General features: G+C 39.9%; 10 protein-coding genes, 1 long non-coding RNA gene and 2 pseudogenes across 14 annotated transcripts; 10 read left to right on the top strand and 3 right to left on the bottom strand.

Moving 5' to 3' along the window:
* Nucleotides 1–47,147: 47,147 nt before the first annotated feature.
* Nucleotides 47,148–47,597, bottom strand: LOC122778620 (calmodulin-like). The gene has a single exon (XM_044040677.1). It carries the CDS (start codon nt 47,595–47,597, stop codon nt 47,148–47,150), a length of 450 nt encoding a protein of 149 aa, XP_043896612.1.
* Nucleotides 47,598–71,154: 23,557 nt separating this feature from the next.
* On the bottom strand, nt 71,155–113,884 carry LOC122778549 (polycomb group RING finger protein 3). The gene is made up of 10 exons (XM_044040552.1): nt 113,718–113,884; nt 93,558–93,666; nt 92,666–92,783; nt 89,513–89,609; nt 86,802–86,857; nt 85,924–86,031; nt 78,910–78,998; nt 75,188–75,325; nt 72,247–72,327; nt 71,155–71,725 (listed from the first exon to the last, which is right to left on the bottom strand). The coding sequence occupies exons 2-10, from the start codon at nt 93,570–93,572 to the stop codon at nt 71,678–71,680; spliced, it is 750 nt and encodes a 249-aa protein (XP_043896487.1). The 5' UTR covers nt 93,573–93,666; nt 113,718–113,884; the 3' UTR covers nt 71,155–71,677.
* A 1,877-nt stretch (nt 113,885–115,761) lies between these two features.
* Nucleotides 115,762–127,331, top strand: slc49a3 (solute carrier family 49 member 3). 2 transcript variants are annotated; one of them, XM_044040810.1, is made up of 11 exons: nt 115,762–116,200; nt 119,272–119,430; nt 119,553–119,769; nt 120,689–120,765; nt 121,509–121,646; nt 122,725–122,841; nt 123,244–123,396; nt 123,550–123,707; nt 124,195–124,298; nt 124,561–124,704; nt 124,735–127,331. In XM_044040810.1, exons 1-11 carry the CDS (start codon nt 116,024–116,026, stop codon nt 124,752–124,754), a joined length of 1,464 nt encoding a protein of 487 aa, XP_043896745.1. In that variant the 5' UTR covers nt 115,762–116,023; the 3' UTR covers nt 124,755–127,331. The 2 variants fall into 2 exon arrangements, with proteins under 2 accessions (XP_043896745.1, XP_043896744.1); XM_044040809.1 differs by having other exon boundaries at nt 124,561–127,331.
* A 370-nt stretch (nt 127,332–127,701) lies between these two features.
* Nucleotides 127,702–141,852, bottom strand: LOC122778712 (nuclear cap-binding protein subunit 1). The gene is made up of 23 exons (XM_044040802.1): nt 141,687–141,852; nt 138,792–138,880; nt 138,495–138,595; nt 138,236–138,392; nt 137,606–137,713; nt 136,581–136,702; nt 136,382–136,451; nt 135,566–135,781; nt 135,087–135,184; nt 134,930–134,993; nt 134,719–134,829; nt 133,709–133,773; nt 133,569–133,631; nt 133,082–133,156; nt 132,871–132,974; nt 131,997–132,119; nt 131,775–131,877; nt 131,078–131,171; nt 130,881–130,984; nt 130,286–130,403; nt 130,037–130,177; nt 128,872–128,985; nt 127,702–128,270 (listed from the first exon to the last, which is right to left on the bottom strand). The coding sequence occupies exons 1-23, from the start codon at nt 141,718–141,720 to the stop codon at nt 128,157–128,159; spliced, it is 2,388 nt and encodes a 795-aa protein (XP_043896737.1). The 5' UTR covers nt 141,721–141,852; the 3' UTR covers nt 127,702–128,156.
* Nucleotides 141,853–141,917: 65 nt separating this feature from the next.
* Nucleotides 141,918–147,401, top strand: LOC122778719 (thiosulfate sulfurtransferase/rhodanese-like domain-containing protein 2). Its single transcript, XM_044040811.1, has 9 exons — nt 141,918–142,352; nt 143,219–143,508; nt 143,627–143,735; nt 143,912–144,031; nt 144,944–145,049; nt 145,311–145,426; nt 145,820–145,978; nt 146,070–146,208; nt 146,894–147,401. Exons 1-9 carry the CDS (start codon nt 142,215–142,217, stop codon nt 147,109–147,111), a joined length of 1,395 nt encoding a protein of 464 aa, XP_043896746.1. The 5' UTR covers nt 141,918–142,214; the 3' UTR covers nt 147,112–147,401.
* Nucleotides 147,402–147,946: 545 nt separating this feature from the next.
* Nucleotides 147,947–157,616, top strand: LOC122778724 (zinc finger protein 345-like). The gene is made up of 3 exons (XM_044040816.1): nt 147,947–148,211; nt 150,100–151,234; nt 156,689–157,616. The coding sequence occupies exons 1-3, from the start codon at nt 147,965–147,967 to the stop codon at nt 157,488–157,490; spliced, it is 2,184 nt and encodes a 727-aa protein (XP_043896751.1). The 5' UTR covers nt 147,947–147,964; the 3' UTR covers nt 157,491–157,616.
* A 3,725-nt stretch (nt 157,617–161,341) lies between these two features.
* On the top strand, nt 161,342–163,421 carry LOC122778723 (zinc finger protein 239-like). The gene has a single exon (XM_044040814.1). It carries the CDS (start codon nt 161,433–161,435, stop codon nt 162,249–162,251), a length of 819 nt encoding a protein of 272 aa, XP_043896749.1. The 5' UTR covers nt 161,342–161,432; the 3' UTR covers nt 162,252–163,421.
* A 769-nt stretch (nt 163,422–164,190) lies between these two features.
* LOC122778833 lies at nt 164,191–169,778 on the top strand (annotated as a pseudogene).
* A 1,135-nt stretch (nt 169,779–170,913) lies between these two features.
* On the top strand, nt 170,914–172,744 carry LOC122778725. 2 transcript variants are annotated; one of them, XR_006361454.1, is made up of 2 exons: nt 170,914–171,208; nt 171,420–172,744. It is a non-coding gene; the product is annotated as an uncharacterized LOC122778725 (long non-coding RNA). The 2 variants fall into 2 exon arrangements; XR_006361455.1 differs by having other exon boundaries at nt 171,823–172,744.
* Nucleotides 172,745–173,456: 712 nt separating this feature from the next.
* On the top strand, nt 173,457–182,966 carry LOC122778714 (zinc finger protein 883-like). 2 transcript variants are annotated; one of them, XM_044040805.1, is made up of 4 exons: nt 173,457–173,743; nt 174,396–174,704; nt 180,657–181,458; nt 181,711–182,966. In XM_044040805.1, exons 1-4 carry the CDS (start codon nt 173,572–173,574, stop codon nt 181,958–181,960), a joined length of 1,533 nt encoding a protein of 510 aa, XP_043896740.1. In that variant the 5' UTR covers nt 173,457–173,571; the 3' UTR covers nt 181,961–182,966. The 2 variants fall into 2 exon arrangements, with proteins under 2 accessions (XP_043896740.1, XP_043896739.1); XM_044040804.1 differs by having other exon boundaries at nt 180,657–182,966.
* An 11,204-nt stretch (nt 182,967–194,170) lies between these two features.
* Nucleotides 194,171–207,264, top strand: LOC122778835 (annotated as a pseudogene).
* A 10,300-nt stretch (nt 207,265–217,564) lies between these two features.
* Nucleotides 217,565–219,000, top strand: LOC122778722 (zinc finger protein 239-like). The gene has a single exon (XM_044040813.1). The coding sequence runs from the start codon at nt 217,626–217,628 to the stop codon at nt 218,526–218,528; it is 903 nt and encodes a 300-aa protein (XP_043896748.1). The 5' UTR covers nt 217,565–217,625; the 3' UTR covers nt 218,529–219,000.
* A 5,012-nt stretch (nt 219,001–224,012) lies between these two features.
* On the top strand, nt 224,013–225,689 carry LOC122778721 (zinc finger protein 239-like). Its single transcript, XM_044040812.1, has one exon. It carries the CDS (start codon nt 224,158–224,160, stop codon nt 225,103–225,105), a length of 948 nt encoding a protein of 315 aa, XP_043896747.1. The 5' UTR covers nt 224,013–224,157; the 3' UTR covers nt 225,106–225,689.
* Nucleotides 225,690–227,214: the final 1,525 nt, after the last annotated feature.

The following is a 227,214-nucleotide window of genomic DNA, read 5'->3' on the forward strand; positions in this document are numbered from 1 at the left end:
ACTCACGACTCCCTTGTTGACCAACGCCCATCTGCTGCTGCGCTCTCATCGATCAGTCACGTCCATCAGCAGGACACACATTCTTCACTGTCGCACCATCAACGGTGCAATATTGTCCTCACTGTGTTTTGATCAGTCTGACAGATTGTCACCTCGCTGTGATGGAGTCGAGGTGAAAAGCACAGCGGATACTTAGCGCTAGTAAAAGATGGCTGGTTGGACTATGGTTGCAAATGACAAGAACTGACTATGAAAGGTTTCAAAAGTAGATTCTTGTGCTATTCTGGCAGGGTTCCCATGGGTCCTTTTAGAAGATCGTCATTGGAAGTGAAGTTGATATTTAGGTAAATGTCTCCCTCGTTTGTTACAATGCCAGCTACTGTTTCATGCCCTGCATTTGCTTGATGTACATAGACTAGGTCATAATCACCAGCGTTGTTGTGGACACTGTCCACTGTCTCTCTCTCTCTCTGCCGCTGATGTGAGATTCCATGCACACCAATGAGCGAGTAAAGTTAAAACAAGAGGGAAATGCAAACTCCAAGATCTCTGTCTCACCAAAGAAAATGACCAAGATCCCGAGGACAATCTTGATGCAATAAAAGTGGACGCCATGGACAAAGACAAGTTCTTACAACTTGCCCTCCCACCTTAAGCTGTGTCATAACATTCAGTCCTTGAATTTGAGGGAATTGGTCCTGTAAAGTCCTAAAAAAATCCTTCAATGTTAGGTCAACCAAGGTGTGGGAACCCTGCCATGGCCAAGTGGAAGGGGCTTGGTTGCCGCTGAGCAAGGTACCCAACACCCATTGCCTCCCGGACACAGATAAGTGCTGCCCACTAGTGGTGTGTAAAAAGGATGGGTTAAATGCAGAGGTCAAATTTACTGTCACTTTTTGGTGTGTGCGTGTGTGTAAATAAAACTAATTCATGGCTACATGGCTGGTTGTGCCACTAACAGCTGCTGCTGTTCCCTTCACCACGCAGCTCCAACTGGGATACAGTCTGCACAAATATCACCACATGAAAAGATTGATTTACAACTGACAACTTATCAAATCACCAGAAGACCGCATCATATCTCTCTATCGTTGCATGTGTGAGTATGCAGGAGAGAAGGTCATAGAGACCACACTGTTTTGATAATTACTCAGAAGTCCACGTGGGGGGAGGAGATAGCGTTTCCTCAATGGAGCATTAAATGTAAACAAATGATTTAATTTGTATGTTACTTGATGCTTCATGTCCTTTCATGGATGCTACTATTGTAATGCGACATCAGACGGCTACTTCTTCGCAAAATCTGGGGCAGATTTTCATCACTCGCTTGCAATCGGTGTAAATATCTAATGGAAGTCGAAACACCCGCGGTCTATCCTGACACAAAGCTTGACATCTTGACAAAAGAGAGGGACAAACCGAGCAGGAAACAAAGAGCTACTGGATGTCCTCCATTGTTGTCTGTTGTGTTCAGTTTCGTCCTTTGTTATCGCACTGGTACGTACCATACTGTACCAAACGGAACACAGCAAACAAAGCATTTGAGTGTTCCATTCTTGTTTTTCATGCAGGCCTTTGGAAAATGTCTGAGTTCCACATGAATGTGAGTGAAAACACTTAAGATAAAGGCTTGAAAACATCACAGGGGTTATTTTTAAATCACATTTCATCAGCGAATCCACTACACAGGCGACAGCAGTGTCGATGGAAAAATAAGATTTGAGAGAATAAGTAATGAGACGGATGAAAGCACAAGTGGGGGATCCATTCTCTTTTCACATTGACATCCCATAATGCCTAAAATTGACGGGGTGGCTTTGGGCTCAGAGACATTTTGGGAGACAGTCTTGATGTTAAATATTCAATAATACATTTGTCTCATAACAGGATAATGAAAAGGGGAGAAATTAATGATAGGGGCCACCTTTAGCTCAGACGTTCAATTTGTTCCCATGCATAATTGAATCGATTCCCCGTGGAGCATTTTCAGTCCAAACACAGACAGGGAGATATGATTGAGGGGGGAAATGGGAAATTAATGTGCCACGGCTCTTAAAATACACGTTGTAGAAAGAGTCCCTGAGGTGGCTCTGCAATATTTTGTCTTCCTTTTCTAAGACGATCCAATCGAAGATAGAAAGACAGAGCAAAGACGAGACAAGACGGTGACATCCTAAAATAAAGGCATCAAAAAATTAAGACAAACTGGTTCCAAGGTTTAAACTCTGGGGGTTAAACTAACCCTATATAAATGTCATTAAACAGTGACAAGTAACACTTGTTGTTCCAAAATTATAATATCACAGACACAATATATGGACAAAAGTATTTGGCTAAACCTGTTAAGTATTGAATTCAGGTGTTTCTATCAGGCTTTGGGCTCTACAGTATCTCCAGTAAAGGACAATATTAACTCTTCAGCATACAAAGACATTTCGGACAATGCTGTCTTTGTGGCAACATTTTGAGGAAGGCACTTTTTCTATTCCGACTGTGTCCCAAAGACATGTTTTGACTTTGAGTTTGGTGTGAAAGAACTTGACGGGCCCACACTGAGCCCTGACCTCAACCCCATCAAGCACCTTTGGGATGAACTGGAACAGGTCTTCTCTTCCATCATCAGTGCCTGACCTCACCATAGAAACACTTGAGGAAAGTCATCCAACTTAGGTTCCCTCTCAATAAAGCACAAGGATATGGAGTAAAAGTAACATCATCTCAACCATGTTTCCCTGGAACAGAGTTAGTCTCGGTGTTCTTTTATCACGGCAGGTGAAAAATAAAACATAAAATTGAAAAATGAAGCACTTAATTTAATTTAACTAGGATTTAATTAAGTCCTCAACTAAAGTGCCTTTTAAGCAATAAAATAAATGGGGAATTAACTTTGTGTGAATCAAGTTTTACCCAATTCAATTAAATCAAGTGTCACCAGACTTTATTGCTTTCCCAAGTGTCAACCAATCATGTTATGCAAATATTCCAAATCAAATCACAGTTGGCTCAAGCATTATCAAAGTGCGCCCAACAATAATGGACATAAACTCACCATCACCATAGCAACAGTTTCTACAACTTTATCATATCAGACACTGCTCTGCTAAGCTCCAGTAACTACAGATGCATCCACTGTCAAGCAGACAAGGTTTTTGTCTAGACGACTGGTCGGGAACATCACTAACTGGTTGACAGGTGGTGTCACATGATGATTTACAGCACATAGAATTTCTCTGCATTTCCCAAGGGTCTACAGCCTGGTAGGACCACATCTGGGTCTAGATCCAGACCGCGGTCCACCTCTTAGTGACGGCTAATGTAGCACATCAAACTCTGCCCCCTTTAATTCATGTATCCCTGAAAAGAATCATACCCAGTTCTGGATATAACATCAGAACTATTTTTAGATGAATACTACCAGACTGGGAGAAGTAGCTCATACATCAAAGACTTGTACAGCTGCTTCTTCGATGTCCAGCTCTGATTTTGATGGACAGGATTTTTCACTCAGGCGTGGGAGGCAGTGATACATGAAGGAGAGAGAGAGGTGAATCAATCTTCCCTGCCTCTTATTCACGCAGCAGCTTATCACTTTAAACATGGAAACCAAAATGCTGCAATGAAAAACGGTGTATCATTGAGGCTTTTGGAGAACGGTAAAGATGGCTCTGGAGCCTGTGTTGAGTTAAGTTGAAGGACATTTATTTGGATAAGGAGAACAGAGGCGACATCAAGACAGACAACCTGACGCTGTGTCCAGTTCTGAAGATCTGACCCTCAAGATGACCCTCTTATGACCATTGACATATTTCTGGATGACATCATGAACTCTCACTGGAATAATCTGCTCCCGGTCTGCACAACAACTTGGCTTTCACATAGAAATGGCTCTATGTTGTATTTCATCATTGTCTACCACTTGAGAGTCATGGGGTCGTTGGATCTAATCCCAGCCTTCAGGGTGAAAGACGGGTTATATCATGGACAGGTTGCCAGTCCATTGCGAGGCCAGTTTATATTTTAGAGTGTCCAGTTAACCTCTGCATGTTGTGGGACTGTGGGAAGACACTGGAGAAGTTGGAGAAATCCCATGTACACAAGGAGAACATGCAAACCCAGTGTAGAAAGGCCCTGGGTCAGAGTGGGTTGCAAACCTGGGTCTTTTTGCTGCAAGGTCACCAGTCCATCACATGGCCAACACGTTTTACAGTGTCCTACAAACCTCTGCATGTTTTTGGACTGTGGGAAACCCAGACACCTATGTCCTACCTTCTACCCAAACTTCATTCAAAAAAGTTCTTGTCGTACTGTGTCATGGACCTTGTTTTTTTTGCTGCAAGGCGACAGTGCTACCCACTACGCCGCAGTGCGGTCCCTCTAAGGTTATGATAGACCTAAAGATTATTATCCACAAATTATAGAAGCTGGAAAACTTTAAAATTCTGATATTCAAGCGTGTGACCTTCTCACTGTTGTTCCCAAAGCTGTTGCTGAAACTCCACCGCTAACTTCTTCATGCACAGTTAACAGAAAACACTGAAAGGTCATTGGAGAAGTTCATGTTCATCATCTGTTGATTCCATAAAGGTTAATAAATATACAACAGAGGTGATTAGGTTAAAGTGGCTCTGCTGGGGCGTCTGTTTTACATGACTGAAAGCTGAGTGTCGTCTCTCAGAGAGCGTGATTATAATTGTGTTTTTTCTCTCCTTTCAAGTGTCCAATTAGCTGTGTGACATTTGATGTGGGGGCTCATTTATTTGTGGTAGACCTGTAGACACCGCTGAATTAAATGCATATTTGGATGAGTTAGCCAGAGGAGAGGTTTAACACAGTATTTTCAGGAGGAATTTGGACAAAGTAAGAGTGATGTTCCTGAAGTCCTGACTCTTTCTTTCAGCTTCTCCTTCTCTAGGAGTCACCACAACTCATGGTCTGCATTTTTGATCTGGCAGAGGTTTTTACTGTACCCTGGATGCCTTTCCTGGTGCAACCCTCCCATTTATCCAGGCCTGGGACTGGCACAAGGACTGAATGTGTCAATATTGAGTGTCCAAATAGCAATGGGGAATGGGTACCTTGTCTGTGTTTCTATTGCTGCTCAATAGTCATTAATATTTCACTATCAACCAGTGCCACTGCTTTTATGCTTTTTTTAACGTCCACGACAGACATTCCTGGATGTTCAGATCCTCCAGCTGTTACAGCCATCCACACCTTTCTTTCTTTCTTTGTTGTTTTTAAGGTTTCTTTGCAGCATAGGCAGTTATTATCAATGCTGGAATCAAATTCTGGATTTCCCTGGGGCTGGAGGAGGAACAGAAGATTATTTCTTCATCAGATCACATGATTTACATCATGCTGAAAGATTATTGTTTAATTATTATGTATTGATGACATAAATGTTGTAAATGTCAGCTTTTATGCCAACATTTGGAAATCTTGATTAGCACCATCAGACAGAAATCAGCAATCTTTCAATTTATTTTTAATTAACCACAGTAGCATGGCTTAATCTCCACTGAATTAGTATGTTCATGAATGTTTATATAATGGTTTACTTCCTGAAAACTGTATAATTTATCCAATCGCAGGCCAGTAACTCACATTTGTATTTTTCATTTTCATTAACTGTGAACATTCTCCACACTGTAGTTACTGTGTTTACTGTAAAAATGTCCAGTTTAAGAATGTTTCGACCAAAATATTACATTTGTGGCTCCACTGACTTCTTAGGACACTTCTTATTCCATAAATCACTTTTTTAAATTTTTGGTTTAAATTTTCATTATTAGTGACAGTGTTGTCCCCAGAGGTTTTTCTGCTCCACCATTTCATACATAAATTTATCGCATGACACCCAAATGATGATTTGGTCTCATTCCAATATGTTTCCCCCCCAAATGAATAATATAAATAAAGGACAAATGTCAGTTTTGGGTGACAACATGTGTTGGACAGTCCCAACTTCAGTAATATTCTTAAAGTAGGACATTTACAGTATATTCCAGCTCAAATTCATCACTACTCGTGAAATTGTGCCCATAGCAAAGTACCCAATGTGCTATTTTCAGCTTGAACTCCACACACCCCCAGATGTCTCATAACTCCACACTCTCCTGGACCCCCTAATTGGCATAGCCTTGGGACATTTTTGAATATATATTCTGTCCATTGTAATTCAAGATAGTGAAACGTAAATCAGAATTAGCTGATGTGAGTTCCAGAGGACGATTGCAAAACGTGGACCCACGCGCTTTCAGGCGGCAACATTAACATCGGGAGTCGCTCATGTTTGCTCAAACCACTCTCTCCATTTCACTGATGGATATAAAAAACAAAGTGAGGCAGCAGGTGTAGCACATCAGTGGCCACAATGGCTGTTTAACTGTCATCACTGCGCCTGAAGGCAGAAGCACCTGGTGAGGACGATGATGACGGCAGAGTAATAAGGATGAAAAGAGTCGAGGGGTGTCAGGGTTTTTAGATTCTGAAGTTGAGCATGTGCAGCAACAGAGGTTGGTTTTTAAATGTGCTGTATAAAATAATCTTTACCTGACAGATGGAAAATATCTGTTCCTTATAACATTACTCCAGACCTACAGCATTATACTTCAACCTCTTGAAAGATGATATGAATTAAATAAATGTTCCCCCATTATTTTAATTGCTTAAAGAAGCAGAAGTGCTTCGGAGTCTGTAACGATGCATCCGAGTCAGCATTTTCCTGAAGGGAAATTTAACTAAGAAAGATTGCACCAATAACTTTGTCAAATAAAATAAAGGTTATAGTGTGCCAGGTATATATGCAACCAGCTATAAACGTGTATGCATCATTGCCAGCCAAAATGGCGACGCATTAGTTGTGTGACGTCCACCACTGGAGCTCTATAGGCGTCAATTTAAAGAAAAAACAAATGCAGTAGTAGCTGAAATAATATATTGTCTTGAATGACCATCAAGGACGATGTCACCAATTACCAAAGGAAACCACATTGTTTATAATCCTATAAGAAAAAAATCTCACATAAATTGAGAAGATCAGTGTTTCCCAAACTTGGTATATGTTGACACAAGATGGCAATCAATCGTGACCCGTAACCTGAAACATGAAAAGAGCAAAATGTATGGATATTGTAGTTCATTTACAGCCATATTTGCAACATTTGGAATAGTTAAACTAATCATTTCCAAGGTAAAGTACTGTTCTGCACAAATTCTGCACATTTCTTTGGGGACCCCAAAAAAATCTTCCGCGACCCAACTGTGGGTCACGACCCAAAGTTTGGGAACTGCCAAAATAGATGGTAAACCGGTATCTGGCAAAAACACTAAACTCCTAAAAGTTTCAAACCAGTGGGTGATGATATGCTGGGTTACCAGTGCTGTGTATTTGTAGTGAAAGTATTTCAGCATCAATTTCAGGAGGAAAAAGGTTCAGAAAGGAGAGTGAGAACATCTCCAAATGATGCAACACCCCAGTCAGTAAAAAAGCATGGATATTTAATGTCAGTCAACACAATAAAGTTTCAATATACGCTGTAAACAATACACTAACAACCTGTGCAATGTCAAAATGTTAAACCATTTACGACGGTGTCATAATAACATCATTATTTTTTATAATGAAGAAAGACAGGAGGCCACGTCTCCTTAAATGATACATAATTACATCCGACAGTATTAAATATCAGGTGTCTGCTGACTGAAAGCTCATCATTGTCACCACAGGGTCGCGCAGACGTCGTCTGAACATACCTCACAGTCTGCAAGATTTCACCTCGCTGCTCCAGGTTCTCTGGACAGTTCTGCTGCGCCAACCTCCAGGCTGACCTCGCTCGCTCACACTCGGCCCCTCAGGCGAAGGCTCTTCAACCTTTACAGCCAGGGATTGGAATGGGAATTGTAGTCTTTTTGCCCTCGGGGTCAGATGCAGGGAGGAAAAAAGTATGGTTTCTTTAAATGCCTAGAAACCCGTTTTAGGACCAGTTCTCTCTTTTTTACTTGGGAATAAGATGCTACTACTGTGCAATGATGTCCTTATTAACACATCATTCCATTTCAAATTTCTCACTCATCTAATTGTTTATGTCCTTCTATTCTTTGAGCGGTGACTTCTACATGTGTGGCTACTGGTGGACCTCCTCACTTCCCCACGAGCAATCGTTCATTGTACGTGCATTGTTATTGCTTTCATTGCTTGTTACACATTGTTTTGAGCATTTTAGTGCAACACAAACTGGACTAGGAGCACGCTGTGGACATGGGTGGATGGCAGGTTGGTAGGTATTATGGTAGGTCAGTCTTGGAACCCATCAGCTACATCATCTGACAACTAATTAGCCTCCATCCATCCAGTTATATTTTGGTAGCCTTCTCAATGTTTGACCATGGAAATGCAAGTAATTGCATGTCATACCAGAATTAACCACTTGGTGGAAACAGGGCTGCAGGTGCAGTCACACTGGGAACTGAAGTGTGCTCAAGTGTGATTGGTCAAATTAGAAAAGGAAACCAGCAGTTTAAGAAGCCTGTGTGTTACTGGATGCTGTGAACTTGAGCTCGAAATCTCAGGCAGGAAAACAAGGCAGGGAATTCACTCACTTCAAGCTTGTGCCGCTGTCATCGTCCTCCACTCTGGGCTACATGAACGTTATTGAATCTGCCTTGTGCCTTTGTCCTTATCCAGCCAATTTAGCATTGTGACTGCACTGTACCGTGATGGTATTGTCCTGAGGCACGTTCCCCCGCTGCATTGATTTATGGGCCTCCGACTCTCAATTCTCATCCGGCTGTCGGGAGTGAAACAGAAATCGCAGTCGATGATGGAAATGAGCTTCTCTTTATCTCGATCACAATCCCGCTGGATTCACTTCTTACTTGAACATGACGAAAATAAGACAGTGGCCAGTAAATTATAATAATTGAATCCAGACACACAGATATTATGACTGTACATGATGCATCTATATCATGGTTTAACAGTTATTGATCAATACCAAAGATGCAGTTGTCATTGAACGTATTATTATTATTGTCACTGACAGAATTGTTTACTGAATAAACGCGTTAGAAAAACAACTTTATTCAAATAAAATGAAGTAACAAAACTACATGTATGGGCAGTAGGGATGGGGCATTTCAAGTAAAAATGCTATTTGGATATTCAAAGGTATATAATCTCAACTATTCAAAGGTATATAATCTCAACTCCAGTGCATGAGCGCTAGTATGATCAGCTAACGAGATGCATTCAAAAGACCCTGGTAAATGTCATGACTTGGAGGAGCAGCTCTTCTTGAAGATGCATTCAAGAAACACTGCAAACATACATGAAGTCCATCCCACTTTCTTCTAAACATAAAACTGAAGAGACAGATTAAGTTATGATGTATGAGTATCTCAAAAAAGGTGGAAGTAAAAGGTGATGTTTCTGGCCCTGTCATGTGTGGTTGGAGGTAAAGATAATGGATGGATTAAAGTTCTCTTTACTTTGACAGATTGAGCCTGAACAACATGTTCAGTTTGGAGCTGAAGTAGCTTTTAATCCATCTTTTTGTAGAAGGTTCACAGTAAAACATCAGTGTGACAGAAGAATAGCAGCAAAAGTGAAAGGGATGTTCAACAAGACTGTAGTGAGACCTGCTATGATGTATGGATTGAGACGGTGGCTCTATCTAAAAGACAGGAGGCCTCAGAGCTGAGATTTCCATTGGGAGTGACCAGGATGGATTGGAGACAAGAACAGTAAGGACACGAGGACAGTTGGTGTAATAGAAGAGGACACAAGGAAGTGGACAAGATGGAGGCAGCAGATCTGCTAAAAGGAGAAGCTGAAAGAAGTAGAAGTGTAGAAGGTTTAGATTGCATGGTAACAACAACTTAATCCTGTCAAAGTAAAATACTCCTCATCCTGCCGTCATTAAAAGTCTCTGTCTCAGCCTGAGGAATAAAACATAAATCAAAACACTGATGGATTCACGAATGAAAAACCCGGCAGAGTTTAGATTGACAAGTCTGTGTTTGGCCTCAATGTGTGTTTTTCCACAGGGTGATGTTTAAATAGTCGGGATGTTCCTCCGCGCACCGCTACACATCACGAGAAGCTGGTTGTTTAGAGCATTGTTTTGTTTAGTGTGTGTGTGTGTGTGGGTAATATATGCATTCAGCTTCTTTTCATCAAACATTCACTCCCTGGAAAAAGAGCAGAACTTCCTCCAAAAACTGATCAATTTCCCCTCAAAGGAAACTGCAGATTTGTGAGGCTTCACTAACCCTTGTATACAGTTTGTTTTCAACATTACATTTTAGAAATGTGTTCCTGATGTATCACTTAATCTTTTCTAGATTGTACAAAGTAGAAAGCAGATGAGGCATCTGTGCGTTTCTGCTGCAATTTTTTGTGAGGATTTTTCAAAGATGAAAGCGAACTAAAAGAGGCTCCGTATGCAAATGTGTGCAAGTGACTGGGGAGGGGCCGTCCTCTGTGAGTGTCTCACATCTGCTTCTGAGGGTAATATGCAAAAAAAATAAAAATACTGAGGGGTTGTAGAAACATAATTACAGCCCTGATGCGTGCACTTAAACTCTTCTCCTTTAACTTAACAAGTTCACTTTCTCAAGACGCTCTGAAGGAGTAATTAACTCCAACGGCAAATTGTTCTTCTCACTTTTGAATTTTGTTTTTTTACTGTATAACATCTCAGAAAGATCATTTTTAGTAACTCAGTCTCTCTCATGTAAGAAAACTTCCTGCGTTTTCCCGCCACCTTGATTACATGCTCCTCCCCCAATTGTTTCAGCTGTGATAATTCACTTCCTGGTTGTAATCATCACGTTGAATCCCTTAGATCTAACGAATAAAAAACGATGCAAAAGATATTGGAAGTTTTAATCTCCAGCGTTGCCTTACGAAAGAAAGAAAATCAGACATAGTGAAATAAAATCCACATATTTGACAGATTTTTACGGCGGATACCTGACAAAACTCTCCCATTTATCTGAGTACACTGGATGTCGCCCCCCAGTGGCTGGGTCAATTTTACCTTGCTTATGTACCCAGTCCTTGATTGACAGACGAGGACTTGACCCCTGAAATCCCAATTTCTGTAAAGCAATAATTCACTTTAAAACTGTTAAAAGAAGAAATAGTGCAAATAAAACATTTGAAGTGCTTTTAAAAAAAACAACTTTTATTCTTCTTCTGATCAACACTCGAGCTGCAGCTCTTCAATGCTCTTTCTGGAGAGTCCTGTTACAATAGCAGAGTCTACTGGAGATGAAAGCATGACGACAAGAAGAACATCAAGCAAAGCACCAGCACTTGGTTTTTTAAGAACAGAAATGATGAGGGTCAGGCGAATTGTTGATGCTGGAGTAATGAATGACAAGTGTTTTGAAGGATGGAGCTGCAGATTACATGCTCAAGTATAAATCTATTAAATGTTGGATTATGATTGATTTGCTCCTTCTCATGTCTATCGTTCTGAATTAAGATGGCTATTGTATCCTGATATTTCTGTACTTTTGCGGTTCGAGAAAATTGAAGACATGAGCTTCTCCTGCTCTGTTTGGACCATCAAACCCTTCACTCACTGGTTATATTTAGAACACTGAGACAAACTGGTTAACTGGCAGCGAGGGTGACTGCCACAGGCAGCTGTAACACCTGCCTGAGTGTGGATGCAGATTACTTCTGATGGGGAAGTGAAACCTGTGCCGGGATGCAAATCAATTTAATGTCATGAAGTAGGCTGAGAGTTGAGTGACAGATGGTAGATGGAGCAGCACAGGGGGCGTGGTCTGGTAGGGAAATCTGACGCTGGCTGTTGGACAAGAACATACCGGAAGATTGTGGGTTCAATTGCCAGCTCTGCTAGTCTACATGCCAATGTCCGTGGCACCTGGATTAGTAATTAACATTAACTAGATACTCAAATACACAGGTTTGCACCTGGTTTCTGGCATTAAAAGGAAACCTATTTTAAATAAAGCCATAGTGTTCAGCACCTAGAATCTCTTGTGACACGGACATAAAGCTCTGCAGCTCCATCGACTCCACAAATCTCAACATAACGCACGTGTCTCGGTGTTGAACCACTGCATGATCCCGCAGTAAAGACGACATGAATACATTTAAATCAGCCTTTAAATTATTTAAGATTCGCTGCCTATGAACGTTCAACCTCTGCGCTTGTTGAAAACCACTGCAATGAAACGCGGTAACATGAAGCTATATGGGAATGACATGTAATATAAATACATTGGAACCTATGCAAATAGGTTTGTCCAAGTAAAGAACGTACTTTATATGCATGGCTTTGAAGTGCAGGGGGGGCTTTGAATAAATGCCTTGAAGATGTAACTCTAACTAAAGAGAGACCATACATATTCAGTAGGTGAATTCTTAAAACTAAGTGAGGGGAAATTGTGAGCCAAAGGCTACAGATGGAGAACAGGAGGGAGAATTGACCCGGATCTTTCTGACAGTGTGGCAGGAGCTGTTAGAACTGGGTCTGGTTTTCATGCAGAGCTGGAATTATGCTAAATGTTATGCCTGGTTTTGTTTTTGTTTAAAAAAATCAAAAGGACACGACTATGCCTGTGTCTTTTTTCAGAGCGGCTACACCTGGTAGGGAATTCTCTCTGATGACGACACGCAGCTTTGAAGTGTTACGCTGGTTTGATGTTGCAGTCGTCCAGTGCTTACTGAGCCAGGACGATGACGAGTCTGTTCACTGCATCATGGAGCAGTGTCTCCCATTTATCTGGTAAAAGACACGGACAGCAACAGTGCAGTAATTGGGGCAAGAAAAAAAAGGCTTCTCTCTCTTTTCTGTGTGTGCTGCACTGCTCCCTCAGCTGCAGCCTCCTCCACATTTTACCCTGCCAAAAAAAAAAAAAAATCTCAGACGAGAATAATCCAATCAGCTCTCTTCCATGGATTTCATTTGCTCTTAATTGCCTCGGCTGAGCTTAGAGGTCACTCGCCACATTGCAGCATTGGCCAAGGGCACTGCCGACTGCATCTCCATAATGGCCCCAATTCTCGGCGGGATTACCAGCGACGGCACCTCGGCATTCTGCTGAAGCCATTACCCTCAGCCGAGCACCCGAGCCCTGCAGCATGTCAGATGATGTTATTGCACCAGGCATTAGCCATTTACGGACTCTACCCATGTGTTATAGCGTTAGAGCGTGTGTATCATGTGTCACGCCAAGAGAAAACAGCTACGAGAAAATGTTAAATATCGCTTTAAAGCTTTTGACTTAATTGACTTCAATAGCTAGTGTTTCAAATAAGTACATTTTGATAGCCCAAGGTCAGTTCTAGGTCACTGAGATTGTGAGGCATCAATTGAAAAGCTTTGAGTGTTGCCTAACTGCATCATGGGTCAGTTACTTCACTTTGAGTACATTGTGCAAGGCAGAAGTTAAGTGTTCAACCTTTCAAGGGGCAGCTCAGGCTTTGGGCAATAAAAACATTCATTCATTCATTCATTTACATCAACCACTTTATCTTCCACATGAGGGTCATAGGGGGTGCTGGTGCCAATCCCAACTGACATAGGGGTGAAAGGCGGGGTACACCCTGCACAGGTCGCCGATCCACCAGAGGACCACAAAGAGACAAACAACCATTCACTCATCAAAGCACGTTTATTTCAAACATAATCAAGCTCTCAGACAAGGCTGTTCTCCTGGTTACGTTCCAACAATGGTGGTAATCATGTCACCATCTCTTAGCAACATTAACAACTCTTGCTATGTGGTGGACACTGCTCTGGAGAACCTCCGATATCCGCCAAGCATCAGGCCGACCAACCACCAAGTGTTAACATCAACGTTGCTCGGTCTCAGCAACGTGAACATGAGGTCTTTGGGATAATCTGTTCAAATTTGGTAAGACCGCGAAAAAAGACAAGCTATTGATCTCAAAAGCCAAATGTTCCTCCTCTGAACAAGACATCCAAGAACAATTTGAGGGAATCCTTTTAAATTAGGTGCAAACGTCAACTTAGACTGGACTGCCTCACCTTACCTAGTACCATCTTCAATGGGTCAGGGACAATATGTCCAGTCTCAAACATCATCCCCACCACCGACTGTGCATAGTCTCCTATGGTTTCCTCTACCAGATTTTACTAATTCGATTTTAGTGGTCCAAGGTAGAACGTCAAAGTTCAGGGTCAGAGGCGTTCTGGTTTGCTGTCCTTCCATCTGTAACATTATCGACACCAGTGGTCCTCAAACTTTATACCAAAGTACCAGCTGACAAGATAGTGAGCTCTTGAAGTAATACCTTGATCACCAACGTTAAGATACAGCAGTGTAAACAGACCGAGCAAAGTCAGACTTTTCACAGGAGGCAGACTTATTCCCAATAAGATAATTTGCTTTCCCCTCAGCTCCTCTCAGATCACATACCCTGGTATATACACAGTCGAACAGTCTTTCTGATTTTACCACCAGAGGAAGCTCTCATGTACCATTGGCGGTACACGTACCACAGTTTGTGAACCATGGATGTAGAACATTCCTGAGAGAATCCTTTCAAATGTTCCTTTCCAACTCCCAGCATAGATTTTTGGCGGCCAAACGGCAAAGATCAAGGACACATCGGCCTCAAACAAGGGTTTTTTGGGGCTTCATGATAGAACGACTTCAGGATAGAACCACTGGACTGTATAATTCTAATTTGAAACAAGATTTCACTCTTCATTCTCTTCTGTTTTGACCTAAAAGTCTCAGGTGGCAACGACAGCACAGTCTAATGGTGACAGACAACAGCTTTGGTTGATCGTCACATCTATTCTCTGCTCCTTTTTTTCCCCTCATCCAGTTTTTTTTTTCTATTTTCTTTCCATTTTTAAAACCGCCTCCATCTTTTTCCCTGCGAATTTAGCGTTTGAAGTCATGGCTGCTTTTATGGCAGTGTCCTCTCTGCAGAGGGGGAAAAAGAGTGGGAGGAGAAAGAGTAAATGTACGAGCAGCAAGTGTGAATTTGTGTGTGTGTGTAGATTAAAGTGGTTGTTCGGGGGGGAAATATTCTCATTACATGTTGGAGGAAACAGTGAATGGAGTAGAACAATGTCGTCCTATAATGAGATAACAGAGAAAAGACAGTCTGGTGTGAGGCATTTACATACAGGGACCGAAATCATCGCAAAAGCTATTACTGGAGGTTATAGATTAACTTAAATAATACTTTTAGAGTCTGTCACTTTTGTATTTTAACAATATACATACCACTGATTTACTTTGTTTTATAATTTGTGACCAAATTTTGCATGAGATTGATTACTATTATTAAACTTTAACCCTAACCCTTAACCAGGTAATCCTTATTAGGGCTCGAGCAACAAGGTTGCAAGAACCCTATTGAAACCGTAAGGATTCTTCTTCTTCCGGTTCTTCTTTACCAAAGTAAACGCGTTTTTGAGGCCCTGAACATGCCCCAAAGCTCACCAATTTTTGCAACCGCATCAGACCTGGTGTAAATTTACGTTTATTAGTGTTTCGGGGAATGTGCGTTTAAAAGTGGGCGGGGCAGATAACTGCTCCACCCCCTAAAACTTGTGGGCCTGAGGAGCAAGTTTAATGTACATGCACGAAACTTGGTACACGCATTCCCTAGGTCAGGGTGGTCAAAAAAGTCAGAGCAGCCTATGCTCTAAAACGAGCAGGAAAGCCGCCATTATGGATTGAAAGTTAATTTTTTGCCGATTTTGGCCATTTCGCACCAATGGTATGTGAATGAACTTGTCGTAGAGCTTTCATGGGATCACCTTTAAACTTGGTGAGGTCACTGTGGACAAGTTGAGGATCTAAAGTTATAGAAAACTTTTCTATAAGTATCATGGCGTACGAGAAAAGGGCCGGCAAAGTTGGTGAAAATTTAAATTTTTCGCCACAGGCAACCAAACTCTTATAACTTTGCGATAGAAGGTCCCATCGCAACCAAATTTGCTAGGGTTGATGATGGACCATTGCTGAAGAAGTCTATGAAAAAACTGTACATTTTGAGCACAGCGCCTCCTGGTGGTAACAGAAAATACACAATTTCGGTAATAAATTTTACAGAGTTCATCTTATCAAACTCAAAATTAGTGAAAACATTCAAAACACAAGGTAGATGATGCGTGCTTAATATGATAACAAATCGTTCAACGGTGTTGCCATGGCAACACTGCAAAGGATTCACTCGACTGAGTGGTTCATTCGTTCATTTTCATGCAGTACCTTTTTTTCGCCACATGATGGAGGCAGCTGCATACAAATCTATATGAAAATATTCCATGTCAAAATCAGCACCCTCTAGTGACGGCAGACAAAATTACATTTAGTTTTTCATTTAAATTGATATTCACTCTTCAGCATATTTGACAGACTGTACAAAACTCATGTAAAATAATATAACACCCTTATGTTAATAGTATACATACTTATGCCATTATGTATGCAATCATGGCAATAAAACACTCTTGCAACAAAGACTTTGCATTAAGACATGATTACAACTGCAGTGTTACATGACATTTGCATGAAAAAAACAGGAAAGTGAAAGGATTACAATATGACAAACCTTTATTAACAGTTGTCATTGTTTGTAATACATGTATTTACTTATTTAATTGTCCTCCTGATGTCATGTAAATGCAAAATCAAATAAACTCATAACAATCACTTCTTGATATGGAACCTACAGATCAAGGCACATGGGCACTGCACAGCAAGGACAAATAGTCAATTAAAATAACGATAATATTAATACAACACAACATTAGCACATCACAGACAACAAATACAACAGCAATTACATGTGGAGCAATAACACATTTAATAATACGACAAATACAAAAGCAATTACATATGGAACAAAAACACATTTCATAATACAACAAATACAAAATCATTTACATATGGAGCAATAACACAACAAAAACAATAGCAACTTCTTAATATGGAGCAATAACACATTTCAATTCACTATGTAGTATCAGATGTCCAGGAAAAAACCACAGACAAACTAAAAAAGCTAATTCAAAATTAATTATTACAGTTAGCATGTTTGATCAAATATCCTCAATGTGGTGGCATAAACTGCCATCACTTAAATAAACACAGGACTGCCTCATGATCACTAAAGTATGTAGGCAGCACAAGTGATTCAGCCCCATTATCTGCTTGTTTAATGTAAATGTGATCAATTAAAGTGCCCTTCTCTGTTGTTGCTTTGGTTACAATTTGACGAAATCCGTTTTCTGTGAAATTTCTACACGTTGTTGATGATTTCAAAATATCATCAATAAAGTCTCCCATTATCATTAAAGACTGCAATGCTTTCATTCACTGAATCTAGCCAATCAAGAAATCTGCCTAAATGTTCCTTAAATAAAGTCATGAGATAACATGGTGGTCGACATAACACTGCAATAAGTAGATTATGTGTCGCAAATTTGGACACTATGCACTCCAAATTAAAAGAAGGGACTTCTATTATCTCAAATTCTGTGTTTTGCGCAATATAAATGCCAACACCACCATGTTGTTGATCTTTTAATGCAACCAATCTGGGGTCATCCTACTAATGTAGGATGAACTATGTGAAAACTATAACCCTCAATGTTTACTGATCTAATGGAAGACGCTGCAGCTAACCAAGTCTCAGTTACAGCAATACAGCTAAGCTGTAACTGCTGCGTACACAACACCAAATCCGGCACATGTCGAGTCAAACCCTGTACATTCATCAAAAAAAACACCAAACCTGCTTGCCCTCAATTGCTGCCCTGTCAAACTATCCATTAAGAATGGAGACATTGTCTGAATAGCATCATTAATGTCAGCCCTACAATAAATCTTCTTCTCGTCAAACTGTTCAATGATCAACCCCGACAAACTCCTGACTCGACTTAAAGCAACATATGCCTGTCCAGCTGCAAATATCTTCTCAAAACAAACAACATTATCTACTGTGATACCCTGAACTTTGTGTATTGTACACGCCCATGCTAATTTAAGTGGATATTGACGTCTCAGGCCACCTTTCTTACACGCTCTCTCCTCTGGAGGAATAGCTGTAGAACCCACTAAATCAGTTGCAACACTTGGTGACTGTCTTCTCCTCTCTGCACTTACATTCTCACGTACACCATTTTAGGAAACTGAACACCCTCTGATTGTACTATATGTGTTACAACACCTCATGCTCCATTCACCAGGCCATCACTCACATCTACATTTTGGCACAACATCACACGTGCACCAACACCTAACAACAACTGCTCAGCCAAAGAAGTATTCTTAGTTCTAGCATGATGGCCTTGAATTAACTCCAACTTCCCTGTTCTCCTGTTCTGAAAATCCTGAGCTTCAATAGTCACGACACACATCAAACAACCGTTGAATATTGTACTCTTTTACTTGTTCATTTGTTGCATAAATGTGTAAAGCTGAGCTGTCTTCACCAGCTTCAAAATCTCAACATCACTTTTTAACATTGGTGTCCCTTTTCGATGAGTCCTAACCCTGTGCAACAATTCCGCAAACACACTGCCTGACAACTTCTGTTAACTGTACAACTAAAAAGAAAGACCACAAGTCACTATTGAAATCCTCTACATACAGGGGTTTTCCTCTTATTGGAGGTAACTGGAAAAATCTCCAACAGCAATAACATAAATGTTTCCAAATGGCCGGTTGCCACTCAGTCTACCATGAATATAAGCCAAAAGATTTGGATTTACCATTGAAATTTCATCTAATCAAAATTTGCAGATCAATGAATTTAGCTTGTAGAGAACTGATTTTCTCCTCGCCCAGTGGAGTGTACGGTAAGCGTACATCTACTCCAATACTGAAGGTGTGGTGAATTGTTGCTGCGTTCAGATTGTATGCAGCAATGCCTGTTGGTGCAGTTATTAAAACACTGACATTGTCAGGATTACTGCACAAGGGCGAAAACAGCCGAATTGACTCTTACTGAATAGCTTTGATTAAATGACTTTTTCCAGTTCCAGCACCACCTGTAATAAAAACATGAAGAGCAGGTGGATTTTTCCCTGAGATCTTGTCGAAACACCACTGCCGAATCTGATAGAAAACACGCATCTGTGTATCATTCAAAGATCTAACCAACAACAATCCATCGCTTCTACACATTAAATTGTTCCTTTTCTCTAAGGGTAGTACTTGTTCATGACTTACAGCTAAATCAGGAATATGCTCCTGCTCATCTACCACTACCATCTACCATTGTCCACGTTCCAACTCCTGCTCTGGACACAACTGACACCACGCATCTTCTTCCACACCATCAACATTAATCCTATCCTGGATATTTTCCAACATGTCTGCGTCTACTTCAAACCTGTTCCTATTTGTATAAACTACTGACTTTACTGGATGTATTGATCCATCACTAAACACAACATTACCATTGTCCTAAAACTGCTGAAACGTTTCAAAACCCTCTGGTTTTAACTGATCATCAACACGATACGGCATGAACAGCTGCAATCTACTCAAATGAAACAATTCTGGATTTTTTGTTTCAGAGAAACGAGCATAATGCACAACAGCAGGTTGTGTCCTGACTCTCTTTGTGACAAAACCACAATTGTTGCTCAATGCAATTTTAGTTTTGCTGTTTTGCTGTTCATTGGGCCTGTTCTTATACCTGTCAACCAACCTGGTCATCCACATCTTATCTGTGTTAATATCATCTGTAGTTGCCCTTTGTTTTAACACATTTAAAAGGCAAACTCATCTTTACTATATTCTCCCCTGTCGGTACAAACGTGACCATTCTAGAACACTCCTTCAGATGCATGTTAGTCAACCTATAAACTGCTTCCTGAGCACACACATCCCTGTTATGCAAACAAACACCACCAAGTTTTTTCAATGCCTCTTTTGCACTAACATTACCGTCCTTAGCTGCTTCCCTTTGCGCATTTGATAACAACAACCCCACACATGCATAGGCATCCACCACATACTGAATGTCCAAGTTTGCATTCCAACACTTCAAAAGTTGCTTACTATACTGGTTAACCTAAGCCTCTTTAACACTACTTTGGTAGCTGTAGTCGTCCGCTTGTATGCATCCTTAAATGCTTCCTGAGTTATATTTCAACTTTCAAACAACTGCTCCACTGAATCAAAGCTCTGATTTTCATCTGACAGTGCTTCTTTAATGTCTTTCAAAATGTCATGAGCCCTTACTTTACGCGCCTTTCTTTCTTCAAAATCACGTCTCTGTTTAATCTGTTTTTTTACAATTACATTCTACTATCTCATCATCTTCTTTAAGGCGACTTACAAATGTTTGTGCAGCTACTGGTCTCGCAAAATTAAAACGACACACTGTTTTTCTTTTTACATGTTTTTGAGTGGCGCTTTGAATGCATCTGCACAGATGACACAATGTCCAATAATGTCTCATCATCAGAAGGTAGTTCACATGTAACATACCTGTCAATAAACTCGACTACCTCTTCATCTGTGTTTTTGTCAATTAAGGGAGCATTCTCTATCCAAAACAGGCAATGAACATGTGGAGACCCGCGCTGCTGAAATTCAACACGATAAAAAATAGTCCTTGATTTTACCTATAGGGTTTGAGGGAGACATAAGGACGTCCTTCAAAAAACAATGCCACCGAAAATCAAACATCCTTGCTGCAGTTACAGGATTACGACGCAACAACTCGCATTTGTCTGCCCTCTCTGACTCTTCAGCTGTCTGGTCTCTCCCTTCCTGTTTCAAAATACTACTGAGTAAGTTAGTCCTGCGCATGTCTGCTGCAGAAAACGAACAAAACCAAGTAGGCACACCAAGCTGACGCACACACACAAGTAGATCCCGTTGCGCTGCCTGCCAAAATGAAGGAGTGCCTCTAATAGACTTAAGGAAACGATAACCATCATCAAACTCTAACAACTTTCTTAAAGACTCCTCATTATTCACAAAATCCCTCACTCTCTTAGAAACATGACTTCCTTTGCTTTTCCTTAAAGCTATGGACACATTCGACACAACCTGCTCCAACTCTGACATGTACTGTGCAAAAAATATATACTCCACATTCTGCGCAAACCTGCCATCAGCATGGAGAATGCGGTTATTAAGATAACGCGGCAAAGTCAACCGATGCTCTCTATTGTCATGAAACACAGAATGTTCCTGTGGAAACACTGGAAAACATTTAGCTTCATTTTCACGATTAGAAAGCAATTTCACAGGACTATGACCTTCTGCTGGAGCCACCCTCAAAATACTGATCAAGCGCTTCCTGACCAATATCTACAGGCATGAGACAAGTGTCCTGAAACATACAATGTTGCTGCCTGTCATGCAACAGCTCATCCTCAGCAGGTGTTTCATCCGTTTCTACACAACCATCACCATCATGTAATACACTGTCATTGTCTTGTTCTCGACAAAACTCATTCAACCATTCCTCATTAAAAACAACATCTTTATAGTGCTTATTATTCTGTTTTAAATACGACAAAGCCTGCCTTATGCGCATTGTGTCAACAAACGGATACTCATAATGTCCTTTATACGTTAACTTACGCTTCAGTTTAACACGAAACAACGTGTTAAATCCAAGAAAGAATTTACTAAGGGAAAGGATTAGAAAATAAATAATACAGAATAATACAATGTCAAACTATAACATTTACTTTCAGTGATAAAACAGGACAGAGTGACCTACAGCCAGATTCAGGCGACTGCCTATGTAAATAGTTGCATTTTTTCCCGCAATTCACTGTTGGACCCTGAAAGTGGCACACGGTGGTGAAGTGGCTCACATTGTTGCTTCAGACAAGGGGATTAGCTTGGAGTGTGCACATAAAGCAATTCTCGATTTTTAACACAACATCAGGACATTGGAAGAACCTCAACTCAAGGCTAGGATTCTGTGTTTTCACAGGATTTGATTCTTTGCAACGGCATTGAACGTAATCCCGTTGTGCGAAACATCACGTGTATATTAAGTTCACATATTACAGTCCAAAACTTTACAATTACAGTTCAGTTCCGTTGGATTTCCTTTTTATGTGCAGCAAATGTACCTGGATGTCCATTGGGTATCAATTGATTGCATGAGTTTAGATGAAAATCTGTAGGTATTTTCCTGTCAAACTCAATTTGAAAACATTTCTTTGCTTAAAATTAGACTTGAATTCTATCAAGAAATGCATTTCCAAGTGGTTGGCAGATGCACTTAACGTGTTTCTACGTGAGTCTGTGATTGTTTGTAAAAACAGCAGCTTTCTTCCTGACAAAGTGATGAAAACATCTATTATCATAACTTTATCAGAGATTTTGTGATTCTGTGACAAGAAACAACCTCAAACAAGACTCCCAAATCAGTATGTCGCTGTCTGTATCTAATAATCTAAACACCAGCAAACATGAATTACCATTCTTTCATAATGATGATGCCGGGAGATGAACAGCGACACGGCTGATTGATGAGCGAGAACAAAAAACCCTGAGAACAAAATGTATCATCACAGACCAAAGACAAACAATGAGACGCACACGTACAAAAGCAAAGAAACTTTTAATAAAAGATTTACGAAATGATTTAGTACATGTGTTTTTACAGTGAATTTAATGATAAACAAAAGTGTGGTTTTTTTTTCTTTTGTGTTACACCGTTTAAAACTGGACTTTTACTGTGTTAAATAACTTCTGCCCATGGTAAGAGTCAACAACCTCCAAACGTGGGACGTGTCAACAACCTCCAAACGTGGTAAGAGTCAACAACCTTGCAACATGGTAAGTGTCAACAACCTCCAAATGTGGGAAGAGTCAACAACCTCAACATGGTAACAACCTCCAACGTGTAAGTCAGTGGTAAGAGTCAACAACCTCCCAAATTTGGGAAGATCAACAACCGCAAGCGTGGTAAGTCAACAACCTCCAAATTTGGAAGAGTCAACAACGCGTCAGAAGTCCAACCTCCAAAGCGTGGGAAGAGTCAGCAACCTCCAAGCGTGACGGTCAACAACCTCAAACGTGGTAAGAGTCAACAACCTCAATGCGGAGCAGTGGGAAGAGTCAACAACCTCAAGTCAACCTCAACTTAACGTGGGAAGAGTCAAACCACCCGTCAGAGTCAGCAACCTCCAAGCGGGTAAGTCAACAACCTCAAGTGGTAAGTCAACAACCTCCAAGGTCAGCAACCTCCAAAAGAGTCAACAACCTCAAGCTCAAACCTCCAAAAAGTCAACAACAACAACCTCAAACGTGGTAGAGTCGTCAGTCTGGCAAGAGTCAACAACCTCCAAACGTGGTAAAAGTCAACAACCTCCAAACGTGGTAAAAGTCAACAACCTCCGAACGTGGGAAGAGTAGAGAACTTCCAACTGTGGTGGTTGCAAAGAACTTCCGAACTTCACACTTGTAACAACGAACCTCCAACTGTGGTTATAGAATGTACAGCTGTAGAGGGCAGCATTATATCCCTCTTTGTTCAGCCCGCCAGGATTCAAATGGAGTTCCTTTTGCAACCAGTCGATTGTTGTTGCTTTTTTAATTGCGTTTCGAGTTTCACCCTATATCAACGCGACTCTTGGCTCGACTCCTCGTTTATCCCAACTGTCAAAACTCAGTCGTTTCCTCTGAACTTTCAAATGTGAGACAGAGAGAACATCAAAGAAAAAAGCCTGGCTGCTTTCTGGGCTATTCAAAAATAAAAAGAAAAAACAAAGCCCTTCACATCAAGGACGGAGAGTGAAGAGAGATGATGAAACTAATGGTTTTACTGAAGTGTTGGAGCGTTGGCCTTTTCTCAACACATATGATTATTGGAGCTGAGTGGAGAAGCTGTTGTCAGGTTCAGGAGTTTGGTTGGTACATTTTATTCCAACTGTGCTGTTTGTGTTGTTGAGAGCAAACACGTCAGTGTTTATATAGAAAACTGAGCTGTGAGAAAGCATTGCTGCACAATGAAAAGTCCTTGACTCGTTTGTAGAAACAGACAAGCTTAATATTAAAAGTTCATTTTCCTCTGAGGGAAACAAAAGGACGTGATCGAGTTCATCGAGCTGAACTACAGATTGTGTCAAAGAAAATTAGCATGATTTAAATTCTCCTGTGGAGTAATAGCGTCCCGAGCACTTAGTGCCTTTAATTACCTCAAATAATTCATGTTCAGTCATGCAAAACCATAAAATAATGATTCAAGAAAAGGTAAAAGAATGAAAATAAGAAATTCAACGTCTCTGCAGTGATTCCCTGTAAGTTCATTTTTATGTTATTTGCATTGCAACCTCATATTTTGAGATCAGGACAATAAATGAGTGTTTTAATGTTGTGTCAACTAAAATATGAATCACATCCCATATTTATGTCCAACACAATATTAAAAAAAAACCTCCCCAAACCTGACAGACCCGTGTTTAAAATATGGAAAGCCGTTCCCAACACTTAAAAAGTAATGAATAAGTCAACATTTAGAGTTCTGTCCACGTTTGGATTCACATATTTATTTATGCCAAATCTTCTCAAGCATCAACTCCATAAAAATCAATATATTATTTTATTAATTTTCAAAGCGGGTTCTTTTTCATTTTATTTCACCAAGGAGAGTGAAATAGTGGAACAAGCTACCAGTGAAACTAGTGTAAATTTGAATGTTTCCACATTTGTTTCCTACTTAAAGCTCACCGAGTTGCCCTTGTGTATGAAATGTACTTTATAAATAAAGCTGCCTTGTCTTTATTAATCCCACAAACAATGGAAAGACTCAGTAGTTCTTTGACAGCACCTGTTTTTTTTTTCAGTTGTTTAATTTCATAAATGCTGCAACCTATAGAACTTTTATATATAGTATATCTATATTTAAAACTTTATACATGATGCTATCTTCATTTAATAGTTAAAATAGATGTTGTGCCTTTAGATTCATTTTCTTTGGGTGGATCTGGGCCAAAAAAATAGCTTATTTTTGGATTAATATTATGTAATTTATTGATGCCAAAAAACTGGGATATGATTGGATTACAGCAGCACAGTTTGAGGCGCTTTAGAGAAGATAATATAGTATACAAGAAGGTAGACAATATTAAAATAAAATGTGAGAGCATACGATTTTTTAAATAACGAATCGAACCAAACTTATGTGGTTGGGAACAAGCAAATAAAATGCTGATTTTATATCAATTAATCAGTCAGGATAAATCAAACTGTGTGTTTGTTAATCTGATTGTTAATAGGACACAGGGTTGTCTTATAAGATCACATGTGCTGCTTAGAACTGTTGCTCTGTCATGAGAGATCAGAGCAAACCCTGAGAATTTAAACCAGAACAAACTCTTTAGTCTTTAAATTCCACTTCCTGCAATGAGAAAGCAGCATCAAAACCCCAGAAAACAACAAAGGAAAACAACAAAAAACCCAAATGCAGGAGACAGAGCATGACAACATGGTAAGAGACGAACTGGCAAAGACAAAGTGAAGGAAACACAGAGCTTAAATACGTCAGAGGGCGGGGAAATCAATGAGGAGCAGCTGTTTGTAATCAAGGTGACGGCAGAGTCCACACAGAGTCCACACACAGTAAAAAAGAAACAAATATAACTCCAAAAATAAAAGGAGAAAACATGAAATAAACACATTTACAATTAAAATACAAAAAGTTCACAAATATTACACAAAAACAACTACAAGGAAATTTAAAGTATATTAATTTTAAGTATATTTATGTCTTTGTTTCGTCCCCACAACTTTAAGGGGCTTTTTCAGGATTAAGACTTGGTTTTGGGGTAAGGGTGAGGTTAAGGGTAAGGTACTAAGTTGTGATGGTTAAGGTAAGGGGCTATGGGATGCACTACATTTATGATATAAAAAGAAATTTAAATGGCTTTTTTAGGGTCAACACCTGGCTTTAGGGGTTTAGGGTTAGGGTTAGGTTAAGGCTTGAGGTTAGGCACTTATTAGTGAGGGTTAAGGTTAGAAACTAAATGTTTTAAGTTCTCTCATTCGTTTTTTAGGACACATTTCAATTAAAACCTGTCTCTTGAGGACATTTTGACTGGTCCTCACAATTTTAACGGGCTTTTTGGGGGATTAGGGTTAGGGTTTGGTTAAGGATTAGGATTAGGCACTTAGTTTGGTGGTTAAAATAAGGGGAAGGAGCTAGTTTGTTAGGACACATTTTAATCAGATACCTGTCTTTGTGAGGACATTTTGACTGGTCCTCACAATTTTAACGGGCTTTTTGGGGGATTAGGGTTAGGGTTTGGTTAAGGATTAGGATTTAGTTTGGTGGTTAAAATAAGGGGAAGGAGCTAGTTTGTTAGGACACATTTTAATCAGATACCTGTCTTTGTGAGGACATTTTGACTGGTCCTCACAATTTTAACGGGCTTTTTGGGGGATTAGGGTTAGGGTTTGGTTAAGGATTAGGATTAGGCACTTAGTTTGGTGGTTAAAATAAGGGGAAGGAGCTAGTTTGTTAGGACACATTTTAATCAGACACCTGTATTTGTGAGGACATTTTGACTGGTCCTCACAATTTTAACGGGCTTTTTGGGGGTTTAGGGTTAGGGTTTGGTTAAGGATTAGGATTGGGCACTTAGTTTGGTGGTTAAAATAAGGGGAAGGGGCTAGTTTGTTAGGACACATTTTAATCAGATACCTGTCTTTGTGAGGACATTTTGACTGGTCCTTAATTCATTTAAAGGGCTTTTTCAGGGTTAAAACCTGGTTTTAGGGTTAGGGTTAGAAACCCTGATCTTGTCAGGACATTTTGTCCTCATGGAGACCAAAACCTGGTCCTAATGAGGCAGAACTTAATTTCTGTTTTGGGCTAGGATGTTTGTTTAAGGTTTAAATTAGGGTTAGACATTAGCTGGTTGTGGTTAAAGTTAGGGAAAGGCTTTGTTGAGTCTGTTTAAATGAATGTGAGTCAATGCAGTCGTGGTCACAAAACCATCCGTATATATACATATATATATATATATATATGTATGTATATATATATTTTAAAGTTTAATTTCTGCTTCTGCTTCAGAGTCAGTGAATGAGATGATATGATGCACCTGTGCCTCCTGTCACTGCATGGATCTAAGGATTGGGTGTCGTGAGCTGATGTGACTCCTTTGCTGTACATGAGAGTTTCAGCCTAGAGAAGAACATGATATTTTCCTTACATGAAGAAAGAAAGAAAGAAAGAAAGAAAGAAAGAAAAGAAAAACAAACAAACAAAGATCCACTGTTTCTTTTCCACTGACACTGAAATCAAACCACTGAAATCAACCATGACATGTAAAACGTTTATTTATGAGCGATAACCTTGAAACTAAAACCACTTTGCTGCTGCTGCAGGAGAACGAGAGGAAGCACTTCCAGCTGAGCTGATTGACACAGCTGCTGCTGCTTGTTACTGATTCTCTCCTCACAGGAAATGCAGAAACATGCTGCACCAGAAATGACCAGAATCTTATGTAAATGTTGATAGAAATGTGTGTAGCAGCAACATTAAAAGAGTTCATACGTTCACCAAAGCCCAACAGTATCTTTAAAAGGGATAGTTCAAGTGTGGTTTTAGTGCCACGAATGATCTTGATGCCCAATTCTGATTTTTTTTTGGAGAACCTGTTCATATTGTGTCTTTCAAAAGCGAATCATATGTGAAATCTATATTTGTACTTTTATAAAAACTTGGGGAGAGTTAATTGGCCGAAACAGAAGTAAAATTGGCATTATTGTGACATTTAGGAGTCCACTGCTTTGACCCCCCCGTCCCCCATTGCACCAGTTGAAAGAGATGTCATGTGATCGTGATTTGTCACCACTATTTTATGTTTATTTCGGGCTGAAACTAATTGGACAATATCTGAGTCTGATCTGTGCTTTTTTTCCATTTTCAGTCACTTTGTGAAACCACTCACTCTCCTGCACCAAACCCCATAGAGAAAATCAGCGTTTTTTACCTCCCAGAAAGATGGGAGCTGCTGGTTTACTGCTGCCCCCTGTGGTGAGTTTGTGTCTCTAAAACAAATCCAAACATAGGATTTCAAACACAGAAGTCACAAAATAACACATTTGAACTTAGTGGTGGAGGCAGCAGTGGATGAACATGTCCTGTGTGCTGTGATGTAAAAATGGTGATTTTCTCTATGGGGTTTGGTGCAGGAGAGTGAGTGCTTTACAAAGTGACCAAACTTTTGCTTTACTGTTGAAAAATGCTGCCTAACGGTGACATGAAGTGTTTTAAAACATTCTCAACACGTCACAGACTCAGGCAGACGGAGATTTTATTTGGTTTGACGCAACAAACTCCAAACTGCATCGTTTTATCCCCACATCCGTTCATTTACTTCGCTTTGTTTGTGGCTTCATTGGCTCAAGTTTTCACCACCGTTACGGTTGTGGTGCAGCAAACTTTGTCTCGACACAACATTGTATTGCTGTTTCTCAGGAGATGGAGAGAAGTATGAATTGTCAGACTTGACAGGTTGACCGTCTGACCTGTGTTTTCTGCCGCCCCGGCGTCCACAGTCGCACAGTTTCCTCCTGCACCGGCCCACACGATCCACTGATGATTCTCCTCTTTAAGAGAAGGGAGAGAAGAGAGAGAGAGGAGGAGGAGGAGGAGGAGGGGAAAAAAATAAAAATGATTCCTGGGTTTATCATGAGGAACCTGTGACAACCTATCAAGAATCATTCTAATGGAGAAGCTCCTGGGGAAAATGTGATGTGTACATACTGTATATGCAGCATCCAGATGAGTCACTGCAGCACAAATGCAGCTCTCTAGAGTCTGTGAACGTGTGAACGTGTGAACGTGTGAACCACGAACGATAATTCAAGATTTGTTAAAATGAATTTCTTGTCAAATTCACATGTTATTGTTGTTGGGGTTTTTTTAAATTTGAAGTTGAATTGAATGATTCCTTTTAACCTGGCTTTCAAAATAAGAGCCACATTTTAATGTCATTCCACAGGCTTCATCTTGTCAGTTTCTTTGTTCAATGTTATGTTAAAAAAACAAATTCAAAAAATATCTAAGGTCATACATTTATTAACATATTTATTTAATTATTCATTTGTATTCATTTTATTTTAACGTAACCGTGCGTCTTTTTTGGTGGCAGGGGTTACGTACTGGAGCTTTAACCCTCAGACTTGATGACTGCGGTTGTGAAATATTTAATAAATTATGAATTCATGTAAAATTTAAAAGGAGGAGCCGTATGTTTGCCCTCTCATCAGGTCTGCTGTGAACCTGGAACCACGTCAGGGAGCGAGACTCTGATGTCCTCGTCGGTTCAATACAGATGTCCTCATGTCCTCAGAGGAAACGTTCAGGACATGAAAGTCAATCCCGGCTTTCAGTGAGTTTATAGAAGTGTTCCAGAGCTTTGTAACGTTTATTTAAGTGGACGTAAACGGGGAGAAATCCACCTGTGAAAGGTTCTTAACGGCCTGAAATACGAAGGAAAAAAAAACCAGAAGCGAGCGAGTGTTTGTTTGCCATCATTAAGTTTAAATGTCAGAAAATGATGGAAAATGTCAGTTTTTTTTTTTCTCGTCTAAATGTCAACTTCCTTAAAAAGTCTTGTGACTTTGGGACGATTAATGTAAAATTTAAGCAGCAACAAATTCAAAAACGTTCATATATGTAAAGTAAAGTAAATGAGGGACAAGGCTGAAGCTTTTTATTTTGTAATTTCTTCATCGTCTGAATGATTTTGTCCTTTTGCTGCTTCACCCAGTTTCTCTTTCCTTTGCTGCATTTTCCATCACTTTCTCCTCAAAATCTTTTCAAAAATCAGGACACCTTTTCCCACAACAAGAGGGAGGAGTCTTGTGTTTGACAGGTTTGATTGACAGGCGTCTCAGCAGCTCTACAGTGACAGTCACCCTCTTATTTCACAGATGTTTACATTTCAGCATCAGTTTAGAGACGATTCAAATGCGGGACAGGGGATGCAAATGTTGTGAGAGCAAAATGAAAAACAACCAAAGTGCTTTGCAGAGTTAACAAAGCAATATAATCTTTGATAAATTTAACAATATTCTTATTTAATATTGTACAAAAAAGCAGTAAAATCCAACACAAAGAGTGTCCTGTACTTCTATTTGGCTCTGGTTTTTGGTTTCAGTGGGTCATGTGACATGGAGGTGAAGCTGCCAACACAGGTCAGTTAGTCGCTGCTGCTGCTGCTGCTGCTGCTGCTGCTGCTGCTGCTGCTGCTGCTGCTGCTGCTGCTGCTGCTGCTGCTGCTGCTGCTGCTGCTGCTGCTGCTGCTTCAGTTTAAAGGTGAGTTGGTCAGCAGCCAGAGGTGAAGCAGGCCGTGACCTGGCGACAGCTCTGTGTCCGTTTACCTGATGATGAACAGCTGACGACAGCTGACAGCTTTAATCTAAAGCCCAGTCTGCTTAAATAAAACTCATGTAGGATATTTATATTCACTTGTTTGTTCCGTTTTATGAGTAAGATGATGGTGATGCCATGCATACAAAAACAAGCAGTCGATATACAGTAGATTACCATGAAACACGGTAATATTTACCCCGAAATACCATGAATATTGCATTTCCACATATATATGTTTAATTTCTACACTTTCTTTATTCTACATTTAAATTTATGGTTTATAAAGTAAAGCAAAATTCAGTCTTTTTACATGCACAGTTTAATCGTGCTAAGGCCATAGTCCAACTAAGACACTAAGTGTACGCCTGACTCCGCCTCCGTGGGTGGCGCTGTAGCTAGTGCATACTGAATCAGTTTCTTCCAGGTCAAAGACCGGGGAGAACATTTTGGTGCATCAGCAGAACGCCAAGTCTGACTAAGCGTACACATGCAGGAGTAATAGGACTATGAATCGCGTTAACCAGGTATGTTAGTCTGACTAAGCTGGATTTTAGTCAGACTAACGTGTTAACATGACATTAAGAAAACTGAATTATTGTCTTAGTCTGACTAAAATCAGACTTTTAGTGTGCACATTTATTAAATTATATTAAATGAGATCATAAAAGCAGTTTCATGACTGTGCGTCCCCAGAGTCAACAAAAACAAAATTCCATGTTTGTTACAATCTGCTGTCTCACCACTAGGTGTCACTAATTCGAGCAATCGATTATTTGCTTGATTATAAAAAGTCGATTGAAAACAAATGTTTCATCAATGGTTTCACTCAGGACTGAATATTCAAATATTTGACAATTAATACGTCATAGAATCGTCCATCGCCCCAGTTTGCCTTCATAAATCTGTCGGGTCACTGACGCTTGCATAAATAAACCAGGAAAGGAAATGAGTGAACAGTGCACGGCTGAGGATGTTGTTGTGTTCCTGCGTTAAGACGACAGCTGGTCAGTTATTACTGCTGTCGTGAACTGGGCAGTTTCCTGTGAATGGCTTTAATTATATGAATGTGCAGCGGGGCTAATAAAGCAGATGTGTGTGTGTGTGTATCATCAGCAAACCTGCCTGAGAAATAAATAAAATAAAGGCTGGAAATAAGAGTTTGTAATAACATCGAATCGCAGTCAGTGTGGAAAAAAAACCCAAACACAAATGTGTTTTAATGCTCGTTCAATTACTCCCCGTTGGTTTAGAGAAGCAGCTCAGTCCACACACACACACACACACAAACATTTCCACTCAACCAGCAGTTTCACCCCCTCACTGTGAGTTAAGATGCTCCACATGGGTTTTATTAAAGCAGCAGGAAAATCACAAAACAGCATTTCTTACTCGAGAAAACACGTCAGATTACAAATTAAACCAGCGACTGCATCGTCGGACAATACTGGACTTTAAAGGTTTAAATTAAATATAGATAGTTCTGCCTGTCAGTAACTTCACAAAATCACGCTAGTCTTAGTTGGACTAACATACCTGGATAAAGCGATTCATAGTCCGATTACTCCACTATGTATATCCTTAGTCAGACTAAGTCAAACAGTGAAAATACAAATAAATGTGAACTTCTGATGCATGCTTTAAGTTTACCTGTGGAAACTTTGTCGTGCAAAACCCACGAAAGTCGTCCTCACTACTGTTGCTGATAAAGGTTTTCCGTTTCTGCATTTCTGTCACGTTAGCCGCAGCCGTTGAACAACAACAACAGCACTTGTTTTTCCATGTGTAGCCAACACATGGAACCCTTGTTTCATCCGTTAGACCTTGGATCTCATTGGAAGGTACGCTGCGTTCAAGTGCAACTGAGGATTTTGAAACCTGGACTGTCCGCCTAAATCTGGACGTATGTACATATGTATCCTGGTGCTACATGTAGCCATGCGCTAACCACAGGCACTTCTTCACTAAAGCTCTCCACGTGCGAGAACATGAACACACACTTAATGGTCACCGCTGCACACCAAGCCCTTCCGGGGACCATGAAAGTGAATTGAGGCCATTTGTTAGCGTTCCCATCACGTGCTAATTAGCAGCTATAATTCAGAAACAATGATCTCGGCGGATCCGGCCGCGTGTGGCGTCCTCGAGGCGGCGGACGAGATGAACGGCGCAGTCAACAGCACCCAGGGGTGGAGTCCACAGAAAAGCCCCCAGTGACAGACTGGCTTTGCTGTGAGGAGGCGGCGACTCACAGCCACACAGTGACATCGTTAATCACCAGGTAAAGGGTGGTGACTAATTAATGTGCCGGAACATTCATCATTGAGTAATTAAGTGCAGTTTTTATGCTAATTGAATGGAGAGACCGCCGGCCACCAAGGTGATGCAAGTCCATCATACACAACCCAACGACTGCAGTCAACTGGAGCCTGAAATACACAGTAAAATACACATATGCTTTATTTTAATACTCAAGGAAACAGATAATCAGATATATGTGGTTCATTAATGCTTTAAATTGATAGTTTAGGTTAACTGGACTATGGTTAGCACTGCCTGAGCTGTGTTGCCCCCTGCTGGCCCTCTGGAACACTTGCCCTCATGCTACGGCCAGTGGGGAAACATGCAAAAAGACACTTTACTGTTAAAATAAACAATATCATTATATATAAAGTCTATATAATTATCTGGAAAAACCAGAGGTGTTAAACTGCTCACTCTCCTGCACCAAAGTCCATAGAGAAAATCAGCGTTTTTAGCTCACAGGGACACAGGAGCTGCTGCTCTATTGCTGCCTTTTTTGGTAAGTTTGTGTGTTTGTAGTTACATTTTATTTAAGGATTTTAACTGTCGATGTCACAACATTACACATTTGAATCGACTGATGGAAGAAGCAGATGATCAATAACTCCTCTGTGCCGAGATGTAAAATCGTAAATTTTCTCTATGGACTTTGAGCCTCAGGAAGGCGTTTTAAACTCCAATATAATTTGATGCAATCAAATTGTTAAATACATTATAATTATACTAAACTACATTTAATTGTCTGTGATTGAGCTCCAAGCTCTCTGGATTTAACTGTCTTTCTTTGTTTGTATTTTCAGTTGAGGTTCCGTATTCATGTGGAGCCAAATGAAGTTTAAATCCTGCCCCACACTCGAGGATAATTGGCCAGATTTCAGTCCTGATCTGGCCCTTTGGATAATTGTCTGATTCTAGGCTGATTTGACCAGATTATCCCGTAGTGTGAGGGATTCACGTATGTGATTTCTAACATCATCAGCCTCACAGTCTTCCATGAATGTTGTGTACTTTTGTTCAGAACCATAACTTGTACAAACCGAGGTGATTCCATATTCTCAGCCATGACTTCAGCCACAGTTTTCTTGCGTTTCTGCAAGATCACAAATCCCTGGAATCTCTTTCCCTGAAATCGTTTGATTTAAGTGTTGTGGTCATGGATCGTCTAGTCTCAGGGTTAAAACCTTAAAAATCAGTCACAAAGTTAGTTGCGTCTGTGGTTTCCCACGTTTTTGAAACGTCAAAATCAGATTTGAAAATCCTCTCGTGTGGATCAGGCTTCACCACACTTCAAAAAACCTGCACTATCCCTTTAAGAGACTTTTGCTTTTTTAACTCTTCCGTCTCTGTTGCAACCAGCTTAATGTGCACATGCATTAAATGCCAAGGCTCTATTATGAAATTGGTCATGAAGCACTTTCATGCCAATAACGTTTTCACATTAGCGAGCGCCCCTGTGCGTGAGCTCACTCCCACTGAACGTACGTCCCCGGAGAAAATAAAAAAACAAACTCAAACAGCCACACATTAATCATCTGCTCCCACTCTGATGTAAACTAATGGCACTGGCTTCTAAATCATAATTGAATTGGCTTGAATTCACAGGATTCCTGACGTTGCAATGTATCATGTTTGGGAGCTTAGTTCCACCTGGAAGCTTCTCTCTCTCTCTTGTTCTCACCGCGTTCAGAGCTCGAGAATCCTTTCAAGTGGTTCCCGCTGGACCTCGGTGTCATCATGGACTGTGTGAAGAACCACGCCGAACACGCGTCGGAATAAAGTGTGATTACATCTGTGACCAAAGACCCAGCAGGACATATTTTAACTATGCGGCGATGTCATCAGAGAAATGGCAAATTATCCTCTATTTGATAAGGAACGCACTTCACAGAGGGTTAGTGAGAAGAGTCTGCGTCTGTACGACAGAACTATTCAGAATCCACTTTTCAAATCCTTTCAAACACGGCTCTCTGCTGTGCTGCAGCACACTTTCATCTGCATCACGACAGCAAAAAGAAATAAAAATAGACTGAATGGGCTCTCTGTGTATAGTTCCTCCTCAACGTGGCCCGGGGTCGTCATAGCGCGGCTGCGTGAAACTGCCGTGCCGCGGATTTATACGCGACAAAAAGGCAAACTAGTGACGGTCAAAGCAGTTGTTTCCAGTGTACTGAAACTGCTGGTCTACCTCTCTCTCTTCTGTCTCTCCCTCATCTCCCTCATCTCCCTCTTGTCCTTTCTCTCCCCCCATTTTCTGTCCCCCACCTCTCCACTGTCCCCCATTTTTCCTTTCACCCCAACCGGTCGAGGCAGATGACCGCACATCTCTGAGCCTGGTTCTGTCAGAGATTTCTTCCTGTTAAGAGAGTTCTCTGCTCTCCTTGATTTTGTCTATGTACAGTGCCTTGAGATAATGTATGTTATGATTTGGCGCTATACAAATAAAATTGAATTGAATTGAATTGAATTGAATTGAATCATTAGAATCAGTTCATTGAACAGATTTGTTCTTTTATGTCTTTTTAACTGATCTACAGTTCAACATTGTTCAGCTCACTTGGAACCCCGTCAGAGCAAAAGAAAAACAACAGCTACCAGGTACTATCACTAATAAAACTGAGTCGAGTCGAGCCAAGTCGTGCTGGAACGGTGTCGTGGAAAAGTGCCAATAGTGTGGTCGTTGTGTTGGCCACAGAGAGACCCCATCAATAATTCATGTCAGAATAAACCACATCCTTAAAAGCATCGTGTAAATACAACAACGTTTGTGACTGAAGGTGTATTTAGAAAATGGATGGGAGAAAAAAAATATCCATGGTTGCCGGGTAACCCACATACAGATCAAAGGAAGCATGCTACATGGCTAGTGGGAACGCAACGTGTGAAAAATGTGTTTTTATATGTTATAGTTTGTTTCTTCTTTATACAAGAGAGGCAACAACAACTGCCAGAACCAAAGTCCTTGTATGTGTATTCATATGAAGTTCATATAAAGCTGATACAGGACCTGATGTGAGCTTTCACGTATGGCAAGGCCCTCATAAGTGCACTCAAATCATTTTATCTTTAAAATAAACAAAATAATCTGAGTGGATACAATAAAGCCTTCACACCAGTCAAGACTCGGCCACATAAAAAGGACTAAAACCCCCAGTAAAAATAAAAATAAATACATGATGAAGTGCTGGATCAATCAAAACCTTCACCGCGGTTAAGAGGAAAAGTGTGTTACCTATATAATATATAAACAAAGGTCTGTTAGATTCTCTAATAATCCATTGTGTTTGTGCTTTTATGACGACGATGAAGCCCATATTTCCCCATATTTGTTTTCTTCACGTCGAGAGAACGAGCGCTTGTCAACACCATCAAGCGCCTCTCACGCTGGATAATTTCCCGATGCAGTTTCTCCAGAGAAAATAATCCCAGCTATGAGTGTAGCTGTCCTATCTGCCGGGTTATTCAGCTCAGAATGATTGGTTTCTTTTTCATGTGGACAGCCCCGCTGTTTTCTCCACGCACTTACATATATCTGTGTTGCACACATGAGGAAATTCCCATTAGAGTTCCATTTGTTTATTTATTTATTCCCGTGCGTGTGAGCGCAGTATAAATAAATGTGTCTCCGTGTTGCATGTGCATGGTCGCCCGCTGTGCTGCTGCCGCTGAGGGGAGCTCGTATCATCGGCAGTCAGCTGCGAGGAGCGCTGCGTGTGTTCAGTTATAGTTTGGCATTTGGAAATTATGTAGAAACTCTTCTCCTTCTTCTTCTTTGACCTTTTAATCGAATCACACAATCACACTGTTACACACAGATTCACAGCAAAGATCATTTGTACGCCCCGTAAATGAGAAAAAGAAGATCAATCTCCTGTCATGTATTCTTGTATTTATGTTTTTCTGGTCTATTATGAATAAATTACAACATGAGGGAGCATTTATGAGCTTTTTCACGTTCTAATAGCATGTGAAGGCAGCATAATCTCTAAGTTATACATTCGTAAAGTGAGTTTAAGAAAACATTTCTTACATTTAGACAGATTTCCTTTTTTGTAACTGATAGAATTGACCAGGTGCTAGCTTGTTTGCTAACAACAACAAGTTGAGTTAACCTAGCTAAACTGGATAAAGATCAATCTAGTAATCTTTTCATGTGACTCATAATGCTTCATACATTTTCTTACAAAACAAAGTAAAATAACTTAGTTCATTATCGCCAACAGCTATAGAAGCTAACTCCAGGTGTGACGTCCTGCTGAGTCGCCGTTTAACACTCTTAGCACTACCAGCAGACACCACTAATATGACCTTTCACACGTACGGGCTTTTTTTAATCGTAAATGAAGGCGACGGAGTCTGCGAGGCGACAAAAAAGCCAAACAGAAACACGGAGGTCTTTGAAAGCGGCGAGGTAAACATGTCACACACGGCTGGTGAGCCCAGTGGGTGAGCCTCTGATTGCTTTCATTATTCCCCCTCAATTCAAAATGTCAACCAGCATGAAGAAAGCCGTCCCACTGTGTTTGCTGATAATTAGAAGATCTGCTTTTCCAGCGCCACACAACACCGGCTCTCTGGAATCAAAGAGCGGGAGATTCCGGCGCGCTTTTCTTGTCTTCCTTCAGTCGTATTCTAATCTTAGCCGGATTTGGAATGTGTTTGTTTGTGTGGTTGTGTCTGTCCAGATCACTACTGAGAAAGTAAGAGCGCAAGTAACTTTTCAAGTCATGAAACGATGCAGCGCTCCATTATCATGTGACTCAGTTTGTTCACGCCGCCATGTTGGCAGGAAAAGCTCCCAAGCACAGTTCAAAGTTTATTATCGCAGTTCAGAGAAGCCGAAAGAGGTTAAGAAGGTATTCATAGTTGTTTCTCAGTTCACTGAACGCTTTGCATTAAATTTGCGTTAAACAGGGATAACCGACGAGAAGACCTTAGATCTGCTGCAAAATTTTAAAAGTCAATTTAACTCCTTTATAGAATCGACCAGGCAACTAGTTTGTTTGCTAACAATGAGGCTATCCTCTGTGCCTTGTTTTTGAGTCAAGCTAAGCTAGCTAAACATCTGTAGATAGATAGATAGATAGATAGATAGATCGATAGATAATCTGACTCAGACTAGTAGACAGATAGATAGTGTACTGGTGAATTGACAGGGGATTAGCTTGTTAGCTAACGACTAGGCTACTTTCATCTGAGTCTCGTTTTCGAGCTGAGCTAAACTAAGCCGGCTAAACTTGGCTGGAAACTGGATATAGATAAAATAATCTTTTAAAAAAACAAACATGTTTTCTATTCAATTCATATCACTTTATTTGTTCCCAAGGGACAATTTAAAGGGCATGAAAGTAGCTGAAAACAAATTCAACACAGTACAACAGATGACATTCACAGAAAAAAAAGCACATTAATAATTTATAAAGTGCATTTTTTTAGTATCTAACTCACTGTATGTTGTTACTGTCACTGACTGAACTCAGCTGTAATGGACGGATGAATGGGGAACAATATTCATGTGTCTGACGCAAAACTCAGTAAACCTTGTGGTTGAATATAGGTTTTAAAAAAAAAAAACAAGCACTGGTTGTAATTATTTCCAATGTACAGCAACGAGCGTGAAACAGAAACGTGTTTAGTGTTCATCATCCACTTATTCCCCGAGGGATTACAGGAATTAAGCTGCAGCAGAAGTGCACAGGCAGCAGATCTGCTGTAGTGTTGTGTTGTTTTCGTGCTTCTCCTCCAGGCTGCTGCTGCTGTAAACACAGAACCGGTCCTGTCTTAAAGTGTCTCTCAATGATCTGTGACCTTTATTGGACCAGCAGGAATTACCACAGCATCATTAAAGCAGCCCTCGGTACATTTGGAGGCAGCTAATTGGAGCAGAGATACGCCAGAAACGGAACGCTAACGCAGGATTTCTTCAGGCTGAAGCAAAAAAAAAAAAAGAATGTTCTGTTATTGTTTCTTTATGGTTTGTGAAGAAGGCTGTTTGTTCTGGATTAAGTGTTTGTTGCTTGTAAAGCACTTTATGTCCTGGCTGTTGAGGTTGTTGGTTGGAAAGATGTGAAATGCAGCGTTAACACAATGATTTTTAATAAAAGTTCATGTTCTCCCCATGATAATGGGTAGCCCGTGGCCAAGTGGAAAGGGAACTGGGCTTGTATCCAGAAGGTCGCCAGTTCAAGTCCCCACCAGATTAAAAGCACTAAAAGCACATTAAAAGGATTTTCTTAAGGACTTTTTCTCCTGTAAAAGCCACAAAAAGAGAAATATTAGAAATATAAGAAATATTAATATTCTATGCATGTCGGTGGCTAGCCTCACGCAATTCAATCCGAGTTCAAATATTCTTCAAGGTTTGTGATACGTTTATTGGCACTCAACAAAAATAGTAATATACAAACTGTCCTTATACAAGACAGTCAGTATGTTAATAAACATTTAAATTGTCCTTATATCAAATTCAATGTTATATTAACTTTAATAAGCAGGTAAATGGCCATTAAACTATGAAACTACAATATGAATGCCTTATAAAGGTTAATTAACGCCTTGTTATGCACTCATTTACAGTTATGGCAACTGAGTTGAATATACTTTTATTAACATTAACACAGACTTATTTATGCTTATAAGCAACTTGTGGTCATTTAAGTGGCTGATTAATGGTTAATTACGGCATATGAAGATGCACTGAAAATAAACGGTTTCTTTTCTATGCTAAAGAAATGATTATTAAAGGAGAAAATGGGACACTTTTGTTCCAAACCACCTTAGAGAGCTGCTATAATGTGACATGAATGGCCACACTTGGCCCTCATGTGCACATTTCTATTAATATTTGATGCTTTTTATTTCACACAGCTCTGGGGAAGCTGCTGCCGCTGCTGCCGCTGCTGCAGCGGAGATGTGTTATCGAACACACCGATTCTCCGTGTCATCATTTATTTAGTTTTCCTCGGCTCTGTAAGACACTTCACTGGAGCTGATGAACACATGAATGTGGGCGATGGGTTTCATCACATACAGTAAAAAAAAATAACTCAAACATGAAAGAAAGTTTCCAATGTAACTTTTACGATTCACTTACGATTCATATCAATTATGCAATGTCTGGTCCATTCATTCATTTTGCAGACTTAATCTCTCCGTGAGCCAAAATACTGATGATTTTTGTATTTTTAAGAGCTCAAATATAAAATGTTTATTAAAAATCCTTTCAATGCATCCCTGTTTTATTTATTTTACTTATTTGCTCTGTTGCGTTTACCATTATTGTCAAAGTTGTCATATTTATGATTGATTATGATCATTATCGTCATGGTAACTTCAGGATTTGTTGTACTGCTTGCTTGAACAATGGGTTTGCTGTTGAACTGTTGTAAATCACTGTGGCGTCATTTGAATATTTTTGCCTTGTGTTTTATGCGTCTAGCAGTGGTTCAGTGGTGGAGTGGATGGTCCTTCAACTGGAAGGTCAAGGATCCCTGGCTGCATGGTCGATGTCTCCCTGGGGAAGACATTTAAAGGGTAACAAAATCTAAAATCCATGCGCTTATTTGGAGGAAAATCAGAGATAGGGATTTTTTAGGTACCTGCTCTGGCGAGATGAACAAACAGTTGAACCTAATAAAGTGGTCTGTGTGATGTTTGTAAATTTAAAACGATGCATGAACACCCCAGTACAAATGGAGTGGTGAGATAAGAACATGGAGGGACACTTTTTATTATATTCCCGTTGTGGACAGAGTCGACACTATTGTTGCTCCTCACGCACACACATTTTCCAGCTCAGCATTAACGCAGATGAATCACCGCACAACAGCACAAGCGGCGCTCGTTCAGTTTTTCTGCTTGTGTCAGTGGTTTTTATAATTCTGAACCTGTTGTCAAAGAAGAACAGGTTGAAATATTGTCTCTTTGAATTCACATCACATCCTTGTGATGTTTTTTGCTCGCTCAGCTCTTCCTGCTGCTGGGCGAAAGCTCCCTCGCTCCCCTTTTGAAACTTTCTCTTTTCCCTTTGACTCACTAAGTATACAAAAATAGGAAGAGGAAACACATCATTCGTCAAACAGCCGTTGCAGCAGGTCTTTAACGCAACAAAGAAACGTCGCCATTCAGAAAAACGTAGAACATTTCACTTTAAAGATCATGTAGTTGTCCTGTTTGACAGGAAAACATGTTATAATGTGGAAATAAACATAATTGACACATTATTAACACGTGTTAACAGTTTATAAACCTGTCATTAAATGAATAAGATGTTTATTAACAAGTGGCTTGTGAACTATTTAAGACCACTTTTAATAAGAATGTAGAAAGCCGTAATGAAGCAAATAATGGGTTAATTTTAATGTTTTATCAAGTCTAATAAACTCTGTATAATGTAAACATTACACCGCTCATTTATCAACAAAAAATGTGGTCATTGTTGTGCTTGAATTGGCTTATTTATATTTATAAGCATCTCATTAGTGACTCCATAATTGTGATTTCCAGCTCATTAGGTGAAACTCAAAATAAAGTCTTGTAATATGACGCAGAGCTACGTCCACATATTTATTTATGTCGTGCGGATGTGAGCTGCTGTTTGGCGATGACTTCAACATAATGACTTGTTGTTCTGGTTTTTTTTCCGCGAGCATCTCTGATTCCCGCCCTCTGGCCCGGCTGTTACACTGTACGGCCCCATTTGTCTACATGAAAATGCCATTAACGTGTGTCACACCCAATTACGTTCAGCACCGTCTCTCTAATTGCATTCTGCCCGGCAACACAGCGCTGAGAGACGAGTGTCCACATCGACCAGGACGCAGAGAGGATCAGGACGAGGAGGAGGAGAAATAATAATACAGTCAAAAAAAGTTATGTTTATGTCATTACATATCACATACACTCGTGGGCAATATTCTGAATTCTTTAATTCTCTAAATTCAACACCGTGAGACTAATAAGGGGCTACGCAGCGGTTCAGTGGCTAGCATTGTTGGCGTTCTTGAGGGCCAACAGTACCAGAGGAAACCACGAGGGGGCAGTGTAGACAATATTAACAGGTCTCACACATTTATTATTATTTATACGTACAACCAGTAATGCTATTTTTATTTCTAGTGATAGTCGCAGGGTGTGGAAACGTGGCTAACGCGCAAGCTACCTGTTTAGCTAGTTAGCCTTACCGTCGCCTGTTAGCGGAAGCCTGTTTTTATCGAACCATCCCACTCTCGTAAAAGCCTGATCCCTGGTTTCATTTTCAACAGTTTTATTCTTCATTAGCTTTGCTATTTTCAAACTGAAAATGAAATATAAAGTCCACAAGTTAGAAAGTTCAGAGACACTTTTCATGGAAAAAAAAAAAGAGTTCAATCTCATTATGTTTTTTTAAAAATAATCACTCATTTTTTATGGTGGCCTTGTTTTAAATCGATTGGAACATTAGTTTGTCGCACACCAACTCCAGAACTGAAGCACAAATATTATCTCAGTGTTTCTGTTCAACGCAGGCTCCTTTGAGAGTGGTGAGGTTCAAATTCCTGTGGATTTTGGAATATCAGCAAAAGAAGAAAGAGCCAAAAAGCAGCACTGTCAGTCATGAGTTAGTGTAGAAAGTTTTCTTGCCTTGCTTACTCACTTTCCCCTCGCTGTATATTTATCACCTGTTTATGCTGTTAAAAACTTCCAGCTCTCATGAAGACCAGGCACTTCTCGCCAACGCAGCGCGCTCCAAATAGCTCGCATCAGTTTCCCGAATGCTCCGCTGCCGTCTTCAGCTCAACACCCACCAGCAGCAAACACGCGTCGTAACAAGGGTGGAGGCTAATTAATGGAGGCTCTGCTCTGATGCGGCAACCGCACGCATTCATCATCCCCGTCTATATTTAATACTCAAAATGCTGCGCTATAATTCCTGACGCCACCAAACAACATCAGACATTTCTGCTTCCAAGAACTCGGAAGTAAAGAGGGACGAGAACTAGAAGAAAACAGCCAAAGTTTAAGAAAGATGTGCTTATCAAGACTATCAGAATCTGAGAGGATATAAAAATGTAAATTCATGAAGCTAATGAAATAAAATAAAAATTCACAAGCAATCAGTGTTATCTACTTGAAAAATAAAACACTATAAAACACTGAAAAATAAGGTTAGCAAACGTGGTTAGCTGGCAGGCTAAAGGCGCCATTTCAAGTTAACACCAAACAATCGCTAACTGCTAACGCTACATAAGCCAAATATGAAGTGATTTTTCATATGTGATTAAAAAAATAATAATAAACTAGCTCGCTACAGTTACAGTTGTTAGTCGATTTGATTTAGCTAAGCTAACTTAATGTTGGCCACTCTATGTTAGCAGGTGAGAAACGTCTATCGTTTGTGTTTAATTTAACATTTTAATTTGTCGGTTGAAAGGGACATGTCTCAACAAAACTGTCCCCTAATATTTTAGATTATTTAGAAGGAAATGTATAGGCAGAAAAACCTCTATCCGGGACAATAAAGAGTCTTGAAATCTTGAAAAGGTACCTGAACCTTTTACTGCTATATTTGTACCTTTTGGGCGATGACAGAGGTACATAAAGTACTTTGAAGTTCAATAGTTATTCCAAAAGCCTTATAATTGGCCTAGATTGTAGATAAATGGACTCCTTATGTACAGCACTGCTCTATGTTGCCAAATTGGCAGTGAATAAAAGCCCCAGCGTCTCCTCCTCTGTCAGCTCATCCACCATCTTTCCTTTTTTTTTTTTGGGCGACCTCGTCCAGAGGCAGATGGGACAGAACAGGTGTCTCTGTCTCTCTTTCTCCTTCCTCATACCAAAGTCGGGAAAACCTGCCAAAGCTGCAGCAAAGTTTCCGTGGACTTGATTACAGTCTTTATTTTCAGGGTGATCCGTCGCTGACTCACTCGTCAAGCTGTTTTGTCTGTTGCTGATCTTAGTAACAAAAAGGATGGCGTTGTGCAGCTGCTCCATGACTAAGATAATAGTCGGTGATGAGTAGTTGTTCCGTGCATCAACTCAAAACTGTCTTTGTGTCGTTGTTTAAACATTCATTTAAAAAGGTGTATAAATAAAATTTTAATTCCGCATAGCCTGGCTGCACCTTGGTTATCTAAGTGTAGCTAAACCCTCAAACCACTTTTTTCAGGTGAAAACGGCAGTCCATAAATGGCAGCCCATGGCCAAGAGGAAAAGAATTGGGCTCGTAACTAGAAGGTCACTGGTTTGAACAGCCGCCACGTGTCATAACTGATTCAGAAACCTTTCACCACAACCGGTCGAGGCAGATGGCCGCACGTTTCTGAGTCTGGTTCTGTCGGAGATTTCTTTTCTCTCCGCTGATGCCTAGTGTTTCTCTGCTCTCTATAAAAGTATTAACGTGTACAGAGCCTTGGGATTTGGCGCTATGCAATTAAATTGAATTTAATTGAAGGGCCAACCCCACATTGTTCCCCAGGTGCAGAAAAGTGCTGCCCACTGCTCCTTCTCATTCTAAACTTGGTGGTTTTAAAGGTAAAATGCCTTTATTTGGTTTCCTGCATTAAAAGCAAGTTAATCAACACATTTGGACTCGTGTTTTTCCATCACCGTTGCACCAAATCACCATAAAAGCACACGTTTAGCTGAAGTTCTGTCACTCAGTAGTTTTCTTGTTGCTCTCTACTGAAAACTTGTTGATTACAGATTCAGGTGCGTTGCGCTGAAGGTCATCTGGCTCACATGAAGCCCGTGTTTTTCTTGTCAGATTATCATCTCGGTGCTTCAGCGTCACTGCAGCTGTGAATGTGAGCCGTGTGTGTGTGATTGCTATGTTTGACGACCTGACACACTCTGAAGTAGCAGCATGTTCAGGTAATTGCACACGCACTTTGTCCACTCGCTCTCTCTCTGCATTAATCCGTGCTGTAATTGCTGCCTTGGCGTAACGATAGGTTTGAATCGCTCTCTACATTTGTGCGTTGCTTATAGCGAGTGTCGTCTTCACAGAGTTTGACAAACAAGCAGGAGAACACACGCAGCAAAGTTCTCTCCGAAACCGCAGGCGAGAAAGTGAACAAGGGAGATGTAAAGAAATATGTTATTTAGTCTGGTTAATCTAATTTAATTTAACTGTAATCCATGACTCAGATTTGCTCTGATTTGGGTCACAATAGTTTGCATTTCTATAAAAAATTCTGACTCCTAGAGATAAAATTGGGGACATATTGCACTAGAGAACACCAGGATTGTGATTTTGTAGTAGATGAAAAGCCAGTAAGATTAAAACCTGTGAGTTTTGTGAAAACTTGAATACATTAACTTAAATTAAATATGCTGTACAGTATATAGACGTGGTGACCTGGTGAACTCGGCTTCTCATCCAATTTCTGCTGGAATTGGCGCCGGCTCGCCCTGTGACCCTTGGAAGATAAACAGTATATGTGGTATACTGTTATTTCTTTATTTCCTTATTAATTGGATCAACATTTGCTTTTCCACCAAGGTTACAACCACTCTTCTTGGGGTTTACACAAGATGTAGAATAAAACAACATATAAAAAGCATCAGGGTGTATGTATATGTATATGTATATGTATATGTAGCTTTTCTTTTTAAAAGGAAACTAAACATACATGAGAAATCATGAGTACAGTCCTTCAGAATGTGGTTCTTTATACGATAAATACAATAAATGACAAATTCCAGGCCATACGAGAGATGAAACTGTGGTTGTTTATGTCAAGACTGGATATCATGAGTGGAAAAATCCCCGTGTGTGTCTCTCAGTCGCGCAGTGTTTTGCAGTATTTAATGGTTATATATGAAACGAGTATACGACTCCACGTCTTGTTATGTTTCCTGTCAAAGAGGAAACATTAAGAGGATTCGGGGATTACAGTATATGGAGAACACGGTGCGGGCGACGCCGCTCTTTTACATATTTTAAAGCCGAGTGGGGAAATAGATCACGTTTTGTCATAATTGCCTGGAAAGGCAAGACCCCCCCCCCTTGCCCCCTCGTCTTAGGAAAATACCATTAATTTACGGCGCTCGCTCCCCGAGGATTTCCATGTGGGAGCTGACGTTACAGACAAATGAGACACAGCGAGCTGATCACGACTCACTGGAGCGACACTGGAACATGTTCATACTGTAGATGAACACTGTAAAGTCTGTGTGTACGTCGGGTATTCTTTTATTTTATAAAAGTATTTACCCTCATATTCACACGGAAGTTGTTTTTTTACTCTGCGGCAGAAATTAAAAATAAATGTCCAATATTGTCTTCTCTTGTCTCATTTCCAGTTCATTAAATACTCATGTCGCCCTCTGTCCTAAGCTCCTCCCACCAGGTGAGCATGGACAGAGGTGTCGCGACCTGCACATGTGCAAAGAGTGACTACTTTCATTCAAAATAAAATGTACAGCACATTCAGGGATTTTATATAAAATAATGTTAGAAAATAAACATTTAGGAAAATAAAATGCATGCTTTTACACTTTGTTTTCTTGTAACACCACTTCCTTTCAAAATAAGAGCCACAGCTTATGGTTGTTATTCTTATACAAATATACAATATGTTTTTATATCTTTAATTCTATCAGTTAACCCTATAAAATAAAAATGACGTGTTTTTATTTGTTTTTAGTAGTCAAAAAAAAAAACTCCAAGACTGTAATAGTACATTTGCGGTAACAGGAAGTAGTCACACTTTGCTCTTTGACCCCCTGACGAGTGTATATGCAGTTATTCAGTAGAACAGCAGGAGGCGCCCTTTCTCTTTGTGCTGTTCTGTTTCTCGACATTTCCACAGATTTCCTCAGAAGTCGCAGATCTTTATCTCCCTCTCTCTCAAATCACATAATTTGTGTGATATATGTTTAAAGGTTTTAATAAAATATTGATCAATTAAGACAAAAAAATGTCGCCTACAGCAGCTTTAATAGCATAATAAAGAAGGAACGCCATTGTTTTTCGTTGTTCAAATATGTAATTCTGTGACACCGGTGTTTGTAACCGTTTCTTTGGATTTACTACAGTGACACAAACTGACCACACGAGGCAGCAGTGGACCAGCAGCTTCTGTGTCCCCCGAGCTAAAAACGTTGAATTTCTCTATGGACTTTGGTGCAGCAGAGTGAGCAGACATGGTCGTCTTTGTATTCTTAAATTTTATTTGGAAACGAAAAACGTACAACGTGGAATTCATCATTTGAGACACGCCCAGAGGTCATTCAACAAGAAAAGAAGAGTAAATGTAGTGAGTGAAGCAGGAGATACACTCGTCTCCAAAGATCTCCATGTCGCCATGGGTGGAGGGGCCCCGAGCGCACAAGACAGGAAGATTTTAAGTTCCCCAGCTCTCAGGGGCCTCCACGGGAAACACCATGACAGCAGAAGAAAGGGACGCAGGGACAAGAGCCCTCTGGACGGCAGAAGACACAGGGACAAAGGGAGGTTATTAAGATTTTACAGATAAATTAGACAAAGAAAAAAAAAAGGCTCTGCAGAAGGTCTTCACTTTGTCGCCATCATTTTCACAAACTCTTGATAGTTGACCTTTCCGTCTCCGTCCGTATCTGCTTCTCTCATCATCTCGCTCACTTCCTCGTCCGTCAGCTTCTCTCCGAGGTTCGCCATCACGTGACGCAGCTCGGACGCGCTGATGAATCCGCTGCCGTCCATGTCGAAGACGCGGAACGCCTCTTTGATCTCCTCCTCAGTGTCCGTGTCCTTCATCTTCCTGGTCATCAGGGCCAGGAACTCCTCGAACTCCATCGTTCCGTCCCCGTCGGCGTCCACTTCGTTGATCATGTCCTGCAGCGCTTCTTCGGTGGGGTTTATGCCCAGGGTGCGCAGGACTGTGCCCAGCTCTTTGGTGGTGATGGTGCTATTGCTGTCTTTGTCAAAGAGTGAAAACGCCTCCCTGAACTCCTCAACCTGCTCCTCTGTCAGCTGATCGGCCATTTCCAGACAAAGCAAAATGTCTTAAAGTAATATCCTGTGTTGTGTTGGGACTCTGACTCTCTTCGGTCTTTTGACAATGACAATATCACACTACTATCTTTTCTTTGTTGAAAGTAATCAAAGGACTCTTTCCTTTCAAGCGGAACTTGCAAGTCTGGTCCCATTCTCGTATTTTTCTCTACGGAACTCCCCCTACGGTTTCAAGATACACCAACGCCAACGTCCATCCGTCATCGTCTACCTCTTCATCCTCCCTGTTGTGTAAACTCATGTCTGTGTTCATGCCGGTCGGCATCCGTCACTCTTGCTTCTGTGTTTTCTAATTCTCACCGTTTGCGATGTGCGACGTTTACGCGCGAGTTTTGCCATTTCTTTATGCAACCCGTCTTTAGCGTCGAAGGCCTTTGATCTGCTGAAGAACCAACACGAGGGAACTGCAGATTAGAATCCAGAGCGACTCAAAGAACAGGGACAGAATAAGGATGAGAATGACGGGGGTTCACCAGGTCCTTGAAAACCTGGAAAATGACAGTTGATGGTGTCAGGGGAAAAACCCACCAATGATGACGTTCAGAAGGAAGTCGTTGGGTTTGAAGCTTCTTGTCATCCGTCTGAACTTTGGATGTTTTAACTTTGGCCGGGTCTTTCCCTGACACCATCAGTCATTTTCCAGGTTTACCAGGTTTGAAGCTTCTTGTCTCCATGTGAAGCTATCAGCCAATCAGATTTGCACGTCTCACCCAGTGTGTCCATTTGACTTTATCGCTAGATTTAGTGACTTTGAGCTGAAGAGTGTTGCTTGTACTGGTCTGTAACAGACTGTAATGTGGTCCACCAGTGTGAGGTTTTTCTCTTTGTCTCTCAAACTGAAAAATGATCATCCATCGTTGACTCAATGAGGTCAAAGAAACCGCCTGTGTTGTATTGTACACTTTCATTTGCTTCTCTGCCTCTTAGTGTCACAAATAAAAGAAAAAGTTTGAATAAGCAGCTCAGTTGAAACTGCTGCCTGAAATACCTGTGTGTCCCACATGTGCCGGACACAGAGAGGACTGCCTCCCACGAGATGTCAGAAAACAAAAGCCATGATTTATTCAGGTTCTCAGAAACGTCCCCCGACGTCCAGACGTCCCAGTAAAAAAGCAGTAAATTACCACAGCAGCGGCGTTGTACCGAGTCTTTCTGTCCAAAACGTCTCCCAGTGAGACAGGAAGTCCTTCTGCAATTACCAGAATCGGAGAAGAAAGTGAAGACGGTCCAGAGGGACGGGAGAGAAGTGTGACTGGATAACCACATTTTTAACTTTAACTTTTTTTCTTTGTTAAGACACCTTTTCTGCTCCCGCAGTGTTATTATATACACGCCACTGCATTACATGCGTGCTATCATTAAACGTGAGCGTGTGACAATGATTGAACGTGGGCTTTTAATGAGCCATATATATTACATGTCACGTGAAATCCACACTGTAGCTTTGTTTCTTTTCAATTTGTCTTAAATTAATGACAAACGTGAAACCCAATCACGTGCAGGAGGTTGTTAAGACTCTGTGACCACATGTCAGACTTCAGTGTTCTCCCTCTCTCTCTCTCTCGTCGTAAGATTAAACTCCATTCCAGTGATTACTCGAAGCTCGACACTCAACCCGCAGGTGAGAATGATGCCCGCGCATATCTTTGCATATTTAGTGCTGAATATCTAAATGTAGAACATGCTTGTCGCTGAATATTCTCATGTTCTCAGAGCTGCCTCGACTGTGTTCCTGCTGCAGGAAACAGGAAGCGTGAAGATACGGGTCTAGACTCGGTTTGGGATCGGACATTGACGCCTCCTCGACGTGGGCGGGGCCATCACGGCACGTGGTTTTACACACAACACAAACTAGTGACTTGTAAAGGTGTAACTATAGCTTTAGTGTGTACCTAATAAAGTGGCAGGTAAGTGCAAGTGTGTTACTTGTAACCAGACATCTGAAGACACTCCTCCTTTACGAAAACCACAGGGACCCATGTGTCAGGAAACATCATCTCAAGAACCTATTTATAATGTGACGAGGCTGCGTTTAAAAAACAAAAAGAAGAAAAAGAAAAAGAGAGATAGAACTCGCTGCTCTCCACTCTCACCAGGGTTCTGGATGTAAAGCAACGCTTCACAAGCTGCTAATCAGCCGTGCCAAGTGCGAAACAATGCCAAGATCAAGGCTCCGCGCATTAGCATCCCCATCACGTACACTCCTCCTCCTCCATTTTGAATCTTAGCCTCCAGCTCTAGAGGTGTGCGAGATATTCTCTTTGATCCTCGGGTTTGAGCGACATCCGAGCAGACGCTACGCGACAAAAAAAAAGGATCAGAATCGGGACGAGTCGCGTTCCTGCCGAGCTCTGAGGAGACCGGCTGACGGAACCATCTGGTCCCGCTCGTCCAGGAGAGACACTTGACTGATCTGAAAATAAGCTGCTTAAAGAGTCTCATGTGAATTTGTATTTCTTACCCTCACAGTCACATGATTCTTGGACACCTGTTAGCGTAGCGTGAACGGCATGCGAGCGGTGCGCTAACTACTAAAATCCAGCATTACTTAAACAAGTACACAGTTACAATGTTTACAATCACAGACACAGAATGAACCAAGCCAGAGGGACAACGGAAAGAAAATCAAAAAGGTATCATGAAGCAAAAAGACCAAACCCAAGAGGACGCTGTTTCCATGTGAACGAAACGCTGATACGATTAAAAACAAAAACGTGCCGATTCACCAAGATTCGTCCTCACTGATAAGACTATTTACGGTAAGCTCCAGAGTCGGTGTCGTGTTATATTTTCCATATTTTGTGTATATTATGTTGTCATTTTTAAAATAAAGTTGGATTGGCTTCATCCAAGACTGCAAGTTATTCAAAATAATAAACTGTAAAAGTGTAATATGCACCAAATGCTGTCATTTTATTCATGAAACCAAAAGGTGCTATGCTAATGGCAACACAACTTAACCGTGCCACGCCGAGGCCAGTTACGAAAACCTTCCGTGACGACCGTAGATCAAGAATTGTCGTTGCAAACCTCTGTGGAAAACACAACTTAATATTTCTACCACTGAATTCTAAGCGTCGCTGATGTTCAGACACGTGGTTGTGATTTTTTTCTCAGCTAACTTCCTGCTTCCTGCAGCTGTAAACGTTAGCGTGGTATGGATTTTCCCGCGGCGCGCACTTCCAGCAGGTCAAACTCATTCTAGGAGAAACACAGACTCGACTCGCTGTGGCAGAGGCTCCTGTTGTTCTGCAGAAACATCGATTGACCTGCCTCCAAGAACTTTAGCTTTTCTTTCAGTCATCGTGGTTCACCGTTACAGCGGTGCTTATTTTGGGAGGAAAAAAGAGAATATTTACTGAATAATCTGCCTAAGAATGGATTTCAGATTACAAAGGGCAAGTAATCAGGTCATGAATTGGATGTAAGTGTCTCATCTTATAGCGCTCGGTGTGAAATGACCATGTTTGATGTGAAACCTGTCAGAGAGGTCAAAGGGCACAGCTCTGACACAGACAGTCCATTTCCCCCGACTCGTTCATTATGGGCTGTCGCCTTCCCGCTAAATATAGTCCGGCGTTTCTGGCCCCGACTCGTCCGCGTGACATGTGATGAAGACATAATATTCTCTGGTGACGTCCACACAGAGACCAAGCTTTCAGTCCACACAATGGACGCTTTCAATGATTTATTCTTCCTATATTTAAGAAAAAAAAAGACAGACATTTCTACTAGTGGACTCCACCACAAAAGACATATTATGGTGCGTTCCATTTCTGTTGGAAGTCAGAAACTCCGACTTCCAAACATATCAATAAATACCCAGTACCCACAGTCTGGGTCGGGGCCCACAGATGGGTCACGGGAGATTCGTTTTGAGTCCCAAAAAACAAATTTGCAGAATTTACTCAAGATTTATGTCTTTATGTTTTAAATGACACACATAAAATGACATTTAAATTCATTTAAATGACAATAATTGGTTTAAACCAGGGGTGTCAAACATACGGCCCGGGGGCCAGAACCGGCCCACCAGAGGGTCCAATCCGGCCCACGGGATGAATTTGTTAAAATTCCACACCATGATTGCAATCTAAATCTCTTCCAGATATCTGTGACTACATGTTTGTGCCTTTTTAGATCCAGTGTGATGTGTAAATAGCACATTTAGGCACGATATTGTTGAAATTGCACTTATATTTCTCAAGAAATGTCATGTTTTGTAAAAATATCCTTCATTAAATGTAAAACAAAGGAGCAAAAAAGCAAGGAGTTCTTGTTGTTCATAGGTTATTATGCTATTATTTTACTATTTTTACAGGTCCGGCCCACTTGAGATCAAATTGTGCTGTATGTGGCCCCTGAACAAAAATGAGTTTGACACCCCTGGTTTAAACTTTCTTCAGATTGTTAAAATGTTAAAAACGATTTTTCAAGGGTGCCTTTTAACGCGTTTCTTTAGACAAGGAACCAATGAATGAAGGCGTGTCCAGTCTAAGTACCTTAAAGGGTGAAACTTGAGTTAAAGCTCAAGTATGTTACCAGAAAATGACTTTGGTAGAAGTTGAAGTCACTTTTTAATATAAGTATATGACATTTAAAGTATTTGTACTTTGTTACATTACAACACTGGGAGTGTTTCCATCCTTTCTGGTGTGTGGAGGCCACCGTAGTTCCCTGACGCACTCGGGAAAGCATTAGATTTAGTCACTATTGTTGCACATTGGCCTCAATGTTCAAATAAAACATGTGCACACAAGCAGTAATTACCATGGAGATTTCACTGTGGGAGGGGCCGAGCGGCACATCAAAGGTTGGACTCGTGCGTGCACCGCTCCGCCGCTACATTGACAAAAACAACAAGAGGACACACAGAGGAACTCAGAAGAACGCACAGGAGGAAACGTGTGCGAGCCGGACTATGTAACGTCCTGGTTTTGTTTCTGCGAGTTCCAAACAAAAGTGTCGTCACAGACGTGTGTGAGCAGCGACCTGGTTCACGGAAGCTGCTTTGATCAAACGCCGACACTTGGCGGAGACGGTTTCCAGGCCACCGCGGCCACACGGGGGGGGGGAAGTGATGCAAACATGATGACTTATTGAAGCGCGGCACGTGTGCCATCGACTGCTGAAGAGGCTCCCGTGAAATCGCGGCTCCCCTGGGCTTCTGTCATGTGCTCATCATGGTGAAATATTGCACTACACACTGCGGGTAAACGGAGATGGATTTGAAAGTGTTTTCGAAATGGAAACGATCCACTCTGCCTCGCAATGCAGGAGGTGCCAAGTGACTCATAAAGGGACGTTATTATCTTTTGAAAGATACACACTCACATGTCCCTCTTGTATTTTGCCCTCTGGCAGCGTTTCTTTTCTTTTTTGTTCCTCTTATTGTAATATCACTTGTTTATTCTTGTAAATTCTGAAATCCCAGTTTAATTAAGTGATAACTCACAGGGAGCGTCACTAAAGAGAGAGGAAAGGGGCTAAGAGCGGGGAATTCTGTTCATTATCCCGTTGAGGAGGACCACGGAGAAGGTTCATGGGTGTTGTTCAAGATCGGCAGCTTGTTTTCAAGGCTGCAGGATCACAACTCAGGAGTAAGAACGGATAAAAGTCCAAGTTTACTGTTGTAAACGACGTCATTTTCAAGCAACAACAATCTAAGAACAAGTGTAGCATAAAAAAAAAAACATAGAAAGCCCCAGAAACCCCATGGAGAACACGAGAGACGACGTGTCCAAGAGAGCAAAGTGGAAAAAGGGGGCGTATTTATACACATTAGACACAGGTGCAGGTCATTAGGGCGGGGCAGGTAATCACAAAGGCGGGAAAACAGACAAAGAGCAGGAAGTGGTGAAGACCTGACAAAAGAAATCCAACAAAGTCTACAAGGAGAACCACTAACTTGAAAATTAAAGCCCAAATAAAGTCAGAAAAGTGAGAAATTTAAATCTTTCTTTAAAAAAAAAAAACACTTTTCCTCCTTGGCTTTTATATCAGGTTGAGCTGGACTCCCACGTTGCGTTTGCATAAACCTTTATTAATTCATTTATTTCTACTTTTCTACGTTGTTGTGATTGTTGGCTGCTGTGACACTGCAGGGACGAATAAAGGATTATCTTATCTTATCTTATTTTTGGCAGAAACAAGCTAGTGTTTCTAGCTTTATGCAGGAGACAACAGTTATTATAAGTTCATATAACAGTGATCACACATAACTGAACTGTCGTTTCCATCTGCTGTTTTCTTCTTCAGCGTCATATCCATGCAATAAAATAAGACGTTTACATCAGCGCTGCACAAATCTGGAAAAACGTTGGCATCTTAATCCCATTTAGAGTCTCAGTGGAGACGGAGTTTCGATCATTCAAACTAATCAGAGTGGACGTTTTAATGGGATTTTCACTTTAAAGTGACAAGTTGATCATACGCCATGAAGTGGCAGCCTTTAGGCAACATTAACGGCTCCCCACAGATATGTAAGTCTACTGAAACTACAGTCTGTGTGTGTGACAGCTGAAAAAAGGAATTCTTTTCTCGAGATTAGTCAGAATTCTGAAATTAAAGATTAAGATTAAAGCCAGAATTCTCAATATTTAAATATTAAAGTCAGAATTCCTGAGATTAAAGTCAGAATTCAAGATTAAAGTCAGAATTCAAGATTAAAACAGAATTCAAGATTAAAACAGAATTCAAGTTTAAAATCTAAATTTGAGAAAAGTCAGAATTCTTGAGATTAAAGTCAGAATTCTGAAATTAAAACCAGAATTCAAGATTAAATTCCAAATTCTGAGAAAAGTCAGAATTCTTGAGATTAAAATCAGAATTCAAAATTAGTCAGAATTTGAGATTAAAGCCAGAATTTGAGATTAAAACCAGAATTTTGAGATTAAAATAGAAGTGTTGTTTTTATTTTCCTCCATTAAAGGTGGCGTCGGCCAGTGTTGCTGTGTGTTTTCTCAGTCCAACACACCTGAATCAGATGTGGTTCATTATCAGGCTTCTGCAGAGCTCTGTGACGAGCTGACCGTTTGCATCAGGTGTGTGAGAGCAGGTGAAACATCTAAAACATGCAGAGCCGTGAGTCCCTGAGAACCAGGGAAGTTCTGCATCTTTGTGTTCCTCGTGTTTGAACAGAATCAGAGAAAAGAGTAAACAGTTACCTTTGTTTTTTATTTATTCCTGTGACCTCCGCTGCTGCACTTTAAATGTCATGCTGTTACATTAAAGTTATTGTTGGTAATCTGTCTCCTTTATCTAATCTGACTCAATGTGTGGTTTTTTTAACCTGGTTAAATAAAGGTTAAATAAAAACCCTGCAGGAGCTGACGTCACACAATCTGGAATCAATACAACGCCATTTTGGCAGGAACATACAGTATATACATGAACGCACAAAAATAATCTGATTTATCTGTTAAAGAAAATGTCGACAGATTAATTACGTAGATGAAAACATAATCTCTTTGATAAAGGTGAAGAATTCTGCACAGTTCAAAACTGAATAAAAAATATATAACACATCACTTATACTAAACTCTATGGACGAGTATTAGAGCCACATGTAAAAAAAGTAATGCATGAATTCTGGGATTAAAGTCAGAATTCTGAGATTAAAACCAGAATTAAAGACAGAATTTGAGATTAAAGTCAGAATTTGAGAAAAATCTGAATTCTTGACATTAAATTCAAAATTGAAGTCAGAATTCAAGATTAAAGTCAAAATTTGAGATTAAAGTCAGAGTCCATGAGATTAAAATAAGAATTGAAGATTAAAGTCAGAATTCAAGATTAAAATCCGAATTTGAGAAGTCAGAATTCTTCAGATTAAAGTCAGAATTCAAGATTAAAATCCGAATTTGAGAAGTCAGAATTATTCAGATTAAAGTCAGAATTCTCTAGTTAAAGTTAGAATTCGAGAAATCCGAATTTGAGATTAAGGTCAGAATTACTGTTAAGGTTTTTTTTTTTTATTCTAAATTCTCTTCCATAAAATTTACACTAGTTTCCTTAGGATATAATTCATCCCTCAGATGAACTAGTCATTTTAGTTGTGTGGATTTAAACAGACCTTAACCATCATATAATAATCTATAATCCCACGGCATTTTCAAACTATAATATAACAATGTGTGTGTGTGTGTGTGTGTGAGTATGTACTGTACATTTATCTGTATTTATCTTCCATGTTAGTGGCTGTGAGTGCTCGCAGGTGCAAATGAATGAAACTCATCTGGTGACAACAGATGAACCAGAGTGCACTCACACACAATTACGGCCCATTTATTTCCCGCTCCGGTCCTGGCACTCGATACCGAGCCGCTGCTTCCTGCGTTTATCTCCAGCCCTGACGATGAAAAGAGAAGCGTACGTTCCTGAGAGGAAAGAAAACAAGAAGAAAAATCCACTGGAAGTCATCGAGAGTCTGAAGAAAAGTTTTTATTCGTAATTCCATCTTTTATGCAACATTAATGTGAGGAAAACTTGACGTCACACTCTGTGTGTTATAATCAGAGCCTTCTGTCTTAGTTTTAACACTTCTTTTATTAGGTTGATTTTTATTAAATTACATTAAGTTACATTTTTGTTCCTTTCTGTGTTAATTGACACAACTGCTTCCACACGTGTTGATTAGCCTCATTGTTTGAACCTGTGCTTTTTTGCACATGGGCCACATTTTCTTCTCAGCATTTCGAGTAACCATGGCGACAAAAATTGCAAAAGAAACTGTGAAATATTCTCTCATGGGGAATGAATGGAGAAAAGTCAAAAAATGATCACAACCCAGCCCAGTTTGGAGCCTCACAGCGTCGTCATACTTTAACGTAGAGATGTGATTCAAACTTTAAACAGGTCACATGACTTTTGACGTTTTTCACATAAAATAATGTTCTGATATATATTATGGTTTTTAAACAATCGCAGTTTAAGTTTTGTACTTTTTTGGGGACGTTTTCAAATTTCATAATGATTGTGTATTGCACCCGTTGAGGTCGATGAAAAATAATCACAAATATCTCTAAACAAACTCTTCTCCTGCCCACAATTTCCAACCTACATAGACAATTTTTACATAAAAACGTTGCTATGGGTGTCGTCTAACCCCGTGTGTTGTTTTCATTTTCATATGACTTGCAGTTTTTCTTAAAATCACCGAAAAGCACAGACAGTTCTGGTCAAACCTCCCATTGACCCCCATTTTAAAACTCATCTCTGGAGTTTGTTTTTTAAAAAAAGACGAGAGTGATTTTAAAACTGTAATTTCTCGGTCAATTCAAACCCGTTTTTGACACATTTGAAGGTAGGAGCTCCTGAAAGCCTCCTCATGTTCACAAACCAAACACGTAATCTCTTATCATCAACCGTTCTTGAAATACGACAACTTTAAAACATGGTGCTTTCTCGGTTTTTCACCAGTTTTTGACAGTTACAAACAGGTGTCTGACAGGGGGAGGGGAGGAGGAGGAGGGGCTTGTGCGACAACAACAATACGACTTCCTGCACCTGCCGACATCGGCGCCAAGAAGCAGCCACGATCAAAACTTCGCCGAGGACTTTTCTGGTTTTAATTATGACCCTGAGAAACTCGGGAAGGGTTTATGCTTCATCGTAACTAATTTCACCCTCTTGATCTGATTTCCGAGGAGAACGCGAGGACTGAACTAACAACTTTCAGGTCACTGAGCTGTTTGTTGAGTTAATGAGCTGATGATCGCTTCCTCCTCACGAGGAAGTTACTGAGCAGAGGCTCTGGGTTTTTAATGAGGGTGTATTTAAGTGCCGGTGGCAGTCGAACACCCTAACACAGCTTTGCGTCTTTTCCCTGCAAATTAAACGAGACGTCACACTCATGTCTTTATAGTTTTGAGGGGGTTTTTTTTATTCTTTCTGTTAAATCCCAGCGGCGTCTCTGCACCTGTGAGATTAAACCACAGCTCAGGTGAGTGTGACGCAGTCGAAGCCTCAAGAAATAAAAAATAAAAAAAACAACCAGCAGCAGATCAATTCTCCTGACATATGAGACGAGGATATTTCAGGGAAATCACAGCGAGAGCGATACGGCTTTGTTTTCCAGCTCAGGCGCGTCAATCTCTCTAAATTACAGAGTGGAGGCGGAAATCACTTCAGCTGCTTTTCCAGTGAAACCATTGAAAAAAAAACAGCCTCAGGAAGAAGCAGTGATGCATTAATCCAAAGGGATTCAATCATTACTCTTTTATTCATACAAATACAGCAGTTTAACTTCCTTACTTCATTACTTTATACTTAATTCAATCATTTAAAAGTCCCTGCAGAGAAATGCAGAGTTTCTCCTCTTCACACATGATAATCAAGCCTTCATGGGGCTGAATTAGGAGTCACCTGTGCTTGACTGTTATTGATACAAATGTAACACTATAAATTGTATTTATTATTATATTACAGCTTGTTATTTACGCCAAACCAGCGTCACAAAATCACAAAAATGGCTGGAAGTTACTTACAGACAAACTAAGCCCTTAAACCAGTGTATATATGTGAATCTAGTTCAAGTTATTTGTTGATTAACCATTTCATTTTAGATCTATTTCTTTCATTTATTTGTTTATAATACTTATACATTTACTTTGCATAAAAAAATATGCTTTTATTGTGAAGTAATTCATCGTTGCATAGCAGAACAAGCACTTTTACTTTGAAATTCTGGGAAATGTCATCTTAAAGATATTTTTTTTTTCTCTAGACCCGCCCCCTCTCGACCAGACTAGACTCTCATTGGTCCAACGTGAATTTAAATGGTGTCTCTATTGCCCTCTGTGGTCCAACAACAGCTACTGCACACTTTCAACGTGAGGCACATTGTCCCAGACTCCTCCCACTTTTATAAACGGCTGCAACTTGGTATCAGATTTCACTACTGGACCACTCCCCCACTCTCACTCAGCCCACTTCTCGGCATTTTTCCAAATAAGGCATTGGGTGGCGTTTAGACGGGGTTTAGTTTCCCTTTAAGGGGCAAAAAATCACATTAAAGACCCAGAGAACGGTACATAAAAGTGTTTAGTCATGTTCTAAACACAGCAGCTGCTTCGTCGGGCTCTGCTCGGCTGGAAAGTTTTGAGGATTTACTCGACTGTGGAGCAAAAGCCGAGGCTTTATCTTTCATTTCTGAACCTCTTCTGAGGATCACAGTGTCTTACATGCGTGGAATTCATACCATCTCTCCCTCATTTATGAATCTCTTGCATTAAAGTTCCTTTTTTGTCTTTTTCACAGCCTAGAAGCCCATCACACCAGCAGAGGGCGCAGTGAGCACAGCTTGGCCTTAAATCCACTTAAATTCCATCAGAAATATAAGACTGTGATGTTAAGTTGTTCTGAGAACCAGGATTAAACTTAACTTAACTTAACTTGGATGACACAAGCAAACTAAGTGTCTGTATTTCAGGTTCCTCACCAACAATGACAAAGTATAAAACAAAACTGCTGACTCACCTTTTGTCCACTCTGCCACAGCTGTTACAGCAGGTGTTTACTTTTAAATGTCCTGCCAATCACAGAGTCTTTAACATCAAGATGCATTCACTGACCTCCTGGAAACTCCACTCTCTAAATCACTAAACAGGAAATTATGAAATGTGTTGTCAGTAAATAAAATAACAATATTTATCTCATTACATAAAAGAAGATGGATTAAAGGTTGGTCTTTTTAATCTGAAAAAACACATAAAATAAGAGTAAATTGGACTGGATTGGACTGCTCACATCAGTTACCTTTAGTCTGATTATTCCCACTGTTGCCGTGTGTTTGAAAGGGGGCGGAGCCTGCGAGTATAAGGCGTTCAGAGTGCAGATGAGATGATGAGGTCAGCGAGAGGCTGAGATCGATGACCAGTTGTTAAGATCACGCAATCAATGAGGGGAAGTGAAGAGGAGAAGCTGATGCTCTTCATCGACGCCTGAAGACACTGTGGGAAACACGGCGTGTTTGTGCTCCCACCAAACAATCCAGACCATAATACGTCATGTTTTCCACGCCAACATCCGTCAAGGTTCTTAGAATAATGTAATAATGTAAATAATTGTAAGTATCTAATGTTTGTCTGATTGTGACTCAGTAGCCAATCAGCAGGCAGCTCACTAAGCCCCGCCCACAGACAGAATCACAGACAAAATCATAGGGAGTGAGGACATCTTGGCTGGTCTTCACGTTCTGTCCTCCTCTTTAAGGATTTTTTTTTTTTAGGGTTAAGACCTGGTTTTAGGGTTACGATAAGGATTCGGTTAGGTTTAGACGTCCTCACAAGGAATGCTGCGCAAACCTGTGTGTGTGTGTGTGTACCTGGTATTCCCAGTTCCCAAGTTTTAGAGTTAGTAAAGTCTCCTCTCCAGGAAATGAATGTAAGTCAATGTAATGTCCTCTGAAGACGTGGAAACCAGAGTGTGTGTGTGTGTGTGCATGTGCGTGTGTGCGTGTGTGAAAGGGCGGGGGTTGACAGTTGTTACCATGGGGACAGTTAATACCAGGGCTTTGGGAGATTCTCCTCTGAGTGTCATAATCTCCAGTTCAGGAGAGTTCACACACACACACACACACACACACACACACACATTTGTATTGTTTTTTATCATTAAACTATTAGATTTTAATCAGACGGAGGTTAAAAATAAAAGAAAATCAACATCAGTCCGACTCTATAGTTAATTTCTTACTTTCCTTGTGTAGCTGTTTTGCATTTGATTTCTCTCCATCAGTCGTGACGAGGTCTGAACGTCACAGACATTTGTTTATCTTTCAAATTAAAGCCCATTCACGAACAGATAGGACTTTAATGTTGGGGAAATTCACTTGTTCCAGCAGCCAAAAGGTTAACAAAGGCCGTTTTAGCAGCTCAGTGCATATAAATGTGCAGATTAACCAGAATGTTATGATCCATGCTTGTGATTTTTCTTTAATTATCTCAGTTTTTTTAATATCAAATCCAGACAGACTCGACAGCTTGGCAGTGGAAAACTCACACCAATAAATTTTAGTATTGTTTTTGGCATCAAATCAGTGTGTGTGTGTGTGTGTGTGTGTGTGTGCCACCTTTATGTCTTAGTTGATGAATTATTGACCTTTCCGTCCTCCACCAGTCTCTCTGCCCCGCGTCACACAGAGCAGCAATAACCCGAGAGCAACAATATTGCCGAAACCTATAAAGGGCAAGAATCAAAAGTAAATGAAAAGAAATAAATAAGAAAAAGAATGAATTCATAAAAGTTGGGAGGATAAAAAAAAATCCTCTAAGTCTGCAAAGGATTTTCACCACAGAGATGTAATCTTCTCAAAAGCCAGAGGTTGGATTTTCCTGGACTGAATACTGAGTTCAGTCAACACCCGTGGATAAATGTGGATAAAACATAGACCAAAGCATTTCCTGCTGTTTTCACTGACAATGAAATCTGTATAAAGAATTATTACATAAGTAAAAGTAAGAATGGTTTAAAAAATTAAGTTGTTGCAGCACTGCATTAAACGTCGACAAACAACTAGAATAGTGTTTTATGTATTTATTTGAAAAGGTCATTAACATGTCAAATCAAGAAAACTATGTCGTCAAATCAAGAAAGCTACAAATCAAGAAAACTGTCGTCAAATCAAGAAAGCTATGTTGTCAAATCAAGAAAACTGTTGTCAAATGAAGGAAACTGTCGTCAAATGAAGGATCCTGTCGTCAAATGAAGGAAACTGTCCTGTCAAATGAAGGATCCTGTCAAATGAAGAAACTTTATCAAATCAAGAAAACTATGTTGTCAAATCAAGAAAACTGTTGTCAAATGTTGTCAAATCAAGAAAACTAAATGTTTCAAATCAAGAAAACTGTCAAAATGAAAATTTGTCGCCAAATCAAGAAAAACTATGTAGTCAAATCAAGAAAACTATGTTGTCAAATCAAGAAAAGCTTATGTTGTCAAATCAAGAAAACTGTCTTCAAATGAAGGAAACAGTCACAAATCATGAAAACTATGTTAAATCAAGAAAACTCAAGAAAATTATCTTGTCAAATCAAGAAAACTGTTAAATGAAGGAAACTGTTGTCAATCAAGAAACTATGCGTCAAGAAAACTGTCACAAATCAAGAAAACAAATCAAGAAAACTGTGTGTGTCAAATCAAGAGTCAAATCTATGTAGTCAAAACTATGTAGTCAAATCAAGAAAACTATGTCGTCAAATCTATGTTGTCAAATCAAGAAAACTGTTGTCAAATGAAGGAAACAAATGAAAACTATCGTCAAATCAAGAAAAACTATGTTGTCAAATCAAGAAAACTGTCGTCAAATGAAGGAAACTGTCTCAAATGAAGAAACCGTCGTCAAATGAAGGAAACTGTCTTCAAAAGAAATGAAACTCGTCAAATCAAGAAAACTATGTTGTCAAAAAAGAAAGGTTGTCAAATGAAGGAAACTGTCGTCAAATGAAGGAAAACTGTTGTCAAAAACTGTCTTCAAATGAAGGAAACTCCAAATGAAGGATCCTGTCGTCAAATGAAGGAAACTTTATCGTCAAATCAAGAAAACTATGTTGTCAAATCAAGAAAACTATGTTGTCAAATCAAGAAAACTGTTGTCAAATCAAAACTGTCGTCAAATGAAGGAAAATTTGTCGTCAAATCAAGAAAACTATGTAGTCAAATCAAGAAAACTATGTTGTCAAATCAAGAAAGCTATTTTGTCAAATCAAGAAAACTGTCTTCAAATGAAGGAAACTTTGTCGTCAAATGAAAACTATGGAAATCCTGTCGTCAAATCAAGAAGGTCAAATCTGTCAAATGTCAAATGAAGGAAACTCGTCAAATGTCGTCAAATGAAGGAAACTGTCGTCAAATGAAGGAAACTGTCGTCAAATGAAGGAAACTTTATCGTCAAATGAAGAAAACTATGTTGTCAAATGAATAAAACTGTCGTCAAATGAAGGAAAATTTGTCGTCAAATCAAGAAAACTTTGTAGTCAAATCAAAAAAACTATGTTGTCAAATCAAGAAAGCTATGTCGTTAAATGAAGGAAACTGTCGTCACATCAAGAAAACTATGTAGTCAAATCAAGAAAACTATGTAGTCAAATCAAGTCAAATCAAGGAAACTGTCGTCAAATCAAGGAAACTGTCGTCAAATCAAGGAAACTTTATCATCAAATCAAGAAAACTTTGTCATCAAATCAAGAAAACTATGTTGTTAAATCAAGAGAACGATGTAGTCAAGTCAAGAAAACTGTCGTCAAATGAAGGAAACTTTGTAGTCAAATCAAGAAAACTATGTCGTCGAATCAAGAAAACTATGTCGTCAAATATTCACATGGTATTTCTTTGTAACCTGTTGTCTTAGTTTTGTATAAATACTAAGATTATGTCTTTAGCTTCTTTCCCCTTCATTGTTTACTTTACATGAGTTAACTATTCTTTGATTGTCTTCTTTAGGACTTTTATTGTGAAAAACGTCTATAAGCTACAACCCTTGTGTTCAAACTCTTGACTAACATTGATCTGTTTTTGTGAAGCCGCGACGAATCAAACGTTAAATCATCAAACACAGACGTGGACGCGGTGTCTTGTCGTGATGAGGAGTCGCGGTCGATGAAACGACGGCACCGTGCGGTGAAATCACAGTCTTCACGCCACAGGCTGCGCTTAATGAGCCAATAATGAGCTTTTTCCCTCTTCTCATTTCACACACGTGAACACTCCTCCGCCCACAGACACCGACTGAAATAGCTGCCATCGTCTGACAATAACAAACAACCTGTTGTCTTGTGAGAGTCATTTCTACGGCTCATAAAAACCTCCTTCTTCTCCTCCATCATCATCATCATCACAAACAAAAGGCTTCACTGATGCAAAATGAAGTCATGTCGTTGATTTCACCTGAAATATAAAGTAACACAGACGCTGCAGAGACAGTCATTTTAGATGAGAAAACTACAATAAATACTTAATGAGGCAATGACACATGAGAAAATGGCTGCCAACTGAGGGGAAAAAAATATTTTAGCCACTTAACGAAAAAATGTTTAACTCTATGATGTCTAAGGACCGCGTTTGCCACTTAAACTCACCACTGAACGACCTTTTCCAACAGGAAACTGAAGATTTCTAAACCGCTCACTCTCCCACACCAAACTCCATAGAGGAAATCAGCGATTTTACATCACAGCACACACACGTTGTTGATCCACTGCTGCCTCCATCGGTAAATTTCAAGCTATTTTGTCAATTCTGTGTTTGAAATTCTTCGTTCGGGTTTACCTAAGTGACATAAACTGACCACACGGGGCAGCGGTGGACCAGCAGCTCCTGTGTCCCTGTGCGCTTAAAATGACAATTTTTTGAATGGACTTTGGTGGGGAGAGCACACGTCTAAAAATGTTCAGATTTCAGAGAGAAAAAGTTGTGTAAATATAGTTTTTATACATCATAGACCTACAAAGCAGCAGATTTTATTATTTGATATGACTTTGGCAGATTTTTGCCATACATGACGCAGCAGCACAAAGGGAAACTTTTAAAGGCATTTATTGATGAAATACACACTTAAGTTTTGACAAAAGCTTCTGTAGTTTTGAATGTAAGAAATCCCAGCCCCGTACTAGACCCAAAACTCCTTACAATAAATGTGGCGAATGGAAACCAGTTCAATACATGTGCAATAAATAACAACAATACAAAAAAATAAGAAGATTGAGGCAAGGAAAAAAGGGACACCTGAATAAGCGCCAGTTTAACCTGAAAATTAAAACAATAAGAAGCAAAAAAAAAAAGGGGGGGAAAATAGGAGAGAGAGAGTAAAACCCAGTCGTTTTTTATTAGTGTGTGTTCTGAGATTTCCTGGTCGCCCTCAGGACCAGGAGGCGTTTACAGACCTGAGGAACTGACTGGAAAAAAGAATCAGGTTGAAAACAAATCAACACAATAATAATAATAATAATAATAATATTAAACATTGGAGTTCTACGTTGAAACCTGGAACCATCTGAGAAGCGTATATTGCACATTTTCCTTGCAAATACAATAACAAATACGTTGCCAAATTCACACAATTTAGTAATTTTTTTTGACCCTCCTTTTTCGCGATTGACGTAGAAAAAAAAACACGGACACGCTGAGAGTACAAAATCGAAACAAAGAAATTGCAAAAAATTCATAATTTAAAGTCCAGCAAAAAACATCTGAGAGCAACAAGGAGAACAAATCGCTTTGTCTGAAAATGAATCAACCAAGAAACGACGGCAGAAGTCACCGCCTCAGCATAAATAAATAACAATAATACAAAAGTGGACAGATTTATTCATGACATCTGTTATGGCTCGCGGGGGGGAAATGTCGTCGGGGAGTCGCTGTTGCGCGTCATACCGCGTCACCATGCATGGTGGCGCTACTCAGCGTTGGGTACTTTTCAGAGATGAGCGTGTTTGGAGTGTATTTGTCCGTCCACGTGTGTGTGTGTGTGTGTGTGTGTGTGTCTCACAGACTGAATATAAAAATGGACGTAGATTTCCAGTTACGATACGAACTCTCGTTTGACCAGCACCATGTCGGGTTTTTTCAAAACCGGAAATTCACAGACGTCACCATCGAGAAGGTCAGGTAACGTGACGGCAAATACCGAATTACTGCGACCACAAAAAACGGACTTTTTTAAATACACGTCAACACGTTAGACCGACTGGAATTGTACTAAGTTGGACGATTGGTAGTCGAGCTACGACTGCAGGTGGACGTTCAGTCAGACCAGAGTCGGACTCAAGCTGGTCTGGAGTGTCTGCGCGTGCGCCACAGCTGGCTAATACCCAGAAATAATAGAAGAAACATAAGAAAACTGCGATAACAACATGGTGAGATTAAGGACATTCGTTGGACTGGAGAAAAGACAGATTTTACGCTCCGTTAGTTTACAAAAGCGATTGTTGTTCACTAAACGGAGAAACTCGGAGCGATGCTGGACATGCTAACAACTAGCCGACAGCTAAACAGGAAACTGCCTAGTACTGACAAGCTGAAGGGGGACCATGTCGCCACCTAGTGTTGTGGAGGCAGACGCACTGTATTCAATAAATCAAAAACAGGTAACTGACAACTTCCGTGGTCCAAGTGGCTTCTGTTTGCGTGAAAGACACATGGACGCAGAATAATGCAGAACTTTTGTTCATCCTGGTGGGGGTTTTCAAAAGTGGAGTCTTCTGGTTGAAAAAGGAACTCCTGTTTGGAAGTCTGGAAGATTTGACCGGCACCATGTCTGTGTTTGGGAACAGGCAGACAGCTGTCAATCGACAGCGTTTGCCGAGCTTTATCATCGATTTGCCTTAAAACATGATCACAATTGACAAAAACTGGCATCGTGTTCTACTGAAGAAGACGTGAAACGAGAGTTTGAGGCGCTTAACTCCTCAGGAAAATGTTTACTGACGTTCCAAATGAAGGGAGGAGTAGAAGTGAATTTTCCCATAGACCTTCCATTCCAATGACCAACCAGTGAAGTCGCCCCCTGATGGCTATTCAACATGTATTTCCACATCAGGAGAATCAGAATACTATGTCCCTGCATCCTACGACCTCGCCTTCACTTCTCCACCCAGAAGTCTCCGTCCATTTCTTACACAGTCTATGATGAAACTGTGAAACTGTGTCTCTCACACACACACACACACTGTGAGGTTACTGAGCTTTGTGAGGGAGAAACAATGAGCTGAGCAGCAAAGAAAGTCATCACACTCTCAGAGTGGAAGCACAGCAGGGTCATTTTCAAGTTGCCCGGAGTGATTCTGCTCCTCCGAACGCCTCAGATCAACGTCACCATGTCTTCACACAGTGTGTGTGTGAAACACAATCTGCCACCTCCAGCAAACAAATCTGACGGACGTTCAAGGTCAAATCTCAACCAATTTAAGGAGAAGAAGAAAAGGTGAATTTCAATCCATTCCGGAGCATGAGAGGCCAAAATCTCCAAAGAGCTCAAAGGATCTTGGGTAATATTGACAAATAAATCAGCCGTGTGTGGCTCGCAGGTCCAATTAGTCATGAGGAGATTGAAGGAATCTCGGCGGAGATGTCTCTGATGGCTGCGAGTTCTATCTCTCTCACCTCTTCTTTCACAGCTTCAGACGCCTCACAGTCTGCGGCTTATTTGAAAAGAGAAAAGAAGCCGTCGGCAGCAAGCTGAGGCAACGGAAGCTGCCGGAGAGGCAGCACTTTTTAAATCTGCACAGAGAGATGTGAGAAGACAACAAGAGGACAAAGTTCTTGCTCCGAACGTCTCGCGGAAACAAGACGGAGACAAAGGCGTTGTGAGTTAGCACCGGAGAAAGCACCAGGGACGCTGCTGAAGTCGGGTTTTGTTTACACCGCAGCCGTTTGTGCTGAAACTCTGCGTTTCAGTCGATGTTAAAGCCGATAAGTTAATAACAAAGTGTGTTAAAGATGAAACAGACAGCCACTCATGAGACATCACTCATGAGAATCTGAATCCTGAAAGTTCTGAAGCCTCCAGAGTCAGTGTCAGAAGTTCGGAGGCTCTTATTGGACGAGGCCAGCTGTCAATCACACCAGTGCCGAGCTTTGCTGTCTTTTTAACTCTAAATCTAAATCTCCCATAGACCTTCTTTCAGCACTCATTTTGCAGCCAGTCCAGTCCAGTCGCCCCCTGGTGGCTATTCGAATCATTCTCACTCCTACATTGTTATCTTCAGGGAGAGCTTTAAGACTATAAGTCCAACTTTAACATAAGGTCTATGGTTTTTTTTGTTGATGTAATGAGACTAAAAGACACGATAGCTAAGCGGTGAATCCTCGTTAATCATTTAACCTTTGTGTTCTAAATCAAGCCGTTTTTGTTTCAGTTAAAAACTGTTTCCTCTTTACAAATAAAAGTAACGCCAAAAATTGAGAAAAAAACGTCGCAGTGGTTTCTCGGTTTCACTGAGCGATGTAAGCGGCGGCTTGTTTTCTGGTTTCACGAGCACCTTGTTGCGTGTTTTTACGACAGCCTTTAAAAACGTCAAGTGAAAATGACAGAACTCTGACTCCAGGGTCCGAGACTCACGTTTTACCTCACATCGTCTTTGAAAACAGGGAGAAAACACAGTTCATGGTTGTTTTTCCACAAATGGTGTGACCAAACATGTAACAGCTCATTGTTTTTGGTTTTAGGATAATTTACGTAGCATTTTAAAAAAGTTTTTTGTCTTTTTGCTTTTAAAACCTTGTTTATGTGGTCTATATGTCTGTATTAATCAGGTGAAATCAGGGTCAAAGCACCTGGACAAACAGGTTTTTTCCATTAGTTTAAGAACAGACTGGTGTTAAAAACCAAAAACAATGAACACTTTACACACAAAACTGGATTGACTGGAAAATAAAGAACACGGATAAACGGGGGACAGGTGTTTTTGGACGTGCTGGTTTGGTGCAGACCTCTCGAGCTCTAAAAATGCTGAGTCATAGGTCCGGGTGAAGCAGGGTTCCTATACATTGTTTTCCATTTCTTTCCAAATCCCAAAAATGTCCATCAATCACGACTGGATTCCATTATTTTAATACTCTTTAGACTCTTCTCACTTTTTCACTTTAAAATCAACATAAACACAGTTTAAAGAAATCATCGTTTTTCCGGCATGAGTTTAATCTCTGCATGAATAGGAACCCGGCACGTGAAAATATACAGACAGGAACAGTTGGTCGTGGGCAGATGTGAAGGATGTGAATCTCTGACCACAGCGGTCAGTCCGGTGAGGTAATAATACTTGAGGTCTGACATGGCGTTCGTTGCAAGGATCCAGTTTTGCTTTGAATGTTTGCGATTTAAGACGTCTTCTGTTGTTGTTGTTGTTGTTGTTGTAGTACACAGTAAAAGAACAGCGTGTTCCCCGAGGAACAATCCTCCTCAGGGTTAGAAACAGACATTTAAAAAAGCACCAAAAATGACCCAACAGTGGTCACTTTTATTCAGAATTTCAGTATTATTATTAAAAAATGTCCCAAAAAGAAGAAGTGTCCCCTCGTTTGTCCCCCTCCGTCTGTCCCTGTGCGCAACCTGAAATCGAGTCCAAAAAGACTCTAAAGTAAATTTGTATTGAATTCTCAGCAAATAAAACGTTTCATACTGACTTTGTTGAGAAGGGAAAAACAAAACAGAAATAATCGTGTGAATTCTGAACCTGGCAGTGACAAGAAACTGAAACCGTCTGTTACGCTCTTATTTTATAAACGTCACTTCATTTCCTGTGGGCGAGGATTCTAGAAGTTCATCTTTAAGGTTCACATGTAATATTCTACCCATAAGTATGTCGGTATGAGTGTATAATGACCTAAAAATAAACATTATTTAGATTTCGTAGCCTTGGAATTCAACTTTTATCAGTACTTTGGGCAGAGGCGGCCATTTTGTGCCTGTGATGTTTCCACAGTTGCCTTGAATACCAGAGCGTGTGTTTCAGGTTTTTGTTAAGCGCAGAAAAACAACGTTCTTTGGTACACGAAGGCCACCGTAGTTCGGGCGTTTGTAACAGTCTGCAGTCTCACCACTAGATGTTACTAATTCTTACACACTGAACCCCTAAGGTGTTTTTTTTCCCTTACTTTAAATTCCAACAAAAGTTGAATAAAGAAAAGCTTGGAGTGACATACCGGTACAAATTAATAATATCCATGCAAATTTTGAATGTGTAAAATTAATGTTTTGATCGTAAATTAAGCTCTTAATGTCGATTTGCATTAAAACTGTAGTTTGACACATGACGTCAGTGACTCAACAGCACTTAAAAGGTCCAAACTTTTCGCGTTCTGTGTCCGTAGAGAGTTGCGCTCTTGTTTCCACCTCCCATATAAACATTCCCGTGTTTTTACTCAAGCTTAAATGAATGAATGAATGTCCACATTAATCTGTAATGCCAGACGTTTTTTTGTTTTTTTTTTAATTATACGTATAAAAAGTCAGACGGACGCTGAGACTACGAACTTTTCAACAGGACGATCGAAACATCGCAGAACCCGAAGTTGAACGATATGATAGAATGTGCAAAAGTCTTAGGCCAACACAAGCTGTTCAATCATGTGATTTTTCATTGTAAGCGATAGAAATTTAGTCTTTAACAGTATATCAACAAGAGTTCAGTGAGTATTGGCGCTTTTCCATTATACAGTTCCAGCACGACTCGAATCGACTCTTCTTGTTTTTTCTGCTTTTCCATCAGTGATAGTATCCGGTACCTGGTGGGTTTTTCCGATCGGGAGTCGAATCACAACCCAACCGCAACGATTCTGTGAACAGATCTTTTTTTAAATCAACTGATTCTAATGATTCTAATGACTCAGTTACACACAAAACAACCGTTTGTGTGTTCGTGTCGCGTAGAAAACCATGTCACGGCAGTTTCGCGCCATGATGACTCCGCCCACGTTGAGGAGGAACTATGACGTCACGGAAAACGACGTGACCGAAGCCAAACCGAGTTGTACTAGGAATGTATAATGGAAAAGCACGAGATATATGTAATGCTCAATCGCTTCTTGAAATAGTAGGAACATTAATTAGAGTTTCATTCCATTTAGGTTTCAAAAAGGAGCCAGAATCCGACTTATTAGTGGAGGTTACACACTTACTACACCACATTTTAGCCTGTGGAAGCTATTAATGCTAAAAAAATGTTGAGTTTTTTTAATGCTAAATACACATTTCCTGTATTTTCTGGTTGTGTTCCAATGAAAAGTGTGTGAGTGAAAAATCTAATGGTGGCCAAAGATTTTTGCACAGCACTCACTGAATTTTGCTTTTCCGTAGGACGTAATCACCCTCGTAATCAGAAAACTGTGACAAACATTGACTGGAAACGCGGTTAATCTTAGTGTTCGCCTGCGCCGACGCTACACAACCAAAGTGGAAACATGAGGACGGATAATAACAAAAATAACAATAATAATAATAATAATAATAATTCAATTTTGTTTTGCACAAATATCGCAGACGTGAATGTTGTGGGTGAGATAGAATCTTGTAATGCTATGAACGCAATGTAACACACACACACATTTTTACACACACACTCACACACACAAATGGCAAAGGATGTGATATCTGTCTCGTGTCTTGGTCAAGACAACATAAAGATGCTTTTCATATACTTTGATACTGATATCGAGTCTGTCACGTATAGATTTGAGCACTTCTGTGATCCATCATCATCTGTTCTCTCTCTTTTTGTTTTTTTTTAATAACAGTCTAAAGTCTCTCTCTCTCTCTCTGTGTGTGTACTGACACTTTATGTACAATATTGGTATATAGAACATAAATTACTACACAATTTTTTTTAAGCCTATTCACAATTGACAATCATCGTTAGGAGAAAGAAAACTGGACAAAGCAAAACAAAATGAAATGAAATGAGAAGAAAAACAAAAAAAAGGGGGGAATTCAGAGACAATTTACTTGATAAACAGTGTAAAAAAAAAAGGGTGTTTCATCTTCCTCAGACTTCCTTTGCTCCCAAGTGTTTAAAAGTAAGTAAAAAAAAACGTAATCTGCAAATCTGGTGATTCCCGACATCGTGTTTGCGTGTAAACAGAGCACCAGTAGTGTCTTGGTTCCATGTGTCTCTTCTGTACAAAAGTATAAATATATGATTTCTCTCCATTTTTTTTTTTTGCTTTGTTCACATATCTAGGATGTAGCGGACACACAAATAAAAAAAAAGAAGGAAAAGAAAGAAAAAGAGATGGTTGTTTTTGTTCCTAAAAACACACCAGTGATGCAGTTTCTGTGCTGGAAGTTGCCAGTTTAGTTTACTTTAGTTTTGATTTTCTTTGTTTCCCCCGCGTTAAATCCCCGATTTGCTGGCTTTTGCTGATCTGTTGTGTTTTTTGTTACCGACGGGCATTTGCTTGGTATTGATCGTTGATCGTCTTTGCATAAATTAAGAAGAAGAAGAAGAAGAAAAAAAGGATTGGGCACAGTCTGCAGCCACCTCACAAGAACAAGAACAAAAAAACTAAAAAAAAAATTAAAAAAGGGGAGAAAAAAACAACCGTTGTGTCCGTTTTAGCTACAGCAGATCCATCTTAGGTCTGTAATGAAGCAGGAGAGGGGATTTCTGAAAAGGGAAGAACAAAAACAACCTCAGAAACTTTACTAAAATCCTTTTAAAAACAGAAATTTACTCCAAACTTTTACTAAAATCCTTTTATAAACAGAAATTTACTCCAAAACTTTACTAAAATCCTTTTATAAACCAAAATTAACTCCAAAACTTTACTAAAATCCTTTTATAAACAGAAATTTACTCCAAACTTTTACTAAAATCCTTTTATAAACAGAAATGAACCCCAAAACTTTACTAAAATCCTTTTATAAACGGAAATTTACTCCAAAACTTTACTAAAATCCTTTTAGAATGATGATGCCTGTCACTTCCTGTGTGCACCGTGGGAGTGTCGCCCGGCAACATGACATCGAAACACTGCTACAAGTGCATCCAGGATTATTGATCACCGTTTTTATTATTCGTCAAGTTAAACTTTAGTTTCAATTAGTGACTGCAACCAAGGTGGGAGGAGCTTGGTGAAGGTCACCTCCCACTAAGAGCTAGCAACAACATTAGTGCACATCATTTACCTTAAATCTCCATCTTGTCACAACAACGAATTTCAAAGTGTGGTCCTTGCCCAAGATTTCCTCATTGCATAAAATGTCCAGCTGAGAATAAATAAATCACAACAAAAAGAAAGAAAGAAGAGGATAATTAATGATTAACGAAGAAGCCGGAGGTGTTTTAGGAACATCTTCTCTCGCAGCAGCAGCAGCAGCAGCACGTGGTCTCTCCTCAGACCACGTAAACAGACCGACAAACTCTACGGCTCGAGGCCACTTGAAGCCTGATTACTGCAGGCTGCGTGTGAGTGTAATGATGCAGATGTATAAGCAGCTCTGCTCTCATCTTTGAGTATAAACTGCTCAGAGGAAGCTGGAGGACAGACACAGGATTTGTTTTGACGTGGAGAAGCTCCTGCAGCAGCAGCAGCAGCTCGGCATCTTGGGAGAAAAAGTGGAGCTCGATACTAAGCGCGAGGGCCGCCGCGCCAAATCTACCTCCCCTCCTGTGAAGTCAACATTGATATTCTGCTGAGCAGCGCCTCACATCTGCATCTGTCAATCAATACTGAGAGAGAGCGAGAGAGAGAGGGAGAGGGGAGATGGAGACAAACACAGCCACAGCGCCACCTGCTGTCTGTCGGTGATTGAAAAACCTGGAGGCGAGCTGTGATCGGCACAGACGCCGCCTGGGTTTTTGTGATTAGAGAGATAATCAAACACAATCCACAGGGGGAAATAACTGAAAAGCTGCTTGTGATTCTTAATCCTCACAGAAAATGTGAGGATTTTTGTGTCGAAATAGAACAAACTTTGGTGGAAAAACAATAATAATCACATTGGAAAAACACCTATTTTTACAAAATAAGCTGTTTCAATTTGGTTTTAAGGGGTTTCTTGACTATTTCCTGCCATTTTAAAGCTGTGATGTACACAGGTGTTTATATTTCTACTATATATATCTAGGTCCAAATTCTTTTGCTCACTCTTGTACAGTATTTGCTTTTTTCCTTGATTTAATCTGCAGTTTTTGTTACTGTGATAGTATTGCACCAAAAACACCATCACAAATCTTTTGTTTCTCTATATAAAACTGATTCTAATCACATTAGGGAAGACGTGAAAGGATTATCTTCAGGACAGAAATGATTGGAAAAGGTAAATCTGAGAGATTAGAGAGATTTACATGAAAAGAAGTCAAATTTTCTCACATTTTTGAGAAAAACTACAGCTCGACCTCCACGGGAATCTTTAATTAATCAGAATTAATCAAATGAAGAAGAGCATACCGGGCTTTTTTTAACATATGACTGAGTTTTTGTGTAAAATAACTAAATTGTTTGTGTTAAATTTAGAGATTTGTGGTTTTCACATCACAAACTGCACTAAAATCTGAAGTTCTGCACCAAATTCAAGCACATTTTCATGCTTTTCCATGATATGAATACACAAACACTCCCAATGATTATTTCACTCTTTTTAAATCACGATAAAAGAGCTGGTATTATGCTATAAAGGCAAGGTTAACCTCTCCAACTTATTTTAATCAACTATTTAATAAGCAAAGTATTCAGTATAATAAATACTACTAATTATTTTAAGCATTTTATATAAAATCAAACCTTGAAAACACAACATTAAACCTGTGCGAACCTTGAAAAGTCTGATTTTAAAGTCACTTTAGAGGTTTAACTCATTTAACTGTGTTTTCTTTGATCCACTCCTTCATTTATACATGTGTTCACTTCCCGCCAGGGCATTTCGACGAGTGAAGGGTTAGCGCTGATGCTCGTTGTGACGCGGAACCGCGGCGTCTGATCGTCAATAGATTGCGAAACGAGAGTTGTCGAGGAGGACAGACGCCTGACAGCGCTGTGCTGCGATATAATGAACCTAATGAAGGCTTCCCACTCATCTCTGTGACAGCCAGTTCAAAAAATAACAGACAGAAAATAAGGGGAGGGGGGGAAATGCCAAGTAAGCGGCTGTGATGATTATTCATAGCATCTTGAAAAAATCCATCTGTCAAACGATCGCCCACCCTCCGTCCTGCCGCTGTGAACGAGGGCGGCGAGAGAAAATAAATCGAGGGGAAAAATGACAATATCTGTTATCTGCTAAATATGACAAACAAAGGGGACTCGTGTGTATGTGTGAGTCAGCGTGTGCACCGAGCTTTATGTAATTTCCTGTGAGGAACTCAAAAACTTTCTGGAAACCGGGAATTCAGAGATTTCTTCAGAAATGATAGAAATCTACGTTTTTTGTCTGTTTTCAATAATCAAGTGTCAGGATTTGACAGCAGGACAGCAGCAAAAGTGAAGGTCTCCAAGACCTTAGTGGAGACAGTGGACAGGGGAAGACGCTGGAGGTGACACAGGACCAAGATTAGAAATGAGAATATTCCAGGGAGGGACAGCTCAGGTAATAGAGTCAAGCTTGAGATGGTTTGGTCACATGCAGAGGAGGGACCGTGATGATTCTACTGGAGAAAAGGATGTTGACGGTGATGAAGACGAAGAAAGAAGAAGCTGAAAAAAGAAGATTGTACCTACATTTTTTGCCAAGCACAGACAGTTGTTGACAATTTAACTAGATTTAGCAACTTTTCAGATGCCTCTAATGAATGTTAATGAACTAACAACAAATCTAGAGACTTTCTGGACAAACTTTCGCTTCTTTATGAGGAAGAAAAGAAAAGTTCTGATGCATTTGACCGATTTGAGCCAGGCTGTCTGATTTTGTTTCCTCCTCTGCCTTATTTTCTTTTCTGTGTTTTTAAGATTGAGTTTCACTATTAATCTAAACACTCTTTCTTCTGTGAGAAAGAAAAATAAGAACTTTCCAACACAGCTTATAGAATAATAATCAAAAGGCACCGTTATAATGAATCTAATGAACGCTGCTGCTGCTGCTGCTGCTGCTGCTGCTTTTCCGGCCTGTTGGAGCGCGTTATTGTCTGTACCTCATTAAACGATGTCAGGTTAAGCTTTTTGGCGATGAACTTCTTGAGGTGGAGGACCGTGGCTTGTGCCGAACAGCGGATCCACTTGCGCTTGAGACCTCGGAGCTTGCTGCTGTTGCACTCCAAGCAGATGCTGACCTGTCGCGGGGACACAGTTAAATGCAGTTAAATACAGCAAAAATAGAGTTTCAACAGAGTTAAATCAGCCTCGTTTCTGGGGAAATGTTGTTATTTTTTAAGAATTAAGACACCAAGTGTGCCATAATGAGGTCTAAAAAATTACTTTACACTGTAATTAATTACCTGTACCTGTGTTTACAACCACTGTGTATTAAGTTAGTGTTAAATACAGATGTAAATTCACTGTCACTGATTTGTGTGTGTAAACATAAGAAACTCCATAGTATTTCTTCTTAAATTCAGCTGCATCAAGTAAAGGAAGACACTTAAATACATAATTTATTTGTGATAAGTACAAGTTTCTTAAATTTTTGCCAGTGTTTGTCTCATTTTTGACCTGTTTTTCATAGTTTTAAAGAACATTACAGTCTGGTTTTAAGTATTTTTACCCATTACCTCAGATTTTATTAATTTAATAATATTTACGCTGCTATTAGAGGACACAATGTGTATTGAAGTCGTTCTTTCAAACTACATATTGTGACCTGAGAAAAGACAAGATTATAAGATTACATTAAGATAAGTCTTAAGATTTTGGATATCATCACCGACCTTTCCTGGTTTTAAAGGCTGCTGCATTGATAATAATATTTATTACATTGAATACATTTGTGAAATACATTAAATATTATATTCACAACACATCTATAATTATTTGTGTTATAGCGGTCAATGTCATTATTTCTAGCACACGTAAATATCATTTATTTAACGTTAAAAAGCCAAATAAATAACCCAGATATAATCTGAAATTAAATGATATATGTATATATGGATGAGTGTTTTATCGTTTTAATGATGTTTTGAGTGCAAAAGAAAAGAACATTTTGAAGCTGTGAGTGTACGGCTGTATTCAGAGAATCATAAACGCTGCTACGTTAAAGCTTTTATTCCCGTATTTGTGGTGAAAACAGAGCTCTGAATTTACAGAAAGACAGAATGATGATGTAACTCCGGCGAGCACAGCACATCCCACTGAACCACTATTGTCTGTTTGTCTTTGGCTTATTGGCCCGTGCCCTTGTTTTCCCCCCTGAGGCGACACGGTCGGTGGTTCTGGCTGTCGACGGTTACAGGAGTCAGAATGCATTACTGCCACCGAGCCTCTGCAGCGAGGACGGCGCTCAGATTACTCCGGGTTTTCGGCTCAAACCTGGAAATGCTCTTTTGTTCTGGGATGAGAACTGGCAGTGCTTTAATGGATCTGCTTTTTCCAGTGGAGCTGGCAATCAGGGAGGCTCATAATGTGAAATAAAAGTCTCACGGGTGACGTGGACGCCGCGGCGGCTCTGCGGCAGCTCACTCACTTACTTACTTACCGCGCGGTACAGTAACGGCTTCGTTTACGGGGCTGCAGCTGCACACACATTCACAGCAGTGACTGATGCAACAGGGAGCCATATTAAGAAAATCATCATATAGACGGTTTGTGCCACGCAGAGACTTGTTCAGATAGTCGATGTGTTTTCTGTTGATGCGTGAGATTGGACTGCAGATAATCTGGCCTTCAGCGTTCATAAAAAAGTGATTAATAATTAAAAGCAGAGCAGGTTTCTCCAGTTTCTCCATTAAGCCCGAGAACTGCCGTAGTTTATTTAATCTACACACACAGATGTTATCTGAATTTGCGTGAACGTGTCATGAAAACTAATCTGAGAAACACTCCAGCAGCTTCAGGGTTCTGCTGACGAGGTAGATTTCTCGGATTAGCTGTGTGTTGTAATATTGTATAAACAAAATATTGAATACACAAAAACGTTGTGACTTTGCGACGTTTATCCAGTTTCTGAGAGCAAAAGTCGATAATTTGAAATAACTGGCGGATTATTAAATCATAAACGGCTGATGCTGCTCATTAATTGTCTCCCTCCACATTTAAGAACCTGAAAATCTCTTGATAATTTAGTCGTCGGTATAAATATCTGATAAAAATTAGTTTTCTCCATCACACCGATGTGAAAATCATTAAAAAAAAAGAAGCAGAGCACAACAAACCACAAAATACCCATAACAATTAAAATAAATCTGTCTTTACATAATCTTTAGGTTGTTTACAAACAGAAAAAACTGATTTTCCGCAGTAAAAGCGTTTGTATTCCTCACCTCACACACGCACACACGGTTACATTAGCGATTCTGAACACATTCTGAAGCGCTGCTGAATTTCTAAAGGTCGGGATCTTTCGGCCTCGTCGGGGCGAACTGTGAACTTCACCGCGTGACAGTGAGTGAGGAGCTGCTTCTTTTTCTTACGTGTCCTTAAAAAGACGTTTGTCTCGCTCCCGATAGTCTGTCCGGCGCGACTATCGCTCCACTATCGCTATCGTCTCTGCATTATTGATATCATTTCTGCACAGATGGAGAATGAGCCAGAATACAAATGATTTCCATTCTGAATGCATCCACCGCGGCGGCGCTGTGGCGTCTGAGTTTATCTATACAAATGAAACGTACACACGCATACAAAAAAGAGACAAAAGGAGGCCGTAATTGTAAAAGAGACTGGTGAGTCACATGGAGGCCGCGTTTCTGAAGACAATAATTGTCCCGACAATTATCACATATAGGATTTTTATTCACTTGTGCTTTTGTTCCTCGGGAACCGTTGATTATTTTATCCCGGTTTCCTTTCTTCCGATCTTCATAAAAGACATACTTAATTTGTATGCGTGTGGTTAAAGGGCCAGTTCACCTATAAAACACACTCTCACCTACTGTACCATTAGTGTTGTCTCAGTCACACGTGGATAATTACGCTGTGATTTACCGTGATTCTTTAATATCTTTAGATACGCAGACGATGTGATTATCTCCACATGAGGGAGGTTCATGTCTTCACTGCTCTTTGTTTGTTTGTTTTTGTGTCTCTGTCTGTTTCTGTGAGCAAGATTACACAACAACGACTAAACCACGGGGTGTCAAGCGTGCGGCCCGTGGGACAGAACCGGCCCACCAGAGCGTCCAAACAGGCCTGCGGGATGAATTTGTGGAAATGTCATATTATGCATTTTTTCAGTTGCAGATACCTGTGGCTATGTGTCAATAGCAAATTTAGGCATAATATTGTTGACATTTCAGGTTATTTTGCAAAAAAGATACTTCATTAAATGGAAAACATTGGAGTTCTTGTTGTTTATAAGTTATTATTTTACTGGTCTGGCCCAACTGAGATCAAATTAGCCCCTTAGTTAAATGAATTTGACACCAATGGACTAAACCAACCTTCTTTTTTACAAATATCACCTTGAATTCTGCTCATCCTGAAGAAATCTGACATATGTTAAAGTGCTAATATCTACGAAAAGGCAGAATTTGATGCGGCCTTAGCTACATTAGCAATAACAAGATGACACTACTCCAACAAAACCTAAAAAATCTGATAATTTAATGTTAACACAATGACCTGTAGCCCGACGTTTTCTCTTAATTGTGATGTGTTCAAGTTCTGCTCCAGAAACTGGATTATTATAGATTGAAATCGAATTGTATCTTCATGAGAGTATAAAACGTAGTCCACCTTGTCATGAAAATGTGAGGCTTACCTGCTCGTCACTACGGTGATAGTCGTTGTCCTCCTCTGGTTTCTCCTCTCCTGCCTCCTTATTGGCCGTCTCCTCTGATTTTGCATCGCCTATTCAGAGAGAAAAAAGGGTTTTTCAGTTCTCATAACGAACAAATTATGAATATTTGCTACTCGGAGGCGAGCGACAGCTCAAACATGACATGACATTTACACGTAATGGGCTAAAATATGACCACAAACATCAGTGTCTCCGACTGCTTTCACATTTTCTGTTTTCGTCCACTGAATGTCCGCACTCGAGCTTTTTTAATTGACTTAATTAATGAAAACAAGACAAGATGATGAGGATGGTGTGCACGTCAACAAATAAAACATGCTTGTTGTAGTTTTCTTGGAGCGACGGATATCTAGTCAGGACGAAAGATACTGAATCAGGGTGGTGTTACCATGTGCCATGTTGGATGTATACAAAAGCTACGAGCTATCAATTCTCTGTTGTCATTGTGTTAAGCCCCGCCTCTAGCAGGCCAGAATAAAAACACGCCTTTTCAGGAGACTCAGTGGATGGCAAAAACAATGTTGTTCTGTGGCATTAACCCAGGAGTTCCACTTCCTCTACGTAACCGTTAAAAACCCCATTAACAGCTACTTCTGAACTGTCCACAGCAGGTGTATTATTTCTTTATGGATTTCCAACGTCGGCCGCGATACTGTTATTATTGAACGCTTCGTTATAAAACATAGTTATCAGGCGCTGTGACAGAATCGCTGCACACACACAGAGAGGTATTGCTTTTCTGTAACCTTTAAAAACAAAGAAATCCAGTGGGTTCTATGTGGTTTCAATGGGTGTAATAACCTGGTGCGTGTGTGTGTGTGTGTGGACAGTTTACTGCTCAGACTCTAAATGTGATTGCGCTCTGTGACCGTTTTCCATTCGGGCTAACTGTCACCAATTCCACAGGGTATTTACTGGAAGAGGTCTGAGCTTGCTCTGGTGTCTCTGCGGTGATTGTCTCCAGAGTCGGGGCTCTGTTGATTGCTTGTCAGGAGGGGCTTGCACTCATTGTTGTGCCTCTCCTTCAAACAACCCCTCCACACACACACCACCAGCCCAGTATCTTAGCGACTCTGGAAAGAGCCATGACAGCCTGGTCGGTGTTAGAGTCTAAATCTGGTGATCCTTCACACTAAAATTAGAAGCTATGATGGTTTTGTATCGGTTTTACTTCAGTCCCTCTTTAAAGGAATCAGTAATATTGATCTAAAACCCATGGTTCTCAAACTATGGTACGTGTACCACCAGTGGTACGCGAGCTTCCTGTGGTGGTACTTGGAGGAAAATCAGAAATACTGTTCTACTGTGTGTACCAGGGTGTGTGATTGGAGTGGAGCTGAGGGATTAATATAATTCTAATTAAAACACCATATCTCTCGCTCCATCTTCATCTAATCTCACGATACCAGGGTGTGAAGTATACATGAGGAAGAGGAGGAGGATGAGAGAATAAGTCTGCCTCCTGTGAAAAGCTGTAGCTTTCAAACATTGCTCGGTCTATTTACAACACTGTATTTTAACATTGGTGATAATGAGGTGTTAGTGAGAGAGTTCAGTATTTTCTCAGGTGACACTTGGTATAAAAAGTTTTGAGAACCACTGATGTAAAAGATGAAATTAAAACAAGGGATTAAAAAAAGGGATTTACATTATTTTGATGTATTAAAGCAGCTGTTGTGATAAATTATGTGTAGAAAATAGTAATTAGTCAAAATATCACAATATGTATTGTATCATGATATGTATCATATCGTGACCAAGCCCTACTACAAATATCCATGGATATTTACATTCTAACTGCCATAAGAGAAATGTTCTCAAAATAATGCAGATGAGTTTGCCAAAAATTGCCAAAAATAAAGACAGTGAACAGGAAAAACAGAGTGTTTATCCGGTGTTACTTTTTCACTGATGCCACTTGTAGCCAAGGCCGATAAACGCCATAAAATATGGATGACAATTGACAGTACCATGTGTACGACTGGTTTTAATGTTTATTTGACAGTAAAAGTATCATCGTGTTCCACCAGAGACACCACAAAACGATATTATCACGATATTGAAGTCACGATTTGATCATGATGTTGTAAAATACAGCAAGCTTTGTTCACGGCGCCCTCTGCTGGACCGTGCTGTAATTACTTCACATGGTCTGATGTGCTTCTCTGACTATCAGATACTAAGTAATAGCCCTTGTAAAGGTCGTGGTAAACTTTGTCTGGAAAAACATCTGTAGCAGCAGCAATATAACAGTAATATGTGCAATATACGACCATAAATTCTGCAGTTTCCAGAGGGATAGTTTGTTTTATTGTATTTTATGGCATTTTATATTATTTAATTAGAGTGATTTTATAGTTTTCTTTGTTTCCGTATCATTTATTCTGTTTCTCGCCCTTTTTTTTTTTTACAGTGTTAACTGGAGAAGCAAAACTCGAGGGCACTCGTATCCTGGAGTCTTTCATGGCAGAGTCATTTGATGTGGGAGTGACTGACAATTAAACCGATTCCCATTGGTCAAAAATTTGACCAATGGGAATGTGGAACTGGTTTTATTCGGTTTTACAATGTGATATGGGTATAAAACATAAACCTGCAGACTGACAGGTTAATGATGGATGGGACTCCTCATATTTAATCAAATCACAAAGGATTCTAAAATAACATTTTCAGACAGAAGGCTGAAAATGTCTGAACTCCAGTGCATGAGACGTAGTGAGAGTCATACAGGGTTCACAGCGTGGTGAAGTAATATTAGCAGTTAATGAGATGCATTCAAAGACCCTGGTAAATTTCTTCACTTTTGCAGGATCTACAACAGAAGTCTCAAACTCGTTGGCCCAATCAATCTCATGTGAACCACCACAAGTTATTTAGGTCTTTTTAACTATATATTGTTCCATATCAAAAGGAACACTTTTTTTAAATGTAATTCTGCCACAAATATTATAATAATAATAATAATAATAATAATAATAATAATAATAACATTAGTATTATTATATAATTTATTATTATTGTTATTGAATATGAATATCTTGATATAATTCCAAGCTTATATTGGTCACTCTTACTGAACAAATGTTTTCTTCCACCAATCTGCCTGACTTTTTTTACACTCATTGGCACCAAGGTCATTTGAGTTTAAGACCCTTGATCTGCAGCTTTTTGAGCTCAGAAGAATAGCTTTAAGATGCATTCAAGAAACATTGTAAATCCATCACTACTTCAAGCACACATGCAGTTTACTAAAAACATAATTAACTGATTCTAATGATTCAGAAAACAGCTGCTATACAAGTCACTAGTTTATGTCTTTGTGTCGCGATTAAAACCACGTCACGATGACCCCACCCACGTTGTCATGGAAAACAAAGTGACATCGAGTCAACTAGTGCTAGAACTACATAATGGAAAAGCACTAAAATACTCACTCCCATTCCTAGAGCTTATAAAACTGCACTCGGCAGACTCATCGTGTCTTAGGAAAGCAAGCAATTTAGAGAAAATTAGCCGTGTGCGATGATGGGAAGCATGTTTTTGTTTCAGAATGAGAAGTGCATAGAGGTTAGATTAACAGTTTGATGTTTGTCTGAAGTGGCACCGTTAGTTGAACGATGAGTGATACGATGGGATGTTTCAGAACTGACGCAGAGTGAGTAAATCTGTAATCACAGCATGTCTTAAAACGTTAATGTTTCTGCTCGTGTCCATTCACTGCAACTATAATAAGAAACGCAGTGCAGTCTGAGTGGGTGGCAGGTCATAAAGACAGGCTTTTCACCAAATGACCATTTTCATATTCAGCTTTCTGTTTGTGCATCATCATCAAATCTCACTCAAACTGTAGGTCGGTGATTTCTCTGTACTCCATGTGGGCTGAGTGAGCTCGTTAAAAATAAATACCAATAAGAGTTTTTATTTTCAACAAATGCATAATGTTTATGATTAATTTGTTTCTTTGTTTTTTTAAAAAAATGCTTTGCAGATTGTTGCATTTATGAGGATGGATTACTCTGGACAATTTATAAATAATATATGTTGCAAACTTTGGTTTGTGTCTTACAAAGGCAACGGCTTGCTTTAAAGTTATGAAATAGATAAAACATTTATTCCGTTTTTGCATTTGTTTTGTTTTCTAGATATTCACAGGCCTCAAATGTATCTTATGCCAGTTAATGAAAAAGAAAATGTTGTGGAAATGCTGCACAACGACCAACAGATGACCCATCTCACCGCCTCCATCACTCCTGTCAGTTACTGCCATCATGCAGACACTCTACAGACATTTACATTTGTAAAAACATTGACAAGTCCTTTATTCCCCGTGCAATATCCACCCTGAACAAAATAGAACAGCAATCACACTGCACATGATTGTATCTGTCGTTGACGCTCTTTTATCCTTGTTTTCTATTTGACTGTTTTTACCTTGTGACCTACCTACTTACCTACCTACACACCGACCTACTGATACATCTACCTTCCTACCTACACACCTACCTACCGATACATCTATCTACCTACCAACCTGCCTACCTACACACGTATCTATCTTCCTACCTACACACCTATCTATCTTCCTACCTACCTACACACCTACCTACCTTTCTACCAACCTACCTAACTCACCTACCTACTACACACCTACCTACCTACACACCTACCTACCTCCCTACCAACCTACACATCTATCTACCTTCCTACCAGCCTACATATCTATCTACCTTCCTACCAACCTACCTGCCCTGCCTACACACCTACCTACCTACCTACAGCCATACCAACCTACCTACCTACCTACATCTATCCAACTTCCTACCATCCTACCCCTGCCTACCTGCCTGCACCTACCTGCCTGCAGCCCTAGCCCTACCAACCTACCTACCTACCTACACATCTATCCAACTTCCTATCAACCTACCAACCTACCTTCCTTCCTACCAACCTACCTACTACACATCTATCTACCTTCCTCCAACCTACCTACATCTATCTACCTTCCTACCAGCCTACATATCTATCTACCTTCCTACCAACCTACCTACCTACACACCTACCTATCTACATCCCTACCAACCTACCTACACATCTATCCAACTTCCTACCATCCTACCTTCCTACCAACCTACCTACCTACACATCCATCTACCTTCCTACCAACCAACCTACCTACATCCCTACCAACCTACCTACACATCTACCGACCTACCTACACATCCACCTACCTACCTACCTACCTACCAACTTACTATGCTATGAATAGTAATTGCAACATCATTAAAAGTTTAAATAAGAGTATATAGAACTGACTGTGGCCAGAAAATACACAGAAAACAGGAAACTAACACAGTCTTACTTTTCCCTCAGATGTTATTTGCTTTTAAAACAATTCAAGCAAATGAAGGTGAAATGCAGTTCACAACTACCCGGGTTTCTACCTCTGCTGACATCTGTGCAAATGATCCTTAAAATGTGTTTGTGTATGAACACGAATGCATGTACACACGCGTGCGTGTGTGTGTGTGTGTGTGTGTGTGTATATGTGGCTAAAACAGACTTCAAGCAACGTGGCAAAGGAAGCCGGAGAGCATTTCCATTTCCATTTCCATTTGAGCCTTAATTACCAAAATCAGAGAGGGGGGATTAAGCGAGCGATTAGGCCTGCCAGCACGACAGCCCTCTGGGCACAGATTCACACCAACCCTCGCAAGCAAAGTGCTCTGGAAAAGCTGTTGTGCACAGTAAACGGGGCAGCGACTCATTGTGATTCTGACTGAACTGCTTTCATCTCCACTGCTTAACGGCAGTCACTGCTACTGTGTGGTCACACTTCTCGTGGTAGTGATGACTTTATGTCCTTAAACAGTGCAGTGACAAGAACAAGGGGACGACAGGCCGTGGTGAGCGTTAGGGCTGTTACTTTTTTCCCAAAATCGAGTTCAAACCTATTCCTTCAAAGATATTCTGAAATTCAACACTATTTATTACACTTACTAGGGCTGTGCAATCAATCCAAACCAGTGTTTATATTAATATAATAAGCCCCAAAACAAACTGATTTATTCTGAAAATAACGCTTTTAATGTTTTAACACTGTCTGACTTCTGGTCATGCTCGTCATCTGGCAAATCCATTTCATCCGTTTGAATTAATCGTGATTATCATGTTTCCCGTAATCAAGCACAATTAACACTTATAATCAAATGAACATTGTTGTTTACACGTTACACTGCCCGTCACTGACACTGCTAGCCGGTAAACTAACAGCTAAGCTAACAGGTGAGTCATCAGATTTGTTCTTTTCTCTCTCATCTACAGCAAAAACAAAAAACAAAAAAAACCTCCATACCCCACTTTTCAGACACTTAAATGTCACAACTGTCAGCTCATGAGGAACGTTTACTTGTTTCCTTTTTCCACATCAAATCTTAAGGTTAAGAATTTGACCATTTTCCAGTTCAAAACATGAACGCAAACCCCCTTGGGCTAGCCACTGTTAGCTATATCATTTCGAAAACAACAGTATACATGCTATCTTTCTCAAACAGGTAGCATAGCATCATGTCTGCTAATAAAAATGTAGCCGCACTGTGTGAACGACCGATTTAAAGTGCAACAAATAAGGCAGAAATGCAATAAACTGTAAAAGTAGTCAAGTGTTTTTACTACTGACGTGAGTGGCAGCCATCTTGGAATCCTATATCGGGTTTTGTGGTATTGCTCTGACTTTCCGAGTTGGAAAAATGCGTTCGAGTTAGTTAATAGTTCCAACTACACCACCAAGTACCACCAGAGGAAGCTCGCGTACCCCCGGTGGTACACGTACCACAGTTTGAGAACGTGTTTCTCGGACTTCCAGATAAAAGGCATAAACCGCCCTTCGGTGATGGTAAACCTGGTGTGTGAGGGGAAAAACAACTATAGCGGTAGCAGCAGCAGATGAAGAGTGAGGCGTGAACACTGTGGTCGTACCATTGCGTTGATCTAGATGAGTCTTGATGTTGCACAGCTCTCCTTTAATGTCTCCAGGCACCTCCATCCCTAACTTCTGATAGAACTCCCTCTGCTTCTTTATCTCCGCTGCACAGGAGGAGAGAAAAAAAATAATAAGACGCTGCCGTGTCTTTTACTCAAGGTCACTACTGTCACCACACTTTCAAAGCTCAATGGAGTGTGTGATTGTGTGTGTGTGTATTCTGGGTTCATCCATGAATAAAAGAATATTTCCTTGCATTTTTAAAGTGATGCCTACACACACAGTGACAACAGACACATTCAAATGTTAAGTATAAGGCTATAAGATGTGGCAGTTTTCCATTATACAGCACTTCTCGACTCGCTTTGGTATCAGTTACGCCGTTTTCCATTTCTTCATAGTCCCTCCTCAGCGTGGGCGGGGTCGCCATAGCAACAGCAACACGTGACTTGTAAAGCAGGTTTTTTTGGGTGCAACTGAATCATTAGAATCAGTTGATTCAAAAGATTTGCACACAGAGTCGGTCAGTACTTCCTGCATGATGGAGCTAAAATACCACTGAACATGGTTGTGATTAGGCTCACGATCGCCGGCACACCAGACTCCTCAAGTTAGACATTTCCTTTGCTAAATATTGGAGATTAACACATGTTTTCAGGGATGTTCTTTTTAACTGATCTGCAGTTCGTCTTTGTGTGCTTTGATTTGAATTTCACGACGTTTCTTGAATGCACCTTGAAGCTATTCGTCTGAGCTCAACACGCCGTCGACCAGGGGTCTTAAACTGATCGACTGATTGAGGAAAGATCAGTAATAGAGAGACACATGAATTTACTTCTATTCATGAAACAAACGAAAAACAAGTGACACTTACCCTCTTGAAGTCCCGGTACCAGTTTGTAGACAATGTCTTGCATTGTTCTGTCATGGCTTTAAAAAAAAGGAAAAGGAAAATAATTAGTTACCGTATTAGTTTAACAGAACAAATACTATGACTTCTTTGTAAATGATTATATGAGAAATGCAAAATGAATCGTTTGTCTCGTGAAAATTGCAGAAGATGAAGAGGTAATTAGAATGTGCTGCACATGTGACCCAGGGTCATGTGAATCATATTTTACTATTCCAAACCTTACATTAGCACACAGAGTAGTGATTTATCTTTTTTCAACATGAACCACGTGACAACTTTAGACATCTGTGAAAACCTTGTGTCTTTTATGCAGAAAATATGTCAAATGTGTCATAATCTAAGCGGCTGCAGGAGAGCAGCGTATGCTCCGACACTGCCGAGAGTTAAATAGTTCCCTTTCCCTGTTTGCCAGCGCTAGTGACGCAGGTGCGCCGGGTGGACTCCAGGTCTCCCTTCACCGTGACGCCGCGTTGAGGCGACCAGCTGTGGCAGCCGGACACGGCGTGTTGACTTTGCTCCAGTGATACAGAAACAGGAAAATCAAACAGAATGTGGAGGCCAGGACCGGCTGCAGCAGTGAACTACTGACCCCTGGTGGACACAGGTGGTATTACGTGTTTAATGTGACGTTTAAAGGGACGCAGTTTGTGTTGTGTTTTGACGTTTAATCACCTGTGGTTGGCAGGAAGTATTTGTGCCAAAGAGTGGGTCGGGACCCACAGATGAGCCACAGGGGGGCTTTTGTTGGGTCCCCACACAAATTTGAAGAGTTGTCTGACGTTTTAGTTGTGTGCAATGTGTAAATGTTTTCAATAACGTGCATAAAATGTAGTTTTCATGTTCGTTAAAAGTCAACATGGAGGAAAATGACTATTACGCCACTTCATTTCCTCTAACTATCTTTGTTACTTGTTACTACCAAATAAAATCAGAAGAAGAAGAGTTGATATTATGGTCTGTATATATGTAGAGTTTAGTTTTCACCTATTCGCTTCTGGATTTGGGTTAAGTGTATTTGCTCAAGGACACATGGAGACTTAGCAGAGGCAGGAATTGAAACCACAACCTTCCCGTTGAAAGACAACTCGCTGTGCCACTGAGCCACCATGGCGCCACCCTAACACCTCACTTTTTTAATACTTTTACTAAAGTAATATCAGAAAAATGTCATTTTCTGGTAACAGTAGCACAAGTTTGGGAAACGCTTGCTTCAGGTTTCATCTATAAGCTTCTGGCGAGTCTGAAATGTGGACAAACGAGGGTTTTTCCATATCAATTACAACTTCTGGAGAGAGGAAACAAGAAACATATGTTGGTGGCGATGGAGCGGCACCAGATTTAAATGATGCTCCTTCTGTCTGAGAGCCCTGTGTGTATGTGCGTGTGTCGAGTTTAACACCTATCTGGTTCGTGTAGCAGACTCAGACCTGCAGGCTGACAGGGAGAACTCCGTGGATATGGAGCAGATTAAGCATCGGCTGCAGCTAACGAGGTCTAAACTGCACACGTGTTCCGTCTGAACGAGCTCGCTGAAAAGCGAACTTCCTCCACGTGAAGGAACGTGAACGTGAACATTAGGCAACATGAACTCCGACAGATATCACACTCACTCACACACACACACACACACACACAAATAACTAAACTGTGCCGGCAATTGTAGTCGTTCCCTCGTGAAGTGTGTTGTCACTGCTTTTGCTGGAAACGCTCCATTTAAAGCACATTAGCTCTTTATGTGTGTGGAAACTGGGGCTGATGGGAAACATCATTAGGGATTTTGAAGGCTTTTAAAAACAAAACAAATGCCTAAGAGACGACGGACAACTCACATCTGCTCAAAAGAAACCCCTCAATCTGACACTTAATCCTGCCAATCTTAAATGGCTTTAATCTACTGCATTTTCACATATAGACATGTAGACTCAGCCCCTGCTTTAAAGCTGTAGTATGTAAGTGCTTCACTTGATGTCAAACCAGACAGAAAAAAACACTTTAAAATTAAAATGTATGTCACAACTGGCAGGAAAACATTTAAAAAGAGCAAACAAAACTGTCTGATAATTAATGGATTCACTCGACCACTAACCATGAGTGAAAGAAATTCATAAATTCATCATAAATTCTGCCAGGGAACATATGAGCTTATGAGCACAAGTGTCTCAGACATGTACAGTTACTGCATAGCTCCCATGTGGTGCATAATCCATAGTTTTCAGAGCTGCGAACACTCGCGTTGTCGTCTTTATCTGCAGACCAACTGAATTGTAAATGGACTGGGGTTATAAATACTGTTGTCTTCAGTTGTTTATGCATTTATGCAGCAGCAGAGCGTCCATTTTTAAACACAGAGAGAAAGACCACTCCAGAGCAGCTTCTCTGAGTTTCTGAGTGTCTCTGAGTCTGAAACAGAACACAGACCTGAAGCTTTTTCACTCTGCAGTGGTTTGTTGTTGTTGTTGTTGTTGTTGTTACTGGCAGCGAGAGATGAAACTCCCAGAGGCAGGTGTGTGTGTGTGTGTGTGTGTGTTCAAACCTATCTTTGTAAGGACATTTTGGATGCTCCACACAACTTTAACAGGTTTTTTTGAGGATTAAGAACTGGATTTAGGGTTAGAATAGGTTTTAGGTTGTGTGTGTGTGTGTGTGTGTGTGTCAGTGTTTCTCTCACTTACCCGATATACTGCAGTGGATGACTCTGATGAATAACAATCCTACACGTGGGACACGTGTTGTTTTCCTCCAGATATTTCACTAGACAGCTTCTGCAGACTGGAGACACACACACACACACACATATGGTTATGTATAAATTCAGCCTGGTTTTTACTCTGTACTGTTTTTAGACAAAGTCCGATTCAGCAGAAAAATGGGTTGTAAAGTTGTACAACTGCAGCTGAATCATGTTCCTGATAATTATAGACTTTTCTGAAGATTATTATTATCATTATTATCATTACGAGGAAATCCAACTTCCCAAAAATAAAAAGTGAACCAAACGTTGCAAAAGCAACTGAAATATAAAAGTTCTTTAAAGCTCATCATCAAATATTCTTCCACACAAACGTCTGAAAACAGCTTTGGAAGCATCATTAACCAAAGTAGACTGATTAATCGGGGTCAATATTTGGTATTTTCTATACAAAGCATTGACCAGTTACTGTTTATTAATCAGGCACCTATTTACTAATGACATATTTCTGCACAGAGTATCATATACTTTCTAATTCTTACTAAATGACTTGATAAAAATCACAATATTTTTAAATCGCGGCCGACGACACGTTAAATATAGAATTTTGTCTTAAAAAATGGAAGATTTGACCGTATTTTTGAATTATTTTTTTATAATTTTGAATACAATATGCAAATCCTAAAAAGTAAGTAAGAGTAAAGATGCTCGCGGAGATGTAACTATTTTAATGACATGGAAAACGATCTCTACTCATTTATTTACCCTGTAATAAGTCAGAAGTTGTTGGTTTTTTTTACCTTTTTAATTCACGCTTATAAAAATCTGTCAGCTGCATCAGATTTTCAAATCCAGCCTGACAAACGTGTTGATGTAGGTGATGGTGATAAGATTTTGTCTTTGATGCTCCTCTTTTAAGTCATTTCTCATCTCTAGTGACATTGTTAAACATTAACGTCGTCGGTGAAACGCCTTCAAATTGTTTTCGTTCGCGTCCTTGAGTTATTTTGATGTGAAACAGAAGAAAGTTCATCTTTCGCTCACAGACGTCTTGTTGATTCTAATTCATTCTCTTTTTTTTTCCTCTGATCATGTGACGCAGAATCAAAGCTTGTAGAAGAGCTCCCTCCGGTGGACACATGCGTAATTACACTGCCTGACTTCACCTGACTTTTATAGTTGAGTGGCATCACAATTAAACATTAACCTCATGCATGAAGAAACATTAGAATATTGAAAATTCTAATATTATAATAGAAACAAAACAGAACAGATGAATAAATCATCTTTATTTCATTTGCTCTTCTTCTTCTCTTAAATTATGAAATTAAAAGTACATAAGTTAAGGTTAAATAAAGAAACTTAAATAAGAGCTGACAATACATGAGCTCTTATTTGGCCAACCATCTAATTTCCTCTGTCAATATTTATGTTTAAACAACATTATTATCTTCATTTCTGAGCACACTTTGGTTATTTACACAGATTAATGACAGGATTATCAGACTTAAGAGACAGTAACTGAAAGAATCTGCGTGAAATCTTTTGTTCCAAGTGAAATTAAATTGTTGACTTTGTTAATCTGAATTTAATTGCCACTAATTGAGATTTCTTTTTAATCGGTTGTTTGTCTTTGTAATGTGTCTTGTTTAATCATGCCGAGTTTAACCTAACCTGACTTTAAGCCGCATTCTCTGTCAGAGACATTGAGCCACGTTCCTTTGTTTTGTTCTCTGACATCGACCACATCAATTCTCCTTTCCCTAAATCCCAGCAGTCAAGGTTTAATATTATTTAAACGCACGTTTATTCACTTCCAGGAGGAAAAAATAAAAACAGGCACTGTGAATAAACGCGTCGAGTTTGATTAAGACAGCGGCGATAACAAACTCCCTCAGGCAAAACAAAAAGGAATTCAGCAGCAGCAGAAGAAGAAGGAGACAATTATTATTTCACGACAACAACTAAATATCAGCTGTGAAGCATGTGACAGCGTCTGTCCTCTACCAGCTGATCTCACGTGAGCTGTTAAGGTCACTTAAGGTAACAGATGAGGTAATCTGCCTCAACTCAATAACCCCCCCTCCTCTGCCCTCCTCTGTCCTCCTCTGTCAGGAGAATCAGTTCTGAGTGAAGAAGGTCAGCTGACAGAATAACACCAACGTCTGAGGCATGAAAAGGTCGACTCCACTTAAGAGGGACACGGTGGATCAGTGGTAAAGAGAGAGAGTCGATTCCTGGCTCTGCTCTGAAAGAGTTTTCATGCTCTCCATCGTGAATGCTTGGGTTTCCTCCCACAGTCCAAAAACATGCAGATTTGGGGGGATTAGGTCAATTGAACACTCTTTACTGCAGGTGTGTGAGTGTGAGAGTGAATGACCCTGTGATGGACTGGTGACCTGTCCAGGGTTTGACCCCTGCCTATCGCCCTATGTCATCAAATCTGGTTTTAATCGTGAAAAAAGCTCTAATTGCCTCCTAATCCATAATCGGATCCAGATTAAATGTAATCTGATTGTTAGAGAGTCTGATCCTTCATACACACGTCTGTGCGGACAGATTATTAATCTGCACTACTACTTCTCATATCCTCATGAAAATAATAATAATAATAATAATAATTACAGGGATTATTAATCCTAGTCTGGGAAAAGTTTTCTTATTAAAGCTTTTTGAGGCTCCATCACAATAAGAGCTTTAGGAATGTTCACTGAGTGTATATTTTCAAAAGAGAGAGAACTCTGACGTTACAGGATTATCATCATCACGTTCTAGATTAACACACACTTATCACCTGTTAAAGAAAGAGTATTTTATGGCGTTATTTTCGGTGCTTTTACATGAATACGTCCAGTAAAAATGACTGAATAAAGCTAATTATTATTGTTCTACTAAAACACAGCGGACGGACTGAGCTCAGACGTGAAAAAACATCCAGAAATGTCAACAATATTCACCTTCTCTTCTTTTGTCAGTAACTGATGAGTGTTTAACTTCATTTTTGATAGTTTTCTCTGTTAATATTGTACTTCTATTCTGTTGTTTGTATCTTTTGCCATTTAAAAACTATTTCGCTCTATAAATATCACTGTATATAAATGATTATAAATGACGATGTGAGTGTGTGTAAACTCACAGGTGTGTAAGCACTCGGTGACGGTGGTGGCGTCGATCAGGTAGCCATCACACAGGCGACAGGTGATGTGAGCGTTGATGTGACACAACTTTATCTTCCTCGTCAGCATGTCGGGGTTCTGGAGGAGGAGGGGAAAAAAAATAGACATTATTTTCAAAATAAAGGTCACACATCTACAAACTGTTTTACTGTAATTTTAATGTGTATATGTATATATTCAAGATACATAAAGATTAAATGCACCGCTCTTCAAATTCAGAAAATAATACCGTATTTAAGAAGGCACAATTTTAAATGATTTAAATGCCAGAACTCATGTGTTTGTGTAATTGATCTGAAAAGAGGAAAAACAGCATAAAGTGCATTCTCAAAACTCATTTCACTATTTAAAATCACATTAAACGTTTGTGTTGAGCTGGAGTAAGTGACCGAATGCTTTTTAATTCAATAAACGGGAGAAAAAAACTGTTTCATGTCTCAAAAAATAGACATGTGAAAGAAATACAAGAACAATTTCAACTTTATCCAAAGTTCAAGCATTTTTTTAAACCTTGAAACCTAAATTATTAGAATTAAAGCACATGTATTTTGCCTGCCGTTTGCTTCAAGGCTGCAACAATTAAGATTATTTATCTTAATCGATTAATCTGTTGCTTATTTTCGAGTTGTTTGGTCCCCAAAATGTCAATTAAGGCTCAGAACTCGTGCACTCCAGGTGAGAAATTGGGTTTTCTTTGTTCACACTTCAAAACATGTCAATAATCTTATGATTTCTTCATAAAAATGACAGTTAAAATGCGAGAATAATCCGTCGTACCACTTAAAGGATCATATCGCAATCACAACATGTGTAAATGTATGATTTAATGAGTGTGACCGGCGTTGAACTCACCCCTAAAACCGCCATGCATCGACTGGATGGTGCAGCGGCCACGTCTCTTCCTGCAGTTTGTCGGGCCGACAGTGTTAACTCCTCATCATGGAGAGACTCTCATTGGAGCCTGGAGACAAGAGACGGAGACACAGAGACGTTAGTAAACGGGGAAAAGAGCGAAGTCTAAGAATCTGCCAAGGCAGCAGCCGCTGCGGCTGCAAAGCTCACAGGATTTCAGGTGAACTTAATGTGTCCAAAAAAATAAAAAATAAAGGAGAAAACTTTCATACTGTTTCCAAGGCAACCACAGGAGATACTCCAGGTCCTGACAGAAAACAACCCTGATAAAGTTTGTGCAATTTCTATTTTTAAATTAAAGGCACAAAGCGACGTAGACCCAGATTAGCCATGAAAACACTTCAGTAATCTGTAAAACATTACAATTAAATGAATGGTGGAAGGTTCAAGGTCATTATTTGTAAAATAACAACATTTGCTGTGATTTTGATCCACAATCAGGCACATTTAAAGGGCTGGTCTGTGTATTTCAGAAACGGCTGCTTTTCTGGGAAATTCACACACAAAAATGTCCAGCAAGGGGTCAGAGGTCAATGGGGTCAGACTGGTTGAGAGGATCGAAAAAGGCAGCAACCTCACACTTGGTGTTTAATCAAACCATTTCAGGGATGAGACTCCAGGGATTTTGGGATCTCACAGAAACCCGCGGGATTTAACGTGACTTCAGAATAAACACACACAAACGGTACGTTAACGAAGTGACTGGGCATCGCATCTGTTAATCCGTCAAACTACAGGATAATTTGGCCAGATAATCTGTTCAAATCATCTTTAGGACTTTAGGCGTAGCTAATAAAACTATTTTAGTGTGAGTTGAAGCCCTGGTGTCACAGTTAAATCATGAGTCATGACAGGAGGACGCTTTAAATCTGCCTGGTTACAGTGACAGAGGAGAGTCGGCTCGCAACCGCCTCCGTTTGCTCATCAGACCGTGAAATTAGCCCCAGTTAGTCGACGGGGGGTGAAACGTGGGCACGCGGGGGGCGACTGAGGACACGCGCTGTGCCGTGCTTACGTTATCTTGAGATGTAACGTGAAAGAAGGTTCTCTGTGACAGCAGTGGACTCACGTCAGTAAGAACAAATGTGGGGATCAAAATGAGGTCAAATCATCAGTTGACAGAAAAAAAGACAGGAGTTTAGACTCAAAATTGTCCGAGTTATAACTCACTCATTGTTGCCCGACAGATTATATCAGTGGACACAATATTTAAAGGGAACAACAATGAAATGATTAACTACAAAAATCACACAAAACGTTTGCTAATCTGGAAAGTTGCACCCCAGATTATTTGATATACTGTAAAAAAGAATACTATTACTATAAAGTGTGTAGACCTGTATAGATTTCCAAAAAATTTAGTTTAAACTAATTAATAATGACCCGTCATTCGCACGTCTGCAGTGAATACATGAAATAAAGATGTTTTAATGCTGTGAACTCGCGCTGGAACAAAGGTGGGGATTAAAATGAGGTGAAAACCTGTCAGAAATCATCACTCGACTAAAAAAAGTTGAGAAAGAGTCTGATCGCCCCGTTTAAATCGATAAACTCTCCTGCAACAAATTCAAGACTTGGCATAACGTAACATAATCTCGCCACGCTGTGGAATTATGAAGCGTTTTGGCAGCAGAACCTCATGAAAGTGAGTCTCATTAATGGATTTCTGACCCGTGTTATCACTGCGGCGTCTCCTGCACAAAACTGTGGAAGGAGCCAGTTCTTTCAGGAGCTCCATTCATCAGTTAGCGCATGAAATAGCTGTTAAATATGAATTAAATGGTTTTATTACAGTCATTTTTAGAAGCTGGACACTGCAGGTTCATTGTCTGAGTCATTTTGACTCTAAAATGAACTAAATATAAAAACATGACATGCTGCAGATCATTTGGGGCTGCAATTAATGCTTATTTTCATAATCAATTTGATGTTTGGTCCATAAAATGTCAGAAAATGTTGAAAATTAGCGTTTCTCAAACCTGATTTCTAAGAAACCAGAACATATTCACATTTAAGTACTCGACTATCGCAGCAGCCCTGAGATAATTTAATTAATTACACAGAAAAGAAAGGTTGGGACTCTTCCCCGCAGCAGCTTCTGCGGGATAAATAAACACAGACAGGATTGTTCGTGTGATACATTAAAGATGTCACACTGTGTCTGTGGTTCACTTCAGGTCAGCGCTGCTTTTTGTTCCTCTGAAGCGTCTGAAGTGATGTCTTCAAATGACGAAAATTACGAGTTGTTATACGTATAGACTTAAAACCTTATAGAGCATGAGAACGTGATACCACCAGAAAAACTACCAACACTGACGTTTTTCTAATAATAGAATAGAATAGAATAGAATAGAATAGAATGCCTTTATTGTCATTATACAAGTTGTACAACGAGATTTACTTAATAATGAAAAATTCAAAATAAAAACAATGCTTCAAACAGCAATTTTAGCCCTATATAGAAATTATTATTATTATTGTTATGTATATAAGCTAGGGCTGCGAAAATTAACGTGTTATTAGCGTTACTTTTTTTATAATTACAACAAGCTCTTAAAGTTTCCAGTATTGCTCCAGATAACAAAAAACAAGACATTTCAGAACATCATAATTTCAAGTTTTGGGGGGGGGGGAATCCAAATATTTCCCCCAAAAAATCTAAATGTTTAAAAAAAAATAAAAAAAAATAATATTTTACAAAATTGTTCACTTTTTTTTTTTTGTTAAACGTGAAAAAAATTTCAAAATTTTTTTTATTTAAAACAAATCAACATTTTTCAGACATTTAGCTGAGTAATGTTTGGGCTGTATATTTCCTCTTTTTGGGGGAGAACAATATTTGTTACACAGTTGGAGAATTATCATGTCTTTGAATTATGACTCAGCACAAATGTGTGGTTAACAGCTTCATACATAGAAAAAGAATTAAATCCTGAGCATCTGATTGTGATTTGCAGATCTGTTCTCTTTTTAATCAACTCATAGTGATTCACGATGAGACCACAGTTACTTCCTCCTCTTCCTCCCACTGAAACCTGCCCGAGCAGCAGCTACTGTTTCCCACAGACTCACTCACTCGTTCACACCACAAACACTTTCACAACAAAGTCACGTCCTTTAACCACAGACTAAAAAAGAAACCAAAAGAACTCACGGCCCCGTCTCAGGATTTACAGACGAATCAAACGTCTTTACACGCAGCATAAATAAATAAAAATAACATTAATGATAATAATCAGATTGTGGGAAGAACATAATTAGCATTTGTATAACACCAGTTGGCTGGACAAAGTGCTTCCTCTGCAGCTCTTCAAAATAAGAAAATAAGAAAATAAGAAAAACAAGCCAACACAACTGCAGAACTGTGAGTTTGGGAATAGGAACAGATTTCTATCAACAGACCAGAGGCACAGTGGGTAATACTAAAACTGACGCACCACGTTTAATATTTTAGCAGCTGTTGTGACAAAGGCACGAGGTCAGAGTCAGAGCGAGAGTGAGAGAGTGGTTTACCCGAAAACAGCCACAGATTTCACCGCATCTGCTTTTGGTTTCAGTAAACGCCGACTAAACTTGATATTGATTGAACGACAAAGATATACTGACTCAGCTTTGTCTCGGTAAATTATCGGATCACTACCGTTTCATCAATGTGTCCGTTGTATATAACAGGAAAATAAAAACAAAATTTAAAAAAATATCGCAATAAGATGTTTTACCGTCTCAGCTAAAGCAGGATTCTGAAAAACAAACCGCAGCCACGCGAGATTTAAGCACGATAGTCTCGCGCGACCACAGGCTATTAGCAGCTAAGCTAAGAATCGATCTGCTCACGTGTTTGTTACTTTGCCATGTATAGCGTACAACCAAAAAGTCACTTTTCACCCTCTGCTGGACACATTGGTAATAACTTCAAAATGTCTCAAGTGTTTCTAGGCTGGATTTTTTTTTTACTTAACCAGATTTTTAATTAACGTTGAATTATCCCGTACGACTGCACTGTGTGGTCATATTTAATCAAAAAGTAAAGCAAGTGAAGCAAATTTCTCATGTAAATTATTAATATTTTTAATGATGCAACATGTTCGAGAGATCCAAATTTCTTCTGCAGTCACCGGACGAGGCTTCAATTTTTCGCACAGCACGTTTTTGCGCCATTCCCTCAAGTTGAAAGTTTTTAACTTTGAAAATTTGGCTTTACGCAATGCCTTGGAAACCAAGTACAACCGATGGAGAATGGAAGAAAAGCTCTACGGAACTGGCAGTTACATTGCGACGTTGTGCGTTCAGTGTGAATGTAGCATCGGGTTTGTAAAAATCCTGTTAATAACAAAATTGGTACGAATAAATCAAGTCAAATCAAAAATCTTAACAAATTTAAGACCTTGTGAATCAGAATGGAGTAGATTCAGGACATGAGCAGAGATACCAGGCCCTTCATGACCAGACTAGCATCTGAGCTCCACTAATAGAATCTCATTTCTGCCTTAAAAACACACACAGAAGTTCTCAGACTGCAGCCAAGGATGAAGATCAGCAACATTTGCAGTCGATCAACAGCTTAACAGCTGTCTCGGTGGCTGATGACTACACACAAACACACACACACACACTATGACACTACAAAGAGGCCCCTGTTGACCTGCCTGTGAGGACTGGAGTGTTTGGCCTCAGTGTACGTCGACTGCCAGCTGGAGCCACGGACACTGAAGGACCGCACCAGTGGACGGAACCGGGAGGAAAAGCTTCTGCTTGTTCTGGAAACTTTGGCTTTACTTCAAAACACACACACACACTCCTGGACCACACACAAGCAGACAAACACACACACACCACATTGTTTCCTCTTAATTCTCTTTGATGGCCTTCAATCTTCTGCCAGGATTGGGTGCCTGGGGAAATCAGTCAGACAATAGACGCTCGAAAGAGACGACACACACACACACTCTGCTGCCAAGAAGACGAAGCAGCAGCACTTCAATAATCGAGCTGGGAGTTCAGGCTGTGAAGGCCAACAGTGCTTTTATGACGCTTTTTTTCTACTACACAACTCGGCTTTCTTTCTTTTCCATCGGTGAGACTAAAATGTGATGTCGACAGGCCACCGGCCACTGATTGGTCAGAGAGTGTGTCACTGGAAGAGTCATGAGCGCGACGTCCGACACAGGGATCACAGCCGAACTGCAGATCAGTTAAAAAGACTTAAAAATTGCAGAAAACATGCTCTAAAATGTCAATATTTAACAGAGGAGTCTGGTGTATTTAGCAACATTCTTTTTTTATAAGAATCTTCAGTGGCAGATTATCATTTTTAAACTGGCCAGTTATTACATATTACGCTATGGCCACAACAAAATTTATTTCTTCTTTTGATGACCCGTTTCGTGTATTTAATATTGAGTTTTTACATTATTTTTATTGAAAATACTCCACGTTTCTGACATTAAGCATTTTTTTTGGTATTATTTCTATTTTATGAGATGGAAGCAAAAAAGAATACTGGCTAAATAAAGAAATCAATGCCCATATCAGTCGACATCTAACTAATGATTAACCAACCAAAAGATGTACATTAAGACACAAAAGACAAATATTGACCATCTATAATATTTGGTAGGGAATTGAATTGAAAACTGCTTAAAACATCCAAGGGAGGAGTGCTAAAGACAGACATGAATCAGTTGAGGTCAAGGATATGTGACAAAATGTTCTCCTGACGTAATCACATGCTCAACAGTTAGAGGGATCAGGGAGGAGGAGGAGGACGACGACGAAGATAGGCAAAATGGTACACGGTGTTCTTCTTCTTCTTCTGTGTCAGCAAATCTCTCCCAGAGGCAGCGAGACTCAAAACATCTGATCCCAACGTCAAGGCGGCAAGTTTGACCCGCCAGACAAAACAAAACAAAAACACGTCCACCTCCCTGTGTCACGTTCCCACAAATCTACAACCTCCGTTGTAAGGGAAAGGAAAAGGGAAGTTGTCATTTTGAATTTACCATCTTAACGTGAGGTTTGAATTTGGAACAGGAACTTTCACGATAAATTCCAACTCTTATAGTTGACTTTTTGGTTGTTTTTTGTTGGACTTGGACTTGGGTGAAGTTTAATTTTCAGCACGGTGAGTAAAGGACAGGAGCCAGTGGTTTGGCACGCGATGCTCTGCAGAAAAAGCAAAAACTAGAGCGCACACCTTTCCTTTCGTCTTCTTAACGAATGCAGAATCGATTCTTAATCGATTCCTTAGCTCGGCAAAGCTTCCGCCGCGTTCTGCTTTTTCCTTTTTCCTTGTTCGGTATGTGGTCATAAATTGTGGCTTTGTCACGTTTTATTACAGTTTTTTGAGGAGTTCAGGAGGATCGGAAGTGGTTACACATGAGATCTTGACCTGCGGTCATTATTTACACACCAAACACTTGCAAAGTGAGGTTTTAGATCACCGAGTTAATGTCCGAAAGGGCGAAAACAACCGTGAATAACAAAGACAAATGGTCACTCACAGCGTTTTTCCCTAATGTGTTCCTTTTCCGGGCCAAAGATGAATGAAGATTAATCTTATTACAGTGCCTCTATTAGGACCTTACATGCTTCCAGAAAGAAAAAAAACAAACCAGTACAACCAGAGATTAGACGATCATGAGAGACGTCCTCTTCAAAAGCCCATTCAGAGCTTATCTCCATGTTTAAACATGTAATTACGCTTCATGAAGGAGGACAGAACACATTAGAGGAGGATTTACAGGGAGCTCTTTGTCCTTCTCATGTGTGGAGATAACGCAGAGCAGCTGAAGCCTCATTCACATGGAGACACAACTTTCCCTGTACCCAGACGCGCATTGTTTCAAGAAACGTCTTCATTTAGCACAAAGTCGATGGTGTGTCCACCTCCTCTATGCGAGATGACGATATTGATGACCCCATTACAGCCTGTTAGTGATTTTTCTGGTTTACCCAGAATGCCACAGATGACATCTAGATTTTGTGTCTTTCTACCTTTTTGTTTTTCTTTCTATACATGTTTCTGGGAAACACGCCCCAAAAAATTACTCTAATCTCATCGAGATTTAAAAAAAAATAATTTAATCATGGTGAATCTTAATAATCATGTTAATAAAAAATGGAGAAACACCTTCATATTCCTTAAAAATGTCCTTCCATCAAGTCTATTATAATCTTATTAAAATAAGACAAAAATATCGCAATTATTTTGGTCAGGATAATCACGACGGGCGATTTCGTTTATCGTCTTTCTATCGTTTATGCTGAGTTGGCGTTTCTGTAGTTCCAATTTTGCAAAAAATAGGGCTCGCACAATACTATGGTGTCACATTGAAGTCAAAAGTCGTGGCAGGAGTGAAACATGCTCAAATCTTGCCTGTGATTGGACGGTCGTTCCGTGGGAGTCACTGAGGGCTACCGTAATGACAAGTATATGGGCGCAAAGCTCTATTTCTCTGCTTGCCGCTATCCATCCATCCATCCATCCATCCATCTTCTACCGCTTTATCCTCCATATAAGGGTCGCGCGGGGGGTACTGTGCGAATCTCAGCTGACATAGGGCGAAAGGCGGGGGTCACACCCTGGACAGATCGCCATTTTACCGATATCACAAACGGTAATGAGAAGTACGAGTGTACGTTACATGTACGTTAACACGTCGATTGCCATACAATTACCTACAAAACCTGTTCTCTTGTTGTACTAAATCAGCAGAATCAACACAAGAACCAGATTGCAGCATTTCAGTCACTGTTAAACACATTTACTGTCAACAGACTCTCTCTTAGGCTCACTCTCATGTGGTTTTATCACTCATATTTGTTGAAGTCATGTGCAGCACAAAAAAGGAATGAGCCAAATGGATCCTGGAGGGGAAACAGCAGTATCTGTGTCAATGGTTCCCTCTGTTAACGACTCCGCGCGAAGAAGACGGCGTTCCTGCTTTAAATGGTTTAAAGGAATTCCCACCAGAGCCACTCGTACAGGAGGTCATACAGTCATGACACTCTGAGGAGTTTCTGGGTGAAGTGGCGTAAGTTATCACGAGCGTGGCCAAGCGGGCTCGTTACGGAGCTCCGTCGCGTTATCAAACACGGAGGCGCTAAAATGGAGCGTGCCGTGTTCCTGCTGTGCAGACAGAGACACGAGCGGAGCCTTACATAAGGAGAAGACATCTAAGAGGCGGCAGACTCCGCCGTGGCCACCCCGACGGCACAGAGACAAAGGAGACGCACGGAGGCTGGGGAGGAATCCGATTTAACAACTCCATCTGTCCTCGTCTGCTACATTATTAGGGACGAGTGTTTGATTAGTCGGTCGATTGTAAAGTCAATCAGACTATATGTAATATATATACATATAAAAAGATACAATAAATTTGCCGTGCCGTTCTTTGGCACCCTTCCCTTGGTGTAAAATGATGCTGCATGGTTAGTAGGGGTGGGTGAAAATATCGATTTGGTGGATATATCATCGTCCTTCCATGTGCAATACGATAATCAATACACCAGAGCAAATATCAGACGGATATCCGTATTGGCAGATACTGGAGTTATCCTATTTCAGTAGATCTGATCATTTAACTCCTCAAAAAAAGACATCTGTTAGAGTTAAACCTTCCGTTTAGAGTCATATTATAGCTCAATTGTCTTCCTGTGCCGGTAAAAGACATCATTTAGTACCATTTCATTCAGTGGCACTGCGGCGCCTACGCTGCTCCACTTCAAGTTTATCGCAAACAAAGACGAGTTGTTCGTGGGAAGCATAAAACGCATCATAACCTCAAGGCTGCTTTTTTTATTTCAATTTCAAACAACGCACTACACACAGCAGATCAAACAGCTCCCCGTTAACCTGCTACTGGCTTCAACAACGCTGTTTTACACAAAGTTGGGAAGGAGAGACGTAGAAGGAGCATTTCCCATGAATGTGAAGACTAGTGTCTTCCACATTTGACATATAAAGTCATTCTTTTCATAGAAAATCTGCACCTTAATTGTGAAATTATTGGATAAAAAGACGAGTATATCTACGAGGCACAAGGCAATAACAGGTTTTATGAAACCCCGAGAGCATAAACCGTCACTGATATTAAGGAAATAATTTGCCACTGTGCTTTTGATGTAATAATTATGATGCAGGGCAGGGAGAAAAGCTGCTGTTAATTCCCCGTGTGTTTTACAGCAGTGAGTAAAAAGTGGCTCGAATAGCAAATGAGCCCGAGTCAGCTACATCATCGTCGATGACCTCCAGACAGCTGTTTGTGATGATGAGTGGATTAAAATAAAAGGCAAATCACAACAAGGCTGAGGTTGTTGTTTCCCTATTGTACTTTCAACCCAGACGTTAAGTCTAATCTTGGGCTACATGTCGTCAGAATGCAAAGGAGCTCGTTTCCATCCCAGATTATCCTTCTCGGGACCAGCAGCATCTGGTCAAACGGTGCTTTATTCCCGGCTACAGCTGCTGTGTTAGCAGTGAAACAAACTGGTTTGTTCACACATGCAGTGTGTACGTTAGATTCACTGGAGACGTGTGTCGCGGACAAATGAGCGAGCTGCCGTTGGGACACGTGCTCGCGTCCCTGGGCGTGTCCACGTCACACGTCACAAGATAAAGATCTCTCGACTTCTGTGCGTGCAGCCAGAGCTTTATTTTGATACTCTGGGTTAAAATGCTCTTTGTTCACTACGAGTCCTCAAACACACACACAAGACAAGATTTTTGCCAAGACAAGATTAAACTCGCCATGTCGACATTAACTCAAAAACTATGGACTGGTGATCTGACCCTATGTCAGCTGAGATTATCTCTCCACAAGCTGAAACACTCGAGTGTGATCTCCCACCGACAGTCCGGTCCACACATGGGGCTTTTCCAGAATCCAGTTCTAGCACTACTCGATTCGACTCTACACGGTTTTGCAGCAGTCACGTTATTTTCCCATTATTTCATAGCACCTCCTCAACGTGGGCGGGGTTGCCGTGGCGACCATTGTTTCATATGCGACACAAACACACAACAAACCGGTGACCGCCAAAGCAGTTGTTTTGGGTGTAACTGAATCATTAGAATCAGTCGATTAAAGAGATTTGCTCACAGAATGGTTCGGTGCTTCCTGCGTGATCGTCTGACACAGTCACTGAACTGAAATACCACTGAACAGGTTGTGATACACCACACTCCTCTGTTAAATATTGAGATTTTAGACATTTCCTTTGCTAAATGTTGGAGATTAACGACTACATAGAGAACACCAGGTACTATCACTGATGGAAAAGCAAAAAAACACGAGTAGCGTCATACCAGAACTGTGGTGTGGAAAAGTGCCAATAGTGACAGACTGAGCAAATGATAAAAATGGACATGGATCAATAAATCTCCTGCTGCTGCGCTGATTCAGAACTCCAGGCATCTCATCTCTTCATCAATGTCATCACAAAATCTAGATTGAACAGATTGAATGATGAAGCATACAGGCGTTCCGCTGCTTTACTCATTCATCACCCCGGCTTAATATTCCGTCCTTAGAAAAGTATTAATAATTTCCTCTGAGGCCCCTTTTCTAAATTCAACATACAGCAGAAAAATTCTGCTGGTGTACCTGGAGAACCTGTAGACAAGTGCAGACATGAAGGCCTGAAGAAAGTGATGCAGGGGAGGAGGCAGGCAGCGCGCCAGTCCCAGACATCTGCTGCTAGAATAATCTTTATGTCAATAAACCTTGTCTGAGGTCTTATTTGTGCACCACAGCAAAAAATATCAGCATCATGTGGGTTTTTCAGTAGAGAAGAAAATGCAAAAAAAAGAATTATAATTCCCAAGATCAATCCAAGCTATACTCTCTAGTGTCGCATCCCGACTGCTCTCCATGTTCAAAATAATCTCCATAAAAGCAGAAGTTTGGACATCACCATGCTCTCGTCTGTTGGACAAGATCAGCCTTTATCATTTTTACGGTTCCTAAAGAACACAACTTTATGGATTAATCCTTAATATTACAGGCAATATACTGCAGTGCCAAGTGTGGTGTTTTTACTTTCATGTCTGCTCAGAGTGGAATTATGCAAGAGCTGAAGTAGTTTCAAGTTTATTTATGAGAGCACATCTAGGGCTGCATCTTGTGTATGTATATATATATACACACACATATATATATATATATATATATATATATATACACATACAGCATTAAAGCCAGTCACATGGTGAGAAAGCTGAGGCTGATCAGTGAGAGTGAAACCTGACACTGACTCTCTGTCCATCACCTCGTTGATATAAACCACACCACCAAGACAGAAAGATCCTCAGGTCACCGAGGAGCTCTTCTGAAGCTCTTGACCTCCTGACCTCCAGACCTCCAGGATAACACCACCACAGACACTGAGGGGGAGGAGACTATAACAAATGGTTCAGTTTGGTAAAGCGCGGTACGTGGTTTTTTTGCGCTTCCATTAGGAAAACTGAACCGGACTGTACCGTGATGGAAACGCGGCTCTGGACGCCACCAGTTTCAAATCAGCCATGTGGCGACATTTTGGATTCCCCGTGTACACAAATGAAACATACAAACAAGTCTAAAACAGCATGTAAATCCTGCAAGAGATAAGACACAGTGAAATGGAAAGAGAACCAAGAATATCTCAGCGCTGTGAAGGACAAGTTACTACTAAACAACGGAGCACAATCATTCATCCAATGACAGACTCCTTTAATTTGTATTTATATTGAAGACAGTGCCCTTAACGGTGCCATAAACCATTCAATTTGCGAAATTAATCTGCATATTTCATCTTCCATAAGAAGAAAAGTTGTCCTCATTGCTGGAACCAATAAATGTTTTGTATTTTTTATCCCCTGAGAGGATAAATTATCATCTGGTGTTCATATTCGAGGCTGCAGTTAACACAAGAAAGCATTATCTGTGTCTGAAAAGCATCATGAAGTCTGAGGCGGAGATGAGGCCAACTTCAACGAGGAAGTAGCAGCGAGGCGTTATGTGGCTTTGTTGCCTTACAGGCTCGTTCCTCTCTTGCTTTTCCAGTTTTAACCCCAAACAGTGGGCTTCATGCTGCAGGCAGAGACGGCGTGAGACCCAGGGATGACAGTTATTACCCATTTACAGTAGAAGAATGGAGCAAGCAGGTAATTATTTCCTCATTTGGCCAACTGATGCTCATTTCCAAGGGCTTTCAGGGCTTGTTAAAGTGACCGCGTCGCTAAATAGTGTTGTCACTTAGTGCCTCGCTGTGACGCAGACTTGCAGGAGACCTTCCCCCGACCCTTGACACATGTTTTATCAAACGGCTGACAGAGCACTAAATAAAAGCTGACCCGTCTTATTGTCCGCTTGGTTCTCCGGGGAGCGCAGCAGCTCAGCGTGAGAGCAGAAGAGACAAGAAAACTAGAGTTTCCACCGTGTACGGATGAAACTTTAATCTCCTCTGTCAGGTCTACAATGTCTCTTTCTCAAACCTAATTTTTCTGCAGCGAGGAGAAGCTGAGTGCAATTTAACTGCTTAGTAAAACAATCAGCTCTTCTATGGGGAAAGAGAGCAAATGAGGGATGCAAGACAAAGAAAAGCCAAGTTTTGCTTTCTTTTTTTAACTTTTCGAAAAAGTAAAAGTTTTAAGACAACTATTACAATGGGAAAAAAATCCTTTGGTGTTTTTATCCTGCTTAAATCCTCATAAACTCTATATTTTTCTGCTTTGAGATGCTGGTTACATTAAAACTAGACTTTAAGAGAACTATGCTGTGTATTGTTTAATATTTTAGGACATTTTCTCTGGAAAAAAAATCAATAAATAAAAGAATGTGCAGCAATTTAAAACATGCTTTAAATAGCAGAAACCATATTTTTAGGATCAACATGACATTAATGTTTAAAGTCAGTCAGTCATCATCTAACCGCTTTATCCTCCACCAGAGGGTCGCGGGGGTTGCTGTGCCAATCTCAGCTGTTTTTGGACTATGGGAGGAAGCCGGAGAACCCGGAGAGAACCCACGCACACAAGGGGAGAACATGCAAACTCCATGCAGAAAGGCCCTTGTTGGTCTTCTCGCTGCAAGGCGAGAGTGCTAACCACTACACAACCGTGTAGCCCTTAGTGTTTAAAGTGATTGATGAAATTGAGTTTCTGTCATTTTGGTTTGGCAATCTGACCGTAAAAGTTCCAACAATGATTTGGTTGTGAAGGAAATAATGGCCCAAATATACTGTACGTATATATAATGCAAAGCAGTGGATCACGAAAGTAAGACAAAATGCTGCCAGTGAAATGGGGTCAACTTTTTATCCGATACGTGTTTAACTGTTCGAGATTCAAACTGTGAAATCACACATTGAAACTCAAATGATACAGCCTAGAAGTGCAACAACCTTAGCCAATAATTACCGCACAACCTGGCCTTAAATCCATTTGGAAAGTCCTCTTATTTAGAAAAATAAGTCTTTTCTTTTTGTCACAAGCTGAACAACACTAACAAGTCACTGCACTGCAAGTTGAATGAATGAATGCATGAATTACTCAAGGAAAGAATCAAAAGGTTGATCTCTTATGCAAATAATCCTTTTAATTGGATGTTTGGAAAATGGGATTGCCCTGGTCGTTGGACATGCATCTGGTTGTCGACTGCTTACTCCAGCTCCACACATGCTGCTCTGTTACCACTTAAAACCACAACTTTAAGTCAGAAAACCATTCAGCAGCTAAGTGAACACCTCTGACATGTCCAACAGCAGGAGGGTTGAAGAGGAACCACACCAGAGCTGCAGCTCCCAGCATCCGTGCACTTAATCTGCACCAGTGTCTCTTCCCGTCTTCATTAAAGTGCCCGGACTAACAGGAGAGTCTGGAAGCTGCACAGCCCCATTTGTTATCCTGCCGCTGCACCGCATTACAAATCACCAAGACAACTTGGGCTAATGTGCATGATCGTATCATCAAGGTTTAACGCGAACCCCACCGTTCCCGTCTCGTCTGAGCAAAGTGACGAGAGAAAAAAAGCAGACGCAACGTCTAACATAAGACAAACGAGAAAGTCGGCAGCTGGGTTGCAAAAAGGCCGACTACCTCCACCTGAATCCTGCTCGGCTGCTGTCTGTCAGTGTGTTTTCGTCGAAGCATTTCGTTTCACAAAAACCTGTTGACAACCAGTTTTCCCAAGACGTTGACACAGAGCCGAAGCAGGAGGCGTGAATGTGATCAGGAGAGTGTCAGCAGCGCCACCTATCAGACAGGTGTCACACATTTGCTCTGACTTCATGTGTATGATTTTGTCTCAAAGATGGTCAGGTGGGGCTGACCAATAATTTCACTATCAATTAATTCACAGTAGTAGTTTAAGGGGGGTTTGTTTTTAAAGAAAATAAATCTGTTTTCTCGACGCACCCTTTGGGCTTCCGTAGTTTGGATAAAACCCCTGGATAGGAGATGGAGATGGTTTGAAGCCCTTAGAAAGCTTTCTAAAAAAAGTTATATTTTTATCTTGTTTTTTGCTTGTATTTTGTTGTGCTTAAACCCTAAGGGAAGAGTTTGTTCAGATCCCACAAGGGAAAATAAAAAATATGCAAAACTTGTTTTGAATAATTTCTTTGTTGTTTGAAGTTTGTTAATCGAGTTTGGAGTGAAACAAATATATCACCCAGCCCTACGTTCAGGTTATGCACTGTCGAACAACAGTCATACGCACTTCCAGGCTGTACATTTTGAACTCAAACTGTTTTTAAGGCTCGAGTTACAATTAGAACCTATGACTGTACTGTAGAGTTGCACTTAATTTTGTCAAATTTGTCATGTAAACCAAATTGTGTACAATTCTAAATTCAAAATTCTCTCATAATCAAGCTAAATTGGTATAAAAACTGAAATATGTGTAAGGGTTTCAAATCAGCATGTCAATCTTCAAGAAATTTAAGTACAGTACAATGACAAATTGTAAGAATTGGTGGCGTTGAAAGGAAATTGTATATATTGGTTGGTTCCAACCATGGAGAGCCTGTATCTCTGTCCAGAAGGTGAAGGAATAAATTAATCCAGAGGTCAGTGATCACAACCGGACAGGAAAATTGTGTTAGATTAGATTTGTGCGAGTGAGAGCAGCTCTACGGTAGCAGTGGGTCAAAATATTGATTTGGTGATTATCGTGGTCCTTCCTTGTGCAATACGGGCAGATATTGATATTTTAATTAACAAATTAAAATGCTCTAAAGTAAACAGTCCCTGCCAGTTTCACTCGCCAGGCATCACTAATTCATGTCTCCTCACGGCGGCACAGCTCAGCTCAAATAAATGAGGGAAACGTGGGTGGAAGTTACCTGGCTGAAGAAGAGGGAGTTAGTGGTGGAGAAGGCTACATTAAGAGAAGCTCCATCCACTTTATGCTCTTTTTTCTCCATGTTGTGGATAAATGATAAAATTAATACTTTGATTATCACACAATTGTATCGTGATATCATTGGTAAGTATTGTGTATCGTATTGTGAGGTACCCCGTGACTCCCGCAGCTTACTCTACACCAACTACTTTGCTGCCTCCCATAGTCCAACAGACGGTTTTTGTTTGTAGAGAGAGGTTAAAAGAGATTGAACATAAGGTTCCAACTGACTCACTAGGAGATCTGGAAAATAAAACCATCAAGGAATTCAATCTGTGCAGAAAATTCAGTATGTGCAGTTCCTTTTTATAGATTTTTGATCAGCAACAGTCTTGTTACCGCTTCCTTCAGTGCAGGATTTGTGTGGTGTCTACCTCCTGGTTTGAATACGAGCTCAAAATACAATGAAAAGTAAATGTTCCAGTCTCAGGTTTTTAAGTTATGTGTATTGAGAACATCAATACTCTCTGTTCCGGCCTGACTCTCTTAAAACTGCTTTGATTAATTAGTTTAGTTGAATTTTCACTGATAAAAGACATTTAATGACTCAAATAACCAAGTAAATTCAACTAATTAATTATGAAAATGATCATTAGATGCAGGCAATACTGTATTTTCCTCACTTCAAATTTTTTTTATACCAATAATGATTAATAACACATTGTATTTGTGTAGCGCTAACACTCCGAGGCATTTTACGTCGATAAATTATTGAGTACTTATCAGTCGTTTTAAGAATGTGAGATGAGGAGGAGAAAGTGAGAACAGTGCCAAGAATGTGAACAGCTTCTCTGAGCTGTGAATTGATTTGTCGTCAGCTGCTCAGCAGCTTGTTTAACACGTAGCCCGAGACAATTTCCTGTCCAAGGAAACAACTAAATCTAGCACTTAAGTTCACACGAAGGTTTCTTTTTTTTCATTTTGAGTCTTTGTCTTTAAAAGAGCATAACCTGCTCTCCTGGAACAATTGACACAGATAGAGACAGCATGTATTGGGGGTAACAGGTCAAAATAAATCTCCACTGCGCGAGAAATAACCGCGTAATGTTCTCATAGATGTGTTTTGACTTGCAGGTCAGAGGTCGCTTGTCCAGGTAATTCTGGTTTGCCCTGCAAAGGCAGCAGAAACCAGACGTGAAAGCCGACGCTTGGAGAGCATGTGCAGCGTTATGCAACGGCCATATCATGTGGGACCTTCCAAGTGCAGGAGAAGCAACATTCAGATGGCCCCCATCATTCACACCAGTCGCGTTTACAGAGCTGCAGTCCGTGAGTTCCTGATAGAAAAGTTGGCTCATCGACACGAAAAGAAACGAGTGCGGCGGAAGCGGTTTCAGCGAATAAAAGAGGGTTTTTGGAAATCACGCGACGGAATCGTCCCTCCTCCTGCTGCTGGTTTCATATCTTTGCTGTAGCGGAAAAATAGCGAAGGCGGCAGATACAGCAGGCGAGAAGAGGAATGTGTGGACTGATGAGAAAACCACAATATCTATCTATAAACGTGAGGAACAACTGCCTGCCTGCCTGCCTGCCTGCCTGTCTGTCTGTTAATAACTGTCCAAGACTAAGAGGCACCAATGTGAGTGCAGCGTTGACTCTGACCACTCTTTTAATTTTATAGAAGTTCAGTTAATATGCAAGAACAAAAAAAAGGACACACAAAAATAGGAATACCCCAAAGAAGGATTCCTTTCCGACTTTTAACTGGAACGCGGTGAACTTGGGAGTGACTTCCCTCCCAGAGTTCCGACGTAAATGGAACACAGCATTAATCCTTCTGTAGTGCCACCTACTACTAAACGACTGAACTCCCAGCTAAAACCAGAACACATGATTTGAGGCGCCTGAAGCTCATAAATGCAGGGACAACACGTGCCAGGATGTGCGCGTGTGTTGCAGGAGGACACATCTCAGTCAACAACCCTGTTAGTCAGGTTGTGAAGGTTCAAATTTCCTCTTTTAACTTTCATTATCACCTGCCAACATGCACATGATGGAGAATCCTTGGACAGCTTCAGAGTCAGAATACGGTACCTGCCGGAGCTTAAGCTCTTTCTCAAAATGACTCATCGTATTTGTTTTCCCTGCAACAAATGTCTGCTCAGCTCAGCATGAATTGTCTGCGGACGTAGAATCAATCCAAACACCGTGTTTTGTGATCAAAAGACACAAAAGTGCAGGCGGCATCCATTGGTGTTGTGTTTACATAGAGGGCAACATTCCAATACTAATAACACTAAGTTAATAGTATGAATAAGACACTGCTGTGTTAAGATCATTCCAAATAAGAACATACTCAGTGAAGAATAATCAGATTAAGACTATGGACTACACTGACACATAACAGAGGGCTCACCTAATAAAATCCATGCCTGCTTGCGTCTGCAATATCGCGATTGTTCTTGCCTTTTCTACACTGAACTTTGTGTAACCACTGCACCAAAGTCCACAGAGAAAATCAGTCATTTTACATCACGGCACAGAGGAGCTGTTGATCCACTGCTGCCTCCATCTGTAAAGTCAAATGTGCTATTTTGTAACTTCGGCGTTTGAATGACCACAATTTTACCAAGACAAAAGCAGCAGTAGACCAGCAGCTCCTGGGTTTTCAGTAAGAAAACGCTGTCTAACAAAGAGACAAAGTGACAAACACATGCTGCGTCAAGTTAAAATCCTATCTTTCCCACTGGCGGCCATGTTGTCACAGAGAGCAAGCCTCAGTGCCTCAGACTGGTTCCTTGCACACGACCACACCAGCGCTGACTTATCCATTTAAGTCACTTAAAAACCTTTAGTGTTCATCAACACTGATGTTTGCAGGGGTCGAGAGGATGCTTTAAAAAGGCAACATTAAGAAATCATGAATCAATCAAAAATATCAACATTTCAAGGATTTTATCGACCAAACAACTTCTCAAATAATCAAGAAAATAATCGACAGATGAACAGTTAAAGAAGACAATAGTTAGTTGTAGCTCTAGTTTTATCCATTAATTTTGGCCAGTACTGGACATAGGAGTATTGGAATGGCTAATCGCTAACTTTAACATATGTTCTGTCTTGTTTTGAAGGATTACTGTGCCTTGTTCGACCCTTTCGTAAAACGCCTTTGGCTAAATTCCTGTTGTGTTTAAAGTGCCCCATCAGTTCGTTCTGCTTGACTTTGATGTTATCTTCGTCATTGTCATCTTCCTCTTCTAGTGTTTGGAGATTGTTTAGTCTATTCACTTTATGATGCCTTTCATTTTCTTTCATTCACCCTTTCTCTACGCAGCTCCGCCTACAGTTTCATACATATTTTTACAACGCCACTGTAAACATCCATCTATCGTCTACCGCTTTATCCACACTGATGTTGCCCCCCTGCCTTCCCCTCTCCGGGCCATGTGCATTTGTTTTCAGTGACCACAAGCCGTGGAGACCTCCTGATTCTGAGGACTCCGGGTCGGTGGCCTGGTTCTTGCAAGGATGGTTTTCCACTAACAGTAAAGTCACGACAGTCAGTTGATTGGACAACAGAACAATCAGTTAAATCGGTGTAAAATATCCCGTGGAAGTCGAGGCAGACAGTCACAGTCTACTCTCATACAAAGCTTGACGTCTTGGTGAGAGCTGTCTTGCCTGTTGTGTCACTTTCAATGTAGTTGTTTGTTGTCGTCACACCTGTATGACCTCATAAACAGGGCATTATCCCCCACATTGTACTGTATAGCTGCTTTGAGTGGTCATCAAGACTAGACAAGAGCTATATAAATAACAACTAACCATCACAATGACGCCAACGCTGCTAAATTAAGGTAACACATCCCACATAGTTTCTGCTTGAATGAAAACTTTGACGAAAACGACAAAGAAAAGGACTGTATGGGGACATTTCCTTGACTTTTCCATGTGGACAAGGCCTTATTGATGATATTTCAGCTCAATATCTGTCTCTCTCTCTCTTTCTCCCCCCCTCTTAACAAACTGCAGACTTGTTGGCTGCTCTCTACATTCATGCCTCCCCCTCCTCACCTCCTCTACAATGTCACACAGTGCTGCTGCTGCTGCTGCTGCTGCAGCAACAACAGTAAGGCAGTGGGTCCACATCCAGCCAGAGGAAAAGGGGGAGACAAAAAACAAAACAATGCACCAACTTTGTGTCTTGATTTAACCCAAACCTCATGTAGATCACACACACACACACGTAGTGAACTTTGCACTGCAGGAGGTGGGGGTTAGCTTAATCTAATGGTGGACCATGAGCACACACACACACAAACCAAGAACATTCCTGCTCATTGGGAAAGAAGCAGTGGTTCTTCAGGAGGAACAACAGCATTTAAACATGACGAGACAGACAGGCGCGCGCACGCACACACACACACACACACACACACACAGTGAGAGAAGCTCCGGAGAGGCTAACCGGTTAGCTCCCTCACCCCAGAAACAACCCCCCATCCCCGGTGAGCTGTGCAGCAGCTGCATGGCTCGAACCACCACCATTACACACAGACAACACGCTAGAAACAACACGAACAACAGCACGGAGACACGAGAGAACGAGAAATGAGAGGAGGAGGTGGTGGAAGAGGAGGAGGAGGAGGAGGAGAAACGAGGAGGAGGAGGGGGGCACCACCACCACCACCACCACCGGACACGAACCGGGACCGTAAACCAGACACAGAGCCGCCGCGCGCGGACACATGCGGGGGGGAGTGGACTCGGGCGGACTCACCTGTTCTGGGGCAGCACGGTCCGCTGGATATTCGGGTTCGAATCCGACTTAAATCCACTATCAGTAAAACAAAGAGGCGAAAATGACCGAGCGGCCGCGGAACAGGCCGAAACAGCACTCCAGGAGCAGCGCGGCGCATGCGCAGTGGAGAGAGGGGGGAGGAGAGAGCGAGGAGAGGAGGGAGGAGGTGAATGAGTGCAACTAATTTTTAATATCGATCCACAACAGAGAGTGTTTTTCATTATTAATAAGGAGGAAATGAGGGGATCGATCGATGCGGGTCGTTTTTCTGTGTGTGTGTGTGTGTGTGTGTGATATGATCATTTAGAAAACTTAGAACTGTTGTTTTTAAACCTTTAATCCTCATCAATACGGTTATTATCACGTTTTATTTGCTCCGCAGGTGCCAATTATGATAAAAAAAATAAATCCTTGTTTTGCTGTTCTGTATGATATGATATAATAATAACTATAATCATTTATTAGACTTCAATTTTACCAGGTATTGTATGTTGAAATGAAACGTTGTCAAAGCACGAATGGAAAAATAAAGTTTCAGTGAACACGACTGATATTAATAAGTCATGATCAGGACAGTAATCAAATAATAATTGGCATTGAGATAAACAAAATAATAGTTGGGGAGGAAGCAGCAGCCTACTTCATCTCGTGTTCAATATCCGATAAAACTTTAAAGCCAATATCGTCCAATACCGATATTGTACTGGTAATATTGCGCATCTGTATTTACAAAAAAATGCTTGCTCTGCAATAATGCAATAATGATAAAAAATTATGCTTTTTTGTACAGTTCTGCATAATATAATATAATATACTGGATACTGGACTTTTTGCCGATGTCCGCTATATCAGGAGTGCTTTTTTATTATACAAAATGAAGATAAACAAAATAATAGGTTGATCTTGTTGTGTTCGACATGTGATAAAACATTTTAAACCCATTACCGTCTGATACTTGAGCCGATAATATTGTGCATCCCTATTTAAAACGTGTTCTTTGCTCTGCAGGTGTCGAAAATGACAAAGTAAGAAAAGCTACGCTTTGTAGCTCTGGGTAATATAATTTCGTTAACAATTCAACGAAATCAAAAACAATTACAAATGACAGAATTTCAGTATGTTAACTTTGTGTTGGTAGATATATTTAAAGCTTAAATTACAAAAAAGATAATTTAGATAAATTAGTTGTGTGTGTATAATACAGGTAAATTTATTCAATTGAGTTTTTCCCTGAAAAGCAAAACACAAGTAGTCACACAAGGGTTTAAAGGGAGGGAGGAGTGAATTGTCAGAGATCCTGAATAATGAAGACCTCTCACTCTCAAAGGAAAAAAAAGCCGTGGAGTATACTGTATATTCAGTGAATCAACGTCAAAGGACATTCGCATGTGCAAATCTAACTCAGCTGTGACAGATAACATAGGAATAAGAGTCAGCAACAAAGCAAAGCAACTTACTGAATTAATAACCTATAGGAACATGTATGTTTCACAGTAAATCAGTTGTACACATGATACTGTTTAATTTTTGACTGTACACATGTTTCTGCACTATTTTTTGTGTGCAAATTACCACACAGAGCATTGTTATTGACTGGTATTGCTAACAATGGCTAGCGTTTGTATTTCAACTGGAACGTAGTAAACTTTGGGGTTGAAGTGACTCCCTGTTCCGACTTCCAGGCTCCAATGTAAATGGAACGCAGTAAGTAACGTAGTAAAAAAAATATATAACATCGTTGCGGTTGATTTTGGGGTTTGTGAGTGGAATACTGACTTCCAATTTGACGACCATCAAACACCATCTTTTATTAAGTAATACATACTTTCAGCAATACAAACATGAGTAGAACAATTTCTTTTTAAAATGTTTTTTTTATTTTCCACTTCTGTCAGTAAATATTCTTATTCGTCGTCTTTCTTATTTTACGTACAAAGCTGGAGTTGTTAAGTCGTAAGTTCTAGGGAGCCTACTTCCGGGGTGGCTCTTTTTTTTGCCAACCGCGTGGCTCATCTTCTCAGAAGAAGATCTTTTCTTTGACATGCAGTACAACAATACTCGAACGTGAATCACGAGTCGAAGTCTTTCCGACTTTCTTCCAGACTTTACCAGTGTCACGTTATGACAGAACATGGTTTTAAAATCACTGGAAGATAAGAATGGATTTACACTTTGACTTTTAAAGGACGTTCCCGTGGTTTTTCTAGCGTAATTCTACTTTGCAGACCCTCGGATGTTTGCACCGTAGCTTGGCAGTTTGTCAACATAAACCTCGGCAGGAACTGATGGATAATGGCGGCGGAGCCTCCCTCACCACCTCCTCCTCTGACATTCAGACTATCAGTGCTGCTGTTTCCCCAAAACCAAACACGGAACTAAAGAAACTACTGACTTTTAAGGTTTACAAGAGGAGGTGGTTTGTCCTGCTGGTTCTGTGTTTGTTAAACTGCTCCAACGCTACGGTGAGTCCGCAAAATAAAACGCCACCTGATACAACAACAGCGTTATACAGTGTGTATGCTGACTGCAGTTTAATGTAAATAAACGAACATGTAAACAAAATCCCCTCTGTAGAAAATAATAGATGTTGGAGTGTTCGGAAATATTTTATGTACGGAAGCCCGGGTGTGTCAAAGAACAAACTAGCTTTCCATCGAGCATGTGTTTTTGAACAAAAAAAAACAAATTATAAACCAGAATACAATGAAATATAAACAGAATAAAGTTAACAATATCTATACATACTACATAAACAAAATAAACATTTTATTTTATTATTTTCTATTGTATTATTATTTTATAATTTTCCATCTGACATTCAACTTCAATTCACTTATTTTATACAACACAAAATTACACATGCATTATGTCCTATTACAGAGAGATTAGTCTAGTTTTTCACCAAAAATACATTCCGGTTCAGTTTGTCGCATCATGCAATGATTTATAATGCATGTTTTCAGGATGTCTTTTAACTGATCTACAGTTTCTACAGTTGCTCATGACTCTTCCAGTGACGACAGTCTGTTGATGTCACATTTTTAGTATTGACTCAGCTCGCTTGGAACCTCGGCCAGAGCCGGTACTATGACTGCTGGAAAAGAAAAAGAAAAACGAGTAGAGATGAGTCAAGCCGAGTCGTGCTAGAACTGTATAATGGAACTGTGCATCATGAAGACATTTCGTGAAACAATGCCATATACACATATATATATATATATACATATATATATATACATATATATATATATATATATATATATATATATATATATATATATATATATATATACATATACATATATTACATATATATATTACATATATATAGTATACCTATGTACTATCTGAATATATATGTATGTATATATACATATATGTATATATACATATATATATATAAATATATATATATATATATATATATATATATATATATATATATATACATACATATATATACATATACTGTATACATACATATATATATACATATACTGTGTATATATATATATACATATATACACAGGACATCTGTAATATTATAGGCCAATTTGCACAGGATAAGAAATCTAAGTAAAACTACCACAAATGGGAGTGTTCTGTCACTCTACCCAGTAACCCGGGACACCGATGAGGGCCCCAAATCCAGAGGGCGAGGTGGGTAGTGAGCCCAGTGATCCCCCACCTGTCACTGGCTACACGCAAACAACTTCACCCAGACTTCCTGGACAATGAGTGGTGCTCGATTTATGCACCGCCATCACCTCCTGTTGTCTTGTCCGTACTCAATGCTTCTTGATATCACAAGTGAAGACAGACAGCAACATAGCGCCTCCATCCATGATTCATGCTTGGAAATCCAGGGAAAACTACTGATAAACAGGAGAGGACAGACAGGTTTACTGCTGACATTAAACATTCAGACACAACTAAAATCACTGAGAAGCTCTGGTAATAATTACTTTACCCCACCTCCTCATGTAAAACTGTATGTGCAGATAAACAGCAGATGTAGTTGTGAGAACCCAGCAGGGAGGTGACATGTGGTGCCCTCTACTGTCTGGTGAAACTTGATACGTATTCCCCGGGGCTTGTTGACATTGTTAAACAGTGTGTGTCTGGAGGCAAAGTGTGCCTCTCTCATTCATGCCAGCTGAGCCCCTCCCTCACCTATCTGCACCTCCCACGGGACTCGTCCTCTCAGTGGGAGCTGTTGTTTCCACGGTGCTGGTGTCCCCACTCACAAAAGACGCTCAGCTGTCAGGGGGTCATTCATGATGTGGTGAATTACAGCTGATGAGCCAGCGAAACGTCAATCTGTGCGGCATTAGCCGCTCCACTGAGGGTCCAGGCTGTGACTGTGGAGGGTTGGAGATTAAATTAAATAGATTTTTTTTTAGGTCCAAAGCTTCATGGTTACATTTGTAGTCGGAAATTGGAATTTCCGAGGCCCTCTACACGGATGTCCAAGTGGGAAACTTGGAGCAACCTCGACCTGGGTTTCCATGATGCCATTACTGTTTGTTCTACACATTTGTTTCACAGTAAATCAGTCGTATGCATAGTACGGTTTCATTTTTAACCACAGTTTCTAAGCTGTTTGTGTGAGATCTTGAGACATACACACATCACAACCTAAATGAAGCCGAGTTTGGAGGATTTTCTGATCTCAAAAAGGAATCTGAAACATGTGACACTTCAAATCAGTCGTTTAAATGTGATCATTTCCTGTCTTTTACCCCATTAAAGGGTAACTAAACCCCCTCTTCTGAAGCAAACTCAGCCCAATGCCTGACCTGAAAAATACCAAGAAGTGGGTCGAGAGCACAAGTACCATATACACCCTACATACCCATATACACTGTTAAAAAAGGTGGTTAGTTACACTTAAAATACCACATTCTTTCCACGTTTTCATCTCACAACTGTTCTCCCAGTTTGTCCCATTAGCACAGAGACATGTCATGCATGATCTGTATGTGAACTGGTGACGTATGACATCACAGCAAGCTGCAAGAATCAGCTGTTCTCTCACAAGAGCTTAAAAAATAAAAGTTGGCACTTCCTCTTTATAAAAAAAAAAAAAAAGTTGAAGTAACATGTGCTTTCTGCTTTAATACCGGGCTTAACGGTGGGATTGTTGCGGTGGCCATTTTGTCGTCTTCCTCTTGTCTGTTTCACACACTTTGACGTAGAAACATCAAAACGTTTAGCTCAATTTGGACATAAATGCTTGTATTTTGGAATATTTTGTCATTTCAGACTCACATACTCAATGTTTCTTGTACATTACTTCCCTATTTGAATGATTTAGAAACGTCTGCAAAAACACAAATGTAACCTCACAAGGAAATGTGAATTTCAATATATATATATATATATATATATATAATATATTTACTACATCAATATTTCTGAAGATACAGTTCTATACGTAATATATTCTTTCTGTATTTTTTAGCTGAACGTGTCAGGAAACATTTCAGAAGTAGTTACATTTTAAATAAAAACTCTTCACGTGCCGTCGCAGATATGGCTGACATTTGCGCCCGTGGCGGACCAGTCTGCCCATTACCTGAAGGTCACGCTGGAAGAAATCAACTGGCTGTCGCTGGTCTACATGGTGGTGGCCATACCGCTCAGCTTTGGGACCACGTGGATGCTGGACACTCTCGGGCTAAGGATCACGGTACGAACTGCAAAGTGACCTGAGAAGGGCCGCCTTCTGATTAGACTGGCTTTATGGACGAGTGTCTACATCACGTATAAAAGTCCATGCCTGAGTGTGTCTCTATTATTCTGACCTTGCAGCTGATCGTAGGCTCCTGGCTGAACATGTTCGGAGCCATGCTGCGCTTCTTTGGCACGCTACCGCCTGACCGGTACGGTGTTGACTACAACATAGTGATGACGGGTCAGACGTTTGGAGCTCTGGCTCAGCCCCTCATCATCTTCACCCCCACTAAACTGGCTGCTCTCTGGTTCCCCGACCATCAGCGGGCCACGGCGAACATGATCGCCTCCATGTGTGAGTGGTTTCTATATGAACCCCAAACAACTTTCTGATTTGATAATATTTGTGTTTTGTGAATTTGTTTTAGCTTTAATTTGCTATGGAAGTAGTTCACAGTGCTGATGTTTTGGCACGAAAAAAACGAAGCTTTTGAGAATAAATTCATAAACTTTTGGCAAAGATACGGTTGGGAGGAGGTAACATTTGAAAGTTCATCAGTCATCATCTATCGCTTTATCCTCCACCAGAGGGTTGCGGGGGTTGCTGTGCCAATCTCAGCTACATCGGGCGATAGGCGGGGCACACCCTGGACAGTTCGCCAGTCCATCGCAGGGCCACACACACAGATAGAGACAAACAACCATTCACACTCACACTCACTCCTATGGTCAACTTAGAGTGTCCAATTTACCTAATCCCCACATTGCATGTTTTTGGACTGTGGGAGGAAGCCGGAGAACCCGGAGAGAACCCGTGACGCACACACGGGGAGAACATGCAAACTCCATGCAGAAAGGCCCTGGTTCCAACCGGGGTGCTAACCACTACACCACCGTGTGGCCCCATTTGAAAGTTATAAGAACTAAAAATGTGCATGTTTTCATTGCCCAATAAAGATTAATTTTCACAATATTACGTCTTTATTCTCGAAAAGCTTTATTGTTTTTTTAAAACCACTAATAAAAGGAGTGGAAGAAAAGCCGTAACATTATAAGAATGAGAAGAAGATGTAATGTTATAAGAAAAAAAGTCATAATATTACTTGGGTTTTCACTTTTTTAGTGGTGTTATACTCCTCCTATTTTCTTCAGTATGGCCCTAAAAAAATATATATATTTTTAAATAAATGAAACTTTCTTTAAACCTGTGATAAATTACAGTAAGAAGGAGGTCAATTAAAGTGTTTTATATTGACCACTCTTCCTCTCCTCAGCTAATCCTCTGGGCGTTCTCCTCGCTAACATCATCTCTCCTTTGATCGTTAAGACTCCTGAACAGATTCCAGCTCTGGTGAGTTCAAACTAAAACCTCTTTACCGCCAGTCAGAAACCCACCAACACCCTCTAACATCTGGATTGAGTCAGAAATGGGAAGAGACACCATCAGGTCAAATGATTCTGCAGTAGACGCTGGTTTTTATTAGTTTCGCCTCAGATTGGCAGTCATGTGAACATGACACCTGGGTTAATGTGGGATTTCAAGAAGTCTGCACCGTTACCAGTGTGGTGAGCACCAGCTCAAGCAAATACAGTTTGAAAGAGGAACTAAAGTGAAAAATAAAGGTTTTATTTTAATGTAGCGCTTTCAAAATCACCATGTTTATAAATTTGTTTATAACATAGTGGCTAATTTACAGCCAAATTAAAATAAAATTTCATACATGTAATTTAAAAATACAGAATACACAGAAATTTGTTTGGGTACCCAAACAACTCCCCCATGACCCTCTGTGGGTCCTTACCCAGTCTTTGGAAACCGGATATTTTAAAAATATAAATTTGTTGAGGGACCCAAAAAAAAAATCTCCCACCACCTGTCTGTGGGTTGTGACCCAGTCTTTGGGAACCCCTGATTTTAAATATAAACACAAAAATCTTGACCAAAAGGTTTAGAAATTTGTTTGGAAACCCCAACAAAAGTCTCCCATGACACATCTGTGGGTCCCTGACCCAGTCCTTGGGAACCACAGATTTCTGCTTGGCAGAAACATTACTCACATTATCCTCCTCCTCCGCCTCCTCCTCCTCCTCCAGATGATGTCCTATGCAATCCCGGCATGCCTCATCTGTTTCCTAGCAACAGTGGGGATACTGAGCAGCGCCCCGCCCACGCCTCCATCAGCCAGTGCAGAGTCGTCCGGATCTGAGCCGTTTGTACAGGGCATCAAACTGGTGAGGACACACACACACACACAGACTTCAAAATATACAGCCTAGAAGTGCACATAATTATTACGTGGTTGTATGCCACGTGGCCATTTTAAACATGAAAGAACAAACAAACATACTTAGTTTCTGTCACCTGCTGCACCTGCCGCTCTGCTGCAGCAGTGATGTGGTTCTCACCTGCAGCGTCTGACATTTCTAACTGGGGTCACGATGAGATGATGACATTTCAGCGAGGAGGTTCCGTGACCTTTCCGTGAAGTTTTATGTTCAAAGAAAAACTCTCCCGCTCGCTCTCTATCAGTGCTTCAGCGTCTGTGAGAGTGTCCAGATAATCTCTTCATTTCCTCAGCTCACAAACGACCCGTTTTCACACGTCTAAAGTGATTCATTGTGGAGCGAAACGATGAAAACAAAACCTGAGATAGTTCAAGTGTGGTTGTCCGAGACAATGAAACACTATCAACACCAACCACACCTCTGTTTATATGGATTAGATCAGGGACACAAAAAACCTGTTAAAATCTTCTTTGACGTCACTTAATAAATCTAGTCCACATTGACAGTATCTCTCCTGCACCAAAGCCCATAGAGAAAATCACCGTTTTAGCCGGCAGGGACACAGGAGCTGCTGGTCCTCTGCTGCCTCTTGTGGTAAGTTTGTGCCACTTAGTACAATCGGATCAAAGTGTTTGAAACACTGAAGTCACCACATAACACTTTTTAACCTAGTAACAGAGACAGCAGTGGGTCAACAACTCCTTAGTGCCATCATGTAAAATCGCTGATTTTCTCTATGGACTTTGGTGCAGGGAGAAAATGGTTAAACCTAAGAGTTTTAAGTTGGGAAATGATGTCAAAAGGCCATGGTTTGGTTTGCTATATAAGAATTATGCATTGTGGCCATCAAATAAACAGTACTACATAGTGTAGAGCATATGACGTAGTACTATTTTCATGCTTTAATCAGTAAATGTTAGTAGTTTTGGTCAAAATCGTCACCTTTTTTAGCACAAAACCTGTGACTGTATTTGATATTGTCACATTTGTCTCAACAAGCTCCGCCTCTTTGTTTCCACTGCAGTTACTGAAGAACAAACCCTACCTGGTCCTGCTGGTGTGCTTCGGCTCGGGCATCGCGGTGTTCACCTGCTTCTCCACGCTGCTGGAGCAGATCCTGTGCGTGCAGGGATACAACAACGTACGTGCGCCTCAGCCGTTTATGTCAGGAAACGTGAGGAGAGTGAGAAGGCAACACATGCAGCAATGATTTGATAGGAAATGTTGTTGCGGGAACATTTTGTGTTCCATTAGTAGTCGGAACTCGGAATTTCCGACGTCTTTTGACTCAGATTTACACATAGTACTGCGTTGTTATTTACTAGTATAGCTAACAATGGCTCAAAATGGTTTGCCCGAGATTTTTTTCATCAGCTTCTTTGGCGGGCAACCCTCCAGTTACTAGGCAAATTCTATTTCCACTAGGCCATGATCCATTTCACATTTAAAAATGGTTAAAAATGGGAAGAAAGACTAAGTAAACTGATTATTTTTGCAAAAATATTGAGATTTCAGAAACACTATAACACGTCTCCCCCTGCAGGACTTCGCCGGCCTGTGCGGCGCCCTCTTCATCGTGTTCGGTATCATCGGCGCCGGCGCAGTGGGTCTCTACGTGGACAAGACCAAGAAGTTCATCGAAGCCCTGAAGATCAACATCAGCTTGTGTGCTGTGGCGTGCATCGCGTTTTCGGTGGTGAGAACAGGAAACGGCGATATTTTAAAACGTTTTTCAATTAAATGGTGCATAGCTTTAAATTATTACCTGTGCTAATTTAAAAATCCTTTGTCTCCATATTTAGCCTGTTTGTGATCGGTTAGACTCTTCCCCTCTGGTTATGTCTCTCAGGTGTCTCTGATGCGTGAGCAGAAAGCCGCCGTTGCCGCCGTGTGCTCTCTCTTTGGCTTTTTCGGTTTCTCCATTTATCCCGTGGCTATGGAACTTTCTGTGGAGTGTTCGTATCCGGTGGGAGAAGCCACGTCTGCCGGACTCATCTTCATATCGGGGTAACCCTCCACTCACGCCTCACTTTCCCAAGGTCAAAAAAGGTCTCCTGTCTCTGTGTGGTCTTCCTCAGTCTCCTCGCTCTGGTCTCCCTGCTCTCACCTGTCCCACATCAGTCTCGTCACTCCTCCCTGCTCCTGTTTCGTCTCCTCAACCAATCAAGTTTCCTGTTTTCTCCCCGTTTAATTACTCGCTTTAAAGAGCAATCAAAGTCCACTAGTTCTTGTCCCCGCCCACCCCTGTTGTAGAATAATAACATCAACAGTTACGTACGGGAGCTTTAACAATGTTCCGTTGCAGTCACTTCAGCTCATAACAAACCTCCCATGTGAGGACACGTTCCCAATGTCCCTGTAAGACGTGTTGACAAAAAAATATTCACAAAAATGGTGATAAGAATTTTAAAACAACAGTTGATAACTGGACGTCACGAGTAAATAAGAGTAAATGTCACGTGACGACGGCTTCCTTTGTGATATTTCCTTCCAGGCAGATTCAGTCTGTCCTCTACATCATCGTCCTCCAGGCTTTGACCAAAAGACTCACCGACTCTCCTCTGTCCACCTGCGGTGACGCCGTCCTGAGCTGGAAAGGTTGGTCACATGACACATCACACAGAGACGTAACGGTCCAAGGAAGACGATTATCAGTGCGTTGCCAGAAAAAATGTCCTGAGGGACATTTGTTTGCTGTGAATTTGGTTCAATAATCAATTATTTCCGTGCTTAACCTTCGTCCACCCTTTTACTTTGTTCCAAAAGTGTCTGACTTTCCGATTCGTCCCGCACAATAATTTAATAACTTTACAACTTCACGTGAAAGTGCAATTGACGTGGTGACTGTGTCGCCCCCCAGTGTCCAACATGGTGATGGCAGGACTGTGCAGTCTGTTCGCCTGCGGCCTCGTCATCTTCTTCCACACGAGGTACAGACGACTGGAGGCCGAGGAGAATGCGACTTACGGCACCAGACAACGCAAGAGCTCGGCGACGGCAGCGAGCGCTGACCGCGGCGCGAGCGTTGACTGCGGCGCGAGCGTGAACTCGTGATCTGATACACTCACAGGTGTAGTGTTTCTGTTTGCTGCCCTCTCTCAGCGAGAGAGGGCATTATGGGTAAATTAAAAATATAAAAAGTTACTTTCTTTCTTTGGTCAACTTCAGGTTTGATTGTACATGAAGGTACAATAATATGTTTTATTACCATGGGTACTAACAAATAATCTTTAAGTATATTTACTTTATCTGTAAAATAAACATAAATGATTCCATTAATAAATTGTAATTTGCTAAATAGATGAAACAGTTAACATTCCTGGGATTTAATTTTTGATTATTGTTTCATTTTTCATCTAAAACTTATTTTTAATACTCAAAATAAAGCTGCTGTTGGTGAAATGCTGTAGCTAAAATCTGCTATAGTACGTTCCAGATGTCTCAGAACTGGGAATGGAACGTCCACAGAGGTTAGCTAATCCAAATTCCAAATTATTTGGTGATTATGTTAGCATTAGCATCAGAGGCTAGGTTTGCTAACTAGCTAGCTACTCTAGTCCAACTGTTGAACACATGAAACCACTGTAGCAACATGTCCACAGACACCAGGAGGACACTTAAGTGTGTCGGACTTATTTGAACAAAACATGGACACAAACTTATCTTGTGTTACAGCCACCATTAGCCACTGTTAGCAATGCTCTATGCTGTATTTTCAACATACTAACAGTGTAGAAAACAAATGTCCATTGATTAAGAAAAATTGTGTACGACTGATTTAATGTAAAACGAATAAGTAGCAGTAAAATTAGCAGTGTTTTATGAAACCCAACTCTGGGGTTTGTGAGGTTACTCCGACTTTCTGAGTTGACCTTTTTGTTATATAAAATCCAAATTTAGCATTATAGCTAGGTTTGTTAACTAGCAAGCAATTCTAGTTCAACTGTTCAACACATGACACCACTGTAGCAACATGTCCAGACACCAGGAGGACACGTAAGTGTGTACAACTCATTTAAGTAGACACACAAAAAACTAGCTTTCTAGATGCTAGGAGCAGCCATTTTGTGCCTGTGTACGCACATGCACCCATTACATTTTTCATGAGCACTGAGTGCCAAAAAATGTGCAAAATGTACTGACCTGTGAACTGTGGCGTTTCTTTGCACCTGGAGAAGGACCTGGACCCAAAAGATCATCTTGTCTAGCTGGTCTGGACAATTCTGACTACTTACTAAAGAGTAAGTAATAAAAAAACTAACTAAACTAAAGAGTAGTCCCCTGTCTGTGCTGTTAATAAATGCCCCGCCCCCACATCAAGGTTAAGTGAATGCTATCAGGAAGTTAGCCAAATGACAACATGGTTGACAACAGCTTAAACTTTGACCTAGCTAACAGGAGATTAAATTAAGTATTAATTCAAACACATTTGACTCTTAACGCGTGGTTAAGAATTCCCTTAAAGACTAATAACGACATAATATTTTCTACTATGGCGTCTTTTTCAAATAACAAAACCACTTAAAAAAAAAAAAACAGGACTATAAAACAGAAATAGCTGTTAAAGCAACTGTTCAGTAACACAACCTGTAAAATGCATAATTTTACATGTTAAACAGGTTTTCCATTGTTTTTTTTGTTGTCAGTCACTTTTTTTGGGAAACCAAATATTTAGGCATTACCACTAATTTTTAAACCCAGTTGTGGGTTTTGTGCAATAAAAGAAGTAAATTTGGTAAAGATTGTGTTCACTGCAGGTGATAATTCAGTAACAATATATACTGTATGTGTTTCAATATAATTGTTTTCTACTGCAAGAAAACTGGCTATGTCTGTAGGTATTGTATGTACCTAATAAAGTGGCTGTTTAATGTTTATGCACTGTGGGAACACATTTTTATGAAACGTTAAGACGCTAAGATGTTTATGATGATAATTAATGGGTTTTTTTTCTCTGGAGTAATATCTGACATTTTAATAAATAGAATTTAAAATGTTTTATTTTTTGGGCACATGATACTGAAGGTTTTTGATTCCTAATACGACCAAATCAGAATCTTCCCTTTACATGGTTTTTGCTTCATATTATGAATGTGATTTACCTTTTTTACATTTTCTAAGACAAATAAAAAATTTACTTTTTTTATGAAGACGTTTTAACATTCAAACAAGAAACTGTTGTTTATTAAGTGTCAAAGAAGTGAACTTTGTGTGTTTATTAAAAAAATAAAGAAAAAAAGAATTAACTGCAATGCCAAAGCTGGAACACCAAGCCTTTTTTTGTGTGTAATTCCTTAATTTCTCTAAGCTTAAAGGCAATAAAGGTTCTTATCTCACTGCCTTAAAATGTCAAAGCTTTGTTTGTCTGACAAATCCTTCGTAAATGTGTTGTTTTAAGATCCAGTGGTGAATACTTAAAATGTCTTAAATGTTTGAATAAAATATCGGAGAGCTGGGAGGCTGAAAGTAGGGGATATTTTCATTTAAATAAATTATAGATTGGTATCAGGTAATAACCTTGTTAACATCGGCAAATAAGATGTATCTAAATTTCCAGTGGGAAAAAAGTGTACACACTGAATCTGTAGCTAATAATAAATTCTATGACAAATAAAAATTTGCTCAATCTTTGTCTCTCGTCCTTCTACAGCTTTTTATCTTTTATTTTAAAAATGGTTGCGGTTTATGCGGATGGGACATTTTTGGCACTTAAGGTGCTGAGAGGGAGAAAAGACGCTACAGAAATAATTAAGCTGAAAAATCGGTGGTGTTGATCATCAACACGACTGTGTTATCCCTGACAGTATGTTTATCATCACGTAATATGTGGGAAATATTGCATATTCAGTGTTTTATACCTGTTAAAAATTGTGTATTTGTTTGAAAAAGTAGTATTTAAAGGGTTAAAATCAGGTTTTATATTTAATAGTAACTTTAAAGGAGTGTACACTTCCCAGTATTTTCAGAAACCATCAAAAAAAAGGAAGAAAAAGAAACAGGCTAAAGACTCTACAGAGTTTAATTATTTCCCTCAATTGCACAAAAAACAAACAAAAGAAAAACTAAAACAAATATAAAAATTAGAGCTCTTTCGTTCTAGATTGGCGATCAACCACAAAATCAACCCGACATCTCCTATGATCATTTTTCCAGCTCCATCCGGACGCAGACAGTTCGTTCATACACTTTTTAAAAAGACACGAGCAGGAGGTGAAATAAAGGAAAACATGTCTCCGACGACAACAAAAATAAACAAAAAGCAAACACAATAAAAAAATATCACTACAGTAAATGTGTGTGTAGCTCTCGATCACGGCCGACACGTCGAATGACACCAAAAATATTGTAAAAAAAGAAAAAAAACAAAAACTACACTGAGGAGAATCTTGATGCAAGAGCTGGTTGATGCCGACATGTTTGTTTGTTTGTTTTGTTTTGTTTGTTTGTTTGTGAGGTTCAGAGCTGCAGAGCACAGAACTGCTGGTAGACGGCCAGGATGTGATGATCGAGCTCAGCCGTGAACAGCAGGTTCTCCAGGGTTCCCATGTACTGCTGGATGGTCACATGGTGCTACAGAGAGAGGGACAGAGAGAAGTGATGAGTCATCATACAGTGTGAGACATCCACAGATTTGATAGCATAAGAAATTCAAAGCTCCAATTTGAGTACTCTATCGCCCCCCCGTGGACATCCAGGTAGTGACGGGACAATATACAAAGTTATTGCTCATCGTGATAAAAAAAATTAAAAAACCCACTTTTTTTAAAATAAGTTAATGGTGAATTTTTATTATCGAGAATGAAGGAAAACACTAATATTTCATAGACACCACAATACGATATGATCACAATATAAGTCACAACGCGACGTTATCACAATTATTATTATTATCAAAACTATCATTATTTAAGTCAGGATATGATATGTCACAATGCAATATATCGCGATATTTAATTTATAATGCGATATCACAATATATTACCATAACATTTAGTCACATATGATATCACAAAACTTTATTTAGCTACAGTTTTCGAAAATTAAGTCACAGAACGATGTCATTGCAATATTTAAGTCGCAATACGATATTATCACGACATTTAAGTCACGAAATGAAATAAAGTTAACAATTAAAATTGTGTAAAAGTGACAGAGTGTGTGTGTGTGTTACCATGAGGAAAACCTGCTGCAGTCTCTCCACACAGTTCTTGTACCACGGTGTACTGACGTCAACGCTGCCGCTCTCACAACGAACCAGATGCTCCGTCAACAACATGATGAAACGCTGAGGGAAGAATGAGAAAAACTCCGCCGTTTATTATAGGGACAGTCCAGATTTCTTTTCTATGTAAGGGTGCATGAAGTACTTGTGCATGGATTGTTTTTTTAAAAAAAACAAGTTTCTCTGAGCTTGAAGAGCTGGAAGTAGTATTTTTTTTTCTTAATTAAAAGGACATTTTACCAAAACAATACACTCTGATTTTAATTTACGACTTCCCTTTTTCTATCCTATCATTTTTTATTCTCGTCAATATTGCTCATAATTATTGTCGTACTGTTCGAAACCTCATCTCTTTGTACTGTGCAATTACGTGTGTGGCAGAGACAAAAACAGATCTATTGTCGTCTTTCAAAGGGCTTCCTGTCGGTGCAGTAAATCACTGAAGATGTTCCAAATATAGTTTGGTTTGAGAGGAAAGAGTTGGGTATTTTTCAACACATTTTTTCCACCGTCGTGTTCCGCTTCTTTGAAAAAATAAAACTCATCAGAATGTCAAGATGACACACCTAATCATCTGTCTAATGACCTTTAACATCATTAGAATCAGGAAGACATGAACTCTGTCTGGAATGATCTGCTCTCGGCTTTCTATGTGTGTGTATGTATATGTATATATATATATATATATATATATATATATATATATATATATATATATATATATATATATATATATACATACATATATATATATATACACACACACATATATATGTGTATATATACATACATATATGTGTGTATATATATATGTATATATATATACACATATATATATATATATATATATGTATATATATATATATACACATACATATACATATATACATACATATATATATATATATATACATATATATATATATATATATACATATATATATATATATATATATATATATGTATATATATATATACATATATATATATATATATATATATATATATGTATATATATATATATATGTATATATATATATATATATATATATATATATATATATACATATACATATATACACACACATATATACACCTGGATATATGTATATACCTGGAAGATGACAAGGAAGAGGTTCTTCTGTTCGCTCTGCGCCGACTCCACTTTCTCCTGTAGCCTCTCGATCTGCTCCTCCAGCTGATTGTCCTCGTCCTCGCTGTTCTTGTCCATTTCCTCGTCGTCACCACTGTCCCTCTGTCAACACACAAACGATGAAATCCTGTCCTGCTTCAACGTGCCGAGTGTACTGACTTACTGGCGAAACAAAAACAAAAACAAAAACAATGTTCTGGAGGAAGTCACCCTCTTATGCTGCTGTTTCTCCAGCTTGTCCTTGGCCTCCTCCAGTTCCTTCTGGATCCTCTGGACGTGTTTGTTCATCTTTCGGATCGTCGAGTGCAAAATCTCCCAGATGTAAAGTCTACATCGGGTTCAAAGATTATCATTATATTAATTGACTTGCCATTTACTTTGCTTTATCTCATAGAAACTGAGGTTTTTAAGCTGCTCTCTCTCCCACACCAAGGTCCATGGAGAAAATCTGCAATTTTACATCACAGCTCACATGAGTTGTTGCCTCCACCAAAAAGTACAAATGTTGACTTTGGTGTTTGAAATCCTTCATTCAGACTCACCTCAGTGACACAGAGTGACCACACGAGGCAGCAGTGGACCAACAGCGACTGTATCGCCGTGAGCTAAAACCACTGATTTTCTCTATGGACTTTGGTGAGAGAGTGAAAAAGGTTTCCACTCAGAAAAGGCAGTCTAACAGTGAGACAACCATGGTGAGTCTTTTATTCAGTGGCTTTACATTCTTCGCACTACGTTCACACACTCAAGGATTTATTTATCAATTATTTGAATGAATGTTTACTTGTATTTTACTGTAGCTCACCTGGTGAACTCGTGAGCCATGTCCTGCGAGAAAAGCCAGTTGGCGACGGCGGCACAGTCGACAATCTGTGTCCGGATCAATTTGTCCACCAACACCGCGATCATCTACAACAACGACAACACACGTCTTTGTATAAACAAAGAAAGTTGTTTCCGATGAAGCTCTAGAAAACAGAAGATAGGGGTCACTGTTGTCACCTGTGGGTGGTTCCTCCACGCGTCATAAATCACTTTGAGCGTGTGCAGCTTCCCCTCGTCGCTGTCGGCCAGAGTCTTCAGGATTTCATGAAACCTGGAGGAAGAAGAAGACGACGACGACAACGCAGGTGAGTCTGGATTCACGATTCCCACAAACACATTTAACAGGTGATTTATTAATTTAATGCAGTTATGTCTATAAAGGAATATATCAAGCTAAGATTTGATTAATACATAAACATTAGCTGCAACTAACGATTATTTTCATAATCAATTAATCTGTCGATTACTTTCTTGATTTATCAAGTACTTGTTTGGTCTGTAAAATGTCAGACAATGTCAAAAAATGTCAAAAAATGTCTTAAACCTGGAAATGATGTTGTTCTCAAATGTCTTGTTTTGTCCACAAACCAAAATTATTCAGTTTTAATCATTTATTTGTGAAATGAAGCAAAGAAACCAGAAAATATTCACATTTAACGAGCTGAAAAATCTTTTATTATTGAAAAACACTCAAATTATCAAAAGGATTAACAAAGGATTAATAGAATAATTGTTATTACCTTGATAACCTATTTCATTGATTAATTTTTATCTTTTTTCAGCGTCTTTAATAAGGTTTAAACTGGACCAAATGTAAGTTTTAGTCCGAGACGTGAAACGTGGGGCGGAAGATGGAAGTAAAGGGTGAACGTACTTGGCGAGGGCGCTGAAGGAGTGGCTGAAGGATTTGGCAGCGAGGTGGAGAAGAGTCTGCAGGAAGACGTCGATCTTCAGAGGGTTGAAGGTCTCGCCTTCATCTGGAAGAAGAGAAACAAAACAAATCTAATAAATATGAGAAAGAGGACAGAGTGGAGGTCATTTCTCCAGATTTCCAGCTGGCAGATAAAGTTTGAAAATAAGACAGAAATGAAATAACCATCGTCGTCCTCCTGGTTTGGGTTGGGCAGTTCTTTGAGGATGGTCAGGATCTCCTCGTTGGTCGCTCGGTTCTTGATGGCGTTTCCGAGAGTGATGGATAACGGGTAACCAGGTAGCGAGGCTGTGGAGCAGCAGAGACCTTTGTTAGGTTCAACTCTAAATAAATGAATAGTTCACAGTGACCAAGGCTGAACCTGCACAGCCAAATGGAAAGACTGCTTGGACTACAATAAACACAGATCGCTCCTCATGCTAGTTTTATTTTGCCAAGAACCATAAAAGGTAGATTGTTGCTTTTGTTTTGATTCTATTTTATGAAAGAAAAAAATAATTAAGTCTGCATAAGGATTCATCAGTTGAGTCTTGTTTGAATAATTCAAATAAGCTCTCTTAAATATGAATATGTTCTGCTATTTTCTGAGCAAACAACTCAACTTATGAAAGAAAACATTAGTTGCAGCCCTAAAAACACTAAAATACTACTTAAATATCCCTTGGCATCCTGCAACACCCTCATCAAGGTTGCAATTTACAATTATTTTCATAATCGTGTTGATTGTTTTTTCGATTAAGTACTTAAAATATAAAAATAAAATTGTTTAAAACGTCAATCAGAAATGGCAATGTTCTAAAATGTCTTCTCATGAGTTTTAATTACTCTTTTGTTATATAGAGCAGAGAAACCAAAGTGGACGCTTTAATCATTAAAAAACACATATTAAAGCTTAAAGGGTGTAACTGGGCAGGACACTTAACCAGGCACAATTACAGACCATTTACTACTTGCAAAACATGCTGCATTTTTCTGAATATGTAAAAAAAAAAAAACACTACTTCTGATGCGTACGAATGTAAAATATGAAGTTTCTTACATGCAGCCTCGTCTAAGTACTTGTATATGAAGATGGGTTCAGCGGGGATGAGAGCTGAGAAGGTGGGAGGGACGATGTCCACGATGCGCTGATGGTACGAGAGTCTGTGAAGAAAAACAGGTGCAATTATTTTACCCACTAAAGTAAATGCATGTTGAAAAAGACGATAGGGAAAACATGACAGAGGTATTTGTGATCAACGATGTTATACCTCATAGACTTCTCCAGAACTTCCTTCACAAACTTGGGCTTGGGTTTGTCCAGATCCACCGCCAAACAGTCGGACCTTTACAAGACACACCTCTTTTTATCTATACATTTGAAATATTCTTTGTCCACAATAGCAGTTTCCCAAACTCTCTATACGAGGAACCACTTTTTAAAAGATGGCAATTAAAGATGATTATTAATCAACAACTAAATTGAAAATCAATGAATCGGGTTGAGTTTTGCTACATTTAACATAGAAGTCATTAAAATTGAAATATTTTGTTTTGGGAAACCGAAATCTTGCCACAAATCACAATAACAATCATGGCAAGAGCAAATTAATGTATATTAATAATGTGCATTAACATACAACTAATATATAGTGACTAATTAACAGCCATATCTTTAACACCTAATATGATTTTGAATTGATACTCAATCCAACTCCAACAAATAGTAAATAAAATGTTATTTGGGGACCCACTCACCAGTCGTCCCAGCTCCATCGAAACTGGAAGTTGCTCAAATGGTGAGAAAACCAGTTTATTAGTCTGGAAAGGAAAAGAGAAAAGGGTTAAAGTGAAGAGGCGAAAGGAGGAAACGTTAATGTGAGTTTGTTTTGACAAACCTGTCTATGCAGGTGGTGTTCATGGTGTCCAGTCTCATGTACATCATCTCTGTAGCTTGAGCCAACTAACAGCAGGTGTTAAGGTAAAGTCTGAGCATTTTGGATTCTGTGCATCACAATTGACAGGGTTCCTGGGAAATTCAAATTCCAAGATCTCGGTCTCACCAAAGACAAATTACAAAAGACTGACCACGATCTCAAAAAGGACAATCACTTGTTTAGATGCAGAGCAAATCAAATAAAAGTGGACGCCATCATGGATGAAGACGCTCTTACAACCATTTACCACCACAGGTTATTTATACATTGGAATGACAATTCAGTTTACTCTGTCACTGCTGCACAACATTCTAATAAGCTGAAATGGACATGTTTTTAGCCGTTTTTAATTAAGGTTATGTTTCTCTGCTTTTTGAATCAGTTTGATTCTGTTCATTTAGAGATATTTCAGTTTAAAATACTTTTACGACAAAGAATTTGGACCCATCTGCCCCGCTGCATCTCTACAGTACAGTCCAAACTCTAACATAAACTGTTCTAGTTGAAAATAACCCGAGAAACACATCAAATCATTTTTAGTACTTAACTAGTTGTCCAGCAGAGGGCGCTTTGAGCTCAACTCCTGCTGAGCAACAATCCCGACACCAAAGACACTGTCACGTATTGTGTGATTGCGATAGAAAAGCATATATTAGAAGATCAAGCTTTGGATTTTATGAAACGCTACAAGATCTACAATACATTTTTTAAACTTGGCCCAGGTCATTATTATAATGTTAAAACTAAATTGTGAAGTGTAATTGATAGAAAGGTATGTGGAATTGTGATATTCAGGATTTAAAACACTGCAAAAAATGGTGTGAGTCCGATAATCTAATATTTACAGTATTCCCCGACATCTTCACATGCACTGAACTGTTATGAAATGAAAGCAGCCGTGTATTCTCCCCTTCACTTGAAAATTTGATGCATGTCCAAAATGGCAATGCGACACAAACAATCAAGGATACGACTTGCGGCAGTGACCCTGGCTGCAGTTTGCAGAGTTCGATGAGCAGCGTGGTGTACATGACGTCGATGTGAGGCGGAGAAGGCAGCTGGAAAAGTTCCCCAAAGATCACCTGGAAAAAGAACGAGAAAATAAGAGAGGTAAATATTTCAAATAAAGGTGTTTTGGGGTTTTTTTTATGCTCAAATCCAGGTTTTGAAAATCACGTTTACCTCCACGATGTGATAGTTGAGTGGAATCTTGTTTTTCCCTGGATAACTGAGTAACTGGGCAGCACTGATTGAAGACAAAAAAAAAGACGAAATAAGACGAGTTAAAAACACCTCTGTGCCTGTGTTTTAAAACTAACTTCACGCCCGTGTTGCTCACCATGTTTTTCTCTCTTTCCAGTGAGTCTTGATGATATTGTGCAGGTTTTCTTCAATGACAAATCTCTCCACAGAATGACTGCCGGGCATAACAGGACCCTGAGAGTGAAGAGCAAACAAACATACACTATAAACGGCTCAATCACACATATTTATTCCCCACATCAATACCACAACCTATTATCTCTATATATTCACGTATATATACACACACACACACTGAGTGCATAATATATAAACGGAAAGAGACAAATAGGAAAAACAAGCACAACAAAACAGAATTACAAAAACTATCTGAAAAGATCGCAGATAAAACTGGAATTCCTTCCAGAAACCAATTCTTCTTTCGCCACAGACTAGTAATCTGTGTTGGACGACTTAAGTACAGGTGGGTATCAAGAAGGAAACAATCAGTGCTGAACAAATTTAGACTCTAAATCGTTTGTAATAACCAAAATAACGAGTATTCAGTGCATTTACCTCTGGGGCATCAGTGTAGTCGAACATGCGGAAGACGACCCGAGGCATGGGGTACTGGGCGTCGGGCATGTGTCCCGGTGGAGTGAAGGGCGGCAGGTTGTGCTGCAGAGCTTCACACAGGACGCTGTCGAAGGCGATGTACGGACGAAGGATGTGACGCTCCTGCCAGCGATCTTTCTTTAGCTTCTGAATCTGAGCCCACAGACAGTCCAGATACTGGGGAGGAGGAGAAAAGAGAGAAGAGTCACCCTGGATCCTGTTTCCTATGACGATGAACAAAAACTGTGCTCATCCGAAACTTCAGTGAAGATAAACTGGAATGTGACAACGTGATTTTATTTAGACACATCAACCAAACACACACCCATGGCTATTTACATGAAACACAGATGGAAATAACAGGAAATGGGAAAAGAGAAACAATACTGTGATTTTTCTTGCCACTAAAACACATTTTAGTTAAAAGCTGTTGGAGACTTCTGCTGTTGTAAGTGATTTCCTGTGTGTTATGAATACTATTATGAATAAAGGAACAATTATTAAAGATGTTAATAATGTAAAAAAAAAAGAAGTGTTGATAGTGGTGCATGTTTGCAAATTCTATTTCCAAAATGAATATGTGAAAAACAAGGATGCCACTACCCATATTATCATTCTTTCAAGTCAAAATAACAGCTTTTGGTGTTGGCCTATGCAAGTTTCATGTGTATGTAGACAATGAAACAATGCCGTGTTTATGTAAAACTTTAACTGTTTCTGTGTAAATATGCCTTAAATTAGTCAGCAGAGCTGTGAGACGAGTGCTCTGTCTCTCACCTCTTCTTGAGGATGAGGCTTCTCTGCTGTCCACACCTGCAGCATTGGGACATGAGTCTTTACTCTCCTCCTGAAAATGAAGACAAAACTCAATTGAAAACAGTGATTTCTTTATCAGGAAAATGCGACAAAAGAACTTAACGGAATAAAAAGCGTAAACGCAAGGAAGAAAGACAAAGCCAGAGAATGACAGTCATACTTGAGGTAGCCTTCGACTTGGCTGAGGAGGCGGTCCATCTCAACATCCTTCTTCTCGTACAGTTCCTTACCGACCCAGGGCAAACAGGAGAGGACGACATACACGAACCAGTCTGACCGAACCTGAAGACACACACCCAAGATCTCTTATAACACTGCACACTTATCTGTTAAAGTCACTGTAAAGATATATATATATATATATATATATATATATATATATATATATATATATATATATATATATATATATATATGTGTGTGTGTGTTAAAAGGTAGTGGTTTGAATCATGACAAGACATTACAACTGTGGAAACTTCTCAAGATGAAGATTTGAGGAGGAGAAGAAAGAAGAGCAGACTCCAGTTGTGAGGCTGCAGTACCACTGACAGAGAGGAAGAGGGAGACAGAGAGCAGGACTGTAGCTAAATCAGCTGTGTTTGTGTTGAGTATGTTGGTGAAAATGTCGCTTGTATACAGAGTGTTTACATTTATATTCTATACAAACAGTGACGACCAGAGACGTTGACTGGAGTGTGTGACACTGCTTTTAGAGGAGAGGACAGAACGCCACCAGCTGACACTGACTCACAAAACACACTGTAGATGCAAACGTTACTTATCTACATGTTCGTTGTACAGAAAGTTCAATAAAATGTGTTTACACTTAGTTCAACGGTGACATTCGTGGACTTTGGTCCTCATTGAAGCGAGGAGACCAGGAGATCATTTTACATTATTTACATGACCTCAATTTTGGCAAGGTGGTTAATAGTAACCCAATTTTCTGAAGAGTGACAAAGTCAGAAGAGATATTTTTGTCAAACTCAAATGACCTGGGGGTCAATAAGCACTGGTCTAAAGGAAAAAGGCAACCATAACATTTAATTAGCAGCTCCTCCTCTTGTCTCCGTATATAAAAAACACAATGTCCAGAATAAAAACATTTTAGGATTAATTTATTCTCCCTTATTCTGTTTACGTTCATATTATTTAACGCATTTTTCAACCTGATTTTGGACTCACCTGTGGTACGTCTTCCTCTTGGGTAACACTGACAAAGTTTTCAAACATGGCCACCATGGATGGAGCCGCAATCACGTGACAGTTGACCAAGTCAGACAAAAAACGCACCTACAAGAAGAAGAAATGGCGTCGGGTGACAAATAAAAATACACAGTGATATACTGAGGCTTTTTAAAACTATGCAGTGGTTCCTACAGTTCGATTGCTAAATTAATCATCAACTATTTGGATGATCGATTAATCGGTTTGAAGCTTTCTTTGTGATACAAACAAGATTTCTGATTGTTTTAGCTTCTTAAATGTGAATATTTTCTGGTTTCTTTGCTCCAGATAAAAAGATATCATTAAAAACTGAACTGATTTTGGTTTGTGGACAAAAACAAGACATTTGAGAACCTCATCATTTCCAGGTTTGACAAACACTGATCGACATTCCATGGACTAAACAATGAGTCGATTAATCGAGAGAATTATATGTATATATTTATAATCCAATTTTCCATGTGTTAACATTTTAAGACTTTTTGAAAGATCAATTTTAAAACACACAAATTAAGACCTTGTTTATGTACAAAATTGAATTAAGACTATAAGGATCCAAAAGAAGCCTGTTACACAAAATTGAATTACCAGATAAACCGCTTCATTGTACAAGTTGTTTTTCAACGTCTCCTTGAGTTGTCTGATCATGGCCTCGACAAACTCGCCTCCGAAGTTGTAGTTTCTGGCGTTGAGGAGGCCGACCAGAGTCGTGTAGACAGTCAGCTTCTCAGGGAGGAGGCGGGCGCTGTCAGCGAAAGACAACTCACTCTGTCAACATGGGACTGTTTTTCTGTTGTTTTTTTTTAAACAACAACAACAATGGGGGTGATAATTTGTATGTACTTACACAGCACATAAAATGCGCAGGATTTTGCTTTTGTAGTTTGGAAGATCTGCCTCCAGGACGCCCGCGAGGCCTTCCAAGTTGCTTTCCAGAGACGCCGTGCTCTGTCAAGACAAATGTAGAAATTCAGTTTTGGCAGATTTACAGAGACACACACACAAGTTTGTACAACTATTGGCATGTAATAAAAAAAACAGAAAAGAAAAAAATAAATAAATCACCAAAAATCCTCAGCATTCCCAACTGCTTTTTTTTGTTTTAAGACAACGAGAGCTTGTCGTCACCGGTCAAACTTCTTACCTTCTCCCCCACACGACATATCAGTGACTCCAGACGATCTTCAATCTCAATCGGCTCCGATGTTCTCCTTCTTTTATGAGCCTGGCCTCCTGGAACATTAAAAATTATAATAAACGTTAGGTACATTTCCCAAAATCTCTTAAAAGACAATTAAAAAGTTAAACTTCTTCACACATTTACACATTGGTCAAATATAAAAATATCATGCATGATTTGGGGCTGATTTGCTTCAAACAGATATTCAATGTATATATCAACATATAGAGTTCAAGCATGATCCACGCACACTTAAACACACAAAAATAACTGAATGTTTTACCTCAGATTTGTGTTGCCTTCCAATGTTTCACTGTGTTTGAGGTTTCCTGGCCATTAATAGTTTATCCAAGTTTCCCTCAACAGAATAATCTCCATCTACTAGTTTTATCAGATAATTATCATTTGTTCATCTAATGTGCTGGTTGATGGGTTATTCCCCCTAATGTTTTTATAATTAATTTGGGCGGAAGTTACCTGGCTTAAGGAAAGGCAGTTCACTGCAGGATAGTGCCCGAGTAAGCTACTTTAATGGCACTTTTCCACTAGTACCTGGTATTTTTTGCTCTGGTGAGGTTCCAAGCAAGCAGACCCGAAAATAAATGTGAATGTGGAGTGTGACAACCGACACAAAAATCAAACCGAAACACAACAATAAAAATCCTGGCGTCTGGTGTATTAAGCAACAGCACTGCCGAAAGATGGCGATCGTGCGCCAAACATCAACCCCATTCAATGTATTTCAGGCCAGGCCAGTGTCAGGCGGAGTCTGTGCACATCATGCAGGGAGTACTGAAATACTATAATTAACTGATTCTAATTTATTTATATGTTTATTTCGGTCATGTCAGTTAGGTCACTCACACATCATCTTAGTGTAGTTCACACAATACACATAACCGAAAGGGAAAGCGGGAGAAGCAAAAGCTTATCTAGTCCCGCCCCCATTACCCACAGAATACATATTTTCATGACATTTTGACAAAAACATGTTTCAGCATCAGGTAGCACTCAGAGATGCAGTCTAGCTCTAGACAGTCAATCAGACTCCATGTATGTCAGCTGTTGTTTGGGTACATTCGCTTCTTGTTTTTGTTTGGTTACATTTGCTTCCACTGCCGTCTCCACCCGGTGTCTACAGATTTCTGTCTCTGACCTTTGTCATACTTTCCTCATGGGTCATTCTGCATCGATTAATAGTCATCTCTACATACTTCTTTTTAAGTACACTCCTTTTTGCTGATTTTTTCATCTCCTCATCCAGATCATTCCACTGTCTGATCTCCGTGACCGATACGGTAAAGGATTTTAATGTAGTTCTTACCCTTCTCTGCCTGAACATCATGTTGCCTCTTAGAATGTGTCCTTCCCCTCTGGTCAGGAATAATATCTGTAGATTGTGAGGGAGGCTTTTGTTGGCAGCCCTGTACATCATCTGCACTGTGCGGTATTTTATTAAGTCATATAATTTGAGTATTTTTGATTTGATAAATAGTTAATTTGTATGTTCTCTGTAACTGACATAGTGTAGAATTCTCATGGCTCTTTTTTGGAGTATAAACCGGGGATAAGTAGTGGTTTTGTAAGTGTGTCCCCAAACCTCTGTACAGTATTGCAGGTGTGGAGTGACTAGTGTGCAATACAACAAGTATGGTGCCTTCTGGTTTAATAGTATTTGTGCCCTCCAAAGTATGGACACACTCTTGGCCAGCTTACCATTTAAATGTCTGGTGTATGGCTTCCAACTTAACATGTCATCAATAATCACTCCCAGCACTTTGTACACACTAACCCTTTCAATGTCCACTCCATTAACTTATATGTTAATACTTTTATTACGGCCTTTTTCCCCATATAGCATATATTTAGTTTTCTCTAAATTTAGTGATAGTTTATTTATATTAAACCACACATGAAGCTTGGCCATTTCATTATTGACTGTTTCCACTAATTGGTTTAAGTCATCCCTTGAACAGAAAATATTAGTGTCATCTGTGAATAGTATTAATTTCAGAATATTGGATACCTTGCATATGTCATTAATGTATAGTATAAATAGTTTTGGACCCAGTACTGACCCTTGTGGGACCCCACAAACTATGTCCAAGCAAGTCGATGTGTTATCGCCCATCTTAACGTATTGAGATCTGTTATGAAGATAGCTCTTGACCCATTCCAGTAATGATGCAGTGATGCAGCATGGCAGTATAGTTATGGAAAACGACCCAAACCATGTACAAACCTGTATCTTTATATACATTGTTCTCTATGTTGTAAATAGCGACATCCTGCACTTCACAGATATATTGTTTTCTTCAGCTAGACAGTTATCGCGATGTATCGAGATATGATTGTCTTCCAATATACTGACTATCACAGAATCATTGTATTGTGAGGTACCCTGTGATCACCACCCCTAGTAAATACTGGTTATCTCATTATTGAAGTTATATTCATCAGCTTATACCTACGTGGATTACAGCAAAACTGCTAGTGTCATACTGTGCATTAATGCGTCGTGAAAAACCTAACCTAATAAAGGAGATGCGTTTATTTAGTACGGTTTTCAGGAGCTGCTGGTTACCGCCCCCATTACAACTTCACACCGGCTAACCGTAAGATACCGGGTCAATTCAATTCTTACAATTGGCGCTTTAGTCACATTTGATGCCACATAAAGTCAACAAATACAAGTTTGTGTCGATTATTTTGTGATGTTACGTGAGTAAGTGCGACAAAACACAAACTGCGCCTCGTAAAAACAACGCACGAATTAATGCAGCATGCTAAAGCTGAACACGCTAACATTAGCCGTTAGCGGCTAGTGTGTGGGCACACACACATGTAGCTCACTCTTACCGTCATTCTCGTCGCTGTGTCGCCTCCGGGACATGTTTCACTCCACTACGGCGTGGATACTAACACAAAAAAGACAATAATCGATGTGAAATATGAGCGTGAGCCGGATGAACGAGCTTCGGGACGCTTCAGTCTGGAAGCTAAGCTGCTACAGGAGCAGAAAAATAAAAGCGGTCCGATTCAACTGAGACACTTCCGGGGTCGACCGGAACCTGAAACAGCACTGTTTACCAAATGAAAAAAAATGTTCACCGCATAACAGAAGGTTCGATTCCCCAGGTGCTCCGCAGCAAGTGTCGAAGTGTTCTTGGGCAACGCATTGAACTTAAAATTGTTCGCCACGGCTCGTCAGAGACTAGAAATATATTTTTATACGTGGAGGGGAAGTTGGTCGAAATGAAGCTAATCCGGCGGGTACTTGGGTTTGAACGAAACTAACTTCATATAGATTTTAATAAATGCTGTAGCTAAACCAAAGGCAGTTTAGTGGACTAATAATACATTGCTACTATTATTTAAACCAAGAGAATGGAACCAGCGGTGGATCTTCCCTCTGGCTCAGAGTTCTCGGGCTGGGAACTGGACTCGTTCACATGTGACAAGTTAAAGCAGGGGAAGCAACTTCCTGCTCCACTGAGGAGATACTACAGCTTCTGCAGGAGGAAGGTGAGAGAAAACAACACTGTTAACCTTTGATTACATCACTTAATTAAACACAGATGAGCTGTGTCTTGTGTCTATGTTTTTGATTAGATTTGAGCACAAATATAGAAAGAAGGGGTTCCTCGGGTCATCATAACACATACAAACCAAAATATCAAGAAGCATATCTTTATTAAACAAGGCCAAATGGATTCTGGATAGCAAAGCATTACACATACTATACTGTTCCATAGTTGTTACCATATTACAAGCACAAGGCAGCTGTACACAGGATTGGAGAGGCAGCAGAAAGAGCCTCTTGCTGGCTATGGCACAAAAGGGACGAGGAGGCCTGGAACTGATGGGCAGGGATTTGGCCACCACTGCTGACCCACTAACTGGAGGGTGTCACGGTTAAGGGTCACTGTCTCAGGTCGAAGGCCACAGTCATTCTTAAGAGTGACTGCATGTGTGGCATCCTCAGATGTATTAAACAATGCAAATTATAGTGTTATACTCCAGGAATGTGAAAATGGGGACCAAAAATCAAACTCATCTTAGGGCCCCGTAAAGGAATGCACTCGGGTAATTCATAATGTAGGTAATTTGGATTATTCTCACTCACTTTTCTTGCAGTCAAACCTATTCCATTTCACAGATATAGTAAATTCCAAACAGCACAAATCACGTTTAAAGCAAATAATAACCAATGATCACAAAATATCACATACATGGATTGGGAGGTGGGGGTTATCAGTGAAGAGGGAAGAATCATTTCAAAATGAATAGAACATGTATAAACATTAAAACACTGTTTACTGTTAACCACTATAAGTATTTAAGAATTTAATTTAAAAATAATGATTAATGAATTTTTTTTCCCTTCACAGTCATTTGCTGCCTTTGTGGAATCCAAGAGGGACGGCGGTCAGGACGAAGGAAGCTCATTGTGGTGTTGTTGTGGCCAAACCTTCAAGGAACACACAGCTTTTCACAAGCACGTGGCCAGAAATCACAACAGTGAAATAAAGCAGGTCACACAGGCCGCGTACGAGCGTCTGTTAAACCAGCTGCAGGAAGAACCCGAAGCTCTGCAGCCAAACCAGCTCAAAGACGAGACAGTGGACATTTCTGTGTGGATACCAGACACCAGTCACGTCTCTGAGGAGCAACTTCAGAAGTACTTTTCATTCTCACATATGGGTCAATATTATGCAGGTCTTTGTAGTGTTTTAAAGTGAATATCCATCTTATATTTATGTGTAAATGATTAAAAATATTCTTTTTGTTTCCTGCAGAGGTCCAGGAAAGGTTATCCTTTATTATCACTATTGTAAAGTGGAGGATCCACATGTCGTCTGTGCTTGGCAGAAAGCTTTGTGTGAAAAGCTCCATTTAACCGGCAAGGTGAGCACATCCTTTTATCGTCCTTAGATAAAACCTAAGAGCCCCTTTTCATTCAACATTTCCAGGAACTTTTAGTACCAGGAATTTATTTACCTGGGGAAAAGAATCCCCAGTAATATGTGTGGGTCTTTTGTTAGGGTCATGTCATTAAAATGTGTCATGGTCGTCTTGTTCAGGTGAGGGTGGCGACCGAAGGCATCAACGGTACGGTGGGCGGCACCGACGTGGCCACCGGCATTTACATCGACGCCATGCGTTTGCATCCTCTCTTCAGGATGGACAACGAGGATTTTAAGGTAAAAGGAAAACAGAGACGGTAAATGAAGAGACGATATTTTGCCTGTCGTCATATCGTGTGCCGGGATATGAATGAATGAAAAATGACAGGGTAACTGAAATATAAAGTGACACACGGCCCACAACAATAATAAGATTATTATATTACAGTAAGCTGATCGATATGTTGTGAGAAAATCATATAGCAACACTTAAAAATTAGGGATGAGCACAAATACTCTATTTCAATGATTCCAAATATTGAAAACCTAGTCTGTCTACTAGGTTTTAGTGTTGTTTCGTTTGCGCAAGATTTGTACTATTCGTTATCGATGGATGATGTAAAAAGTGCATAGCAAACATTTCTGGGATTATTTAATGAAAGATTAAATTGTTTTTTCTCGCCACCTGTCATAGTTTTCCGCTGCACGTTGAAACCTACAATATGACAAAAACAGCATACGGAGACGTCTGATCTTTTCACTTTGAGGAAAACCGTACGTGTACTGCCACATCAAGTGATTCGTTCACTGAGTCAGTGTACTTTGCTTTAATCAGCATACCAGTTCAGTGATTCAGCGGAAAATCAACCCCAGCAAATCCCAGAACAATGCCGATCTTTAGATCAGTTATAAAAGACCAAAAATCCCAGAAAATGTGTTTTAAACTCCAGCATCTAGCAAGGAAACTTCTAAAATCTCTACTTTAACAAAGGGGGGTTTGGTGTATTTAACAACAGCTAAATTACAGCTAAAGAATCTTTTTAGTGAACTGATCCCAAAGATTCAGTTCACTGGTTGTTCCCATCTGATAACACGTCAAAGCATGTGCCACCCACTGTGTGTGTTATGTTGCAAATATTGAGAAGTCCTTTATATTAATTATGGTGACACAGAAATGAATATAAATGTCATTTTTTTCCCCCCCTGCAGACAAGTGAAGGTGGGGCGGAGTGTTTCACAGATTTAAGGGTCGGAGTCTTTAAAGAAATTGTTCCAATGGGAATTGATCCAGACGTGGTCTCATACCACTCGGCAGGTACAGTCGTATTATTGTATTCCTGCAAAATTGATTTGGAATTGAAATGTATTTATTTTCAACGTGTACAAAAACAAAGACGAACGAAGCAAGTGTTAAACACTTGATCTTTTAGTTTACTTGTTTGAAAAGGAGTTGTAAGAACTGCATTACTTTATTTAACTGTATTCTGCCTTTTACTTTTACCTTTTATTATTTAAAGCTACAAATTCTTGATTTGATTTTGTTGATGAGGAGTTAAAATCTCTGTCTCTCGCTCAGGAGTTCATCTGGAGCCCGAGGAGTTCCACAAAGAAGTGGAGGCTCTTTTGACTAAAAAGGATTTGTGCGACGACACCATCCTTCTGGACTGTCGCAACTTTTACGAGAGCAAGATTGTAAGTAACATGTGGCCGAGACTGACAATTATTGTCATTGTCTATCATCGCCGTAATTATTTGGAACAAGGTCCTTGCTCTGGAAAACGGAAAGAAATTAATAATAATAATAATAATAACATTAATAATAGCAACAAAACGACCACTACCAGCCATTTCCTCCTCCACTAAAGACTGTGTGATTCTTTCTTCCAAACAGACTCAGTTTCTTTCACAATCTTTTTAAAGTCCTGATGTTAATGATCATGTGGCGCTGACGTGACAAAAAGATTAAGTATCTCTTTATTTGTGAAGCCCCAATCAAAATGTAACTTCACAAAAATCTCCAGTTGGGCCCTTGTTCTCATGATTTGGTGATTGTTTTACTTATTTTTTGTCTGCTACTCCTTCCAGGGTCAGTTTACTCAGTGTCTGGCTCCAAACATCCGTAAATTCAGCTACTTTCCAGACTACATCGACCAGAACCTGGAACTGTTCAGGGACAAAAAGGTCCTCATGTACTGCACAGGAGGGATCCGCTGTGAACGTGGCTCTGCTTACCTTCGCTCAAAAGTAAGACTTGCTACTTCACTTTGTAATTAAAACCGTTCTGCATAAGGGAAAGGAAAATATTCATCCCTCCGTGTCACTCCTCTGTTTGCAGGGCGTGTGTAAAGAGGTTTACCAGCTCAAAGGTGGAATCCACAAATATCTGGAGCGTTTCCCCAACGGTTTCTATCGCGGAAAACTTTTTGTCTTTGACGAGCGTTACACCATCTCCTCCAACACTGACATCATCTCAGGTTTGTGTTCAATAACATTTTTAAAAAAGGCCTTACAATAGGCAGGAGTTTTTGTTTTACTACTACAACTGCTTGTATATGTCTTGTATGTCTCTGGTGATGAAAATTCCAGCACTAGAAAGAACATGCTAAGCTGCAAAGAAACCCTAGAGTGAAAAAATGGAGTTTAATAATAAACACAAACAAAATGTGTTATACAATGGCGCACAAAGATATTACAGGAGTCAGGGGCTCAAGTGAACTAATGACAACCTATATCATTATTAAATGGGGGAAAAAGACTTACACTTTTCACAAGTTTTTATACAAAATGACTGTACAGCTGTCAAAAAATACACATTTTGAGGCATTATTACACACTTTCGTGGATGCATGTTATGGGTCACATAAAAAATAGAATACAAAATCAGAAAAAGAAATTAATAAAAATCTGACCTAGCTTATCTAATGAGAGGAATGAGAGAGATTCTTTTGGTTGTTTTTGATGCTATTATTCTGCCTCTGTTTATTTTATTATTTATTTGCTGTGTCCATCTAAAAATTTTCTTCTAAAAACATTTAGTTGGTTTGGTTTTATTGCTTAGTTTAAGCTCAGCACAGAAATGTCACCGGGCGACACGACATCTAAAGAGTTGCTTTGACTTCGGGTTGAAAGAACCTTAAATAATCTTGTGTCTGTTTTCAGACTGCAGGTACTGTGGCCGTCCATGGGACCGGTACAAGCTCTGTTCCACCCAGTTCTGCTTCCAGCTAGTTCTGTCTTGTCCCAGCTGCAGACAGGACGGACACACCGCCTGCTGCCCCGCCTGCCAGACCAAAGGACAGGCGCCCCCCGACGCTCCACATGTCAAAGAGGAGTGCGAGTGCACTGATGGACGCCCCAGAATCCCGCAGGATGTGTAGAGAAACAATGGCTGTGATAGGACATTTGTCCCTGTTCTTACATTTATGAATTTCATGATCAGAATTTGATATCAAATACTGACCTACACACAAATGTTGTCCACTGGAAGAGTGTAGAAAACTGTAGGGCAGAGTTTTCTGCGCTTCACCAGTCACAGCAGACATAAAACGCACACCTGTGTCAGTGGTTATGGCTCCTCAGAAGCTCTTTTTTAAATAATTAATCAGAATCAGAGCTACTACATTATAACATATCATACATTCTTAAAAAAATAAAATCTAATAAAACATGATGACTAATTTTGTTCTTTGCATTTTCAGGATATCTGCAGTATAAACTGTATTTATAATGTGTATGTAATATTCATTATCCTTCCTAGTTCTAAAAACTATATTTGGAATCATCCTTTTAGAAATATGTAGATTATTTATATGTAGTATAATGATAATTATACATTTTCCTCTGTGTTTTTACTTTAATTAATCCTTTGGGATGAACAAAGTATCTTATCAATTTAGAAACGAAACGAAATTAATTCTCTTCCATAGTGTTGTAAGGCAAATGCAAATGTCGTCTTTGGTTATCCAAGCCGTTAGGTGGCGCTGCAGCTGGTTGAAATTGCGGTCTCCGGTACTGCAGACACGAACTATTGTCTTTTTATGATCTTTAGGGAGGTTTTACAAATAATAAACTCATTGAATTATTGATGTAGAATATAAAGACCTATACATACATATATCCTTGTCTCAACGTGTCCTGTGAAGAGTTTTACAGACGCCTCTTTGACACGAAGCCAACCCAGCGGAAGTAAACCAACATAAATCGGAAGTAAACAAAGAGCTAGCAACATAGATGGCTAGCAACCGTAGCTTCGTACGGTGGTGTGTTTATGTGTCGCAGGTAAATATTCCTGTTAACGAAGGAGAAATGTCTTCGCTTCAGCATTTCAGAGATATAATCGCCGAGCGACTAACTGTTGCTGCTGAAGAAATATTCAGACACGTCGAAAGAACCGTCGTAGAATACGAGGAAGAGTTGGATCGTCAGCGCAAACTGTTGGAGATCGTTTGCAAACCTCGAGTAAAGTTACAGCGAATAGGTTTGTAAAACCACAATGGTTTTAACCCTGTAAAGCCTGCCACATACGAGTAGAAACATTTCGGTACAGTAATTGGCAGATTTGCGGTTCAATAAATCATACACACATCATAAGCAGTTCTATCTAACCGTAGTAAAGATCGAAAAGTGTGTGAATGATTTAATGACGGTATTAGATCAGGGGTGTCAAACTCGAATGACCTGGGGGGCCAATGAGTGTCTATTGTGGTCAAGAGGGGGTCGGTCTTGAGAACAAAAAGTAGTAAAAAAACAACTGTTCAATAGCAGGATCTTAAAATCAAAACACAATATTGTATCATGATATCACACATATATTTCGTAATACTATTTATGATGCCAAATTAATCTATTAATATCAAAAACAGACATTTTTTAAAATTATGTTAATAATAATTTGGACAACTGTAATTAAAATACCAAACTAGGACTGCACGCACTCATGATGGGGCCCTCGTGTCCCCACACAAGTTGGAGATAGCAGCCGTTCCCTGACCTCATCTTTGAATCCACAAAACCCTTCGACAACCTTTCGACTTTGATGTGTGCCTAACTCATTTAAGTAGGGTGCAAATCCCCAAAATGTACGCCAAAATTCAAAAAGGCCGACTTCCTGTTGAGTTGAGGCCATGGTTAATGTCGAGTTATAGGGCACTTCCTGTTTTAAAGGACAATAAAGGAAATAATTGATGGTGTTGGTAAGATATAGGTTGCAGAAACTTGTACAAATGGTTTTGCTAACAAGTGAATGTGACTCATATTGGACTCTTTTCACTGTGTTTTCTCCATCCACAACAATAGATTCATCAATTTTACCAAAATGATGAACAATTAAGTTATTAATTGTAGACAAGGAGCTTTGAGGTTTTGACCAAAGAGAGAAGAAATACATTTAACTTTCATAACAGCGGAATCAGGGATGAGCAGTATTTCTGATACTTTCAAATATAAAATTGTACGAACGTGCCTTCCTATTTTGTATCAAAATACTTCAATGTCAGTATTTTTATTATTTTGAAAATACAAAAATGCAGTATTTTATTTTGATACGTGCTGTGGCTGCTGTATTTTGTAGTTTATTTTGATACATTGATTTGTTGGGTATTTGGTATTTTATTTTGCCCGTGCCTGAGTAGAATGAAAGACGTAGAAGAACGATGGAAGCTACAGTAGTCTGGATGCATGGGTCATGATACTAATACCTTGACTTTGCATATCGGCCGATACCATTGTTGAATTACAACCAAAACTTATTAGTAAACAGTCTTATATTACTCAGTGACCTGTTTTTACTGAAGCATCAGTGGCACGGTTTTCTCATGAAAACGAGCATTTCCACAATGGTTCATAGTGTTGTATTTTGCAGTGTTACCACCACCTCTCATAACATTTACCTTGCAGATATTGCAATTACCCGTTGAACTTTTAAGTTATTTTACATTTAAATAATCGGAATTTGGGCATTTGTGAATGATTCAGAATCGTCCACACTTCTGATTCGCGATGTATCTAACAATCAATGTTTTTCCCCACCTCAAACATTAATGTTGACTCAGACAGGAAGTGTGGAAAAAACATCAAAGACTGTTCCATATGAAGTGGGGTCCTTATAGACTATACCTGTCTTGCTGTACATGAAAAATGAATAAATACAGTATTTCAGTATGAATGGTACCCAGCCCTAAATTTCTGAAATTACAACAGAAATCAAGAAATGGCCTCTGATCTACTTCTCTTAGTTCAATTATAGAATTAAAATTCTGCGAGTCTGATTCACTTTTTTAAAGACTTAATTGAGAAAGATTACTACCTTTTTAAACGTTAAATCATCGTCAGCAAACCTATTTCTTTGTGTCTCTTTTTGTATGTAGAGCTTCCACAGCAGCATATCTGTAAAGAGGTGGAGGGTCTCACTGAGCAGCAGCTCTGTAACCTGGAGAGGAACTCCAGTCTGGACCAAGAGGAATCGGAGTCACTACAGATTAAAGAGGAGCAGGAGGAAACCTGCACCAGTCATGAGGAAGAACAGCTTGAAGTGAAGCAGGAGGCGGATACATTAATGTTGACCCCTGATAATGAGGAAAGTGACCACATGGAACCAGACAGTGACCACCAGCTCCTCTCTCACAGCTCTCCTGTAGCTCCGAGTCGAGATCAGACAGGACGTCACCAAGTTGACTCTGTGTCTAATAGAAATGCAGAGTCAAAGCCACGCAAGAGACGTAACAGGAACAAAGTAGAAAACTGTCACACATCAAAGATTGAGTCTGAAACTCACACAGGCAAAAAGTCTTTTAAATGTGACACTTGTGGAAAAAGTTTTGCTTATAAGTCACAACTTGTTATACATATGAAAGTTCACAAAGGAGAGAAACCATTTTCCTGTGAAACATGTGGAATGGGTTTTAAACACAGTTTGGATTTGATAAAACATGAAAGAAGTCACACAGATGAGAAGCCACATTCTTGTAAAACATGTGGAAAGTGTTTTAGACACAGTTGGGATTTGATAAAACATGAAAGAACTCACACAGGAGAGAAACCCTTTTCTTGTAAAACATGTGGAAAGTGCTTTAGACACAGTTCGCATTTGGTAAATCATGAAAGTACTCACACAGGTGAGAAGCCATATTTCTGTGAAACATGTGGAAAGTGTTTTAGATTAAGTGTACAATTGATGGTCCATAAAAGAATTCATACAGGTGAAAAACCATATTCCTGTAAAACGTGTGGAAAGTGTTTTAGTCAAAGTTCGCATTTGGTAAATCATGAAAGTACTCACACAGGTGAGAAGCCATATTTCTGTGAAACATGTGGAAAGTGTTTCAGACTAAATGTACAATTGATGCTCCACAAAAGAATTCACACAGGTGAAAAACCACATTCCTGTAAAACGTGTGGAAAGTGTTTTCGACTAAGTGCGCAATTGATGGTCCATAAAAGAACTCACACAGGTGAGAAGCCATATTCATGTAAAACATGTGGAACGTCTTACAGCCAAAGTTCGCATTTGATAAGGCACGAAAGGACTCACAGGTGAGAAGTCATATTCTTGTGAAAGATGTGAAAAACACCAAAACCCTTTCTTCACCAACATTTTACAGGAGTTTCACCGGCTCCCAATAAAATTCTCTGTCACTTTCGAAATCCTCCTATATACATTTAAGACCGTCCATCACCTCACCCCTCTGTATTTGGTCCACATTACCACCCCTTCCCATTCCCTCAGATCCTCATCTCACTGTCCACCACCGTGGGGATCACCAGCTGCTTGGCTCCGCAGCTCTCCTTACCATCTCACATCTCTTTAAAGAAGCATACAACTTATCGCCACCTGCACACTATGTAAAAGTGTTTTCTTTGTACATTGTTTTAAACATGGATTTTATTGTAATGTACTGTGAGCTTAATGTACAGTGTCCTTGGGTGTTTGGAAAAGTTATTTTTGAATAAAATGTATTATTCTCGTATTATATTTGGGAGAGAGGGAAAAAAACATTGAGTCTAAACTTCAGTCTAAACAGTCTTTGAATTTAAATATACTGTTTGTGTTGATTCTACATTCATTCCATGATTTTATATAAATAAATATCTGTTTGATTATCTTGTTTAATCGTGATAAATTACAGAGAATTGTGCGATTAATTACTTAATTCATTTTAATTGATTGGCAGCCCCAGTTTTTATTATTCATCCCATACTTTGTAAAATAGTCATTTATCGAGAGCATGCCTTTTTATGTTTTATATTTAATTTCACAGATAATTCAATTCAATTCAAACTTTTATAGGGACACATAAGGTGAGTGGTTCATAGCACCAACAAAACACAACACAATGATAAGAACATTTTAAAAATTGAATAAAAATACGCATAGGCGTGCACACACACACAAATCATATAATTACATACAGGCTGGAGCGCCAGTGGTTCCACATTCTAGACGAGAACCTGACAGAGCTCAGTTCAGAGTCGGTTAAGGCTAAAATAATACCATTTACAGAGTCAGATAACCTCACCATGTGGCTTTAAAGGAACGACAACAGCAGATGTGTGTTGAGTTCTTTGATAAACTCAAAAATACTCTGCAAAGAGAACTTGACGACAAAGCGAAATCTCCATATGTATCCACAAGGGGGCGACAGAGGCCAATTTACCATGAACGCTCTTCAGTACAGCTTCAGGTTCGGGATTCTATAAATGGATTTTGAACAACCTATGGTTCTCAGTTTTCTACATAAGAGCTAAATTCCAGATAAAGGTGACAGTTAAAAAAACGGAGATGTTTACTGACGTAAAGAAACCTGGGAAAACTAAGAAATCATTTTAAATATTTACGGAAGCATATTGCATTAAGAAAGTAAAATAAAGGCTCTGTTTTTACAATATTTTTGCTCCCGTGTGTTTTTTTTCTCGGGTGATTTTTATTTTTGGTTGAATAAACAACTGTAATTTTCTCTAATATTTATTAGTGTATGGGTGAAGTAAACCTTAAAAAATATAAGCAGTAAAGCAAAACGGTGAGGAATAAAGCTTTAGAATGAAGTAGTTAACGGTGGTATTTGTGTGGAATTACCTTTACAACAGTGGCCGACAGCGGCAAACGCACTGCAACGAGGACACATCCAGAAGCACAAACGAAAAAAATAACATCCAGGAATTCAAGAAACTGCAGTAGTATTGTACGTAGGGACCTGATCATCTCAGTCGTTAGGTGGCGCTGTAGCTGTCTGCTAATACGCCGTAACATCCGAAACTGCGGTCTCTGGCACTGCAGACACACATACTATTGTGTTTTTATGACCTTTAAATACTTTAAAAAAAAGAAACCCAATGAATTAAAAAAATAATAAAGATAAAATATATATATATATATATATATAAAGAGCTATACATACATATGTGTCGAAGTGTCCTATGAACCGTTTGACATGACACAGCGCTAACCCAGCGGAAGTAGACATCACAAAACGGAAGTAAACAAACAAAGAGATAGCAGATACATCCAAGTATACACAGATGCGTCAAAAAACCTCTCCCAAAAAACAGGAATAGGAGTCTTCATACCAGAATTTCAAATTAAACAACAGAAACGATTAAGTGATAATGTATCAGTGTACACAGGAGAACTTACTGCTATTCTATTAGCAGAAATACAACCACTGAAAACAATCATCTGTTCAGACTCAAGTTCATCACTCATAAGCTTACAATCCAGCCATTCTGAAAGCAGACAAGACCTCATTTTAGAAATACAATAAACATTATATAGAATTCAGATGATGGAACTCACAGTAATATGTTTATGGATACCAGCACACATTGGGGTTAAAGGGAACGATATAGCAGACAAGGTGGCAAAAGCAGCTACAGGATATAATAATATAGCTCTAGCAATAAATTTAAGCAGAACAGAAATAAACAGCATTATTAAACAAAAACTAAAGGAGACATAGCAAAAACAATGGGAGGAGGAGAGGAAAGGAAGATGGTTTTAAAGTATCCAAAGAAAAGTGGGAGTGGCTAGGCGCACAGAAAGAAGCAGGAAAAAGGAAAATATAATATCGAGGATCAGATTTGGCCATACAAGATTAAACAACACATTATTTCTTATCAATAAACACAATACAGACAGATATGTAATCACTGTGGACAGGAGGAATCCATTCATCATGTTATTACACAATGTCAGAAATATCAAAGGGAGAAAGAAGTGATGATTAGAAAGCTGAGAGACATTGATGAGGAATGGGAGTTGGTAGAGGTATTGAGCAAGAACCAGAGTGAGTGCTACAAAATATTACTGCAGTTTCTTAAAACTACAAGGTTGATTGGGAGGATATAGGATGTGTGAGTGTGTGTGTATGAATAGGTGTATATGTCATGTATATAGGTTGTTGGTTTTTTGTGTTTTGTAGTGTGTATATCTGTATATATATAAATATATATGTATATATAATTATTATTATTATATATGTTTGTTTATTTATTTATCTATCTCTTTTAAGCAATAGTTCAGTTGGATTAACATTTCGATCCACACTCCATACCAGATGGTGGCGGTAATGCACCAAATCGTTGTTTGCCAACCGCCATTAAACCTCAGAAAAGAAGAAGAAAGAAGAAGAAAGAGCTAGCAGCGTTAGCGTACTCTGCATGTGGACATAACAATCGTGAAGATAGCGGTGTTTTCATGTGTCGCAGGTAAAATATTCCTGTTGATAACGACACAGCGATGTCTGCGCTTCAGTGTTTCAGAGATTTAATCACCGAGCGACTAACTGTTGCTGCTGAGGAAATATTACGACACGTCGAAACAACCGTCGTAGAGTACGAGGAAAAGTTGGATCGTCAGCGCAAACTGTTGGAGATCGTTTGCAAACCTCGAGTAACGTTACAGCGAATAGGTTTGTAAAACCACAATGTTCTTTTTAAATACTAACAAGTGAATGTGACTCATATTGCACTAATTACATTGTGTTTCTACGTCCTGTAACGCTCACCCCAGTGCTGTAGTGATGGGAAGACTCTTTTTGCTGACTCGGATCTTTTACACTCGGACAGTAAATTGAACTAATCTTTTTCGAGTCACTGAAGGCAACATCGTTTGCTTCAGCTGACAAAGTATAATAAACAAAATGCCGCAAGCTATTCAACCCATATGAAACCCCAGAAAAGCAAATGCACACCACAATAAAGTGACTTGTGTCGTGTATCCTATAACCTATAACTATCCAATCTTAGGCTAACTTCCTTTTAAATTTACTTAAATGTCAATTGTAATCTATTCCTTTGTGTCTGTAGAGCTTCCACAGCAGCATGTCTGTCAAGTGGAGGAGGTTCTCACTGAGCAGCAGCTCTGGAACCAGGAGAGGAACTCCAGTCTGGACCAAGAGGAACCAGAGTCAGGACAGGTTAAAGAGGAGCAGGCGGAAATCTGCACCAGTCATGAGGGAGAACAGCTTGAAGTGAAGCAGGAGGCTGATACATTAATGTTGACTCCTGAAAATGAGGAAAGTGACCACATGGAACCAGGAAGAAATGAGGAAGATGTGGATCTTCAGCACAGACTTCATATGAAGTGGGGCCCTGTAATAAAGTTACAGAGGACAGGTATGTTCAGCCAGGATGTGGCTTCTGTTTTACTTTGATCGGAAATAGTGGACAGAGGAGGGGAGGTGGACAGAGAGGAATGAGAAGCACAAACCAGGAGCAGATATAGTCATAAATTTAGACCGAACAGTTCTGAATCAGTTATGACATTTTTTTCAAGCAGTACTACAATATCAAGCAACAGCAGCAGAGATTGTTGATAAAAATGTATACTCATATCAACTTTAAATATTGCATTAAAGTAATGACAATAATAATCGGTGTGAGCACAAATGGGCAACAATTCTACTACTGGGCCACGAACATGACTAAAATGATATTTTTGTCTAAGTCAATTTATAGTGTTGGTGGCTGTATTATTTGTCGCCAAATGTGTATGGTTTTCGGTGGAAAAGAGGTTTTATTATGTGATTGTTAGTTTCTCCCCCTCAAGGTGTGGTGGTGCTTGTAGTTTGTTTTTCTTGTCAGTTATTTTCCTGTTGCTTGTTTCTCCCTAGAGTGGTGTCGCTTTGGTGGTTATCCATCATTATTCCATCAGTGGAATTTAGTTTTTGACCGGTGTTCTCAGTTTGGGTTAACAGTTTCCTTTTATTTTGTTTTGTTTTCCTCCCCTCATCCCCTGGTTAATATACAAATAGAAACAATCTACTGCTTGTGATAATAATAAAAACATAGGAACTGAGTCTGGATCCTGAAAGATTAAGGTGAGAGCGAAAGAGAGAGAGGAAAGAAAGTAAAGACACACTGATCTATTAAGACCTATTTGAAGCAATTTACTCCTTTTTATGTTGTGATTGTTTTATCTTTGTATTGTTGTCAGCAATGTTGCAACATCACTGTGTCTTTGTCTGTAGAGCTTCCACAGCAGCATGTCCCTGAAGAGGAGGAGGTTCTCACTGAGCAGCAGCTCTGGAACCAGGAGAGGAACTCCAGTCTGGACCAAGAGGAACCAGAGTCACTACAGAGTACAGAGGAGCAGGAGGCAGATACATTAATGTTGACTCCTGTTAAAGAGGAAAGTGACCACATGGAACCAGAACCAGACAGTGACCACCAGCTCCTCTCTCACAGCTCTCCTGCAGCTCAGAGTCAAGATCAGACAGGAAGTCACCATGTTGACTCTTTGTCTAATAGTCATGCAGCGTCAAGGCCATGCATTACCAAAGTAGAAAACTGTGACACATCAATGATAGAGTCTGAAACTTACACAAGTAAAAAGTCTTTTAAATGTGACACTTGTGGAAAAAGTTTTGTTGATAAGTCTCGACTGATTATACATATGAATGTCCACACAGGAGAGAAACCCTTTTCTTGCACAACATGTGGAAAGTGTTTTATTTCGCGTAGGGACTTGATAGTCCATGGAAGAATTCACTCCGGTGAGAGGCCATATTCCTGTAAAACATGTGGAAGGAGTTTTCTTAAAAGTTCAGATTTGGTAAGACATGAAAGAATTCACTCTGGTGAGAAGCCCTATTCCTGTGAAACATGTGGAAAGAGTTTTATTGATGGAAAGGAATTAAAAATCCATCAAAGAATTCACTCTGCTGAGAATCCATATTCCTGTAAAACATGTGGAAGGAATTTTTGTCGAAGTTCGGATTTGATAAGACATGAAAGAATCCACACAGATGAGAGGCCACATTGCTGTAAAATATGTGGAAAGTGTTTTGCTCAAAGGTCGCATATGATAGTCCATGAAAGAATTCACTCTGGTGAAAAGCCATATTCCTGTAAAACATGTGGCAATCGTTTTACGCGAAGGCCTAATTTGACAGTCCATGAAAGAATACACTCTGGTGAGAGGCCATATTCCTGTAAAACATGTGGAAAGCGTTTTTCACGAAGGCCTAATTTGACAGTCCATGAAAGAATTCACTCTGGTGAGAAGCCCTATTCCTGTAAAACATGTGGAAAGCGTTTTCTGCGAAAGCCTGATTTGATAATCCATGAGAGAATTCACTCTGGTGAGAAGCCTTATTCCTGTAAAACATGTGGAAAGGGTTTTATTCAAAGAGGGAGTTTGGTAGAACATGAAATAATTCACACTGGTGAGAAGCCATATTCCTGTAAAACGTGTGGAAAGTGTTATAGTCGAAAGATGCGTTTGACAGTCCATGAAAGAACTCACTCAGGCAAGAAGCCATAAACCTGTACAACGCGTGGAAAGTGTTCAGTTAAGGTTTGTCTTTGGTAGAACATATTTTTCCAGTCAACCCTACTCTACCCTTTTAAAAATGTGAAACTCCATGAATTTAAAATATAGAATCTAAAGATCTATACATGTCTTGAGTTGTCCTGTGGACACTTTTACAGGCGTCTCTACTATTGTGGTCAATGGGAAAATTGCTTTTTGGGCCACATGAGTATTTTTTGTTGCAGTACCACGAGTGGCCACCATGACAAAATTATCTTCAAGGCAGAGGGGGCGGTGCTCTATCCAGTGCTGATAATACATCCATGCTCTTGCTGAGGAGGTGGGAACTAGCTGGGTTCATAGTTCACACACTGAGTATTTCCTTAACTGTCAGTCACTTTTGGACATATGGAAGCTGGATGTTGTCAATACTGATTATAAAATATAACATAATTATATCAACAAGCTTTGTTAAATATCTATGTGAAATAATTGAGAAAATTGTTCAAACCCCATTAGGCATTAATTTTCACAGATACAATTTTCATTAGTCATGTTTGTTCCAATTTTTTATGCCCATTTTTATTTCCTGTTAGTTTGTCGATGTATTTCTTATTTTATACTGAGTGTGTTTTTATACTTTTCAAGTATCACTCATTGAAATGGGAAGTTTTTTATATCTTGTGTTTCATACCTTTTGTACCCTTCTCTCATTGTATTCATCGTTTTTATTGTTTGGTAATAAAATATGAAAACAACCCAACGTTACTGGGTTGGCAAAGTAGATGAGTTTGTATAAATGCATTCAAATAAAAACATGTAATAACATAATTCTCAATTATCTCTATTTGTAGGTGCTTCCCCCCCTTCCGCCTCCACGAACCACATCCACCCTCCACCCTGAAAATCTTGTTAAGCCCCTTAAGACACTGACAAATGTTTGCAACCAAAGCAGCACGCACACACACACGGCAGCTCGGAGCAAACATTGATGAAAAGTATGTTGTGTTTGTTTTATAGTTTTTTCTTGTTGCATAAAAAGAAGGGGGTTTGGGGAAGCAAACACAACCCAGCGATCCACTCGGCAGATCGACAACACTCGTTGGTGTGAAAGGCCTTTACACTCAGAAAGATGAATAGGTAACAATGGCCACATTTAAGTGTGTGCAAGTGCAGTTTGTTAGTAATACCATCATTTGTATTTGTCATGAATAAAAAAACATGTTTAAAAGTACATATCTGCCTTCTGTCATTTACCTTCCTGTTCCAACAACATGAATGCATTTTTCTGTCATATTTAGGAATGTTGATTAATCGTAATTAATCTACAGCGACTCCATGATTATCACATTCAAATTTTTAATCGTTTGACAGCCCTCACTTATTGTCTTTAAACAGTGCCGGCCCGAGTCTTTAGGGGGCCCAAAGCAGAATTTGATTTGACACTTGTATCATTTAAAAATAGTCGTAAAGCAAAACTTTTTATTTGCTGGAATAAATATTTAAACTGAAGTAGTTAAATATGGTGATTGGGTGGAACAACCTTTTACTACATAATGAACTTCCAGAAATACAGAAATACACTACAGACCCGTTAGATTTGAAACACACAAAAACTCTTCCGTAGTATTAAATGTTAATAAAAAAAAAGTTAGATGTAAATTAATATCGTCGCAGGTCATCCAAGTCGTTAGGTGTCGCTGTAGTTGTCTGCCAATATGGCCACCCGAAACTGTGGTCTCCGGTACTGCAGACACATACTTGTCGTTTTTTGGCCATAAGGGACATTTAACAACCATGACATTGAATCGGTGAATAAAATAAATGATTTAAATCATATAAACATCACATGTCCATGTCTCCAATTGTCCTGTGAACAGTTTTACAGGTCCGTCTTTGACACAGCGCTAACCTAGCGGAAGTAAACATCACAAAGCGGAAGTAAACAAACAAAGCGCAAGCAGCGTTCGCTCCGTACTCTGCATGCGGACATAAAGTGAAGAGGGTGTTGTGTTCATGTGTCGCAGGTAAAATATTCTGTTGTTAGCGAAGCAGCGATGTCTTCACTTCAGTGTTTCAGGGATTTAATCACCGAGCGTCTAACTGTTGCTGCTGAAGAAATATTCAGACACGTCGAAAGAACCGTCGTAGAGTACGAGGAAGAGTTGGATCGTCAGCGCAAACTGTTGGAGATCGTTTGCAAACCTCGAGTAAAGTTACAGCGAATAGGTTTGTAAAACCACAATGGTCTTTTTAAATACTAACAAGTGAATGTGACTCATAATGCACTAATTACAACGTGTTTTCATACACATACCAATATAATCAGTCGTTTTACTTAAATAATAGAACACATTGTTTAGTTTAGTTGAAAATATGCTTCGACCTATTTTGTAACCACAAGGTTTTGACTAAAGAGACAAAAATATAAAGTTAACATTCAGAACAATAGACTGAAATACATGGAACAATAGAAGCTAAATGTAAAGTGTTGGCTGCAGAGGAAGTAAGCAGACGCTTAAACACTGTCTTTATAGATGTTTACCAACAAGGACAACATATTAACTTTGGATGTTTAGCTTTGCACAGTGAACATTTACAGCTTAACCTTCAACCACCTTGGAGAACTTTGTCTCAAACCATGACACAATGTTCAAGTATGTAGGATGGAATTTCATAATTTTCTCAACTTTGAAAAGTTAGGTCACACGAGTCCAAGGCGCTCACATGTTCCACCTGCTGGACTGTAGCAGCAATTTAAACGAAGGGTTTGGTAGGTTGACCAAATTTAGTTCAATTCCATCTGAATTTGAGTAAGGAGTGACTGAATTAACCTTTTTTAATAGGTTCCATTTTGCAGTTGTTATGAATTTACCAATAACTATCCAATCTTAAGCTAACTTCCTTCTAAATGTACTTCAATGTCAATTGAAATCAATTCCTTTGTGTCTGTAGAGCTTCCACAGCAGCATGTCCGTAAATAGGAGGAGGTTCTCACTGAGCAGCAGCTCTGGAACCAGGAGAGGAACTCCAGTCTGGACCAAGAGGAACCAGAGTCAGGACAGGTTAAAGAGGAGCAGGCGGAAATCTGCACCAGTCATGAGGGAGAACAGCTTGAAGTGAAGCAGGAGGATGATACATTAATGTTGACTCCTGGAAATGAGGAAAGTGACCACATGGAACCAGGAAGAAATCTTCATCACAGACTCCATATGAAGTGGGGCCCTGTAGTCAGGTTACAGAGGACAGGTATGTACAGCCAGGATGTGGCTTCTGTTTTACTTTGATCTTCCTCAAATCAAATGTGTTTGTTTTTCACCATGATTAGATATGATTAAGAAAGGAATGAAAGATCCACCCATTATCTCAGCTGACATAGGGCAGGAGGCAGTAGTTCGCCAGTCCATCGCAGGGCCACACACAGAGACAAACAACCATTCACTCTCACATTCATACCTATTGGGGCAGCCCGTGGCCAAGTGGAAAGGGAACTTGACTTGTAACCAGAGAGTCGCCGGTTCAAATCCCCACCCAGCCAAAAAGGGAATTTTTCTGGGAAATATTTTGTTTTGTTTTCCTCCCCTCATCCCCTGGTTAATATACAAATAGAAAGAAACTACTGTTTGTGACAATAATAAAAACATAGAAACTGGGTCTGGATCCTGAAAGATTAAGGTGAGAGAGAGGAAAGAAAGGAAAGACACACACGTATCTAAGACCTATTTGAAGAAATGTACTCCTTTTTATGTTGTGATTGTTTTATCTTTGTATTGTTGTCAGCAATGTTGCAACATCACTGTGTCTTTGTCTGTAGAGCTTCCACAGCAGCATGTCCCTGAAGAGGAGGAGGTTCTCACTGAGCAGCAGCTCTGGAACCAGGAGAGGAACTCCAGTCTGGACCAAGAGGAACCAGAGTCACTACAGAGTACAGAGGAGCAGGATGCAGATACATTAATGTTGACTCCTGTTAAAGAGAAAAGTGACCGCATGGAACCAGAACCAGACAGTGACCACCAGCTCCTCTCTCACAGCTCTCCTGCAGCTCAGAGTCAAGATCAGACAGGAAGTCACCATGTTGACTCTTTGTCTAATAGTCATGCAGCGTCAAGGCCATGCATTACCAAAGTAGAAAACTGTGACACATCAAAGACTGAGTCTGAAACTTGCACAGGTAGAAAGTCTTTTAAATGTGACACTTGTGGAAAAGGTTTTGTTTATAAGTCTCGACTGATTATACACATGAAAGTCCACTCAGGAGAGAAACCCTTTTCTTGCACAACATGTGGAAAGTGTTTTATTTCAAGTAAGGACTTGATAGTCCATGGAAGAATTCATTCTGGTGAGAGGCCATATTCCTGTAAAACATGTGGAAAGGGTTTTCTGCGAAGGCGTAATTTGACAGTCCATGAAAGAATACACTCTGGTGAGAGGCCATATTCCTGTAAAACTTGTGGAAAGTGTTTTTCACAAAGGCCTAATTTGACAGTCCATGAAAGAATTCACTCTGGTGAGAAGCCCTATTCCTGTAAAACATGTGGAAAGCGTTTTCTGCGAAAGCCTGATTTGATAATCCATGAGAGAATTCACTCTGGTGAGAAGCCTTATTCCTGTAAAACATGTGGAAAGGGTTTTATTCAAAGAGGGAGTTTGGTAAAACATGAAATAATTCACACTGGTGAGAAGCCATATTCCTGTAAAACGTGTGGAAAGTGTTATAGTCTAAAGATGCGTTTGACAGTCCATGAAAGAACTCACTCAGGCAAGAAGCCATAAACCTGTACAACGCGTGGAAAGTGTTCAGTTAAGGTTTGTCTTTGGTAGAACATATTTTTCCAGTCAACCCTACTCTACCCTTTTAAAAATGTGAAACTCCATGAATTTAAAATATAGAATCTAAAGATCTATACATGTCTTGAGTTGTCCTGTGGACACTTTTACAGGCGTCTCTACTATTGTGGTCAATGGGAAAATTGCTTTTTGGGCCACATGAGTATTTTTTGTTGCAGTACCACGAGTGGCCACCATGACAAAATTATCTTCAAGGCAGAGGGGGCGGTGCTCTATCCAGTGCTGATAATACATCCATGCTCTTGCTGAGGAGGTGGGAACTAGCTGGGTTCATAGTTCACACACTGAGTATTTCCTTAACTGTCAGTCACTTTTGGACATATGGAAGCTGGATGTTGTCAATACTGATTATAAAATATAACATAATTATATCAACAAGCTTTGTTAAATATCTATGTGAAATAATTGAGAAAATTGTTCAAACCCCATTAGGCATTAATTTTCACAGATACAATTTTCATTAGTCATGTTTGTTCCAATTTTTTATGCCCATTTTTATTTCCTGTTAGTTTGTCGATGTATTTCTTATTTTATACTGAGTGTGTTTTTATACTTTTCAAGTATCACTCATTGAAATGGGAAGTTTTTTATATCTTGTGTTTCATACCTTTTGTACCCTTCTCTCATTGTATTCATCGTTTTTATTGTTTGGTCAAAAAATATGAAAACAACCCAACGTTACTGGGTTGGCAAAGTAGATGAGTTTGTATAAATGCATTCAAATAAAAACATGTAATAACATAATTCTCAATTATCTCTATTTGTAGGTGCTTCCCCCCCTTCCGCCTCCACGAACCACATCCACCCTCCACCCTGAAAATCTTGTTAAGCCCCTTAAGACACTAACAAATGTTTGCAACCAAAGCAGCACGCACACACACACGGCAGCTCGGAGCAAACATTGATGAAAAGTATGTTGTGTTTGTTTTATAGTTTTTTCTTGTTGCATAAAAAGAAGGGGGTTTGGGGAAGCAAACACAACCCAGCGATCCACTCGGCAGATCGACAACACTTGTTGGTGTGAAAGGCCTTTACACTCAGAAAGATGAATAGGTAACAATGGCAACATTTAAGTGTGTGCAAGTGCAGTTTGTTAGTAATACCATCATTTGTATTTGTCATGAATAAAAAAACATGTTTAAAAGTACATATCTGCCTTCTGTCATTTACCTTCCTGTTCCAACAACATGAATGCATTTTTCTGTCATATTTAGGAATGTTGATTAATCGTAATTAATCTACAGCGACTCCATGATTATCACATTCAAATTTTTAATCGTTTGACAGCCCTCACTTATTGTCTTTAAACAGTGCCGGCCCGAGTCTTTAGGGGGCCCAAAGCAGAATTTGATTTGACACTTGTATCATTTAAAAATAGTCGTAAAGCAAAACTTTTTATTTGCTGGAATAAATATTTAAACTGAAGAAGTTAAATATGGTGATTGGGTGGAACAACCTTTTACTACATAATGAACTTCCAGAAATACAGAAATACACTACAGACCCGTTAGATTTGAAACACACAAAAACTCTTCCGTAGTATTATACATTAATAAAAAAAGTTAGATGTAAATTAATATCGTCGCAGGTCATCCAAGTCGTTAGGTGTCGCTGTAGTTGTCTGCCAATATGGCCACCCGAAACTGTGGTCTCCGGTACTGCAGACACATACTTGTCTTTTTTTTGTCCATAAGGCATATTTAACAACCATGAAATTGAATCGGTGAATTGAATAATTAATTTAAATCATATAAACATCATATGTCCGTGTCTCCAATTGTCCTGTGTCCAATTTAACAGGCCCATCTTGGACACAGCGCGAACCCAGCGGAAGTAGATATCACAAAGCGGAAGTAAACAAACAAAGAGCTAGCAGCAGCGTTAGCTCCGTACTCTGCATGCGGACATAAAAAGCGTGAAGAGGGTGTTGTGTTCATGTGTCGCAGGTAAAATATTCTGTTGTGAGCGAAGCAGCGATGTCTTCACTTCAGTGTTTCAGGGATTTAATCACCGAGCGTCTAACTGTTGCTGCTGAAGAAATATTCAGACACGTCGAAAGAACCGTCGTAGAGTACGAGGAAGAGTTGGATCGTCAGCGCAAACTGTTGGAGATCGTTTGCAAACCTCGAGTAAAGTTAAAGCGAATAGGTTTGTAAAACCACAATGGTCTTTTTAAATACTAACAAGTGAATGTGACTCATAATGCACTAATTACAACGTGTCTTCATACACATACAAATATAATCAGTCGTTTTACCTAAATAATAGAACACAGTGTTTAGTTTAGTTGAAAATATGCTTTGGCCTATTTTGTAACCACAAGGTTTTGACTAAAGAGACAAAAATATAAAGTTAACATTCAGAACAATAGACTGAAAAACATGGAACAATAGAAGCTAAATGTAAAGTGTTGGCTGCAGAGGAAGTAAGCAGACGCTTAAACACTGTCTTTATAGATGTTTACCAACAAGGACAAAATATTAACTTTAGATGTTTAGCTTTGCACAGTGAACATTCACAGCGTAACCTTCAACTACCTTGGAGAACTTTGTCTTAAACCATGAAACAATGTTTGATCTGAGTATGAAGTATGGATTTTCTAAATTCTCTAAACTTTGTAAACTTCTAATCATTTTTGAAGGTCACACTGGTCCAAGGAGCTCACATGTTCCACCTGCTGGACTATAACAGCAATTTAAACGAAGGGTTTGATGGGTTGACCAAATTTAGTTCAATTCCATCTTAATTTGATTGACTGAATTAACCTTTTTTAATAGGTTCCATTTTGCAGTTGTTATAAATTTACCAATAACTATCCAATCTTAAGATAACTTCCTTCTAAATTTACTTCAATGTCAATTGTAATCTATTCCTTTGTGTCTGTAGAGCTTCCACAGCAGCATGTCTGTAAAGAGAAGGAGGTTCTCACTGAGCAGCAGCTCTGGAACCAGAAGAGGAACTCCAGTCTGGACCAAGAGGAACCAGAGTCAGTACAGGTTAAAGAGGAGCAGGCGGAAATCTGCACCAGTCAGCACAGACTCCATATGAAGTGGAGCCCTGTAATAAAGTTACAGAGTACAGGTATGTACAGCCAGGATGTGGCTTCTGTTTTACTTTGATCTTCCTCAAATCAAATTTGTTTGTTTTTCACCATGATTAGATATGATTAAGAAAGGAATGAAAGATCCACCCATTATCTCAGCTGACAAAGGGCAGTAGGCAGTAGTTCGCCAGTCCATCGCAGGGCCACACACGGAGACAAACAACCATTCACTCTCACATTCATACCTGTTTTCAATTTAGAGTCCCATTAGTCCCATTGTTGATCTAATTCATCTTTAAAATATAAACTTCACTTTTTTTTAATGAAACTTAATTTAGGGGAAGCACAAACAGAAGAGAGAGAGAGACCAGGAGCAGATATAGTCATAATAGTCATAGTTCTGAATCAGTTATTTTTTTTCAAGCAGTACTACAATGTCAAGCAGCAGCAGAGATTGTTGATAAAAATGTATAATATCAACTTTAAATATTGCATTAAAATAATGACAATAATAATCGGTGTGAGCACAAAAAGATGGCGGCGCGGGTGCACGCAGCAGCTCGAGGCTTTTTAGGTTTGTTTTCGTGTTTTTGTTCGTGTTTACACTTTTTATCCGGAGACTTGAAGCTTTAACCCAGTACAGTAGGGCTGAACTGTGGGATTTGGGGAAAAACTCCGGACCCACCTCCAAAGCCAGATTTTATCCCACCCGAACTTCAGCGGACCACAGAGGCTCTCACCACCCCCCTCTATGGCCCAGGAGACAACATAAACAAAAGCTACTTGCTAAACCACACAGACCGGCACTGCCCAGTCTCCTCCTCGCGAACGTCAGGTCACTCACCAACAAACTGGACGAGATTCGACTGAGGATCGTCTTAGGAAGACAAACAGCTGTGGCGATTTTCACCGAGACCTGGTTGGATAATAACTTCCCCCATGCAGCGGTGGAGCTGGCGGGGCGCTCTCTGTTCCGAGCCGACAGGACTGCAGCTTCAGGCAAGACCAAAGGCGGAGGTTTGGCACTGTACATTCACAACTTGTGCTGTACAGCCTCGAGCATAATTGGAACTCCCTGCTCCCCCGATTTGGAATATCTGGCAGTGAAATGCAGACCGTTTAAACTGGTTCGAGAACTCACCTCTGTCATGATCATAGCAGCCTACATACCACCGCAAGCTAATGCTAAATTAGCGCTGGAGGAGCTGTACTGTCTGATTAGCAGCCAGATGAACGCGAATCCAGAGGCGGCTGTGATCGTGGCGGGGGACTTTAAACATGTGTACAGAAACCTTGGATGGACAGCACAGTGAGGAACTTGCTAAAAGCCCGGAATGCAGCGTATAGGTCGGGGGACAGGCTGGCGCATAGCAGGGCCCGGAAAGAACTGAAAAAGGGCATCCAGCTGGCAAAACACCGTTTCAAGTAGCGCATTAAGGAGCACTTCAATGACAACAACCCACGTGGTATGTGGAAAGGCAACAGGACCATCACAGACTATAAGCAAAGCGACCAGCAGGTCAGCCGGGACCCCACTCTGCATGACACCTTAAACAGGTTCTTTGCACGCTTTGACTCTCCAAGCAGCAGGTGGAAAAGAGGTTTTATTATGTGATTGTTAGTTTCTCCCCCTCAAGGTGTGGTGGTGCTTGTAGTTTGTTTTTCTTGTCAGTTATTTTCCTGTTGCTTGTTTCTCCCTAGAGTGGCGTTGCTTTGGTGGTTATCCATCATTATTCCATCAGTGGACTTTAGTTTTTGACCGGTGTTCTCAGTTTGGGTTTTTCCCGGGAAATATTTTGTTTTGTTTTCCTCCCCTCATCCCCTGGTTAATATACAAATACAAACAAACTACTGCTTGTGACAATAATAAAAACATAGGAACTGAGTCTGGATCCTGAAAGATTAAGGTGAGAGAGAGAAAGAGAGAGAGAGAGAGGACAGAAAGGAAAGAAAGGAAAGACACACACTGATCTATTGAGACCTATTTGAAGCAATTTACTCCTTTTTATGTTGTGATTGTTTTATCTTTGTGTTGTTGTCAGCAATGTTGCAACATCACTGTGTCTTTGTCTGTAGAGCTTCCACAGCAGCATGTCCCTAAAGAGGAGGAGGTTCTCACTGAGCAGCAGCTCTGGAACCAGGAGAGGAACTCCAGTCTGGACCAAGAGGAACCAGAGTTACTACAGATTAAAGTGGAGCAGGAGGAAATCTGCACCAGTCATGAGGAAGAGCAGCTTGAAGTGAAGCAGGAGGCTGATACATTATTGTTCACTCCTGTTAAAGAGGAAAGTGACCACATGGAACCAGAACCAGACAGTGACCACCAGCTCCTCTCTCACAGCTCTCCTGCAGCTCAGAGTCAGAAACCCTTTTCTTGCACAACATGTGGAGGGTGTTTTATTTCGCGTAAGGAATTGATAGTCCATGGAAGAATTCACTACGGTGAGAGGCCATATTCCTGTAAAACATGTGGAAAGCGTTTTATGCGAAGGCATAATTTGATAATGCATGAAAGAATTCACTCTGCTGAGAATCCATATTCCTGTAGAACATGTGGAAGGAGTTTTTGTCGAAGTTCGGATTTGATAAGACATGAAAGAATCCACACAGGTGAGAGGTCACATTCCTGTAAAATATGTGGAAAGTGTTTTGTCCATAGGTCGGCTGTGATAGTCCATGAAAGAATTCACTCTGGTGAAAAGCCTTATTCCTGTAAAACATGTGGAAAGCGTTTTTCACGAGGGCCTAATTTGACAGTCCATGAAAGAATTCACTCTGGTGAGAGGCCATATTCCTGTAAAACATGTGGAAAGCGTTTTATGCGAAGGCCTTATTTAGTAGCCCATGAAAGAATTCACTCTGATGAGAAGCCCTATTCCTGTAAAACATGTGGAAAGGGTTTTATTCAAAGGCGGAGTTTCGTAGATCATGAACTAACTCACACTGGTGAGAAGCCCTATTCCTGTGAAACATGTGGAAAGCGCTTTGTGCGAAGGCCTGATTTGGTAACCCATGAAAGAATTCACTCTGGTGAGAAGCCCTATTCCTGTAAAACATGTGGAAGAGGTTTTAATCAAAAGCGGAGTTTGGTAGAACATGAAATAACTCACACTGGTGAGAAGCCATATTCCTGTAAAACATGTGGAAAGTGTTATAGTCGAAAGTTGCGTTTGACAGTCCATGAAAGAACTCACTCAAGCAAGAAGCCATAAACCTGTATAATCCGTGGAAAGTGTTTCAGTCAAGGTTTGTCTTTGGTAGAACAAAAACCTCATGTAGGTGAGAAGCCATGTTTCTGTAAAACATGGTAAGTGCTTTATTTGAAAGGAGAATTTGACAACCCATATAAAACCACACAGGAGTGAAGCCTTTCTCCTGTGAAACGTGTGGAAAGGATCCTTGATATAAGTTCAGTTTGATAGAACATGAAAGAATTCAGGCAGTTCATCCATCTTAAGTCTTTTACATTCCAGCATCATTTCCTCCCCCTTGGCCTCTTTTCCCTGAAAATAATTTACACTTCCATGGTTACCCAGGTGGCACCCAGGTTTATTTTTCCAGTAAACCCTACTCTACCCTCCCACCCTGTTCCCTCTCCAATTTCCCAGTGCCCATATAATCAACAAAACCCCCTCTGTGAAATAAGATTTTATTTGGAGCTTTTTATGGCCTTTAGGAAGGTTTTAAAAATGTGAAACTCCATGAATTTGAAATATAGAATATAAAGATCCATACATGTCTTGAGGTGTCCCATGAACACTTTTATACTGTCTCTTATACTGTTGTGGTAAATGGGAAAATTTGCTTTTTGGGCCGCATGAGTATTTTTTGTTGCAGTACCATGAGTGGCCACCATGACAAAATTATCTTCAAGGCAGAGGGGGCGGTGCTCTATCCAGTGCTGATAATACATCCATGCTCATGCTGAGGAGGCGAGAACGAGCTTGGTTCATAGTTCACACACTAGAGTTTTTCCGTAACTGTCAGTCACTTTTGGACATATGGAAGCTGGATGTTGTCAATATATAAACATAATGTTTAATTATATCAACAAGCTCTGTTAAATATCTATGTGAAATAATTGAGAAAATTGTTCAAACCCAATTAGGCATTCATTTTCACAGATACAATTTTTATTAGTGATGTTTGTTCCAATTTTTTATGCCCGTTTTTATTTCCTGTTAGTTTGTTGATGTGTTTGTAGCAACCGATAACGTAATAACGGCCAAATGTAATAAAACCAATAAAGTAATAAATTGCCAATAATGTAATGAAGTTGTTGAGCCAATAACTAATAACTTTATGCCAATAACGTAATAACTTATTACGTTATTGGCTGGTTATTATATTATTGGCCTTGCGTTAAAAAAAATCTTTGATAATGTAATAACTGAGCCAATAATGTAATAATTGAGGTATCAATTTATTTGATTTTCAATTTCTGCAGAGAAAGTGTCACACTTAGCCTAAATATTGCATTTTGCAACAGATGCTTAAATATCCAACCTTATAGATACCCCTTCACCCTCGGACCCCCCTCCACAGGGGGCCTAAAGGAGCAATTAAGAGTCAATTTGGATTTATATGTCACTCTCAGGGTTCCGTTATAGTACTCCGTGTATCCAACTCTGTGACCATACACACACTTTGACGGGGTAGTGCGTTGTTTTCATTTTTCATTTGACTATGCAAGATGCTCACTGAGACATGCTTTCATGTTACATACATACACCATTATGTAACTGTTGACTAAAGACCCAAATTAGCAGATAGCTGTTAAAAAGACTGACCCTAAGAAAGAGAGTGTTTCCCTCTGTCCGTCTCTCTCTAGTGTGTTGTCTTTGCGACATAATAAAACGTGGTCATTTTATTTCATGTAGAAAAAATTCATAAATTAAACTCAAGATGTAAGCATTAGATAAAAAATATACTGAAATAGTGTTCTTGTTTCTTCTTTTTAAAGAAATGGCTGAAAAGAAAGGTCAGCATGGGGGCTGATACAGGAAAGAAAAAAACACTTTCAATATGTGGACTCATCTGAAGCGCCACCACATTGAGGCCTATAACAATACACAAATCGGCTTAAAAAAATCAGCAAAAAATAATCGGCAGCATGTTAGAGACATCAGCTAAGGCATAAAAACCCATAAAAAACCCATACCGGTCGACATCTACTCTCTGTAGCCTGACGTGTGCCTAAAAAAAAGTAATCATCAATTGAGGCAACTAAGACCAATGGAGCCCGCCGTGCTGTCATTAGCCAGTTAATGACTCATTCCTGCAGCCCCTAGCGTTCTGGTGGTGAGTACGGAAGCCTAAGAGTGACATATAAATCCAAATTGACTCTTAATTGCTCCTTTAGGCCTCCGGTGGAGGGAGGTTCGAGGGTAGAGGGGTATCTTAAAGGTTGGATATTTAAGCATCTGTTGGAAAATGCAATATTTAGGCTAAGTGTGACACTTTATTTCCAGAAATTGTAAATCAAATAAATTGATACCTCAGTTATTACATTATCAAAGGATTTTTTTAATGCAAAGCCAATAATGTAATAACAAAAAGTTATTATGTTATTGGTTTTATTACATTTAAATGATCACGCTATTGGCCGTTATTGTTCTGTTATTACTGTGTATTTTAAGACAGTTGAATGGTTAAATGTGGGAGAACTTGTTGAAAAGAAGTCCGTTGCTGCCACCTACTGGCGACTGTGAGAGCTGCTTGAAGATGTGTCATTCTTTGATGATGTCATCAGTGAGAGCCCTCAGCTGAATTAAGGCATTGTCAGAGCTGCTGCATTCTGTTCTGCTCACGATAAAGTGGGCCTTTAACGGCATTGTCGGTGCGTATTCGCTTGGCAAGTGTTGTTATTGTTGTCAGACAGTGTTGCTGAACATTAGACATTCATGTTATGTTATTCATGTTTTCGAATTATACTGTAAAAGTATGTTTAGCATAAGGCTATGCTCACAGCTAATATCCTGTAATGTGATACAGTGTGTTCATTGTTGCTGTTGTCAAGTGCTCATGAGGGCATTGTATTTTACTTTCAGTTTTACCCGACTCCATATGACCTCAATAAAGGAGTACAAGTTTCAACTCTCTTGTCACATCGTCGTTTTGGAGAGGAGTTTATTCTGACTGTCGACTCTAAAAAGGCGTTAGAGGCAGGGGACAGTACAGTTATTACGATATCGGTTGCTACATGTGTTTATTATTTTTTACTAAGTGTATTTTTGTACTTTTCAAGTATCACTCATTGAAATGGGAAGCTTTTTATATCTTGTGTTTCATACATTTTGTACCCTTCTGTCATTGTATTCATCGTTTTTATTGTTTGGTCAAAAAATATGAAAACAACCCAACGTTACTGGGTTGGCAAAGTTGATGAGTTTGTATAAATGCATTCAAATAAAAACATGTAATAACATAATTTTCAATTATCTCTATTTGTAGGTGCTTCCCCCCACGAACCACATCCACCCTCCACCCTGAAAAGCTTGTTAAGCCCCTGGTTGACACAAATGAAAGCAAGCATAGTCGTACACATCACACAAGTGACTAAACGATCAACAACAGGAATGGCCAGTGTGGTAAATCCTAAAGCAGCCTTCTTTAACTGCAAGTATAGCCAATACTTTTCACTACTTAAAAGGAAATCATTTATATGTCAAATGCACATTATGTCCTGGGCAAAAGTGCTTCTCCACGTCGCTGTCAAGCAAAACACAAGTTTAGGTTTGTGTACACTGTTGCTGTTAGTAATATATTGTATTAAGTTACCATTTCATTATAATATTCAGATTTACCTAAATAATTGAACATTTTAATCTCTGTTAAAGAGGGGGTGGAGGTGGGGTCCAATTCTTTGAGCACTTAAAATGTACTTGAAGGTAACGCAATAGTTACTTTCCCCATTAACTAGTTACTTTTATCATTTGTAACTCAGTAACTAATTCAGTTACTTTTTGGGAGAAGTCACTAGTAACTGTAACTAAGTAACGTTTAAAGTTAAAGTTAGTTTTTATTAACACTGCCTGCAATTGTACGTCTCCTCGTCGTTGATTGACACTAACAAATGTTTGCAACCAGAGCAGCACACACACACACACACAGCAGCTTGGAGCGAACATTGATGAAAAGTATGTTGTGTTTGTTTTATAGTTATTTCTTGTTGCATAAAAAGAAGGGGGTTTGGGGAAGCAAACACAACCCAGCGATCCACTCGGCAGATCGACAACACTCGTTGGTGTGAAAGGCCTTTACACTCAGAAAGATGAATAGGTAACAATGGCCACATTTAAGTGTGTGCAAGTGCAGTTTGTTAGTAATACCATCATTTGTATTTGTCATGAATAAAAAAACATGTTTAAACATACATATCTGCCTTCTGTCATTTACCTTCCTGTTCCAACAACATGAATGCATTTTTCTGTCATATTTAGGAATGTTGATTAATCGTAATTAATCTACAGCGACTCCATGATTATCACATTCAAATTTTTAATCGTTTGACAGCCCTCACTTATTGTCTTTAAACAGTGCCGGCCCGAGTCTTTAGGGGGCCAAAAGCAGAATTTGATTTGACACTTGTATCATTTAAAAATAGTCGTAAAGCAAAACTTTTTATTTGCTGGAATAAATATTTAAACTGAAGAGGTTAAATATGGTGATTGGGTGGAACAACCTTTTACTACATAATGAACTTCCAGAAATACAGAAATACACTACAGACCCGTTAGATTTGAAACACACAAAAACTCTTCCGTAGTATTAAATGTTAATAAAAAAAAGTTAGATGTAAATTAATATCGTCGCAGGTCATCCAAGTCGTTAGGTGTCGCTGTAGTTGTCTGCCAATATGGCCACCCGAAACTGTGGTCTCCGGTACTGCAGACACATACTTATCTTTTTTTTGTCCATAAGGCATATTTAACAACCATGAAATTGAATCGGTGAATTAAATAAATAATTTAAATCATACAAACATCATATGTCCGTGTCTCCAATTGTCCTGTGTCCTGTTTTACAGGCCCATCTTGGACATAGCGCTCACCCAGGCGAAGTAGATATCACAAAGCGGAAGTAAACAAACAAAGAGCTAGCAGCGTTAGCTCCGTACTCTGCATGCGGACATAAAAAGCGTGAAGAGGGTGTTGTGTTCATGTGTCGCAGGTAAAATATTCTGTTGTTAGCGAAGCAGCGATGTCTTCACTTCAGTGTTTCAGGGATTTAATCACCGAGCGTCTAACTGTTGCTGCTGAAGAAATATTCAGACACGTAGAAAGAACCGTCGTAGAGTACGAGGAAGAGTTGGATCGTCAGCGCAAACTGTTGGAGATCGTTTGCAAACCTCGAGTAAAGTTAAAGCGAATAGGTTTGTAAAACCACAATGGTCTTTTTAAATACTAACAAGTGAATGTGACTCATAATGCACTAATTACAACGTGTCTTCATACACATACCAATATAATCAGTCGTTTTACCTAAATAATAGAACACAGTGTTTAGTTTAGTTGAAAATATGCTTTGGCCTATTTTGTAACCACACGTTTTTGACTAAAGAGACAAAAATATAAAGTTAACATTCACAGTCTTATAGGTGTTTATCAACAGGGACAAAATATTAACTTTAGATGTTTAGCTTTGCACAGTGAACATTCACAGCGTAACCTTCAACTACCTTGGAGAACTTTGTCTTAAACCATGACACAATGTTTGAACTGAGTATGAAGTATGGATTTTCTAAATTCTCTAAACTTTGTAAACTTCAAATGATTTTTGAAGGTCACACTGGTCCAAGGAGCTCACATGTTTCACCTGCTGGAGTAACAGCAATTTAAACGAAGGGTTTGATGGGTTGACCAAATTTAGTTCAATTCCATCTTAATTTGATTGACTGAATTAACCTTTATAATAGGTTCCATTTTGCAGTTGTTATAAATTTACCAATAACTATCCAATCTTAAGCTAACTCCCTTCTAAATGTACTTCACTGTCAATTGTAATCTATTCCTTTGTGTCTGTAGAGCTTCCACAGCAGCATGTCTGTCAAGAGGAGGAGGTTCTCACTGAGCAGCAGCTCTGGAACCAGGAGAGGAACTCCAGTCTGGACCAAGAGGAACCAGAGTCACTACAGATTAAAAAGGAGCAGGCGGAAATCTGCACCAGTCATGAGGGAGAACATCTTGAAGTGAAGCAGGAGGCTGATACATTATTGTTGACTCCTGAAAATGAGGAAAGTGACCACATGGAACCAGAAAGAAATGAGGAAGATGTGGATCTTCAGCACAGACTCCATATGAAGTGGAGCCCTGTAATAAAGTTACAGAGTACAGGTATGTACAGCCAGGATGTGGCTTCTGTTTTACTTTGATCTTCCTCAATTCAAATTTGTTTGTTTTTCACCATGATTAAGAAAGGAATGAAAGATCCACCCATTATCTCAGCTGACATAGGGCAGTAGACTTTCCCACCAGCCTCCTGACATCTCTGTGAAGGATGGTGGTGGAGGGACAGTTCTCTTTCTCTTTGCCTTTCCCACTTTTTCCACTGAAAACCGGACAACTTTGGCACGTCCTCACTTTCACATCTCGTACTACGCCTTTCACATCAGGATGGGCCTCCACAACTCGACCGAGCCTAAACCAGCCTCTCAGTACAGCAGTAGTTTGCCAGTCCATCGCAGGGCCACACACGCAGACAAACAACCATTCACTCTCACATTCATACCCAGGGCCGGCTCTTGGCATAGGCGATATAGGCGGTCGCCTAGAGCGCCATCTGCTGGAGGGGCGCCGCGAGGCGACTAGTGACTAGTATACAGTCACTTTCGAGCGCGACATACACGCTCGTGGACACACACACACACACACAATCTCGCCTAGGGCACAAAATTAGGTAGAGCCGGCCCTGTTCATACCTGTTGTCAATTTAGAGTCCCATTAGTCCCATTGTTGATCTAATTCATCTTTAAAATATAAACTTGGCTTTTTTTTAATTAAACTTAATTTAGGAGTAGCACAAACAGAAGAGAGAGAGAGAGAGAGACCAGGAGCAGATTTAGTCATAAATTTAAACCCAACAGTTCTGAATCAGTTATTTTTTTCCAAGCAGTACTACAATGTCAAGCAGCAGCAGCAGAGATTGTTGATAAATGTATACTCATATCAACTTTAAATACTGCATTACAATAATGACAATAATAATCTGTGTGAGCACAAAAAGACGGTGCCGCGGGTGCACGCAGCAGCTCGAGGCTCTCTGCTTTTTAGGTTTGTTTTTGTGTTTTTGTTCGTGTCTACACTTTTTATCCGGAGACTTGAAGCCTTAACCCAGTACAGTAGGGCTGAACTGTGGGATTTGGGGAAAAACTCCAGACTTAACCCACCTCCAAAGCCAGATTTTATCCCACCCGAACTTCAGTGGACCACAGAGGCTCTCACCACCCCCCCTTTATGGCCCAGGAGACGGCGGAGACAACTTAAACAAAAGCGGGGTAAGCGGAGCGGAGTGCATGCTAGGCTACTTGCTAAACCACACAGACCAGCACTGCCCAGTCTCCTCCTCGCGAACGTCAGGTCACTCACCAACAAACTGGACGAGATTCGACTAAGGATCGTCTTAGGAAGACAAACAGCTGTGGCGATTTTCACCGAGACCTGGTTGGATAATAACATCCCCGATGCAGCGGTGGAGCTGGCGGGGCGCTCTCTTTTCCGAGGCGACAGGACTGCAGCTTCAGGCAAGACCAAAGGCGGAGGTTTGGCACTGTACATTCACAACTCGTGGTGTACAGCCACGAGCATAATTGGAACTCCCTGCTCCCCCGATTTGGAATATCTGGCAGTGAAATGCAGACCAGTTTAAACTGGTTCGAGAACTCACCTCTGTCATGATCATAGCAGCCTACATACCACCGCAAGCTAATGCTAAATTAGCGCTGGAGGAGCTGTACTGTCTGATTAACAGCCAGATGAACGCTAATCCCGAGGCGGCTGTGATCGTGGCAGGGGACTTCAATCATGTGGAATTGAAAGCCGTTCACCCCAAGTTCTACAAATTCATAAACTTTCCAAACAGAGAGTATAACATACTGGACCAGGTTTACTGCAACATCCAAGAGGCATACAAGGCTATAGCAGCGCCTCACCTCGGCATGTCGGATCACATCTCTGTGGAACTGATCCCTGCATACAGACCTCTGATCTGTAGGACCAAGCCCACCACCAGAACCATTCAGGTTTGGACTGAGGAGGCTTCCTCAGCCTTACAGGACTATTTTGAGAACACAGACTGGGGAGTGTTCAAGGAAGGCGCTGATCTGGAGGAATACACGTCATCTGTGCTGTCCTATGTTCACTTCTGCACTGATGCTGTCCTACCCACGAAGACAATCACGTTTTTTCCTAACCAGAAACCTTGGATGGACAGCACAGTGAGGAACCTGCTAAAAGCCCGGAATGCAGCGTATAGGTCGGGGGACAGGCTGGTGCATAGCAGGGCCCGGAAAGAACTGAAAAAGGGCATCCATCTGGCAAAACACCGTTACAAGCGGCACATTAAGGAGCACTTCATTGACAACAACCCACGTGGTATGTGGAAAGGCATCAGGACCCTCACAGACTATAAGCAAAGCGACCAGCAGGTCAGCCGGGACCCCACTCTGCATGACACCTTAAACAGCTTCTTCGCACGCTTTGACTTTGAAATTTATAACAACTGCAAAATGGAACCTATTAAAAAGGTTAATTCAGTCAATCAAATTAAGATGGAATTGAACTAAATTTGGTCAACCCATCAAACCCTTCATTTAAATTGCTGTTATAGTCCAGCAGGTGGAACATGTGAGCTCCTTGGACCAGTGTGACCTTCAAATATGATTAGAAGTTTACAAACATCTTCCTCAGACAGAGGTACAGCGTCAGCCTCTCGTCCTGCAGCTGCACCAGGTGACATCCGTCTTGAGGAAGATCAACATCAGAAAGGCTGCAGGCCCAGATAAGGTGTCAGGTCGGACCCTGAAATTATGTGCTGACCAACTAGCAGGAATTCTTCTGGACATATTTAACCTGTCTATGCAGCTTTCCACGGTCCCTGTGTGCCCGAAGTTCTCCATCATTGTGCTTGTGCCAAAAAAAACAACCATTACCTGCCTCAATGATTACCGCCCTGTCGCTCTGACCCCAGTCACCATGAAGTGCTTCGAGAGGATCCTCCTGAAGTACATCAAGGACGCCATCCCCAGCAGTTCGCCTACAGGGAGAACTGTTCTACAGAGGATGCTGTCTCGTTAGCACTTCACACGGCCCAGGCTCACCTGCAGCATCCTGACACCTATGCTAGGATGCTATTTGTGGACTTCAGCTCAGGCTTCAACACCGCTCTCCCGGACATGCTGGCCCTGAACCTCCACAAACTGGGTCTGTCAATATCTCTGTGCTCCTGGATCAGCGACTTCCTCACCAACAGGCCACAGGTGGTGAGGATAGGGGAGTCCACGTCTGCTTCACTAACCCTCAACACTGGCACACCGCAAGCTGTGTGCTCAGCCCTGTCCTCTTCACCCTCTTCACACACGACTGCTCTGCCATCCACTCCACAAACATGGTTGTGAAGTTTGCAGATGACACCACCATAGTGGGTCGCATCTCCAACAACGACGAGACCCACTACAAAGGAGAGGTCCACAACCTCACCCGGTGGTGCTCCGGGAACAACCTTGTTCTAAACACCAACAAGACCAAGGAGGTCATGGTGGGCTACAGGAGGTCCAGGAAGACTGTACACGCTCCGCTCAGCATACATAGAGAGGAGGTGGAGTGTGTAGACAGCATAAAGTTCCTGGGCATCCACATTTCCTCCGACCTCTCCTGGTCTGTGAACACTTCACACCTGGTGTAGAAGGCCCAACAACGGCTCTTCTTTCTCAGGAAGTTGAAGAGGTGTGGGCTCTCTTCCCAACTGCTTGTGAACTTCTATAGAGCCACTGTCGAGAGCATCCCCCCCCAATAAACCCTCACACATGCAGCCACACACAAACCCACCCTCCCAAACACACCCCTGCTCAACTCTCCATATAACGTGGAACAAGTTGCACTAAACTGCACTTTGTAGTTTTATATATTTTACTTTGCACACACTGTAGTTTTATACTTTGTTCGGTTTTACAATTCGTTGTGTCTTATTAAGTGTTAAAGGGGACATATACCCTATTTCCCCTGGTGTCCTAATGAACATGTCAGTGACATGCTTTGGTCAAAATACCATAAGGATGAAGAATCATAGTAGTTCAATAACCCTGCTAAACCCGCCCCTTTCAGAACGCTCGGTTTTCGTGCATGGTCCCTTTTTATATGCAAATGGGACACAGGCAAACACACACCCACTTCTTCCAGGGGGTTTCTGATTAGTCCTCTTTACAGCGCTTTACAGCTCTATTCGTCTCCCCCTCCCTCCACTAGCTCTCTGACAATATCAACATGTCAGCGTGCGCAGAAAACAGCGAGAGTGCCGTCACAGGAAGAGACGTCCTACATAAGGATCGAGCCGAACACTGCCGAACTGTAAATCACTTGGGAACAGAACTGCTGATCGCCACCGCTGATCGCCAGCGGCGCGCTGAATAAACTCTATGTTGCTGTATCAGACCGGAGACTGTGCTCCGGAGACCTCACCACTGCTGACCAGCTCCGGCGAGCTGGCGATCAGCGGTGCCCTATGCAACAACTGATTTTCACAGAGAGTGCAGCACCGCTGATCGCCACCACTGACCAGCCCCGGTGCTCCGGGCAGTTTAGGCAGCGCGCCGTTGGCGATCAGCGGTGACACAGAGAGTGCAGCACCGCTGATCAGTGGTGAGCGATCAGCGGTGACACAGAGAGTGCAGCACCGCTGATCAGCGGTGGCGATCAGAGGTGGCGATCAGCGGTGACACAGAGAGTGCAGCACCGCTGCACAGAGAGTGCAACACCGCTGATCGCCACCGCTGATCGTCAGCGGCGAGCTGCATAAACAGCTGCTTTATGTGATTGTATCAGACTGAGTCTGTGCTCCGGTCATGGAGGACGTACTGAACAAATATGTTTAATTAGGACGTGTCAGAATGGTCAGTTATGAGCTCTATGTGATCTTTTCTTAACAATTTGTGTGTTTGTACGTCGGTGAAATACGTCCCCTGACTAAATACGTCGACCGCTGGCTGCAGTCTGATGCGAAGTGGTGCGAACACACGTTTGCTGACTTTGTCCGGCACATTAGCTTCATATATAAAATCCTCTGTAAAACACTGTGCTCCACTGTGCAGCCACCAACAGCACACTTGTCCCTCCGCGTTGACATAATACCGCTCTTCCTCCCTCGCCTGAACTCTCGCAGGGACAAGGAGGAGCTAAGGTGGAGCTTGCGAAGTAAACGTACTGGTGGGGCGGTAACATTCGCGGTGAAATGCGCATGCTGACGTCATAAGCGCAGGGAATTCAACATCGAGCGTTTTATCGCCTATACTTACACTAAGCGGAACCACGAAAACATGACTGAGTATTGTTTTTCCACACTTTGGCGACTGGTAGGGCCCCCACAGTCCCAAATATCAGTATTAAAATGGTTAAACAGTTGATTTTGCATAATATGTCTTTTGTTGTGTCTTATTTAAATGTCAAGTCTTTTGTTGCGTCTTATATAAGGGTTAAGCCTTTCTTTATTTTTGCTATTTTATTGTGTACCTCAAGCCGGGAGTCTCTGCAAAAATTTCATTATGTCCTCATAATGACATTAAAAACTTCTTGAATCTTGAAATGGCCAAATGTGTACGGTTTTTGGTGGAAAAGACGTTTTATTAATAATTGTTAGTTTCTCCCCCTCAAGGTGTGGTGGTGCTTGTAGTTTGTTTTTCTTGTCAGTTATTTTCCTGTGGCTTGTTTCTCCCTAGAGTGGCGTCGCTTTGGTGGTTATCCATCATTATTCCATCAGTGGAATTTAGTTTTTGACCAGTGTTCTCAGTTTGGGTTTCCTTTTTCCTGGGAAATATTTTGTTTTGTTCTCCTCCCCTCATCCCCTGGTTAATATACAAATACAAGCAAACTACTGCTTGTGACAATAATAAAAACAAAGGAACTGAGTCTGGATCCTGAAAGATGAAAGATTAAGATGAGAGAGAGAGAGGAAAGAAAGGAAAGACACACACTAATCTATTAAGACTTATTTGAAGCAATTTACTCCTTTTTATGTTGTGATTGTTTTATCTTTTAATTGTCAGCAATGTTGCAACATCACTGTGTCTTTGTCTGTAGAGCTTCCACAGCAGCATGTCTGTAAAGAGGAGGAGGTGCTCACTGAGCAGCAGCTCTGGAACCAGGAGAGGAACTCCAGTCTGGACCAAGAGGAACCAGAGTTACTACAGATTAAAGTGGAGCAGGAGGAAATCTGCACCAGTCATAAGGGAGAGCAGCTTGAAGTGAAGCAGGAGGCAGATACATTATTGTTGACTCCTGTTAAAGAGGAACGTGACCACATGGAACCAGAACCAGACAGTGACCACCAGCTCCTCTCTCACAGCTCTCCTGCAGCTCAGAGTCAGAAACCCTTTTCTTGCACAACATGTGGAGGGTGTTTTATTTCACGTAAGGAATTGATAGTCCATGGAAGAATTCACTACGGTGAGAGGCCATATTCCTGTAAAACATGTGGAAAGCGTTTTTGTCGAAGTTCGGATTTGATAAGACATGAAAAAATCCACACAGGTGAGAGGTCACATTCCTGTAAAATATGTGGAAAGTGTTTTGTTCATAGGTCGGCTGTGAAAGTCCATGAAAGAATTCACTCTGGTGAAAAGCCTTATTCCTGTAAAACATGTGGAAAGTGTTTTTTGCGAAGGCCTCATTTGACAGGCCATGAAAGAATTCACTCTGGTGAGAGGCCATATTCCTGTAAAACATGTGGAAAGAGTTTTATGCGAAGGCCTTATTTGGTAATCCATGAAAGAATTCACTCTGATGAGAAGCCCTATTCCTGTAAAACATGTGGAAAGGGTTTTATTCATAGGCGGAGTTTGGTAAAACATGAAATAACTCACACTGGTGAGAAGCCATATTCCTGTAAAATATGTGGAAAGTGTTTCGTTGATAGGTCTGCTGTGATAGTCCATGAAAGAATTCACTCTGGTGAAAAGCCTTATTCCTGTAAAACATGTGGAAAGTGTTTTTTGCGAAGGTCTCATTTGACAGTCCATGAAAAAATTCACACTGGTGAGAGGCCATATTCCTGTAAAACATGTGGAAAGCATTTTTTGCGAAGGCCTCATTTGACAGTCCATGAAAGAATTCACTCTGGTGAGAAGCCATATTCCTGTGAAACATGTGGAAAGGGTTTTATTCAAAGGCGGAGTTTGGTAAAACATGAAATAACTCACACTGGTGAGAAGCCATATTCCTGTGAAACATGTGAAAAGCATTTTGTGCGAAAGCCTGATTTGGTAATCCATGAAAGAATTCACTCTGGTGAGAAGCCCTATTTGTGTAAAACATGTGGAAGAGGTTTTAATCAAAAGCGGAGTTTGGTAGAACATGAAATAACTCACACTGGTGAGAAGCCATAGTCCTGTGAAACATGTGGAAAGGATTCTTGATATAAGTTCAGTTTGATAGAACATGAAAGAATTCAGGCAGTTCATCCATCTTAAGTCTTTTACATTCCAGCATCATTTCCTCCCCCTTGGCCTCTTATCCGTGAAAATAATTTACACTTCCATGGTTACCCAGGTGGCACCCAGGTTAATTTTTCCAGTAAACCCTACTCTACCCTCCCACCCTGTTCCCTCTCCAATTTCCCGGTGCCCATGTAATCAACAAAACCCCCTCTGTGAAATAAGATTTTTTTTCGGCTTTTTATGGCCTTTAGGGAGGTTTTAAAAATGTGAAACTCCATAAATTTGAAATATAGAATATAAAGATCTATACATGTCTCGAGGTGTCCCGTGCACACTTTTATACTGTCTCTTATACTGTTGTGGTAAATGGGAAAATTGCTTTTTGGGCAGCATGAGTATTTTTTGTTGCAGTACCACAAGTGGCCACCATGACAAAATTATCTTCAAGGCAAAGGGGGCGGTGCTCTATCCAGTGCTGATAATACATCCATGCTCATGCTGAGGAGGCGAGAACTAGCTGAGTTCATAGTTCACACACTGAGTTTTTCCTTAACTGTCAGTCACTTTTGGACATATGGAAGCTGGATGTTGTCAATATATAAACATAATGTTTAATTATATCAACAAGCTCTGTTAAATATCTATGTGAAATAATTGAGAAAATTGTTCAAACCCAATTAGGCATTCATTTTCACAGATACAATTTTATTAGTGATGTTTGTTCCAATTTTTTATGCCCGTTTTTATTTCCTGTTAGTTTGTCGATGTGTTTGTAGCAACCGATAACGTAATAACGGCCAATAATGTAATAACGGCCAAATGTAATAAAATGTAATAAAACCAATAAAATAATAAATTGCCAATAATGTAATGAAGTTGTTGAGCCAATAACTAATAACTTATTGCCAATAACGTAATAACTTATTACGTTATTGGCTGGTTATTACATTATTGGCCTTGCATTAAAAAAATCCTTTGATAATGTAATAACTGAGCCAATAATGTAATAACTGAGGTATCAATTTATTTAATTTTCAATTTCTGGAGAGAAAGTGTCACACTTAGCCTAAATATTGCATTTTGCAACAGATGCTTAAATATCCAACCTTATAGATACCCCTTGGTAACAGTGTTAAGGCCAGTCTGATCTACATTGAGCAACATTAAATTGCTTGCAGATTCCGGTGGGTTCACCCAGGCTAGCACAAACAAGCCCTCAGAAAAAAAAACCTTTGAGGCATTTTGAGACTCCAAAAAGGTTTAATTAAAAATTAAAAATGTTTTTCCATGAAAACATGTGTTGAATTCATTTGTCAATGCAAGATCCTCACTGAGACATGCTTTCCTGTTACATACATACACCATTATGAGCAAGTGTCTATTTATACAACAATATCTGTAAGAATTGGAATGACTAAAGACCCAAATGAGTAGATAGCTGTTAAAAAGACTGACCCTAAGAAAGAGAGAGGTGCCCAGTACATATGGCTCGCGTTAATGACATCTGTTTATGTGACATCCACTATACCTATTTTTCTTATGAGCAAACTACACAAAAACGTACACATCAGCACGAGACACTGCAAAAAACTGTCTTTATGGAATTTACAGGTTTCTTTAATTCAAGAACCGCATGGTTGTGCATATGTGGGTGAATGAGTGCATTAAATTAATTTAGGAGCAGCATATTTAGAGCATATGCATCAGACAAACATTAAGTTTTTAAATATTAGTGGATATTGGTGGATAAAGCAGTATCATATGATATTATTGAGTGTGGGGGCGGGGGGCTGCAGTCATATTTATACAGTATATTATTACATTATCGGCTTAGTTTTTACATTTTCAGCCAAATCTGCAAGCAATTTAATGTTACTTTTTAGATCCGACTAGCCCTTACACCCTTTTGACCGATTCAACAATCCCAGAGTAAAAGTAAAACTTTGTTCATGATACTGGCAAAGTGCTCTCTTTAACCACGGAGAGGCCTCTCCATTGCCGCAAACCCTGAGAGCCTCTCTGTTAAGGGTCGACCGATACATCGGCCGGCCGATATTTGCATTTTTTACGTATATCAGCATCGGCCACTGTCACAGTGGTGTGTTTGTGTGTCTCTGACTGAGTGTGGGGCAGAGCAGCCATCACCGCGCTGTGCGTTTCTTTCTCTTTCTCTCTGCCACTGAAATGAACGCGGGTCAACGCTGTTTTTGTAAAACTCTGGTCAAGCCACTTACAGTCGTCATAGAGCCCCTTTCCCACTGGCTAAAAAAACACGTCTGATCTCCAGCTGGCGAGATGGCACTGCTGCGTGTCTGCACGTCTCTCTCTCTCTCTCTCTGTGTGTCTCTCTCTAGTGTGTTGTCTTTGCTACATAATAAAACATGGTCATTTTATTTCATGTAGAAAAACAAAAAAAAAGTTTTTAATCGTTTGACAGCCCTCACTTATTGTCTTTACACAGTGTCGCCCCGAGCCTTTAGGGGGCCCTAAGCAGAATAAAGTTTGACACTAGTTAGTATCCTTTAAAAAAAGTCATGAATCAAAACGTTTTATTTGGCTGGAATAAATATTTATTAGTTAAATATCGTGATTGGGTGGAATAACCCTTTACTAGATAATTAACTTCCAGAAATACACTACAAACCGTTAGATTTGAAACACACAAAAACTCTTCCGTAATAGTATACGTTGATAGAAAAGTTAGATGTAAATTAATATCGTCGCAGGTCATCCAAGTCGTTAGGTGTCGCTGTAGTTGTCTGCCAATACGGCCACCCGAAACTGTAGTCTCCGGAACTGCAGACACATACTTGTCTTTATTTGTCCATAAGGGATATTTAACAACCATGAAATTGAATCGGTGAATTAAATAAATGATTTAAATCATATAAACATCATATGTCCGTGTCTCCAATTGTCCTGTGAACAGTTTACAGGTCCATCTCGGACACAGCGCTGACCCAGCGGAAGTAGACATCATAAAGCGGAAGTAAATAAACAAAGAGCTAACCGCGTTAGCTCCGTACTCTGCATGCGGACATAAAGTGAAGAGGGTGTTGTGTTCATGTGTCGTAGGTAAAATATTCTCTTGATAGCGAAGCAGCGATGTCTTCACTTCAGTGTTTCAGAGATTTAATCACCGAACGACTAACTGTTGCTGCTGAAGAAATATTCAGACACGTCGAAAGAACCGTCGTAGAGTACGAGGAAGAGTTGGATCGTCAGCGCAAACTGTTGGAGATCGTTTGCAAACCTCGAGTAAAGTTAAAGCGAATAGGTTTGTAAAACCACAATGGTCTTTTTAAATACTAACTTGTATCCACGAGGTTTTGACTAAATAGACAAAAATGTAAAGTTAACATTCAGAACAATAGACTGAAATACATGGAACAATAGAAGCTAAATGTAATGTGTTGTCTGCAGAGGAAGTAAGCAGATGCTTAAACACTGTCTTATAGATGTTTACCAACAGGGACAAAATATTAACTTTAGATGTTTAGCTTTGCACAGTGAACATTTACAGCTTTACCTTCAACTACCTTTGTCTCAAACCATGACACAATGTTTAAACTGAGTATGTAGTATGGAATTTGATAATTTTAGGTCACACAAGTCCAAGGAGCTCACATGTTCCACCTGCCGGACTATAACGGCAATTTAAACGGAGGGTTTGGTAGATTGACCAAATTTAGTTCATCTGGATTTGAGTAAGGAGTTGACTGAATTAACCTTTTTTAATAGGCTCCATTTTGCAGTTGTTATACATTTACCAATAACTATCCAATCTTAAACTAACTTCCTTCTAAATGTACTTCAATGTCAATTGAAATCTATTCCTTTGTGTCTGTAGAGCTTCCACAGCAGCATGTCTCTCAAGAGGAGGAGGTTCTCACTGAGCAGCAGCTCTGGAACCAGGAGAGGAACTCCAGTCTGGACCAAGAGGAACCAGAGTCAGGACAGATTAAAGAGGAGCAGGCGGAAATCTGCACCAGTCATGAGGGAGAACAGCTTGAAATGAAGCAGGAGGCTGATACATTAATGTTGACTCCTGAAAATGAGGAAAGTGACCACATGGAACCAGGAAGAAATCTTCAGCACAGACTCTTTATGAAGTGGGGCCCTGTAATAAAGTTACAGAGGACAGGTATGTACAGCCAGGATGTGGCTTCTGTTTTACTTTGATTTTCCTCAAACCAAATTTGTTTGTTTTTCACCATGATTAGATATGATTAAGAAAGGAATGAAAGACCCATCCATTATCTCAGCTGACATAGGGCAATAGGCAGAGTACACCCTTGACATACCTATTATCAATTTAGAGTCACCAATTTACCTAATCCCCGTATTGCATGTTTTTGCACAACATCCATGTGTACTTAATTTAGACACAGAACTCCCTTTTTAACAGCAAGAAATACAAAAATACAAAAATTGATCTCGGCCAGTTGGTGTGTAAGGAAAAATGGAGGACAGAGGAGGGGTGGAGGACAGAGAGGAAGGAGAAGTACAAACAGAAGAGAGAGAGAGAGACCAGGAGCAGATGTAGTCATAGGTTTAGACCGAACAGTTATAAATTGGTTATGACATGTTTTTCGATGAACAGCTGATTCAGCTACCTTGGAGAAAAAACAATGACAAGCCAGCTGTTCTACTAAGATTTGTTAACAGGAAGCACAATGTTGCACTCCTTAAACAGGGGAGAATGCTCAAAGGCACAGATGTTTGGGGCAGCGTTTAGCTCACTTGTGAGAGCTGCCGCCCCATTTTGAGGTCACAGTCTTCACCGCAGGTGGCCTCGGTTCAAATCATGGTACTGATGGTGAGGAGGATAGAGGAGCAGGAAAAGCTGGAATGAGTGTTCTCATTACAATAAATAGACTGGATTGGACTTGGAACTGAGTAGATATAACAGAACAAACACAAACATAATGCTCAGTGATAGAGCTCAACCTACATTAAGTGATAATGGACACGTAACACAGTGGATACAGGAACATGAACAATAGGAACTGACAGTTAAAGCAGCACATTGGACATAGAACAGGATATCAATTCTGACAATAACTTCTTCTCCACCATAAACACATGCTATTACTACAACAATAATCAATACAATGGTAACATTATAGCAAGGACAAACTACTTATAATCTACTTCAATAGCTGAAGTTAAATACAACATTTAACAGCATCAGGGATTATCTGCACACATTGCAACAGCTGTTTAACGTAAGCACTGTTTCTGAAATCTGGATTACTAACGAAAGGGGAATGAATTTTGAAATTGAGGGCTGTGAATTTATACATAACAAAGGGCAGAGCAAAGGTGGAGGTGGTGTTGCAATATATGTTGATCTGAATTTGAATTTCAAGGTGGTTGACAGAAAACAGATTTGTATAGACAAGACAAAAATATTTTATTATCAGTTGTGTATATCAAGCTCCGGGTTCTATTATCTACAAGTTCAGGGAATGGATGGAAAGCATGGTAATAAAAATGGAAAATAATAATATCTCAGGAGTTAACAAGTACAAAAAAACTACTGCTTGTGCTTTGTTACGTTGTGATTGTTTTATCTTTTAATTGTTGTCAGCAATGTTGTAACATCACTGTGTCTTTGTCTGTAGAGCTTCCACAGCAGCATGTCCCTAAAGAGGAGGAGGTTCTCACTGAGCAGCAGCTCTGGAACCAGGAGAGGAACTCCAATCTGGACCAGGAGGAACCAGAGTCACTACAGAGTACAGAGGAGCAGGAGGAAATCTGCACCAGTCATGAGGGAGAGCAGCTTGAAGTGGAACAAGAGGCTGATACATTATTGTTGACTCCTGATAATGAGGAAAGTGACCACATGGAACCAGAACCAGACAGTGACCACCAGCTCCTCTCTCACAGCTCTCCTGTAGCTCAGAGTCGAGATCAGACAGGAAGTCACCATGTTGACTCTTTGTCTAATGGAAGTGAGAGACATAACAGGAACAAAGTAGAGAAATGTGACACATCAAAGATCGAGTCTGAAACTCACACAGGTAAAAAGTCTTTTAAATGTGACACTTGTGGAAAACGTTTTGTTTATAAGTCTCGACTGATTATACATATGAAAGTCCACACAGGAGAGAAACCTTTTTCTTGCACAACATGTGGAAAGTGTTTTGGTTCAGGTAAGGACTTGATAGTCCATGGAAGAATTCACTCTGGTGAGAAGCCATATTCCTGTAAAACATGTGGCAAGCGTTTTATCCAGAGGGGGAATTTAATAATCCATGAAAGAATTCACTCTGGTGTAAAGCCATATTCATGTAAAACATGTGGAAAGAGTTTTATCCAGAGGAGGAATTTAATAATCCATGAAAGAATTCACTCTGGTGAGAAGCCCTATTCCTGTAAATCATGTGGAAGGAGTTTCAGTCAACGTTCTCATTTGATAAGACATGAAAGAATCCACACAGATGAGAGGCCACATTCCTGTAAAATATGTGGAAAGTGTTTTATTCAAAGATCGCATTTGATAGTCCATGAAAGAATTCACTCTGGTGAAAAGCCATATTCCTGTAAAACATGTGGAAAGTGTTTCATTCAGAGGGGGAGTTTGGTAGAACATGAAAGAATTCACACTGGCATGAAGCCACATTCCTGTAGAATATGCGGAAAAATTTTCATTCAGAGGGGGGGTTTGATAGAACATGAAAGAACTCACACTGGTGAGAAGCCACATTCCTGTAAAACATGTGGAAAGTGTTATAGTCGAAAGGCGAATTTGACAGTCCATGAAAGAACTCACATAGGCAAGAAGCTATAAACCTTTACAACACGTGAAAAGTGTTTCGGTCAAGGTTTGTCTTTGGTACAACACAAAAAAAACGTTCAGTTTGATAGAACATGAAAGAATTCATTCAGTTCATCTTAAGTCTTTCACATTCCAGCATCATTTCCTCCCCCTTGGCCTGAAAATAATTTACACTTCCATGGTTACCCAGGTGGCACCCAGCTTTATCTTTCCAGTAATCCCAACTCCACTCTTCCACCCTGTTCCCTCTCCAACTACCCGGTCCCCATATAGTCAACAAAACCCCCTCCTTCCTCTACACCACGCCTATTATATAGCAGTTTCACTGGCTTTCTGTCATTTTTTAAATTCTGTATCACTTCCAAAATCCTATGTACATTTAAGACCATCCTTCACCTTGGCCCTCCTTAGTTGTGCAACCTGGTCCACATTGAACTAGAGCTGCAACTAATGATTATTTTAATAAACGATTAATCTGTCGATTATTTTCTCGATGAATCGCTTGGTCTATAAAATATCAGAAAACCTGATAAAATGTTGATCGGTGTTCGTCAAACCTGGAAATGATGATGTTCTCAAATGTCTTGTTTTGTCCACAAACGAAAATGATTGACTTTTAATGATTTCTTTGTTATCCAGAGAAAAGTGATGAAGAAAATATGCACATTTAAGAAGCTTAAACAATCAGAAATCTTGTTTTAATCGTACAAAAACCTTCAAACCGATTATCGATTATCAAAATAGTTGTTGATTAATTTAGTAATCGATTCATAAATGATTAATTGTTTCAGCTCTATATTTAACCCCTCCCAGGTGACGAAGCTTCTCAACCTGTCTTTATGAGAGGGGCCAGACACTCATTTTGGCCGCTTGTATCCGCAATCTCATCCTTTCCATCACTATCCATAGCTCGTGACCATGGGTGCGGGTAGGAATGTACTGTAGATTGACCGGTAAGTCGAGAGCTTCCCCTTTTGGCTCAGCTCCTTCAGCAGGACAGAGCGATGCAGAGCCCACGTTACTGCGGACGCCGCTCTGATCCGCCTGTCTATCTGCCACTCCATTCTTTCCTCACTTGTGAACAAGAACCTGAGATACTTCAACTCCTCCACGTGGAGCAGGATCTCATTCCTGCCCCAAAGGTTGAGTGCTCTACTCCACCCTTTTCCCCACGTAGGACCATGGTCTCAGATTTGGAGTCGCTTTAAAATTGCAATTCAAATCTCAACAGTTTAAAGAAGCATGCAACTATTCACCACCTGCACACCGTCCCTCTATTAAGTGTTTTCATTTTATTAGTCATGTTTGTTCTTGTATCACTCATTTAAATGGGAAGCTTTTTATGATTTGTGTTTTGTACCTTTTGTACCCTTCTGTCGTACAAATAAATCACACAAGTGAGAAAACGAACAACAACAGGAATGGCGAGCGCAGTAAATCCTAAAGCAGCCTTCTTTAACTGCAAGTATAGCCAATACTTAAAAAAGAAGGGGGTTTGGGGAAGCAAACACAACCCAGCGACAACACTCGTTGGTGTGAAAGGCCTTTACACATGAATAGGTAACAATGGCAACATTTAAGTGTGTGCAAGTGCAGTTTATTCAAAAAGAAAGAAAGAAAGTTTTATGCATCCATCCTATATTTGCTACTAAAATAGCAACTGTTTCGAGTTAAGGTTATCTTTTAGAGTGATTTAGAAATGTTCTGACTGAATAACACATCCTATATTTGCTAAGAGGCATAGGAGAATGTGTGGTGTGATTGAGTTGATGTGATGAAGTTGTGTTTATATATTAGTAATACCATCATTTGTATTTGTCATGAATAAAAAACACGTTTAAACACACATAGCTGCCTTCTGTCATTTACCTTCCTGTTCCAACAATATGAATGCATTTTTCTGCCCCACATGAATCTCTCATATTTATTATTAGTATTTGGATGAATTTAACCTATAAAAATATCGAGTCGTGAAGCAAAACATTTTATTTGGCTGGAATAAATATTTAAACTGAAGTAGTTAAATATGGTGATTGGGTGGAATAACGCTTTACTAGATAATGAGCTTCCAGAAATACAGAAATACACTACAGTCCAGTTAGATTTGAAACACACAAAAACTCCTCCGTAGTATTGTACCTCAATAAAGAAGTTAGATTTAAAGGGGACATATTATGCAAAATCAACTTTTTAACCATTTCAATACTTATATTTGGGACTCTGGAGGCCCTACCATACGCCAAAGAACTAGTGAGAACTAGTGGAGGGAGGGGGAGAGGAATGGAGTGGAGGGAACAGGAGCTGAGTGAGTGAGCGCTGTAAAAAGGACAAATCAGAAACCCCCTGGAAGAAGTGGGTGTGTGTTTGCCTGTGTGTCATTTGCATGTAAAGGGACCATGCACAAAACCAAGCGTTCTGAAAGGGGAGGGTTTAGCAGGGTTATTGAACTGCTATGATGCTTCATCCTTATGGTATTTTGACCAAAGCATGTCACTGACATGTTCATTAGGACACCAGGGAACTATTTTAACTTGGAGAAATAGGGTATAATATGTCTCCTTTAAATTAATGTCGTTGAAGGTCATCCAAGTCGTTAGGTGTGGCTGCAGTTGTCTGCCAATACATCCACCTGAAACTGTGGTCTCCGGTACTGCAGACACATACTTGTCTTTTTTTGGTCATAAGGGATATTTAACAACCATGAAATTGAATCGGTGAATTAAATAAATGATAATCATATACACATCATATGTCCGTGTCTCCAATTGTCCTGTGAACAGTTTTACAAGTCCATCTTTGACACAGCGCTAACCCAGCGGAAGTAGACATCATAAAGCGGAAGTAAACAACAAAGAGCGAGCAGCGTTAGCTCCGTACTGTGCATGCGGACATAAAAAGCGTGAAGAGGGTGTTGTGTTCATGTGTCGCAGGTAAAATATTCTGTTGTTAGCGAAGCAGCGATGTCTTCACTTCAGCGTTTCAGAGATTTAATCACCGAGCGTCTAACTGTTGCTGCTGAAGAAATATTCAGACACGTCGAAAGAACCGTCGTAGAGTACGAGGAAGAGTTGGATCGTCAGCGCAAACTGTTGGAGATCGTTTGCAAACCTCGAGTAAATTTACAGCGAATAGGTTTGTAAAACCACAATGGTCTTTTTAAATACTAACAAGTGAATGTGACTCATAATGCACTCATTACAACGTGTTTTCATACACATACCAATATAATCAGTCATTTTACCTAAATAATAGAACACAGTGTTTAGTTTTGTAGAAAATAAGCTTTGACTTATTTTGTATCCACGAGGTTTTTACTAAAGAGACAAGTGTGTAAAGTTAACATTCAGAACAATAGACTGAAATACATGGAACAATAAAAGTTAAATATGAAGTGTTGTCTGCAGGGGAAGTAAGCAGATGCTTGAGAGGGGTCTAGCTGCAGACCTGCACTGTCAGGACCCTTCGTTGCAGACCTGCACTGTGAGGTCTCCTGCACTGTCAGGACCGGAAGTTCATTCGAAGCCTTTCAAAATAAAGGCGACCATACCGGAAGCAAATATTCAAAATAAAAGCGAGCATACTTGACGCACGTATTTTTCGTTCCCCATGTGAAGTGTGAAGACGACGAGGTGGGTAACAGTCAAGTGACAACAACTTTGCGTCATACGAAGAAACAGAAACAGTCTTTATTCACTAGAACGTTATGTTGCACACTATATATTGTCCTGTAAAGTTATATTAATTTGAAAGAATCGGGTTTTGGACTTTTGGGTAGTTTTTAGCGTTGTTATCGTATGATAGTGCTCACTTAAATGTGCCATTTTCCTACTCGAAGACCAAGAAAACTGAGTTATATCATATCGTTTTTATATAATTTTGTTTTACTTATTACGACATTATTTGTCTCTTAGAGATGCATATTTCGATCTTAACTACCGGCACTACGCCCAAAGTTGAACGCTGCAGCGGAATGGGTGCAGGCGAATCAACACTTGTTTGCAGCCAGAGTGGAGATGCCTCAGATTTTGAACATGAACAGCACCCAAACTGAGGATGCTGCGCAGGAAATGTGAAAGCTGTTTGACACCATGGATCCGAATGAGGAAGAGAAAGAATTAATTCTTGAGCCTTTTAAATTAATTTTTTTACCAGATTGAAGATATGTGGCTCTTCTGTGAAAAGATTATGGATAAACGAGGGTACTTGGCGTACTGTGAGTACAAAGAGTAGAAAGAAAAAAAAAACAAAAGTTAAAATTGTGGAAAAAGTTGTTGTTGTTGAAACACTAATAATTATGTTATCCATGTGGTCCAATAGCACAAGGTAAGAACGTAGCACAAACAATATTAAGCAATTATTAAATGAATTATGAGGTGTTATAATTGCAAACAAACATAAGATATGCCTATATAAAAAAATAAGTAAATCAATATGTAAATAGGTCCAACAGTGCAGGGGGCTAAATTTTCAATGATAAATAATGGTATAAAAGAACAGTCAGCAATAGGTTGGAGTGTAGATGCATTATGCCATCACACATTAAGGTGTATTTACAGAGATGTATTGTTTCAATATGAATTTGTAGTGCAGACGAAACAGCTGTCCTTTTTATGACTTAAATTAAAACACTGGAGTAAAATAATGCATGTTTTGAGTAGGCTAATAATGTTTATAGGGGATCATAACAATAGCTGTACATGTAGTTTGCACTGATTATCTGTAGAATAACCCTAGAAGTGGTCATAACGTTTTGTATTTTCTTTTTTATATATATAATATTTTGTTCGTTTTTTATCTTGACATTTTCCTGAGTTTTTTCACCTTATACAGTTGAACTGGAAAGATATACACGTTTTTAAAAAAAATCTCTTTCATTAAACACATGGATACACATAAACATATTTACATTGTAAACATAAAATAAAGATCCAAGAAACATTGGGAACGAAAAATATGTGCTTCCGGTATGGTCGCTTTTATTTTGAAAGGCTTCGAATCAACTTCCGGTCCTGACAGTGCAGGAGACCTCACAGTGCAGGTCTGCAACGAAGGGTCCTGACAGTGCAGGTCTGCAGCTAGACTGTCTTGGGATGCTTAAACACTGTCTTATAGATGTTTACCAACAGGGACAGAGCATTAACATGCTCCACCTGCTGGACTATAATGGTAATTTGAGTAAGGAATTAACCCTTTTTAATAGGTTCCATTTTGCAGTTGTTGTAAATATACCAATAACTATCCAATCTTAAGCTAACTTCCTTCTAAATTTACTTCAATGTCAATTGTAATCTATTCCTTTTTGTCTGTAGAGCTTCCACAGCAGCATGTCTGTAAAGAGGAGGAGGTTCTCACTGAGCAGCAGCTCTGGAACCAAGAGGAACCAGAGTCAGGACAGATTAAAGAGGAGCAGGAGGAAATCTGCACCAGTCATGAGGGAGAACAGCTTGAAGTGAAGCAGGAGGCTGATACATTAATGTTGACTCCTGAAAATGAGGAAAGTGACCACATGGAACCAGGAAGAAATCTTCAGCACAGACCCTTTTATGAAGTGGGTTCCTGTAATAATGTTACAGAGGACAGGTATGTACAGCCAGGATGTGGCTTCTGTTTTACTTTGATCTTTTCCTTAAACCAAATTTGTTTGTTTTGAAGCTCTCGTGTTTGTCTTGTACGACTTCCAGGTCTCGAGCGGCAAGTTTTGTCACTTGAAACTCGAGTTTTGTCTCGCTGCTTGAAAAAAGAAAATTGCCGTTTTTGTATCCAGTGACTTGTCTTGCAGAGCTAACCCAGAGCAATATGGGACAGAAAAAGGGCCTGACCCTAGCCACGTAGGAGATCAATGACATAAAAAAAGTCTCTTGACTTCCTCTCATAAGAAGTTTCAGCTGTGAGGACGCAGGTTGAAGAGGTAAAAGTGCTCCGTATGCAAAAATGCAGAGAAGGACAGGTGGCGTGTCTACCTCGAAGGTCGGGTTGTGGACCTTGCGAACAATACACCAGGTTGAAGATTGCCACCCACACTACCAATTAGACCGCGGTCCTATGCGACTACAACCAGGTTGAAGCTTGCCACCCGATACCTAGGAGAAACGACAATGACAAGCCAGCTGTTCTACAAAGATTTGTTAACAGGAAGCACAAGGTTTCACTCCTAAAACAGGGAAGGATGCTCAAAGGCACAGATGTTTACATTAATGAACATCTAACGAAGACCAACACTGACATCGCAAACAAAGCAACATTATAGCAAGGATAAACTACTTATAATCCACTTCAATAGCTGAAGTTTATATACAAAATTTAACAGCATCAGGGATTATCTGCACACATTCCAACAGCCATTTAACATAATCGCTGTTTCTGAAACCTGGATTACCACTGAAAGGGGAATGGCTATGAATTTATATATAACAACAGGCAGAAGGTGGAGGTGGTTTTGCAATATATGTTGATCTGAATTTGAATTTCAAGTTGGTAGCGGTTACATTACATGTCATTTAGCAGACACTTTTATCCAAAGAGACTTACAATGGAATCGAGTACAATCAGGTAGGGGTGGAGTCGAACTTGTGACCATGATGTCTTTCGCGTACAGGGTTTGGAGAAGATTTTATTATCGTTTGTGTATATCAAGCTCCGATTTCTAGTATTGGCAAAAAAAAATCTTTGTTTGTGGGGATTATAACATTGATAATCTAAACCCCAACAATCAGAAAAGTATTGAATTTAAGATTTTTTTAATTCAATGCATAGTTTGAGTCTCTTTCCTACAATCACTAGACCCAGTAGAATAACGTCTCATAGTGCCACTCTAATAGATAACATATTCACCAAAGGTAATAGAAAACAAGACAATAGGTGGATTATTAATTAGTGATATCACTGACCACCTTCCAGTATTCACAGTATATGACAATAATTGTAGAATTGAAATCTGGGAACATGGACGAATTAGGACAGAGGAGGCAATAGCTACTATAAAACATGAAATAATGACACAGGACTGGGATGCAAAATGTAGATAATGCATACAATACATTACTGACTACATTTACTTCATTACTGATGAGAAGGAATATAATAAAACACTATTATATAAGAACCGTCCATGGTTAACTAAAGGTTTAAGAAATGCCTGTAAAAAGAACAATTCATTCTACATGAACTTCATAAAGCAGAGAACAGAAGACGCTGAAGATAAATATAAAAGATATAAGAATAAGTTAACTAATATAAGATTGTCCTTGTCCCTGGAGTGTGGGGTTGGGAACCTGGTCACCTCCTATTTTAATTCACATTTCACATGGCTAATGTTTCAAGCTCAAATGTAAGATTTATCAGTTGGAATATTAACGGTTTAGGGGGTGCTGTTAAATGGTGTCATGTGTAGTCCCATTTAAAGCACTTGAAACGTGATATTGTGTTTTTGCTGAGACCCACATGAGGAACAAGGATCAAGCCAGACTGAAATGTCCCTGGGTTGCTGAGGTATTCCATTCTAGTTTCAACTCAAAGGCCAGGGCTCTGCTCTGACCATTCAAGAATTAAACTCAGCTTTACAAAACATGCAAAATAATAAAGCCCCGGGACCCAATGGGTTTCCGGTCGAATTTTTTAAAGCTTTTCAGGCCAAACTTACTCCATTACTAGTAGCGATATCGATTGGTGCCGAAAAGGCGTTCGATTGAGTAGAATGGAATTATCTATTTTCAGTCTTAGCTAAATTTGGATTTTGTGAGAGTTTTATATCATGGTTACAGCTTCTTTATACACTTTTTTAAATAAAGGTTGTAGACAGGGCTGCCCCTGTCTCCCCTCTTGTTTGCTTTTACACTAGAGCCCTTGTCTATGTACTTGAGGACCTCTCCCACATTTAATGGCATCACCAGGACTCATACGGAGTTTAAACTGTCGTTATATGCCGATGACCTGTTGCTATATGTCTCAAATCCAGTAGAAGCCTGTCCCACCATTGTGTCACTCTTTCGTAGATTCGGCCGGTTCTCAGGGAGTGAATGTTGCAGCTCTCTCAGTCGGACATTCCTTTCAAATGAGCCTTTTGGGATTTGGGTATCTTGGGGTTAACATTACCAGATCTTTAAATCTCTTTACGCTGAACATTTCTCTCCCCTTTAAACTGAGATTAAGACAGACTCTCAAAAATGGGGTTCCCTCCCTCTCTCTTTGATTGGAAGAATAAACACCATCAAGATGAATGTCCTGCCAAAGTTTCTGTGTCAATGTCTGCCTATATTTTTACCAAAAAGTTTTGTTTTTTTAAACGGTAGACTTGATTAATTGTCATTTTTTCTACTACTTGGGAACATAACTAAAATTATATTCTGGTCCAAGTCGACCATAGTGGCCGATGGATATTAAATAATTTCTAAAAACAAGTCGCTGTAGGCTACTTCTGTTTGTTGGTGGCGGTATTATTTGTTGTACTGTTTTCAGTGAAAAAGGAGTTTAATAACGATTGCTGGTTTCTCCCCCTCAAGGTGTGGTGGCGCTTTTAGTTTGTTTTTCTTGTTGCTTATTTCTCCCTAGAGTGGCGTTGTTTTGGTGGTTATCCATCATTATTCCATCCATGGAATTTAGTTTTTGACCGCATTCTCAGTTTGGGTTAACATTAGTTTGTTTTTTCTTTAATAAAGAATCATTGTTTTGTACACATTGATCAATCTCCATGTTGCTTCCTTTTTCACAGGAAATATTTTGTTTCATTCCCTGGTTAATATACAAGTACAAACTACTGCTTGTGACAATAATAAAAGCATAGAAACTGAGTAAGGACACATACTGATCTATTAAGACTTATTTGAAGCAATTTTCTCATTTTTTATGTGATTTTTTTATCTTTGTGTTTTTGTCAGCACTGTTGCAACATCACTGTCTCTTTGTCTGTAGAGCTTCCACAGCAGCATGTCCCTAAAGAGGAGGAGGTTCTCACTGAGCAGCATCTCTATAACCAGGAGAGGAACTCCAGTCTGGACCAAGAAGAACCAGAGTCACTACAGATTAAAGAGGAGCAGGAGGAAATCTGCACCAGTCATGAGGGAGAGCAGCTTGAAGTGAAGCAGGAGGCTGATACATTATTGTTCACTCCTGATAATGAGGAAAGTGACCACATGGAACCAGAACTGGACAGTGACCACCAGCTCCTCTCTCACAGCTCTCCTGTAGCTCAGAGTCGAGATCAGACAGGAAGTCACCATGTTGACTCTTTGTCTAATGGAAGTGAGAGACATAACAGGAACAAAGTAGAGAAATGTGACACATCAAAGATTGAGTCTAAAACTCGTACAGGTAAAAAGTATGTTAGATGTAACATTTGTGGAAAGAGGTTTGTTTATAAGGCTCGGTTGATTATTCATATGAAAGTCCACAAAGGAAAGAAGCCATTTTCTTGCAAAACATGTGGAAAGCGTTTTATTTCGCGTAAGGACTTGACAGTCCATGGAAGAATTCACTATGGTGAGAGGCCATATTCCTGTAAAACGTGTGGAAAGCGTTTTATGCAAAGGCCTCATTTGACAGTCCATGAAAGAATTCACTCTGGTGAGAGGCCATATTCCTGTAAAACATGTGGAAAGCATTTTATACGAAGGCCTAATTTGACAGCCCATGAAAAAATTCACTCTGAGAAGCCCTATTCCTGTGAAACATGTGGAAAGTGTTTTATTGATGGAAAGGATTTGAAAATCCATGAAAGAATTCACTCTGGTGAGAAGCCATATTCCTGTAAAACATGTGGAAGCAGTTTTCGTAGAAAATGGGGTTTGATAGCACATGAAAGAATTCACACAGATGAGAGGCCACATTCCTGTAAAATATGTGGAAAGTGTTTTAATCAAAGGTGGCATTTGGTAATCCACGAAAGAATTCACTCTGGTGTAAAGCCATATTCCTGTAAAACATGTGGAAATTGTTGTAGTCAAAGGTCACAATTGACTGTTCATGAAAGAATTCACTCTGGTGAAAAGCCATATTCCTGTAAAATATGTGGAAAGCCTTTTGTGCGGAGGGGGGGTTTGGTAGCACATGAAAGAAATCACACTGGAGAGAAGCCACATTCCTGTAAAATATGTGGAAAGGGTTTTAGTCGAAGGTCAAATTTGATAAGACATGAAGTAATTCACACAGGCAAAAAGCCATAAATGTGTACAACACGTGGAAAATGTTTCAGTCGAGGATTGTCTTTGGTAGAACATAAAAAACCCTAACCCTCAGAGGTGAGAAGCCATATTTCTGTAAAATGTGGAAAGGGTTTTATTTGAAAGGAGTAATTGACAATCCATGAGAGTCCACACAGGAATGAAGCCTTTCTCCCGTGAAACATGGGGAAAGGATTCTTGATATAAGTTCATGAAAGAATTCATTCAGTTCATCCATCTAAAGTCTTTTACCTTCCATTTCCCCCTTGGCCTTTTCTCCGTGAAAATAATTTACACTTCCATGGTTACTCAGGTGGCACCCAGCTTTATTTTTCCAGTAAACCCTACTCTACCCTCCAGTAAACCCCCTCTGTGAAATAAGATTTTTCTCGGCTTTTTATGGCCTTTAGGAAGGATTTACAAATGTGAAACGCCATGAATTAAAAATATAGAATTGTTACGGCCTCTGTCGTTTTTTTGGGTTTGCAGTGTGTGTCGTCCCCAGGATGCAACTATGTGCGAGTGCCCGTCCCCGATTGGTCCCCTGCCGTGATGCCGTGACTTTCTTTATTTAACCGGCAGTCATCGGAGCGACGTGGCGGCTCATGTCGTGTGTGTCTGAGCTCGCCTCGTGTAACAGGGAGAAGCGCTGGTGTTACGTTGTTTTTCAGTGCATGTGATTCATGGAGGTTCGTTTCGTTGTTGCGGGGACAGGGCAGACTTTAGCAGGGGAAAACAAAGAAAAACACTGTGTTAAACTCTGACTTTCTGTATCCCACATTAGGTTAGGGTTGCTGTTCCAATGTGTATTTCGGTTTTTAGGGAGCAGTATGATAGTGAGGTTTTCCTTTGTCGTTTTTCTTTTGTTAATCTAGGCTCCGTCTTTTGTTCTATTTATTGATTGATTTGAGCAGCATCCACTCGCCCTTTGTCCCCTTTAATACCTCACCTCCTTTTGTTAATTTGAACCAATTTGAAATTATAATTAATAAATATCTTTGTTTAACCGTAAAACATCTGGTTTTTATGTCACTTCCTTCTACCCCTTTTAACCTGGTCGTAACAAGAATATAAAGATCTATACGTGCCTATGTGCATGTCTCGAGGTGTCCTGTGGACACTTTTACAGGCGTCTCTTATACTGTTGTGGTCAATGGGAAAATTGCTTTTTGGGCCGCATGAGCATTTTTTGTTGCAGTACCATGAGTGGCCACCATGGCAAAATTGTTTTCAACGCAGAGGGGGCGGTGCTCTATCCATCTCTTATAATAAATCTATGCTCGTGCTGAGGAGGCAGGATCTGGCTAGGTTCATAGTTAACACACTATAGAGTTTTTCCATTACTCTCAGTTTCTAGGTGCTCCCCCCCACGAACAGCATCCACCCCCCGCCCTTTAGTAAAGCTTGTTACGCCACTGGTTGACACAAACGAAAGCAAGCGCAGTCATACACATAAATCTGTTGATCAGTGAGTAAACGATCAACAACAGGGATTGCGAGCGCAGTAAATCCTAAGACAGCCTTCTTTAGCTGCAAGTATAGCCAATACTTTTCTCTACCTAAAGGAAATAATGTATACGTCAAAGTGCTTCTCCACGTCGGTGTCAAGTAAAACACAAGTTTAGATTTGTGTACACTGTTCCTGTTAGTAATATATTGTATTAAGTGTCCATTTCATTTTATTATGCAGATTTACCACAAATAATTGTTCATGCACATGAAGATATACAAGACAGTGGTGACACCAGCGATGCTGTATGGTCTAGAGACAGTGGCACTGAGGAAAAGACAGGAAGCAGAGCTGGAGGTAGCAGCGATGAAGATGTTGAGGTTCTCTTTGGGAGTGACAAAGATGGATAGGATCAGGAATGAGTCAATCAGAGGAACAGCACATGTTAGATGTTTTGGAGGTATGGTCAGAGAGGCCAGAATGAGATGGTTTGGTCATGTACAGAGGAGGGATAGTGAGTATATTGGTAGAAGGATGCCGGGGTTGGAACTGCCACGCAGGAGGTCTAGAGGAAGACCAAAGAGAAGGTTTATGGATGTAGTGAAAGAGGACATGAAGTTAGTTGGTGTGAGAGAGGGGGATTAACTAGTTACTTTTATCATTTGTAACTCAGTAACTAATTCAGTTACTTTTTGGGTGAAGTCACTAGTAACTGTAACTGAGTAACGTTTCCAACACTGCCCGCAATTCATCCCACTACGTCTACTCGTCGTCGCTTGCCACTAACGTTATATGGCTGACTGCTGAGAGTGATGGAGAAAATTAAAAAAACAAATGTTTGCGACCAGAGCAGCACACACACACACACACACAGCAGCTTGGAGCAAACATTGATGAAAAGTATGTTGTGTTTGTTTTATAGTTATTTCTTGTTGCATAAAAAGAAGGGGGTTTGGGGAAGCAAACACAACCCAGCGATCCACTCGGCAGATCGACAACACTCGTTGGTGTGAAAGGTCTTCACACTGAGAAAGATGAATAGGTAACAATGGCAACATTTAAGTGTGTGCAAGTGCAGTTTGTTAGTAATACTGTCATTTGTATTTGTCATGAATAAAAAAACATGTTTAAAAGTACATATCTGCCTTCTGTCATTTACCTTCCTGTTCCAACAACATGAATGCATTTTTCTGTCATATTTAGGAATGTTGATTAATCGTAATTAATCTACAGCGACTCCATGATTATCACATTCAAATTTTTAATTGTTTGACAGCCCTCACTTATTGCCTTTACACAGTGCTGGCCCAAGCCTTTAGGGGGCCCTAAGCAGAATTTGATTTGACACTTGTATCCTTTAAAAAAAGTCGTGAAGCAAAACGTTTTATTTGGCTGGAATAAGTATTTATTAGTTAAATATGGTGATTGGGTGGAATAACCCTTTACTAGATAATGAACTTCCAGAAATATAGAAATACCCTACAAACCGTTAGATTTGAAACACACAAAAACTCTTCCGTAGTATTATACGTTAATAAAAAAAAGTTAGATGTAAATGAATATCGTCGCAGGTCATCCAAGTCGTTAGGTGTCGCTGTAGTTGTCTGCCAATATGGCCACCCGAAACTGTAGTCTCCGGAACTGCAGACACATACTTGTCTTTTTTGGTCATAAGGGATATTTAACAGCCATGAAATTGAATCGCTGAATTGATTAAATGATTTCAATCATATAAACATCATATGTCCGTGTCTCCAATTGTCCTGTGAACAGTTTTACAGGTCCATTTTTGACACAGCGGTAACCCAGCGGAAGTAGACATCACAAAGCGGAAGTAAACAAACAAAGCGCTAGCAGCGTTAGCTCCGTACTCTGCATGTGGACATAAAAAGCGTGAAGAGGGTGTTGTGTTCATGTGTCGTAGGTAAAATATTCTCTTGATAGCGAAGCAGCGATGTCTTCACTTCAGTGTTTCAGAGATTTAATCACCGAACGACTAACTGTTGCTGCTGAAGAAATATTCAAACACATCGAAAGAACCGTCGTAGAGTACGAGGAAGAGTTGGATCGTCAGCGCAAACTGTTGGAGATCGTTTGCAAACCCCGAGTAAAGTTAAAGCGAATAGGTTTGTAAAATCACAATGGTCTTTTTAAATACTAACAAGTAAATGTGACTCACAATGCGCTAATTGCAACGTGTTTTCATACACATACCAATATAATCAGTCGTTTTACTTAAATAATAGAACCCAGTGTTTAGTTTAGTTAAGAATAAGCTTTGACTTATTTTGTATCCACGAGGTTTTGACTAAAGAGACAAAATGTAAAGTTAACATTCAATTCTATTTTATTTGTATAGCGCCAAATCATAACATACCTTATCTCAAGGCACTGTATATAGACAACATCAAGGAGAGCAGAGAACCCCAACAGTTCACACAATGAGCAAGCACTAGGCATCAGTGGAGAGAAAAAAAACTCCCTCTTAACAGGAAGAAATCTCTGACAGAACCAGGCTCAGAGATGTGCAGTCATCTGCCTCGACCGGTTGGGTGAAAAGAAAAAATGGGGGACAGCGGAGAGGTGGGGGACAACTAGTTTTTCAGTCCCCTGTAAAGACAGAATATTTCTAATTTTCATAATGTTCCGCAGGTGGAAGAATGCTGTTCTGGAAATTAGTTTTATGTGTGAATCAAATGACATTTCCTGGTCAAAAGTAACTCCAAGATTCCTCACAGTGGAACTGGAAGCCAGGGGGATGTCATCTAAAGTGACAATGTGATCAGAAAGTTTTTCTCTGAGGTGTTTAGGGCCGAGTATAATGACCTCAGTTTTTTCTGAGTTTAAAAGTAGAAAGTCACACGTCATCCAGGACTTAATCTCTCTGAGACATTCCTGGAGTTGAACAACCTGATTTTTTTTCATCTGGCCTCATTGATAAATATAGCTGTGTGTCATCTGCATAACAATCAAAGTGTATGTTGTGCTTTCTAATAATGTTCCCTAGAGGAAGCATATATAAGGTAAAAAGTATAGGCCCAAGCACTGAGCCTTGTGGAACTCCACAATTGTGTTTGTAATGACGCTTTATCATTGATATGAACAAACTGGAATCTATCAGATAAGTATGATTTAAACCAGCAGAGGGCAGCACCTGTGATACAGAGAGTCTGCTCCAATCTCTGCAGTAGAATATTATGATGAATGGTGTCAAATGCAGCACTAAGATCTAAAAGGACAAGTAAAGAAACTAGACCATTATCTGAGGCCAAAAGAAGAACAGTAGACTGAAATACATGGAACAGTAGAAGTTAAATGTAAAGTGTTGACTGCAGAGGAAATAAGCAGATGCTTAAACACTGTCTTATAGATGTTTACCAACAGGGACAAAATATTAACTTTAGATGTTTAGCTTTGCACAGTGAACATTCACAGTGTAACCTTCAACCACCTTGGAGAACTTTGTCTTGAACAATGACACAATGTTTAATGTAGTATGGAATTTCATAATTTTCTCAACTTTGAAAAGTTAGGTCACACGAGTCCATGGAGCTCCTGCTGGACTATAACGGCAATTTAAACTAAGGGTTTGGTAGGTTGACCAAATTTAGTTCAACTCCATCTGAATTTGAGTAAGGAGTTGACTGAATTAACCTTTTTTAATAGGTTCCATTTTGCAGTTGTTATAAATTTACCAATAACTTTCCAATCTTAAGCTAACTTCCTTCTAAATGTACTTCAATGTCAATTGAAATCTATTCCTTTGTGTCTGTAGAGCTTCCACAGCAGCATGTCTGTAAAGAAGAGGAGGTTCTCACTGAGCAGCAGCTCTGGAACCAGGAGAGGAACTCCAGTCTGGACCAAGAGGAACCAGAGTCAGGACAGATTAAAGAGGAGCAGGCGGAAATCTGCACCAGTCATGAGGGAGAACAGCTTGAAGTGAAGCAGGAGGCTGATACATTAATGTTGACTCCTGAAAATGAGGAAAGTGACCACATGGAACCAGGAAGAAATCTTCATCACAGACTTCATATGAAGTGGGGCCCTGTAATAAAGTTACAGAGGACAGGTATGTACAGCTCTGTTTTACTTTGATCTTCCTCAAATCAAATGTGTTTGTTTTTCACCATGATTAGATATGATTAAGAAAGGAATGAAAGATCCACCCATTATCTCAGCTGACATAGGGCAGTAGGCAGTAGTTCGCCAGTCCATCGCAGGGCCACACACAGAGACAAACAACCATTCACTCTCACATTCATACCTATTGTCAATTTAGAGTCACCAAATTAGCTCATCCCCGTATTGCATGCACAACATCCATGTGGACGTACATTAGTCCGATTGTTGATCTAATTCATCTTCAAAATATAAACTTGGCTTTTTTTTTTTAAACTTAATTTAGACACAGAACTCCCTTTTTAACAGCAAGAAATCTTTGGCGGAGCCAGACAATACAAAATACAAGTATGTGTCTCGGCCGGTTGGTGTGTAAGGAAAAATGGTGGACACAAGAGGGGTGGAGGACAGAAAGGAAGGAGAAGCACAAACAGAAGAGAGAGAGAGACCAGGAGCAGATATAGTCATACATTTAGAACGAACAGTTCTGAATTGGTTATGATCAAGCAGTACTACAATGTCAAGCAGCAGCAGAGATTGTTGATAAAAATGTATACTGATATCAACTTTGAATATTGCATTAAAGTAATGACAATAATAATCAGTGTGAGCACAAATGGGCAACAATTCTACTACTGGGCCACAAACATGACTAAAATGATATTTTTGTCTAAGTCAATTTATAGTGTTGGTGGCTGTATTATTTGTCGCCAAATGTGTACGGTTTTCGGTGGAAAAGAGGTTTTATTATGTGATTGTTAGTTTCTCCCCCTCAAGGTGTGGTGGTGCTTGTAGTTTGTTTTTCTTGTCAGTTATTTTCCTGTCGCTTGTTTCTCCCTAGAGTGGCGTAGCTTTGGTGGTTATCCATCATTATTCCATCAGTGGAATTTAGTTTTTGACCGGTGTTCTCAGTTTGGGTTAACAACCTTTAACCTTTTCCCGGAAAATATTTTGCTTTGTTTTCCTCCCCTCATCCCCTGGTTAATATACAAATACAAACAAACTAGTGCTTGTGACAATAATAAAAACATAGGAACTGAGTCTGGATCCTGAAAGATTAAGGTGAGAGAGAAAGAGAGAGCGGAAAGAAAGTAAAGACACACACGTATCTAAGACCTATTTGAAGCAATGTACTCCTTTTTATGTTGTGATTGTTTTATCTTTGTATTGTTGTCAGCAATGTTGCAACATCACTGTGTCTTTGTCTGTAGAGCTTCCACAGCAGCATGTCCCTGAAGAGGAGGAGGTTCTCACTGAGCAGCAGCTCTGGAACCAAGAGAGGAACTCCAGTCTGGACCAAGAGGAACCAGAGTCACTACAGAGTACAGAGGAGCAGGAGGAAATCTGCACCAGTCATGAGGGAGAGCAGCTTGAAGTGGAACAAGAGGCTGATACATTATTGTTGACTCCTGATAATGAGGAAAGTGACCACATGGAACCAGAACCAGACAGTGACCACCAGCTCCTCTCTCACAGCTCTCCTGCAGCTCAGAGTCAAGATCAGACAGGAAGTCAACATGTTGACTTTTTGTCTAATTGTCATGCAGAGTCAAGGCCATGCATTACCAAAGTAGAAAACTGTGACACTTCAAAGATAGAGTCTGAAACTCACACAGGTAAAAAGTCTTTTAAATGTGACACTTGTGGAAAAAGTTTTGTTGATAAGTCTCGACTGATTATACACATGAAAGTCCACACAGGAGAGAAACCCTTTTCTTGCACAACATGTGGAGAGTGTTTTATTTCGCGTAAGGACTTGACAGTCCATGGAAGAATTCACTCTGGTGAGAAGCCCTATTCCTGTAAAACATGTGGAAAGGGTTTTGCTCTAAGGCAGAGTTTGACAGGCCATGAAAGAATTCACTCAGGTGAGAGGCCATATTCCTGTAAAATATGTGGAAAGCGTTTTCTTAGAAGTTCGCATGTGATAATACATGAAAGAATTCACTCTGGTGAGAAGCCCTATTTCTGTAAAACATGTGGAAAGAGTTTTACGCAAAGGCAAGATTTGATAAGACATGAAATAACTCACACTGGTGTGAAGCCATATTCCTGTAAAACATGTGGAAAGGGTTATAGTCGAAAGTTGCGTTTGACAGTGCATGAAAGAACTCACTCAGGCAAGAAGCCATAAACCTGTACAACGCGTTCAGTCAAAGTTTGTCTTTGGTAGAACATAAAAAAAACCTCATTTAGGTCAGAAGCCATGTTTCTGTAAAACGTGGTAAGTGCTTTATTTGAAAGGAGAATTTGCCAATCCATATAAAACCACACAGAAGTGAAGCCTTTCTCCTGTGAAACGTGTGGAAAGGATTCTTGATATAAGTTCAGTTTGATAGAACATGAAAGAATTCATGCAGTTTATCCATCTTAAGTCTTTTACGTTCCAGCATCATTTCCTCCCCCTTGGCCTCTGTAACGTGAAAATAGTTTACACTTCCGTGGTTACCTAGGTGGCACCCAGGTTAATTTATCCAGTAAACCCTACTCTACCCTCCCACCCTGTTCCCTCTCCAATTTCCCAGTGCCCATATAATCAACAAAACCCCCTCTGTGAAATAAGATTTTTTTTGGCTTTTTATGGCCTTTAGGAAGGTTTTAAAAATGTGAAACTCCATGAATTTAAAATATAGAATATAAAGAATTATACATGTCTGGAGGTGTCCCGTGAACACTTTTACAGGATTCTCTTATACTATTGTGGTCAATGTGAAAATTGCTTTTTGGGCCGCATGAGTATTTTTTGTTGCAGTACCATGAGTGGCCACCATGACAAAATGATCTTCAAGGCAGAGGGGGCGGTGCTCTATCCAGTGCTGATAATACATCCATGCTCATGCTGAGGAGGTGGGAACTAGCTGGGATCATAGTTCACACACTGAGTTTTTCCTTAACTGTCAGTCACTTTTGGACATATGGAAGCTGGATGTTGTCAATACTGATTATAAAATATAACTTAATTATATCAACAAGCTTTGTTAAATATCTATGTGAAATAGTTGAGAAAATTGGTTCAAACCCCATACAATTTTTATTAGTCATGTTTGTCCCAATTTTTAATGCCTGTTTTTATTTCCTGTTAGTTTGTCGATGTATATCTTATTTTATACTGAGTGTGTTTTTCTACTTTTCAAGTATCACTCATTGAAATGGGAAGTTTTTTATATCTTGTGTTTCATTCCTTTTGTACCCTTCTCTCATTGTATTCATCGTTTTTATTGTTTGGTCAAAAAATATGAAAACAACCCAACGTTACTGGGTTGGCAAAGTTGATGAGTTTGTATAAATGAATTCAAATAAAAACATGTCATAACATGCTTCTCAATTATCTCTATTTGTAGGTGCTTCCCTCCCTTCCGCCTCCACGAACCACATCCACCCCCCACCCTGAAAAGCTTGTTCAGCCCCTGGTTGACACAGACGAAAACAAGCATAGTCGTACACATAAATCACTCAAGTGACTAAACGATCAACAACAGGAATGGCCAGCGTGGTAAATCCTAAAGCAGCCTTCTTTAACTGCAAGTATAGCCAATACACTTCTTAAAAGGAAATAATGTATACATCAAATGCACATTATGTCCTTGGCAAAAGTGCTTATCCACGTCGCTGTCAAGCAAAACACAAGTTTAGGTTTGTGTTCCTGTTAGTAATATATTGTATTAAGTGTCCATTTCATTATAATATTCAGATTTACCTAAATAATTGAACATTTTAAGCTCTGTTAAAGAGGGGGTGAAGGTGGGGTCCAATTCTTGAGCACTTAAAATGTACTTGAAAGTAACGCAATAGTTATTTTCCTCAGTAACTTTACGTTTATCATTTGGAACTCAGTAAGTTACTTTTTGGGAGAAGTCACTAGTAACTGTAACTAAGTAACGTTTCCAACACTGCCTGCCATTCCTCCCACTACGTCTCCTCATCGTTGCTTGACACTAACAACGTTTGCAACGTTTTAAACGTACATATCTGCCTTCTGTCATTTACCTTCCTTTTCCAACAACATGAATGCATTTTTCTGTCATATTTAGAAATGTTTATTAATCGTAATTAATCTACAGCTACTCCATGATTATCACATTCAAATATTTAATCGTTTGACTTTCCAAAGTGTCGGCCCGAGCCTTTAGGGGGCCCTAAGCAGAATTTGATACAAGATGACACTTGTATCATTTAAAATAGTCGTAAAGCAAAACTTTTTATTTGCTGGAATAAATATTTAAACTGAAGTAGTTAAATATGGTGATTGGGTGGAACAACCTTTTACTACATAATGAACTTCCAGAAATACAGAAATACACTTCATACCCGTTAGATTTGAAACACACAAAAACTCTTCCGTAGTATTAAATGTTAATAAAAAAAAGTTAGATGTAAATTAATGTCGTTGGAGGTCATCCAAGTCGTTAGGTGTCGCTGTAGTTGTCTGCCAATATGGCCACCTGAAACTGTGGTCTCCGGTACTGCAGACACATACTTGTCTTCTTTTGGCCATAAGGGATATTTAACAACCATGAAATTGAATCGGTGAATTAAATAAATGATTTAAATCATATAAACATCATATGTCCGTGTCTCCAATTGTCCTGTGAACAGTTTTACAGGTCCGTCTTTGACAAAGCGCTAACCCAGCGGAAGTAGACATCACAAAGCGGAAGTAAACAAACAAAGAGCTAGCAGCGTTAGCTCCGTACTCTGCATGCAGACATAAAAAGCGTGAAGAGGGTGTTGTGTTCATGTGTCGCAGGTAAAATATTCTGTTGATAGCGAAACAGCGATGTCTTCACTTCAGTGTTTCAGGAATTTAATCACCGAACGACTAACTGTTGCTGCTGAAGAAATATTCAGACACGTCGAAAGAACCGTCGTAGAGTACGAGGAAGAGTTGGATCGTCAGCGCAAACTGTTGGAGATCGTTTGCAAACCTCGAGTAAAGTTAAAGCGAATAGGTTTGTAAAACCCCAATGGTCTTTTTAAATACAAACAAGTGAATGTGACTCATAATGCACTAATTACAACGTGTTTTCATACACATACCAATATAATCAGTCGTTTTACTTAAATAATAGAACACAGTGTTTAGTTTTGTAGAAAATAAGCTTTGACTGATTTTGTGGACAAAATCAGTCAAAGCTTATTTTCTTAGTCATCTGCCTCGACCGGTTGGGTGAAAGGAAAAAATGGGGGACAGCGGAGAGGTGGGGGACAGAAAGGGGGAGAGAAAGGACAAGAGGGAGATGAGGTAGAGACAGAAGAGAGAGAGACCAGGAGCAGATACACAACAACTGTATCAGGTAACAAGATTATACAGGTAATGATATAGATTTTTTTAATTATGGCACAATAATAATGGTGATGATGTGGGTAGCCTCGAAAACTTGATCTTGATCCCGCAACCTGCATGATGAGAATACAGACAGAGAGAGAGAGAGGGAAGGAAGGAAAGACACTAACTAGGGAGAGAAAGAGACTAGGTTAATGACATATAAAAAGTCATAATCATATCCTGAGTGTGAGAGAGTGAATGTGTGTGCACCACAGGAAAATCCCCCAGCAGTCGAGATCTATAGCAGCATAACTAAGAGATGGTCCAGGTTTCCCTGAACCAGCTCTAACTACAAGCTTTATCAAAAAGGAAAGTTTTAAGTTTAACTTTAAATACAGAGAGAGTGTCCGCCTCCCGAACTATCATTGGGAGCTGGTTCCACAGGAGAGGAGCCTGGTAACTGAAGGCTCTGCCTTCCATTCTACTCTTACAGACTCTGGGAACCACAAGTAAACCTGTATGTATGTGACCTAAGTGGTCTATTAGGGTGATAGGGTAAGACTAGGTCTTTCAGGTATGAAGGGGCGTGACCATTAAGTGCTTTGTACGTGAGGAGGAGGATTTTAAATTGAGTTCTAAACTGTACGGGGAGCCAGTGTAGAGAAGCTAACACTGGAGTTATATGGTCTCTCTTTCTAGTTCCTGTCAGAACTCGTGCTGCAGCATTTTCAATTAACTGAAGGGTTCTAACAGACTTTTTAGAACATCCTGATAATAAGGAGTTACAGTAATCTAATCTAGATGTAACAAAAGCATGAACTAGTTTTTCAGCATCCTGTAAAGACAGAATGTTTCTAATTTTGATAATGTTCCGCAGGTGGAAGAAGGCTGTTCTGGAAATTGGTTTTATATGAGAATCAAATGACATTTCCTGGTCAAAAGTAACTCCAAGATTCCTCACAGTGGAACTGGAAGCCAGGGGGATGTCATCTAAAGTGACAATGTGATCGGAAAGTTTTTCTCTGAGGTGTTTAGGGCAGAGTATAATGACCTCAGTTTTTTTCTGAGTTTAAAAGTAGAAAGTCACACGTCATCCAGGACTTAATCTCTCTGAGACATTCCTGGAGTTGAACAACCTGATTTTTTTTCATCTGTCCTCATTGATAAATATAGCTGTGTGTCATCTGCATAACAATCAAAGTGTATGTTGTGCGTTCTAATAATGTTCCCTAGAGGAAGCATATATAAGGTAAAAAGTATAGGCCCAAGCACTGAGCCTTGTGGAACTCCACAATTGTGTTTGTAATGAGGCTTTATCATTGATATGAACAAACTGGAATCTATCAGATAAGTTTGATTTAAACCAGCAGAGGGCAGCACCTGTGATACCAAGAGTCTGCTCCAATCTCTGCAGTAGAATATTATGATGAATGGTGTCAAATGCAGCACTAAGATCTAACAGGACAAGTAAAGAAACTAGACCATTATCTGAGGCCAAGAGAAGAACAGTAGACTGAAATACATGGAACAGTAGAAGTTAAATGTAAAGTGTTGACTGCAGAGGAAATAAGCAGATGCTTAAACACTGTCTTATAGATGTTTACCAACAGGGACAAAATATAAACTTTAGATGTTTAGCTTTGCACAGTGAACATTCACAGTGTAACCTTCAACCACCTTGGAGAACTTTGTCTTGAACAATGACACAATGGTTAAGTATGTAGTATGGAATTTCATAATTTTCTCAACTTTGAAAAGTTAGGTCACATGAGTCCATGGAGCTCACATGTTCCACCTGCTGGACTATAACGGCAATTTAAACGAAGGGTTTGGTAGGTTGACCAAATTTAGTTCAACTCCATCTGAATTTGAGTAAGGAGTTGACTGAATTAACCTTTTTTAATAGGTTCCATTTTGCAGTTGTTATAAATTTACCAATAACTTTCCAATCTTAAGCTAGCTTCCTTCTAAATGTACTTCAATGTCAATTGTAATCTATTCCTTTGTGTCTTTAGAGCTTCCACAGCAGCATGTCCGTAAAGAGGAGGAGGTTCTCACTGAGCAGCAGCTCTGTAACCAGGAGAGGAACTTCAGTCTGGACCAAGAGAAACCAGAGTCAGTACAGATTAAAGAGGAGCAGGCGGAAATCTGCACCAGTCATGAGGGAGAACAGCTTGAAGTGAAGCAAGAGACTGATACGTTATTGTTGACTCCTGAAAATGAGGAAAGTGACCACATGGAACCAGGAAGAAATCTTCATCACAGACTCTTTATGAAGTGGGGCCCTGTAGTCAGGTTACAGAGGACAGGTATGTACAGCCAGGATGTGGCTTCTGTTTTACTTTGATCTTCCTCAAATCAAATGTGTTTGTTTTTCACCATGATTAGATATGATTAAGAAAGGAATGAAAGATCCACCCATTATCTCAGCTGACATAGGGCAGTAGGCAGTAGTTTGCCAGTCCATCGCAGGGCCACACACGGAGACAAACAACCATTCACTCTCACATTCATACCTATTGTCAATTTAGAGTCACCAAATTAGCTCATCCCCGTATTGCATGCACAACATCCATGTGGACGTACATTAGTCCGATTGTTGATCTAATTCATCTTCAAAATATAAACTTGGCTCTTTTTTTTTTAAACTTAATTTAGACACAGAACTCCCTTTTTTTTTTTTGAAATTATCTTTTTATTCAGAAAGGCAAGTTTCCATCACATACAAAAAATACAGCTATAGTCATTCAAGGTCAAAGGAAAGGATGGATTCAGAAAATCCTGATGATTTTGTCCATATTGCCCTTCTGGAATTTACTTTTACGGACCACTACTTATCTAATTGAGAACAATAAACTTACAAAACAAAACTGGGGAGCGCACCATCTCAAAGAAACAAAACATCACTTAAAAAAAGGTCAATTTCACACAAAGCACAAATACAGTCAAATGAAATCAGATCTGATTGGTTTCACATACTCAGTCCATTTGGACCACATCTTATAAAATTTGTCTTTTTCAACTTTGAGAGAAAAAGAGATCTTCTCCATAATATAAATCCCATAGACAATTTCAATCCAATCATCAATGGTGGGTGGTTCTACTTTTAACCATTTCCTCGTAACGGATTTCTTACTGGCTGCCAACAGTATAGCCAACAATTTTTTGTCTCTGTTGTTCCATGTTTCCAACAACAGATCGCCCAAATACATAGTTTCACATTTAAATGGGATATTTACATTAAATACATTTTTAATATGTTTGTGGATCTCTACCCAGTAAGATCTTATAACCTGACAGTCCCAAAAAATATGAAAATGATTAGCTCCATTCGACCCACAGTGTCTCCAACAAGCGCCCCCATTGCCCTGATGTCTTCTCTGAATAGGTGTAATAAAAAATCTTGTGGTGTTTTTCCAGCAGAACTCCCGCCACGTGTTTGACCCAGTTGAGACCCATTGTAACTGGCATATATTCTCCCAGCTCTCCTGTGTGATCGTTACTTTAACTTCTTTTTCCCATTTCTTTTTAATGTAATCTGTATTCTCCTGTTTAGCTAATTGTATGGCATTATATAACTTGGAGATAATTTTGTTGCCTGATCTGGGTTTAGTTAATGATAAAAATACCTCCATGAGCCCTGACTCACCTCTTCCCAACACCTCTTTAAGATTTTTGTTAAAATAATGTCTCACTTGTAGATATCTAAAGAAATCATCCCTTCCTAGTCCATGATCCTTCTGTAGGTCTTCAAAACTCCGAAATGTCCCTTTGTGGACAAATGAATAATAGGTAGTTAAACCTTTTGAGATCCATATCTTAAATCTGGCATCAATTCTATTTGGTGCAAAGTCTGAATCATAGGCACACCACCTCATCATTTTAGATGCTTCTCCCAATCTACACATTTTTACTATTTCCTGCCAGGGTTTCAGAAAGCTGCCAGTTATAGAGTCTTCTGGAATTTCCTGTTCTACTTGTAGTCTGTTATCACATAGTAGGGCTGTTATTGGGATTCCCTTTATTACCGTGCCTTCTATTTCCTTCCATGCTGCAGAGTATGTTGGTGAACACAGACAAACTAAAGGTCTCATTTGGGCTGCAAGATAATATTCCTGTAGTTTCAGTGATTTTCCACCCACCTCATAGTATTGTTGCTTTGTAAAGAGAAGCTTTTTTTGAATTTCCTGAGTAATTATCTCATCTATTTCCTTTTTTAGTTTTTTAATCTTACATTTGTCGTCAGTTTTGAGAAACTTTTTATGTTCTTTCTGTAATCTCTTCAAGTCCTCTTCTAAGTTTTTAAGTTTTTGTTCCTTAATTTTCTTCTCATATGAGCAGATGGCTATTATTTTACCCCTAATCACCGCTTTTAAAGCATCCCAGAGGATAGGTGGAGTCACTTCATCATTATCGTTATTCTCCAAATACAACTGAATTTCACCTATCAACTTATCCTTAATAATTGGGTTATTCAGAATGTTTGAGTTCAGTCTCCAGAGAGTGGACTTCTTATTATTATTATTCAGATGGAGTGACATATAAACGGGACCATGGTCCGAAATGGTACTGGGTCCTATTTCACAATTATCCACCATAAAAATATCTCCTTTAAGCATGAAAAAGTAATCGATTCGTGAGTAGACGTTGTGAGTGTGTGAGTAATGGGAATAGTCTCGGCTTGTCGGGTTTAACTCTCTCCATACGTCCACAATCCCCACTTCATGCAACCAAGTGTTTAATCTTCTGCTATTGGCGTTTGCGTCAGATTTCCCGTGTGATGAGTCAACTTTCGGATTTAATCGGATGTTAAAATCTCCTCCACATGAAAATCCCTTGACTTTTTGTTGTCATTAGATCAACTATATGATTGTAAAAAAACCAGCCACTACCCAGAGGAACATACACGTTAAGGAGACTTATCACTATTCCTTCTATTTTACCTATAACCATAACAAATCTGCCTTCATTATCTTTGAGTTCTGATATGTGTTCGTAGTTTACAGCACTAGATATCAGAGTCGCCACCCCTCTCCGCTTCCCCGACCCATGGGAAGAAAAGAAAACATGTTTAAATCCTGATTTATTCAATTTAGCATGTTCAGAGTCATTGAGGTGTGACTCCTGTAAGAAAGCCACTTGAATTTTATCTTTCTTTAATTTTGAAAAGATCTTCCCTCTCTTAACTGGATTGAGTACTCCATTTATATTAAATGATGCTATTTTTAAAGACCTGTTTTGCATCTATGCGATTCCCCCATCATCTCACTGAAAAACCTGGTGCGCTTCCCCCTCCCTGCAAGAACCGGCAGGGAATGAACAACTAACATATTGATAAACATCCCACTAAACACAATTTGTCCGTGTGACTCCCTATATAGGGGTCTATTAACCTGACCCTGTTGAGCCTTCCAAGGTAGCTCGAAGGGAAAAGTCTCCCTCCTCAGTCCGGAGGAAGAGGCCCTTACCTGCGACAGTCGCATACAGGAAAAAAGAAGAGAGAAAAAACGGAAAACAAAAAATCCAAGGACCCCGAAAGAGCCAGTCTATTCAATAGTGGATCTCCACCAATTTCATAGTTGACTCCGCCGTCCTCGAACTGTGGGTTAAATCCTTTATGTCCCGGAGGGGGCCGGTGATGGTCTTCTGAAGGCTCGACGCTTTTCCTTGTAGTTAGAATCCCGCCCGGTTGTGCCCTTCATCGCTCGCCTGTCCACTCTCCTCCAGGACAGTCGTTGCACCTGCTCAATAAGCGTCTCCGGAGGTCTGGTGGTTGTCACGGTGTAGCCTCTTCTTAGCAGGTCCTCTGATGCCTCCTCTATAGTATCGTAGGTTCTGGTTCCGTCGTCATGTCTCACACGCAGCCTGGCAGGGAAGAGAGTCTGGAACTGAACTTTGTTTTCCTTCAACACTTTGCGTATCTCTGTATATTCTCTCCGTTTTTTAAGTATTAGAGGTGGATAGTCGTGGTCCAGGTTTATGTGGTTTTCTTGCCAGGTGAACCCCTTCTTTTGCCATGCTTCGCGTAGTAATGTTTCCTTGGTTTTAAAACTTAAAAACGTAATTCTGATGGAGCGTGGCGGCGCATCCACCGGTGGCTGCGGTCCCACGGACCGATGAGCCCTTTCAATCTGCAGGTCGGCATGTCTTCAGTTAGTTCGACACCCTCACGGAGTAAATTTTCCACAAATGAGACCATCGATGCTGATTCCTTCTCGGACCCCTCCGGCACCCCGTATATCCTTATGTTCTCGCGTCTGGAGCGACTTTCCAGATCCAGCAGCTTGTCCTCCAGCTTGGTGTGCAGCTTTAGCATAGCCGTGATAACTTCCTCTGTATTTTGTATCCTCTCTTCTGCTTTCTCAATTCGCCCTTCCGCTTCGTCCAGTCTGGTATTCACCTTCCCAATTTCTTCTTTTATTGTCTCCAATTGTACTTTATTCTCTTGGCGAAACCCTCTTAGTTCACTGAGAATCAGTTCCAAGTCGGCCATTTCTCCGTACCTCACCGCGTTATTTTCCAGTTTAAGCCTATTCGCTGCTAATGTTGCTACGTCCCGACTTTCTCACCCACCTGTCTTCGGACGTCGTTTATTTCTTGGTTAGTGGAGTTATGGATTATATCCCCTGTCTTATCGTTGTTTTCGTGGAATGATTTATATCGTTTGTATGGGGAATTTCTCTAATTACTCTGACTCAATCGGGAGCTCTCTCACTATGCGGCCATCTTGATGATGTTCCCACCGGATGTCAGAACTCCCTTTTTAACAGCAAGAAATCTTTGGCGGAGCCAGACAATACAAAATACAAGTATGTGTCTTGGCCGGTTGGTGTGTAAGGAAAAATGGTGGACACAAGAGGGGTGGAGGACAGAGAGGAAGGAGAAGCACAAACAGAAGAGAGAGAGAGAGAGAGAGACCAGGAGCAGATATAGTCATAAATTTAGAACGAACAGTTCTGAATTGGTTTTGACATGTTTTTTTTTTCAAGCAGCACTACAATGTCAAGCAACAGCAGCAGAGATTGTTGATAAAAATGTATACTGATATCAACTTTGAATATTGCATTAAAGTAATGACAATAATAATCGGTGTGAGCACAAATGGGCAACAATTCTACTACTGGGCCACGAACATGACTAAAATGATATTTTTGTCTAAGTCAATTTATAGTGTTGGTGGCTGTATTATTTGTCGCCAAATGTGTACGGTTTTCGGTGGAAAAGAGGTTTTATTAATGATTGTTAGTTTCTCCCCCTCAAGGTGTGGTGGTGCTTGTAGTTTGTTTTTCTTGTCAGTTATTTTCCTGTGGCTTGTTTCTCCCTAGAGTGGCGTCGCTTTGGTGGTTATCCATCATTATTCCATCAGTGGAATTTAGTTTTTGACCGGTGTTCTCAGTTTGGGTTAACAGTTTCCTTTTTCCTGGGAAATATTTTGTTTTGTTTTCCTCCCCTCATCCCCTGGTTAATATACAAATAGAAACAAACTACTTCTTTACTGCTTGTGACAATAATAAAAACATAGGAACTGAGTCTGGATCCTGAAAGATTAAGGTGAGAGCGAAAGAGAGAGAGGACAGAAAGGAAAGACACACTGATCTATTAAGACCTATTTGAAGCAATTTACTCCATTTTATGTTGTGATTGTTTTATCTTTGTATTGTTGTCAGCAATGTTGCAACATCACTGTGTCTTTGTCTGTAGAGCTTCCACAGCAGCATGTCCCTGAAGAGGAGGAGGTTCTCACTGAGCAGCAGCTCTGGAACCAAGAGAGGAACTCCAGTCTGGACCAAGAGGAACCAGAGATACTACAGAGTACAGAGGAGCAGGAGGTTGATACATTAATGTTGACTCCTGTTAAAGAGGAAAGTGACCACATGGAACCAGAACCAGACAGTGACCACCAGCTCCTCTCTCACAGCTCTCCTGTAGCTCAGAGTCAAGATCAGACAGGAAGTCACCATGTTGACTCTTTGTCTAATAGTCATGCAGAGTCAAGGCCATGCATTACCAAAGTAGAAAACTGTGACACTTCAAAGATAGAGTCTGAAACTTACACAGGTAAAAAGTCTTTAAAATGTGACACTTGTGGAAAAAGGTTTGTTTATAAGTCTCGACTGATTATACACATGAAAGTCCACGCAGGAGAGAAACCATTTTCTTGCACAACATGTGGAGCGCGTTTTATTTCGCGTAAGGACTTGATAGTCCATGAAAGAATTCACTACGGTGAAAGGCCATATTCCTGTAAAACATGTGGAAGGAGTTTTGCTCTCAAGCAGAGTTTGACAGGCCATGAAAGAATTCACTCTGGTGAGAAGCCCTATTCCTGTAAAACATGTGGAAAGGATTTTGCTCTAAGCCAGAATTTGGCAGTCCATGAAAGAATTCACTCTGGTGAGAGGCCATATTCCTGTAAAATATGTGGAAAGCGTTTTATTCAAAGCCAGAGTTTGACAGTCCATGAAAGAATTCACTCTGGTGAGAAGCCATATTCCTGTAAAATATGTGGAAAGCGTTTTCTTAGAAGTTCGCATGTGATAATACATGAAAGAATTCACTCTGGTGAGAAGCCCTATTTCTGTAAAACATGTGGAAAGAGTTTTACTCAAAGGCAGGATTTGATAAGACATGAAAGAATTCACTCTGGTGAGAAGCCATATTCCTGTAAAACATGTGGAAAGGGTTATAGTCGAAAATTGTGTTTGACAATCCATGAAAGAACTCACTCAGGCAAGAAGCCATAAACCTGTACAACGCGTTCAGTCAAGGTTTGTCTTTGGTAGAACATAAAAAAAACCTAATTTAAGTCAGAAGCCATGTTTCTGTAAAACGTGGTAAGTGCTTTATTTGAAAGGAGAATTTGCCAATCCATATAAAACCACACAGAAGTGAAGCCTTTCTCCTGTGAAACATGTGGAAAGGATTCTTGATATAAGTTCAGTTTGATAGAACATGAAAGAATTCAGGCAGTTCATCCATCTTAAGTCTTTTACGTTCCAGCATCATTTCCTCCCCCTTGGCCTCTGTAACGTGAAAATAATTTATACTTCCATGGTTACCTAGGTGGCACCCAGGTTTAGTTTTCCAGTAAACCCTACTCTACCCTCCCACCCTGTTCCCTCTCCAATTTCCCAGTGTCCATATAATCAACAAAACCCCCTCTGTGAAATAATTTTTTTTTGGGCTTTTTATGGCCTTTAGGGAGGTTTTACAAATGTGAAACTCCATGAATTTAAAATATAGAATATAAAGATCTATACATTCCTGGAGGTGTGCATGTCCCGTGCACACTTTTACAGGATTCTCTTATACTATTGTTGTCAATGTGAAAATTGCTTTTTGGGCCGCATGAGTATTTTTTGTTGCAGTACCATGAATGGCCACCATGACAAAATGATCTTCAAGGCAAAGCGGGCGGTGCTCTATCCAGTGCTGATAATACATCCATGCTCATGCTGAGGAGGTGGGAACTAGCTGGGTTCATAGTTCACACACTGAGTTTTTCCTTAACTGTCAGTCACTTTTGGACATATGGAAGCTGGATGTTGTCAATATATCAACATAATGTTTAATTATATCAACAAGCTTTGTTAAATATCTATGTGAAATAGTTGAGAAAATTGTTCAAACCCCATACAATTTTTATTAGTCATGTTTGTCCCAATTTTATGCCCGTTTTTATTTCCTGTTAGTTTGTCGATGAATATCTTATTTTATACTGAGTGTGTTTTTCTACTTTTCAAGTATCACTCATTGAAATGGGAAGTTTTTTATATCTTGTGTTTCATTCCTTTTGTACCCTTCTCTCATTGTATTCATCGTTTTTATTGTTTGGTAAAAAAATATGAAAACAACCCAACGTTACTGGGTTGGCAAAGTTGATGAGTATGTATAAATGAATTCAAATAAAAACATGTAATAACATGCATCTCAATTATCTTTATTTGTAGGTGCTTCCCCCCTTCCGCCTCCACGAACCACATCCTCCCCCCACCCTGAAAAGCTTGTTCAGCCCCTGGTTGACACAGACGAAAATAAGCATAGTCGTGCACATAAATCACACAAGTGACTAAACGATCAACAACAGGAATGGCCAGCGTGGTAAATCCTAAAGCAGCCTTCTTTAACTGCAAGTATAGCCAATACCTTTCACTACTTAAAAGGAAATAATATATACGTCAAATGCACATTATGTCCTGGGCAAAAGTGCTTCTCCACGTCGCTGTCAAGCAAAACACAAGTTTAGGTTTGTGTACACTGTTCCTGTTAATAATATATTGTATCAAGTGTCCATTTCATTATAATATTCAGATTTACCTAAATAATTGAACATTTTAAGCTCTGTTAAAGGGGGGGGGAGGTGGGGTCCAATTCTTTGAGCACTTAAAATGTACTTGAAGGAAACGCAATAGTTATTTTCCTCAGTAACTTTACTTTTATCATTTGTAACTCAGTAAGTTACTTTTTGGGAGAAGTCACTAGTAACTGTAACTAAGTAATGTTTCCAACACTGCCTGCAATTCCTCCCACTACGTCTACTCATCGTTGCTTGACACTAACAAATGTTTGCAACCAGAGCACCACACACACACACACACACTCTGCTTCAGCAGAGAAAGCAGCTCGGAGCATACATTGATGAAAAGTATGTTGTGCTTGTTTTATAGTTTTTTCTTGTTGCATAAAAAGAAGGGGGTTCAAACACAACCCAGCGATCCACTCGGCAGATCGACAACACTTGTTGGTGTGAAAGGCCTTTACACTCAGAAAGATGAATAGGTAATAATGGCAACATTTAAGTGTGTGCAAGTGCAGTTTGTTAGTAATCACGTCATTTGTATTTGTCATTAATAAAAAAACATGTTTTAACGTACATATCTGCCTTCTGTCATTTACCTTCCTGTTCCAACCACATGAATGCATTTTACTGTCATATTTAGGAATGTTGATTAATCGTAATTAATTTACAGCTACTTCATGATTATCACATTTTAATTTTTAATCGTTTGGCAGCCCTCACTTATTGTCTTTCCAAAGTGTCGGCCCCAGCCTTTAGGGGGCCCTAAGCAGAATTTGATACAAGATGACACTTGTATCATTTAAAAATAGTCGTAAAGCAAAACCTTTTATTTGCTGGAATAAATATTTAAACGGAAGTAGTTAAATATGGTGATTGGGTGGAACAAACTTTTACTACATAATGAACTTCCAGGATACAGAAATACACTACAGACCCGTTAGATTTGAAACACACAAAAACTCTTCCGTAGTATTATACGTTAATAAAAAAGTTAGATGTAAATTAATATCGTCGCAGGTCATCCAAGTCGTTAGGTGTCGCTGTAGTTGTCTGCCAATATGGCCACCCGAAACTGTGGTCTCCGGTACTGCAGACACATACTTGTCTTTTTTTGGCCATAAGGGATATTTAACAACCATGACATTGAATCGGTGAATTAAATAAATGATTTAAATCATATAAACATCATATGTCCGTGTCTTCAATTGTCCTGTGTCCTGTTTTACAGGCCCATCTTGGACACAGCGGTAACCCAGCGGAAGTAGACATCACAAAGCGGAAGTAAACAAACAGTTAGCTAGCAGCGTTAGCTCTGTACTGTGCATGCGGACATAAAAAGCGTGAAGAGGGTGTTGTGTTCATGTGTCGCAGGTAAAATATTCTGTTGTTAACGAAGCAACGATGACTTCACTTCAGTGTTTCAGAGATTTAATCACCGAGCGTCTAACTGTTGCTGCTGAAGAAATATTCAGACACGTAGAAAGAACCGTCGTAGAGTACGAGGAAGAGTTGGATCGTCAGCGCAAACTGTTGGAGATCGTTTGCAAACCTCGAGTAAAGTTACAGCGAATAGGTTTGTAAAACCACAATGGTCTTTTTAAATACTAACAAGTGAATGTGACTCATAATGCACTAATTACAACGTGTTTTCATACACATACCAATATAATCAGTTGTTTTACCTAAATAATATAACACAGTGTTTAGTTTAGTTGAAAATATGCTTTGACCTATTTTGTAACCACAAGGTTTTGACTACAGAGACAAAAATATAAAGTTAACATTCACAACAGTAGACTGAAGTACACGGAACAATAGAAGCTAAATGTAAAGTGTTGACTCTAGAGGAAGTAAGCAGATGCTTAAACACTGTCTTATAGATGTTTACCAAAAGGGACAAAATAATAACTTTAGATGTTTAGCTTTGCACAGTGATCATTTACAGTTTAACCTTCAACTACCTTGGAGAACTTTGTCTTAAACCATGACACAATTTTTAACTGAGTATGAAGTATGTATTTTCTAAATTCTCTAAACTTAGTAAACTTAAAATGATTTTTGAAGGTCACACGAGTCCAAGGAGCTCACATTCTCCACCTGCTGGACTATAATGGTAATTTAAATGAAGGGTTTGGTAGGTTGACCAAATTTAGTTCAATTCCATCTGGATTTGAGTAAGGAGTGACTGAATTAACATTTTTTAATAGGTTCCATTTTGCAGTTGTTATGAATTTACCAATAACTATCCAATCTTAAGCTAACTTCCTTCTAAATGTACTTCAATGTCAATTGTAATCTATTCCTTTGTGTGTGTAGAGCTTCCACAGCAGCATGTCTGTAAGGAGGAGGAGGTTCTCACTGAGCAGCAGCTCTGGAACCAGGAGAGGAACTCCAGTCTGGACCAAGAGGAACCAGAGTCACTACAGATTAAAGAGGAGCAGGCGGAAATCTGCACCAGTCATGAGGGAGAACAGCTTGAAGTGAAGCAGGAGGCTGACACATTAATGTTGACTCCTGAAAATGGGGAAAGTGACCACATGGAACCAGGAAGAAATGAGGAAGATGTGGATCTTCAGCACAGACTCCATATGAAGTGGGGCCCTGTAATAAAGTTACAGAGGACAGGTATGTACAGCCAGGATGTGGCTTCTGTTTTACTTTGATCTTCCTCAAATCAAATGTGTTTGTTTTTCACCATGATTAGATATGATTAAGAAAGGAATGAAAGATCCACCCATTATCTCAGCTGACATAGGGCAATAGGCAGAGTACACCCTTGACATACCTATTATCAATTTAGAGTCACCAATTTACCTAATCCCCGTATTGCATGTTTTTGCACAACATCCATGTGGACATACATTAGTTCCATTGTTGATATAACTTATCTTTAATTAGTAATATGGGACAGAAAAAGGGCCTGACCTGACCCGAGCCAGGTAGAAGATCGATGACATATAAAAGTCTCTTGACTTCCTCTCATAAGAATTTTCAGCTGGGAGGACACAGCAGAAAAACATCTTGGCGCTGGTTGAAGAGGTGAAGGTGTTCCATATGCAGAAGAAAGATAGAAAGTGTATACGACTACAACCAGGTTGAAGCTTGCCGTCCGCTACCTTGGAGAAAAAACAATGACAAGCCAGCTGTTCTACTAAGGTTTGTTAACAGGAAGCACAATGTTGCACTCCTTAAACAGGGAAGGATGCTCAAAGGCACAGATGTTTGGGGCAGCGTTTAGCTCACTTTGTGGGGATTATAATATTGATAATCTAAACCCCAACAATCAGAAAAGTATTGAAGATTTTTTGTCTGCAAATGTGTACTGTTTTTGGTGGTGTGGGAAATAACCAGTTTTCTTCTTGTTTTCTGTAGTGGTTTAAGTGGTGATGTTACTGTATAAATGGTGAAGCTATCTGGAGGAAAGGCAGAGAACACTATAGACTGTCTTGGTGACAGAGTCTCTTCTGCATTGCATGCACTAGAGACATGATTTACTCAACACTGATGACTCTAGAATTTCTGTCACAGTGGAAAAAGGAGTTTTATTATTTTTTGACCGGCATTCTCAGTTTGGGTTAACATTATTTTGTATTTTCTTTACTAAAGAATCATTGTTTTGTACACATTGATCAATCTCTGTGTTGCTTCCTTTGTCCCGCGAAATATTTTGTATTATTTTCCTCCCCTCATCCCCTGGTTAATATCTCAGGAGTTAACAAGTACAAACAAACTACTGCTTGTGACAATGATCTATTAAGAATTATTTGAAGCAATGTCCTACTTTGTTATGGTGTGATTGTTTTATCTTTTGTTGTCAGCAATGTTGTAACATCACTGTGTCTTTGTCTGTAGAGCTTCCACAGCAGCATGTCCCTGAAGAGGAGGAGGTTCTCACTGAGCAGCATCTCTGTAACCAGGAGAGGAACTCCAGTCTGGACCAAGAGGAACCAGAGTCACTACAGAGTAAAGAGGAGCAGGAGACGATCTGCACCAGTCATGAGGGAGAACAGCTTGAACTGGAGCAGGAGGCTGATACATTATTGTTGACTCCTGATAATGAGGAAAGTGACCACATGGAACCAGAACCAGACAGTGACCACCAGCTCCTCTCTCACAGCTCTCCTGTAGCTCAGAGTCAAGATCAGACAGGAAGTCACCATGTTGACTCTTTGTCTAATGGAAGTGAGAGACGTAACAGGAACAAAGTAGAGAAATGTGACACATCAAAGATTGAGTCTGAAACTCACACAGGTAAAAAGTCTTTTAAATGTGACACTTGTGGAAAAAGTTTTGTTTATAAGTCTCGACTGATTATACATATGAAAGTCCACACAGGAGAGAAACCTATTTCTTGCACAACATGTGGAAAGTGTTTTGGTTCAGGTAAGGACTTGATAGTCCATGGAAGAATTCACTCTGGTGAGAGGCCATATTCCTGTAAAATGTGTGGCAAGCGTTTTATCCAGAAGGGGAATTTAATAATCCATGAAAGAATTCACTCTGGTGAGAAGCCATATTCCTGTAAAACATGTGGAAAGAGTTTTATCCAGAGGAGGAATATGATAGTCCATGAAAGAATTCACTCTGGTGAGAAGCCCTATTCCTGTAAATCATGTGGAAGGAGTTTTGGTCAAAGTCCTCATTTGATAATACATGAAAGAATTCACACAGATGAGAGGCCACATTCCTGTAAAATATGTGGAAAGTGTTTTATTCAAAGATCGCATTTGATAGTCCATGAAAGAATTCACTCTGGTGAAAAGCCATATTCCTGTAAAATATGTGGAAAGTGTTATATTCAGAAGGGGAGTTTGGTAGAACATGAAAGAATTCACACTGGCATGAAGCCACATTCCTGTAGAATATGCGGAAAAATGTTCATTCAGAGGGGGGGTTTGATAGAACATGAAAGAACTCACACTGGTGAGAAGCCACATTCCTGTAAAACATGTGGAAAGTGTTATAGTCGAAAGGCGAATTTGATAGTCCATGAAAGAACTCACATAGGCAAGAAGCTATAAACCTTTACAACACGTGAAAAGTGTTTCAGTCAAGGTTTGTCTTTGGTACATCACAAAAAAACCTCATGAAGGTGAGAAGCCATATTTCTGTGAAACGTGGAGAGTATTTTATTTGAAAGGAGTATTTGATAATCCATGAAAGAATCCACACAGGAGTGAAGCCATTCTCCTGTGAAACATGTGGAAAGGATTCTAAATATAAGTTCTGTTTGATAGAAGAATTCATTCAGTTCATCTTAAGTCTTTCACATTCCAGCATCATTTCCTCCCCCTTGGCCTGAAAATAATTTACACTTCCATGGTTACCCAGGTGGCACCCAGCTTTATTTTTCCAGGAATCCCAACTCTACCCTCCACTGTTCCCTCTCCAATTTCCCGGTGCCCATATAATCAACAAAACCCCCTCCTTCCTCTACATCACCCCTATTTTATAGTGGTATATCCCAATAAAATTCTGTATCACTTCCAAAATCCTATGCATTTAAGACCATCCTTCACCTTGGCCCTCCTTAGTTGTGCAACCTGGTCCACATTGAACTAGAGCTGCAACTAATGATTATTTTAATAAACGATTAATCTGTCGATTATTTTCTCGATGAAACGTTTGGTCTATAAAATATCAGAAAACCTGAAAAAATGTTGATCGGTGTTCGTCAAACCTGGAAATGATGATGTTCTCAAATGTCTTGTTTTGTCCACAAACCAAAATGATTGACTTTTAATGATTTTTTATGTCCGTTTTTATTTCCTGTTCGTTTGTTGGTGTGTTTATTATTTTATACTGAATGTGTTTTTATACTTTTCTAGTATCACTCATTTAAATGGGAAACGCTTGTGTTTCCTACCTTTTGGGTTTGGCAAAGTTGATGAGTTTGTATGAATGAATTCAAATAAAAACATGTAATAACGTAATTCTCAATTATGATTCTCAATTTGTAGAAAAGCCCCTGGTTGACACAAACGAAAGCAAGCATAGTCGTACAAATTAATCACACAAGTGAGAAAACGATCAACAACAGGAATGGCGAGCGCAGTAAATCCTAAAGCAGCCTTCTTTAACTGCAAGTATAGCCAATACTTTTCACGACTTAAAGGAAATGATTTATACATCAAATGCACATTATGTCCTGGACAAAAGTGCTTCTCCACGTCAGTGTCAAGTAAAACACAAGTTTAGATTTGTGTACACTGTTCCTGTTAGTAATATATTGTATTAAGTGTCCATTTCATTATATTTATTCAGATTTACCACAAATAATTGTTCATGCACATGAAGATATACAAGACAGTGGTGACACCAGCAATGCTGTATGGTCTAGAGACAGTGGCACTGAGGAAAAGACAGGAAGCAGAGCTGGAGGTAGCAGCGATGAAGATGTTGAGGTTCTCTTTGGGAGTGACAAAGATGGATAGGATCAGGAATGCCCCCCCATGGTGTGAAAGGCCTTTACACTCAGAAAGATGAATAGGTAACAAAGGCCACATTTAAGTGTGTGCAAGTGCAGTTGTTTGTTCAAAAACAAAGAAAGAAAGATTCATGCATTCATCCTATATTTGCTACTAAAATAGCAACTGTTTCAAGTTAAGGTTATCTAGAGGGATTTATAAATGATCTGACTCTGAATAACACATCCCATATTTGCTAAGAGGCATAGGAGAAATGTGTGGTGTGATTGAGTTGATGTGATGAAGTTGTGTTTATATTTTAGTAATACCATCATTTGTATTTGTTATGAATAAAAAAACACGTTTACACTTACATATCTGCCTCCAGTCATTTACCTTCCTGTTCCAACAACATGAATGCATTTTTCTGTCATATTTAGAAATGTTGATTAATCGTAATTAATCCACAGCTACCCCATGATCATCACATTCAAACGATCCATCTGTATTGAACTACTGTTCCCCTGGGCACAGATGCATAAGGACCTCTCATATTTGTATCTGGTAGATGCAATTTCCTGTTTTGTTCAGATTCATAGCCTTTTGCTTTTTGACTTGGGCTTGGGCTTCAGGGCCCCTTGGCTCCAGTCAGCTCATTCAGTAATCCATCCTTGCTCACATGCCAAAAATGTTTTGGGGCTCCCCTCTAGATTTTACATTACA

This window comes from Solea senegalensis, linkage group LG12 (genome assembly GCF_019176455.1).
Source record: "Solea senegalensis isolate Sse05_10M linkage group LG12, IFAPA_SoseM_1, whole genome shotgun sequence".
Classification (NCBI taxonomy): Eukaryota; Metazoa; Chordata; class Actinopteri; order Pleuronectiformes; family Soleidae; genus Solea; species Solea senegalensis.

Bases quoted from the DNA above. Each gene is read 5' to 3' on its own strand.
- LOC122778620 (XM_044040677.1), bottom strand. From the start codon at position 47,597: ATGGCCGATCAGCTGACAGAGGAGCAGGTTGAGGAGTTCAGGGAGGCG.
- LOC122778722 (XM_044040813.1), top strand. From the start codon at position 217,626: ATGTTGACTCCTGTTAAAGAGGAAAGTGACCACATGGAACCAGAACCA.
- LOC122778719 (XM_044040811.1), top strand. From the start codon at position 142,215: ATGGAACCAGCGGTGGATCTTCCCTCTGGCTCAGAGTTCTCGGGCTGG. The intron at 143,509-143,626 runs GTACTTTTCATT...TGTTTCCTGCAG, and splicing joins TCTGAGGAGCAACTTCAGAA to AGGTCCAGGAAAGGTTATCC. The intron at 145,427-145,819 runs GTAAGTAACATG...TACTCCTTCCAG, and splicing joins ACTTTTACGAGAGCAAGATT to GGTCAGTTTACTCAGTGTCT.
- LOC122778712 (XM_044040802.1), bottom strand. From the start codon at position 141,720: ATGTCCCGGAGGCGACACAGCGACGAGAATGACG. The intron at 137,714-138,235 runs GTAATTCAATTT...TTCTTCTTGTAG, and splicing joins ACAATGAAGCGGTTTATCTG to GTGCGTTTTTTGTCTGACTT. The intron at 128,986-130,036 runs GTATATACATAT...TTCTTCCCTCAG, and splicing joins TCTTCCTTGTCATCTTCCAG to CGTTTCATCATGTTGTTGAC.
- slc49a3 (XM_044040809.1), top strand. From the start codon at position 116,024: ATGGATAATGGCGGCGGAGCCTCCCTCACCACCTCCTCCTCTGACATT. The intron at 119,431-119,552 runs GTACGAACTGCA...CTGACCTTGCAG, and splicing joins CTCTCGGGCTAAGGATCACG to CTGATCGTAGGCTCCTGGCT. The intron at 123,708-124,194 runs GTAACCCTCCAC...ATTTCCTTCCAG, and splicing joins GGACTCATCTTCATATCGGG to GCAGATTCAGTCTGTCCTCT.
- LOC122778721 (XM_044040812.1), top strand. From the start codon at position 224,158: ATGGAACCAGAACCAGACAGTGACCACCAGCTCCTCTCTCACAGCTCT.
- LOC122778723 (XM_044040814.1), top strand. From the start codon at position 161,433: ATGTTGACTCCTGTTAAAGAGAAAAGTGACCGCATGGAACCAGAACCA.
- LOC122778724 (XM_044040816.1), top strand. From the start codon at position 147,965: ATGGCTAGCAACCGTAGCTTCGTACGGTGGTGTGTTTATGTGTCGCAG. The intron at 148,212-150,099 runs GTTTGTAAAACC...TTTTGTATGTAG, and splicing joins AGTAAAGTTACAGCGAATAG to AGCTTCCACAGCAGCATATC. The intron at 151,235-156,688 runs GCATTTGATAAG...TATTTCGCGTAG, and splicing joins ACGTCTTACAGCCAAAGTTC to GGACTTGATAGTCCATGGAA.
- LOC122778549 (XM_044040552.1), bottom strand. The intron at 86,858-89,512 runs GTAAGTGAGAGA...TTTTTTTTAAAG, and splicing joins CATCCACTGCAGTATATCGG to CCATGACAGAACAATGCAAG. The intron at 75,326-78,909 runs GTAAGCCTCACA...TCCCCGCGACAG, and splicing joins ATCACCGTAGTGACGAGCAG to GTCAGCATCTGCTTGGAGTG.
- LOC122778714 (XM_044040804.1), top strand. From the start codon at position 173,572: ATGTCTTCACTTCAGTGTTTCAGGGATTTAATCACCGAGCGTCTAACT. The intron at 173,744-174,395 runs GTTTGTAAAACC...TTGTGTCTGTAG, and splicing joins AGTAAAGTTAAAGCGAATAG to AGCTTCCACAGCAGCATGTC. The intron at 174,705-180,656 runs GTATGTACAGCC...CTTTGTCTGTAG, and splicing joins AATAAAGTTACAGAGTACAG to AGCTTCCACAGCAGCATGTC.